This window comes from Sciurus vulgaris (genome assembly GCF_902686455.1).
Source record: "Sciurus vulgaris genome assembly, chromosome: 2".
Lineage (NCBI taxonomy): Eukaryota > Metazoa > Chordata > Mammalia > Rodentia > Sciuridae > Sciurus > Sciurus vulgaris.
In genome coordinates this window covers 77,642,359-77,913,492 of record NC_136462.1, presented here as the reverse complement: position 1 = coordinate 77,913,492, position 271,134 = coordinate 77,642,359, and the positions used below count along the sequence as shown (strand labels likewise).

The 271,134-nt window shown below is 47.3% G+C and overlaps 13 protein-coding genes and 6 long non-coding RNA genes across 37 annotated transcripts; 11 read left to right on the top strand and 8 right to left on the bottom strand.

Moving 5' to 3' along the window:
• Positions 1-7,291: 7,291 nt before the first annotated feature.
• On the bottom strand, positions 7,292-15,184 carry PPP1R3E (protein phosphatase 1 regulatory subunit 3E). Its single transcript, XM_079126109.1, has 4 exons — positions 14,990-15,184; positions 14,740-14,823; positions 9,984-13,376; positions 7,292-9,682 (listed from the first exon to the last, which is right to left on the bottom strand). Exons 3-4 carry the CDS (start codon positions 10,398-10,400, stop codon positions 9,260-9,262), a joined length of 840 nt encoding a protein of 279 aa, XP_078982235.1. The 5' UTR covers positions 10,401-13,376; positions 14,740-14,823; positions 14,990-15,184; the 3' UTR covers positions 7,292-9,259.
• Positions 9,786-32,612, top strand: LOC306653190 (bcl-2-like protein 2). Of its 6 annotated transcripts, XM_079126091.1 has the most exons (7): positions 28,511-28,876; positions 29,244-29,358; positions 30,063-30,130; positions 30,428-30,534; positions 31,198-31,285; positions 31,452-31,603; positions 32,484-32,612. In XM_079126091.1, the coding sequence occupies exons 1-7, from the start codon at positions 28,526-28,528 to the stop codon at positions 32,521-32,523; spliced, it is 921 nt and encodes a 306-aa protein (XP_078982217.1). In that variant the 5' UTR covers positions 28,511-28,525; the 3' UTR covers positions 32,524-32,612. The 6 variants fall into 6 exon arrangements, with proteins under 6 accessions (XP_078982221.1, XP_078982218.1, XP_078982220.1 ...); XM_079126095.1 differs by lacking the exons at positions 28,511-28,876; positions 29,244-29,358; positions 30,063-30,130; ... (2 more) ...; positions 31,452-31,603; positions 32,484-32,612 and adding exons at positions 9,786-10,063; positions 15,611-15,698; positions 16,173-16,612; positions 17,226-20,120; XM_079126092.1 differs by lacking the exons at positions 28,511-28,876; positions 29,244-29,358; positions 30,063-30,130; ... (2 more) ...; positions 31,452-31,603; positions 32,484-32,612 and adding exons at positions 15,209-15,311; positions 15,611-15,698; positions 16,173-16,612; positions 17,226-20,120.
• Positions 32,613-44,380: 11,768 nt separating this feature from the next.
• Positions 44,381-51,602, bottom strand: SLC22A17 (solute carrier family 22 member 17; the record flags this gene model as incomplete). The annotated part of the gene is made up of 11 exons (XM_079129675.1): positions 44,381-45,012; positions 45,165-45,276; positions 45,558-45,775; positions 45,931-46,036; positions 46,191-46,336; positions 46,527-46,692; positions 47,274-47,428; positions 49,573-49,676; positions 49,769-50,272; positions 50,483-50,623; positions 51,585-51,602. 11 exons carry the CDS (start codon positions 51,600-51,602, stop codon positions 44,724-44,726), a joined length of 1,959 nt encoding a protein of 652 aa, XP_078985801.1. The 3' UTR covers positions 44,381-44,723.
• A 2,651-nt stretch (positions 51,603-54,253) lies between these two features.
• Positions 54,254-64,517, bottom strand: EFS (embryonal Fyn-associated substrate). Of its 3 annotated transcripts, none has more exons than XM_079130208.1 (6): positions 62,518-64,517; positions 58,697-58,975; positions 58,306-58,356; positions 57,484-58,206; positions 57,130-57,219; positions 54,254-55,244 (listed from the first exon to the last, which is right to left on the bottom strand). In XM_079130208.1, exons 1-6 carry the CDS (start codon positions 62,533-62,535, stop codon positions 54,810-54,812), a joined length of 1,596 nt encoding a protein of 531 aa, XP_078986334.1. In that variant the 5' UTR covers positions 62,536-64,517; the 3' UTR covers positions 54,254-54,809. The 3 variants fall into 3 exon arrangements, with proteins under 3 accessions (XP_078986334.1, XP_078986333.1, XP_078986335.1); XM_079130207.1 differs by having other exon boundaries at positions 58,306-58,446; positions 62,518-64,510; XM_079130209.1 differs by lacking the exon at positions 58,306-58,356 and having other exon boundaries at positions 62,518-64,516.
• A 3,702-nt stretch (positions 64,518-68,219) lies between these two features.
• On the top strand, positions 68,220-75,577 carry IL25 (interleukin 25). 3 transcript variants are annotated; one of them, XM_079125090.1, is made up of 5 exons: positions 68,220-68,646; positions 70,856-71,056; positions 71,875-71,988; positions 72,166-72,410; positions 74,508-75,577. In XM_079125090.1, exons 3-5 carry the CDS (start codon positions 71,980-71,982, stop codon positions 74,761-74,763), a joined length of 510 nt encoding a protein of 169 aa, XP_078981216.1. In that variant the 5' UTR covers positions 68,220-68,646; positions 70,856-71,056; positions 71,875-71,979; the 3' UTR covers positions 74,764-75,577. The 3 variants fall into 3 exon arrangements, with proteins under 3 accessions (XP_078981216.1, XP_078981215.1, XP_078981217.1); XM_079125089.1 differs by having other exon boundaries at positions 68,220-71,056; XM_079125091.1 differs by lacking the exon at positions 71,875-71,988 and having other exon boundaries at positions 68,220-71,056.
• A 204-nt stretch (positions 75,578-75,781) lies between these two features.
• Positions 75,782-78,579, top strand: CMTM5 (CKLF like MARVEL transmembrane domain containing 5). Of its 3 annotated transcripts, none has more exons than XM_079125075.1 (5): positions 75,805-76,275; positions 77,135-77,398; positions 77,858-77,950; positions 78,135-78,219; positions 78,305-78,579. In XM_079125075.1, the coding sequence occupies exons 1-5, from the start codon at positions 76,150-76,152 to the stop codon at positions 78,316-78,318; spliced, it is 582 nt and encodes a 193-aa protein (XP_078981201.1). In that variant the 5' UTR covers positions 75,805-76,149; the 3' UTR covers positions 78,319-78,579. The 3 variants fall into 3 exon arrangements, with proteins under 3 accessions (XP_078981203.1, XP_078981201.1, XP_078981202.1); XM_079125076.1 differs by having other exon boundaries at positions 75,922-76,275; positions 77,246-77,398; XM_079125077.1 differs by lacking the exons at positions 77,135-77,398; positions 77,858-77,950 and having other exon boundaries at positions 75,782-76,275.
• A 2,200-nt stretch (positions 78,580-80,779) lies between these two features.
• Positions 80,780-104,973, bottom strand: LOC306651993 (myosin-6). The gene is made up of 37 exons (XM_079125043.1): positions 104,761-104,973; positions 103,283-103,426; positions 102,874-103,030; positions 102,756-102,783; positions 102,436-102,547; positions 102,083-102,175; positions 101,355-101,418; positions 101,006-101,104; positions 100,387-100,490; positions 100,156-100,294; positions 99,406-99,674; positions 98,974-99,144; positions 97,414-97,723; positions 96,718-96,788; positions 96,363-96,450; positions 96,158-96,275; positions 95,887-96,010; positions 95,472-95,608; positions 93,449-93,704; positions 93,066-93,308; positions 92,741-92,917; positions 92,237-92,382; positions 91,890-91,980; positions 89,409-89,798; positions 88,934-89,060; positions 88,727-88,845; positions 87,942-88,138; positions 87,251-87,434; positions 86,900-87,065; positions 86,695-86,819; positions 85,463-85,771; positions 84,939-85,142; positions 83,951-84,076; positions 83,472-83,747; positions 82,129-82,224; positions 81,178-81,312; positions 80,780-80,855 (listed from the first exon to the last, which is right to left on the bottom strand). The coding sequence occupies exons 1-37, from the start codon at positions 104,959-104,961 to the stop codon at positions 80,832-80,834; spliced, it is 5,820 nt and encodes a 1,939-aa protein (XP_078981169.1). The 5' UTR covers positions 104,962-104,973; the 3' UTR covers positions 80,780-80,831.
• LOC306651998 (myosin-7) lies at positions 80,780-132,321 on the bottom strand. 2 transcript variants are annotated; one of them, XM_079125055.1, is made up of 39 exons: positions 132,173-132,321; positions 130,249-130,457; positions 129,841-129,984; positions 129,402-129,558; positions 129,289-129,316; positions 128,605-128,713; positions 128,430-128,522; positions 128,266-128,329; positions 127,788-127,886; positions 127,446-127,549; positions 126,698-126,836; positions 126,477-126,595; positions 126,213-126,362; positions 125,780-125,950; positions 124,891-125,200; positions 124,583-124,650; positions 124,172-124,259; positions 123,225-123,342; positions 122,954-123,077; positions 122,544-122,680; positions 122,031-122,286; positions 120,965-121,207; positions 120,640-120,816; positions 119,721-119,866; positions 118,410-118,500; positions 117,314-117,703; positions 116,955-117,081; positions 116,658-116,776; positions 115,765-115,961; positions 115,042-115,225; positions 114,691-114,856; positions 114,430-114,554; positions 113,559-113,867; positions 113,116-113,319; positions 112,876-113,001; positions 112,493-112,768; positions 111,266-111,361; positions 111,009-111,143; positions 80,780-80,855 (listed from the first exon to the last, which is right to left on the bottom strand). In XM_079125055.1, the coding sequence occupies exons 2-39, from the start codon at positions 130,447-130,449 to the stop codon at positions 80,832-80,834; spliced, it is 5,814 nt and encodes a 1,937-aa protein (XP_078981181.1). In that variant the 5' UTR covers positions 130,450-130,457; positions 132,173-132,321; the 3' UTR covers positions 80,780-80,831. The 2 variants fall into 2 exon arrangements, with proteins under 2 accessions (XP_078981181.1, XP_078981182.1); XM_079125056.1 differs by lacking the exon at positions 80,780-80,855 and adding an exon at positions 110,349-110,484.
• Positions 115,968-116,874, top strand: LOC306652048. The gene is made up of 3 exons (XR_013761291.1): positions 115,968-116,216; positions 116,326-116,468; positions 116,856-116,874. It is a non-coding gene; the product is annotated as an uncharacterized lncRNA (long non-coding RNA).
• Positions 119,767-140,814, top strand: LOC306652050. Its single transcript, XR_013761292.1, has 3 exons — positions 119,767-119,900; positions 128,576-128,773; positions 134,150-140,814. It is a non-coding gene; the product is annotated as an uncharacterized lncRNA (long non-coding RNA).
• Positions 140,815-155,597: 14,783 nt separating this feature from the next.
• NGDN (neuroguidin) lies at positions 155,598-163,991 on the top strand. Its single transcript, XM_079125609.1, has 11 exons — positions 155,598-155,674; positions 156,005-156,064; positions 156,807-156,878; positions 160,588-160,725; positions 161,074-161,158; positions 161,243-161,295; positions 161,531-161,654; positions 161,750-161,918; positions 163,066-163,222; positions 163,364-163,421; positions 163,810-163,991. Exons 1-11 carry the CDS (start codon positions 155,663-155,665, stop codon positions 163,827-163,829), a joined length of 948 nt encoding a protein of 315 aa, XP_078981735.1. The 5' UTR covers positions 155,598-155,662; the 3' UTR covers positions 163,830-163,991.
• A 27,305-nt stretch (positions 163,992-191,296) lies between these two features.
• On the top strand, positions 191,297-193,383 carry LOC306653340. Its single transcript, XR_013761706.1, has 2 exons — positions 191,297-192,131; positions 192,307-193,383. It is a non-coding gene; the product is annotated as an uncharacterized lncRNA (long non-coding RNA).
• An 857-nt stretch (positions 193,384-194,240) lies between these two features.
• On the top strand, positions 194,241-229,484 carry LOC306653339. Its single transcript, XR_013761705.1, has 3 exons — positions 194,241-198,599; positions 212,222-212,317; positions 219,848-229,484. It is a non-coding gene; the product is annotated as an uncharacterized lncRNA (long non-coding RNA).
• ZFHX2 (zinc finger homeobox 2) lies at positions 199,721-229,393 on the bottom strand. 3 transcript variants are annotated; one of them, XM_079126313.1, is made up of 11 exons: positions 229,255-229,346; positions 215,898-216,050; positions 210,771-212,860; positions 210,062-210,579; positions 209,301-209,541; positions 207,932-208,006; positions 207,506-207,564; positions 205,611-205,811; positions 204,983-205,109; positions 201,339-204,809; positions 199,721-201,087 (listed from the first exon to the last, which is right to left on the bottom strand). In XM_079126313.1, the coding sequence occupies exons 3-11, from the start codon at positions 212,809-212,811 to the stop codon at positions 200,108-200,110; spliced, it is 7,713 nt and encodes a 2,570-aa protein (XP_078982439.1). In that variant the 5' UTR covers positions 212,812-212,860; positions 215,898-216,050; positions 229,255-229,346; the 3' UTR covers positions 199,721-200,107. The 3 variants fall into 3 exon arrangements, with proteins under 3 accessions (XP_078982439.1, XP_078982437.1, XP_078982438.1); XM_079126311.1 differs by lacking the exon at positions 215,898-216,050 and having other exon boundaries at positions 229,255-229,393; XM_079126312.1 differs by lacking the exons at positions 215,898-216,050; positions 229,255-229,346 and adding an exon at positions 228,881-228,940.
• On the top strand, positions 213,376-219,421 carry LOC306653341. Its single transcript, XR_013761707.1, has 2 exons — positions 213,376-213,500; positions 213,618-219,421. It is a non-coding gene; the product is annotated as an uncharacterized lncRNA (long non-coding RNA).
• A 2,518-nt stretch (positions 229,485-232,002) lies between the features above and the next one.
• Positions 232,003-235,058, top strand: THTPA (thiamine triphosphatase). 2 transcript variants are annotated; one of them, XM_079126321.1, is made up of 3 exons: positions 232,003-232,342; positions 232,722-233,273; positions 234,920-235,058. In XM_079126321.1, the coding sequence occupies exons 2-3, from the start codon at positions 232,727-232,729 to the stop codon at positions 235,027-235,029; spliced, it is 657 nt and encodes a 218-aa protein (XP_078982447.1). In that variant the 5' UTR covers positions 232,003-232,342; positions 232,722-232,726; the 3' UTR covers positions 235,030-235,058. The 2 variants fall into 2 exon arrangements, with proteins under 2 accessions (XP_078982447.1, XP_078982446.1); XM_079126320.1 differs by having other exon boundaries at positions 232,003-233,273.
• On the top strand, positions 233,268-233,881 carry LOC306653342. Its single transcript, XR_013761708.1, has 2 exons — positions 233,268-233,373; positions 233,408-233,881. It is a non-coding gene; the product is annotated as an uncharacterized lncRNA (long non-coding RNA).
• An 842-nt stretch (positions 235,059-235,900) lies between the features above and the next one.
• AP1G2 (adaptor related protein complex 1 subunit gamma 2) lies at positions 235,901-243,211 on the bottom strand. Of its 4 annotated transcripts, XM_079126317.1 has the most exons (21): positions 242,808-243,208; positions 242,249-242,373; positions 241,969-242,110; positions 241,672-241,768; positions 241,424-241,500; positions 241,204-241,299; positions 240,739-240,819; positions 240,348-240,446; positions 240,122-240,177; positions 239,876-239,989; positions 239,554-239,694; positions 239,417-239,471; positions 239,215-239,337; positions 238,425-238,511; positions 238,207-238,334; positions 237,863-237,967; positions 237,440-237,548; positions 237,221-237,356; positions 236,408-236,571; positions 236,119-236,217; positions 235,901-236,042 (listed from the first exon to the last, which is right to left on the bottom strand). In XM_079126317.1, the coding sequence occupies exons 1-21, from the start codon at positions 243,009-243,011 to the stop codon at positions 235,941-235,943; spliced, it is 2,340 nt and encodes a 779-aa protein (XP_078982443.1). In that variant the 5' UTR covers positions 243,012-243,208; the 3' UTR covers positions 235,901-235,940. The 4 variants fall into 4 exon arrangements, with proteins under 4 accessions (XP_078982443.1, XP_078982444.1, XP_078982442.1 ...); XM_079126318.1 differs by lacking the exon at positions 236,408-236,571 and having other exon boundaries at positions 242,808-243,211; XM_079126316.1 differs by having other exon boundaries at positions 235,939-236,217.
• A 282-nt stretch (positions 243,212-243,493) lies between these two features.
• JPH4 (junctophilin 4) lies at positions 243,494-253,746 on the bottom strand. Its single transcript, XM_079124918.1, has 6 exons — positions 253,056-253,746; positions 251,976-252,525; positions 250,468-251,239; positions 247,147-247,265; positions 246,280-246,812; positions 243,494-245,362 (listed from the first exon to the last, which is right to left on the bottom strand). The coding sequence occupies exons 2-6, from the start codon at positions 252,352-252,354 to the stop codon at positions 245,279-245,281; spliced, it is 1,887 nt and encodes a 628-aa protein (XP_078981044.1). The 5' UTR covers positions 252,355-252,525; positions 253,056-253,746; the 3' UTR covers positions 243,494-245,278.
• Positions 253,747-271,134: the final 17,388 nt, after the last annotated feature.

Genomic DNA, 271,134 nt, shown 5'->3' with positions numbered 1-271,134 from the left:
GCTGAGCTTTATTTTCTATTGCCAATCCCTTATTTGCCCCTGCCTCCTCATCCTCTCCTCATTACATTTAATAACAGCCATCCTACTTTTTTCAAACTAACATCTGGTAAAAATATGGGGTAACGAATGGAAAGACATATATACTCACTTTTAAGGCTAGAAACTTTTGATCCCCTGGGGTTTGAACCAGGACTAGTAGTATCTAAAAGCCTCTCCTAAATCATGATTATTTGCATTATCCATTAGTTTGTATGTAATGAAGGAAGGAAAAAGTGGTACCTTTTAGGTAGCAGCTCTCAGTTACTAGTGGAGAGGTCATTCCCTCATCATCCCAACAATTTATTAGAGTGGATTAACTGGGAAGAACTCATGCTTGTTTGGCCAGAAAGCCAGGCAGAAATTGCCTGTGGGAACTAAGCACCTGACCTGGTATATTTGGTAAGTCATTCTGGGCATTGCAAATCATGGGCCTGGACCTTTCTTTTCTCAGACACATTCCCAAGAGCCAGGAGTGGCAAGAGAGGGAAGACTTCACTATAGGAAGTCACACCCCTGACCCAGTTCTGAAGTGTAGGATGAAGCCTCTTGTTAATTTCACCCCCATGGTTTTTATGGACACTTTTTTAAAAAAATATTCTTTTTCTTTTTTTTTTTTTTAATAGTTTTTAAAATTGTTGATGGACCTTTTTCTTTTTTTAAAAAATTATTTATACATGGTGCTGGGAATCAAACCCAGTACGTCACACATACTAGGCAAGTGCTCTACCACTGGGCCATAGGCCAATCCTGGACACATTTTTTGTTTGTTTTTGTTGTTGTTTTGGCAGTGATTGGGGATTGAACCAAGGGCCATGCATAGGAGGTAAGTATATCACTGTGCCACCTCCCCAGTCCACCCTGTAGATTTAGAAAATGGAGTGGACAGGGGTGAGAAAATGGACAAGAGGAAGAGGTGCAGGCTCTAATGATTGAAGGGAGGATCTCACCTTTAGCAAGACATTAACCCATCCAGCTTTTCCAGGAACTTGTGCTGAATAATGAGGACTCATGTTATCCTCAATATAGAGATATTAATGCTCCACAAGGCACAAGGGAGGAGACCCAACAACCTGTCAATGAGGCTGTAAATTTTTGTAAAATTTGAAAAAAAAAATTTAAACTGTAATTGGTTAATATTGATGTCTCAAAGTCAGGTGTTGTAGCACACACCTGTAGTCCCAGAGACTTGGGAGGCTGTGGCAAGGACTACAAGTTCTAGGTCAGCCTCAGCAACTTAGTAAGGCCCTAAGCAACTGAGACCCTGTCTCAAAAATAAATTTAAAAAGCTGGGGATGTGGCTCACCAATAGTTAAACACCCCTGGGTTCAATTCCTGGTACCTGGTACCAAAACCAAAAAAAAAGATTGATGTCTCTTTCCTTTCTGACTTCCCCTCCATCAGATTTCCCCTTTTGTTAGTTGGCAGTAGAAAAGCCCATGGACATTTGGGATTGGCTAAGGAAGCTGGAAGTTTGTGTTTAATTGGTATACAACGTAATTTGCAGTTACTTTTGTGAATAAATTATCTGCGTGTAGGTATAGTGTTGTAGACTGAACTGTGTACCCACTAAACTCATGTTAAAGTAGTGCATCAGAATGTAACTATTTGGAGATATGATCTTTAAAAGTAAATTAGATTAAAATAAGGTCTTTAGAGTAGGTTCTAATGCAATATGAATGTTGTCTTTAAGAGGAGGAAATTTAGACCTAAGACATGCATGCACAAAGTAAAGATCACATGAAGATGTGCAGAGAAGAGGACTATCTACAAGCCAATGAAAGAGGCCTCAGAATGATATCAATACCTTGATCTTGGACTTCAAACCTCCCTCCAGAATTGAGGAAACAGATTTCTGTTTAAGCCACCCAGTTTGTGCTGTTTCATTTTAATAGTCTTAGAAAACAAATACATAGCTTCCAAGAATGTCATCATTTCAAAGAGTATATGTCAGTCATTACAAATTTAAAATACTCCAAAATCTTACATCTATGAAAGAAATTTCATAGAAAATTTTCCAAGTTTGAAAAAATTCTTAAAGTTTTTGTAACATGGTCACTTACAGCCAGGCATTGTGGTTGTAATCCCAACTATGTAGGAGACTGAGGCAGAAGGATTCAATTTGGAGGCCACCCTGGGCAATTTAGCAAGACCTCGTCTCCAAAACTAAACAAAGGTCTGGGGATGTAGCTTAATGGTAGAGTGCCCCTGGGTTCAAACCCCAGTGCTGGAAAAAAATTTAAACACAAAACAACAAAAATACCCCACAAGATGTGAAGGTAAAATTTTCCTAAATTTTCAAGAATTTAAAAACTGTAGCTGGGCATGTCGGGGCATACCTGTAATCCCAGCTGCTTGGGAAGCTAAGGCAGGAGGATTGTGGGTTCAAAGCCAGCCTCAGCAAAAGATCCTGTCTCTAAATAAAATACAAAATAGGGCTGGGGAGTGCCCCTGAGTTTAATCCACAGTACCAAAAACCAAAACAAACAAAATGATCATGCTAAGAAGACTTAATTTTGTCCTTTTTCCTTTTTTTTTTCCCCCCCAGTACTGGGGAGTGACCTGGGGGCTTCCACATGCTAGGCAAGCACTCTACCATTGAGCGACAGCCCCAATCCTTTTTATTTTACTTAATTTTGTGGTACTGGGGAATTAAACCTAGGGACACTCTACTACCACCGAGCTATACTCACAGACCTTCTCCTTTTTTTGACAGGGTCTTGCTAAATTGTCCAGGGTGAACTAGAATTTGCAATTCTCCTGCCTCAGCTTCCCAAGTAGCTGGGATTAGAGGAGTGTGCCACTGTACCTGGCTACTTTTCTAATTCTTTATAGAAAACTTTATATAATAATGACATGAACCGGAAGCAGTGGCACACACCTGCAATCCCAGTGGCTCAAGAGGCTGAGGCAGGGGAAAGGGGAGTTCAAAGCCAGCCTCAGCAACTCAGTGAGACCCTGTCTTTAAATAATATAACAAAAAAAGGGCTGGGGATGTGCTCAGTGGTTGAGTGCCCCTGGGTTTTTTCCCCCAGTACTAAAAAAAAAAAAAAAAAAAAAAAATGAAAAGGCTATTCAAGAGTGTATAACTCAAAGAAAGGATTATAGAAAAAATTGTATAGGTTTGCCAGACAGATAATTTGTCAGCTTTTTAAAAATTCCAATTTGTTGATATCTTTTCTCATTTTTAAAATACTCCCTTGTGTGCCAGATTTGTAATTTTGTATTTACTTATTCTTAAAGGGGGCTCCAAAAGGTGTATTCTCAGGCACCCAGAAACCTCAATCTACCCCTGGGTTTACCCAAATGGATATGGTGAGTTTCTGTCCCACCTACGGGAACCCTGCTCCAACATTCTGTACCTTGTCTCCTAGGAATACTAGAGTTAGAGTTATAGGAAGCAAGAGGACTGATTAGACAGAACTGCAAGCATTAAGAATTTAGGGTGGATTTGGAATAGCAAAAGCTGCATCAAAATTGTTTGTGAAAGAAGGGTTCAGACAAACCTACTGACAAACTAGGAAGTCAGTCATCTGGAAAGAGGTTAGGGCCACAGAGCCCCTAAACAATAAGTCATGGAAATAAGCCCCACACTTACCTCTCCTTGGGTGTCTCCTCCTCATGCTGACTCTGCCCTTCAACATATCTGGTTTCACTTACAACACCCAGAAAAGAGTAGGTGCTCTGCAGTGACATCACAACTTGACCATTATGATGTAATGAGGAGGCATCTGATTATGCTCCAGCTATGAGGAACACTGTCTCATTACCTTGTGGGTAACTGAATTCTTCCACAATTCAGGTGATGTGGGAGTCAATCCTGTCAAACCTTGATCTTTTGTTCAAGTACTTCAATATTTTTATCACTCCATTCTGGATTAGACAGAGGTTCTTGCTTTTCCACATATTTCTCATCGTGCATTAGGGTTGCCCTTGATAAGCAAAGGGCTTTAATCTTCCCTCCAATGCTTTAGGAGCAGAATGCAACTCAGATGGCTTCTTAGGGAAGACCCACCACTCAATAGGAAATAGGGCTTTTCCCAAGCTGTTCCCTTTAAATGCACCAGCAGTTGGTGCTGGGTGTCAGCTAGGCCCTGGTGACTTTCTTACTACCCAAAATGGTGGTGGGATTCTGTTGGGCTGTTTTACAACAGGGATGCCCAACCTCTCCATATCTCCTTCCCATCCAACTTAGGGAGAGCCAGAAGACTCCAGCAGAAAGGGAATAGGACTTTTAAGAAATGCAATGACCAAGTAATTTGGAGAGGTGTTTGGAGAGGGAATCTTGTTCTGGATCCCTTGCTACCTCAGTCCAAAACAAAGAATACTTCTGAACAGCTCATATTTTCTTTTCATATTTCAACTTTATTTCAAATATTAAGTTTTGTACCCAGAAGGAAAGGCAATTGCATGAGGAAGCTGAAATGAGACATGATACTAGCAGTCTTGAGGCCCAGTGCACAAGGTTGTACTAGAAAAGGGTTGGGAGAGGCTCTGGGAGGAACTGGTGAGAACAGTAGTTTTGTGGGGGATTCACATAGCAAACTTTCATTCCTCCCTGGGTTAGCGATTCAACAGGTGGATTATACAGTCTCAAGGTCAGTGTTCTTTAGCAATATCTCCATAAGAAGTACCAGAGCTGGGTAAACAAGAGCCTTTGTTTTTCTTTATGCCTAGAAGAGAAAGGGAATGGGAAGTAGTAGGAAAAAATAAAATATAGTTATCCCTTGTCATGAAAAAACTTGGGGTTGTTTCTCGGCCTGGATATATACACATATATGCATATATATATTATGTATAATGTATGTGTGTGTGTATGTACATATATATATATTTTTTTTTTATTTTGAGACAGGGTCTAGGTTGTTTAGGGCCTTCTCAGCTGTTCAGGATGGCTGTGAACTTGTGATCTTCCTGCCTCAGTCTTTTTTTTTTTTTTTTGCAGTGCTGGGAATCAAACCCAGGGTCTTATGCTTGCAAGTCAAGCACTCTACCGACTGACCTATCTCCCCAGCCCTCCTGCCTCAGTCTTTTGAGCTGTTAGGATTACAGGTCTGCGCCACCACACCCAGTTCAGCCTGGTAATAGAATAGCCAGGAAGCTGAGTTTAAGCCCATTTTCAGTCACACAAATTATTTGATCCTGATGAGGTCAAACCCCATCTCTGGATCTGTTTGCTCCTCTGTAAAGAAGCCTAAACCTAATGGTCTCTAAAATAAGCCTTTCAGGTCTCTGATGCTATAACCTGTACTAACAACAAGGATTCAGAGGAACTCCAGAGAAACAGGAGTTAGAAACAAGGGAATGTGAGTTAGGCTTTCACAAGTCTACGAAAAAAGTTGATGAGATAGGGCTTATTATGTAGAGAAACGATGAGCTACAATCATAAAGAGAAACAAAGGAACAGAAGGAAGGTTATAGGAGAAGCGAAGGACAATTTCTGAGGTCTGGATGAGGAAAAGGGGCAGTGTTCCCATTGAGTTGCCTAAGGATCAAGCCCCTGAGTATGGTAGTGTTTTATCTTGTGGCACTTCCCAGTTCGTGGCTGCCATGTTATACCCCATATTGCTCCTGTTCATATACCACCACCTTTTAGAGAAAATCTTCACCACAACACTTAATGCATAACATATAATAGGGCCCCTGCCCCCTGAAAGGTTCAGCCAAACTTTCCCATGTCACCAGCTGGGAAAAGTCAGTGGTTGCAGCAGTTTAGGTGTACCCTTCTTTGCTTATTGGGGCTGTAAGAAATATGGATGGGACTTGATAGAAAGGGCATATTGCCTAATCTTGGTAGCTTTGCCCAAGGTGAGGAAAAACCAGGATGTAGGGACATATCCTAGAATGGTGGTACATACCAAAAGCATCTGTGTAGAGAGTCTTTTCAGGGAATCTCAAAAGGATCAGGCATATAAAAGCCACTCAAGATATTAGTTGCTTCCCTTTTTTACAAGGCTTGGTGGCATGGACAGTTGTGTAAGTTCAGGTTCAAAATGTGAAGCACCCATTATGCATGTGTGCAAGGAGACTCAGCCAGGGCCCCAGTCTTGGGGTAACAAGGGGGATTATTTCCAAGTCCTGCACAGCTTAATATGGGAAGAACTGGAAGATTCACATGTTATTCTATAAAGCTGAGAATAGGACTATCAGTGAGCCACAGTACTCCTTATAGAGAAAGAACCCCAGTTTCTTGCCTCCAATTAGAGTTTGTATTTTATCCTCTTAGTAATACTAGAGACCCCAGTGAGCCCAAGCACATACCCTAACTGGGAACTGATAGAGAATTCTAATGTAAAGGAAAAGGCTGGAGTACAAATAGGTTTCCAAGTTTTCTAGCACAGGTTGGGTGGGACCTTGCTGATCCTGCAGAGCTGGGACACTGGCATAGGAGATAGCAGCAAGTTCCTGGGAGGAGCAGATGAAGCCTGGGGCCCTTGATACTTTGCCTTCTCCAAGCCAGTTCAGGGAACTGGGAAGATGGGAAAACACAGAACAATCAGGAATTATGGTCTTTTCCTTTTAAGAGATGACAAATAACAAAGTTTTAAATTTTGTTTATAAAGAATAAGAATGTAATATCATGGTTATGCACATGGGCTCTGGAGATTTCTTGGGTTCACAATTCATTTACTAGCTGGTGTTTTTTTTTTTTTGGTACTAGGGATTGACTCCAGGGGCACTTTACTACTGAGCTATATTCCCTGTCCTTTTTATTTTGAAACAGGTTCTCATTAAATTGCAGAGGCTTGCCTTAGACTCGCAATCCTCCTGTCTCAGCCTCCGAGTCACTGGGATTACAGGTGCACCTTGCTTAGCAGTGAAATGTTGAACACTGAGTTTCTCTAGGGCTTATCTTTAATAAAACAGGAATAATGATAATACTCAACTCATAGGATTATTTTGAGCATGCACACAAAACAGATTTTAGCAGATAAATGTTAAGAAAACATAAGCTATTACTACTGTTAATGTGACATAACAGTAACACATATACATCAGGCAAGACATTGTTACACACTGAACCTTGACCCAGACTTCCTGTGTTCCTCCTGATGACTAAATAGTACGTTGCTTGGTGACTTCCAGTAATTTCTCTCCTCACTTTGCTGGAACTCTGACCTTAGGGTGACCTACAAGATATACGAAATTCTTTTTTTCCCACAAGATAAGGATGATGTTTAAATGGGCATTTGCTTGAGCAAAGACCCAGGGTTCCTTTCTTTCCTCAAAGGATAAAGGCTGTGAACAACAGAAGCATTGTAACAAATTCCATATTTTATTCTAAATGCACATGTGGGCACATGTACATGCCCCCTTCATTTAGTGTCAGAGAATAAAGGGAGACAGAAATATTTGAGAAATTAGTAGCAGAAAGGATGTGGGAAATTGGTTACCTGAGGGCTCCTTGTTCATCTGTTAACAACAGGAACTGCTTCTTTTCCCTTTTCTCCCTTTAGAAGACTGTCAAGAAGGAGCCTGAGGGAGGAAGGTGGATCAACCATGGTCTTGGAGAAAAGGTTCTCTACCCCTTCTGGAGAAAGAAGGAATAGCAGAAATCAACTAAGAATGAAGAGGGAAAGGGAGAAAATTAAGGTAAAAAACCTACAATAAAAGTAAATAACTTACATGTTCAAAGAAAATAAAGTGATAAGAAGGGAGAGGAACAAGGAAAGAAAGCAGGAAGTGAAGAGGTTAGGTAAAGGGTAAGAGGAAAGGAAACCAAGTGACCAGGAAAGAAAGAACTCCCATGTTGAGGTTAACCAGGAGAGACATAGGCACGAATGAGAATGGGTAGAAGAGTCAGCTTTCCCATTTCACATGCTCAGAATATGGATAAGACTGCCATCTTCTGGTGTCACTTGTAAAGTTGCTCTCATTCTTGATGTTTTCCATTTTCAAGAGAGATCCTGGCATTGTTTCCTTTCATTGGGGGCTCTCACATCATTTCCCCCAACTCAGATATGCCTCCCCAAAGCTGTCTCAGAGCATCCAGTCTGGAAGTCTCTGGAGGCAAGAGCAAACAGCAAGGGGCAGAGGATGTGCCAAGGTTTGGAAGAAGCTGCAGGGTGACTGTGGAATACTTGCTGGCTTCTGGAACATTTTTGCCCAAAACTGGAGGGCCCATCCTTGGCCACAACCTTAAGTTCAGGACTCTGTGTCTCCTGAACTGTAGCAAAAGGTTGAAGAATGTGGCTTCTAATCCTTACTATACAATGCAGATGATAAAATGTCAAACAAAATGAAGCCTTAAAAAGACCACCTAAATCAAATCCAATTTCCCAAGAAGGAAAGTGGGGCCCAAAGAAGTGAAGTAACTTGCTTAAAGTGGTACAGCAAATCAGTGACTTCTTTTTCTTCTAAATCAGAAAAGTGATTTTTGTGATTCACTGTTCCTCAACAACAGTCCATAAAGTGCTTAGAGGTTTTTAGAAGGCACCCAGAAATATAAGGCTGGCATTCTTCTGGAAGCCCCTGAGTATACCAACACCTTAGGTGCCCCATTATTTGGCTACAAGGACAGGCTTGGAGTTGCTTTTGCCTCGATTATAATCCCTAATTTGCCTGGAGGTTGGAGAAAAGAGTTCTACTACTTGTCATCATTCCCCAGCCAATACATAAAAATTTCAGGGAGGAACTGTCGGGTAACAAGGAAATCCTGTCATAATGCCAGGGTTCAGGGGGAGCAATGGCTAAGTTCCTAGGATTAAGCAAGGCATTTATGGCTGAGATAAAGCTAGGATGGGCAGGACTGAGGGACCTGAGGTGGCAAAGGCCGATAAACGGAAGTAAGCCAGCACGATCCGTTGACTTCAAATGGGGTGGACTAATTCACACATCACACCTCCTCAATCCATAATGCCTCCTCAAATCCAAAGACGTTCCTAACATCTCAGTAAGCCTGCGGGGCCAACTCACTCTCTCCCAGTTACAACTCAGGGAAGAGGCTACCATCATCCCCATTCTTATGCTTTCTTCTAATCCCTTCAGCGTCCTTTCCGGCTTCCTTTCTCCTATGCCACGGGTTCTTTCCACTCACGCCCAGCCAGCATTTTCCACCCCAAGTACCCCCAAACTCCTTGATTTCTCCCGCCTTCCTCGCCCTCCCCCACCTGACTGGGACCGCTCCCTAAGTTTCTCCCACCACGTAGTTTTCTAGTTTCCCCCCACAACCCCGGATGCCTTTTTTTTTTTTTTTTCCGCCATGGGCTGAGGGCGTCTTGTCTTAGATAAAGTGGATCCAGCCCTGGGGCTCCGGGACTCCGCCACTGCCCGGGTGTTCGGGCCCACGTAGAGCATAGTCACGGCCGCCGTTGTTGTCCCAGAACTCGCGACCAGTCACACGGTAGCGTAAGGCGAAGAGCAGGGCGCCCCCAATCGGCGGTGCTGGAAGGCGGAAGGCGAAACGATCGGCGCGCGGCGGGGGCGGGGCCGGGCCGGCGTAGGCAGCGGGCGCTTCGCGCTGGCTTCTCCAGCCGTCGGCGCTCCAGCGCACGCTAACGCGCTTCTCGTAGGCCAGGTCCAGCACGCGCGCGCTCCCAGCCACGCCCAGCGGGCCCGCCTCGGCGCGTTCTAGGCAGATGCGCTGCGCCTGTAAGCGGGCGGCGAAGCCGGGCTCGCTGGCAGGCTCTAGGGCGGCGCGCGCCTCCTGGGGGGAAAAAAGGACAGGGAGGAGGGAAGCACAGGGCGGGGAGTGGGAAGAGAAGGGGGGGCGGGGTCAGAGCGAGACACTTGGCCAATCAGGGGCCGACGCGACGTCCGGGACAGCAAGAGTGGGGCCCAGCAGAAGAGTGGCCTAGAGTCAGGAGCGAATGGACCTCAAAAGGGATGAACAGGCGCAAGCCCAGGGTTGGGAATGGATGGGTGTTCCTTGACAATTCCACTCCCGTAGGCCCGCCGCGGCAGGTTGGGAGAGGTCCCGGGGAGGGGGGCGTGTCCCGGCCGCCTACCTGGAGGCTGCGGGCGCGCGGCTGGCACGGCGCGAAGTGGCGGAGGGCGTCTCTTTGCAGCTGGATCTGCACGTGGCGAGGTACCCGAGGCAGCTCTCCGGGGCGGAAGCGGCGCACCGCGGCCAGCTCCAGCCCCAGCGCGTCAGCGAAACGCACTCTCTTGCGGGTGTCCGGGCTTCTGCTGCGGGGCGCCCGGGCCCCGCCGCCTCCTGCGGGTGCGGAACGGGCCCGGCGACCCCGACTCGGAGCGGGAGCGCGGGATCGAGCCCCCAGGCGCGTCCCGCCCTCGGCTGGCTCCTCCTCCGGCTCCTCCTCGAGGCTGGGCCGCTGGCTGCGGTAGTAGGCGCGCTCGGTTAGCGCAGCTATAAAGCTCAGGTTGCGGGGTATGTCGGTGCGGGGGGGCCTCTCGCGGGACATGTTATTCCCCGCCCCAGCGGTGCCAGTCCGCGGCGCCCCAGGACTGTCTTCCCTTCCTCTTGCCCGCTTGCCCTGCGTCCTCACAGAAGTCACAGTGGCCCGCTTCAGCAACCCCTAGCCATAGCGTACTCTCCTTGCTGTCACCTCCAGGATCCTCCACCTCCCGTTGCTCTGCATGATCTCGGTAACCACCTTTCCCTCCCTCTGACCGTCAGCTCCCAGGGTTTTGGACTATCACATCCTGCCTCCTATGAGCTGTGTGCTCTGAGCGTGCGCTCCACAACGCTCACCCTTCGGTTCTGCGGGCCTCGCAGTCCCGGCCCTCGCCCCCGCCCCCAGCCCTCTGACAGGTGGCTGGGTATCTGTCTCAGCTGCTGCACCAGGGGCGGGGACTCCATCCTTTCGATCCCAAGAGAAGCCACCCCTTTAAAAAAAAAAAAAAATCCTCAACCATTATCTTGAAGGTTCAAAACACCCAGTGGGTGACTATCTTCAGGCCTCACTATTTTTTTTTTTTTTGTTTTTTTTTTTTTAAACCTAGGCCCAGGTGTGGGAGGTGGGTGACAGTGGTGCAAAGGAGGGAAGGTCATGAACACTAGGTAGAATTTCAAGTAGAAGGTAAGACATTGTACTCAAAAGGGTGGTTGTTGAACACTGCCCATTGGAAAGAAGCTGGAACTGAGTAGTGGGAAAAGCTAGCCCCTAGTCCCAGGTTTGGTGCTGTTTAGCTGTGTGACCTTGAGCAAGGCAGAATTTCTCTGGACCTCTATTTTCTAGCCTGTGAAAAATGGGTTAAAAAAATTTTTTTTAAATTTGTTTTGGTACTACTGTTTTAACCCAGGGCACTTTACTACTGAGCTACTTCCCCAGCAGTTATTTTTTATTTTGAGATAGGGTCTCACTAAGTTGCTGAGGGCCTTGCTAAATTATTCAGGCTGGCCTCAAACTTGTGATTCTCCTGTCTCAACCACCGGAGTCACTGGGATCACAAACTTGTGCCACCACACCTAGCTTAGAGTTCTGATCTCTAACCCAACTGTAAACTCTTTGATGGGACAGGGACAGTGTGTGATTCATGATCAATTTTAGTACATGGTAAGTCTTCAAAGTATTGAACGAGTAAGCATGGAATACCTTTCTTGGAGCTGGGACTGCGGGGTTCTAGTTCCATTGGGAGGCCACTGGACTGAAGGTTGCAGGACTGGCTTTTTCCTCTTTTATTCTCATGTATGTTAGTGAAAAAGAAATGGGAAGTGTTTCCAGTGTTTTTCTAACTTCCCTACTAATCTTATATAGCACAACATGCTAGGTACTGTTTTGAGAGTTTTATAAATATTAACTTACGAAATACAGTAGGAGTAGGGAGTACTATTATGCCTATTTTATAGATAAGTTTATTGAGGAAGAGAAGGGTTAGAACCCTTGCCCAGGGACACATAGTGAATAATTGGGGAGCTGGAATTGGAACCTCAGCAGTACATTTCTAGAGTTCACTCTCTTATCCATTTGGTTACACAAAATTAAAACATTTAATGATAATATTAACATCTTCAGAATATTAAAATGGGAAACATTGGAGTGAAAATAAAATATCTAAATTTAGGATAGCAGATAGTTTGAAAAATTACAAGTCACTAGGTCAGAAATAAATAACATTCTATCTTATTATTGTACAATTCATTGCTGTTTGTATTTTCACACCAGTATCAACCATAGTAATGCTAGCCAGGACTTTTTTTTCCCCCTGTGGTGCTGATATTGAACCCAGGGCCTTGTGCTTGTAAGGCAAGCATTCTACCAACTGAGCTATATTCCCAGCCCCAGGACTTGTTTTTAAAGTCAGATTGAGTTTTATGTTCTTATTTTACACATACATAATTAAATCTATGAACATATTTACTTCATATCTTAGGATGTAAAATAATCATACACTAATGAACGTCAAGCAGTTTAAAAGAATTTTCCTTGCTTTGGTAAAACAATGTGTCATTGAAGTAAAATAGATGAAGGCCAGCCTCTGTGACCTCAGGTTTTCTGGCAAAGGTTTTGTTGCTTTGTATACAGTTTGAACTGCTATCCCTTGGCTCTGCAGTATTGATCTGAGAAGATACTTAAGGTACATGGCCTTGGACCAGTATAAGTTAGTGGTCCAGCAGCTGTTTTTCTGGTTGCTCAGATTGATACTGAATCTTTATTCCAAATCAATCTCTCTTTCCTTCTTTCCTTTCTTTTTTCTTTGTGTGTATGGTACTGGGAACTGAGCCCAGGACCTTGTGCTAGTAGGCAAGTACTCTACCACTGAGCTTACATCTCAAGACCTTTTTATTTTATTTTAAGACAGGTCTGAGTTGCCAAGGCTGATCTCCAACTTGTGATCTTCCCACCTTCCACTCCCAAGTGGCTAGGATTACAGGCATGCATCACTGCATCCTGCTCAGGCTTTCTTTCTTAAGCAGCTACTGCAGCAATCTTCAAATGTCTGGCTGATACTATTCAATAATTGGCCAAAGGTATCAATTGATTCATTCAGTCAACATTTACTGAGGGCCTATTTGGCCACAAGGACACACAAGTGAATAAAACTCAGTAGTTCTAGCTCTTAAGGAGCTTATAAATAAAAGGGCAGACAGGGCTGGGATTGTGGATCAGTGGTAGAGTGCTTGCCTAGAATGCATGAGGCACTGGGTTTGATTATCAGCACCACATATAAATAAATAAATAAAATAAAGGTCCATCAACAACTAAAATCATTTTAAAAAATAAAAGAGCAGACAAATATATTTGGACTTTTAAGACATTTTCTTGAAATTAAAAACTTGTGATTTATTATAAGTAAATGTCTTAGAAGAAACATATAGATTGCATATAGAGGATTGCATATAGAGGGCTTAATTAGGTTAGCCTGTAAAGAAGTGGGCAATCTTCCTGGTGGCAGCTAGAATGATTAGCCCAAGAGCAAAGAAGAAATGAGCATGGCTGAAAGAGGAAGCCATAAAGAAATGGATTCAGTTGTACATTCAGGATGGAATAGAGAATTAAGTGTGGAACCAGTCTTAGCTGTTTGAGTAGTTGAAGCAGAAGGACTGCAAGTTTGAGCCCAGTCTCCACAACTGTCCCAAAATTAAATAAAAAGGACTGGAGATGTAGCTCATGGTAAAGAGCCCCTGGATTCAATCCCCAGTACCACAATAAATAATGAATAAATAAATAAATAAAAGGAAAATAAAAGAGAGGATTGAGTGTGGTCTTGTAAATGGTGTGGATTCTTACTGTAAAAATAATATTGACTACTTGGAGGTGATTTTGAGTGGTTTTGAGGTCATACAGTGTCAAAGTTAGATTAAAACTCAGGTCAGACAGATTTAGGTTGAGAGGTTGAGTCGTTCCTTACTAGTATATGACTTTGGGCAAATTACTCGACCTTTTTAAGCCTCAATTTCCTCATCTGTGGAAAGGATAAAACAGCATAAAAATTGGTGTGAGGATTATTTTTATTTTATTTTATTTTTCGTGGTGCTGGGCATTGAACGTAGACCCTTACACAAGCACTGTACCACAGAATGATGTCCTCAGCCCTTTTTATTTTTTATTTTGAGACAGGATCTCATTTAAATGGCCCAGGCTTGCCCTTGAACTTGCAGTCTTCCTACTTCAGCCTCCCAAGTAGCTGGAATCACAAGTATGTATCTCAGCACCCTATTAGATAAACTATTACACATATGAAGAAAGCACTTAGCACCCAGTAAGCCCTTACAATATGTTAGTTACTATTATTGTTACACAGAAGATTGTTACACAGAAAGACTTTGCTTCTCTGGTGACAGTAAGAACAGGTGAGAGCATCAAGGATTGGATTGGAGGTAGGTGCAAAGAGAACCAACAGGAAAGGACCAAAGGAAAGGAGAATTGGGTTGCCACTTTCTGGCCTTTGGCTGGGGCTCTCTCCAAATGGAGTTGTGGAATTGCCATCTCCAGGAGCCCTGGGTGGCCTGGTCATGAATGTCTGTTAGCACCCTCATGTAGATCAGTTGTGGTGAAACTGCTTCATGCCTTGTGAACTGCCCTGTATAAATATATTGCCATTTATAAATAATATACCTGTATGTAATTTGGAAAGATAAACATTAACCTTAGCACTGGCAACCTACAATGAGGGAGGTGGAATCGGGCAGGTTATGTGTGTATGTGTGTGTGTGTGTGTATGGTTGAGAACTTGTATTTGATTACTCTGTGTCTATTAGATTTTTTTTTTTTTTCATGAGAATGAGTTCATGTGTTGGATTAAAAAAATTTTTTAAAGGAAATAAATCCGATAACAAAACAAGATAAAGAAAAGTACCTTCAAAAACTTTGGGATCCAAGTCCTGGCTCACTAATGCCTGGTTAAAGCCTCAGCCTGGAAGAGACCACCAGATTAAAGTTCCTGGGGAAAAGAGAATTGGAAAGGTTTGGTATCCTTTCGGTGTCTGCTAGTCCTTAAGTGCAAGGCACCTGGCAGGAAGTTTCCACTATAATAGGAACTGCTCCTCTTTTTAAGGCACACAATCCAGGACTAGAACAATTCAACAAGTGCATGGAACATCACAGACCTTCTAGAAATGCTGAATTTGCCTCACGATGTACTGAGGCCCAGGGCGTTTCTCTGGGCAGTCTCCAGGCTTAGTAGTCCAGCCCAGAACAGCCCAGGGTGTCTGCCTTCAATGGCCTCTCCGAGTTGTGGCCTTCCCAGGCCTGCGTGCGGCCCCGCCCCTCTCTCTGGACGCATCTCTGGGCCCCATCATCACCCGGCGCCAGGCCCTCCCTCCTGCCCCCCCTTCTCCTCCCTCCTTCCTTCCCTCCCTTCCTCCCTCTCTCCCTCCCTCCCAGCTCCTGCACCAGGAAACGGCCCGGATCCCAGCAGCGGCCTGACCCGTGAGATCCCTAACCTGGCAGGCGGGCGGGGTTGGAGACCAGTTGAAGGTGGGGGTAAGGCAGGAGCTGGGCCTTTGGGCTGCACTGGGGGGAGCCGAGAGTAGAGATGGTGCCGGCAGGAAGCCCTTGGCCCCGGGTTTCCCGGGAGGACAGTCATTAAACATGGATTCGGCCACACAGCTGGTAGAACGTTGGGGGCAGGGACCGGGTTCCAGGAGCTGCCACCCCAGCCCTTCTCAGGCCAGATCCTGATCCCTGTTCTTCCCCGAATATTTCAGATCTTTCTCACCCCTTTCCAGGGCTCCACACTGGCCGGGAGGATGAAAGGCCCCAGCTGGGGGCTCCTTGCCACCAGCGCTGGGTCCTAAGAGCTGCCATCCAGGCTGGGTGAGTGTCCCCTTCCTTTCTCTGTCCCAGCACTCTTTGGCTTCTCCCATCTTTTTTCAGCCCCTACCTCCTCCCATCTTGTGCCTCTGCCAACATCTTCATATCTTGCTTCTGGATAAGGTCCTAAGCCCCTTCCTATAGCCAAAAAGGTGTGTACTATGGTGGGGTGGAGGTTGGGGGGAGCTTTAGGGGTCACAGAATCATATAATGCAAAGAATCTAAAAGTATTCTAAAAATAAAATTTCCTTGTTTTACATTTAATTTGGCATATAACAAATTCAGTGTCCAGACCCTTATGCCCTGGCCCTAGGCCATAATTTAAATCCTTGTTTCTTGCTCTTTGGTGCCCAGGGGTTTCTGATCATCCCCCTGCCTCACCTCATCTCACTAAGTTGTACAAACCAAAAATGCCCCTTCTGGGCTCTCTGTATATTTTATATATTCACTCTAGTCTTTCATCCTTGCCCCTTACAGCCGCCCGGATGGCGACCCCAGCCTCGGCCCCAGACACACGGGCTCTGGTGGCTGACTTTGTAGGCTATAAGCTGAGGCAGAAGGGTTATGTCTGTGGAGCTGGCCCTGGGGAGGGCCCAGCAGCTGACCCACTGCATCAAGCCATGCGGGCAGCTGGAGATGAGTTCGAGACCCGCTTCCGGCGCACCTTCTCTGATTTGGCAGCTCAGCTTCATGTGACCCCAGGTTCAGCACAGCAGCGCTTCACCCAGGTCTCTGATGAACTTTTCCAAGGGGGTCCCAACTGGGGCCGTCTTGTGGCCTTCTTTGTCTTTGGGGCTGCCCTGTGTGCTGAGAGTGTCAACAAAGAGATGGAGCCACTGGTGGGACAAGTGCAGGAGTGGATGGTGGCCTACCTGGAGACACGCCTGGCTGACTGGATCCACAGCAGTGGGGGCTGGGTAAGAAGTTTTTCAAATGCTGCTCTGCACATTCCTCTGCAAAGCTGTTCTCCAAGGGGAAGTTGGGGGCTCTTGATTGGAGGCTGGGACAGCTGTGCTGGGAAGGAGGCATGGGGCTGAATTCCCCTATTTAGGTGAAGTCAGACTGAGGTGCCCTCACTGTGAGCATCACATTGGACTCTGTACTCCAGGGCTGCCATTCCGTAAACACTGCATGGGCTTATGGTCCCAAGCAGAGGACAGAATACACGGTAACCAAGAAGTGCCTTCAGGAAAAAGGTGTTACACCTGAGAATATGGCATGAGAGGGGGGAGGATCAGGGATGGGTGGTGGTCAGGTAAGCCTTGGCAAAGGATGCCAGTTCTAAGCAGAACTTTTCATCAAGGAAAGGATGAGACAGTGAGTGCAAGTGAGCCAAGCACTCAGGCAGAGGGGCTGCACGTGGGGGGATCGGAGGGCTTGCAGTTAGTAGAGCTTTGGCCGGAGAGGAGCTGGGTATGGGGTAGTGCTCGCAGTGGATGGAACTGGAACTCTTCCTCTCCTCTTCTCTCCACTCTTTCCTCTCCTGATATCCCTTTCTCCTTCTTTCTCTACTTCCCTTCTCTCCCACAGGCGGAGTTCACAGCTCTATACGGGGACGGGGCCCTGGAGGAGGCACGGCGTCTGCGGGAGGGGAACTGGGCATCAGTGAGGACAGTGCTGACAGGGGCCGTGGCACTGGGGGCCCTGGTAACTGTAGGGGCCTTTTTTGCCAGCAAGTGAGAAAGTCCAGGGCCAGATGGGGCTAGGTGTGGCTGGGGGCCAGGAGAGCAGGAACAGAACAAGAAGTGAGGTGAATGGTTGAGCATGGAACAGGGAAGGGGAGAGGTAGCATGTGAGGGAGCCAAGTGTGCCAGGCAGATGGTTGAAAAAGTGAGCTAGAGTCAGTCATTGGGGAACGTTTTAGGAAGGTCAGGGTGCCAGGAGATAAGAGTCATTCCAGGGTTTGGGGGGAGGTGGGAGGGATCATGCCTATAGGTGTGGGCACATGAAACTACCCAGAGATAGATTTGCAGCCCTAAGGAAGGTGAACTTGCATAAGGAGTTATGTCTTCCCTGGATGAGTGGGATTTGGGGAATTAGAAGGCCTTTGGAATGGAAGCTTGGGGTTCTCAGGTGATTGGGAGAGGTGGCTGTGGCTGTGGGCTGCTTGGACACGTGTGCATGTGCACGCGTGCTCGTGTGCATGCTGGGCTGTTTGTCTAATCTGGAGGTGGTTCAGATTCTTCAAGGAGAAAACATTCCCTCTTGCAGTGACAAGAACAAGGGACAGTTCTCTGCCCCTCCTCCCAATCCCTCCTTTCCCTTACCCTTGCCCAGATGCCTCAAGGCTAAGGAAGAAACACTGTATCCAGACAGAGGGCTCTGGCACTTCTCTGCAGAAAGTTGTTGGTAGGTCTTTGGAGAGAAAGCAATTCTGCAGCTAGCCTTGTTCCTTCATTACCCCTTTCCCTGTGCATCATGCACTTGCTGCTGCCTCCTGGGCTCTGACAGAAGTGCAGGGCTGTGGAGCCTGGGCAGGTGAAGGCTTCTTTAGTAGCTGGATCTGCCTGCCACCCTCCCCTCCCACTGGGGCACAATGGCACCTAATAGCCCTGGGACCTCAGTACCCAAACTGAAAGTCTAAATTGGGGTTCTAATTTTACTTTTGAGGCTGTAACATAAATGCTGATCTAGAATACAGTCTGGGTCCCACCCATTCTCATTGAGACTGTTGATGCCTTGAGAAGACCATTCTAGCTTGAGTCCTATGGGTGTGAGGGTGACAGGTACTCCCTGACTGGCCTATTCTGTGTGGTGGGCTTTGGTGCTGCTTTATCAGGGGCCAGGTATATGGGTTCCAGAGTACCTACCACCATCTAGAAGCATTTATATTTCATTGAAGCCACACTGTTTGCATGGGTGTTATTTGTCTGTGCCTCAGAGTCTGAGGATGCTAACTTTAGAACTCAGTCTTCTAGAACAGATTCAGGCTACAGCTTTTTCTTTTGAAGAAGAAATGATTCACTCCAGATGCATGCCCTGAGCCAGACCTCACTGCTGCACTTTCCAAGGTGCTAAAATTTGCTGCTCTCCAATGCTGACTTCATTCACAGTGCTCTAGAACCCTGCCCATGATCCTGAGCACTGATCAGTTTAGCTAGACATGGTTGACTCTTGGAGATTTTTACTTGGTCCCAGAATGTGGCAACATAGTTGTTGTGCTCGTTAGAATGTGGGACCAAATTGGCCTCAGGTGTTTAGTCCAGACTTTTGCTTTGAGGGAGGGCTGCACTTTTTAATGGTCTCTACAGGGGAGGTGGTAGACTGCATGTGCCATTTGGTCTGTTGTGAGTACGCTGCTACCAGAAACTCAGAGCCAGTCTGTGGCAGGCAGTTGGGGTCGGGGGGGTCTCTGACTTGCTCAGGACAAACTAGGCCAGTGGTTTTCAAATTGCTTGGCAGAGCCCCAAAGCATCCTAGGGGATCCTTAGGAGTCCTTGGGGAGATGAAGGGGGTTGGGGACTGAGCAGGCTGGGCAACTTGCCATCAAATAGAACAGCTTCTCTTGTAGCTGTCTTATATATCGGGGTTCAGGGTAAGATTTTATTTGCATTAAGGGTTTTGCTGCTGAAAAAAAAAAAAGTTGGAAAACCACTGACTAGACCATCAGCTCCAAATTGGAGCCTGTGCTCCCCCAGGTTTGGGGCAGACTCCTCATTCTACCCTCTACCACAGGACCTATTTGTTAGCATTCCTGGGGGCCTTTAACAAACTGGGGCAGCAGGGACCAGGGTCAGGTTACCAAAGTGCCCCGCTCTGAGGCCTTCACAAGTGGGTGGAAGGAGAGGCTCTTTTCTGAAAGGGTAAAGGGCTTGGTCTGGATTCCCAGAAGCATAGCTTTGATGGGATCACAGTGGGCAGTTTTGACTTGTCTTGCCCTTCTTAGTTTGAGGAGCAGTGGAAACCCCAGAGACTCTTCTGTCAGGGAAAACTAGGGACTCTCTTCTAGAGCCATATAGTTCCTTGGGATTAGCTCTTGGCCAAGAAGGCTGAGTATGGCTCCCAATTTTTAAATTCACTTAATTTTTTTAAAAAATGAGGGAAATAAACATAATTGCCATTTTTCGAAGATTAAATAGGTGGAGAGGGTGTTTCTTGCTCTCCAGAGCCCAAAGGGACAAATAGGGACTTTGGTTAGGCCAAGGAAGGAGCGGAAGTAGGGCAACTGGGTCCTGCGATTATTAATCCTACTCCCCACTTATTGTAGGGCATACATACACTATTTTACTTTTTTAAATCATAAAACGGCAGGAGAACAGATTTGGTTAGTTTAGAAGGAAAAAAAGAAGCTCTATAAATATAAATATATATTCCTGTATTTTTATTTAATAATTTATAAATATCAAGTTCATTTGATTTTTATTTTTGTGTAATATGTAATGGTCGTATTAAAAAAATAAATAAAGCCCAGAAGTTTAATGAGAAGGACTGAACAGGGTTTTGTGACTTTATACGGTATAGCCTGGGGTCAGAACATTCCTTGATCCAATCATCTCTTCATGATATTGCTAAGGGCAAGAATTAGAGTTATAGGGATTTGGGAAACTCTTGAGATCAAAAAAAAAAAAAAAAAAAAAAAAAAAAAAACAGAGTTGTTTCACCATCTTCCTCACCCCACCCCGACTCTGGTCAAGTACCCAAAACCAAGAACTCCATCTATCCCAGCCTAAGCCTCATAGGTATGTGGTACTTTGGGACTGCCAAAAACAAAAGACAAAACAAAGACTACCAAAAATCTTCGCAAAATCAACTCCCTAGTTGTGGTTTGGCCTCAAATCAGAAGTGTGTGATAATGAAACTTTCTCCCTGATGCCTACTTCAGACTTAGAATACATCTATCAGAAATGGAGCTCCTGGGGCTGGGGAGATAGCTCAGTCGGTAGAGTGCTTGCTTTGTAAGCACAAGGCCCTGGGTTCGATCCCCAGCACCCAAAAAAAAAAAAAAAAAAGAAATGGAGCTCCTAGGCTTTCTTGCCTAGGTCCCAGACATACTCGGTTTCAGCCATTTTAATGCAGACTGCTAAACTGGATGACATTTCCAGAATTATTCAGTCCATCCTCCTGTATCTCTAGTTTAGGACCACATCTAAATCATTTCTGACAGGAACAGTGGTTCTTATTTTAAATTTCAAATGGAAATTTCTAATCTTTCTGTAACTCAGTGCAGTAAGTTTTGATGTTTGGGTTTATGTGAGAAATAACTGCTTAGAGGAATCTAGTATTTTGTATTGCCTTTTTACTCTCTCCTTAAAGAAAAATCTACAAAAGAAGCTGTAGGAAAATCAGAGTAGCTTGGTGAACACAAAGAAAAAAGAAATGAGATATTCTTAATATCATTAGGTATGATAGCTAGTGCTTTTATCTGTACTCAGTATGATTTATATTTACCTAGTTCCAAAAAATATTTGAAACATTTTACTATAATATACCAAAGGAAAAAACAAGAGAAAATAAAGATTATTTTTAAGTATGGGTAAAGGAAAAATTGAAATGTTATAGTGAATTAAAGCAAAAGGAAAATTAATACACAGAAAAGCATGCTATAAGTAGTATTCCCAAATATGAAAGCCAGGCTATGAATTGTTCTCAGCTTGGCAGCCAAAGCAACCTGGAAAACACAATGAGATTCACATTCCTTTTAGGACTTAAAAGCTTATCAGGTATTCAAGAAGGGCAAAAAGTTTTGTGGCTTTTCGGAGAACACACTTGGTAATATGGTTGACACCATTCTCTGTTATACCTAACAGCAAATTGATGTTGGGTTCTATACCACAGTTTCCTCTAGAAGCATAAATGGGGATTTAGAAGGTCTTACCTTCGTTCTATCAGGCTCCTTACAGTTTAGCTTAGCCAAATACACTGTTTCATGATGTTCTGATTTAGTTAGGGTTACACTTTAGACTGTCCAAAGGACAGAGGATTGTGTTTCCTTCAGACAGTTCTCCATAAGTATTATTTCTTCAAATGGCATTTTTTATAAAGTCAAGCAACATTTAGTTACAATTTCTAGCAAATGGATGAACTGTAGATATTCTGTTATCACTTAATAGTATGTCCTTTGAAAACTTAAAAAACTGCAGTCAATGTGAATATAGGTGAGATATATAAATAAACTATTTAAAAACTCAACCAGCTGGGCGTGGTGGCACATGCCTGTAATCCCATAGCCTTGGGAGACTAAGGCAGGAAGATCGAGAGTTCAAAGTCAGCCTCAGCAAAATTGAGGCACTAAGCAACTCAGTGAGACCTTGTTTCTAAATAAAATTCAAAACAGGACGGGATGTGGCTCAGTGGTGGAATGTCCAAATTTAATCCCCGGTACCAAAAACCAAAAATACCCCATAATATATTAGAGTGCTATGGAGTTGTTTTTTCATTCATCATTCACTCACAGAGCAAATGTTTAAGCATCTTCTGTGTGGGAAGCACAGTTCTAAGCACTGATGTAGTGAACAGACTCATATCTCCACCTGCATGTTGCAAACATGGTATGGAAGGAATCAAACACGAACAAAATTTCATAATATTTTAGGTGAATTCTAAAAAGAAAATTAATTGAAGGAGGATGGAAATATGTTGGTAGATATTTTTAATTTTAATTTTAATTAATACGATTTTAATTAATCTTAATTAATTTTAATTTAGCAGTTAAAATACCGGGGATTAAACCCAGGGGTACTTTACCATTGAGCTACCTCCATAGCCCTTTTTATTTTTTATTTTGAAACAAGGCCTCACTAGGTTACCCAAGCTGTCCTCAAACTTATGATCCTTTTACCTCAGCCTCTCAGTAGCTGGGATTACAGGTGTGTGCCACTGAGCCCAGCTAGATTTTAATTTTAAATTGAGTGGTTGGACAAGCTCTAATTTATAAAGGAATGACTTTTGAGTAAAAACATGAAAAATAAAATAGAAAAATACATTATTGACATGGAAAAATGTTTCTGTATTTTATTGCATAAAAAAAGAATATCTGTTAGAAAATAACATCATACAATATGATCCCATTTTGCTAAACTCTGTGTGTGTGTGTGTGTGTGTGCCTCTTTGTATTTATACTTTGAACATTTTAGGAAGGGTATATGTTAAGCTATCAGTAGTGATCAGTAGTGATAATTTCTGGATGGCAGATTTTATGGGTGATTTTTGTTCTTTTTGCTATCAGTATTTTATGATTTTTTTATAATGAACATACATATTTGGTATGTTACCTTAAAGCTAGTATTTCAGTTACACAGTTTTTAAAAAGTTAACCAAACAGAATGGAAATTAAGCAGCCCTGCATAGGCTCCTTCACATTTAAATGGACAGCCCCCTAATATGGCAAAGATAGAGCTAGGGAGTTGATATACCAGGGTCACACCACAGTAGAAGATAATTGGAATCTGCTGTAAAAGAGAGGTAAGTAAGCAATAAAGGTTTCAAGGTTCTCTGTCAGTGATGTCCAATAGAAATAAGATAAAAGCCACAGATGTAGTTTTCTGTGTTCTACTAACCTCATTAAAACTACAGACAGAAACAGATAAAACTAATTTTAATAGCATTTTATTTAACCCAGTGTATTACAAATATTATAATTTCAACATGTAATTAACATTAAACAACTATTAATAAATTATTTCATATTCTTTTTTTCATACAAAGTCTTAAATATTTGATATTTTACATTTTCAGCACATCTCACATGAGACTACATATTTCAGTTGCTCCATAGCCATGAGACTAGTGACTACCATATTAAACAATGTTATTCTAGATCATAGATTATTATAGCCTGTGAAAATTTCAAAGGAGATATTAAAAGTAGGTATTAAATTACCCAGAAGCCAAATACTTATGTTAGCTAGTGACAAAATTTTCCCCTTTTGAACAGAACTAGAGATATCTTCACCCATTTTTACCACTTATTCTTTTCTCAACTCCACTGACCTTTTCCTTCTATTGATACATTTTTTTCCCCTCTTCTGGGGCACACTATCATTGGAATTTCAGTTTTTCCAAAACTCTATCACCCTCTCTTTATAGGTTATAACTTAAGGAGAAGAATGCTCATAATGATGAAACTTCTTATTTTATTTTTTTGCGGTTCTGGAGATTGAACCCAGGGCCTTGTGCTTGACAGGCAAGCACTCTACAAACTGAGCTATCTTCCCAGCTCCATGATGAAACTCGTAATGTTACATATGAATTTTTAAGAAATTCATTTTCAGAGAAAAACTCTTAATAGTCTCTTCATCAACATGAGGCAAAATATTAAATAAGTTCATTCATTCATTAAGCATTTATAGAGTACAGAGTGATAGGCAAAGGGAATACAAATATAATTAAGATATCCCTTTTACCACTTACGTCTCATAGGGAAGGATCTTATAAGTGACCAAATATCCTTTTAAATGTGCTGTTTCTTTGATAAAGTAATTATGCTTATTAGAAAAAGTTTGGAAGTTGGAGTGATTTTTAAAACTATGTGTTAATTGTAGAAAAATTGCAGAACAGAAAATTATGAAGAAGAAACTTAGTTGGGTGTGGTGTTGCACATATGTAATCCCAGAGGCAGGAGGATCACAAATTCAAAACCAGCCTCAGCAACTGAGTAAGGCCCTAATCAACTTAGCGAGACCCTGCCTCAAAAAATAAATGAAGAAAAAAGGGCTGGGGATGTGGCTCAGTAGTTGAGCACCACTGGGTTCACTCCCTGGTATCAAAAAAAAGAGAGGAAAGAGAGGAAAGAGAGGAAAGAGGAAGGAAGGAAGGAAGGAAGGAAGGAAGGAAGGGAGGGAGGGAGGGAGGGAGGGAAGGAAGGAAGGAAGGAAGGAAGGAGAGAAAGAAGAAAGAAAGAAAGAAAAATAAATTTAATCATAATCTTACTACCTGGAGAGAACTACTACTAACATTTTGATTTCTTTCTTTCCAGTCTCTTATCTGCTTTTGTGATCATACTGCCCAAATAATTCTGTATACTGTAATTCTGCTTATCATTATATTGCAAGCATTTTTCCTTGTCATTAAAATATTCTGAAGGCCTCATGACTATATAAAATTACATATATGTGTGTGCAAAAATTTAATGCCCACTGGGACATTTAAGAGGTTTATATATTTTTTACTCTGATAAACAACTTTATTCATGTTAATCAGTTTTTTTCTTTTGCTTTGACCAAAATACATGACAAAAACAATGGAGAGGAGAAAAAGTTTATTTTGGGCTCACAGTTTCAAAGCCCCAGTGACCTACTTCCTCTAGCCACACCCCACTTGCTTGTAGTTACCACTCAGTAGTCCATTCAAATTATTTGCTTCATCAAATGGATTACTCCACTGATCAAATTACATTTTTTTAAGTGATCTGATCATTTTATTTCTGAACATTCCTGCATTGCCTAACAGAGCTTTTGGCAGGACACCTCATATCCAAACCACAACAATTCCCAATTGTTCATTCACCTTTTGATTACTTCTTTAGAACCAATTACAAGAAATAGAATTATATACTGGCTTGGTGGCCCACCCCTGTAATCCCAGTGGCTACGGAAGCTGCTGCAGGAGGATGGAAAATTCAAAGCCAGCCTCAGTAATTTAGTGACACCCTAAGCAACTCAGTGAGACCCTGTCTCTAAATAAAAAATAAAATGGGCTGAGGATGTGGTTCAGTGGTTAAGCAGTTAAGTGCCCCTGGTTTCAATCCCTGGTACCAAAAAAAAAAAAAAAAAAAAAAAAAAGATAAGAAAGAAAGAAAAAAAAGGAAAAATAAATAGAATTATGGGTTAAGAATCTCAACTTTTTTTTTCTTTTTCTTTTTGGTGTTGGGGATCTAACTCAGGGGCACTTTACCACTGAGCTACATCCCCAGCCTTTTTTATTTTTTTTTATTTTTGAGATAGTGTCTCACTAAATTGCTGAGGGTCTTGATAAATGGCTGAGGCTGGCCTCAAACTTAAGATCTTCCTGTCCCAGCCTCCCAAGTCGCTGGGATTATAGGCTTGTGGTATCACACCCGGCAAATTTCAATATTTATTAAAGTTTTTGGTGCATATTGACAAAGAATAGAAAGATGGTATTGGTTTTTGTTCCTTCTCCCATGCTGAAGTTTTTTTTAATTGTATTTTTTTAAAACTTTCAGACATATAAGTAGTTGTAATCATAATTTACATATAATTTTACCATCTACTACTTTGGTCTGACCTTATTTTGCATGTTTATCACACATAATTTATAAATCTTTTATACAAACAAAATAATCTTTTAAACAAAATAATCTTTGGATATAATTGTGGTTTGCTTAAATTTTGTCCATTATTGGAATTCATATTTTTTCAGTTTTCAATATCACAGTGTAATTTTTTTTAATTAAATCAGACAGTTTTTGTTGTTGTTGCTTTTTTTTTTTTTTTTTTTTAGACAGGGTCTCTCTAAGTTCCTCACTAAGTTGTTCAGGCTGGTCTTGAACTTGAGATCCTCCTGCATCACTGAGTTTACAGTAGTACACCACTGTGTACAGCATTAGTTTTTTGGGATTTTTTAAGTTGTAGGTGGACACAACCCCTTTATTTTATTTATTTATTTTTATAAGGTGCTGAGGATCAAACTCAGGACCTCACACTTGCTAGGCTAGGGCTCTACCACTGAGCCACAACCCAAGCCCCAGGCATTAGTTTTGATCTTATCTTTGAAAGCTGGTTTTGCGTCCCCTGCACACTTATAAATTAGCTTTATGGCGCTGACAAATTACTTTACTTCTTTAATCCTTTTTCTTCTTTACTAAAAAAGATTATTATGACTGTGGAAATATTTACATTTCATAGAATTGTGAGAATTCAATGAGATAATACAAAGAATAGTGGCTGCTACAAAATCAAGTGCTTTAACAAAAATAGGATTAAAAGGCATTTTGAAAAAAATCACATTTCCCTTAGTAGCCTTGATTAAATTAGGTACCAGTGAAGCACTCAAAATTTGATCAGGTGAGGATCAGTATAAAAGATGTTCCTTCCAGGGAACTCAGTCATTTAGAGCTTGTCTTCTGTGCTCAACTTTAGTTTTCCTAGATCACTGAAGCTGAGATGACTGATGAAATTTGCAGCAGAAATTTAAGTGTCTGTGATTCTGCTCCAAGTTCCCCAGTTCCTGAGGTAAGGAATTGGGAGAAAAAGTGGGGCATGGGAAAAGTGGGGTATAATGAGTGCTTCTGACTTTCTGGTTGGATAATAGTGATCTCCTCTTGTTCAGATCCTGATGTGCCAATCATATTTGATTGGGTTCATGTGAACTAGACTCTCAAACCTGCCTATAGTTTGAGTCTCTTTACAAAAAATTCTTATTGCAAACTTGGCACCACCACTCTTTACATTTTAATAAATGCGTAGGATCTCTACTAAAATGTGGAAACCTTGCCTTCTCCAGGGCCAGGTCCCGTTAATATCTCAGGGTGCAACAGTGTGGTGGCGACTTGCCCAGAGAAATTCCTCTGGTGTCTGAAAAGGGGTTTGGAGGCTGGGAAATTACCAAAAAAGAAGAGGTGGTACCCAGATCCCCAATCAATGCCTCTTTCAGTCAACAAATACCCAGTATTAACATGTCCTAGGCATATTGCAGTGCAGCTACAAATCAATAGAATTCAGCCTCTCATCTGCAGGCACTCATCACCTAGTTAGGAAATACAGCACGGAACAGTTAAGCACTGAGGAGGTAGGCCCATTGGTCTCCGGCCCAAAGAGGCGGCTGTTGGAAGGCTTTGCAGGTGATGGGGAGGGTTGCACAGTCTGGTTGAGGACAGACTATATGTACAGAGGCAGTCTGGATGCCAGGTACACCCATGGAAAGGAGGAGTGTGGCAACAACATTCGCAAAGAAGGCAGGTCTTGGGATGTCTAAGGCCACCGTAAGGAATTTTGAGATTTTACCTGACAGATGCCAGTCTGGTAGCGACGAGGATTAGAGGGATGACATTGAAAGCTGAGAGACCCCTTAAGGGCTGCAACAGTCTAGGATAAATAAGAAACAGGCTGAAACTAGTTAGCGCAGAGGGCCTGTAAAAGAGGTCTATGCAGGTCGACGGAACAGAACTCTTAACTGGTAGCTCTGAGTAAGGATTCTTCCATTCTTTTGTGGTTGGGAGACCTAGTGGTTGGTGGTGTCGATAACTTTAAGTTGGAAACATTCCCTTTTGGAATGCTCCATTCAGAACCTCTGCTTCCGGCAGCATCCCACCTACTGGTGCTTTCTTTTCGGACCGTTTCCATAAATCTCTGCCCTGTATAGGGTCTCTTTCTTCTAACGCTCACTGCTGTCAGCAGTAATGTCAAGATGGCGGCTCCCTAAGGACTGACTAGTCATGTGACCTCGGGTTTCCTTAGCTTGAAGTCCAGCAGCCCTTTCGGGGGCAAGGTTCACCCGTCATGTAACGGGTGTCAGCCCTTCGAATCTCGCAAGCCAATCGGCATCTGAGACTGGGCCACTGCGGTAAGGCGATCGGAAGATTGGTCCTTTCCAGTGGCCTTAATCAGGGACCAATCACAGAGCGTCCTATACTTCCCTGTCCCTCCCGTAGGCGGGGGAGAAGCAGGAATGTCGTCACAGCGTGGCAGTATTGTTACCTAAGGACTCGCGAGGAGGTGGGACGAGTGTTGATTGACAGAGAGGTTTCCCCTACCGGGATTTGAGAATTTGGTACAGTGCCCCGCCTTAGAGGTGGGGTCTTACTTGATTGCCAACTAATACTCCCCAATGGAGTGCTAGCTTGGGGTGACGGGCAGGCTGCTTGACTAATGAATCCTCGGCGTGGCCCGCGCAGCTCTCCAATCGCTGGGCGGCGGGCCCCAGTCTGAGCGGCGATGGCGGCGGCGGCGGCGGCGGCAGCAGCAGCGGGGGCTGCGGGCGGTCGGGGCTCCGGGCCGGGGCGGCGGCGCCATCTTGTGCCCGGGGCCGGTGGGGAGGCCGGGGAGGGGGCCCCGGGGGGCGCAGGGGACTACGGGAACGGCCTGGAGTCTGAGGAACTGGAGCCTGGGGAGCTGCTGCTGGAGCCCGAGCCGGAGCCCGAGCCCGAAGAGGAGCCGCCCCGGCCCCGCGCCCCCCCGGGAGCTCCGGGCCCTGGGCCTGGTTCGGGAGCCCCCGGCAGCCAGGAGGAGGAGGAAGAACCGGGACTGGTCGAGGGTGACCCGGGGGACGGCGCCATTGAGGACCCGGTGAGGGAAGGAGGGCGAGCGAGCAGGCGGGCAGGAGCCGGCGGGCCGGGTCACGGGAGGCCCAGAGCTCGGGCGAGCGAGCGGGAGGCAGGCTGGGGGTGGGGTTGGGCGGGGAATAACGTGGCTGGGGCCGGGCGGGGGACGGGTCCTGGATCGCCGCACGGTGCTGGGCGGTGTTGATATGGGCGTCATGGGTGTCTAAGGTTGAACCAGAGAAGGTAACTTGCTTTTCTTTTCGTCACGACCCTCGCGTGGGGCGAGGGAAATGGCCGAGCATGGCTGGGGCCGCGCGCCAATCGAGAGCGCGGCACAGCCCCTGCGTTGGTTCCTCTTAAGCTCTTCTGCATGCCCTCCCCACTAATTGTAGGAGCTTGAAGCTATCAAAGCTCGAGTCAGGGAGATGGAGGAAGAAGCTGAGAAGCTAAAGGAACTACAAAACGAGGTAGAGAAGCAAATGAATATGAGTCCACCTCCAGGCAATGGTGAGTAAACCGGTGGTTGCACGCGCAGCCTGGGTCTTCGGGTCGGAAGCGTTGTGGAGAGCACGGAGAATGGCATTAGATGCTCCAGACCCTGGAGCTTCTCGTTTGAGCAATTGCTGGGCAGTTGCTGCGGTCATAGTCCATTGTGTGTTCCACTGACCTTTGTGAGACATAACCTATGTTTTGGTAGTGGTAGTCTTGTGTCTCCCTTTGTCTCTGTTATAAATGGGTTTCTCTTTGTTCTTAGCCTGCCTCTATCCGGCCGGAGATTGCCAGCTGGCATTTGACCTTCAAGTCTGATTTTTTTTTTTCCCCCCCAATTGGAGATCTTTAGTTAAGACTACCAAGAGAAACTGCTAGACTGCTGGAGGTTTCTTTAATTTAGAAATGTCGAGTCCCAGCCCACTAATTTTGTTCAGTCTTCAAGGCATTTTAACCAAAGCTTTTCATGGGGGCTTGATTTGGGGGTGGGGTATTCTTAACACTGTTCTCTGATTGTTAAGGATGTATTTCATTTATTCTTTAGTGAGAACATACTGTGTGCTAGGCACTGTTCTAGGTAATGGATACAAAAAGGAACACAATAGAACAGAGCAAGGTCTTTGTCTTTGCTGAAATTATAGTGTGGTGGTGGTGGTGGAAGTACATATATTGGTCCAGTAGAAAATCTTCTTTTATGAATTGTTTTTTTTTTTTCCTCAAAGCTGGCCCAGTGATCATGTCTATTGAAGAGAAGATGGAGGCTGATGCACGTTCCATCTATGTTGGCAATGTATGTATTGGAGTTCTGGCTGCGATTGGGGGGCACGTTCTTGTTTTGGGCAGTTATTTAATAATCTTGAAAGGAAGATCATCAGTATAAGTTGACAGTTTTAAAAAGGGTGGAGGGAGGGTTGGGAGGAGGTAAAAGGTGATGGAATGATCAACAAATACTGAGATTGGAAGAAAAAAGATAATTCCTTAGAGAACCATATTTGATGTGCTGTGTGAGATAGTCCAGACCAAAGGCCGGGCAGGGTGCCTGTTGAGACAGGAGTTTGCTCAGTACTGAAATGTCCCTTCTCTTTAGGTGGACTATGGTGCAACAGCAGAAGAGTTGGAAGCTCACTTTCATGGCTGTGGTTCAGTCAATCGTGTTACCATACTCTGTGACAAATTTAGTGGCCATCCCAAAGGGTAAGTAGATGAATAAATTGAGATAATTTTAATCAGAGTTTAATAATAGGTAAGTTTCTCCCCGTGTGTGGGTGTTTTTTTGTTGCCCCCCCTTCCCCCACAATGCTGGGTTTGAACACCAGTGCCCAGGGCCTTGTGCATGCAAAGCATGTGTTCTACCACTGAGCTGCACTCCCACTGATAATTCATGTTTTATATAGGGTAGTAGTTACTTGATGTTAAAAAAAGTGGTCTTTGCCTTCTAGTGTGTCATTAAAGTTTATGTATCAGGGGTTACACATAAAATACCTTCAGAGGCCAGACAGATAATAAATTTGAAGCCTAGTTGTGGGTGGAATGGAGAATTAGAAGAGGGGCAGCTTGTAGTTAGTCCCAGCTGGTTATGGCCATATAGAAATCATGGTCTTTTTGTGTTTTTGTGGTGTTGGGGATCAAACCCAGGGCCTCACGCATGGCTAAGCTGGTGCTCTATTACTGAACCACATCCTCAGTCCTGGAAAACCAGATCTTATGTGGGCTGTTTTATAATTTTTCAGGAAGAGCTGGAAATTTTGATTAAAACCTTTAATTTAAAAATCATAATTAAAAATGTAAACACATGACACTCTTAAATAATCTATGAGCTATTTAACTCAGAGATAAAGGGACAATTACTCTTTTCAGGTTTGCATATATAGAGTTCTCAGACAAAGAGTCAGTGAGGACTTCCCTGGCCTTAGATGAGTCCTTATTTAGAGGAAGACAAATCAAGGTAAGGCCTGTGCTCTTTGTTCTGGTTCTGTATAAACTCTCCAGGTTGACTCTTAAGTCTTTCTGTTGTGTGTTTGTTTTTTTGCTGGTAGTGCTGGGGATTGAACCCAGGGCACTCTACCAACTGAGCTATATTCCCAGCCTTGTTGTGTATTTTTTATGCTCAGGTGATCCCAAAACGAACCAACAGACCAGGCATCAGCACAACAGACCGGGGTTTCCCACGTGCCCGCTACCGTGCCCGGACTACCAACTACAACAGTTCCCGCTCTCGATTCTACAGTGGTTTTAACAGCAGGCCCCGGGGTCGCGTCTACAGGTCAGGATAGATGGGCTGCTCCTCTTCCCCGCCTCCCATGAGCCCTGTTATGCTTCATTCTCTCCTGATCTGAGGACCGACCCTCCCTTTCCCTCCCCCTTGGTCTCCAGGGACTTGGTCTCCTGCCTGTGCAGGGTGAGGAAGGTAGTTGTAGGCCAGGTCAGGAGGCCAGTCTCATCATCTTTGGAACAGAAATTGGTGATAAGGGCTGATCCGTTCCGAGAGATACTTCCTCCTTTGACCTTTTTTTTTCTCCCCTTGGGAGTTGGTGGCATTGAAGGTGACATTAAAAGGAAGAACAGGGTCTCAGGGCAGTGAAAAGCACTGCTTGGACATTGCTACTTTTCCCAGAGTTAAGGAGGGGTAAAAGTTGAACCTCCTTTGGAAAGATATCAGAGGCTAGTTGGTCCTCCCATAGCTATGTGGGAGGGTTTTGAGGTGCTCATTTAATGGAGCTAGTCTTTTTCGAGGTTAACTTTCTTACTGGGCCCAGTGTGGTACCCAAGTTGTGGCTTTGCTTTTACTTTTGTCTCTTTAAATAGGTCACGCCTATAATCCTTGACTTTTCATAAGATAGGGTTTGAGAACTGTGGAGAACTGAAAACTGGATAAACAATGGGTCCTTTTTTCTTACTCCTTTATCTCAGATGCACTTCTTTATTGCTGCTGTTTGGCAAAGTATTCCATTAATGCCATTTTTAGCCCCCTATTTGCCAGGTGCTTCTCTAATTCTGGGATTGTGGAGTCAGTTTTAGGATACTTAAAAAATTTCTTTTTCCCCCTTCCCCTCACAGTAACTGGGGCAAGGGCCCACGGGGAGGGGCTTATACTGAACTATCTAGTGATCATGTTAACACCTAACTCTCCTTCTTTCTTCCAGGGGCCGGGCTAGAGCGACATCATGGTATTCCCCTTACTAAAAAAAGTGTGTATTAGGAGGAGAGAGAGGAAAAAAAGAGGAAAGAAGGAAAAAAAAAAAAGAATTAAAAAAAAAAAAAAAAAAACAGAAGATGACCTTGATGGAAAAAAAAATATTTTTAAAAAAAAAAGATATACTGTGGAAGGGGGGAGAATCCCATAACTAACTGCTGAGGAGGGACCTGCTTTGGGGAGTAGGGGAAGGCCCAGGGAGTGGGGCAGGGGGCTGCTCATTCACTCTGGGGATTCGCCATGGACACTTCTCAACTGCGCAAGCTTCTCCCCATGTTTCCCTGCCCCACTTCACCCCCTTGGGGGCTACTCAAGGGTAGGTGGGCATGGGTGGTAGGAGGGTTTTTTTTTTACCCAGGGCTCTGGAAGGACACCAAACTGTTCTGCTTGTTACCTTCCCTCCATCTTCTCCCTGCCTTTCACAGTCCCTTCCTGCCTGCTCCTGTCCTGCCAGGTCTACCACCCATCCCACCCTCTTTCCGGCTCCCTGCCCCTCCAGATTGCCTGGTGATCTATTTTGTTTCCTTTTGTGTTTCTTTTTCTGTTTTGAGTGTCTTTCTTTGCAGGTTTCTGTAGCCGGAAGATCTCCGTTCCGCTCCCAGCGGCTCCAGTGTAAATTCCCCTTCCCCCTGGGGAAATGCACTACCTTGTTTTGGGGGGTTTTGGGTGTTTTTTGTTTTTCAGTTTTTTTGTTTTGTTTTGTTTTGTTTTTCCTTTGCCTTTTTTTCCCTTTTATTTGGAGGGAATGGGAGGAAGTGGGAACAGGGAGGTGGGAGGTGGATTTTGTTTATTTTTTTAGCTCATTTCCAGGGGGTGGGAATTTTTTTTAAATATGTGTCATGAATAAAGTTGTTTTTGAAAATAAAAATTGTTTGGCCTTTTGGCTGTAAAGATCATTTATCTACCTGTTCTCTCTTAGATTGCAGATGGCTGTTAGTTTTTACTTTGTGGAAGTACTTTGTGAAGGGGAAGTTCCCACTTGTATATTAAAGAGTAGGAGTTAAATTATAACACCAGGCACCTTCTGTTATTTGATGATGGGTTTTCTGGGTAGTAAAAGAATAGCCAGAATAGAATGATCTAATGGCACTTTTGCACGGGTGTGTGTACACACGCACACATTCTGATGAAACTTATGCAAATGAATATCCATTCCCATATCTATATTCTTGGGTTGGAGTCTGGGTCCCCTTCCCTATTTCAGGGTGGGATCAAGAAATGAGAAAGCATTATTAACAAAGATGATATCAAAGCTTTTGTTTTCTCCAGCTATGCAAGTGACCACTTAATATGTTCAACTAACTAACTTTGGATTATTCCATTAATTAGGACTTCACAGTTGGGCCCTCCCTGAAGTATGGGGGATTGAGACCCCCATAGCTTTTACTAGAGCTACATCCTCCACCCTATTTATTTTGAGACAGCCTCACTAATTTAACTAGGCTAGTCTTGAACTTAGGATCCTTCTGCCTCAGTGCCCCCAGTTGCAGGAATTATGAGCATGTGCCAGTATGTCCAGCTTTTGTTGGGTAGTTACTTGGCCATCTTAATAAATTTCTCAATTTTATATTGTAATATCAGATTGTTCTTAAACTTCTCAGGTACTACATCACTCCCTAGTTGCAAGCCTTTGTAGGCTTTCCATTACCTACTGGATAGCTTGATATTTAACCTTTGCATACTCTTATTTTGCTGTTCACTTCTGTCCAAATGTTTTATGATTACCTCTGACCTGGGTGCTCTTTTCTCCAAAAATCCTAGGTTAAAGAAATGGATGTGTTCTATATCCATGAAGCCTTAATCCACCTCTCAAGTTGCATTGTATTTGAATTCTCAGGTCAGTGTTCACCAACATATTTTAGCATTTGATCACTGTACTGCTTCCTATTGTTTAATTAGTTAGGCATTTGAGGTCTGTCTTTAGGTACAACTAGAATAGTGTGTGGAAACTTCTGTGGGAGACTGGATAGGAGTATTGGAAGAATTGAACTAAATAATTCTGTTAATGCTGGAGAGGTCTCATCTATCCACCAGGGGGCACTACATGGCTAGCTCTAAAATTGGTTCTTGGAGGGTAATTTTTTCTTAAATAATTTTTTAGTTGTAAATGGACCCAATACCTTTTATTTATTATGTGGTGCTGAGGATCAAACCCAGTGCCTCAAACATGCTAGGCAATGCTCTACCCCTGAGCCACAACAGCAACCCCAAGGGTAAATATTTAGAACCCTTTTCTGGTTTTTACTATGTTCAGTCAGTTCCGCACCATGTCCATTCTCTCCATTTCTATTTTTCATTGCTTAAGCAACCCTTCATTTGTCCTGTTGGCAACAATGCCCAATGGCTTACCAGTAAGTTCCAAATACAAACGTTTGGGACTAGGATTTTTCTGAATTTGATACTAATTAGGTTTTCCCTGCTACATCCTGGCCTACTTAGATGTATTGTGCATTCTAGTTAAATTGCTAAATTTTCACGTATGGTTTTGCTGGTCCATTGAGCCTACTCTGACCATCCCAGCTGCTCTGTCAAAGTCATACACATCCTTCAAGGCGTGAGCCACATAACAGCAAAAGCTTTCTTGATTCTTTAGTCAGAATTAGACATTGATGTACTCAGGGCAAATTGTTACTCTCTCTAGCACTTAATGATTTTATCATTAAGATAATTGCATTCCTTTTTCTTCAGTAGAAGGCAGCCTTCTTGAATGCATAGATTGTACCTTTGTATGTTTCATGGTACCTACCATTTAGTAGATGCTCAAAAGATGATAATTCTCTGTGGGGTTGCATTTCCTGACCTGGAGAAGGCAGTAACAACAATAGTGTTCCCTTTGTCCTGGACTTGTTGGTTGGTCCTTTCTTTCTCTTTTTTCTTTTCTCTCCTATCCTTATAGGAGTCTCTACTCTACTGGCCTCTTCATTTTTTTCTTTATCCTCACCTGGGGTTTTAAAGGCGCATGGAAAGAAAGTTGCTATCCTAGAGCAAGCTCTGTCATTTTTGTTATATGCTTTCTGTTTATCACTCATAAGCTCCTTGTTAACTGAAGAAGAGGAATGAATTTGGTCTCAATAGATTTCAGATTGCAGGGAAGGGGCTTTAGAATAAGAGATTAGGAAAACCTACTTAGAAAGCTTATCTAAGGTGGGGGTTTGTGAGTCAAAATTTTTAAAAATTTTTTTGTCTTGTTTTTATATTTTTGTACTGGGGAATGAACCCAGGGTTGCTTAACTACTTACTGATTACATTCCCAGCCCTTTTTGTTTTTTATTTTGTGACAGGGTCTTACCAAGTTGCTGAGGCTAATCTCCAACTTGTTATCCTCCTGCCTTAACCTCCTGAGTCACTGGGGTTATGGTTGTGTGTTGCTGTGTGGTACTGGTGATTGAACCCAGCAGCACTTTACCCTTGAGCTGCGTCCTGCATCCCCTTTTACTTTTCTATTTTGAGACCAGGGCTCACTAAGTTGCCTAGGCTGGCCTCAAATTTGCACTCTTCCTATCTCAGCCTCCAGAGTTGCTGATATTAAAGGTGTGTGCCACCATGCCCAACTTGAGAGTCAGATGTTTAGAGGCCTTTGGGTAATACAGAACACTTTTTGTTGGGATACTCATGATTGAACCCAGGACCTTGCACCTGCTTTGCAAGTGCTCCACTACTGAGCTATACTCTCACCCCTTTTTTATTTTCATTTTGGGATGGAGGCTGGTCTCAAACTTGTAATCTGCTTGCCTCAGCCTCCTGAGTAGCTGGGATTACAGGCATGCACCACCACATGTATCTAGCTAATCCAGTACATGTTAAGGCAGGATTTGCTTAACCTGACATTGGCTGTGGAGAAAAGCATTTGCTATTTTTTTGTTTTGCATTTTCAGTTTGTTGGTTTTATTTAAATTTAATGTTAATTCCATCCAGATTCCGCATCTGTAGCTCCATTCAGATATCCAGTAGTGTAAATTTGCTTCAAGTTATACATACTGATAAGTTTGAGCTAGCAAAAGGGAGGAGGTATGCTGAGGGAGGAAGGGTAAGAAGAAAGAAGGAAAAAAACAAAAGAATTGAACACACATGCAGACTCTCCCTACCACCTTCAATGTTTACCTGCTTCAGAGGGAGAGTAAAATTGCTGGACTTGTACAATAATATAACCTTTTTTATTGCTTTTATATGGTTATGAGAAACCTTTTGGAAGTCATGGTCAAATTTTAAAATAACCCTGTTAATTTCCCATGCCTCTTTCCCCTTTATTCTTATTAAAAGTCATTCAAACAAATAGACCTTTATTGAGTATTTACCAAGTGCTGATCACTATTATAGGTACTAAGACTTGTAGCAGAAAAAGTAGCCACTCAGCAAAGCAGCTTTATTGAAGAAAGGTGTCAGTTTGTTATGCCTCTGATTTGTATCCCACTAAAAAACTTCCACTGATTTTCTAAAAAACAGATATAATTAACATACCATGAAATTTACCTTTTAAGTGTACAGTTCAGTGGTTTTTTAGCATTTCTATTTAGGTATTTAATGTATATATTATTAGTAAATATAAACTTATTAGCACTTAATCTTGGAGCATTTTCATCATCCCAGAAATTTTTGGGGGCAGGGGCAGTACCAGAAATTGAACTCTGGGGCACTAAACCGTATCCCCAGCCCTATTTTGTATTTATTTAGAGACAGGGTCTCACTGAGTTGCTTAGTGCCTCACTTTTGCTGAGGCTGGCTTTTAACTCGAGATCCTCCTGACTCAAGTCTCCCAAGTCGCTGGGATTACAGGTGTGGGCCACTGTGCCTGGCAGGAAGCTTCATATCTGCCAACAAGTACTCCCTGTTTTCCCCTCCTACCAGCCACTGGCTACTATCAGTTTACTTTCTATTTCTGGATTTGCTATTGGATATTTCATATAAAAGGAATCATATGTGGCCTTTTGTGTCTGCCTTCTTTCACTTAGCTTAATGTCTTCATGGTTCACTCACGTTATAGTATCATCACTATTCCTTTTTATGGCTGAATACTTCATTTTATAGATAAACTATGTTTTGTTTATCAGTTGATGGATATTTAGGTTGTTTCCATATTTTGGCTGTTAAAAATAATATTTCTACCAACATCTGTGTATTGACTGTACTAGAAGTGAGGTTTCTGAGTTATATGATACTATGGTCTAAGTGTTTGTGTCCCCCCAAAATTCATGTGTTGAAATCCTAACCCCTAAAGTGTTGGTATTACAAGGTAGGGCCCTTGGGGAAAATGATTTGGTCTTTAGGGAAGAGCCTTCATGACTGGGATTAGTTCCCTTTTTAAGAGGCCCCAGAGAGGGGCTGGGGAGATAGCTCAGTCGGTAGAGTGCTTGCCTTGCAAGCACAAGGCCCTGGGTTCGATCCCCAGCACCCCCCCCCCCCCCCAAAAAAAAAAAGAGGCCCCAGAGAGCTGCTTGGCCCCTTTACACCATTTGAGGACTCAGGGAGAAGGTTCCTTTATGAACCATAAAGTTGAACTCCACCAAGCACAGAATCTGCCAGTGCCTTGATCTTGGACTTCTCAGTCTCCAGAACTATGAGAAATTGATTTCTGCTGCTAGTAATATACCCAGTTTATGGTATTTTGCTATAGCAGCCCAAACAAAGGGATTAAAACATGGTAACTATGTTTAACCTTTTGAGAAACTGCCACTTTCCAAAAGCGGCTGCATCAATTTACTTTTCCACCAGCAACATAAGAGACTTCCTCTCTTTATATCCTCATCAAACTTGTTCTTGTCAGTCTTTTTTGATTATAGCCATCCTAGAGGGCGGCTATCATTGTGGCTTTGCATTTGTCTTAACTAATGATGTTTAGCATCTTCCATGTGCTTACTGGCCATTTCAATATTTTCAGTGAAGAAATATCTATTTGGATCCTTTGCTCATTTTTTTTTCTTTTTTCTTCTCCTTTTTTTTTTTCCTACTGTGGATTGAAAGGCAATCTACTACTGAGCTAAATCCCCAGAGCTCTTTTTATTTTTTATTTTGGTATTGGATCTTGCTAAATTGCCTAGTTTGTCCTCCAATCTGCAAACCCTACCTAAGCCTCCCAAGTTGCTGGAATTACAGGAATGTGCCACCACATTAGGCTACCTTTGCTTATTTTTAAATTAGGTTGTCTTTTTGCTGGTCTTCTTTATACATTCTGAATACCAGACACTTACTAGGTAGGTGATTTACAAGTCTTTTCTTCTACTTTGTGAGTTTTTTCACTTTATTGATAGTGTCCTTTGAAACACAGAGTCACAAAAATTTATGTTTGTCTCCTAATAGTTTTTGTGGGGTTTTGTTTGTTTGTTTATATTGCTTGTTTGTTGGATTTGATATTATTTGAGATGGGATCTCAAATCCTGAGATTTGCTGAGCCTGGTCTTCAACTGGTAGGTTCAAGCAATCGCTTTTACCTCAGCCTCCCAAGAAGCTAGGACAACAGGCATGTGTTTCTATGCTTGGCCTTCTCTCAAGAATTTTATAGTTTGGGCTCTTACTTTTAGGTCTTTGGTGCATTTTAAATTATTTTTGTGCTTGGTGTGAGCCAGGGGCCTAACTTTCTTCTTTGCATGTCTCTCTCCAATTGTCCTATCAACATTAAATGGTCTTGGTCTCCATTTTAGACATCAGTTGACAAATCTCTGGATTCTCAGTTGTATTCCTTGAATCTATGACTATGGCAGTATCACCTTGTCTTCATTATTATATGTTTATGATAGGTTTGAAATTTTGGAAATGTGGTCTTCCTGTTACGTTCATCTTCAAGATTGTTTGGCTGCTCTGGGTCTTTTACATTTCCATATGGCTTTTAGAATCAGCTGATCAATTTCTGCAAAAAAGAGACAGCTGGGATTTTAATAGAGATTATGCTCAATCTATAGATTGGTTTAGGGAATATTGCCATCTTATGTCCCCCCACCCCCACCCCCGTTACTTTTCTTGATTTTATTTTTTTGGGTATTGCCATGTTGAACAATGTTAAGTCTTCCAGCATATGAACACAGGATGTTATTCTTTGAACAGTGTTTGATAATCTTGCTCTTTTGTTTAATCAGTTCCTAAATTTGCTTTTTTTTTGCTAATATAAATGGAATTCTTAATTTCATTTTCAGATTTTTTTGCTGTTGCATACAAGTATAATTAAGCTGGGTGTGGTGGCATACACCTGTAGCAGGAGATTGCAAATTGAGGCCTGCCTGGACAATTTATTGAGACTTTATCTCAAAATAAAAGGGCTGCCAGCATAGCTCAGTGGTAGAATGATTGTTTAGCATGCATGAAGTCCTTGGTTCAATCCCCAGTAGCCCAGTACTACCAAAAAAAAAGTACAAGTAATTTTTTTATGCTGATCTTCTATCCTGCAAGTTCAGTAAACTTGCTAAACTTATTTAACAGGTTTGTGTATGTATTTCTTAAGAGTCTCTCTTTATAAGATTGTGTTATCTGCAATATAATTTTACTTCTTTCTTTCCATCTGAGTACCCTTTATTTCATTTTCTTTCTGCCTAGAACCTCCTGCACAATGTTGAACAGAAGTGGCTAGAACAAATCTCCCTCCCTTATTTCTGATCTTAGGGGAAAAGCTTTCAGTCTTACATTGGTTATGCTGTTATATGGGATTTTTATAGATGCCCTTTATTTTCTTTGCTGGGCTGCGGTGTAGTTCAATGATAGAGTGCTTGTCTAGCATATGTGAGGTGCATGTTTGATTCCCAGCATCACAAAATAAATACACACACACACACACACACAAACACACAGACACACAGGCACATACATCTGCTGTTCTCCAAAGACATCATATTCTGTCATGCCTATACACTGCATTATTTCCTTCTCCTCCTTTCTTTCCTTGGCAAACTCAAGACTTCCTTGCAAGGTTCAATCTAAATATCTAAGGAGCTTTCCATGACTGCCTCCTATAGAGTGTGACCTTCTGGTATAGTCTGAATGTTTGTGTTCCTCCAAATTTATATGTTTAAACCTTCTCCCTAGTATGATAGTATTGGGAGTTGGGGCTTTTGAGGGTGGTTACAGCATGAGGACCCTGCTATTATAAAAGAAATAGTGCCCTTATAAAAGAGGCCTCTGAGCTGGTTGCAGTTGCATGTGTCTGTAATCCTAGTGACTTGAAAAACTGAGACAGGAAGATTGCAAGTTTGAGACCAGCTTCAACAACTTAGCAAAACCCTGTCTTAGACTAAAAAATAAAAAGCACTGGGGATGTATCTCAATGGTTAAGCGCTACTGGGTTTAATCCCCAGCACCACCACCCCACCCCAAGAAAAATGAGGCTCCTGATAATTGTCTTGTCCCCTAAAATGTGAGGATGCAGCTCGGTGCTATATAGGAACCAGAAATTTGGTCCAGACACCAAATCAGTCAATACCTTGATTTTTGAGCTTCCCAGCCTCCTGAACTGTGAGAAATATATTTCTTTTAGTTATTTTCTTTTTTTTATATTTTATGGTGCCCTGCACATACTAGGCAAGTGCTATATCACTGAGCTGCACCTCAGCCCTTTTTATTTTGAGACAGGATTTCATTAGGTTGCCTAGATTGGCTTTGAACTTGAGATCCTCCTGCCTCAGCCTCCTTAGTGGTTAGAATTGTAGGCATAAGTCACCATGCCCTGAGAGAAATTTCTGTTGTTTGTAAGCCATTCAGTTTTGGTATTTTGTTTATAGCAACCTGAACAGACTAACATCTTTTCTGCTCAGAGCTGCTCTAGTACTCTTAACATTTCTCTGCATTTTCTATAGAGCATTGTAATTATTTGTCTCACAGTCTTTACCCAGACTGAGTGAGGTCGGGTGGGGACTATATGTGCTACTTTAGACGTGAGACCACACCAGACAGTAGTAGCTAATTTGTGAAAGTTGGTTGCATGGCGGCCAGGCTAGGCTGACTGAGAAGGCATGTAAATATCCTTATATTGCTTTATATAACTTTTTTCTTTTTTTTTTTTTTTTTTTTCATATAACTTTTTAAGTTTAGAAATGTACCCTGTATATCCTTTTAATTTTATTCCCAATAGTACATTATGGTTCCTAGTTATGAATTTAAAACATTTTTCAAGTCCATGTTACAGTCATTACAGTCTTTTCAAGAAAGGTAGTCATTTCTCTTATTTGCCTGGAAACAATTTCCTTGTAGTTCCTGGGGTACCTAATGAACTTAATTTTAGACAGTGATACTTTCTCTCGTGACCTTTATAAATATTTCCTGTCTGGCATGCAGGAGAAAGATCGCAGGCTCTCACTTCTCTGAATCTAGCTACTGTATTTACCCATCACATAACCTTAAATAAGTTACCTACTTCTCCATTTGTAAAAGCCTAAAAAATGACAGTTTTTTTTCATGGAATTATTAGTGAGTATCCCATGAGATATGTGGTTGGTGAAGTTCAGAGCAACTGACAAGATGCCAGTTGTTTTAGCTATATATTGACCTTTTCTGCCTAGTGTAGGAGTTGTTCAGGGATGAAGCATTGTAGCTTCCTGTGCTTTACTGATGCCTCTATTTTCTTTGCCCTTATCTCTGGTTGGAATCAGAAAATCTTGCTCACTTTTACCTACCTTCCACACAGAGGCTACTAGCTTTCTGATTATTCTTTTTTTCCTTTCCTGAAACTTTTTTTCATGTTTTTACTGGTTATGTAGAGGGGGTCCATTGCAATATCCCTTTGCTCTATTCCTTGAAGAATATATTGAACAGTATGTTTAAGATACAAAGAACTCTGGCTTTACAGGGACTTTTTTCTTTCTTTTTTTGTGGTCCTGGAGATTGAACCAATAGGTGCTCTACCACTGGGCTACATCCCTAGCCCTTTTTTTTTTTATTTTGAGAGTCTCATCAAGTTGCAGAGACAGGCCTTGAACTTATGATTCTCCAACCTCAACCTCCCGAGAAACAGAATTACCGGCATGTGCCATTGTGCCCAGTATACATGGACTCTGCACAAAGTTCAAGAGCTTTCCTATCTACCATTTTGTTGCACAGTGTCTGGAGTTAGAAAGGAATATGATCTCTTGCTTCATCCTTGTCGAGCTAAAATGTCAACATTGGAGTCAATTGAAACCCAATGGATATTACTTTACACATTGTATACTGCAGGATGTTTAACTGTGAAAGACCCAGAGTAGGGTAGGAATAGCAGCCAGAAGATCTGGGTTAGAATCCTGGCTCTGCCATTTAATGTTAAAAACTCCCTTTATTTCTCCTCATACTCCATTTTTTCAGTAGTAAAGCAGGGATAAAAATATATTGGGGGTTGTTCTAATTAATTAAAAGAGGAAGGTCCTGATGAATTCTCTAGTAGCATTCTTGAGAGTCTAGTAGCATGGCTGATTCATAGCGCTTGGGCCTCAGATGTGATCTGGCAGAAGAGAAAGGAACTCTGGGGTTGCTGGACTGTAGGTTAATGGACCTTTCTTTTCTGGAAGAAACTGGCCTCAGGACTTCCATTTTCCTAAGAATCCTCTTTCCAAAGACCAGTCTAGGAAAATCTCACCCTTTCCAGCCTCCAGGAATTTGTTCCTCTTGGCCTAGAGTTAAGAGCATTGTAGGAAGGGGCTGGGGATATAGCTTAGTTGGTAGGGTGCTATAGAGGCATTGAAGCCCCAAGGGCTTCTTGCTTCTCTGTCACCTTCAAGAAGCAGCCTCTTGGTGCTCCAAACCACTAGCCTCTTTTCCTCATTAATAGTCCTAGTGTTTGATGGATTTTAAGCTCCTTGAATGGTGGCCTATAACTTAGTATCCAAGATGACTCTGCTCCGTAAATCTGTCACAGGAAACACTTATTGAAAAAATGAACAAATATTCAACTTTTCAAACATCGACCACTTCAGACATTGGTGTTTCAAGTTGAATAAGATCCATCCCAAAGGGAACTCACCATACTTCAAAAACATCTTGTTCAATCCTCATAGCAATTTCCTTGAAGGAAATTGGAGGTTAAGAGATTTGCTCAAAGTGGTAAAGCCAGGCCAGGGCTGGTTGGATAGGTAGGCCCTGACACTAAGGTGGAAGTTCCAGTTACCTGCTGCCACCTCCCAAGGAGAGTCCACGCCTCACTGACAAGGGAAATGCCCAAATGTTAGGGGTAGGGAAGGTGGTCATAGTATGTGGTGCTGAGGTCTAGCTCTGGGACATCTCGACTCTGACGCATTAGCTTTGTAACCTTGGGCAAGTTACTGAGTCTGTGAGCTCAGTCTTCTCATATGTAAAAAAAAGAATACTATAGTGGATGTCCATTCTTTTTACCTGTACAATATCCAGTCCCATTTATGGTAACAGGTTTTGCTTTCCTCTTCTTAGTCTTAACAGAGGTGGGAGTAGCATGTTATTTAAACAAGCCAGCCATGTGCTTGCTGGAAATGAGTTTTCCCAAGGATTGAATCCCACTGGAGTTCACTCATCTAGAAGTCTTGATAAGAATGTTAATGGTCCTGCTTCCTGTATTAGGAACCTTTCAACTCCTGACTTTTTATGGCTAGGTCTGCTTCTTCCATTCTCACTATCAACCTGCCCTAGTACACCTAATAAATTCCCATTTTGTCTGAATTCATCAGAGTCCATTTTTATTGCTTACAGCAAAACCTCATTGATCCAAATACCTACCTTACAACTGTTGTTAGGATTAAAATATGAAGTGTGTAAAGCACCTAGTGCAGTCCTGGCAGCAGAGCAAGCAGTAAGTGAAGATAGTTGTATAAGTTAATTTTGGGGGACAGGGCATAGGGAGGAGGAGAGGAGATTGTTAATGATTTGTGTTCCACTGAGAAGCCTTTCCCCAAGAGACAGAAGGACAACAGTAGGGAGGGAAGTCCAGGCTGTGATATGCTCGTTTATTCAAAATGTCTTTATTGAAACAGAATGATAGAGCAAGAAAGAATGAGGTCTGGGAGGATGTCTTTGGGCACAAGATGGAGCCCAGACCCATGGTTACAGTGTGGAGCTCTCTCCCTGTTCCCTGACTCGCTGAGGACATGAACACAAAGCAGCAGGGAGGAGATGGGGGTGGGGGTGGCCCTCGGAGCTCTCCTCCATGGCTGGTGTGAGGGGCCTTGGAGCCTTATGGGCAGCCCTGCTTCCTCTCTCTTCCTGGTCTCCTTGCCAGGGCCCTGTGCCATCTTTCTATATGGGCCAGCCTCACACCAGGGTGCTCAGAGGCCGCTCAGAGGGCAGGATTGGGGGTAGCAAGCAGTGGGACATGGTCACAGCGGTTAGGGGGTGGCTGCCGCAGTAGGGAAGGCCGACGGCACAGCTCCCCATCCCGGAGCACCTCAGGCAAGAGCTTGCGCTTGGTCTCTGGCAGAAGCATAATGCTGAGGATGCAGAGGAGGGCACAGGCCGCCAGCACCACGTGCTGCAGGAAGGCTCCATGGCCCATGTGGAGGCGCTGGGCTGGACCACTCAGCCCCCCAAGTGCCCCCAGTGCCATTATTAAACCCAGGCCACGGCCCCTGGGGGAAGATGTAGGAGACACTCAGCCAATAGCTGTGAGCCTCACCCCAACTATTCTCTAGCAGCTTCCTTCCATCCCTCAGGCTTTGTCCTCAATAAGAGGCCTTGAGGCCTGGCCCTGCCCCTGCCCCTGGAAGTACCCCTCTCTCACCGGACAGTGGTGGGGATGACTTCAGCAGCAAGGAGAGTGCTGAGGATAACAGCAGCTTGGGAGGAGAAGAGCCCAAGGACAGAGAAGGTGGTGATGGCAGCCTCGTTCAGATCTGGAGGATCAAAAGGGATGACATGAATGGAGGTGGGGCGATCATGCCTGGCCTAGTCCCTGGTGATTCCCTTTGTTCTTAGATCCGATGCTCTATGTGGGCTCTGGGCATTCACTAATTAGGGGAATAGACAGGGTTGCCTGGCTAGGCAGAGGCTTGTGGAAGCTATGGGCAGGGTCTGGGTCTTGGGAGGCCTATGCAAGAAGTAGTGAGCCTATCTGAGGCACCTCTGTTAGGGTTCCCTTGTTGAACCCACACCATGGGGAAGGGAAGATGCTTACAATCCCACAGGCCCAGCAGGACCAGGGACGCAATGCCAGTGAGGGTCATTGATAGAAGCAGGATGCCCCGACGGCCAAATCGATCCACAGTGACCCCCAGGAAGACACAGGCCAAGGCTGCTGTGCCGCTGGCCAGCAAGGAGCACAAGTAGAAGTCTGATGGGCTCCCTCCTCCTCCCACAGGCTGGTAGCAGTGGCGAATGGCGTGGGCAATGAAGCTGTGACGAGGGGTAGGGAAGTACAGAAAAGTGATTTACCATCTGCAGTGATTTACCATCCCTGGTTATCCTCTGTAGGTCTTCCAGCCTTCCCCACCCAGGCAATCCCCATCCCAGGTACTGGGCTGGCCCTCAGCTCTGACACCCAGGCTCACTTGGTGAAGCCCAGGATAAGCAGATTTTTCCAGATGTTGCGGTAGTTGAGGAGGGATGCGAAGGAGAAGGTGGATGTTGTAGGAAGAGGGCAGGTGTTCTCCAGGTCTTTGGAAAAGGAGAGAGAAAGGAGCTTAGAGACAGCTAAGAATCAGGATCCTCCCACATGGGGGCGGGGTTCCTGGGAGATGGCACAGCTACAGGCAGAAGGCACCTGTCCTGTGTGCACAAGGTGTCACCCATAGAGAGCCCTGCCTCTTACCTTGCAGGGCCTCTTGGGCTTCTTCTCCCAGCATCTGCCCATGGGGCCGGTTCCGCTCAGCCAGGATCCTCAGCACAGACTGAGCTTCCTCAATCTGCCGCTTCACTATCAGCCACCGTGCGGACTCCAGAAACAGACCAGGCCAGCTGAAGGCAGGGTGGTGGGGTACAGTGAGGCCTCCCCTTTCCCACCCAGGGCTAGGAAAACTTCCACCTCTGAGGGACTGAGACAGGTCTGGACCAGGGGCAGTTGAAGAAGAGGAGGGGTCTCTGGGCTAAGAGCTGGACTGGAGGTAGAGATGGAAGGGCCAGGCTACACATGAAGGGCAATACTAACCCATAAAACAGGAAGAGGATGCAGGGAGCGGTGATCATTCGCTGCAGAAATCGCCAGTCCTTAGAGACAAGGGCCAGGCCCAGGAACAGGAAGTGCCCTCCCACCCCCACCAATTCCCCTGCCAGGGCCACCCGAAGCCTCTGGGTTGGGTCGCACAGCTCCAGGCCTAGAGATACAGCAGGGACAAGGGAGAAGAGAGAGGCCAGGGATGAAGGAGACATGAGAGAGGAGAGAGGGAGGGAAAGAGAGAGGAGGACAGAGAGCTAGGTCAGACCCTGAGCAGAGGTTGCAGCCATCACCTCCCACAGACTAACCTCTAGGTGGCAAGGAGCTGAGAGATTGTGCAGTCCTCTCTCCTCTCCTGCTCAAACCTAGGAGGGGTCTAGGGTCAGTCTCCCTGAGAGTGATCAGCATTTCCAGTTTACAGGCCTTTCACATCAGGTCTCCTGTTTGACCTCCATCTCAACCCTTGTCCAAGATCACATACCTTATCAGGAATTCAGTTTTTAAATAAGGTGATATTCCCTGACAGCATTGCTGTAAGTCCAGGGCAATACTTTAAAGATTGTGGGGGGAGACAGATGTGAGAGAAGCAGGGCCCCTGGATACTTCAAAAGCCTGGCTAGAAATACAGCTGATTCTGGGTAGCTGAAATTCAGGGCTGAAGAAGGGGCAATGGGGACCCCAGGGATATAGAAAGGCAGGTGTGAGACCCAAGGGAGGGACATCTGGCAGGGTACCACTTACGCATCAGGTAGACACCAAGGTCAACTCCAGCAAGCAAAAAGCCCAGGAGGAATCGGAGGGCCATGACGCCAGTGGAAGAGCCTGCAGCAGCTCCTCCTACCCCACAGGGGCCTACCAGCCCCAAGGTCAGCAGCACAATCCCACGCCGGCCAAACCTGGAAAGTGAGGAGGGCTTCTGGTTACCTAGACTTACTGGAGGGAAGATGTCTTGGGTGGGACCCAGCTGGCCATTTCAAAGCTAGTACTATGAGGATGAGGCTCCCAGAGCAAGAGTTGAACTGAGACTAGAGAAGATGAGAAGGGAAGAGTACCATGTGTAGGTGATGTCTGGCTACTGGGCACTGGGATATGGCTATGGTTTGTGGGAGGTGGAACAATTGACTCTTGGGGCTATTTGTCATAGGGCATTTAGGCTTAGAAGTAAGGTTGCCCATAGGGGGATGGGATATTGCTTTGAGGATTTGGGACCATTGATCTTTAGGGATAGAGCTCTTGGTCAGTAGGAATGGAGCTTATCTTGTTCAAACTAGTTAGAGATGATATAAGGGGTTGGAGCTCCTCATCTGTGGAGGTAAGGCTACTGGTCACTTGTGTGTGGGTATAATTTTGGTCAGTGAAGATGGAGCTATTGCCTTTAGGGGCTGAGTAATTGATTTGGGGGATGAGAGGGATGGGTACTAAGTAGGAGATGGAGCTATTGATCCATGAATGGGTCTATTAATCCATGTGGTAGAACTTTTGACCAGTGAGGATGAGACTTAATTTTTGGAGAATGAAGAATTGGTCTTTGGGGATGGAACCATTGATTCATGGTGCAAGGGTCTTAGTATCCATATGGATGGGTATTCAAGAGCTGAATCTATTAATTCATGGGGATAATCATTAAGTATGGGGTCATAGGCCCGGGGAGATAAGACTATTGGCAAATGATGATGGTCACTGACAACACATCAGCAAGCACAGGGCTACTAATCCTTAGGGGATAGACTGCTGATCTTTGGGGATAAGACTACTGATCTATGAAGATTGGGGGTCACTGGTCATTGGAAAGGTAGCACTGATCCCTGGGAACAAGGTCACTAAACCAATGGGGCAGGGTCATTTTTCATGAGGATGGCTTATTGGTTAATGTGGCTTGCAGCCCTAGGCCCGCCCCCAGATTTCTGATTTTAGGAGACTAAATTATTGATCTTTGGTAATGAGGGCCATAGGAATGAGGCTACTGGCCTGTGAAAAAGAGGCCATTAATGCATGGGGATGGGATACTGACCTGTAGGTTTAGGATCATTGGTCCATAGGTGTCTATTGGGCAGTGAGAATGGATATTAATTTTTAAGGAACTGGAGTATTGAATGTCAGGATGCCTTTGATCCATGGAAGTTGAGCTATTAATCTACTTAGGTGGGGCTGTATCAGTGAGGATGAGTAATCCACAGGGATGGTCAGTGGAGTTGGAGTTTCTGATCAGTGGTGATGGATGGTGTCAAGAAGAGGAGATGGGATTTTTGATCTATGGGGAGAATTACTGGTTGGTGGGGACAGGCAGTTGATGAAGCCATGATTTGTGAAAAAGGGGATTTGGTTCTGAGAGGATCTGAAATCCCCGAGGATCTATGAAGAGGGCACTATCAATCTCTGAGGGGTGCTCTTGAGATCAATGATGCCTGACAGTGGATTTATTTAGTGGTAGGCATGAAACTATGGGTTATTGCAGATGAAGTTACTCTTCTTTTGAGATATCTGTTGATCCATGCAGGAGGGACCACTGGTCAGGGATGGGGTTGTTTGTAAAGTTAAACTAGTGGTCAGTGGGAATGGTGCTGTTGATATTTAGGAATTAACATTGATATTTAGGAATGAGCCCATTGAGATGGAGCTAATAGTACAGATGGGCTATTAGCCAGTGGGGATTTAATCTGTTAATCCATGAAGATGGTAAGGGAGGCAATTAGGGCGAGAAGGACTACAGAGGAAGAAAGAGGACTTAGTCGTAAAAACAGGGTTTCTGTTTAGGGGATGGGACTATTATCTTTGAAGATGAGGTCATTGGTCCATGGATATGGAGCTACAGATCAGTGGAAATGGTCCATGGAGGTCATTCTGTGCAGAAGAGGTATGTAAAGTGTATTTCTTGATGGGGAGTGAAGTTGAGTCAGGGGTAGATCATTGAACGGAAATCCAGAGAAGGCCAGCTGAGTCCAGCGAATTGTCCTCCATCTTTTGCAAACATCAGCTGCTTGGGCTAACTTCCCTAGTACCCCCTCCTCTCTACCATCCCGGCCCCCACGACAGCCCTCACCTGTCTGCGGGGTAACCCAGGAACAGGTAGCCGGAGGCAAAGCCCAAGATGAAGAGGATCTGCTCCAAGATCACCTGCCAGCCCAGGTCACACACCAGATCCCACTGGGGATGTGAGAAGGGTGCAGCGGGTGTGAGGCCCCGCCCTTGCCGCCCTAGGCCCGCCCCCAGACCCGAGGCCCACCTGACTATCTCACCTGGCCGATGGCGTTGGTGGTGAGCACCGGCAAGCCATTATAGTCCCAGTCCTTGAGGCAATGGTTGAAGTCTGGTGGGGCGAAGCCGCTGCACGAGGGGTCTGTACTGGTGGCGACGCGGCTGACTGCGCTGGCTGCTAGGGTCGCGCTGGCGACGCTAACGCCGCTGGCATTGGGGGGCTGCTCCCAGCCAGAGGCGTTGGGAGGGAAGGCCCCGTAGTGGCAATGCAGTGGGGGTGCCAGCGTGAAGATGGGGTCGGAGGCCAGACCCAGCGCCACGAAGAGAACCGGCAGGCAACAGAGGCCGAGCTGCAGCTGCTGGCCGCCGCCCAGCGCCCCCACCTGGGCGAGCAGCGCCTCAAAGCTGAGGGGGCCTGGGGGCACGGCCAGCGACAGGCTGCTGCCCAGCCCGTCGCCGCCCGCATCGCCCTCCCCCTCCCGCTCGCGTTCGCGCTCACCCTGCAGCTGCTCGGTGGGCACCGCATCTCCGAGTGTCCCGACCTGCTGTGGGGCGAGGTGGGGAGTTGGGGGCAGAAGGGTGAAGCGGAGAAAGCCACAGAGCAAGGGGAGTTAGCCGGTGGGAGGCTACTCAAGCTAGGGCAAGGAACGCAGGTAGGGACAGGGGGATGCGCGGAAGGAAATGCCGGGCGTTCAGCGGGGACCAGGCGGGGTGCGGGATAGGATGGCGTAGCCCCCAGAGGCGCAGGCACTTACTCCGTTGGAGCTGGGGGTGATCTCTACGGTGCTGTCGATTTTGCTGCCGCCCCCGCCATTAGGCTCTGGGGTCCCGGTGGCCACCCGGGGAGCCAGCTTGCCGACCACAGCGGCCCTGCTGGCCCACGCCAAAAGGATGCACTATCCTCTGGCCCAGCTGCGCGCCGGGTGCCCGGACACTGAGAGCCCAAGGGACCCCGATCTGCAGCTCTGCAGCCTCGGGCGCCTCCTCAGTCTCTGCGATCTCTGCGCTGCTTTCCCCTCCTCTTCCTCTAGACTTCCCTCCCCTTCCCACGTCAGCAGAACCTTCGGTCCAGACTCTTCGTCAGAGAGAGGAAGGGGGGCCAGGGCCCAGGGGAGGGAGGGGCTGGGGGCTCTGTCTTCCTTCCCTGGGTCTGCGGGTCACTGCGGTGAAAAGGGAAAAAAACTGAAGGATAGTAAGTAACTCAGAAGCCAGAGGGTCCTCCTTCACTTCCAGTTCTTCCATCATCCATTCATCCACTCCTTCATTCATCAGTGAAATTTATTAAGTACCTACTATGTTCCCTCCAGGCCTTGTCTAGGCTTTGGGGATAATAGAATGGACAAAACCGCCATCTGTGGCGGGGCAGACATGTAAACCAGCAATTGTAGTCCGGCTTATGCATATGGAGGGCTGGTTTGGCACTGTACTCCGCTCTCTAGCTTCAGTCCTCTACAAGGAGACCACTTCTCTAGGTTTCACCACAGCATACTGATTGAATCTCCATCATTTTTCAACAGTATTTGATACTCTTGATCATCCCTTCCTCTTTCTTTCCTTTATTCCTTTATTTCCTTTCTTCCTTATCTGCTAAGTCCCACATCCCCTGGTTTTCTTTCTTCTACTCCTTTTCTCCATGCAGGCACATCCTCCTATTCCTCACCGTTATTCTGGTCTGCAATCCTCAGAGACTTGGTTCTGGACCCTCTTCTCACCTCATACTATTGTCTCCACTTTGGGATCTCACCCATTCCCAACATTTCAATCACCACCATTACAAATGATACAAACTTGAGTCTCAGATTTACCCTCCAGTTCTCACCCCTTTTCTGAGCCCAGGATCCATTTTGGATAACTCACAGGGACCTCAAATTCCATATGACCAAACTCATGTTCTTCCCCACTATAACCTGGTCATCTTCTAGTGCTTCCTCCTTCAAGGAATGGCATCATCCAGTTTTGGCCAGTTGCTCAGGGGACAGTCCTTGACATTTCCTCTTAACTCATGTCAGATCATTTACAGAATCCTACCCATTCTACTTCCTATATAGTTTTCAGATATTCTGCTTCCCTTCCATCTCTACTATTACCAATACTGCAGCCTCCTAATTCCCAACTGGATTTCTGCTTCCTCTCATTTCTACCCCTCCCCCATCTATTACTTATGCATGCACATGGAATGATCTTTTTAAAAATGTAGGTCTGCTGGGCCCAGTGGAGCACACCTGTAATCCCAGTGACTTGGGAGGCTGAGGCAGGAGGATGCAAATTCAAGGCCACTCTCAGCAAATTAACAAGGCTCTAAGCAACTTATTTCAAAATAGAAAATAAAAATGGCTGGGGATGTAGCTAAGTGGTAAAGCGCACCTGGGGTTCAATCTTCATTCAAAAAAAAAAAAAAAAAAAATCTTGTGTGTCTGTTCCAGCCTATCACCATGAAGATAAGTGTCCTAGACAGCTCACAAGCTCACACATGCTGCTGCATGCCTGGTCATATGCTCTATGCAGTTCTGTTTCACTTCTTGCCCCAAACTTGCTGCACTCCAGCCACCTGGCCTTCTTTCAGTTTTTGCAGTGTCACAGGATCTTTGCACAAGCTGGTTCTTTTATTTCGATGGCTTCTTAGTCAAGTTTTCCTCATCCTTCAGCTGTCAGCTCAAGCATCTTTGCCTCAAAACCTTCCCTAACCCCTAGACTTGCTACTCAGTGGAACTGAGAGACCAGCAGCACCCATATCATTTTTTTTTTTTACAGACTTTCTTTCCTTTATTCCTCAAACAATATAGTATCAACAGGATAAGCACCCATCTCATTTGAGAGCTTATTAAAAATGCACAATCTCAGCCTCACCCAGACCCTTGAATCATTTTCTGTATTTTAACTAGATCCCCAGGTGTATGTACATTCAAGTTAGAGATGCATTTCTCTGATTTTACACTTGATAGGCATTTCATTCCCCAATCCCAGGTAAGGGCTAGGAAGGGCCATGTGTCAAGTAAACTAGGTCATTCCCCTTTCTCTGCACCCAAGTACCTTTCACTAGTCTCCTCTATTCAAATTTCCCCAATACAGGAAACCCTTCTTTTCTAATACATAAAGACTCCCACAACTTCCCATCCCTCTACTCCTTTTAACTTTTCTTCCAGAGTTACTGCAATGCAATCACAGCCAACATACCTTAGGGATTTATTGTCTGTATCTTTGTCTTGGATAATACTCTCTTAATTTTATATGGTGCTGGGCTGTTCACATGCATTTTCTTGGTAGGTCCTTATAACTAGTCTGTCAGACCATTATTATCCTCCTCACATTAAAGCTAAAACCAAACTCAGAGATGACTGGCATGATTTGCCCAGATATATAAGAACATGGCAGATCTGAGACTTGAACTGCAACCTCTGACTCCAATTCTGGGCTCACCTATTGAAATTCTGTCTGGGAGATGGGAGAGGCTTTCAACACATAGGGGTGAACTGTTGATCCCAGAATCTGGAAATTTTTTTTTGAGAATGAAATGAGAAGGGAGCCCAGAATGGAGGAGGCAAATTCATAGGGTGCCAAGGTACTAAGATTGTGATTGAAATCTAAGGTGCCCCTTATGTGGTTACTGTGCTAGGTTATTGGGAATGCAGAACTGAAGCTATGGGTCTGTGGCAAATGGCTGGAGTGATACCCCATAGAAACCACAAGCTCTTGACTTCACCAAAGTCTTGAGGACTATGGACTTCCAAGCCATTGTACTTATCTGTCATCTTAGCTCCCCTAGAAGACAGTTTGTCCAGAGGAGTTATCAGTAGGAAGCCTGGGAGATGGAGTGTAAGGGGCTAGACATTTTTGGAGTCACCTAAGTAAGAGGTATTAGTTGGCCAGCAGCAGTTTCTGGTTGGCCAGAGCTGGCCTATGGTGCAACACTGAGCTTAGGTGTGTAGTTGGAGTGACTTCTAAAGAGGCACTGAGGCCCTCAAGTGGCCAACTTCTCTCCACATTTGCACCTCTCTAGTGACATCATCTGATGAAGGTTTGATCTCCAAGTCAGCAAACTGGGCTTACCTTCCTGGAACACTAGTCAGAGTCCCTTAGTTCTCTTTTCTCCAGGTGTCATCTCAGGCCTCACTCCCTAGCCTTCCTACCTAATGTCCCTCCAGTGGTCCTCTCTTCCCCTTGCTCACCTCTTCTCGTTGCCCTGTTGATTTGCACCACCAAGTGTCCATCCTGGTTGTTTGTGTGTGTGTGTGCTGGGTTTTGAACCCAGGGCCTTGTGCTTGTAAGGCAAGCACTCTATCAACTGAGCTACATCCCCAGCCCCCTGGTTTATTTTTAATGCACTTATTTTAATGACTTGTTGATGTCCACTCAACCCTCACTAGTAAGGCACATCATTCACCACATACCAGAGAACTCTCTCTGGTCCTGAGAACCAGTTCAGTGCACAGATGTTGAAGGAAGAACCCCCACCCCCCATGGATATGGCGAGTGATGCCACCCCCACCCCCACCCCCATAGCACTCCCAAGAAGCAAGAGTCAGGGAACCAGACCACAGGGTTTATTGAGATGCACGCCCATGCTCAGGCCAACATTCCTGCCTTTAGAGGGGAGGAGCCCTCTGGAGTGTCCCAGACCTTTACATTCTAGGCAATGTCCTCTCACTGTCAGTTAAGTGAGGAACTGATGTTCAGGAGCCAAGAAACAGGAAGGGAGAGAGGCTCTGTATAGTCCCAAGTTCCTGCTACTTGATTCTTGGTGCCCTAAATTTCCAGAGGTGGGAAGCTGTGCAGTGACCTCCAACCCTGGCCAGTAAGGATGAGAGTCCAGTTCCTCCCTGCCTCAGAGGACCTGGTGCCTACCCCTGACAAAGCAGGGAATAACATTAAATATAAATAATTTATACAAAATGGCTCTCATACAAAAAGCTGTGGGTTAGGGGGAAGAGTTGCCTCTGTAAGAGGCTGAGATGACCAAAAGGGGCAGGAGAGGGGGAAGGTACTCCCCTTCCCTAAAACAGCCCTCCATCCACCCAAGACCTGCGGGGGCGGGGAGTGGGGTACGACCAGGCAGGGGAGGGGCAAGGATATGCCAACAGACCCTCAGGGAGCCAGACTAGTGAGCAGGGTGGTGAATCGTAGGGCTTGCCCTGACAGTTCTGTCACACACCGTGCCATCTCCTGGGCTGCAGGGCCTGACGGATAGCCCAGGGCAGCCCCCTTAACCGCCAGCACAGTGGCCTGCAAGGCTTGGCCCAGGGCTGTACCTGCAGTCCCGACCTGTGTTCGCAGAGGGGCAGAGGCTGCCAGCCGACCCAGAGTGTCCCCAACAAACACCAGGCGGTGAGCAGCCACCACCACTCGCTTGCTGTGGGGCACGAAGAGACTCGGGGGCTGCTTGGCTTGGGTGCTGGACATCAGGGCTGCCACAGCCGCCTGCAGCGCTGAGTAGTGGCTCTGGCACTGCCCTGCATAGAAGTGCAGGAGCTGTAGGTCTCCGGTGGACAGAACCAGCTGCTCCCCTGGGGATGGAACCTCCTGAGGGACGAGAGGGGGTCAATGGGGACATGTTCCTCGTTGCCACTTCCTCCCTTCATCCTTCCATTCTTCCTGAGAGCAATCCCTTCAGCTCTTACCTCCCACTGCTCATCAGAAAATTTAAATTCTTAGTGGCAGTGAATTGCCCAGACTCAATGTCAGACAGTTCTGGATTCAAATAACCTCAAACCTGACTTCAAACAAGTCTCTGAACTTTTTTGGTTTCTTATTTCAAAACCAAGATGTGTAGGCCTGGACACTTCTCAGTTTATACCCAAAGGACTTAAAATCAGTATACTACAGTGACACAGCCACATCAATGTTTATAGCTGCTCAATTCACAATAGCTAAACTATGGAACCAAACTAGATGTCCTTCAACAGATGAATGGAAAAGAAATTGCCATATATATGCACAAAGGAATACTACTCAGCCTTAAAGAAGAATGACATTATGGCATTTGCCAGTAAATGGATGGAATTGGAGAATATCATGCTAAGTGAAATATGCCAATCTCAAAGAACAAAAGGCCGAATGTTTTCTCTGATATGTGGATGCTAAATCACAGTAAGGGGAGGTGCTAGGAAAAAATAGAGGTACCTAGAATTAGACAGAGGGGAATGAAGGGAGGGGAGGGGGTTTAGGGGTAGGAATGAGTAGAATGAATGGGACATCATTACCCTATGTGCATATATGATCATAAGACTAGTGTTACTCTACATCATATACAACCAGAAGAATGAGAAGTTATACTCCATCTATATATGCAGTGTCAAAATGCATTCTACTGTCATGTGTAACAAGAACAAAGAGAGAGAGGGAGAGAGAGAGAGAGAGAGAGAGAGAGAGAGAGAGAGAGAGAGAGAGAGAAAGAGTAGGGCTGGGGATGTAGCTCAGTCATAGAGCACTTGCCTAAGTTGTGCAAGGCCCTTATTCTATCCCCAGCAACACACACACACACACACACACACCAAAACAAAGGACAACAACAAACAGGGAGTCTAGTACTGCACTGTCCAATATAAACATAATGCAAGCCACATGTGAAGTTTTAAGTTTTTTGGTAGCCACACTAAGAAAAATAAAAAGAAATTGGTATATTTTCTCTAACTCCAAATATTAAAACTGTTACAGTCCCACATTATCAATATGAAAATTGAGTTATTTCCATAGTAAATCTTTAAAATCCAGTGTGCATTTTATATTTACAGCCTACTTCAATTCAGACTAGCCACATCTTGAAGATGTGGTAGCCACATGTGGTAACTATATTGAAGAGTGTAGTTCTAGCATGTATCTAACAAGGCTGCAGTGAACATTACACCCTAAGCAGTATATGAGCATCAATTATTACTGTGATTGATGTTGAAGCATGCAGTGTGCCCAGCACAGGGTCTGGCACTTGGTAAATACCCAATAAATGGTTGTTCTTGTGTTACACCCATTCTAGATAGAGTGGAGGAAACTACCTCACTTTCCTGAGGTCCAGAGAGATTAACTGATTGCTTTGGGTCCCCCACTTCTTAGTGGTGGAGCTGGGATTAGGAGCCAGGTCTCTTAGTAACTCAGGAATTCACAGTTGGAAGGAGCCTTAGAAGTCACTGGGCCCAGTTCTGACCCATAGTCCAGAAACTTTCTGTTCCCCTGGTTGCCCAGCTTTGATTCCTCTCCAACACATTCTTTCCCCTCTTTCTGAATGTCTAATATCCTCTTCCAAGTTCCAGCACCTTCCTGTTGAATTCTAACTGCTCTCTACTCTGTCCCTGCTTCATGTGAACTCTAACCCCATCCTAATCTACTTCCCTCCATGGTTTGGTTAATACTCCTTCCCCCAAGTGCCAGCCCTCTTTCCCCAGACCGCTTCTCTAGCACGCCTAAGAGTTACCTGCTGCTCTGGCAGTCCCCTCTCCAGCAGTCTGGGATCTTCAGGGAAGGCTTTATCCAGGAGTCTAGATCCCTGAGCTTTATCCATGCCCTGCAGAGGGGATCAGGTCTCAGTGTAGGGGTGGTGGCTTTCCCAGGCCCCCTTCTTTTCTGAGTTCCTTGACTCAGGAGGGAGCTCTAGTGTTCCCAGGCTGGATTAAGGGGGAGTGTGGCACTAGTTCATGTGGTAAGGCCAAGAACTGGGGTTCCAGGTCACAGCATGGAGGGCCAGGGAGAGGTGAAGGAGGGTGGCAGGGAAGCTCTGCCCCATTCTGTCTCTTGGGGCATTTCTGGGTGTGGCCCAGGAGGAACTCACCTTCAGGTGGACGTAATCATACTCCTCAGTCATTGGGATGCCTTCATACTCATTGTGGGATCCTGTTGGATTGTCCTCCACCTCCCTGCCCTCTGGATCTCCCTCGACCTTGGGGCCCCCAAAGCCAGGCAGGCGGGGTGGGGGTGGAGGCAGAGGCCGGTCCTGGATACTGCCCTTTCGGCCTGGGGCAGGAGAGGGAGCGGGAGAAGGGCTGGGAGCCTCAGGGACAGGCAGGGCAGGCAGAGGGCGCCGGGACAGGCTCTCAGCAGAGGGCAGCCGAGGCCTGTGTGGGGGTGGAGGGCTTCGGGCCAGGAGCTGGGCCAGGGTGTCCAGTTCACTGGAGGCTGAGGCTCCTGGGGGCTCTGGAGAAGGGGGTGCCTCCGGACCCAGCAGGGGCACATCGTAGATGCCCTCATCAGTGTCCCCACTTTCCCCGTTTGCCAGCAGTTCTTCAGGTGCTTCATACAGGTTGAGGAGGGCTGATGCCCGTTTCAGGTTGGAGGGGGCAGCATAGAGCGGGGGCCCTGGTTCCCGCCCCCCTTCCCACTCCAGATCCGGTTCCAGCTCTGTGGGTGGCTTTGGGGCTAGAGGTACATCGTAGGGAGCTTCATCCTCCCCAGGGTGCTGCTGGACAACCCGAGTCACAGGATGGGAAAAGGAAGCTGGGGAGTCATAGGGGTCATTGGAGGGAGCTCGGAAGGCAGTGGGGGGCACATCGTAGACCTGGAGAGAGGGAACAGTGACTCACCCTTCAGTTCAGCAATGGACCAGCCCTGAGGGTGTTTGTCCCTTACCCAAAATACACAGACCTTTAGCCCTCACCTCCAAGGCATCTCTGGGAGCAGACAGCTGGATCCCATTGCCTCTGGGGACCTTGTAGATAGAGTCAGGGGAGGGTTGGCAGGATCTAGCCAGAGGTCCTGAGGCAGGACAGGGCCGAGCTGGGGGTGGTACCACATACACCTGGGGGATTAAAATAGGCGGGTGGGTCTGCAGGAGGGGGCTGGTGAACCATGTTAGACTTGGAGGAGCTTAGAAACCTGCCCTGCTGTGCTGCTGACAGGGACACAGAACTAATGGGCAGTAGAGAGACTTCAGAGAGTGCGGGGGAGAAGAGCAGTGATCTGGGGGACCTGCCTGGCTGGCTGGCTGCAGGTCCAGGGGAGGACAAGGGGTCTCCAGGTTTGGAGTTTGGGGGGGCTTCAGCTCTCACCTCCTGTTCCTCATTGCTGTGTTCTGGGGTTGGGTGTGGTGAGCCAGGCTGGGTGGGGGGTGTTGTGGAGAGGCTGGACTTGGGCGCTGGGCCAGCAGGAAGAAGCTTCACTCTGTTGGCAGGCACAATGCCCTGCTGGCCATGCAGGGAGCAGAGACACCAGCCGTCCAGTCCGCCAGCACCCTCCCTCTGCAGTACCCGTAGAACGTCCCCTCGGCGGAAGGACAGCTCCTGGGGGGACTCCGCGGTGTTGTCGTACAGTGCCCGGGCCAGTTGGGCCTAATAGGTAAGGGGGGAGTGAGGAGAGGGTCTGTACACACCTATCTGGTCATGGGAAGACTCTTTAGAGCTTCCCATTCCCTATAACAATTTGACTTCTAACTCAGCACTGATGGGTCCTGCCTTGCCTCTGGCTTCATTACCTTTGCACTCCTCTTCCTTAATATTCTGGCCTCAGGACCTTTGTACTTACTGTTTTCCTTACCCAGAATGCTCTTCCCCTGCTTTCATCCTTTCGATCAGCTTAAAAGTCTCCTCCTCCTTCATCAATGTTTGCCCCACCCCATTCTCTTCATTTCTACCATTGTTTCTTTCACAATACCTTATATTATTTGTCTTTTTAGTTATTTTAAAATTATTATTAGCAATTTCTTCCCTTGCACAGTGAGCCCTTACTTCTTCCTACTCTCTATAATAGGGCCTCACCTGGAACTGGTCCTCAGTAGACATTTGTTAATTAATTTCTCCCAAAGCACATTAAGAGCTCTTGCTAAGGTCTCTCATGGAATCTCCTTCACCTTTCCTCTGTCCCCTAGTCATTGCCCCTCACATGCAAAAGCTTAGATTAAGCAGCTGCAAAACCCCCCCTCATTCTAAGGGAGATTGGGAAAATCCCTGTTCAGGCACTGCCTAGGCATAATATGAAAGAAAACAGAAACCAAAGCAATTGTTTTGTTCTCAGTCTGAGCAAATAAGGTTCTACCAGAAGAGGCTGAGGTTACCATGGTGAAAAGTGCATATGCTCTAGTGTGTGCACAAGGAGGGGGGCTGGCAGGCCAACCAGGAACAAACATCTATCTCCCATTTCCAGTCCTGTCTGGAGCTTTTTCCATTGGAGACACAGCTCAGGTCAGACACAAAAGCTAAGTGCAGATGACAATTCCACCGTGCAAGTCTTTGCATTCATCATTCCATTTAATTCTCACAACAACTTTATGGGGGAGGAACTATTATCTCCATTTTGGAAAGGAAACTGGGGCAGAGAGGTTAGTGCTTTGCCCAATGACACATGGCTGGTACAGTAGTGGAGCACGATTTGAAGCCCAGGCTGTTTGATTTCAGAGCCTGAACTCTCAGCCACTTTACTCCATTGCCTTTCCATAACTGCAGATACATGGATTTGCTTATTTTTGTTTTGTTTTGTTTTAATGGTACCAGTGGTGGAGTCAAAAGGGTCCATGACTCAAAGGTGAGTCAAGCACATATCAAGTCTTCCTTATACTCAATTTCCCTTTGCTATAACCCTTCATGGTGCTCTTGTTCCAAGACATATTTTGGCAGAATCAAAACTAAACCATTCAAAATGTCAAAAATTATTAAAGGACTGTGTCTGCTGATAGGACCTTGTGCAATGGTGGCATACATAGCAGTGTTGGAGAACAGCTTCTGGCCAGGTAACAGTTTGATCTGACTAATTCAGCAAAACCCCTCAAGCTAAAGATCTCAGGCAGGCTGCCACGATACCCTGGGGAGAAGGAAGCCCTGCTCAGACAACACCAGTGCATGCTCCTCTTGGCTGGTGTTTTCTGCTGGTGGGCAGGAGTTGTCCAGCCCTTCATGGCTAGGTAGTTTTAACAAATGGACTCCTACTCTTGCTTGGTTCCAGATGGATCCAAATATTTTCTTTCTTTTTGTTTTTTGATTTTTTTTTAGTTGTCAACAGACCTTTATTATATTTATTTTTATGTGGTGCTGAGGATCGAACTGAGTGCTTCACATGCTAGGAAATTACTACACAACTGAGCCATAACCCCAGCCCCTATTTTCTGATTGTTTTGTAACTCCTAAAGGATATTGTCCCACAGGGGGAAAAGAAATTTAAAAATATGCTAACCAGACAACACAAATTCCTGGTTGGCTCTGCACTTTTCTTTCTAACTGTAAATTATAAATCAGTGTTTTGGATCTAGTCAGGGGATTAAAAGCAAAGTTCAAGAGGCAGATGGACCTGGGGTTGAGTCCTGGCTCGGACCCTTTTTAACTGGGTAGCTTTGGGTAAGTTGTTTGACCTTTCTCAGCCTCAATTTCCTCCTTTGCAGAATTCCATCTCTTTATCCAAATACTGTTTTTTTGTATAATGATGGTAGTGACCTCCCAAGGCTGTTGTGAGGGCTGCATGAGATAATGCATTAAATAATCATGACAGCCAGGTATGGTGGCATGAGCCGGTAGTCCTAGCTACTTCAGAAGCTGAGGCAGGAGGATCCCTTGAGTCCAGGAGCTTGAGACCAGCCTGGGCAACATCAACCCCATCTCAAAAAACAAAAACGTGACAAAGTTTAGCATAGGGCCAGTTGTAGCAAGTGCTCAATAAACACTAGCATTATTAAGGATCCTGTGAGCTTACTCAGCATAAATATCCCCCCCCCCCCACAAAAAAATATCTACTTCCTGGGACTGCAAACTTCCTGAGCCATCACCTTATACCCAAGTACTTCCAGAGGATCTCCCCTTTTCCCAGCATTAGGCTAGTGTCTAGTTATCATGATTGAGGAACTAAAAGGAGTTTGATCTGGGAAGGAGCCCAAATTCAACAGGTCCTTAAGAGGAATGGGAGGGTGTGGGTGGCCGGCTCTGTTCTTCTCTTTCCACTCTCACAGTTCTCCCCTTCAGAAGGGATCAGAAAACAGGTGTTACCCTTGCTTTCCCTGTAAATTCGAAGCAGGGCCCAAGGAAGGCAGAAATTGGGAGTTGCCTGAATTCACAGTACTTGAAGTGCAGGACAGAAAGCAGAGGGGTGGGTCAGTGGAGAGCTCCTCCCTGTGTTAGGTTTGAATTCTATCCAATGGGGCCAAACCTCTGGGCCTCGCAGTTGTAGAAACCCAGGGCAGAGCTGCTAATAGAATGAGTGATGATGGGTGTGGCCCCCTGCTCTATCCCCTCAAAGCTGACTTGCTAGGGAATGGCTCACTTAATGGAAGTGGCAGGGGGCCACTGTGGCTTTCTGAGAGGCCGCCTCCAACTGTCCCATCATGCCAGCTGTCTCCTCCCTTTGTCCTCAGTCTTCGGAAAGTGGCCTGAGGCAGACTGACATCACCTCCCCTCCTCCCTCTATATTCTGTCTCCCTTGCCTGATCACCCTCCTTTGCTCTGTTTGCCTCCTTTCCTTCATCCCTCCTCCAGAGATAGGTCTCCTATGTCCTTTGGCTTCCCATTTTTCGTGAGCAGCTTGGTCTTTTCAACCGTTTTTACTTTGCTTCCCAATCACAGATCCCTGCCAAACACCAGTGGCCATCTGTTCCCGCCCAGAAAGGAGCAGATAGGACTGGGGTTACCCTTGCCCCCTCCCCTCCATCCAGCAGCAACCTCTAGAAAGAAAGAGCCTGGGGAGGGGGAGGAGAGGAGGGGCAACCCAGGAGCAGAAGGAGCAGGGGATGAGTGAGAGGGAGAAAGGAAACAAAAGTGATAGGACACAGCCTCCTGGAGAAGAAAGGGATCGATCAAGGAGAGAGACAAAGAGAGGGCAGAAATAAAAGCCACTGGAGTGCAGGGCAGGCTGGGGAGTTTTCTGCTCCGCAGCCTCCTCTCCCTGGTGGACTCACCGACGTGGCAATGGCCATGGCTTTGGCCTCCAGCGCCGCCTGCTTCAGGCCAGGCTTGATTTTGCTGACTTCAGCGGTGGCTGCCCCGCACCATGCTTCGCAGCCTCCAAGCGAGGAGGCCACCTCCGGCTGTGGAGCTTGAGCAGTGGCCTCCGCCAAGGTTGGAGGAGGAGAAAGAAAACCCACAAAACTTCCCAAATGGGAGGCAGCTTTGCCAGGCAGGAGGAGGAGAGAGGCGGGCCGAGGCGTCGCTGCGGGACCTCATCCAAGGGGCGCGCTCTGTACTGTCCCCACGGCCTCCCGGGGGCCTCTGGGTTGGCCAGGCCCCTGGAGCTGCCTGCCCTAGGCCACCGAGGCCTCGTTGGCCCGCATGGGCCGAAATATTCGTTACTGGGCTGGGCGGGCGTGGAGGCGGGATCTGGGGCTGCTCTCGACGCCTGTTCAGGCCGCTCAGGACAGCCCTGAGGGCTGAGAGAAGCCGCCGGGACGGTTGGGCTGGACGAGCAAGTTTAAGGGTCAACCCTTTCCACCCGCTGGCCGCGCTGCGGAGCAGGGATCCCAGGGCTGTGGTCGTGGCGGCCCCGGGCACTGTGACAGGACGCGCTGGCAAAGAAGACGAGCGAAGACCTAGCCTTTTGTCCCACTTTAAACTCGCCCAAATTGGCGAAAGGAAGCCAGGCTGGCGCCCAAGTCCTCCGACAGCGTGGCTGTAGGGCTGGGTTGCCGGAGTGGCTGTTTTCTGCCCAGAACCTTGCACCCGCGGCGATGAGGCGGGTTCTCGCCCTACCCGCTAGCTTTCAGCACACCCGGGGGGTCTGGGGACGCCAGGCGCCCGGGTCACAGCAAGCAGCGCACAGGTACAACTCGAAGTGGCGGGACAGCCTTCCCGCGCCCAGGGAGCAGAAGGGCCCAGCTCCCTTCCACTTTCGGCCCCGAGGTGCAAGGCCGTGAGCTCCCGCCCCCACCCTCGGCCCGGGCACCCGGCGTCTGCCCCGATCGCACGCACCCTTGGCAAGGCCCCTCGGCGCGCCCCAGGGGTTGAGGCAGCTCCCAGGTGTCTTTGGGAACGAAGAGAAAGGCCACGAAGCAACAGAAGGAGAGGCAGGGGCAAGGGTCCTGTGGGCTCGCCTAGGGTTAGGTCGGGGTGGGGACACCAAGAGGGTTGGGTAGGCTTCGGAGTGCCGCGCGTGGCCCCCGGGCTCACCCCTCGCTCGCGGCTCCCCTTCCCTCCCCTTCCCCGGTTCCGGGCTCCCTCTCAGTGCAGTTCTTTCTCCTCCCCTCGGGCCCTCTCCTCTCCTGCGCGGGGCTCAGTCCTGGGGATTAAGAGAAAGGAGGGAGGGGGGTAAGGGAGGGGAAGGGAAGGGGCGGAGGAGAAAAGGGGACGATCCTTCCAAAGGCGGGTGTTGAGTTTCAGCTTAGGACCTTGGGGCCAAACTGCCGGTCCCTGTTCAGCCCCTCTCTCCGGTTCCTGCTTCCTCTGGACCTCTCGGCAGACCTCCGGGTGGTCTGGTATTCTCCCTGCTGGGAGCTTCGCTCTCCCCGCCACGCCCCCACTCTCCTCCGCCAGCCCCGCGCCTCTCAGTCTCCTTTTCATTAGCCCCACATCTGTCTTTCTCTTGGGGAGGGAGCGCGCTCCTTCCGCCTTGCTGGGGTCCTTAGGCGAGCCTCTTAGCTCCTTAGTGCTGCCTCTGCAGGGGTGGCAGGTTTTACCCGGCTGTTCTTTCGGGGCATGGGCCAGGAGTCTGGAGCTGGATGGACGTGGATTCTGGTCCTGGCGAGAAAAAACGAAGCCTTACCATCTGGATCTGCAAGACGGGCCGGTTGGGCGGCCTCTTGGCCTCCCAGCTAGTCTGGGCCTGTCTCCCTTTCTCAGCCTGCCTGGTTCTTGTTGCTTCTAGAAGCAGGATTGGGGACCACAGGCACAAAAGGGCAGAAGTCTTTCCAGAGTGTCTGCAGATCTAGCTCCCAGGAGTTTCAGCTGAGAGCTGGGCTCTTAGCCTCCTACATCTCTCCTGTCTGCCTCCCTCCAACCACCCTGCTTCCTGGATCTTTCTTTTGAAGCACACATCAGAGCCTCCAGTGGCTTGGGAGAAGCTATATTCCACTTTTGAGGTTCCTGGTATTTAAAAAGCAAGATACTAATCAGAGTTGAAAAACTGTAGTGTATTTTCGATGTTTATGTTTACCAAACACTTCAAACATATAAAATAGACAAGGGCTATATGCTTAATCTCATTTGGAGATAATATCAGAAGTCTAATTTAAGGCCCTCTGTGGAGGAGAGGCCTTGGTACTGCCCTCCACCCCCATATTCTGCAGGATCACACATCCATGTTGCTCAGCATGTGGGGAAATTCCCTGTCCCAACCCCTTCCTCACCCTGTTACTTGGGTAGCTATGAAGGAGCCCCTGCAGAAGGAAGAAGTGTGGAGTCTGTGGGGTGGATTAGTGGGAGATTCTGATGTGGACATGGGGTCAAGCAGTGTTGGCCCTGGGCTTGGTTGTCAGTGATGGAGTGCAAACCTGGTCAGGGCATGGGTCTAGGAACTTGGAACAGACTGAAACTCCATTAGGACATAGAGGAATTTTTTAAATTTACAGATACAGCTGAAGGGAGAGCTCCCCCATCCCAGCTCCAGTTTGGTTAGAGGTGGTCACTAGGAAAGCCTTTCATCCTACTCCAGATCCCAGTCCTGGTGGGTCTGGCTGTCAGGCCCACTGACATGCTGCTGCTAGGGAGAGACTGGGTATAATCTTTGCTCAGGGTCTGCCAAGGCAAATCTGGGGTCAAGGGGAGGTGGGTAGGATACTCTGTCCGCAAAGATGGGTGCTTTACCTGGCACAGGAAGGTAGATGGAGGCTAGAGGAGGCTAAGAGGAAAGGAAGCTGCCAGGACCAGGCAAGACAGTGACTTGGGAGCTGGGCAATGGAGCTCAGTGCCTGGGCAGTGTCGGTGATGGACAGCAGAATGCATGCCAGCATGAAAAAAAGACTGTGCTTCTGGAATGCCCAGGCATGGAATGGAGCCAGTCGGTCTTGGAAGTGAATACTGGTTTATTAGCTGTGTGACCTTGGTCAAATTATAGACAATCTCAGAATCTTTTTTTTTTTTTTTTTTTGGTACTAGAGATTTAACCCAGGGTGCTTTAACCACTGAGCTACATCCCCAGCCCTTTTTATTTCTTATTTGAGACATGTTCTCACTAAGTTGCTGAGGACTTCAATAAATTGCTGAGGCTGGCCTTGCAATCTTCCTGCCTCAGCCTCCTGAGTTGCTGGGATTACAGGCATGTGCACTACTGTCCCCAACTTCAGTTTCTCATCTTTGGCATTAATTTTGGTGAGAAGTAAATACATGGAAAGTGGCGGGCACACTATTCTTTCATATTTTCTTCTTTACCTTGGCTCCCCACAGTGTGAAAACTGAAAAGGTATCTTCGATGAAGGCAGGAGGAGCCTTTCCCATGTCCTATACCCTTTGCCCTCTCTTTGCCAACAGAGGTTTACGGTGATTTGAACTTGGTTAGGAGGAGCTACAGGCTCCAGATGCCATTGGAGAAAACCCAGGCTGGGGAGGTCGTGGAGGCCCTGTGGGGGTAGCAGCTTCAGTAAGTGAAGCTCCCAAGATTTGTCCTGGGCATAAGGAGTAGAAAGGCATGAACCCTCCATCTGGCTTCTAGGTCCCCAATCTTCTCTATTTTTCCCCTTCCTAGCAGGGTCCAACCAGCTGATCTCTTCCTCTCCTCACCATGAGACTTCCTTGGCCTCTTTGATCCCTCTTGTTATTCAAGACCTCTCAGGTGCTTGCTAATTCTTCTAGTTCTCATCTCTTTGGACCCACAGTACCCTGACTGTCTTGGTTGTAATCCTGGTTCCAATACTAGCTTGTGACCTTAATGACTTTGTGACCTGTTGGAGCTTCTGGTTTCTTGTCCCAAAAGGACAATAATCATGGGCATAATAAAGGAATCTAGAACACCAGCTTGTTGTGAGCATTAAGAAAATCTTGAGAATGGCGCCTGATATATAAATGTTGGCCAAATGCAACTATTATTATTTTTATTTGGTGGCAACCCTGAGGCGGGGGCACCAGGATATCGAGGACATGGTGTCTGCCCTCAAGAAACTCATATTACTTATATAGGCTTGAATCCAGTCAACACCTCCCCACTGACCTTAGAATAAATTCAGATGTTCCACCATGCTCTGTTTAGCCTCTAAGTGATCCGGTTCCTACCCACCTCTTCCACCTCATCTCTTACTCCCTCCTTCACCTTTTGTTTTTCATCCACATTGTTCTTTCTATTTCTTAAATATGCCAAGTTCTTTCCCACCTCTAGGACATCGTACATCCTGCTCCCTCTGTCTAGACCACCCTTCTCCCAGATCCCTTCCATCATCACATCAAATACTACAGTCCCGGATTTTCTGAGTTAGAGTTGCCCTCCTGCTCCCCTCCCCAGTCCCACTGTAGCTTTATCTTATAACACTGTTCCATTTGCCTTTATAACACTTATTATTATCGGAAATAATTGTGTTTCCTTGTTTATCATCTGTCTCTTCCTAAAAAAGTTTCATGAGGCAGAGACCTTGTCTGTCTTATCTTTTTCTGCATTCTTAGCATTTAGAGTAGTAGTGTTTAATAAGTATTTGATGAATTGATAAATACACAGACATTCATGGCTATAGAACACAGCTAAGTAAGCTGAGGTTCCTTGTGTTAGTCAGATTTTTGTTACTATGACAAAAATACTTGAGGAAAACAACTTGAGGGAGGAAAGACTTATTTTGGTTTGTGGTTTCAGAGGTTTCAGTCTAAGGTTGGCTGGCTCCATTGCTTTGGGCCTCTGGTGGTACAGAACATCGTGGTGGAAGGGTGTAGCAGAACAAAGCTATAACCTCATGGAAGCCAAGAAGTAGAAAGCAAGGAAGGGGCCAGAGATATGATCTAATTTCCAGAACACATCCCCAGTGACCCACTTCCTCCAACTGGGACCTACTTCCTAAAGTTTCCACTACCTCCCAATAATGCTATCAAATTATGAATTATCAATGGATTAATCCACTGATGAGGTTACAGCCCTTATGATCCAATCACTTCCCCAGAGCCCTACCTCTGAACATTGCTACACTGGGGACCAAGCCTTCAACATGAGCTCTTGGCAGATATTCCAGACCACAACTGTCCTCCTTGGGGAGGCACTACCAGTGTGCTGGGAGTATTGAGTTGTTGGGTTCGTTTCCTGTTAATTCTGATTCTCCATGTGTTTCCCTGAGTTCTTCTTGAAGGCAGCTCTTGAGTCAAAGCACTTTTGTAGTTAAAGGTGATATCTAAGAATAATTAGCACCTGGTGATAGTGCAGGCCTCTAATCTCAGTGATTCTGAGGCTGAGGCAGGAGGATTGCAAGTTCAAGGCCAGCCTCAACTTAGCAAGACCCTCAGTAACTTAGTGAGACCCTGTCTCAAAATAAAAAAATAAAAAGGGCTGGGGATATAGCTCAGTGATAAAGCACCCCTGGGTTAAATCTCTATTACTCGAAAAATAAATAAATAAATTAGCAACTGGTATCATTATCACCTACCAGTTAGAACTGAGAAACAATATTCTGGAAGCCTCAATCCATGCCAAGCATTTACCCTTTAGTGACTAGACTATAGGGACGTGTTTTGGGGTGGGGTGTGTCCCAAGACTGAGGGCAGCATCTACTTATTAGCAGGTAAAGAAATATCTCAACATTATTTATTTTGTTTGTATCTTGAGATGAACTCTTGCTATGTCACCCAGACTAGCCTTGAAATCACAATCCTTCTGCCTGAGTCTCCTGAGTAACTGGGACTATAAGCATGCACCCCTGTGTCTGGTATATCTTAACATTTTAATAACTGGTGTTCCAGCCTCACATGAAGTGAGTGCAGATGAACTTCAGTGGACTCTGTTGAGTCCTCTGGATTCAACACTGTTTTAGGAAATGAGGTGCAGAGCAGCTAGGCTGGTTAGCATCTTTCTGACTATCCAGACCAATTCCTGGCACTACCTTGCTAATACATGCATTTCTGCAAATGAGGAAGGAACAGAGGGAGGACCTAAAGTCAGAAGTTGGAGCTGAGCTGAGTCTTTGAGAAAGCAGGTAAGGACTTGAAAATTTTTCTGAGAAGGGACAGGACTATCATATTCTAACTCCCTATGAGCTCCAAGATCCTTCTCAAGCCAAGGGTGGGAGACAAATTCCATCACATCTTCCCTTCCCTTTCCTGATAGGTGCTGACCACTTTTTCCAGGGACACAGGGGTAGGGATCCCAGAAAACCCTCTTTGGCTATCAGGTCAGGCCCAGGCAAGTGGGGACGTGTTGGGAGGTTACCCTTGATGTCAGGTGCTGGGCGAACTTTCCTTTGCTTCTGCCTCCAGCATCCTCCTTATTGCCACCTCCACATCCCCACACCTCCCCCAGGGATTCCCTGGAAGCTGAAGTGACTCAGGGATTCCAAAACTAGTCACCCCAGGAGGAAACCCTCTGGAAAATGTTTCTCATGGCAGGTAGTCACCCTAAAGAGTTCCACAAAGCTGCTACCGAGATAAGGACAGAGACTGAGCAAACGGGGTGGGGTGTGCACATGTAGCTCAGAGAACAGGTTCTTGGATCAGGCCCAGTCTTCATAGTGTGGGAAAAGCCAAGCCTGGGGGAGACTGTGTTCTTGGAGGAGCCCTCCCTCTGCCTTCTAGGGGTTTCCTCTGCCCTCAGGTACAGAGGAAGGGAGATTCCCCAAAGGCCTCTCCTGAAGGGCAATGTCCCCAGTAACCTAGGCTGAGTCCTTTCTGCAGTGTCAGCAAATGGAGCAAGCAGCTGGGATCACTTCCTGCTCCTTTGAGCACCCCTTCCTGCAGGGGCCCACGATCAAGAAATTTGGGCCAAGATTAGACTATAGTTCTGTCCCCTCTGCCCTGGGATTCTAATTATTTCGAGGAGATCCATAGGAATCGTGTTCTTCTGAAACAACACTGTACCCTAAGAGCCTGTGCTAGGGTTAGGGATTGCCAACACCAGAAGCCATCCTGAGACCATGTGGCAGACAAAAGATTGGGCAATAGGAACCTGGAGCAGAGGATCCCCTCCAGCAGGTACAGGTGAGACCTGTCCAATCCAAGCCTAAATGAGTATGTTCCTGGCAGTCTAGCCCAGGGACCCTTCTTGGATCCCGACTGACTGAATTTGGCTACTTAAAAAATAGGCAAAAGCTGGAAAAAAGAAATATGAGCTTTATACACTTTGATCAAACTAAGGAAAAGCAGTTAAAATGCTTCTCTCCACAGGCCCCACAGAAGCAGTTACAATTTTAAGAAACAAAAGCCAGGTGACATACATTTATAGCTTTAGTCATCCTGTGTTAGACAGGATGGGGGCAGGGGGTAGATCTTGATTCTGCCTCTGCTCTCCCTCTTGTTTGGTGTCTGTCAGGGTTGGGGATGGCAGTCCTTTAGCTTCCTTCTTAGCAAGAGGAAGTTTGTTCTTAATTCAGAGAGGTGACCCCAAATTTACTGTTTCAAACAGAAAAGTATTCACTGTGGTGACTCCCCTTCCGTTTGCAGCTAACTGAGGGTTGACCTAGCTCATATGTCAGGGACTCAGATTTTGGAACTCAACAGGCTTAGGATGGAAAACCAGCTTGGCCTCTTTCTAACTATGTGACGTTGGGTAAATAACTAAATTTCTTTGGGTCTGTTTCCTCTCCTGTAACATACAGATAATAGTTTCCGTGTCCTGGTCTTATTGTCAGGATAAAATAAGATGATGCATATCCAGGGCTTATCATCCTACTTGGCATGTGTAAGCAAGTGCACAGGAGCCAGGTCAACAGTTGATAAAAGGGAGAGGGTGTCTGGGGGCACAGGTGTCTGTGGGCAGTGGGAGTAAGGGATGGTATTCTGCCCTCGTTGTGCTCCCTAAGAGCTCCGGTTCTCCCAAACACCCCCAATTTTTCCAAAATGGCCTTTCCTCACTGTTGCAGACCCCACCAAGACTCACCAGAAGCACTTTCCCCAATTTTCCAGAATGCCCTCTGAAATTGTGACTCTCTTTTAGGGCTGCTTTGCCCTACAGCATTTGAAGGAATCCTCCTCACTCTACAGAAAGTTATTCCTGGTTCCTTCTGTTTATTTCCCGAGTCCTTGGTTACTAGAGGAGTATTTTCTGAGGGAAAGCACATGCAAATCAGGAAGCATTATCCTAGAGACAATGTCTGTGTATGAGTGTGTTGGGGTGGGGTGGTCAATGGGCAGGATGAAGAGAAAGGCCTGGACGGAAGTGAACTCTGGCCTGTTTTCTGCAATCCTCCTCAGCATGCTAGACCCCTGCTGGCTTGTGTCTTTGGGGTCCTCCTTTCTGGAGCATATATACTCCCTCTGGTTGATGGTGCACCATGTTACCGGAGTGCTGAGGCTGAGTGGGGTCCCCCCATAGCCTGAGAATGGCAGCTATTCATGCCATGAGCCTCGTCCTTAAGGCCTTGTGGGTGAAGATGACTTCCTCTCAGGCCTTAGGTAAGGTCGTTACCATGCTCCTCCTCTTCCTTGCTCCACCTTCTCATTTGTGCAATGGGAAAAGTCACCCACACCTTCTTCCATCAGGCCCTGCCCATCTAGACAACAACTCACGGGGTCAGGGTCAGGATTAAGTCCTTCCTGGCAATCCTGCGGGGAGGTGGGGTTGGGGGGAGGCCTGTATCCCTATTCCAAGGAAGAGGTCAGGGAAAGTGTGGGGATGGGGATGGGGCAACAACTAGAGAGGGTGAGGCAAAGTCAGGGAGCAGGTACTGAACATTGGGGGGTGGGAGTCTGAATAATGGGGGAGAAACCATAGATAATCGGGTCATAGGAGTTGGGATCATCAAAGATGGAAAGAGGTCAGAGAACCAGAGGGATGAGGAGTCAAAGGAGATGGAGAGAAAGGGAATTGTTTACTAATGTGGGTGGTCAGGGACATCTGAAGAAGGGGAAGAGTGGAGATCAGATGCTAGGTGGGAGTTGCAGAGATCATGGAAATGAAGCCTCTGGAAGAAAGGCCAGATGATATTCCCTAGTTTAGGGTGGAAAACCAACCAGGAAAATTCCTATAATGCCAGTTACAAAGATGCATAATAGCAGAACGTTATTGCTTTGACCCACACCGGAAAGCGTAAAGAGCAAAGCTTACCCAATTAGCTACCAGGCAGACAATGATGTCATCACAACTTCCATGAAGGTAGCATTCTAAACAGCTTTTGGAAATGCTTTCAGGTTTTTTCGGTTTTGTTTTGTTTTTTAATCTCAAGTCACTCCCTCCAAATGATAGTGGAAATAAATTTGAATAAACAAAACAGGTTTGCTGAAAATAAAACCAGGACTCCCAAACCACTCCAGTCAGCCTGCTTCCAGAAGGCCAGTCAGTCAGGGCACCACCAGTGGCTGAGTGAGCAGCATCCAGCATGTACCAGGTGAGTGCAGATGCTGCCAGAGGAGTTGCTGAGAGGAAATTGAGCAGAGGCGTTACTGAGGGTAGAGAGAGGCCAGGCTCCCAGGTTTGGGACCTCAGAGAGCAGCTGGGGAGAGGTTTGGATGGCAAGGCGACTGGATTAGGTGAGAGCAGTTCCCTCACTGGCATTTTCCTACAGGTGGTCGCATTCTTGGCTGTGATGATGGGAACCCACACCCTGAGTTTTCGACTCCAGAAGGACTGCAGCCACTGGCCCAGCTGTGGTACCAGCAAAGGGCAGGATCTCTCCGAGGACTTGTTGCAGGGGCCAACTGTGTTCATGTCTCCCCTGGAGCCTAACACCCTTGCCCAGCACCCAGAATCCTGCAGGGCCAGCGAAGATGGGCCCCTAAATAGCAGGGCCATTTCTCCCTGGAGATATGAGTGAGTTTGCCCTCCCCTCCCAAATATAAAGCCTGCCTGTGCTTCCCTCTGTGTGCTGTCAGGGTGTGTGAAGGAGCAGGCAAGTTCTACTCAATTCTAGCCTATCTTCTTTTGATCTCAGAAGCCATGAAGTTTCAGGAATTAACAAGCCTAGATTTGAGCCCTACCTGTGACTTCCATTGGGTCAGTTGGGCCAAAAACTCACCCCAAGTTATTTAATTTACTATTTAATCTGTAAAGTGAGATTATACCCCATAGGCCAATATATAGATCAAATGAAATCATGTCTGTAAAACCTGTACTTAATATTGATTCTCTACTTTTCTCCTCCTCCTCCTCCTTTCTCTATAATAGCCCACTTTTTAAAAACTAAAATAGTAGGGAATACAGTATGATACAGGCATGAAGCATCCTAGTACCAAATGTAACTGCCCTGGGTCATGAATATGTTATAAGTATATGAAGATTGTGAAGCTCTCAATTCTTGGGGAAAGCCTGGCAGCTAGAACCCTCAGCTGCTTATCTTTTTTTTTTTTAGTTGTCATTGGACCTTTATTTTATTTATATGCAGTGCTGAGAATCAAACCCAGTACTTCACATGTGCCGGGCAAGTGCTCTACCACTGAGGTACAACTCCAGTCCCATGAGTTGTTTATCTTTGATCATGATCATGTTATCTTATTCTTTTACTCAGTGTGCCACAGAAATATTATAATTCTCTATTTGTGCCATGATGTGAAAAATATTAGGAAGCACTGCAATAGGGACAGAGATGAAAAAATGTTTAAGATTAGTGCCTTAGGGATCCCAACCATAATTCTTTTGTCTTTGTGTCCTTTTAGGGCTTCTGCATTTCTACTCCCCATGCCTCTAATTCTACTTAGTGGTTTTCGGCATGGATGAAGTTCAGTGGGGGAGGGAGCCCACTTTAACTGAGATTAGATCTCAGGTGGAGTCACCAATTCATAATGCTTTGGAGTGGTCTCAGAAGGTTGGTTGGTTCTGGACCAAATCTGAGGCGTGAAGCCTCTTGGGGGAGATTGGGTGCCAGATGACTGACTTTACTAGGGCTCAGACGCCTGGTTGGGAGACTGTGAATCCCTGAAAATCACTTATTCAGCCTTCCCCAGTCTGTTGTATACAACACTCATTCTATAAGCTGCTCCTCAGAAAAAGTGATGATGTCAAGTAAGCCTGGGAGCAGCGGCTCCAGTCCCCACCTCCTAAAATTCATCATGCCTCTCATAACACTAAAATCTGCAAGAAGTCTGAGGAAAAGGAACCATTAAACTCATTGTTTCCTAAACTCCTTTGACCTCAGAACCTTTTCTTGAAGGGTGTTTCTAAGGGAACGCCATTGGGAAATGCTATAGAGGCTGGACCCCAGTTTTCCAGGACTTCTCTGTATGGAAAACAGTCTCACAACCTTGGGTGAAGGGTTCCTGCTCTGCTGTTGGAGTCCAAACCTTTGGAATATTTACTTTTTCTGTTTTTCAAGTCTTTTTTTGGCCACAAAATCTTTTCAGAATAGGCAAAGAAGTCTTTCCATGCAGTGTTAAGTGTGCTTATCATATATGCTTGGGCAGTGTCTGGTGGGTATAGGAATGACTCCCTCTGTAAAGTGGGACTGGTGGAGAGAGATTGACTTCTTTTTTTTTTTTAACTTTATCATCTTATACTTGGCTGTCAGAGTAGTTTTTACTTTTGAAACAATTATAATTGTAAAAGCCCTGAGATGTGAGATGTAATAATTACACTAAGAAACCTCATGCTAAAGCCCAGATAGATATATGGAAGCAGAACTGGTTGAGTGGAAGCTGAGACAAAAGTCTGCTCATCTTTCCCTGCCTCCTGAAGGACCCCAGGACCAGGTGGAAAACAACTCTTTTGTCCCTACGTTCACTTTCAGTCAGGGAAGATAAATCCCAGAGAGGAGGGTGGTGACTTATTCAAAGTTACACAGCATGAGGGTACCAGAACTGAGACAAGAAGTCAGGTCCCCAAGTGCACCGTGTCCTTTCTCTAGCATCCCCAGCCCACCTGGCCCTCCCTGTTCTTGCCTGTCCTGCCAGGGACTGACCAGTTACATCCCCACAGGTTGGACAGGGACTTGAACCGGCTCCCCCAGGATCTGTACCATGCCCGTTGCCTGTGTCCACACTGCGTCAGCCTACAGACTGGCTCCCACATGGACCCCCTGGGCAACTCAGAGCTGCTCTACCACAACCAGACCGTCTTCTACAGGCGTCCGTGCCATGGTGAGCGGGGCACCCACCATGGCTACTGCCTGGAGCGTAGGCTCTACCGCGTCTCCTTGGCTTGTGTGTGTGTGCGGCCCCGTGTGATGGCCTAGCTGTGCCTGCCACCTGCCTGAGGCCAGACCCATTTGCAAGACTGGAGCCAGGTGTACAACCATCTTGCTGTGGTGGTCCAGAATACCCAGGCTTGGTCCCTCCGAAGCACCACCTGTACCAGCCGGCTCCTCAGACAGGATGGGGGCCTTGGGGAGGACACACACTTCAGCACTTTTTGGAAGCACTTTTGGAAGGGAGCAGCTGCAGCTTCTGGCTGCTGGAATCTGTTGTCCTGGCATTTCCTTTCAGAAAAGACCTTCAAAGCTCTGCCCATTTCTGGAGGCTACACTTCTTATCCTCCCATCTGCAGCTGCCCTAGCCCAGCACAGGCACTTTCTTCATATTTGCTCTGTTGCCCCTCGTTTCATTTGTTCGTTCATTCATTCATCCACTCATCAAATACTCCGTGATCATCTACTTTGCACACATCCTGATGTAGTTACAAGTCCTTTGACATGGATCATTCTGAGAAGGAAGCTGTTATTGAATGTGGAGAGATTTATCCAAATAAATATCTGTATTTTAAAATGACCTAATTTGTCTTGGATCCATGGTTCTTGAACGTCCCATGGCCCTTAACCCAGCACCTGCTCCTTCCTACCACCAGCCCTCACCTACTGCCTGCTCTGCTAGCTCTCCATGCCCTGCAGAGTTTCTGTTGCACCCTCCCGTCCCTTTCACACTCTGGCTCCCTGACCCAGCCCTGAACACCAGGGAAGGGTCGGGCCTCCTCCTGGCATGCTGGAGAGACAGAGGCCCATTGAGGCACTGCAGCAGGCATACAGCACCCCCTTGTCTCCCCAACAATCCGCCTTTGTCCTCTGCTGCAGCTTGGTCCTGGGGGTGCTGCCTGGGCTGGGCTCCAGCTCTCACCCTCCCTAAAAGGAAAAGGGAGAAAGGACCAGCCAAGGAAGAGGGTTAAGTTTACAGGAGGGGGAAATAAACTTATTCAGGCTTAGGTCACAGAGGTGCTGGGGGAGTGTCCTACTCCTGCCCGGTCTAATGCTTTCTCCCTGTTCTTGCAGTTTCTTTCCGACATCCTTCTCTCCCTCTTCCTTCTCCCATTTTCCAGGCTGGGTTGGGCTCCAAGTAAGGGGAGGGGTTAGCCACGCCTCCTCAGCCCTCCCCATGTCCTCCTAGGGGGCTGGAGCAGGCAACAGCAGAACTCTCTCTGGGCAGTCGGGTGAAGGCCCACTGGGAGGCCTCCCCAGCGGCTGCCTTCTCCTGGGCCCCCAGGCAGGCCTCTCTGCTTCATTTTTAGGTTTCTCCAAGTGCCTTCTGTATCCTGTCTGCTTCTGCATTCTTCCAGGTTTCTGGGTCTCTTCCTGGGCTGGTGGTAGTGTGTGGGTGGGTGGGTGGGGCTGTGCCCAGTGGGCCCCACGAAGATGTTCAGTGCTTGGAATCGCCGGGACTGGCCCCCCGAGGAGCGGGCAGCTGCAGAGCTCCAGGGCTTCGCTGTGGACAAGACCTTCTTCTCTTCCCTCAAAGGCATCCTGCTGGAAACTGAGCTGGTAACAGCTGCCTCCCCAATCTGGTGCTTCCCTCTCCCCCATCCCCAGCTCCCTGGCCCACCAGCCCTGAGCTGGTTCTCCAGGCTCACAACCCAGAAGTTCTCTTTCTGGGCTTTCTAGATGCTTCTCCTGTCTCTAGCTGTGCCTTCTTCATCTCTTAATTTTCTTGCTGCCTCTCCATTTGAGGGCAGTTATAGTAGGTTTCAGTTGCAGCAGGACGGATTGAAGTTAGACAGAAGGACATCTTTCTGGGATGTGGAGGGAGTGTGAGGGATAGGACAGGTATAAAAGCTGGCCTGACTTTTCCTGGCATCTAGGGTGACCACTTCTTGGCATGTCTAAGAAACCCAACTACCAAATAGGGCAGATTTCCTACAGCTCTGCTTTATTTGTTGACTGCTCCCCCACCCCGCCATGAATATCTATTCTCAGGAAAGGATCTTCTTACTCAGCAAGATCATGGTATAAACCTAAGGCCTCTGCCTATGTGCCATCCTGTATTGCTGGGGAGCACCTGCCTTCTAAGCCTTCTCTCTTGGGGTGGAATCAAAGGCTCTGGTTCTCTTCAGAGAAATTTAAGACATTTGAGAGTGGAAACAGCATTGTGGGCCAGGGCTGTCTCCTGAGGTGAAGGGACTTTGTGGGCACAACTCCAGAAGCACACTCTGTTCCTGGGGGACACTGCTGTGGCGGATCACCATAGGCTAGCACTCCCTGGAGCTGCACATCTTGGCCTTACTGCTGGGGTTGCTGGGGTTTCTGGGGCTGGAGATGGCCCTCAGTGGTCAAATGCCCTGGAATGGTGTCCCCAACACCAGGGATGGGAGACATGCCAGAGCTCCTCATTATTCTCTTTAAGGAAGGGAGGCGGGTGCCAGCTTGTGGGGTTCCTGAGGAGGGGAGGGAAAGCCAAGGCCTGGCCAGTGCATGTGTCCCCTTCCGGGCAAGCTCTCCACACTCGGTCCTGCAGGCCCTGACTTTCATCATCTTCATCTGCTTCACGGCCTCCATCTCCGCCTACATGGCCGCGGCACTGCTGGAGTTCTTCATCACGCTCACCTTCCTCTTCCTCTACGCCACCCAGTACTACCAGCGCTTCGATCAGCTTAACTGGCCCTGTCTGGTGAGGAGCCCTGCCTTTCTCACCCCGTCTTGGTCCCTTCCTTCCATCTGATTGCTGAGTTTTCCTTTCTTCTCCTAGCTCCCCTCCACTTCCACACCCCAGCTGGCCTTTGTCCCAGGCGGTGCCCTGTATTCCACATTGTGCTTTTACACAGACAGATTTCACAGTTAAAGGGCCCCTAAAAACGAGGAAGATATATGTCTTTTAGGTCTGCCTTCCCACTCACAAAGGCCCAGCCTCAGCACTGCCCTGCCTGGGCCTGCAGGTCGGGGTGCTCCAGCCCGTGGCTGCTGTGGATTCTGCTCCTATTCCCCGGGTAGCATTGTGAGCCCCCTCTCTTGAAAGTGTTCAGGGCCATCCCTATGTAGGAGTTGAGGGTTTCCGAGGGCCGGGCTGCTGACTAGCCTGGGAAACCTCTGGGTGATAACTCCCTGCCTTCGAATGTTCCCGGCTCCCCAGGACTTTCTCCGCTGCCTCAGTGCCATCATCATCTTCCTTGTGGTCTCCTTTGCTGCTGTGACCTCCCGGGAAGGGGCTGCCATTGCTGCTTTTGTGAGTCCAGCCCTGTGGGATGCTCTGGCCTCTTAGGACCTCTGACTAATGCTTGGACACTTCTTGTGTTCAAAGTAGAAACCAGTGCCTGGAGTCTAGCTCTCCCCGTACCCCCCACTTCCCTCTTCCTCGATCCAATGGCTCAATAGCCTCTGCTGCGCTGTCCCTGATCCTTCTCCCACAGGTTTTTGGCATCATCCTGGTGTCTGTCTTTGCCTATGATGCCTTCAAGATCTACCGGACTGAGATGGCACCCAGAGCCACCCAGGGTGAGTCTGCTCCCTGAGATGCCCCTATCCCCACCCTAGCTGCCTCAGCCTCATATGGCTTCCCTGCCTGGTTCCATCCTCACAGGGAATCAGCAGTGACTTCTGGGCTACCTGTCTCCCAGGCCCACCCAGACACAGGGAACCATGGAGCCCAGACATGTCTCTTTTGGATTCATTGACCCCCTGGTCACCATCTCCCATACCAGGTCTACAGAGGCATGTGCCTGAGAAGCCAGTGGGGATGTATTGGTGGAGCCTGGTGCCCTGGGCCTAGTTCTTGATAAGGTTCTGTCCAGAAGAGGGAGGGGGAGGAGGAGAGGGAAGGAAACTGTGCCCCCAAATTAAAAGATTCAAATTCTACTATTGAGTCTTCTTGCTCTCCAGAAATTAAGGCAAATTAGGAATGTCAAGTAGTATTCATGGAAATGTTGCCTGGAGCAGATCATGATCCCTATCTGGGACCAGGTCTGAGCAGTGAGGAGGTGGGAACCAGCCTGAAGAAGCTGAAGGCATTCACCAAAGCAAAAATGCCCCACAGCCTGAGGCAGCAGAGGGAGAGATTTCTGAAACGCCGTACTCAAGGCAACTCTATAATGTGCCTGGTGGTTGGGCACCTGGAGTTCTGTGACCTGACGTGAGGAGGTGCCCACTCTCTACCTGCACACTCCTGTCAGTGGGCTTGAGCTGAGGTGCTTGCCTGGGGGCTTGTGTAGAGCTCCCCCTCGTGGTGTGGGGAGGACTTGGTCAGCAGGTATCTGGGGAGAGGGCAGTCAGGACCTTCAGAAGAAGAAATTCACAAAATATCAGCTGGTCAATGCCCTCATTCTACATAAGTGAAAATTGGGGCTCAGTTAGGGGAAGTGCCCTTCTGATTTGTGACAGAGCTAGGGCTAGAAGCCAGCTCTCCTAACACCTAGGCAGGTGTTCTAGATATTGTACGATATGAAGCTTCCTTGTAGCTTTGAAAACAATGACCCAGCCTCATCTGCAGCTCTTTCCACCAATGGGCCTGCTTTCCCAGCTTGCTGGTTCCTCAGAGCACATTTCCTGAGTGCCTTTTGTTCCTGTGCTGGGCATCAGGCATTTAGAGGTGAAGCCCTGTCCTTGAGCCCTCACAAATTGGGAGACAGGCTGGAGGACCTCCCACAATGAAAGCTATGGGAGAGCTCAGCTCCGAGAGGGTTTGGAGCAGCACCCATAGCCTGGGAATCAGCTTGGCCCGATCCATGGAGTGCAGTGCACCTAGGACTTCCCTGCCCAAGGCAGGGCCCAGCTCAGTGGCTCCATCCAAGCTTACTTGCTGTTCCCTATCCCCAGTGCTTGATTGTTCCTGTCATGAAATGTCTTCCTTTATCTTTTGGGGTGCTCCTTACAGTTGCAGGCCCCAGTCCCCAAGCCCTGCTAGACCCTGGATCTTGAGTTGTGGGGCAGTGCTCTGCTCCCTGGGTGGTGCCCACTCCTCTCTTGGATTGACTTTGCCTGTCTCTGGGTTCCTGTTCTCCTATCCTTGTGTCCTGTTCCTCATCAGATCTGACAGCTTCTCCTGGCAAGTTCTCCAAGGCTAGAACAAACTGGATTTTGTTTCTCTGAATTTTCCTCACAGCTCGCAGGCTTTATGTATAATTAATCCTCAAGACCAGTTGACTGACCTGGCCGGGGTGTAATTGGAAGGGCACCACCTGAAGGAGGTATAGAGGAAGCTCAACTGGGGGAGCTGGGGAGAGGGGTGCCAGGTGAAGGAATGAGAAGATGGTCTGGAGAACCTTGTCAAAAAGTTCAGTGGAGGCCAGGGCTTTGCTTTGAGTAGCAGGAAGTCAGAACCAGCTGGACCCTGAACAACTATGTGACCAGTCCTCAGTAGAAGCTCAGAGAGAGGAGAACCTTGCTCAGTGGCGAGTGCCTGTGTATGCCTCTGTGCTTGTCCATGTCTGAGAGCGAGAATGGACGAGCGTTGCCATGTTTCATCCACCTTGCATATCGAATGGGCTCAGCATTGACTGGCCCCAGAATCCTGAGATGCTCTCATAGGAAGGTGCTGACCCACAGAGGCTGGGGTCAGACCCCTGGGGCTGATAAGGGTCATTCCTGTGAGCTATTTCTAAGGAACTGACTAGAATAGGACCTGTCCCACATCCTTTCCCTGCACCTCCCTTCCCAGGAAGCTCTGAGCCACTTTGGGTATCAGCAGGAAGTTCGTTTGCAAAGAGCAGGTATCCCAGGACAATTTCAATGCCTCTAACTGCCTCAGAGATGGGTAGGTGGAGGGTGGCTTCAGCTATGGCATCAAATTTCTGTATCCCAGTGTCTATAATTGGCTCAGCCTGTTGGTGCCTTTATTTCTTCCACTGCTAAAATTTCTGCCCTGTTTCCCTTAGGGTTGACTGAGCAGAGCTGGCACTCATGCCAGCAGGCAGAACACCTCATTTCTCTGGGCTTGTTTTCCTCCTCCAAAGATGTGAGGTGCTTTGCTTCCCACAACTCTGATACAGAGGCTGTGGCCACCAGCCCTCTTGCTCCAGGATGGGCTGCAGGTGGGAAGGACAAAAAGGCACAGACAGTGTCCGGTCTCATGTTTATTGTGGGTGAGCATCAGCCAGGTTTTGGAGGCAGCATCACTCTTCATCATGCATTTTTTGCTGAGAAAGGAAAAGAGATTGTGAGGGGCAAGAGGGAGGAAGATGTGGGAAAGATTTGCTAGGGTTTTCAGAGGCAAAGGGAGACACCCACAGAAAGGGAAGGTTAGGGCTGGGGATGCAACTCAGTGGAAGAGTGCTTGCCTAGCTTGTTCAAGACCCTGGGTTCAATCCCCAGCACCACCAAAAAAAGCAGGTGGCAGTTAGGTTTCAGTGATCTTGGGATCCTTGTTGTGGGTGCTTATAGTTTAGGGGATGAGGGGATGGGCATGGGCTCTCTGCAGAGATTCCAGTCTGACTATAGCAGCCCAAGTGAGGGACCCACCTTGGCACCGATGTCACGGCTCTTGGCCCGAAGCTTGTTGACCTGGGACTCAGCGATGTCGGCCCGCTCCTCGGCCTCATCCAGCTCGTGCTGCACCTTGCGGAACTTGGACAGGTTGGTGTTGGCCTGCTCCTCCTGCGGGGAGAGGGAGGTTGTGAGGATGAGGTGAGATGGGGCCTGGGACAAGCTCCTTGTCCCTGAACCACTCACTCCTTACCCAAGTTCCTGCAACAACCTTTCCAAGGGTCTCCTGCTCCTGGTATTACACCCTCCTCAAACTTTTCCAGCTTTCAGAATCCTTCACAGCCACCCAGTGCCCAGAATGAATGTCTTGCTGGCATGCTCCCCTCTCCACCCCAGAATCCAACTTTACTACACCTATTCCAATCATGACATGATGCTTGCTGACCCCAGAACTTCCTGCACAGATGTGCTCATCCATACCTCATGTCCACATTTTCCTGCTCACCTGATGTCTTCCCCACTGTGTGATGCCTAATCAGGTTTCCTTTCAGGCCTGATTCTAACTGCATGGCCACCTTCCTGCCCTCAACACCAATGGCTCCTCTCCTGTATTAGCATCTCCACTGCTTTCCTCTGGGCTTATGGTGTGTGGACTATGAGCAGCTGGTGGGCCGGTGCTGGAACATTACATCATGAACTCAGAGTGTCTGACACAGTTCTGAGCTCACAGACATAGAGAATAAATGTCTGATAAAGATTAGAGTTGAGGAGCTGGGGTTGTGGCTCAGTGGTAGAGCACTTGCCTGGCATGTGTGAGGCACTGGGTTTGATCCTCAACACCTCATTAAAAAATATTTAAAATAAAGTTAGTTCCATCTATAACTAAAAATATCTTTAAAAAAATAAAAGATTAGAGTTGATTCTTCATTCAGGCAGATACACATAGTAGGTGTGTTGATGAAAAAAGGGAGAAAACCACAAACTTACTGCCTCCTCGGCCTGGCGCTTGTAGGCCTTGACCTTCAGCTGCAGCTTGTCCACCAGGTCCTGCAGCCGCAGCAGGTTCTTTTTGTCCTCCTCAGTCTGTGGTGTGTGGGTGGGAGAAACCAGTTTTCAGAGAGGAACAATTATATTTACCTTTTTTCCTCCATAGTCCACTCTTCTCCTCAGGCCTCAACCACCCCTCCCTCCCTCCAATAGCCCAGGTCAAAGAGGTGGCGGGTAAGAGTCCATCTCTGACTCTATTTATAGGTTGAAGGGCAAGGCAAGCTTCTGAATCTGGGACTCACAAAGCAATGATGCTTGTGGTTCAAATGCTGGAAGTCAAGGAAGGCACTCAGAACCTAATGGAATTCCCTAATATGGTCTTATGGATATGGATATGCCTGTTCCAGACTTAATCTGGTGGATAAGTTTCTCACCTATAGCAGCTTGGGTGCTCTTGTCTAGTGGTTCTGAGGTGACCAGAGAGAAATAATGAGGAAGGCAGAAAAAAGTGGGTATTATCATTATCCAGATTATTCTAATCTATCATAGTCCAATATTCTAATACACTGCCCTGGGCCAGAATTTGGGCATCAGGATCACTGGTTCCAGCGTCACTTGATTATTCCTATCTCCATATCATGTATGTGCCAGGATGCCCTTTCCAACTTTGTCCACAACAAATCTTCAGTTCTACATCTGTAATCTCTTTCCTGTGCCTCTGATAGCCACCCGTCAAATAGATTAACATCTCCATCTTCTTGGTCTTTCCTTTCCAGAAGACTGAAAATAACAGGGCAAGGGCCAAAGCTCTGAGCTATGCAGATGGAGGTTTTTGTCTAAGGCCTTCTCTGTGTGGGTCCCAGAATTCCCATGAAGCACTCTGAGTTTTTTCCCATCACCTGATTCATGTCTCCCTGTCAGGCTGGTAGAAGGTGGAAAGACTTCTTGGACTATTCTGAAGCCTTCATGGTAGCACTTTGAGTTATTTAAAAAAACCTAGGACGGGGGTGCTGGGGATATAGCTTGGTGGTAAAACTTAGTATGCACAAAGTCCTGGATTTGATCTCCAGCACTGCAAATAGGAATCAAACAAACAAATCTGGGGGGATTCTGGTTAAAAGAACTTTCAGGAAATAGAAATGGATTCTCCATTTGCTACAAAAATTCATGGACTCAAGTGGAACTGACTCAAGGGAATGTGAAAGAAAATAAATCTACAGACAGCATCTCAAAGAGCAGGTGATAGGAGTGCTGCCCAGCATTCCTTGACAGCAGCTCAGCAGGTGCCCTGTGTGTGCTGGTGAAGCAGCTGCCACATCTACTCCTGATCCACCTGCCCGCACCTGGTAGGTGAGCTCCTTGATGCGCCGCTCACTCTTCCTCATGCCCTTCACCGACTCTGCATTGCGCTTCTGCTCTGCCTCCAGCTCATTCTCCAGCTCCCGCACCCGGGCCTCCAGCTTCTGCAGCTGCTTCTTGCCACCCTTGAGGGCAATCTGCTCGGCCTCATCCAGCCGGTGCTGCAGGTCCTTGATGGTCTGCTCCATGTTCTTCTTCATGCGCTCCAGGTGGGCACTTGTATCCTGCTCCTTCTTCAGCTCCTCTGCCATCATGGCGGCCTGAGCACAGGAGAAAGGATAAAAGAACTTGGGCCTGGGGCCTGGGCCTCTTCCTCTTCAAAGATCTTCTCTCTCCCATCCTGCTATCTGCTTCAGCAGGCCTTGTGGCCCTAAGCACTGCAGACTCAGGCTGCTGGTGCAGCTGGGACCCAGAGTCCCTGTGTGTGTCTGTAGGAGAGGCAGGGAAGTGAGAAGTCACTCACATCTGTGATGGCCTTCTTGGCCTTCTCCTCGGCATTCCTGCACTCCTGCACTGCCTCCTCCACTTCAGTTTGGAGCTGGGTCAGGTCTGACTCCATCTTCTTCTTCTGATTAATGAGGCTGGTGTTCTAGATATGAGTAGAGAAAACTATCATATACTTTGTTATCTTTTTCACACCACAATCCAGAGAGAATTGAAAGTGGTCACACTAAAACAACAAACCCTGCTTTGAGGATAGACATTGTTTTGCACCTGTTTTCCACCTTCCTGTGGCTAAGTTCTAGATATTATATGTAAAACTGCTTATCTCTGAAGAAAGACTTCAAATAGCAAAAGGCCCACAGTTCTACTCCTGAACTCTTCAGTTGCGTGTTTATGTAGGAGCATGAAATTATTCCAAGGAAAATAAAAACAAGTTCTATACCAGGACAATATTCTGGAAATGATTACAGTTAAAGAAAGAATGTAGTGGACTAAGGAAGAGAACACAAGTTCAGTGAATGGTGTCATTCGTGCACACACTATATTACAAGACAAAACTCCACAGGGCACTGCAATAGATGGGCACAAATACCCACTGCAGAATATAACTGAAAACAGTGTGAGTGGAATTGCAGAAAATGGTAGTCTATCTGTAGTTCAGGTGGCAAAGAGATTCAGTTATGTTTCTTTAGACTCCCATCTTTACGGAGCAATCTGGAGGCTGTCTTCTAGGTCAAGGGTATGGAATAACAGCATGCATTCTACTACTCCTAGATTTGTGACTTTGGCAGCCATCACCAATCAATCGTGACACCTTTAGTTTTTGAGGCTAGACCTCTTCTCAAGATAGTGTTTCTGACAGCTGCTACTAACATGAGAATTGGACCAAGAGGTGAAATAATTTGCAATCCTGGTAGGACAGACTCACTTGGAACATCTGGTTTCTGTAGATGTCTTGGGCTCTGACACTCAGCAGGGTTCCACATGATGGCCCCTGAATCCCTCACCTGGGAGTGCAGCAGCTGCACCCGCTCACTGGTCTCAATCAACTCCTGCTCAGCCAGCTTCCGTGACCGCTCAGTCTGCTCCACCACAGCCCGCAGCTCCTCCAGCTCAGCCTGCAGCAGGGTGTTGCGCCTCTCCACAATGGCGATGTTCTCCTTCAGGTCATCATTGGCACGGACTGCGTCATCCAGCTGGATCTGGGTGTCCTGAGGGGAAAGCACGAGGGTATGGGCCGGGCACTGTACCATGAAGCTCCCATTCTGGCTCTGGCACACCCCATCCTACATTCATCAATCTCTCGTCAACTGAAGAAAAAGGGGCATGTCCTCTCAACAATTCTCTAGCGCTGGAGGCAGAACTGGTTTAGGACATTCATATCCTCCAGCCTCCAAATCGGGAAGGCAGGTGGCTCCCACTTTCTCATCTTTGTTAGCCCAAAACCCTTTTTTTCTGGCCTTCACTATTCCTCTGGGCTCTCCCACTCACTCTGACTCACCCACCTTCTGAGAGCCTCAGCTCCTGTTACCTTCAGATGGGCTTGGGCGATCTTCAGGTGCTTCTGGGCCTCTGAGGCTGTCCTGTTGGCTTGGCTGAGCTGGATCTCCATCTCATTGAGGTCACCCTCCATCTTCTTCTTCACCCGCAGGGCCTCATTGCGGCTGCGTGTCTCTGTGTCCAGAGAGGTCTGCAGCGAGTCCACCACCCTCAGGTGGTTGCGCTTGGCCTGCTCCATCTCCTCGTCCTTCTCTGCCAGCTTCCGCTCAATGTCTGCCTTGATCTGGTTGAACTCCAGTTGGGCACGAAGGATCTTGCCCTCCTCATGTTCCAGGGAGGCCTGAGAGGAGGGTGGGGACAGGTGTCTGAGGTGGACAGTCAGGGCCCAGGGTGGAGTCGGGGAGGGAGGCCCATAGGATGTCAGGTGTCACTGGAACTGTGGCCTGAAGATGAGATGGGGAGGTGGGCCCTGCTCCTAAGATCCTGTGGAAGAGGAAGTGCTGGACTTCCTGGGCTTCCTGACTCATGGGGCTTCCTCTGTGAAGGAAGGAGTGCGAACCTCTCTTTTGCCAGACCCTTGGCACTAACCTGGCAGGGATTCGTCACCCACCTAATGATCACAGAAAAAAGAGGGATTTCTGTAATGCAAAACTCTCTTTGTTTTCTAGGTTCCTCTCCTTTAGTGAGAAAAGTTAGAAGTCCCCAAACTCAGGGCTGTTCTCAGTGTCTTAAGAATACACAGAAACAATAGCTAACGTAAATGTTTTAGTGGGTTACATCATTAATCTTTATAATAAGCATGGAGGTATGTACATAATAAGATCTCGGAGGTATGTACATTTATGTCATCTAACAAACAAGGACACTGAGGCACAGAGAGGTTAAGGACCTTGCCTAATAATACAGAGGAAACTTGGTCCTCAAACCACTTCAAACTCAAGTCTCCACTGTCTGAGTTGTTTTTAAGATGGCCCGGGTTGGGGATATAGCAGTACCGCAAAAAAAAAAAAAAAAAAAAAAAAAGAAAAGAAAAGATGGCCAGATTCCAACTTCAAAAAATCCTCTGCCTAAAATCAAGACTGTGACATGTCCCTTTGTGCAGAACTTGGCATTGGAGTTATTCATGGGTAGTGGAGCAGTAGATAGCCTTTCACTAGAAATGGGAGCTAATAGGTTTTGTCCTGTTGTCAAAATCACTCCAGGGCGAGGGTGAGGTGAGACAGTGGGGCAGGCTTGGGGGCAGTTCAGGGAGGGCCACCTCACCTCAGCCTCTTCCAGGGCTGACTGCAGCTCCAGCTTCTCTACCTCCAGCTGCTTGCGGACCTTCTCCAGCTCATGCACATTCTTTCCTCCTTCTCCCAGCTGCTCAGTCAGGTCGGAGATTTCCTCTGGGGATCAAAGAGTCAGAAAGCTCAAAACATGGTTCACTCTGACCCTGTGGTTCCTCCCTGCCTTGGGGCCAGCTCACCCTGCAGGTTCTTGTTCTCCCTCTTAAAGGTCTCCAGGTGCTCCAGAGACTCCTCATAGGCATTCTTGAGCTTGAAGAGCTCCGTGCTGAGGGAGCGTGCCTCCTTCTGCGAAGACTCCAGCTCCGACTGTGACTCCTCATACTTCTGCTTCCACTCGGCCAGGATCTGCAGGGGACGAGGCTCACTGTGCAGCCTCCACATCCAGTCCCACGTCCAGGGCTGCTCCAGGCCCCTGGCCCAGGCTCAGCCTTCCTCCCCTGCCTCCAGGGAGGTGGCTCTGGCCTTGCACTGGCACCATCCCTCTGGGCCCCCATCCCTGCACACTGGCTGTGGCCCCGCCCATGGCTCACCTTGTCAAAGTTCCTCTGCTTTTTGTCCAGAGCAGCGGCGGCAGCGTTAGAGCGCTCCACGTCCACCATCAGGTCCTCGATCTCGTTCTGTAGCCGGTGCTTGGTCTTCTCCAGTGAAGAGCACTTGGCATTGACGGCCTCCACAGCCTCCTCAGCATCCTGTAGCCTCTGGGCCAACTTCTTCCTGCCGGGTGGGGCGGGGGATGTGTGTGTCTGATTCTACTTGGGAACATTGGGGACTGGTGTTGACTTTCCCGCTGGTACTGCAGATGAAGAAGACCCATGCCCTCCCACAGCTCCTTGGGACACTGGAACCCCTGCCCAGGGGAGACAAAACTGCTGGTGCCTAGAACAGTCCATCAGCACAGGCTGCTCAGCTTCCTCCTGCTCCCTCATTAGGCTGATTGATGATAGCTCCTCTGACCAACAAGCTTTTTGCTCGTCTTATACGTGAGCATTAGGTATAACCCGGGCCAAAAGCTCGCCTGTCACAGGAAGAGGGTCAGGGCCAGCCAGGGCTCACAGATCACAGAATCAAGGCTTTCTTTCTAGCACCTCTATTTCCCGCCAGGTTTCACCCATCCTTCTGTCACTCCCGCCCCAAACCACTTAGTCATATCCACTCTGCCTATCTCCACCCCAGGTCCTCTGTTCCTGTCTGAAAATCAGGGTGGGGGCATTCGGCACTCACTTGGCCTCCTCCAGCTCCTCCGTCCGCTGGATGGCATCTGTCTCATACTTGGTCCTCCACTGGGCCACTTCTGAGTTGGCCTTGGACAGGACACGCTGCAGCTCAGCCTTGGCCTCCATCTCCTCTTCATACTGCTCCCGCAGCAGGTCACAGTCATGCCGGGCTGACTGCAGTGCATGGGCCAGGGCGTTCTTGGCCTGGGGAGAGGCGGACACCGGGAGGTGGAGGGAATCCTTGCCCCCATTCTCTAGATCCTTATATGTATTTATTTCAATCAAGCCCAGCCTCATCCAGCATGAGCACTGAGGTGGAATCTTAGTCTTCAAGTGGCTTCCCAGTTTGCCCACCCGGCACCTTTACAAATAAGGAAAGAAGCACTAACTGACTGGGTGTTGCTTAACTGGAGGGTTGGAGAAACTGGACTAGTGTCCCCCATTACAGAGGCCTCTCTCTAGCCTCCAGACCCAAATCTCTCTCTCTCCCTCCCTTCCTCCCTTCCTTCCTTCTTTTTGTTTTTTAAACTAGGGATTGAACCCATTGGTTCATGAATTCTAGGTAAGCACTATACCACTGAAGCTACATCCCCAGTACTTTTTAATTTAAGAGGGCCTCATTACTTGCCCAGGCTGACATCAAACTTGTGTTCCACCTGCCTCAGGCTCCCAAGCAGCTGGGATTATAGGTGTGTACTATAGAGCCAGGCTCTCCAGACCCAGTTCTGGAGTTGAGGTTCAATGCCCAGGGACACCAGCAAGCCTGTCCCACTTCCCCTAGTTGGGCCTCACCTTGCCTTCCTCCTCCAGCTGCCTCTTGAGGTCTTCCATCTGCTGGGTGTAGGAGAGCTTCCCCCTCGTCAGTTGGGAGATCAGAGCCTCCTTTTCCTCCAGTTGTCGGGCTAACTCTCCTAGAGGCAGAATGAGGAGTTTGTGGGCCATGGAAGAGAGGAAAATGCCCTGCGCAGGACAGGAGCAGGGATGGTCAGGGGCACCCACCATTCTCGGTCTGCAGCTTGGCTCTCTGCGTGGTGAAGTCATTGAGAGAGCGCTGGGCCTCTTCCAGCTTCATGCGGTACTCATTAGCCTGGTCCTCCAGGGTCCGAGACACTTTCTCCAGGTTTGCCTTCAGGCAGTAATGGACACAGAGAAGGCGAATGTGGGAAGGACCAGGGTTGGCAGGGAGAAGGGACTGGGTTAACCAGACTACAGGAAAGAAAAGAGGGCGAAGGTGGGAAGAGCACGAAGGGCAGGAGGGTGACAGAAGCAGTGTGGGAAGGGATCAGTCTGAAGAAGGGACATGAATCCAAGAAGGGAGGAGGTGAGGGCCAGGGAAGAGCAGGATGGAAAGGAGGAGAAGATCAAGGGAGATGAAGGGAGTGAGAAGGACGAGAGAGATGGCACATAGAGAGAATATGGGAGGAAGGTACAGCTTTGGAGAGAGGAGGGAGGGGAGCGGTGGAGCTGGGCTCACCTTGGCCTTGATGATCTGCTCCATGTTGGAGGTGACATCGTCCAGCTCCAGCTTGAACTCACTCTTCTCCTTCTCCAGCTTCTGCTTCACCCGCTGCAGGTTGTCGATCTGCTCACCCAGCTCGGCCACGCTGTCAGCGTGCTTCTTGCGCAGGGCCGCAGCTGTGGCCTCGTGCTGCAGAGTGGCCTCCTCCAGGTCCCTCCTCATCTTCTGGAACTCAGCCTCTCGCTTCTTGTTCATCTCGATCTGCACAGATGTGGCCCCGCCGGCCTCCTCCAGCCGCTCACTGATCTCCTCCAGCTCTCGGGACAGGTCTGAGCGCAGCTTCTCCACTTTGGCCCTGGCAGTGCGCTCGGCCTCCAGCTCCTCCTCCAGCTCCTCTATGCGTGCCTATGCCCAGATGTGAAGGGCTCAGACCTGCTGCCTGGACACCTCCATTGGGTCCCCACCCCAAGACTGAAAATTCCCAAATGGTTTGGTTCCTCTTGAGCAGTGGTTCTTAACAGGGGCAATTTTGCACCCCTAGGGGACAGATGGCAATGTCTGGAGGCATTTTTAATTGTTATGACATAAGTGGGGATGCTACTGGCATCAAGTGGGTAGAGGCCAGGGGTATCACTAAGCACCATTTAATGCACTGACCATCAATAAGAATTTAGTTGAAGTGAAACCTTCAAGGCAATTCTTGAGGGTTTCCCAGACTCCATCTGGGCATCTGCCGCTCTAAATTCCAAGAGTCTGTGTTCTGAGGAGAACCACGAGATCCTAATGAGATCAGGAATCTCAGAGTCCACAGTTTCACTGTCTTACCATAATACAGGAGAGAGGATGCTTATATTTTTACAAATGTTTGCAACAACATTTCAATTGCCTCAGAACAATCAAATACTATTGTAATTTTCCAAATTAACTACAAAGTCTGATGGACCATCTTCCTCACTCTTCAGGGCTTCCTCTTTTTATGACCAGGCCTGGAGTCTAGCTTGATTGCTCCCTTTAGGTCAGGTGAGTGCTAGCAGAGCACCCTTCTCTTTATTGTGCCCCTATCTCATTGCTCTGGCCTTAGCCTTGATTGTGACTAAATTGGGAGAACGTCCCATTTGATCTGCTGTTTGGTTAGCCAGAAGCAAAGGGGAAGATTGGCATTCCCTTCATCTGGGAAAATAGGTGGCTTTAATACACAGTTGGGTAGGTTCTGGGAGGAGCAAAGAGGGGACCTATGCTTCTATTCCTGGGATGGAGAAGGTGGAACTTATGCACAAGGACAAGAAGAGGAAGGGAAGAAGCCACAGCTCATTGCCAAGACTAGGTGAGGATAACAACATTGTTGTTCTGAATCCAAAAGGCCAAAGAAGTTGCCCATGCCGAGGGTAGAAGATCCTGGGAATGGCCCAATATTCTGGTTAAAACCCAGAGGAGGCACCCAAAATTGGATGAGAATCTCCCTTGGACAGTTTAAATGAGTGGAATTGTGTTTATATGCTAGTTATACCCTGGGCCAACGACCCCGTGTGCTGAGGGGAGACTAGTTCTTTCTATAAGCTGCAAACTACTCAGAAAATGAGAGAACAAGGTCCTGCCCCAGTAGCTGAGTGCCTGTTTTCACTACACCCAGATATGGCCATGCTTCTTCTGCGGCTATAAAATTGAGACAGTATCTGCCTTTAGACTTCCAGGGCTTGTTTGACAAACCCACCACTAAAAACACATTAAAGTTCAAGGTACATTAAAGGTAAGAGAGACTGGATTGGGTTGTTTTTGTTTTTTGAGATGAGTCCTGCTGTGTTGACTAAGGCCTGCTTCAAACTCCTGGGCTCCAGTGATCCTGCTGCCTCAGCCTCCGGAGGAGCTGGGAGTACAGGTGTGTACTACCATGCCTGGCTTATGATTGTTCCTTTGTTCTCCTCTTGCAGAGGGATGAGAGAGATGAAGATGAAAGAATATTTTCTTGCTAGGGGTTGGCTGACTTCTGTAACTTTGCATTAAAATGACATTAATGTGAGCTTTCTAGCTGACATAGTGTTCCATACACATTATCTCCTCCGGTCCTGAAAGGCAGGTTTGTCAGTCCCATTTTACAGATGAGAAGAGAGTCTGAGGATCAGAAAGGGTGACTTGATCTGAGAATCAGAAAGGTGGTAGGAGCTTCCCCCACCCATACTGAGGGCAGAAATCCCTGATGGAAGGATTAGGGGAGAACTGAGTTCCATCACTAACCTCAGAGCAGAAAATCCATCATGCAAAGCACATCTCAGAAAGAGAAACACTTTTAGTAGGTACAATTCTCCCCCAAAATAGCTTTGCTGAAATAATATGTCCTTGCTCTACTAGGGGTAGGCTGGTGTTCTGAGGTTCCTGTAAGTCAGGGATAGTTGGGTCTCTGGTGCTGCCTGGAGTTCTGGATATTGTCTAAAACCCTAAGCAGCTCCCTCAACCTCAGGACATTGAACTGCCCCTTGGCTGCACTGGGAAAAACATCACCTGGTTTTCCTTCAGTTTCTTCTGCAGCTGAAGGGCCAGAGCCTGCTCATCCTCAATCTTACTGTTCTGCTGATTAATGTCAAACTCCTTCCTGGAGGAGAACAGGGGTGGTGACTGGTGGTCCTCCTTCCCCTGGGCCATTTTTTTTTGCTTGCCTCAGCATGGCAAGCTGGCCCAGACATAAAGCCCCCCTCCCTTCTGGCCCAGACAGTGAAGGTGGAGGGTTGTGATTACCCTCATTTCCAGTGTATCATGGGTACCCACAACCAGTGGAGGTGCAGCACCCAGGGCCCCAACTACCAGGCCCAACACCTCCATTAACCCTTCCAGACTGCCATGGTGCATACTTCTTGAGCTTTTCTTCCAGCTGCAGTTTGTCATTCTCCAGGTCCATGATGCTCTCCTGGGTCAGCTTCAGATCACCCTCCAGCTTCCGCTTCGCTCGCTCTAGGTCCATGCGCACCTTTTTTTCTTGCTCCAGGGATCCCTCCAGCTGGTGGAGAGAAAAAAATGAATAATGTCCCGAAAACCTGAAATTCATACATGTTCATCTACTTTCTCTTAAACTTGAAGTCCAATGGGTTTGAAACTCAAACCAGCAGAGAAATCCTGAGAGCATGTAGGATTCAGAGACCTAGCCTAATGCAGAGAGCAAAAAATCTCCAGGAACCATAGAACTTAGTTCGAGCGATCAGAAACTCCTTTGACCATTGGTGTTGACCACAAAATCTTGGTCTGAGGGAGATAGGGACCATAGAACTTAGTTTGAGGGATCAGAAACTCCTTTGACCTTTGGTGTTGACAGCAAAATCTTGATCTGAGGGAGATAGGACATGGTTCTTTCTACTCACATCATCCACCTGCTGCTCCAGCTTCATCTTAGACTTGGTCAGGGTATTGACTTTGTCCTCCTCAGCCTGAAGGTCATCCAGGGCTTGCTGGTGGGCCTCTTGAAGAGCTTTCTTCTCCTTGGTCAGTTTGGCAATGATCTCATCCAGCCCAGCCATCTCCTCTGTCAGGTTCTTCACCTGTCAACCCCAAATCCCAGCCCCTTTAGGGTCAAAGATTACTAATCTGCAGACATCTATGGGGACCTCCATGCCAAGGACCAGGACCATATTCTGGCCTGGGAATCCTGAGGAGACCTGGGTTGGAGTCAGAGGGAGCTGCCCTCACCTTGTTCTCTGTTGCATGCTTCTCCTTCTCCACCTTGGCCAGTGTCAGCTCCAAGTCATCGATGTCCTTCTTGAGCTCAGAGCACTCATCTTCCAGCTTGCGCTTCTTGGCTGTGAGCTCAGCATTCATCTCCTCCTCATCCTCCAGCCTCTCAGTCATCTCTTTCACCTTGGCCTCCAGCTGGATCTTGTTCTTGATCAGCTGGTCACAGCGTTCCTCTGCATCATTGAGGTTGTCTTGTTCCTGAGAGAAGAGGACAGGGAAGAAACTGGTGATTAAAAAGAGGAGAGATGCAGGGTCTAAGGAGAGCTGAGCTCTTAGACTTGGAGTTATGATCTGGGTGAAAGAAAGGGAAAGATGACCAGATAATCACATGGACTTACTGCCTGCACTTGAAGCTGCAGGTCATTCTTCTCCTGTAGCAGGGACACCATCTTTTCCTCCAGTTCCTTGCGACGAGCCTCAGACTTTTCCAGCGTCTCTTTGATACGCCCAAACTCCTCCTTCATGTTGGCCATTTCCTTCTCTGTCTCTGCGCTTTTCAGCAGTGGCTTGATCTTGAAGTAGAGCTTCATCCATGGCCAATTCTTGACTCCCATGAAGGCCCGAATGTTCCACTGGATTACCAGCAGGGCATCCCTGACAAGGAAATGTGGAGGCAGGGAGGAACCCCATGAAGGAGCACTTCCCAATCATGGAACCAACTGCATTTAGCCTTCCTCCCATCTCAGCAAGTTCGTAGGCACCAGAAGCAGGAGCCCTGTCTTGTAGCCTCACTCCCTGCATGTACTCCCAACCCGACATCACTACACCGAATACGGAATTGCTCAACAAAAACCTATTATTCAATTCAACTAAAGGGTAGTTTTTATCTTGCATGGTGGAGCATTAATAGCAATAGAAGCTACCACTTTTGGTGTCTACAGTGTTTCTACTCTCATGAGACCTCACGTATGTTAAAAATCATGCACATCTGAGAACAACTATAATGTGTATGTTATAAAGCATGAATACAAAATGACTTTCATGAACCCATCACCCAAACAAGAGGTAGAGCTTTACCAGCCATTGAATCTACCTATGTGCTACTCCCTGTACCATTCCCTAGGTCCCCCACCAAAAGCAGTCATTGCTCTGAATCTTTGTTTGCTTACTTAAAAAAAAATACTTTAACAATATATGTATTATACTAAGGATTGAACTCAGGGCACTTCACCACTGAGCTATATCTCCAGACCTTTTTATTTTTTATTTTGAGACCAGGTCTTACTAAGTTACTGAGGCTGGCTTTCTGGTCCTCTTGCCTCAGCCTCTCTCATTGCTGGGACCACAGACATGTGTCACCACACCTGGAAATGTATGTAACGTTAAACAATGCATTGATGATTTTTATTATTTGTGAACTTGATAAAGATCACATTATATAATATGTATCCTTCTGTGACTTACTTTTGTTCAAACAAAAATATGCTTTAAGCCAGGCACAGAGTGAACACCTGTAATCACAGCTACTTGGGAGGCTGAGGCAGGAGGATCACAAGTTCAAAGCCAGTCTCAGCAACTTAGTGAGGCCCTAGGTAACTTAGTGAAACTGTCTCAAAATAAAAAAAAAAAAAGGGCTGTGGATGTGGCTCAGTACTTAAGTGTCCCTGAGTACCAAAACGTCTCTAGTACCAAAATCAAAACAAAAAATTAACAATGTTTTTTTTTTTTTTAATTTTTGTAGTTGTAGATAGATGCCTTCATTTTATTTGTTTATTTTTATGTGGAGCTGAGGACTGAACCAGTGCCTTACATGTGCTAGGCAGACACTCTGCCACTGAGCTACAGCCCCAGTCTTCTAACAATATCCTTTAAGGTTCAACACACTGTACTATATAGTTGTAGTTCACTCTTTTCATTGCTTTGTAATATTCCACTGAATGGTTATAATACTATTTATCTCTTCAGCTTTGGATAAAACCCCTGAAAATTCAGGTTGTTTTCTAGATTTCTGCTATTATGACCAATGCTTCAACGATGATTCTTTTCTTCTTTTCATGGTGTACATGTGTAGTTGCTCTGTGGAAATTTACTCAGGAGGAGAATTAAAAAGTTTATGATTGTTCATTTTTAAAAGATAATGATAAATAATTTCCAAAGAGGTTGTACTAATTTACACTGTTAACAGTGGGTCAGCCCTCTAAGTGTTGGTCGAGCTGGTGCTTTAAAAAGTTATTTCATTGGAGTATTTTTATTAAAAAAGAATTCAAAATGAAACCCAAGGTGGTAAAAAGTGAATTTTTCAGGCAAGCAAGTAATTGGCGAAGCCAGGATATATAGCCCAGTCTTCTGAACCATGTTAGTTGGCACCTCTTGTCCATCTCTTGCATCTCTGTGGTGCCTTTCCTTTTCCTCCTGCCTTACCTGCGCTCCACGATCTTCTTGAACTCAATGCGCATGAGCTGGCCCCGGGACTGTGCCTGGATGCGTGTGATGATGCGGCTCAGCCTCTCATCTCGCATCTCCTCCAGGAGCCCCAGCAGCCCGGCCTTGAAAAACACCTGTGGACAAGGGTTAGAAACAAGGAGGCCTCAGTCTCAGAAAGGAGATAGATATCTGGGTGGAGAAAGAGTGGGAGGACCCTGGATGAGTTCCCAGAGGACTCATCACCCAAGCATCCTGCACCCAGTAGTGCAAATGCAAAAAATTAGAGAGAGAAGTGAAGCCTGCCTTTCAGCTCTTCAGCTGATAAGGAAGCCAGGAATGGGGTTCTACCTCCTGCAGCTTCACCCAACATGGCTACCTGCTTTGCAACCACCCAACAAGGCTCTAGACTCACCTTGGTGTGTCCAAACTTGTACTGGTTGTGGTCAATGTCCAGAGAGCCCAGCAGCTTCTCTGCCCCTTTCCTACTGTCAATGAACTGACCCTCAGGGATGGCCGCTGGGTTCAGGATGCGATACCTGGGGAGGAGAGTGCCTGGGGTCACCTGCTTTGTGCATGGATTCTGCTCTGCTTACAGAATTCAAGGGCTGCCTGCAGACTCCTGCTCCTTCGAGGCAGCCCAAGCTCCCCCTGCTCCCTGCACTCTGGGGCACGTCTGAACCCACCTCTGCCGGAAGTCCCCATAGAGGATGCGGTTGGGGAAGCCCTTCCTGCAGATGCGGATGCCCTCCAGCACACCATTGCAGCGCAGCTGGTGCATGACCAGGGGGTTGTCCATCACCCCTGTGGCAAGAGGTAGGGGAGGGAGTCAGTCTCAGGGTAAGTGGATGACAGGCATTCTCCCCAGACCAAAATCTTCCCTGGAGTCACCTGGAGCCTTTCGTTCATTGGGGATGATGCAGCGCACAAAGTGAGGATGGGTGGTCCTTAGGTTGGTCATCAGCTTGTTCAGATTTTCCTGGGGTGGATAAGGATGGAGAGTTAGGAACCACAAGGGTCTTCCTTTAGGTTCCTGAGCCCTGGGTCCCAGGCACCCTGTCACCAGAACTATTCATGGGACAGGAGGTTGACAACTAATTCATGATGTGATTTCAGGTGTGTCTAGAATTTACATGCTAAAAATTACCCCATAACTTTGGCCTCAGGATAGGGCATCAGGATAGGGCAATGCAGCCTGAGGTTTCCCCCCCCCAGAAGTCTTCAGGAATCCCTGGGCCCTTCTTACCCGGTGGAGAGCAGACACCGTCTGGAAGGATGAGCCCTTTTTCTTGCCTCCTTTGCCTTTACCACTATCCCCTAGTAACAAGAAAAGGAAGGAGGAACAAGAACTTAACAACAGAGGAACCCTGGGGCAGGGGCGGGGCTCTGGCATTCAGCAGCTGTGTGACTTTGGTCGGGCTCTTCTCCAAGTCTCAGGTTTCCCTGAGGATGGAAGTAACTACCTCTAAAAGCTGGAAAGAGGATTGGATAAGACTGAGCACATAAGGTGGCTCATTGATAGGCACTGAAATCCCATCAGTAGCCTTACCCCATTCTTCTAACCCTATCCTCCATTCTTATGTCTTCCCACTTTCTAGTTTTCTTATATTTTAAATTTCAATCCACACCCTTTTCCTTCCTTTCTGAATGACAGTTCCATTTGTTCTACCATGTGTTCAGTGATCCTCTCACTGTATATTAGGAACTCCCGCTCGCATGGCTCTATGCTGGGTCTGGGACGATGTTGTGCACATCACCCTTACTGACCTTGAGTAAGGTCATGTGCACCAGTGTCCAAAACACAAGCGGATGATGGCAGGTACTACCGGGGAGGTACAGATGGACTCCAGATGGATTTCCCAACTAATAACCTCCCCTTGCCTATTTCTGAACCTTGCAGCTCCAGAAGTCCCTTGGTTCAGTGCAGGGGCTGCTTCCTTACCACTATCAGCAGAAGCATAGGAGGAGAAGAGTGTGGCCATGAGCTTGAGGGAGGACTTCTGGTACAAGCCCACCACTGTTTCATTGAGTGGGTCCTTGTTCTTCTCCAGCCAGCCCAAGATGTTGTAGTCCACGGTACCAGCATAGTGGATCAGGGAGAAGTGGGCTTCCTGCTTCCCCTTGACGTTGCGTGGCTTCTGGAAGTTGTTGGACTTGCCCAGGTGGTTGTCATACAGCTTGGCCTTGAAGGTCATGTCAGTGGCCTTGGGGAACATGCACTCCTCTTCCAGGATGGACATGATGCCCATAGGCTAAGGTCAAGGTCGGGAGGTGGAGAGAGAATCGCTTAGTATATTCCCAGGCTTCCAGAATCCCGCATCTTATCAGAGAAGACTCTATAGCCCAGTGTTGCTAGTGGGCCAAAGGGAGCCTGTGCTTATATCTCTTGTCCCAGAATAGGAAGCCAATATTTCTGGAATTAACCTAAATCCAATTATACTCGGGTCTAGCTTGTGTAACCTTTCTCTGCCTCAGTGGACCCAGCAAAGAGCTATGTACTCCTAATCACCCCTCGAGACCTCAACATCTCACAATGTTGCTCATTTTTTCCTGATGTCTCTGCCCCAGGGACACCAGGCCAGGGACAGAAGTGTCAGAGGAATCAGACTGCAGGTACAGGTCAGACGTCTCTCCACTGGTCATTGGTAGCAATGCTTCAAGAGTCGGTTAGAGGGATCCAGGTTCTGCACAGCACTCTGCCCTTCAGAGAATGTGGTTCCTGGCTTTTCTTGGGGTAGGAATCCTTTTGACAATTTGGTTAACCAAAGAATGTCTCTCTAGGAAAACACACATATGCACCTACACATACATATATCTATGTTTGTACATATGCTTTTTTCCTACAGTTTTAGAATAATAACCCAAAGATTGTGAGAAGTTTCCATTTTCTGAAGGCAGTGACTGGCTAGGTGCAGGTTGGATACTCAGACTGTCTCTGTGACCATACCACCCTTAATGCTCCAGATCTTCTCTGGTCTCAGAAGCTAAGCAGGGTTGGACATAGTTATTACTTGGATGGGAGATACTTTGGGCTCTGGTCCATGTTAGCAAAGAGCAAAGGCACACCAAGGGCAGTCAGCACTGGCATGTGTGACCGCTGCTCAGCTATCTCTCCTGAGAAGTATCCGTAGAGAAGAAGGGCTGCAGACTGGCTTATCTCAGTGAAGAGCAAGGGGATGGGAAGCGAAATGTATCTAGTTTCAGCCTAGCATCTTTCCATGAATGAGGCTTCTTATGGGGTGGAGAGGGGCCACTCCTTCACTATGCTTCACTCGTAACATAGAAAGGTAACCACCATTTTGGGGGACAGGATTAGAGGTCCCAAGGAAAGACCAAAGGGGCTCATCCTGTGTATGCCCATGATTTCACAGTGGGTGAAAGCTGGGTCTGGAAAAGGACCTGGGATTCTGGGGACTCTAGTTTCTTGAGCACAGAAGGGAGAGGGGCTGCCACTTTGTCTGATATGGCAGAGGAGGGGGACGCAGTGGGCGGGGCCAGGCACCTTCTCAATGAGGTCGATGCAGGCCTGGAGGTCCATGCCAAAGTCGATGAACTCCCACTCGATGCCCTCCTTCTTGTACTCCTCCTGCTCCAGCACGAACATGTGGTGGTTGAAGAACTGCTGCAGCTTCTCGTTGGTGAAGTTGATGCAGAGCTGCTCAAAACTGTTGAACTGCAGGCGGGGAGGGGCAGGAGCAGGTCAGGCAGGCGGGTGTCTGAGTGGCCAGGGGCGTCAGCCCAGGGCTGTGCCATGCAGTGTGCTCAAGCCCAGCAGGGGTGGGGCTGGTCCCCTCCCAGGTCAGGGCAGGGGAGTGGGGGCTTCCCCTGAGGTAGGGATGATGACTGCCCTGTCAGTGCCACTGCCTTCCCATGCTGGACCCATAGCTGGCCCTTCACAAGCGACTGTGAGTGTGCAAGAGGCTCCCTGGCTCACATCGAAGATCTCGAAGCCAGCGATGTCCAGGACTCCTATGAAGTACTGGCGTGGCTGCTTGGTCTCCAGGGTGGCGTTGATGCGTGTCACCATCCAGTTGAACATTTTCTCATACACTGACTTGGCTAGTGCTCCAATGGAGTAGTACACCTGCTGCACGCTCTGCCCCTTGGTGACATACTCATTGCCCACTTTCACCCGAGGGTGGCACAGCCCCTTGAGCAGGTCCGCTGAGTTCAGCCCCATCAGGTAGGCAGACTTGTCAGCATCTAGTTGAGGAGGAGAGAGTGAGCACTTCCACTGATCCTCCCTCTCTGCCCCAACCCACTTCTGGTTAGTGTAGCTGTGGATGTGGGAGGATTCCCTGTCTGCCCACCTCCCCTGTGTCCCTGACCTTCCCAAACTGTCAACCCATCCCTTGGCCCCACAAGCCTCAGGTTCTCCAGGAACCAGCCTTTCTGGAGACAGTGAGTGGACAGAGGCCTGGCTGGGCTCTAACTGAGAAGAAAGGCTAGATGCCTGCCCCTCAGAAAAGGCCAACCTCTCCCACCACCTACTTCTTTTGATTTCCTTCCACTTTCTCTCTTGGGGTCCAAACAAGCCTGTTTTCAACCCAATTCCTTAAGAATTGTGGAAAGGACCTTTGGAAACAGCATGGGAGATGCAGCTCCTATGGCTATATCTGGCATGATAAGTCTTTGGCCCAGTCAACACCTTGGGCCTCTTGGTACTGCTGCCTGCCCTGCCTACCTTCTGTGCCATCTGGCTCTGCCTGCTCCTCCCGCTGCTTCTGCTTGAACTTCATGTTTCCATAGTGCATGATGGCGCCCGTCAGCTTGTAGACACCAGCTTTCTCCTCTGGAGTGAAGCCCAGCACGTCAAAGGCGCTCTGGGACAGAACCAGAAGGGCAGAGGGTGGTTGGAGCAGTGGCCAGGAGCTTTCATGGACCCTCACAACACCACCCAGGCCTCCTCACTCACATCAGTGGCCATGAGCTCCTCAGAATCGTCGATGGAGGCCACAGACACCTCTCCCTGAGACACGAAGGCATAGTCGTAGGGGTTGTTGGTGACCAGCAGCATGTCTGAGAAGGCAAGGGAGGACAAGGCAGGGACAAGGAGATAGGGAGAGGGCAGGGAAGGGAATGGGGAGGAGAATGGAGGAAGAATGGAGGAGAAGAGGGCAGGCAACAGGTACAGAAAAGGAGGAATCAGCAAGGACCTAGGAGAGAATCCAAAGGACCTGAAGACCTACATGGGGGACCCAGGAAGGGAAGATACCTGAGGTCCCAACAAAAAGAAAGGGAGGATGGTAGGGAATGGTGTGTGGGGAAAGGGGAGGCAAGTGAAGAGAAGGAGAAAAGTCAACAAGAAAGAAGAATTGTGCCAGGGAGAGTGTGGAAAGAAGTCAATGAGAAGGAGTAACGAGTGTGGTGGAGCAGCGGGAGGCAGGAGATGCAGGGCTCCCAGGTGGGGAAGGAAGAGAGTGAGCAGAGGGAAGGGGAGCAGGCAGGTGGCAGAGTGAGGGGAAGGAGGATCCGCACTGCACACAGATGGGCTTTGGGGTAGGTAGTGGGGCAAGGGTGCAGGCAGGGCTCACCCAGCAGCTCTGGCTTCTTGTTGGACAGGATCTGGTAGAAGATGTGGTAGTTCCTCTCAGCCTTTAGCTGGAAGATCACCCGGGACTTCTCCAGCAGATCTGAGGTGGGGAAGGCAGAGGAAAGTGAGGTGGGAGAGGAAGGAAAGTGAGGAGAGCCAGCAGAAGGGTGGAGATGGGGAGAGAGTTTCCTGCAGAACAGTAGCAAGACCCATGGGAAAAGAAAACTAAATCCACAAAGCAGATGCACACCTAGGGAGAAGATGGAGGGAATGAGGAGATCGGGCTGTGACTGGAGGGGAGGCAAAGGAGACGGACTCAGATGATGGGCAGGCTCCCTGTTGCTACTCACAGGTCTCTATGTCTGCAGAAGCCAGCTTTCCAGTGGCTCCAAAGTGGATCCTGATGAATTTCCCCTGTGGGCAGGATAAGGGAACTGACCAGAAGGGACAGAGTGAAATCATGCACCTCAACTCTACCCAGAAACCCTGGTGGTTCTGGAATATAAATGACCTATTTGGTGTCTCAGTTTCCATTTTCAGTAAAATAGAAAAGAGTGTCCATGCTCACATATCACTGGGGATCTGAGGGGAAGCAGCAGCCCAGGGACTAACACATGGAGAAGTCTCCTGTTTACGCCGCTTATATTATCTCACATAATCCTGCCAGTACTATGCAAGGTAGACATCATGACCCCTGCTTCATGGTGATGGAACTGGGCTCAGGGAGGTGTGGGGACTTGCTGAGTACACAGAGAGTCAGGCCAGGCTCCAAAAGCCTGTGCTCTCTTCTCATGTCCAATGTGGGAGAGCTTTACAAATACTCATAAGAGATATCTAAAATATGACCCAAATCATCCCTTTTACTTGACTAGGGAATAGCTGTGGTGACTCTGGACCACTTCCCTTGGGTTCCCAGAACTGGGTTGTGAGGGTTTTTTTTGTGTGTGCACATGCTTGTTGATATTCCAAAGCTAGATTCAGTACAATCAACTGAGTGTGCCAACTGTTGGCAAAAATAGCACCCCCTTCTCCTGTCAATGCTGATGAGGCCACTTGGCAGTGATCAGGGACCACTCACGAAGCGGGAGGAGTTGTCATTCCGAACGGTCTTGGCGTTGCCAAAGGCCTCCAGAGCAGGGTTGGCTTGGATGATCTGGTCCTCCAGAGTGCCCTGTGAAAGGAGCAGAACATGGGCATTCATCATCTGTCCACCTCCAGGTGGTGTTGGGAGGGCAGCAAGGCTGCCGTGGCCCCGGGGGTGAGGTGGGGCTGGATGAACTGCTGGCGTGTCTGCAGCTCCCAAGGGAGTCAGACCTCAGATCTCAAAGTGTGACTCCTGCTAAGAAGGTCTTCTGCACAGTGTGGACCCTGAGGAGCCCTGCTCTGCCCCCAACACCTTCTCCACTTCTGAGCCTGTGACCCACACGACACCTTGTTTGCATTGGGATTGTCCTTCTTGCCGCGGTCACCTATAGCTGCAATACTGGCAAAGTACTGGATGACACGCTTTGTGTTCACAGTCTTCCCTGCTCCGGATTCTCCACTGGGGACAACAGGGACAAATCAGAACCCAGGATTCCTGCTGTTGTTCATAGAGAGCTCAGCACTTGCTTTCCCCTTCACAGTCTAAGCAACCAGAGTCCAGCAGGGTATGAATTTTCCCTCTAGAAAGAGTCCAACACCTTACACTCCTTGCAAGCTGCTCTGGCTACCACCACCCCCACCCCCATGGGTGGATGGCACTTGCTCACGTGATGAGGATGGACTGGTTCTCTCGATCTGGAAGAGAAAAGAGGAGAGGAAATTCAGTGAGGGCTGAGGGCCCAGCTGGGTGTTGGGTTGAGGGCACAGGTCAGGTGCAGGGCTCACCCGTCAGCATGTACTGATAAGCGTTGTCAGAGATGGAGAAGATGTGGGGTGGGGCCTCGCTCCTCTTCTTGCCCCGGTAGGCAGCCACCACCTCGGCATTGTACACAGGCAGCCACTTGTAGGGGTTGACGGTGACGCAGAAGAGGCCTGAGTAGGTCTGCAGTAGGAGACAGAGTTGGCATGAGGTTAGGGAAGGGGGAGAGCTTGGGATGGGCACTGCTGACAGTCAGGGGCATCCCTGGTCCTTTCAGCCAGCTTCTCTCTTTCTGCAGCTGACCAGGGTTGGAGGGGAGACGAGACTGGGTCCCTTGGGAATATCCCTATCCCCTTTCTTTTGGGAGGATCCCCCTGGCTGACTGAGGCCTCCATCCAGGAAAAGGAACCCCTGCACTGTGCCGCAGTCACTCACGTAGATCATCCAGGCCGCGTAGCGCTCCTTGAGGTTGTACAACACTGCAGGCTCGTGCAGGAAGGTCAGCATGGCCATGTCCTCAATCTTGTCAAACTTGGGAGGGTTCTGCTGCATCACCTGGTCCTCCTTCACGGTCACCGTCTAGAGAGGAAACGGGTAGTAGGAGAGGATGACCACATTCCCAGTCTGTGCTCGCCAGCCTTGTCCTCTTCTCTTTTCCTAGGACACAACGTTGACTTGGCCTTGCTCCCCTAGATCTTCCAGGACCAGTGTTCCAGCCCTGCTTCTTCTAGCTGCTATAGGACACATTTCCCAGATAATTTTCCTGATCACAGACTTTCCACCCTAGAGACTGTCCTAGGACCCTTTTATTTTGCCAGTTCTCCTGATCCTGTCCAATGATCATCACCCCCTGTCCCTATGTTTTAAGTATCTATGGGCAAACCTGGGTGCTGGCAGCTCTCAGATATGTGCCCACCTTATGTGTTACCCGGAGTTGTCTCCTGGGGCCAGTACTCTAGGGCGTCAGTTGCTCAAGGCAAGGGTTTCCCTTACCAGAAAAGCAGCTCACCAACCCTACACATCATCTCAGCCACTGTTGGTGTGGTTTGATTGGCACTGGTCAATTTGCCATGGCCTGACAGTAGGTATTCCAGCATTTTTTAAAGTGGTGGCTGTGGCTCTCAACAAGTAAATGATTTGCCCTCACAGTGACCAGATAGTGGCAGAGTTAAGATAAGAATCAAAGCAAGTGCCTCTTGGGTTTTGGCACAGTATTACACATCTCAGTGGATGCAACATTCAGTCAGCAAGTACAGAAGGTTCACGGCTCTGAACCCTGCTGGTGACCTGTGGTGATTCTCATGGCTAGGGTGAGCAAGCTGGGAGCAGGGGCTTCTGAGTGCCAGTCACTGGTCCCAGTACTGAGCTTTCAGCACAAAAGTTCCAATATGTCCAATTGGATCTAAGAGTTGGCTTTTGGTTTGGGTGAAGAGAATTTGAGAAAAGCAATCAGTGGAGGAAACTGAGGCACAGAGAGGAGGGATACAAGTGCTGGAAGAGGGATCTTCTTTCTTTCTCTTTCTTTCTTGCTCAGGGTCTCACTAAGTTGCTGAGGCTGGCTTTGAACTCTCAATCCTCTTACCTTAACCTCCCAAGTGCTGGGATTATAGGCATGTACCACCATGCCCTGTGGGGCAGCAAGGAGGAGGCTTCATTTAATGGTCTGTCTGTGCCTTCTTTATCTACAAGCCTTCTCTGAGGGGGGGAAATAGTGAGCTTCCCAACCCCTTCCAGCATCCTCTCTGGCAGGGGGGCGAGTGCATCTTCTTAGGGTCATCTGAGAAGGCTCAGATCCTGTGCTGTCGAGGGAACATGGCCTGGCATCCCTGCTCTCTCCTCAGGCCCTCAATTCCCATTACAGGTGGCTTCCCCCCTCTCCCTACCCCCCTGCCCTGCTATTATGTCCCACACACCTTGCCATTCTCAGTCTCAGCAGTGACCTTGCCCCCTTCCCGGGATACAATCTTGGCCTTGACGAACTCTTCCTTGTCATCTGGCACAAAGCACTCAGTGCGGATGTCGAAGGGCCTGGTCTGGGCCTCCAGACGCTCCTTCTCTGACTTGCGGAGGTACTGGGCTGCTGCCCCAAAGTCAGCCATCTGGGCGTCTGTCATCTTGTTGCTCTTCTGAGTCCGAGGCAGGAAGGACCTGTTATTCCTGAGGTGTACCCAGACTTTGGTGGGTGGCCTTGTCCTTTTTGCCCCTACCCTTTGCCCCACCTCTTCCCTATTGCTTCCCACTACCCCAATAGGTGCTTGCCTAGGCACATACTGCACCACCCGCTCCTGTCCTGGGAATTCTGCTTCCCTTGCCCTCTGAGGTCACCTGAAGGAGGACTTCCAAAAGGGGGGTTTGTGGGTTGGAATTGACTGGAGTTTGCCAAGGAAAGGTGCTAAGCTGCTTGGGAGAGAGACAGAGGACCCTAGTCCAGCAACCTGGCTCTCAGGAGAAATCTGAGCTGCTGTCTATGGAGAAAGTTAGGGTGGTTCTCACCTGGTTATCTCTTCTCAGAGAATCCTGAAGAGTTGGGACCACAGGTGGGGCAAGGTAGCCCAGAGGTGCAACCGGACAGAGAGAAGAACAGATAGAATGAACAAGAGATACAGGCCAGTTGGGAAGAGGAGACTTGACCCAGAGAGCCAGACTGAGCAGAACAGACCAAAGCAGGGGGTGAGGCAGAGAGGCAGAATGAAAGAACAGAAAATATGCAGAGGGGCTGGGGATGCAGCTCAGTGGCAGAGCACTTGCCTAGCATGCACCAAGCCCTGGCTTCCATCTCCCGCATTAGGGGTGGAGTGGGGAGAGGGAGGGAGAGAGAAAGAAAAAAAGAAAGAAAGGGCGCAGGGTTAGTGAAAGTGTGAGCCATGACACGCAGACACAGAGTGAGAAACAGAAAGGCAGATTAGAGCACAGCCAAGAAGGAAGGGCCAAGAAGAGAGACAGGTGGAGACGCATGATCTGGACAAGGATTGGTGAATCCTTGGTGAATCCTCTGGTCTACCAAGACCAGATAAGACCAGGACAAAGGGAAGGAAAACACCCAAAGGAGGGAAAGGAGGCAGTGTGTGGAAGACACAGAAAGGTGTGGAAGAGAAATGGACTCTGAGGAGAAAGAGGGGTGGTGTTGCCAGTGGAAACCACTCTCGGAGGGAACTTCCTGGACTGGAGGAAGGCAGCCCTAGCAGAATCTATGGGCCTCCAGTGGACCCGCACCCTACTCCCAGGGAAGACAGGTGCCCTCAAGGGGAGCTGTCTGCCCTGACTGCAGAGCCCTCATCCCAAACTCCCTCTTACCTGTGTTGGAGGAGTCTCTGTCTGTCCACAGAGCTCCAGTCTCTTTATATCTCACTTCCCCCACCCTGCTGCCTAAATTTGGAGTCCTTCCGGAGGGACCCTCTCCTCCCACCTATCTTGCCTCCTGGCTCCTCCTCCCTTGATCCCTTGGCTCTGGAGGTGACAGGAGGACAGCAGGGCCCCCAGGTTTGCCCATGAAAGGTCTGTTGCCCCAGCCCCTCTGGCTCCAGGGCCTTTTTTTAGTCCTTGGGCACATTCCTCCCCTCCAAAGGGCTGATGGGCAGATAGTGAGAAGACAGGACCTTCTCGCACCTCCTCCCCCGCCCGCCATGGCCCTTACCTCGGTTATTTTTAATCTGAAGGGTGAGTTGAGCACACTGGGTGAGGGTCACCTTCTCCTGCAGGACAAATGCTTGTCCCCTGCCCCCAAGTCACAGGCCCCCTCCTTGGTTCTCTACCCTCGCCTTTCTACACTGGTTGTCCTCACACAGCCTCAGGCTGGGAGAAGCTCCCTGTTCTCTCAGATCTGGAGAGTCCCACAGTTCTGGGGGCAGAGAGGGCACTGTCCAACTCCCTGACTCAGTTTCCCTTCATCAGGCAAATTATTTCTGTTCTGCCCTTTCTCTGCCCAAATGCTCTGCTTGGTTTCTATTCCCCAAGTCTCCAGCCAGGTGTTCTCTCAAGGACTTGAGGCTACCTTGATTTGGGGGCACACCTGGAGCTCCCACCCCTTTCCTGGTGCTGCTGACACAGTGGCTGTCATCCGGCCCCCTCATACAGTGAAAAGGTCTCTCCCACACAGCTTCAGGTAGACTTGCACAGAGACTCACAGTCTAGTACCGTCACCGGCAGACTTGACCAGCCATAAGTCCATGCCGTTTTCAGCAACACACAGGCAGATTTTTTACTTACCCACTTAAGCTTGCAGCTTTCCCTTCCTGCTTTTATGCACATCAGTGCACACATTTGCACACCAACGTTTGCACACATAGGTTTTACTGTTCCACTGCCACCCTTCATTCCTGGTGGAGAGGCAGAGGTGTTAATCCTGGGGCCTGAGGGAGGACGGGTGAGGGTGGGGGGCTGCTCCCCTCTGCCTCTCTGGGCTGCCAGAGGGTGCAGGTGCTGCTGAGGATGGCTGGGGCGCCTAGCAGTCCTGGGGATTTACACCAGCTGGGCCCCGGGCTCTGCATTCCAGGGGTGTGGGCCTCTGCAGACTGCCCTCTGCCCAGGTAGAACTCTGGTGTCCCCTCCCAACACTTCTGGGGCTCATACTCACATGCCCTGCTTCATGATGTCCTCAAGTGCCCGGGTCTTCAAGGCACCACTTCCCATCCTCCAGGGCTGCCACCTCTCAGAGGCTGTAGGTATTGGGTCTTCAACAGGCCATGACTGGTATGACTTGGTGGACATTGTGTTCAGGAAACAAAGCCAGACTCCCCTGCGCTGGCTTTCCCCTACACCCTCACACCCAGGAACAGTCTCCCAGCTTCTCCCTCCCACGCCATCTACTGTCACCTCTCAATATAGCTCTAGGGTGTGGAGGTGGGTAGGACAGACAGGGGTCAGCTTCTCTGAGTAGAAGCACTCTCCATTAAAGATGTGGCTTCCCCCAAAGGTCATCAACCCCCTAGGACACTTCACTGACCCATTATGGGGATCAAGAACACACATCTCTCACTAGGGAATTTGTACCCTTGAAGGAACCTGAGTTGATCCCAAATCCCCATCTCCTGCAGGTACATATGCCAAGTTGTTACTCCCAGGGGATGCAGGCCACCTGTCCCCAGCTCTAGGTCACTCAAGGTGCCAGTATGCAAACTGGGGGTTAGCCCATGACCCAGTGCGTCACTGCCTGCTTCCCATGTCCCTGGGGACATGATAAGGGGCTGAGAACACCAGGTCAGGTTGGGTCAGGTCCAGGTGACAAAGACCAGGCTCTGTCCTCAGGGAACCCAGGGCACCAAGCATGCCAAACTTGGTATAGGTGGTGATGGGAGGGGTAAGGGTGGGCAAGTGGTTTCTGCTTCTCCTATGGAAGGAGGAAGAAGGCAGGAGTTAACTTAGCTCTGGGCTCTGCCCCCCTGTACAGTCCTGGTTTGCCCTCCTCTTCCTTTGCTAGGCCCCCTCCTCTTCCCTGGCTCTCACATACTCTTCTCCATCTTCGTTCAGCTGCTTCCCAAACCAGCTCCGCATTCTGCTGGGAGTCCTGGAGTGTGCAGGCGCAGGAGGGAGACTCCAGTCCAGGTGAGGAAGACCAGGAGACAGGGTTGATTTCCTTGGCCCAGGTGGCCCCTTTTCTGTCTGGCTCCCTGTGTCTGCTGTCTGTCTGTCCCTGCGTCTGACCTTTCTTTCCCTCTGCCTGGTTTCCCAACTCAAAGTCAGCTCTGGCCTCTGCTTCTCCTTGGGACCATGTCTCTGGCTATCCTGGGGTCTGACATGAGACTTTGCTTGTCTTTTAAGCTCTTGGAGCTCTCAGCCTGTCTCTGCTGCCACATCTTGTTCTGGATTCTTCATCTACCTCTCTCCTGCTTCCCCTCCTCCTTGGTTTTCCTGACTCTTGCATCTGAGGGTGATCCAGGGTTCTTCCTTTCACCCAGTTTTCCTTCCTGCTCTTTGAGCTTCTTTGTGTGAGGCTCTCTCTTTTCCTCCTCTCCCTTATCCCTTCTCAACATCCTCCTTTCCGCAGGGACTCAGACTGGAGTTTGCTGTCTGCACCAGCCTGGCTGCCCTAGTAGCATCTAACTCTTGCTCTCTTAGGTTCTGGTTCTTAAATTCCCTGAACTTTTCCATGCATTTCCATCTTCACATGTGTCTTCCTTTTTCTCTGCTCATCTCTTCATTACTCTCCAAGTCTGTTCCTAGGAAGAGGAGAAGTGAGGAAGGAGCCAAGAGGAAGCTGGGAGGAACTGGGCTCCTTCTAAGACTTCTTGTCTGGTATCTTTCTTTTTTCTGTTTTCTCTGCTTGTGCTATCTCTGGGTTCTCCCTTCCTCTCTCCACAGTACCTCCTCAGGTCTTTCCTCTTTCCTTCCCTGTTCCCTTTAAATGCCCTCCCTTCACCTGCTATTCTCAATACTGCTACCCCCTCCTCCCTGGCATAGTGCCCTTGCTCTGACTGCTTCACTCAGTGCTGAGCCCAGGGAGGGCCGTGGAGCAGGACCTGGTTGTGCATGGGGTATGTGTGCACAGGGGTGGGGGCGAGGGGAAATTCAGTCCAGGGCTGACCAGGTTCCCAGAGGAGCTAGCTATGTGACCCATTATCTCTCAGGCCCCTAGTCCCAGGCCTACCCTAAGCAGCTTAGCTGTGGCAGCAACTCCAAGGGGGCAGGGCTTGCTTGCTTGGAGGAGGCCTTGCTCCTTCCTCCACCTCCCAACCCTCCAGGGACCGGTACCTCCCCTCATCCCTGAGGTCTTTCCTAATTGGTCTTCCCCAGTCTTTCCTCTACTCCTTCCTCTGCCTACCTCCCCTGAGATAGCTTGCCATACATGGACCAAAGAGCCCCATCTTCCAACAACTGCTTAAGGGGGAGGATTTAAGAATGGAAGTTATAGTAGGGATATAAGAGAGAAGAAAGGGGTACCTGGAAGAAAGGGGCTGAGCCCTGGGATGAGAGAAAAGAAAGACAGGTGGACTGAGGGTGCTTTTCTCCTGGCTGTGGTAGGGAGAGGCCTGGGCCCCTTGGGGGGCTGGTGTTGGAAGGGCATGTGGACTACAGCCATGATGCTGTGTTCTCTGAGACATGCCAGGGGCTGCAGTGTAGAGGGCCATTACTGCAACAGCCTGAGTGGCCCACACCTCTGTGGACCCATGGACACTGGTCAGTTCCTTCACACTAAATCTCCTCCCCATGGCCCAGATTCAGGTGTAACCAGTGCAGAATGGTGTTGACTGGGGCTGAAATCTAGGACTTCGTGTGTCCTAGGCAACATTTATGTATTTCCCTAAATTCCCTTTCACTCAGAGGGATGCTAGACCAAGGCGAGGGCTAGAAGGACAGGTGTCACCTCTCAGTTGATTTGGCTGGGTGGGGGATCCATGGGGGAATTCATGGGCCAGTTCTGCTCCTGGGAGGGTTCAGAGCCTCACAGACTCCCTGGGGAGGCCTCCTAGCCTGACTTTTGAAACTACCCTTCCTCCTCTAGAACTCCTCTACCCCTACCCCAGCCCATGGCTGTCAGGCAGTGAAGAACAGTATAGAGGCAGGCTTTCAACTTCAATGAAAATTGCTTTATTCTGCATTCTTCCAAGGGGTTGTTATGAAAGGTGCTGGGTCTCAGACTTCATTGGCACCCTCAGGGCTGGATAGATCAAGATGTGGCAAAGCTACTCCTCATTCAAGCCCTTTTGAAAGAAAACAAAGTTCAAATTAGCTCTGGAGAGGCAACCATGTGGGCAGATGGTACAGAAAACAGGTGAAAACAGGGCATGGATGGAAACCCTGGGGTGGAGCAGACGTGTTTTCACTATCAGTGGGAGGGGGTGTTCTGGAGGTAGAGCTCTGGGGTGGGCCAAAAGGAAGCTGCCGGGTGAGGACAAGATGGTACCCTGATGCTTGTCAGAAGCCACTCATCTGGGAGGGAAGTAGAAGCTAGCAGTTGAGGGGAAATTGAGATATACCTGGTGTATGTAAATTGGAGTCTTGTAGGGTTGATGACCACCCTAGGACTGGGATTTACAGATCATTGAAAGTTAGAATAGGAGAAATCACAGGGAACTCAATTATCTTGGCCTCTGGGGCTTTGTCGTTCAATAAGGAAATGAATGATAAGGAGGCAGCTTTGGTGTGTGGGTGCTCTATTTGAGGCTGACAGAGCAGGTGCACCTGCTGTTGGGGGCGACAAGTGCAGCTCAGGGGCGGGACCCACCTTGGCACCGATGTCACGGCTCTTGGCCCGAAGCTTGTTGACCTGGGACTCAGCGATGTCAGCCCGCTCCTCTGCCTCATCCAGCTCGTGCTGCACCTTGCGGAACTTGGACAGGTTGGTGTTGGCCTGCTCCTCCTGTGGGAAGAGGGAGGATGTGAGGATGAAGTGAGATGGGGCCTTGGCTCTCAGCCTCCAGCTTAGGGGGCCAGCTCCCCTTGATTCCTCCTCCAGGCCTTAACCCCAACAGAGTCACTCACCGCCTCCTCGGCCTGGCGCTTGTAGGCCTTGACCTTCAGCTGCAGCTTGTCCACCAGGTCCTGCAGCCTCAGCAGGTTCTTCCTGTCCTCCTCAGTCTGCGGGGGAGGGGTAGGCAGGAGTGAAGTTGGTACAGTCATTAGGTACAGCTTCTCTTGTCTTCTTTATCCTGAATGTAATATTCTGAACCAATTCTATTCTCTGACCCTCACTAAATGCTTGAATTCTCCCTATAATTTCTTATCCAAAAGTGTGACTATTTCTGGGCATGGTGGTACATGCCTGTAATCCCAGTAGCTCAGGAAGCTGAGGCAGGAGCATCTCGAGTTCAAAGCCAGCCTCAGCAATTTGTCTAGGGCCTAAGCAACTCAGTGAGACCTTGTCTCTGAATAAAATATAAAAAGGACTGGGGATGTGGCTCAGTGGTTAAATGTCCCTGGGTTCAACTCCCAGTACAAAAAAAAAAAAAAAAAAAAAAAAAGGAAAGAAAGAAAGAAAGAAAGAATGAAAAAATAAGAAAAAAAAAATGTGAATGTTTTCAATGATGTGTACCAGGAAGGAATACAAGGAACAGATGGGATTCCTGAAATTATGCCCCAAATTGTGTGTGTGTGTGTGTGTACTCTTCTATGGAGCAGGCTCATGAGGGTGTGGACCTCATGGAAGATAAATTCCCTGGCTCTGGAACTTGGTATGTGTTGGGATGACTTTGGGGCTATGACTGTGATAGAATTTCCTGGGCTGCAATGGAGTGACAAGGACTTGACCTAGGTTAAGGACAAAGTGTACTTATAGGGATGGTGACATGCTGGATTAGAACAGAAATTCTAATTGAGAGTTTGACTCTAGAAAACACTATGGATATCTAGAGGGTACTGTCCTGAGTAACTAAAGTTTTGAGATTTGTTTGAAAGGCTTTTTGGTGTGGCTTTGGTGTCTTTTGGGGTGAGCAAGCCTACACATTTGCTTTTGGGGGGCTGTGCTAGGTGAGCCCTGTCTAGAGGTCTGGGTGTATCCCTAAGGTGTGGGCTGCGGGAGCATGTTGAGGTGGTGACTGATCTGGGCCTGGTGACGCCCTGGTGAGGCAGGGCTAGGCAAAGTGAGATAGGGCTGCCAGGGGCTGCACTCCAATCCCAGAAAAGGTAAGAGCAAACACTTCATTCCCTTGGGTGCTTGTCACTGTGGCTTAGTGCAAGGGCTAGAGCCACCGCCCTGCCCTGGGAGCACACCTGGTAGGTGAGCTCCTTGATGCGCCGCTCACTCTTCCTCATGCCCTTCACCGACTCTGCATTGCGCTTCTGCTCTGCCTCCAGCTCATTCTCCAGCTCCCGCACCCGGGCCTCCAGCTTCTGCAGCTGCTTCTTGCCACCCTTGAGGGCAATCTGCTCGGCCTCATCCAGCCGGTGCTGCAGGTCCTTGATGGTCTGCTCCATGTTCTTCTTCATGCGCTCCAGGTGGGCACTTGTATCCTGCTCCTTCTTCAGTTCCTCTGCCATCATGGCGGCCTGAGCCCAGGAGAGTGGGAGCACATGGTCTAGTCAAGTCCTTCACACCTCATGGCCGAGCCCAGGGGGACATGGGCCTGAAGTGAGTGAACAGGGTGGGGACTCACATCTGTGATGGCCTTCTTGGCCTTCTCCTCGGCATTCCTGCACTCCTGGACTGCTTCCTCCACTTCAGTCTGAAGCTGGGACAGATCTGCGTCCATCTTCTTCTTCTGATTGATGAGGCTGGTGTTCTGTGGTAGGTGGTGGGCAGAGCAGGAAAGGCATTGAGCATCCCTGTGTGACTCCTTACCAGCTGAGACCTGCAGCCCCTGCTCCCTCCAGGAATGCACAGGGGCACTGCCCACCTGGGAGTGCAGCAGCTGCACCCGCTCACTGGTCTCAATCAACTCCTGCTCAGCCAGCTTCCGTGACCGCTCAGTCTGCTCCACCACAGCCCGCAGCTCCTCCAGCTCAGCCTGCAGCAGGTTGTTGCGCCTCTCCACGATGGCGATGTTCTCCTTCAGGTCATCATTGGCACGGACTGCGTCATCCAGCTGGATCTGGGTGTCCTGAGGGTCAGGAGAATGAGCATGAGATAGAGAGCTGGCCTCAGGGTCTTTGCAAGGCCCTTGCATGGAGCTGGATGTGGGTAGAGAGCCCATTGCAGTAGCTCAGGAGGGACCTGATGGAGGTGTCTGCAAGGACCTTGGGGCCGGAGGGATCTTGTGCCACCACTTAACCAGGACACATGGAATCCATTTCCCTTTCTGGGTTAGGGGACCTCCTGTTTCCAAGAGTCTTTGTGTACCTTCAGCAAGCTCTGGAGGCTCTTGACTTGCTTCTGGGCCTCAGCAGCCATGCGGTTGGCATGGCTGAGCTGGATCTCCATCTCATTGAGGTCACCCTCCATCTTCTTCTTCACCCGCAGGGCCTCATTGCGGCTGCGTGTCTCTGCATCCAGAGAGGTCTGCAGCGAGTCCACCACCCTCAGGTGGTTGCGCTTGGCCTGCTCCATCTCCTCGTCCTTCTCTGCCAGTTTCCGCTCAATCTCTGCCTTGATCTGGTTGAACTCCAGCTGGGCACGAAGGATCTTGCCCTCCTCATGTTCCAGGGAGGCCTGAGAGGAGGGTGGGGAGAGGTGTCTGAGGTGGACAGTCAGGACCCAGGGTGGGGTGAGGGCTTCTGTTCACAAATCATGGATACAGAAAGGGTTCAAGAGTGATGTAAGTGGCTCAGTCAGAGAAGCAGAAAGAGGAGGGGGAAAAAGAGAATGTACAAGGCAAATGAAAATAAGCCTAAGAAAAGGTGATTTGGGCCCTCACAGTGGAGAGCCAGCTAGGAAGACAAAGAGGAAAATGAAGAAAGAGGTGTTGCCAAGGAAACAGAGGCAATCAGGCACAGAGTATAAAAAACACAGAGGCAGGCAGAGGAGGAAGGGGAGGTGAGTGGAAACGGGAACTCATCTAAGATACAATAGGTGAAATGTTTGCATGGAGTTCAGTGGCCCCACATGCATTCTTTCCCCAAATATTTGTCGAGTGACTGCTATGTTCCAGGCACTGACCTGATGTCTGCAGATGGATCAGTGCACAAAACGGACCCAGGGGAGATGAGAGCAGGAACTGCAGCCATAAGCTTGGCCTCTGCCACCCCTCCCCTGCCCTACACTGAGCACCCACCTCAGCCTCCTCCAGGGCTGACTGCAGCTCCATCTTCTCAGCCTCTAGCTGCTTTCGGACCTTCTCCAGCTCATGGATGCTCTTTCCACTAGAACCCAGCTGCTCAGTCAGGTCAGAGATCTCCTCTGTGTGAAGGACATGTGACTCAGTTGGTGACTGCCGTGGTCCAAAAGGGGCAGGAGGTATGTCTCTTTGCTTGGGGTCCCTGGGCAGTCCCCCACAGGGACATTGCACCTGTGGGCTGCCTTGGGGCTAGCTCACCCTGCAGGTTCTTGTTCTCCCTCTTAAAGGTCTCCAGGTGCTCCAGAGACTCCTCATAGGCATTCTTGAGCTTGAAGAGCTCCGTGCTGAGGGAGCGTGCCTCCTTCTGCGAAGACTCCAGCTCCGACTGTGACTCCTCATACTTCTGCTTCCACTCGGCCAGGATCTGCGGGGGACGAGGCTCACTGTGCAGCCTCCACATCCAGTCCCATGTCCAGGGCTGCTCCAGGCCCCTGGCCCAGGCTCAGCCTTCCTCCCCTGCCTCCAGGGAGGTGGCTCTGGCCTTGCACTGGCACCATCCCTCTGGGCCCCCATCCCTGCACACTGGCTGTGGCCCCGCCCATGGCTCACCTTGTCAAAGTTCCTCTGCTTTTTGTCCAGAGCAGCGGCGGCAGCGTTAGAGCGCTCCACGTCCACCATCAGGTCCTCGATCTCGTTCTGTAGCCGGTGCTTGGTCTTCTCCAGTGAAGAGCACTTGGCATTGACGGCCTCCACAGCCTCCTCAGCATCCTGTAGCCTCTGGGCCAGCTTCTTCCTGCCCAGGAAAGGGTGGGAGAGGGTCGGGAAGATTGAAGGTGTAGATTTGGACAAGTGGACATGAGCCTTTCAGAAGACAACCTTGAAAACTCAGAAGTAGTGTTCAGAGAAGCCTAAAGACAGGCCCCAGGAACCAAGAACTGGACAGGCAGAGGACCTTGGTGGCATGTGTGAAGACCTGCAGCACCCAGGAGGTATATGGGGTGGCGTCCCTCTGACCCTGGACCAGCCTCTTGCCTGTGATGTGGAGAAGGTGTGGGCTTCTGCAGACCCTCACCTCCCCCACCACAGTGCCCTGCCCCGTGGGAGCACTCAGCCCTCAGACAAACCTTTTGTTCGTCTTATATTCGGATGAGAAACATAACGCGAGCAAAAAGCTTCCCCGAGAGGAGCAGGAGGTGGGGCCGGGGCAGGGTCCTCCTCTACTGTTAAACACTAGCTACGCATCCCCTGTGTGGAAGCTACTAAGGAGAGGACTGGGCAGAAAGTTCTGACCTCGAAGGGGCCTCAGTCAAAAGCCGGCTGACTGGGACTCACTTGGCTTCCTCCAGCTCCTCCGTCCGCTGGATGGCATCTGTCTCATACTTGGTCCTCCACTGGGCCACTTCTGAGTTGGCCTTGGACAGGACACGCTGCAGCTCAGCCTTGGCCTCCGTCTCCTCCTCATACTGCTCCCGCAGCAGGTCACAGTCATGCCGGGCTGACTGCAGTGCATGGGCCAGGGCGTTCTTGGCCTGGGGAGAGGTGGACACCAGAAGGGGGAGGTCAGCTTTACGCATGAGGCAACCCCAGCCCTTGCCCATTTCCTCACCCCAATCTCAACTTGCTCCCTTGGCTTCTCCAGTGGATTTGGCACATTTTGCTGAGTACTAATAACAATAAGTGCCAGCCCAGCACAGCAGCCATCATCATTACTGCCATTCACAGGGGGAAGAGTGGCTCAGAGAGGTCAGGAGGTTTCCCCAAGATCACCAGGCTATAAGAGGCAGGTTAGTATTGAGCCATGGACTTTCTTTAAACTCAAGTTCTTTCCCTTTTTTCATAAACTCAGCAAAGTGCCAAGAATAGTCCAGTTTAGTGTCTTTCTTCCGTTTTCAGATTGTCCTGCTAATCCCGGGATCCACTGATGAAGTCTCTGCATCCCATACCTGTGCCCAGCCAAGACCATAACCTGCCTCCCTAGTTCATTTTCTTGCCACCTTCTCATACCCTGTCTTCCCCCTGGGGGCGCCAGCAGAGAGGTAGAGGCCCTGACCTGGGGAATAGAGTTAGAAGTCATGTGGTAGGGTTTGGGTTATTATTTCTTTTTGAGATTCTCAGACACTAGTGGATAGACAGCAATCCTCATTCTTGGGAAAGGAAGGGATGCAGATGCAGGGCCAGTTGGTGTGCCCCTTGCTTGGGCCTGGTTGCTGGAGTCCAGGTCTCACCTTAACCTCCTCCTCCAGCTGCCTCTTGAGGTCCTCCAGTTGCTGGGTGTAGGTAAGCTTGCCTCTGGTCAGCTGGGAGATTAGTGCCTCCTTCTCATCCAACTGCCGGGACAGCTCACCTGGGTTGGCATCAAGGCACTTTCAACTCTTGAAGGTCAGCCATTCCTCTCTCCCCACCACCCCTCCCTTAAACCTTAGATCCCATTTTCTGGAGAGACACTGCATGTGCATGTGAGGGGTGTGTGCACCTGAGCCTGCCGTGGCTCAGGACGCCAAGAGACTGGGATCCAGGCTTACCATTCTCCGTCTGCAGCTTGGCCCGCTGGCTGGTAAGGTCATTGACAGAACGCTGGGTCTCCTCAGCCTTGCTTCGATGCTCATTCATCTGGTCTTCCAGGGTCCTGCACATCTTCTCCAGGTTAGCCTGAGTGAGGGATAAATTATGTGTGGATATTGGGGGTGGGGGCTGAAAGGAGTGAAGGGGTGCAATTAAAGGAGAAAGAAAGAAGGAACATGTGGAAGGGAGGATGGGATTAGAGAACCACGTAGAGGAAGGGGAGTGGGAAAAGGAGCCATCAAGGAAGAAAGAAGAAAAGGGAACAAAGTGGTGGTACCTTGAGGTAACTGGAGGAGGGGAGCGGTGGAGCTGGGCTCACCTTGGCCTTGATGATCTGCTCCATGTTGGAGGTGACATCGTCTAGCTCCAGCTTGAACTCGCTCTTTTCCTTCTCCAGCTTCTGCTTCACCCGCTGCAGGTTGTCTATCTGCTCACCCAGCTCGGCCACGCTGTCAGCGTGCTTCTTGCGTAGGGCCGCAGCTGTGGCCTCGTGCTGCAGAGTGGCCTCCTCCAGGTCCCTCCTCATCTTCTGGAACTCAGCCTCTCGCTTCTTGTTCATCTCGATCTGCACAGATGTGGCCCCGCCGGCCTCCTCCAGCCGCTCACTGATCTCCTCCAGCTCTCGGGACAGGTCTGAGCGCAGCTTCTCCACTTTGGCCCTGGCAGTGCGCTCGGCCTCCAGCTCCTCCTCCAGCTCCTCTATGCGTGCCTGTGCCCAGATGTGAAGGGCTCAGACCTGCTGCCTGGACACCTCCATTGGGCCCTCACCCCAAGGCTCTAAGGCTCCTAGCCTGCTGGAAACATCAAGTGAGTTCAGTTCTACCAGAGAGGTGGGCATGAAAGCATTTGGGGAAGGTGGTTTGAACAGCAGAGTTAGCCTTCCTTTAGGTGGATGCAATACATTCTGTTTATGGAAAGGAAAGCAGTTGAAGCTTGATCTTGAAGGACAAAGAGGCCTGGGATATTTACATCAGTTAAAAAAAAGATAAAAATTTAAAAGCAATATCTGTCTGATTAGACAACTGTAGACCTAATTCAATGTCTGCTGTTGAGAACCTCAGAGCTCACTGTCAGGGTTGAAAGGCTAACAGGGTAAGGCTAACAGGTAATGGGGAAAGGCATGGCGACCCAGAGGTCTGGAGTTGTCTTCCCATGGCCACCCAGCTAAAGCCGAGCTGAGACAGCAAACCAGGATTTCTACCCTCCAGACCTGAACCTTTTCAGAGTTTCTTCTCATGTTTTCCTTGGATCACACAGTCCCTGTAGGGGACACTGTGATAGCTTTGTGTCTCCTTTCATGAACACATAGTAAGCTCCTGTAATGCTAGGGGATGGGATATCCTGTAGGAGGGGAGCAGGGAGGCTGAGAACCAACTAGGGACTACAGTGTCCAACCTGGGCTTCCCAGACCTCACCTGAAGCTCTTTGAGCTTCTTCTGCAGCTGGCTGCCCAGGGCCTGCTCATCTTCAATCCTGGCATTGAGTGCATTCAGCTCAAAGTCCTTCCTGTAGGGAAAGACGGAATATAAGGTAAGGGAGGCTATCTGTGCTCTCTGGGGGCACACAATAGCAATTGGAGATTACCATAAAACATGATTTAATCAGAAAAACAGTGTTCAGGGGTATGGAAGATCCTTGAAGCTGTAACGCCTGCTATAGTATTGAAGTCCAACAATGATGTTGTGGGAAGAGCCTGGTAAACTGAGCTCTGTAGGTCTTTCCTCTCTTTTTTTCTTTTTTCTTTTTTTTCCCCCAACTATAAAATGAGGGGGGTTGGACTAGCTTATTTCAAATGTCTCTTTTAGTTTGATGGTCTTTAGTTTGTCACTGTTACTTTGGGCAACTCGTTAACCTTTCTGAGTCTCAGTTTTGTCTTTGGTAAAGTAGGACTAAAGGTATTTTTAAAAAGCTGGGGAAAGTGAGGCAGGAGGATCGCTAGTTCAAAGCCAACCTCAGCAACTTAGCAAAGCAACACAAGCAACTCAGTGAGACCCTGTCTCTAAATAAAATATAAAAAGGACTGTGAATGTGGCTCAGTGGTTAAGTGCCCCTGAGTTCAATTCCCAGTAACCAACCCCCAAAAAGTGACTGAGGAACCAGTGGGATCCTAGATTCATCATTCATTCATTCAGTAAATTCTGCACCTCGGAAAGTGGGAAGGGCAAACACAAGCCAAGGCACCATAAGATCATCAGATATCAAAATATGTTCTGCAAGTCACCATGCACCAAGTCTAGAAGATGGGTGCATGTTCTTTGGAAGAATTTGTAACAATTGGGACCACAAGTTATTAAAAAAATATGAACTGGTCCCTCCACTTCTTGGGCATGCGGGCAGACCCAATTTTTTTCTCTGAAAAACCCAAAGGGACTTTCCTAAGAGATTTTTGTGTGGCAGGTTCCTCCATTTCAAGCAACTGGTCTCCAATAGTGTCATGTACAAAGAGACCAAGCATTTATTTTCATCCCTACTGAGGGCCCCTCAGGAAGAAAGGGCTTGAAGGATTCAGTGAAACTATTTGCCAGGGAGGACAACAAGATCCCAATGTATGGGTCTGGGGGAGCACAGCCCTCTTCCTGAGGGTCCTTGCTGCAGTTTAAGCATCCAGTTATGGAAGCTGTCGGAGGGCATTGCCTCTCAGGTTGGGTGTCACCTTGTCCTGCAGTGGGCAGAGCAGGCTGTAGGGTTGGGGATAAGGCAAAGTGGTGGGGAGGGGAACATGGTACTTTTTTAGCCGCTCATCCAGCTGCTGCTTGTCATTCTCCAGGTCCATGATGCTCTCCTGGGTCAGCTTCAGGTCACCCTCCAGCTTCCTCTTGGCTCGCTCCAGGTCCATGCGTACCTTCTTCTCTTGCTCCAGGGATCCTTCCAGCTGGTGGAGAGAAGGCCCAGCCATGCCCCATGAGGTCAGGTACCTGACATGGTGATTTTGTAGCTCAGTTACTCCACATTTGGGGAATCCTTGTAGAGTGTTTGAGGCTTAGGAAGACTAAGAGTGGGCCAAATATTACCAGGGGTTGTGAGAGCACCAACCATGGAGAGGCTGGTTGATAATATGTAAGGAATGAAGGAATGATTGTGGGACAAACTCAAAGCTATAGTCATTCATTCAGCATCCTATAAGCACTTACTGGTACCAGGCTGTGTGGTAGGACCTGCAGACAAAATTGTCTGTACAGGTTCCTGTGTAAATCTGTGACAGATATTTAAATAAGTGTAGAGTGATAAGGCATTCGTTGACCATACACCCAACTGAGAGAACAGTGATCACTTGTGATCAGATCTGCCCAAAATTTCCAAGTGCAAAGATTCTCCTTGAGGAGCCTCACAAAATTCCCAAAGAAATAAATCATAGTATTACAAGAAGCCCCCTAAATCCTGTGGTCAAAGGAAGAGATATATAAGTTTAAAGTTAAATTGAATAAGAAAGTCCATCTGTATCATTGATCACATCAGTGAGATTAGATGCATAATTTAGAATTGAACTATCTCCTGATTTCCTTTTCCCCAGTTTCCTTCAGAAAGGTATCAGGAGAATAAACTTCCTCCAACACTTCCCTCCCAAAATACACAGCCACACAGCCACACCCTTCAAGCACAGATGGACATTTTCTATCTAGGCTCTGTCACTCTGGGTCTACTTACATCATCCACCTGCTGTTCCAGCTTGACCTTGGCTTTGGTCAGGGTATTGACCTTGTCCTCCTCAGCCTGAAGGTCATCCAGGGCTTGCTGGTGGGCCTCTTGAAGAGCTTTCTTCTCCTTGGTCAGCTTGACAATGATCTCATCCAGCCCAGCCATCTCCTCTGTCAGGTTCTTCACCTGTCAACCCCAAATCCCAGCCCCTTTAGGGTCAAAGATTACTAATCTGCAGACATCTATGGGGACCTCCATGCCAAGGACCAGGACCATATTCTGGCCTGGGAATCCTGAGGAGACCTGGGCTGGAGTCAGAGGGAGCTGCCCTCACCTTGTTCTCTGTTGCATGCTTCTCCTTCTCCACCTTGGCTAGTGTCAGCTCCAAGTCATCAATGTCCCTTTTGAGCTCAGAGCACTCATCTTCCAGCTTGCGCTTCTTGGCTGTGAGCTCAGCATTCATCTCCTCCTCATCCTCCAGCCTCTCAGTCATCTCTTTCACCTTGGCCTCCAGCTGGATCTTGTTCTTGATCAGCTGGTCACAGCGTTCCTCTGCATCAGCCAGGTTGTCTTGTTCCTGAGGGCAAGGCACAGAGGGAAGGATGTTTTGTAGGCAGGGTCCTTGTCCTTATGGGTAGGTGAAGGGAGAGGTACAGCCCTCAAAGAGGAGAGGAGCACTACAATATTCTAAGTTGAGCAGAACCTTGGAAGGATGGGAAAAGGAAGAGTTTTAGGGCAATGTAGCTTGGGAGCATTTGGGAGAGGAGGAGAGAAGGAGCAAATTCTCTTCCTCTAGACTCTTCCATTGAAGGAAGGGAACTGCATTTACTGATGCCAAATACTTTATGTATGTATAATGTATTCTCTGTTTAGAGATGAGGAAATTGAGGCTCAAAGATGTCTTGTGGGCTGGGCATGGTGTCACACACCTGTAATCGCAGTGACTCAGAAGGCTGAGGCAGGAGAATCTCAAGTTCAAAGTTAGCCTCAGCAATTTAGCGAGACCCTAGGTAACTCAGTGAGACCCTGCCTCTAAATAAAATATAAAAAAGAGCTGGAGATGTGATTAAGGGGGGTTAAGTGCCCCTGAGTTCAATCCCAGTACAAAACAAAACAAAACAAAACAAACGAACGAAAAGATTTGTCGTTTCCCTAAGGTCATAAAATTATGAAGCTGTGGATCTAGGCTGAACCTAGGTAGAAAGCATATATATTTAAAAGTTAGTTATTTTCCCCTTTCCTCCTCCTGAAGGACCACTTTGGAGGTCTTTGGAAATGAAATCCTAGAATCTTCTGCCTGTGAAGGACAAGATGGAGAGCCCCTGGGTGGGGAGTACAGAGTTGTTGGAGGTGTAGGAAGAGCAAAATGGAAGGGTCAATAATAGCGCCAGGAGCCTCACAGCCTGCACTTGGAGCTGAAGGTCATTCTTCTCCTGTAGCAGGGACACCATCTTCTCCTCTAGTTCTTTCCTGCGAGCCTCGGACTTCTCCAGTGCATCTTTGATGCGCCCGAATTCCTCCTTCATAGTAGCCATCTCCTTCTCTGTCTCTGCGCTCTTCAGCAGTGGCTTGATCTTGAAATAGAGCTTCATCCATGGCCAGTTCTTGACTCCCATGAAGGCCCGAATGTTCCACTGGATTATTAGCAGGGAGTCTCTGCAAGGGCCCAGCAAGAGAGCCGGTGAGAGAGCCATCCAGCATCCTTCCCACTTGTGGCCCTGACTCCCTGGTAACACCCCCTTTCCTCCATCCATTCCACCCTCCCTGAGGTCCTCCAACCCTGAGAACCATACTGTATCTATGGGAGCCCCTGCCTCTCTTTTTGAAGACTCAGTGAGGTCTTTCTTTTGACACTGCCTTTGAACCAGCCTGGGCTTTGGAGGGGCTGGGAACCTCTTTTTGAGATCTTTCACCTGCGTTCCAGCAGCTTCTTGAACTCCATTCTGGAGAGGACGCCCCGGGACTGTGCCTGGATGCGGGTGATGATGCGGCTCAGCCTCTCATCTCGCATCTCCTCCAGCAGCCCCAGCAGACCTGCTTTGAAGAACACCTGTAGAGAAAGTGTGTGTCGGGTGTGACCAGAAAGATGTATGAGGGAAAAGAGGTGGTGGGGATTATCTTGGGAACGGCAACACTTTAGAAAAGAATTGAAGGGAGGCGGTCAATGGCAGTTGGAGCTGGAATGGGGGAAGTGTTGCTGGGATGGGGAGGGGTAGCATATGGTTCAGAAATATCCCTAAGATGATTGGTAAAGGGAGCCAGGAGGTGAGGAATCAGAGGACAAGAGACATTTTTAAATAATTTGTTTCCTGCTTTTCCTCACCTTGGTGTGTCCAAACTTGTACTGGTTATGGTCAATGTCCAGAGAGCCCAGCAGCTTCTCTGCCCCTTTCCTGCTGTCAATGAACTGACCCTCAGGGATGGCCGCTGGGTTCAGGATGCGATACCTGGGGAGGAGAGTGCCTGGGGTCACCTGCTTTGTGCATGGATTCTGCTCTGCTTACAGAATTCAAGGGCTGCCTGCAGACTCCTGCTCCTTCGAGGCAGCCCAAGCTCCCCCTGCTCCCTGCACTCTGGGGCACGTCTGAACCCACCTCTGCCGGAAGTCCCCATAGAGGATGCGGTTGGGGAAGCCCTTCCTGCAGATGCGAATGCCCTCCAGCACACCATTGCAGCGCAGCTGGTGCATGACCAGGGGGTTGTCCATCACCCCTGTGGCAAGAAGGGAAAGCAGAGGAGTGTGTGAGGAGAGCAATGGGAAAAGAGCCAAAAGTTCTGGGTTCTGATCCTGGCACTGGCACTTATTAGCCTAAAATCTTAGAAGTCAGTTAATATCCTCCATTTGTTCAATTTTTTCCCTAGCTACACTTTTAGGAATAACCAAAGGCTTCCACATTTCTTTTTTTATATGTCTCTCTTCTGTTTTTATAGGTGTGGCCAGGACAGATATATTCCATTTTCTGGATGAGTAAGCTAAGGTCAAATGGGTTAGTGACTTGCCTAAGGTCATGGAGCTGATCAAGATCAGAGCCAGGCCTTGAACCCAGGTCTCTGAGCTTCTTTCTGTCTCCTTACAGATAAAAATGGATAGACAGTACTTGGTGCAGTGGCACACACTTGCAATTGGCTGCTTGGGAGCTGAGGCAGGAGGGTCACAAGTTTGAGGCCAGACTGGACAACTTAGTGAGACCCTCTCTTAAAATAAAATGAAAAGGGCTAGGGATAGAGCCCAGTGGAAGACTGTCCCTGTATTCAATCCCCAGCACAGCACACATACACACCATGGATAGACAATCCTTGAATTTCTCATTGAGGGGTTGTAAATCACTGCTGAGGTGATATCCGTCAGTGCCTTACACACTATCCTGAATTACACATTCCAAATGTAAGGTAACACTGGGAGCTGGTGGTCTGGGAGACCTCACAGGGGACAGGAAGAGAATAATGTCATTTGGAAAGAATAGTGGTAGTAGATGAGGAGATGATTTAGAGGGGCCTGTCCCTGGCCCATCCATGGGCTGGTCTGAGTTCGTAGGCTCACCTGGGGACTTTGTCTCATTGGGGATGATGCAACGCACAAAGTGGGGATGGGTGGAGCGCAGGTTGGTCATTAACTTGTTCAGATTTTCCTGTGGCAGAAAAAGCAAGAGGAAAAGTAAAGAAAGTAAAAGAAAAAGAAGTAGGAAAGGAAGAGATGGGAGAGAAAGTGAGATGGAAAGAATGCAAGGAGATGAAAGGGGTGGAAGGCATGTGGAAATGAGAAGAGAGGTAAGATTAGAGGCCAGTAGACGAAAGAAAGGGATGACAGAGAGAAAAGGATCAAGAATGGCTAGAGGAGACTGGGAGGGAGAGGAATAGGAAATGAAGGCAGGAAAGGGCCAGGGCTGTGGGGGTTTGGGGACCACAGTGGATAGGGAGCTTTGATGAATTGGAGCTGGGGTCACACACTCACCCTGTGCAGAGCTGACACAGTCTGAAAGGATGAGCCTTTCTTGGCTTTGCCTTTGCCCTTGTCAACAGCTGTGGGAAAGGGAGACAACAAAAGGAACATCATGGGAGACTGAGGGCATGGGGTGAAGAATCACAACTTCTCTTCACATCCCACTGGCTGAGAGTCTTCGATGCAGTTACCTCCACTCAGTTCCATATCACTAAGTCTGTAAACCCCAGGAGCCTGACAGGAAAGAAGCAATTGACCTGTTCCAGAAGCATGGCAGACACCCTGCTCCTCAGTCCCCTGGGACCCCAGTCTCTACTTACGTGCATCAGCCCCAGCATAGTTGGCAAATAGGTTGCTGAGAAGCTTGAGAGAGGACTTCTGGTACAAGCCCACCACTGTCTCATTGAGCGGGTCCTTGTTCTTCTGCAGCCAGCCCAAGATGTTGTAGTCCACAGTACCAGCATAGTGGATCAGGGAGAAGTGGGCTTCCTGCTTCCCCTTGACATTGCGTGGCTTCTGGAAGTTGTTGGACTTGCCCAGGTGGTTGTCATACAGCTTGGCCTTGAAGGTCATGTCAGTGGCCTTGGGGAACATGCACTCCTCTTCCAGGATGGACATGATGCCCATGGGCTGGGGGTGGAGGGGAGAGTGTCATTGAGCGTGCTTTACACAGTGGAGATGGATTCTGCTTCACTGTCAATGTTTACTCATGGAGATGCCCCTTGTATCAAGCTATTAGGCTCACCTCTGAGGACAGTTACTATGGACAGGCATCTGCTCAAGCTTTCCACAGGTGGAGAATTTTGTTGGTGAGAGGGACTCTAGTGAAAATCTTAGAATGTGGCTGCTATTTGTAGTTTACACATCACTCCATCACCCAGATCCCTGAGGTGCCAGGGTTGAAAATAGGTGTACTTTTATGACCCCACCCATACCACCCTTTCACATCCTGATCCTTGGATGTAAACTAGGGCCATTAAACACTCCAGTGGGGGAGGTTGTCTTTCAGGTGTCCATCCTCCATGTGTCCACTCTCAAGTCCCTGGAAACTCAGCTGTTTCAGATGTCTCCCTCTCCTAGATAATAGGACAACACAGGACTCTGGAAACTGGGGCTTGGAATTCTTCAGCCTCAGTCCTATTATTCAGAGGGGCTGCCACTTTGTCTGATATGGCAGAGGAGGGGGACACAGTGGGCGGGGCCAGGCACCTTCTCAATGAGGTCGATGCAGGCCTGCAGGTCCATGCCAAAGTCGATGAACTCCCACTCGATGCCCTCCTTCTTGTACTCCTCCTGCTCCAGCACGAACATGTGGTGGTTGAAGAACTGCTGCAGCTTCTCGTTGGTGAAGTTGATGCAGAGCTGCTCAAAACTGTTGAACTGCAGGCGGGGAGGGGCAGGAGCAGGTCAGGCAGGCGGGTGTCTGAGTGGCCAGGGGCGTCAGCCCAGGGCTGTGCCATGCAGTGTGCTCAAGCCCAGCAGGGGTGGGGCTGGTCCCCTCCCAGGTCAGGGCAGGGGAGTGGGGGCTTCCCCTGAGGTCAGGGATGATGACTGCCCTGTCAGTGCCACTGCCTTCCCATGCTGGACCCATAGCTGGCCCTTCACAAGCGACTGTGAGTGTGCAAGAGGCTCCCTGGCTCACATCGAAGATCTCGAAGCCAGCGATGTCCAGGACTCCTATGAAGTACTGGCGTGGCTGCTTGGTCTCCAGGGTGGCGTTGATGCGTGTCACCATCCAGTTGAACATTTTCTCATACACCGCCTTAGCCAGTGCTCCAATGGCATATATCACCTGTGAGGTAGGGGAGCGACCCAGATGAGCAGGGAAGCTGGGAGAAATGAATTTGAAAGCTCCCATTTCTCCATACTAAGATCCCCAACCATTTATCTTCTGAAGATGACCCACCTGCTGGACATTCTGTCCCTTGGTGACATACTCATTGCCCACTTTCACCCGAGGGTGGCACAGCCCCTTGAGCAGGTCAGCTGAGTTCAGCCCCATGAGGTAGGCAGACTTGTCAGCCTCTAGGAGGAAAAGTCAAGTAGCAGGGTTGGTAAGGGTTCCACAGCTCTGTAGATGTAGCCCTCAGCGACTCGACAGCTCCACCCAGCTTCCCTGCCTCTCACCTTCAGTGCCATCTGGCTCTGCCTGCTCCTCCCGCTGCTTCTGTTTGAACTTCATGTTTCCAAAGTGCATGATGGCGCCCGTCAGCTTGTAAATGGAGTTCTTCTCCTCTGGAGTGAAGCCCAATACATCAAAGGCGCTCTGTAGGCAGACCCCAAATTGGAGGATCCCAGAAAAAGAAGTATGACTGGTAAATGAGATCACTCATAAGTTAGGGAGAGCCTGAATCCTTAGTCCCTGTGGGTTCCCAGACTCCCACGCCCAGCAGAGAACTCCAAAACAAAGATGGAAGATGCAAGAGCAGGGTGTAGCCTCGGCCCCGCCCACTCTCAGTAGTCCTGGGTCTTCTCTGGAGCTGCTACCCACTTATGCTTCCAGTTGCTATGCTTGCTGCCCTCCTTGGCCTCCCATACCTGTCTGTATCTGTTCTTTACCTAATATCCTGTCTCAGCCCCCTGACTCCCTTTCCCTTCTCCTTGGTGATGACTTATTTCTTGCCTTGTCTGCCTCTGTGTCCCAGGCTTCCAGCCCTCTCTTGTTTAACTGAACACCAAGTACTGGCCTGGCCTGTCTCATCTCACACATATCCCAGCACACCCTTGTAACAGGGCACATTTTGGCTGTCAGGGAGGCCATACTGCTTTGAACAACAGATAGTCAGTGACTTAGCTTTATTCCTGACATGGTGAACTGTCCCCTTGTGTCCCTGCTGCCCATTTTCCACTCTTGGCTTGGTCCTCACACACTTACATCAGTGGCCATGAGCTCTTCAGAGTCATCAATTGAGGCCACGGTAGTTTCTCCTTGGGAGATGAATGCATAATCGTAGGGGTTGTTTGTGATCAGCAGCATGTCTAGGAGGGTAGAAAGTGGTTTGAATATGATATAAGCCCCTGACTTTCATGGGGGCTGCCCGCCATAGTACGTAGCCCAAGAGCAAGCACAGGATAGGGCTTGACTTGACTCTGCAACCCACAGAACTGAATCCAACAGTGCCAGGAAGCCCAGGGCATGCTAACAGAATCCAGCCACAGGCAGCAGGGACCAGGTTGCCATGGAGATAGCTGGTCTCCGCTGGTGGCTCTGACTCACCCAGCAACTCAGGCTTTTTGTTAGACAGGATTTGGTAGAAAATGTGATAATCTCTTTCTGCTTTCAGCTGGAAAATAACCCTGGATTTTTCCAGAAGGTCTGTGAACAGTCAGATAGAAGGAGAGAAAGAAAAAGGTTAAATTTTTTGATATAAGAAAGAAGAGGAAGATAAGTGGTAAATGTAGTAAGCAAAAGTCAGAGCGGGGAGACTGGCATGATACACGGAGATCACACTCACAGATGAAGACAGAGACCCAAAAGGAGAGGGATTGTCTCAGAGAAAAAAACTCCCAGAGAAACACACAAATGTGCAGAGACAGAGACGGAGAAAGAGCCAGAGAAAGTCTCAAAGACAGACAAATAGACAGACCTGAAGACACAGACACATAGAGATAGACAGGAAGAGAGAAGAAAAACAGAGTGGGGAGATAAGATGATCAAGCACAAAGGTGAGCCCTAGCAGATTCTTGGTACTCACAGGTCTCTATGTCTGCAGATGCCAATTTCCCTGTAGCCCCAAAATGGATTCGAATGAATTTCCCCTGAAGAGATGGAGGAGAGTAATGATGAGTTGGGGGAAGTCTCATACTTGAGGCCATCCCTTAAACCCCAATTCCAAACTCAAGGTCAGGGACCACTCACAAAACGGGAAGAGTTGTCATTCCGGACAGTCTTGGCGTTGCCAAAGGCCTCCAGAGCAGGGTTTGCCTGGATGATTTGATCCTCCAGGGTGCCCTGCAAATGTCAAGAAGAATGGCAGATGAGAGTCTTCCCTTCCCTTTCTTCAGTGCAGGCCCTTGGAGGACAACCAGCCTACCTTGCCTGGATTCTGGTCCTTTTTGCTGCGATCACCGATGGCGGCGATGACAGCGAAGTATTGGATGACCCGCTTGGTGTTGACTGTCTTCCCAGCCCCGGATTCTCCGCTGTCAGGAGAGTCAGGGGCTCATTAGGCAGAGAACTACACGCTCGAGTGAGGAGAGAATGTATGTCCTATCTGAGAGTAGGACCCCTGAGCAGGAAGCTGCTGGATAATATGCACCCAAAACACACAGCTGTCTTCAGACATTCCTAGGGTCAGGGGTAACAGCCAGGCAGAATACCACAAGGAGGCACTGGGTTTGGGCAGGTTGACCTCATGCTTGATGGGGCAAGATCAATGGGAGATGGGTCTCAGGTATTTTAGAAAAGAATGGGTGGGGCTTAAAGAATGGGGAAAGTTCCTGAAGGAAAATGAAGAGGTGAAGAAGACATGGTGGCAATGGGCTTACGGGTAAATGGCAAGTTAGAGTAAGCAAAGGAGATGAGAGAGGAAAAATAGGGGAGGGATGGGGAGGAGAAAAGAGGGAAAAGCAAAGAGAAGGGTCAGAGTAAAGATCAGGGACGAAAGGGGAGATGGGCATGATGGCAGAAGGGGAAAGGAAGGACTGTAGTGCTCTGGGTCCCTGTTGGGGCTGGGGTTAGAGATTCTGAAAGGGAACAGTGCAGGAACTATACTCACGTGATGAGGATGGACTGGTTCTCCCGATCTAGAAAAGAGGACAGGCAACAGGGTGAGGGCTGAGGGCCCAGCTGGGTGTTGGGTTGAGGGCACAGGTCAGGTGCAGGGCTCACCCGTCAGCATGTACTGATAAGCGTTGTCAGAGATGGAGAAGATGTGGGGTGGAGCCTCGCTTCTCTTCTTGCCCCGGTAGGCAGCCACCACCTCAGCATTGTACACTGGCAGCCACTTGTAGGGGTTGACAGTGACGCAGAAGAGGCCTGAGTAGGTCTGGTAATAGAAAAGTGGGTTTCCAGTGATGCAGTTGTTGGGCGAGGTGGAGATTTTCAGAGTTAGAGAAAGACCCCAGGGTAGGAGAAAGGGAAATGAAAACCTCTAAATGGGTTCTTGTGAGTCATGCCAGCTCCCAGGGTATTTGAATGGAGCAAGGATTTAGGGTCTAAATAGATAGAGTGCCACACTGCCTGGGCGCCAAAAGCAGACATTTTGACTCAGGAGTGGAAACCCTTGGGCCAGGATGGTTCCAATGGAAAGTCTGGTGCCTCCACTCACATAGATCATCCAGGAGGCGTAGCGCTCCTTGAGGTTGTACAGCACCGCAGGCTCGTGCAGGAAAGTCAGCATGGCCATGTCCTCAATCTTGTCGAATTTGGGAGGGTTCTGCTGCATCACCTGGTCCTCCTTCACGGTCACTGTCTGCACATCCCCCACAGACCATTCTGTCAGCCTGTGTTTCCCCTTCTCCCTCATCAGGGAAAGAAGGAGGGCAAGTTACAGGACCCTGGTGTCCAGCAGGGAAGGAACCAGGATCTCTCTGAGAGCATAGATTAGATTCTGGGAATGAGAACGGCTCTTTAAGGGGTTGGATCTGTACCCAAAGGGAAGGAGACCCAGTCTGGCATGGTGGCATACATCTATAATCCCAGAGGTGCGCCCACCTCAGGTATGGTAGACACCCACCTTGCCATTCTCAGTCTCAGCAGTGACTTTGCCACCTTCTCGAGACACAATCTTGGCCTTGACAAACTCCTCTTTGTCATCAGGCACGAAGACATCCTTCTTGAGGTCAAAGGGTCTGGTTTGGGCTTCTAGCCGCTCCTTCTCTGACTTGCGCAGGAAGGGGGCGGCAGCCCCAAACGCAGCCATCTCCGCATCCACCATGGCTGTGCCTAGAATGAGCAGGAGAAGCTGACTTTCCTCCCATTGCTCTCTCCCTTCAGTGGGGGCCCCCAAACCTAGCACATGCTCAAGGGGAGTTATCAGTGAGTCCCACATTTTTAACCAGAGAGCAGCATAGCAAACCTACCATAGTAGAAAGGACAACTAGCTTTCGTTCATACTGGGCTGTCTGAGAGCAGGAATCTGACTATATCCATCTTTGACCCTCACCAATCTCTGTCCTCCCCTCAAAGTAACAGGTAAGCTGATTTTGGTAGCCAAGATGTCCTCCCAAAGGCAGGGCAGAAATGGGAGTTCCATAGGTTCGCTTTGGGACTGTCATGCCCAATCTCCCCAGATCCCCTGCACTCTGTCTTCAGTTTTTCTTACATTGGTTCCTCAAATGTGTCTAGAGATGAGGAAAGGGGCCCAGGCCTACAGGGGACCTGGAGAGTGACTCAACCTGCCTAGCACCACCTCCCCACTTCTCCCTGACTCTGTCCCTTGACACCCACCCTCCCCTGGAACTGAAAACAATTTGGAAGTGGTGACCAGTTTCTTGGGTCCCATGTTCTTTCTTCCTTTCTAAACACTGTCCCCTCTTCCCCAAAGACTAGTTCTAACAGTTTCCTGGTGTTAATGCAACACTTGAGCCCCAATCCTCCCACTCTTGTATATATCCAGAGAGTGAAACTTTTTTTGAGTCACCTGAAAGACAACAGTGGTCACATTCATTCAGTGCTTTCCACTAAAAACACTTCTACGCATGTTCACTTACTCAGTCCTCACCCCACTGGAGAGATAAGGGAATCAGGTATAAGTAGCTTGCTTGTCCAAAAATACAAAACAATAAGTGATAGAGCCAAGTCTTGAACCCGAGCCTCATGACTCCAAAGCCAGTGCTTTTCGATCCTGTCCCCATTTTGCCAGACTTTGTGGGCATTTTTAGAAATAAGACACCGTGAGTGTCCTTACACAGACCATTCATCACACAGCCCAACACTGCCACTGCCACATGCCCTCTGATGAGCACACATGCTTATGCACACATGACACACAAAGGCAGGCTTCCTTACCTTAGGACCCGCCCACAGTGTCCCACATGTGCCTCAACAACAGATGTGCACATATACGTATGTGTACAGAATAAATAGGCTTGCATGGCTGTGTGACCACACCACGTGCCTGTGATCTCCTTCTGCAGGGTTACACACACTGCAATAGTCATGACTCCTGTCACAGAGCAATGCCTCCATGTGTATGGACACAGGAAGTTATATGTCCCAGAACTCACTGAACTAGCTTCCTATATAATCATTCTCTGCCATCTTTCACTCCTCCCCTAAATGGACCTGCTTGTCCTCTGACATGATGATGAACACATCTCCCACTTATCCATATATTAGGTAGTGAAGTACACACCCTCCCTTACATTCAAAACATGTGCGCTGGTACACACGTGTGCGCACACACACATAGACACACACGCTCTTCTTATGCATTCTGGTCCTATATGCTCAGATATAGATATCTTCCCCTGGGAACACATGAGCCCCCTCATGCCCATGGCACAAACATACATGTTTAGATCTGCACATGTGTGCTCAATGACCAGACCTGGTACTCTTCATACAGCCCTACAAGAAGCTTGCTGTTCCTAGGGGAACCGCTTCTTAAACCTGGAGCCCCCTTATCCCAGGGGAAGGCCTCCAGCTCCCATTCCTACCTGAGAGCAGCAAGGAAACACACAGAGAGCAGGAGAGAGCTGAGAGTCAGACCTGGTCTCAGGGGCTGTATATATGGGGCAGCAGGGTGCCCCCACCCCCACCTGCACCCAGTCCCTAGCCGGATTTAGAAAGGGCTGTTGTCACTAAAAGCATTTCCCCCGCCCTGCCCCCCCCCCCCCGCCCAAACAGTGCTCCCCCTCCCCCTCTAGCTAGGAAACAATTGGAAGTGGTCGTCATTGTTATGGCATGGAGTGTGCAGGGTCTGAGTTCCAGGGGGCGGGGTGGCTCAAAGTGCAGCAAAAATATCTCCCAGGCCAGACCTCACATTCCCCAGCTGGCTAGAGAGCAAATTGACCACGACCACCATGACCTCTGGCAGACTGGGCGCTGGCTGTCCTGTACAGGGCACTCCTGGCCCCTTTCACTCTGCCCCTGGGACCTCTTACCCCCCAACCCCCACTGGCCTGGCCCTATTTCCACAGTGTCTTCCCTGCTCCCCTGCCCTGGGCCTGTATCCAACTGTGAGATGGGAAGAGGCTGAGTTTCAGCAGCAGAAAGGGATAGGGCAGAGTTGGGGGCATGGCCTCAAGGAGGGAGCTGACCTGGGGCAACTGGAAGGAAGTGTCCTTGTCAGGTGGTAGGAACAATGAATGACCAGGAGCTTAGACATGGGGACCCTGGCTCAGGCACTGATTTCTTTGGACTAGCAGTCAATGTGTTGAGGTCACTGAGCCTCAGAGCCAGATAAGTCTTTAGTGATCCATCCAAGTTCTTCATTTTATAGAGAGGGGAAGTGTCTTTTCTAAGGTTGTACATAAAGAGAATAGCAAGATTTTGAGGTGGGAAACCTCAGCAGACAGGGGACGGAGCCTGGAAAGGGAGACTGGGATTCCAAGGAGGTAAGGACCCACTGTGTCAGAAGACAGGACCCACTGGCCTGATTGTCCCCGTTGGGAGCCCTTTCCTGACTCATTTTACTCATCTACCCTGCAGGTATTAGATGTGCTAGCCCAGGGCCCGACCCTCTTAAGACTATGGATAATATGGCTGCTCAGAGTGAGGAGACCCCTACCAATACTGCTGTTGCCTGGCCCACTGAGCCTCCATTGAGGTGACCTCTGTCCAGACTTGGTTGTGATCCGTCTTCTGGCAAGTGGGAAGAGAGACAGGATAGGAAAAACCTGCCCTGCTCCTGAAGACCCAGGGAGCAGCCACAAGGGAGGAGAGGAAAGGAACCTCTGGGTGTCTGCGTGCAAGCCTCACTGCTCCGTGTCCAGGCAACCGCTGCGTGGTTTGGTTTGAAATCCTCCCTTCTTCCCAAGCACAGCTCTCAGCGCATGCGGATTAATTCATCTGATTAGCTGTCAGCTTGAAGGAGAGAGGCAGGCCTGGGGGATGGGGTGCCCAGCAGGTACATTTTGAAGGTGGAATGAGCACAGCAGGGAAGGGGAACTCCAGGAGAGGGCCCCCATGGGGGCTGCTCAGTAACCGAGTCTGAGGGCATTGAACTGCTGGGTGTGGGGGGGCGTGCAGGCAAGTGGGGGACAGATCACAGACTGCAGGGGCTCTGTCTGATGCAGCAGCGGTGGCTCTGCAGTGCCAAGGTGTACAGTTGCTGAGGCAGCCCCAGTGGGCCTTGCTGCTAACATGCCCAGCAGAACAGAATCTTGGGGTCCTGGCTCAGCCCTGCCAGATGCTGAGGAATCGACCCCACTGGTAGGCACTTCAGGGATTAGTGATAAAGGGCAAAAGCTCTTTTACCACCCCTTCCAGCTTTCTAAGCACAGAAGTGCTATCCCTTCCTGATTTCCCAGGGCTCAGGCACAGATGCAGGCAATTGAGATACATAAAGGATGCTCAGGACACAAGTAACCACTTCCAAACCAGTGTCTTCACCCTGGCCCAGCCTCTTCGGCAGTGCAGTTGGGAGACCTTTTCTACAGTTAATCAATCACACTTTGTTTTTCTTCTTTCAGGTTTGGAGGGCTCTGGTCCATTGATGTTTCCATGTTACTCTTCTTCACTCTCCAATGCAAAGTAGAACTCAACTCCCTAACTCTATGTTCTCTGACTCATATTGGAGGGTTCGATGTCTTTAAGGACCCCCACTCAGTCTCTAACTCCTCTAGCACCTGCCCTTGGCTCCATCATGATCGTCCTCCTTCTGCTTTGCTCCTTTCTGAAGACAGATTCCTTTAACAGGTATTTATTGAGTATCTACTATGTGCTTGGTTTGTTCTAGTCCTTGAGAATAAAACAATGACCAAAAGAAAGATCCCTCCTCCGGGCAACTGTATTCAATGGTTAGAAGTAGAATCCAGACCTAAGCTTATTGCCAGTGCCTTTGAGCATGCACGTGCATGTTCCTAGTCGGGGGAGTGAGGGCTGGGGTCCATGCTGTGGGGTGGGTGGCAACTGTGCAGCATGTACTACAGAGTGATAGCAGACAAGACAAAGGAGAACAAACTAAAATGCTATAAATAAAAGGGCTGAGGGAGAGCAGCCTCACCAAGGTAGACCAAATAAGGCCTGAGTGGAAGGAAGGTGATCTGTCTCCCTGTTCTTAACTCCCCCCTGCCCCCCTCCCGGTATTGTGCCTGCTTTGTCTGGGCTCTGTCACCACCCTGATCAAGTGTCAGGCCCAAACAGGGGCCATTTGCTGTGAACGTGCCAGCAGGAGTCCAAAGAAAAAGTTGCTAAAATTACTACCAGGAATTGTGGGGTGGGGCAGGGGAGCACTATGGCAAACTAAAATAGACCTTAGCATGGAAAGAGGGAAATCAGAGGATCCCCAAAACCCAATGGGAAGGGAGAAGTAGGGAGCAGAAAGAGGCAGGGGACCTGGCCCTGGAGGAGGAATGAGGCACCAGTTGTTTTTGCACATGGGAGAGGAGACCTGCCGGCGGATGGGGGTGGGGTGGAGGCCAGCTCTCCCATCTGCCTGCCTCTAGATCCCTGACCTTGCGGGGACCTGATCCTGGCTCCACACGAGCCTGGGCTTAGGGAGCTGAGCTTTGTGCCTGTGTCAGGTTTCTCTTTACAGACAGCTGCTCCGTCTTGTCATTCTTTTGTCTTCCCGCTGCCTCCGACACCTTTTGTACCTCTGTACCCCTGGCTCCCTACTCCACAATCTCTGCTTTCTGATCGACAGTGGACAGCTGGAAAGACAACCCAGTTAGTTTGGGGTGCTTTGGAAAGGTAGATCTCTCCTTTGGGGAATGTTTGGAGGGGTACAACTCACCAAAAAGAAGGCATCATGGAGAGTGACCAGTCTGGATCTGGGGCTGGAGGCTTGGGAAGGCCTGTGAGGAGCAGCCTGGGGAACTTGGAGTAGGTCACAAAATCCACCTCGAAACCCATCTCCTCCATTTTCCAGCTGTGTAGTCTAGGTCAGTCATGTGATCTGTCTGAGCCAGTTTTATCATCTATAAGCATAGTCATATTTACTCGAACAGGTAAAGAGTCTAGAATACTCCAGACCTATAGTGGACCCTCAAAGCAGGCAGTTCTTATCCTTAAGAACATAGACCTGAGGAAGCCAGACTACAGATGGTAGGGCCCATTACTCTACTGTAAGTCCTTTGTTCTATATCTCCCTCAGCCCCACTAAATCCCCTTGAGTCAGAGGTTCATGTGGGCCTGGGTGGATCTGGCATCCCACAGTACTGTGCTTTCATCTGCCCAGAGGGTGGCCGTCCATCATGCCAGGGGGCCAGGATGTTCAGGTTGTTCTAGGCTCAGCCCAGGCCCGCAGTGCAGCCCTGAGTCAGGAGAGGCACCATTGCCTGACTGCTGTCCTCACGAAAGGCCAGTGTATATCCTGAGACCCACCAGGAGCTGGCCTGGGCCAAAAGGTGACATAGGCCAAGACACCAAATGAGAGCACAGACCAAGCATCAGCCAGAAGTTTTTTATGTCCTAGCCTGAATATCTAGGGGCCCTGGTGGAGCTGTCTGGTAGAGCTGGGCTGGCTCCAGGGCCTGAGAGTTGGGCTGTGGATGGGAGGCAGACAAAACTAGAGTCCTGAGGAGATGGGTAGAGCCAGCCTTAGGTTGACCGGGGGTCCTTCAGCAATTCCAACCACCCCTGGGCTGCAGCCAGACTAATCATAGGATGCAAAGGTCCTAGAAACCTCTAGAAGGAGAATTGCTAGGGTACTGTGATGTGAAATAATTGAGGAAACTAAAAAACAACATCCTGAAGTCATCTGCTGGACACTGGTGTCCAGACTGGACCCTGTGCACTGCTATCTTTCTCTCTTGTTTCTCTCTATGTTAGGTTCCAGTTGGGGATACACACAGGCCCTTGATCCTCCACTTTAGAAACTCTGCTTTGTTCACAGATATCCCTAGGGTAGTGTCCTGTAGCTGCCAGGCTTGGCCAGCACAGGATATGGAGAACCATGGGATATATTGGAGTGGAAGTTAATTTCTCAGTGAGAAGCAAAGAGACTGAGTAATCAGCAGTCCCCTCCCAAGGGAGAAGGGATTCTTTTCCTTATTCCTTTTGTCAGATGCCCCTCTTCCTTAAGCAGCCTTCTGTAAACAAGCCTGTTTCCCCACCCTCACCTCTACTCCCTAACCAGAAGGGCAGTTGAGTGAGCACAATCACACGTCTGCACACGCATGTGTGCATGTGTGCACATCTCTGCACAACACACAGCTGGCAGATCTGAGTTACCGTCTGCAGACAGTTTTAAGGTAGAACACTGGTGTTTGGTGAATTTTCCTGAAGGGCCTCCATTCCAGTCCCTAATCAGTTCATCCTGTCTCATTCTCTTTCGACCCCCGGCTGGGTTCTTGTCAGTCATCCAGGAAGATGCCTCACTGGCCCTGCTGTATGCCAGGCTCTTTACAGGGTACAGGAGGATTGCATAGCCTCTGCCTTACAAGCACTCCCATGGGCCAGGGAAGCCAAATGCACCATGCTGGAAACTCATGGACCAAACAGTATGGCCCAGATCTGGAACATACAAGGGCAGAGATGCTCTTGTCCAATGTGGACTAGACCAGTTTAAAGTTTCCAGGTAGTGACATGGAACTGGAGCTTCAAGGAAGGATAAGGCTTTGAGAAGCATTGGAAATCAGATTGTATTCTAAGTGGTGAAATCATAGGATAGATAGGCAAAGGTATGGAAGGCAAATAGTGTGGTAAGTTAGAAAGGACCCCAGAGAGTGGACTGGGGCTGTAGCTTAATGGTAGAGCACTTGCTTAGCACGTGCAAGGCCCTGGGTTCAAGCCCCTGAACTCACACTCCCCCACACACATGCACACAAAAGAAAGAAAGAGAGAACTGGGAGGACACAGGCCTTATCAGACTATGCTATGGGGTCTGGAGACATAAGATAGAAAGGAGGAAAAAAGGTGGGGTCACATTGTGAAGGAGGGGAAGGGAATGTATGAATGTCTATTTGTTCCAGGTAAATGCACATTATTATACACATTACCTCAATTAATACTCAAAATTGCCTGTCACTTAAATTGCAGTCTGTGGATAACCAATGGGGCTCATAGAAGCCAAGATGATTGCCCAAAGTTAAGCAGCATATGTGTCTTTGCAATTCCAACCCATGTCTGTTTAACTCTATAGTGCTTTCCACTGATCTGCCATATTTCTCAGACCAGAAAAATGAACAGTATCCCAGAAGCAATGAAGAATAACCACAGCTTTAGCTGTATTATGATGTCCTGAAAGCAGAGTTTGAGGGACCCATCAGGGTACTGTGGGGGCACTTTGAGGGAAGAGAGGCAGGAGGTAGGGACTCTGTAGAAGGCTATAGTGACAATCAAGGTTGAGAGTAGGGTACGGTGGCACATGTCAGTAATCCCAGAGACTGGAGAAGTTGAGGTAAGAGGTTGGCAAGTTCGAGTCCAACCTTGGCAACTTAGGAAGCCCCTCAGCAACTCAGTGAGACTCTCGGCAACTTCACAAGACCCTGTCTCAAAAATAGAATAAGAACAGAGTTGAGAATGTAGTTCAGTGCTAGAGTGCTTGCCTAGCATCTATGAGACCCTAGGTTGAATCCCCAGTGTCATCAAAAAAGAATGTTGAGGGGCTAGAATTGTGGCTCAGTGGTAGAGTGCTTGCCTGGCATGTGAGGCCCTGGGTTTGATACTCAGCACCACATATAAATAAATAAAATTAAAAAAAGATTCATCGACAACTAAAAAAATTAAGAAAAAAGAATGTTAAGAGACATGAAGAGGAAAGGATAAGGCTAGAAGTTCTTCCTAAAGAAGGAATAAAGTGCTTTGCTGACAGGCTGGATACTGGAAATGGGGAAGGAAGAGTCAAGAAGCCATTAGGCAGGCAGAAGGAAAGACAATGTGTTCACTGTGGGGGAGTTGGAGGTAACAGTGGGGAAACCAACCAAGGGTGTTTTACTGTCCTGTAAGAAGTCAGAAGTATGGGATTGGCAGACAGATCAGATGAAGGAGAGCTGGCTGCCTCAGGGTGGTAGAAGAAGACATGAGATTGGAAACAAGAGGAAAAACTCAGGAGATGCCTTCAGTGCAAAGATGACAGAAGGAAGAGAAGCCCAGAGAGCTTGGAGAAGGCCACTGGAGAGGCCAGGAGAACGAGGAAAGGAAGTTTCCTAGAAGCCACAAGAAGCATTTCAAGAGGAGCAGGTGGCCAGTAGTGTCAGATTCCAAAGAAAGGCTGTGTATCAGGAAGACAGAGAAGGGAACTTGGGTAATTTTGGATCAAGCAGCTTCTGTTGAGCTTCAGGGCAGAGCCAGGCTGCAATGAGTTAAGGAGAGGATAAGTGGACAGGAGGTGGAGGCAGTGGGTGCACACCAAGCATTTGAGGAGTTTGGCAGTGAAATGAATGAGATTAGGCAGCCACCAAAAGAGAAAAGGGCCAAATGGCATGGTTTATTTTGTTTTAAAGATAGGGTAGTCCTGAAAATGTTAAGAAGGGGTGATAAAAGATGCCCTTGTTTTGTTCTCCATTCCCTTTTACATTTTCTGTTTTCTTATACCTGTCTCCTGGGAAGTCTGGAGGATAGTTTGGGAATACCTGGAACTGGGGTTTCCACCACCTAAGGTGGGTTTGCAAATGTGAAGCTTAGCTGGCTCCCTGCTCATCTCCAGATGTGCACACAGGGAGCTTGGAGCAGAGCTTGCTGCTCGTAACTTACCAACTGACCTGAAAAGGGTTTCGAGCTCTTAAGTTCATGGGATGGGGACTAAAGGAGGTCTGGAGGGCAGGGAGCAGCCTCGTGAGGAATCTGGAACATAACAATGACTGGTAACTCAGTGTCTTCTGCTTGGTATTTGTATTTTACTTAGAAAGATGATTCTGGTTGGAAGGTACAAGTGCCTCTATTGGCCCAACCCATAACCCTGACCTATGATGACTTCCTGGTCTCTGTAGGTAGAGCTCTTGCTGATGTTCCAAGAGTTTGGTCGAATGCTGAAATGTCTCTGATGTTCCTATTCTTCAAGGACATATGACCTTCCTGCCACTAGTTGTGTAAGTCTTGGTGAAGGGCAGAATTATAATTCCAGTTCTTTGTTACATGTGCCCAAAATTCTCCAAAAAATTAGAAGTGGATTAAGTTGACAGATACACACATTATGCAGGTCCTTCTGGACATGGGAAAGGGTGGTGAACTGCCTCCTGGTCTGAGACTCCCAAAGTCAGATTTGGAATAGAGGAGCTTGGGGGGCTGGCTGTTGCTTTCCCTGAAGGGAGCCTTTCAGGGGCAGCAGGTGACCTGACGGACTGCCTCTTGGGCCTATGGACAGACAAGTGACTGACAACTGGTCAGGCTCCTTGAAGTCTGAAAGGACGAGTGCAGGTCTTTCCCACCTGCAGCAAGAAAGAAGAAACTTCATCAAAGGGCTTTGAATTTGCTAGATTTAAAAAGCTGAAACATTCCAAGGAGGAACAATGGGAAGGTATCAGGAGGGTGCAGTTGTTGGTTTGGTGTGAGTGGTGAAAGGTCTGGAAGGTATCCCTAGGGAGCCTGGGAGAGGGGTGAACAAGGAGGTCTGAAGAGTAGCAAGGCTGGAACTGGCTGAGCTAGGTCCAGCTGTGGGATCCAAGGCAGTCTTGGAAATAAGTCAACACAACAGAAAAGTGGCAGAGCTGCATGTTTGTGTGTTATGGGGGGAGATGACCTTGCTCAAGGGCAAAGCCAGGTGCAGGGAGGGATGCCAGGGCAGGGGCATGTACAGATTCCAGCCCTGCCTCCCTGTGCTGGGCCCCTTGTCTCTGAGATTACAGTCTTGGCTTCCAAGAGCAGTTCCAAAGGGGTGGGGTAAAACAAAGCAAAGGCCCTTTTGTGGTGCTGGGTCCTAAGAATAGCTGTGGCTGGGCTCCAGGAGGTGTCTCCTACAGCCTGCGTGTCCTGGGACTTGTTCTCAGAGGTGTCCCTATGTCTGGTGTCTGGGTACTGATTGCTAGTTGTTGGGGGAGTGGAGGCCATTAGCCCACCCCACCTCAACCTCTGTTACCGCTGCTCATCGGGTTCAGTCAGGGGAAAAAGCAAAGCCACAGGGTCAGAGGAAGAGTGAACACAAAACTGGCCTAGATGGGGCTGGGGCTGGGGCTGGGGCTCAGTGGTGCAGCACTTGCCTCGCAGATGTGAGGCACTGGGTTCAATCCTCAGTACCACATAAAAATAAATAAAAATAAAGCTAAATATTGAAAAAAAAAAAGTTCTAAATATGTTAGGGGAGGGAGGGAAACAAATCTGGATCCTACAGCAGAAGACAGCAATACTCTTAGCAAGAGAGGGGACGGGACAAAGGCACCAGGAGAGGCCAGAAGTGGACAAAGGAAACCATGCGTGGAAGGACATGTAGGAAGTGGTGGAAGGAAGTGGATCTAGGCAGAGAGGGAGGGAAAAAAAGGTGCAAGGGACCAGAACATGGAGAGAAAGGGATGAGGAATTGGGTGGGAGACAGGAGGAGGGTAAAGGAATGAATGCAGGTTGGCAGAAGAGAGCAGAGGATGGAGGAGAGAGAAGGGGCGAAAGACAGGACTACTCCTACAGCCACAGGGGCAGGGCGGTGGTGTAGCTCTTGGAAAAGCTTAGGAGAAGTCTCTCCAGTGAGCGCCATTCCTGTGAGATAACAATGCAATTCAAATCCCTCCCTAATCTCCTCTCCTATTATTAGCCCTGTGTCTGCTCTGTGGAGAGGCCACAGGTGCTAGGGGCCCTGTCCTTTCCCCAATGCCCTTGGCTAGAATTAAACAGACGTGCCTGCGTGGTCATTTGCTAAGCATGGTCCCTCTGGCTTCTGTGCAATGTCATTAGAGAAGGGTATCGAGAGGTGGTGGGAAGGAGGTGGAAGGTCATTGGACACCTCCTGTGGATGAGGCAGCATGCAGACCACCCAGTGGGGTAAAAGAGACATGGCAAAGACTGTGCTGATAGTTTTCAGATCAATAAAATATACGTAAGACTAACATCATAACAAGGTGCAGGGTGAGAGAGTTAACACATTGAAAACATGATCACATAGACAGGAACACAGAAGTTCTGTTACGGAAGGGAAGAGCAGAGAGGGAGGGTTTCAAGGCAGTTAAGTTTGGCCTTGGGTCTTCAAAAATTGGACCTTGAGGAATCATGTCCCCAGTTGCTGGCCAGTGTCGTGTGCATTCTGGAGGGAATGAGAGAGACCCTAAGGCATAATTTCTGTGCTTACTTCTCTGGCCCAACCTCTAGAGGACAAGGTTGCTGTAGCAGAAACCAGTGTGTAATGGAATCCTGGAATTTCTAAGTAGAACTAGGACTTACTGCCCTTTACTTGAGACTGCTGTTTTCTTTCTTGCCCAATGTCTTCTTTTTATGTTTTCCCCTTGGCCTCCCTCTCATCTTCAGTCTCCCCAAAATAATGTTCATTGTTTTTATTTTTATTTATTTTTTATGTTTGTGGTGTTGGGGATTGAACCCAAGAGTGCCCTGCCACTGAGCAACATCCCTAACCCTCTGTAGTTTTTATTTTAAGACAGGGTTTGTTAAGTGACCCAGGCCGACCTCGAACTTGAGATCCTCCTGCCTCAGCCTCCTGAGTAACTGGGATTACAGGCATGTGCCACCATGCCCAGTGATTGTTTTGATTTTTTAAGTGGTCAAAAGTTATTGTGTGTATTTTTATCTTGAGCTTTTTTGACTCTGATGAATCTAATAAAATAAATGGATGATGAATAATGTACCAAAGAGGGTGAACAGCTGCTGTTCCTACAAGGGCTCCAATTGCTCCTGCAGGACAGGACATAGATGAGATTCCCTGAGTCTTATTCAGGCAGAGGGTGGGGGAGGGTGGATACACCCTGCTCACTCTCTCTCTCTCAGTCTGTATTTCCATCTATCCTTCTCAAATCTCTTTTTCCTTCCTCCCTCTTTCCTCCCTCTTCCTCCATTCCTTCTTCTTTATTTCAAATCATGAAAGTAATCCTCATTACTTTAAGAATTCAAACCCATTTTGCCTTGTACAAGGTAAAAGATATGAAGCCCTTCCCACTATGCAATCTCATCCTAAAGATAACTATAGGTAATAGTTGAAGTATATCCATCTGGAATCTTTTATGTATATGTAAAAAAATACATGTTGTGAGGGATTTTGTTTGTTTTAGACTGAGGTCTTGCTATGTTGCACAGGCTGGCCATGAACTCCCAGGCTCAAGTGATCCTCCTGCCTTAGCTTCCCAAGTGGCTGGCACTACAGGCATATGCCACTGTGCCTGGCATGTAGTAGTAGTAGTAGTAATAATAATAATAAATAATAATAATAATAATAATAAACAACTGGGATATACAAAAATGAAATATTTGTAGAATTTGGAAGTTTCTCATGTCATGGATGACCCTAGCGGGGACTCTTCATTTGGACTTGCATTTTTCAATCAGCAACAGATATAGAGGCTCCATAATAATCAGGTCTCAAAAAGGAATCAAAATGAATTTTTAAATGAATCAAAGAGGCCAAGGAGGGATAAGTAAATAAGAGGATGTCAACATTTTCCCCTTTCTATATCTGCTCTTCTTTTGCCCTTGAACAAAAGGGGTCATTTGGACAGAGAAGACCTGCCTGGGAGCAGAAGTGATGGTAGGCACATGGTGGTCTTGGGTCATGGTGGAGGGGTTATTACCTGTCTCTGCCTGTGAAAAAGACTTTTTTTTTTTTTTCACAACAGTAACATTGATATAATTTATTTTGCAATGTCATTTCTGAAACATCATTTTTTATGCTAAGAAATTTATCTGATCACTTTTCTCTTTTGAACACTGTAACTTATCCCAAAGGTCACATTTGTACCTGTCCTTTGTTGTGGAAGTTCTGAAGTTCTGACTTTTTAGACAAAAGTCAATCAAAAGTTCTGAACAAGAGCCTAATTTAGTCACTGACTCTGAAGCAGCTCTTGAACTGACAGTTGGTATAGCATGGACAGCTGGACTCCTGATGTGAAAAAGCATGGGATCAAAACCATCAAAACACCCAGTGCTCCACTCTTCTGCTCTATGCTCCTCCTGGCTGCACATGCCACAGAGCTAATAATAGTTCCTCTGCACCTTCCCAGAGACCCACCCTATGCCCTGGTCTATCAAAGGGAATAATACAGACTAGAAAAAAAGAAAGAAAAACATAAGGCGATTATTATGGATCCTGAGAGTGCTTAGTCAATTGAATAAGGGTCTGAAACATAGGCCTTTCCTGTTCTGCAAATAGGGAACATGCAAGCAGAGGACTGAGGATGGGAGGGAATCAAGAGAATGGAGGATGGGAAAGAGGAGTGCAGGGAGTAGGGTCTACTGCTGAGCCTTAGAAAAAGGCCTCACCTCTCCGGGCAGAGTGAAGGATCCTGGGGAGGTGAATATGAAGTAGTCTCGCTTTCAGTCCCTCTGTCCTTTTCTCCCATGCTCATTGCAGTTGCAGCACCAGTCCTGCTCCAGTCACTGGCACCATTTCAGGATCTAGGAGGAGGGATCCAATGGGCTCTGGCCCACACCTGGAAATTCAGCTTCAGTCTTGTTCTTAAGACTTGGGCCCCACCCTGTGCCATAGTCTGGTAACTAAGCCCTAGTCTTACTTTCTGTCAGAGGATCTGTCTTAGTAACCCTTTTAGTACTTTTGCCTGCTATTCCCCAGAAATTTAATTTTATTTTAAAACCCAACCCGGAAACTGGGGGTCCTGTTCCCTTCTAGTAGGAGACAGCATATTTTAATGCCTAAGAACTAGGTTTTGGAGTCAAATAGCCACGGATTCAAAAATCCTGGTTTTACCATGGACCAGCTATGTGACCTAGGACAACAACTAAAGACTGAGAGAAAAAAATGAGGTATCATATACAATCTCCTGACTCAAAGCATATTCCGTGGACTGGCAGCATCAACATCCACCGGAGTTTGTTAGAACGGCAGAACCTTGGCCCCAGCCTAGGCCTATTGCAATATTAACATTTTAAGGAGACCTCCAGGTGATTTCATGCACATTAAAGTTTGAGAAGCTCTAATGTAGAGGGAAGAGCACAGCTTTTAACCACGAAGATCTTGCTTTATATCTCAGCTCTAAACTTCAGTCTGATCTATAAAATGTGGATGGTAATACCTACCTCATATACTTAGCTTGAGAATCAGTAACTGATCTTGAAGTTACAGGCACAGCCCACAACAAAAAGTGAATGCTGAATAAGTGGTATTTATTATCATCTACTACTACCACTTGCCTGCTTGGCCTTCCAAACCTATTCCAGGGCCCTATTGTAGAAAATCTTCCTGATTCTTTAATTCTTTTTTTTTTTTTTTTTTTTTTTTTTTTGGTACTGAGGACTAACAACTGAACCATATCCCCAGTCCTTTTTTTTTTTTTTAAATCTTATTTAGAGACAGGTTCTTGCTAAATTGCTTAGATCCTTGCAAAGTTGCTAAGGCTGGCTTTGAACTTACAACCTCCTGACTCAGCCTCCTGAGCAACTGGAATTACAGGCATGTGCCACCTTGCCCAGCACATCTCTGATTCTGACTACTTTAATAGACTAATTCCTTTTATCTACCATTAGGCTGGTCTGGTTGTCCTTCCAACCTCTGTCCCATGGCAGTGGATCCTGTCTAGTTCTAGATTATAGTTCCTTCCAGGTTGACTGTTCAGTTAGAGTGAATGGGCATAACAGTTAACAGGAACATCCCCCACCACACCCCCAGGAATTCATTCCACCAATATTGATCAAGTACCAAATTTGTGGCAAGCACAAGTTTTGACTTCAGAAACTCACAGCTTACTATTGTTAGAAAGATAAACAGAAGCACAATAAAATTTTGAGTTTATCTGAGTAAACAGTAATTCATGAATCAGGCAGCTCAAACCAGAAGTGATTTGGGAGTTCCATAGCTGAAGGAGTGCAAGGGGAGGCTTTTATGGGATGAAGATGGAAGTAAAGCAAAGAAAATATTTGATTGGTTACAGTTATAGAGTTGCCTTATTTGATTTATCCTGTTGTTAAGTCCCCAGTACAATAACTTGTTGCTGCTTCTGATTGGTTGAGTTTATGTTCTGTTTTTCAAGGGATAGCTCATATTAAGTTTTGCTTATGTTTGCAAATCAAGCAAGGTTAGAATTACTTAAGAAGCTTAAGTAGCTTCATCTGCTCAGGGATCCTTCAGGTCCAGTCTCCATTGTAATTTCCTTTGACAATGTAGAGGAGCAGGCAGGCACAGAGGCAGTGGCAATGTAGCACAACAGGTACTACGAAGACTGAAGTACCAAGTGCCATGACAAAAAAAAAAATCCTGCATGTCCTTGGAGCAGGATGCGAGTCTACTTTATCTGGAGTAGGGATCAAGGGAATCTCCCTGGAAACCACACTTAAGGTGAGATCTTCTGGAAAGGCTGGAGGTAAATGGTGAGATCAAAATAGCCAAAGGTTGGAGAGGAGCTGAAACCGATTCCCTATGGCTACAATGGGAGTAATCAGGGAGACCATGGTAAGAGAAGGGCCTGGAAGGCAGGCGGGGGCTAATCATAAAGAACTTTGTGGACCATGTAAGGGAGTCATGACTTGAATCTATAGAACCTATAGAAGAGATTAATGTGTGTGTGTGTGTGTGTGTGTGTGTGTGTGTGTGTGTGTGTGTGTGTGTGTGCTTTCTTTTATTTTCAGGGTGTATTGGGGGTGGAAGGCAGGGTCTTTTGCATGCTAGGCAAGTGCTGTACCACTGAGCTACATTCACAGCTCTATTAATATGTTTTAAGAGGGAAAAGTGACATCAACTGATTTTATAGGATAGGTGCTAAAAACAGTCATTTTTGGAAAAAGTAGCATTAAGTTTTATAATATGTTTGCATAAGCAATTCAAGATTTGTGGTCACAAGTAGGAAATGAAGAACACTGCCTGCCTATAGAAGTTGGGCATTAGGGAAGAGATGGGGAAAGGGCCCACGGAGAAAGGCATTTCTTATCATTTCTACTATACTGTACATTCCACCTTTAAAATATTTTGTGTGTTCCCTTCTTTTACACTCTTAAAAACACTATGCAAGGCACCTTTTCATGCTTGGATAATTGCAATAGCAACTTAACTTAGTCCTTAACTTAGTCCTCCAGCTGCTCATTTCACCAAATGTCCAGCAGACTTAATTTCTTTAAGTGCCTCTTCTTACATATGTCATTCATAGGACTCACTGGGCTCCCAGTTGTCTCAAAGACAAATCCTGGACTCTATCTGGTATTTAAAGGCACTCCATGAACGGCCTGATTGCCTCACCTTATTCTGTCACCATCTTCCTCCTCCAGATCTCATTGATCTACAACAGCACCCTCACCCCAGATTGGGCTTTTCCACTCCCTGACTTTGGTGGGAATTTTCTTGCCTGCCTTTCCAGGTACAACTCAGTGGCTCTTCCATGAACACACTTTCTGATCTGATACAGTTACTCCTAAAGTGCCTAAAAGCAAACAAAACTTTTGTTGAAACTCTACAAGTGCAAAGATGATACCCAAGGCAAATTCTCCTACCCAATCACAATCACTATTCTCATTTTGCCTGTTCTTTCCAAGGGGTGTGTTTTGTCGGGGGAGATCATATATCCTTCTTTTAATGGCTGCTGTGTGTATGTATATATATATATATTTTTTAAATATTATTTTCATTGTCAATGGACTTTATTTTTTAAAATTTATTTATATGTCATGCTGAGGATTAAACCCAGTGCCTCACACATGCTAGGCAAGCACTCTATCACTAAGCCACAACCCCAGCCCACTATATATTTTCAAAAATTTTGGGGCTGGGGAGATAGCTCAGTCGGTAGAGTGCTTGCATTGCAAGCACAAATCCCTAGGTTCGATCCCCAGCACCGCCAAAAAAAAATTTTTTTTTAATGTACATAATCTTATATTCTATCAATCCAAATTCTATATTCCTAGAACCTCATAATTTTTATAACTTTAATTTATTGCACTAATATTCGTAAAATGGGAATAATAAAAAGGGGGTCAACACAGAGTATGATTTTTGATTAGCACACAGAAAGAAAGTAGGGAGATTGGGAGACCCTAAACTCTGCTATATGTTATCTACAAGAAACCTATTTTAAAGGCCATCTATGCGAAGCTCATGGCCAATATCATTCTAAATGGTGAAAAACTGAAAGCATTCCCCCTAAAAACTGGAACAAGGCAGGGATGCCCCCTTTCACCACTTCTATTCAACACTGTCATTGAAACTCTAGCCAGAGCAATTAGACAGACCAAGGAAATTAAAGGGGAAAAAAAGAAACTTATTTTAAAAAATAGAAACACAGCTGTATTACAAGTAAAAAGATGGAGAAGGATAGACCATGCTAACACTGATCAAAAGAAAGCTGAAATAACTATATTAATTGTAGACAAAGAAGACCTCAGAAAAACAAAATTATTGGGGATCAAGAGGGAGCATTGTATAATGATAAAGGGGTCAATTCTCCAAGAAGACTCAACAAAAATTCTTAGTGTATATGCATCTAAAAAGAGAGGTCAAAAATACATAAGGCAAAGACCGATAGAACTACAAGGAGTAATAGATAAATCCACTATCATAGTTGAAGACTTCAACACCACTCTATCAGTAGATATGGCAGATAGGAAATGATAGATTTGGCAGGTAGAAAATCAGTAAAGGCATAGTTGACCTGAACAGCCATTAATCAGCTGGATCAAATGTATAAAATACTTCATCCAGTGACAGCAGAATACACATCTTACTCATGTTCACATGAAACATTCCTCAAGATAGTCCACATTCTGGGGCATAAACACACCTAAACAAATTCAAAAGAATATGCATTGTACAAAGTACATTCTTAGATCACAGTGAAATTAAACTAGAAATCAATAGCCAGAAAGAGATCTGTAAAATTTCAAAATATTTGGAGATTAAACAACATACTTTTAAATAACACATAGGCTAAAGAATAACTCTCAGGACAAATTAAAAATTATTTTAGAATAAATCAAAACAAAAATACAACTTACCAAAATTTGTGAATTCAGTGTCAATTCAGAAGTTAGTATCACCACAGAAATAGTAAAGAAAAAGAAGTAAAGAATGGTTTGTTGTAAATTTCACTTTGAATGACTATAGCCATTTGCAGCAGCAAAGAAAAATGGGGTAAAAGCTATTGGTTGCATGAGAAAATTTTAAGAAAGTAAAATGAACACTATCAAGAAACATTTTCAACACACAGTGATCTTGATAACAAGTTTCCACTCAACAGTGAAAAAGAATTGATGAAATTAGTTCTGAAATAACAATTAAATGTCCAGGGGCTGTGGTTGTGGTTCAATGGTAGAGCACTTGCCTGATATGTGTGAAGCCCTGGGTTCAATCCTCAGCACTGCATATAAATAAATAAACAAATACATAAAGAAAATAAAGGTTCATTGACTACTAAAAATATTTTTTAAATATTTTTAAAAATTAAATGTACAAATTTAAGAAAAATTATTTTTAAACAGAATCTGAGCTTGTAATTTTACCCAGCTATAAAATAACTTAGATTATGGGGCTGGAGATGTAGGTCATTGGTACAGCACTGCTGCCTTAACAAGCACAAGGCCCTGGGGTCAATCCCCAGCACCACAAGAAAATGAAACAAAACCCCACATAAATCCATTTTCTGGATGGGATATGTAAAATAAATTATTATTTCAGATATGAAAATTTCATCAGAAAATTATGAGGAAAGGCTAAAAAAAGATTTTTTTAAGTTGAAATATTTTAAATTTGAGCTATTAAACTATTGTCCATAGAACTCAGGACATTTCTAACAATATAAAGTTCACTTGGTTCAAAATTTCAAAAAAATTGCAAGTGCCCTTTCTTTCATTTTATTTCCTTTCTTTCTCTTTTGATACCGGGGATTGAAGCCAGGGTTGTTTAACTACTGAGTCACATCCCCAGTCCTTTTTAGTTTTGATTTTGAGACACTGTCTTGCTAAGTTGCTGAGGCTTGGCCTTGAATTTGCCATTCTCCTGCCATCTCTCCAGAGTCACTGGGATTATAGGCTAGCATCACCACACCTCTTTTTCTCTTTTTTGGTATTGGGAATTGAACCCAGGGGAGCTTTACCATTAAGCTACCTTCCCAGCTCCCTTTTGAATTTTTTTTTTTTTTAATTTTGAGACAAGGCCTTGCTTAAATTGCTGAGGCCAGCCTTGAACTTTCAATCCTGCATCAGCCTCCCTAGACTTTAGCTTTACATGAATCATGCAGTATAAGAGACCCTGTCTAATTAATACTTTCGGTTGCTGTTGTTTTCTTTTTTGTGTCAAAGGACTTCTAAATTTATAAAGAAACGCTGTCAGTTTGAGGCTTTCTCCCACCAAAATCAAACTCATGGCTTAAAAAACATTTTTAGATATGAAAAAGTTAGTTCTTATCAAAATGGATGGTGTTCCAGTCATGTTAGGTTAAAAGTATAAATTTACTGGAATTTTAAAACAAGAAACAGACAGCATGGTAGCATACGCTTGTAATTCCAGTGATTCCCGAGGCTGAGGCAGGAGGATCCCAAGTTCGAAGCCCACCTCAGCAATTTAGTGAGGCTTGAGTAACTTAATGAGAACCTGTCTCTAAATAAAATATTTAAAAAGGGGTGGGGATGTGGCTCAGTGGTTAAGTGGTTCAATCCCCAGTACCTAAACCAAACAACAACAACAACAACAAAGGCAGAACTGATGTGGCTACACATGCCTGTAACCCCAGAAACTTGGGTAGCTGAGGCAGGAGGAGGATCATATGTTTGAGGGCAGCCTCAGGCAATTTAGTGAGAACTCTCAAAAAAAAAAAAAAAAACATCAAAAGGGCTGGGGGTGTAGCTCAGTGGTATAATGCCTCTGGATTCAATTCCCAGTAACACAGAAAACAAAATAATAACCAAAAGCACCAGAGGCAGAGAAGATTATCAACACATAGGAGAAGGCAGTGTGACTAAGAAAGCAGAGACTGGAATGATGTGACCAGAGTCAGGGAATGCCAGTTTGGAAAAGTCCAGGAACAAATTCTCCCTAGCTCCTTCATAGGGAATGTGGCCTCACTGACACCTTGATTTCAGACTTCTGGCTGCTGAATGGTAACATTATAAACGTCCTTTGTTTTAAGCCAACAAGTTTATGGTAATTTGTAAAAACAGCCATAGGAAACTAATGAGACATGAAAGATAATTTTAAAAATCAATAATAAATTTAATAAAAGAAATGCAAAACTAGACTCTGAAAACTACAAAATATTGTTGAAAGAAATTAAAGAAGACCTAAATAATTGGAACGACATCTCGTGTTCATGGATCTGAATGTTTAATATTGTTAACATTAAAACACTCCCCAAATTGATCTAGATTCTACATAAACCCTATCAAAATTCCAGCAAGATTCTTTTGGCATAAATTCACAAACTGATCCTTAAATTCATACTGTGAACCACCCAGGATAGCCAAATAATCTTGAAAAAGAACGAAATCAGAGGATGAATACGTCTATTGTTGCTGAAATCTCGGTCCTTGTCCCCAGTGCCAATCCAATAACGAGGACACGATTTTGAGAAAAAGGGAAAAGAAGGTTTATTGTTTTGCTAGCAAAGGAGAAACACAGGGAGCTCCTGGCCCAAAGGCTGTGTGATTCTGCCCATCAACAGGAACAGGGGCTTTTAAAGAGGGATTCCATGTATCCTCTGTCTGGAGTTGTAATTCCCTTGTTAATTTGGGAGATAGTTATTTCTGAGATCTTCTGGTACCATCCCCAAAGTTTGGGTTACTTCGTTCCTATGGTGGGTGTGTACTCAAGAGACAGAAAACTCTGTCTAGGATGGAGAAGAAAGGTAATCATGTTTCTCCTGAGATTATGGAGGGCGAGAGATTAGGGAGGAGCAGGGAGAGAGGAAGAGAAAGAATCATGTCCATTTTTTAAAAGGTTGCAGTGGCAGAGCAGAAGGGTTATATTCAAAGCATAAACTAAACCATTGTTACACTATTTATTTATTTACTTACTGGTTGATCTATCTATTTATTTATTTTTGTGGTACTGGGGTTTGAATCCAGAGATGCTCTACCTATGAGCTACATCCCCAGCCCTTTTTACCTGGTTTCTTAGTTTATAGTTGTTTTTGTTTGTTTGTTTTTGGTACTAGGGATTGAACCCAGGGGTGCTTTACCACTGAGCTCCACCCCAACCCTTTTTATTTTAATTTTTTATTTTGAGACAGAGTTTTGCTGAGTTGCTCTGGGCCTTGCTAAATTGCTGAGGCTGACCTTGAACCTACGATTCCCCCTGCTTTAGCCTCCTGAGTTGCTGGGATTACTGGTGTGAACCACCATGCCCAGCTAGTTCTTCATTTTAAAACTATTACAAAGGTACAGAAACCAAGATAGTACGGTACTAGTATGAGGAAAGACATATAGATCAATGAAATAGAATTTAAAATCCAGAAATAAATTTGTACATTTATGGTCACTTGAGTTTCAGGATAAGTGCCAAGACAATTTCATGGGGAAAGAATAGTCTTTTCAACAACTGGGACAACTGAATATCCACATGCAAAGGAGTGAGTGAACTCCTACATTACACAATGCATAACATTTAAATCAAAATGGATCAAATGCTAAGTGTAAAACCTCAATTTTTGGAAGAAAACCTAAGCACAAATCTTCATGAACTTGTATTAGGCTACACTGTCTTAGATGTGACACCTAAAGCACAAGCAACTCAGGAAAAAATAGATAATTCGACTTCACCAAAATCAAAATGAAAGACTTTTGTGCTTCAGATAATACCATCGAGTGAAAAGACAACCCACAAAATATTTGCAGATCATTTGTTTATGAAGAGACTTGCATCCAGAGCATGTAAAGAACTCTTGAACCAATGATAAAATTATAAATAACTCAATGAAAAATGGGAAATGATCTGAATAGAACTTTTTTTCAAGGATATGCAAGTGGCCTATAAACACATGAAAAGATGTTCAGCATTGTTAGCCACTGGAGAAATACAAATCAAATCCACAAAAGACACTACTTCATGCTCACTATGGTGGCTATGATTTAAAGGGTAGATTATAACAAGTGTTGGCAAGGATATGGAAAAATTGGAACTCATTTATTGTTGGTGGCAATGTAAAATAGTGCAGTCCTGTTTTAGCCTGTCAGTTCTAAAATGGTTAAATATAGAGTTAACCATATGATCTAGCAACTCCACTCTTATTTATAATTTTTTACTTCTTTAAATTTTTAAAAATTTTTAATTATACATGACAGTAGAATGTATTTTGACATATCATACATACATGTAGTACAACTTCTCATTTTTGTGGTTTTACATGACGTGAAGTTTCCACTGAACATAGGAAAGTTACATCCGATTCATTCTACTATCTTTCCCATTCTCATCCTCCCTTCCCTTCATTTGCCTTTGTTTTTAATCCAGTGAACTTCTATTCTTCCCTTCCACCCCACACCTGCCTGCTTATTGTGAGTTAGCATCTGCATATCAGAGAGAACATTTGGCCTTTGGTTTTGGGGACTGGTTTATTTCACTTAGAACGAAAGTCTCCAGTTCCATCCATTTACCAGCAAAAGCCATAATTTCATTCTTGTTTATGGCTGCGTCATATTCCATTGTGTATATATACCACATTTTCTTTATCCATTGGTCTATGGAAGGGCACCTCGGTTGGTTCTATAGCTTAGTTATTGTGAATTGAGCTGCTATAAACGTGGATATGACTGCATCACTATAGTATGCCAATTTTAAGTTTTTTGAATATATGCTGAGGTCCACCCCTATTTATATACTCAAAAGAAACATGCTCCCACAAAATTTTGTATACAATTGTCATAGCAGAACTAGTCATAATAGTGAAAAAAAAATTCTTCCCAAGACCTTTTTGGAAGCAACCAAAATGTCCATGAAGTGATGAATGAATAATCAAATGTGGTATAGCCATACAATGAAAAATTATTCAGCAATAGAAAGGAATAACATTCTGATGTGTGCTTTAATATGAATGAACCTTGAAAACATGCTAAGTCAAAGCAGTCAATCACAAAAGACTTCATATTGCATAATTTCATGTTAAAGAAATGTCCAGAACAGGTAAGTCTATAGGGAAACCAAGTAGATTAGTGGTTGTCCAGAGCTGGGGTGGAAGAGGGGTGGGGAAAAAGGAGGAATGACTACTAGTGGGTACTGGTTTCTTCTGGAGTGGTAAAACACTCTATAATTGATTATGGTAATATTTGCACAAGTCTTGTGAATACAGCAAAAACCACTTAACTATATCCTTTAAATGGTGAATTTTGTGATGTGTATATTAAATCTCAAAAAGGATATTAAATTTGCTCAGACTGGGATGTGCCTATAGTCCTGGCAATGGGAAAGTTGAGTCAGGAAGCTCACTTGCATCTAGGAATTTGAGGGCAGCCTGGGTAGTAGTGAGATCCCATTTCAAAAAAATAAATAGTTTTTTATCCAGTATATTGGTATATGTACATGTAAATGTTATGAATGATGATCAGTTTGTGGAACTGTTCAAAGAAATAGAAGACAAATGTAATGATCTCGTGTTCTTTGCTTGTTGGTTTAATCTGTAAGAGCTTTACTGAGATTTATTATATTGTTAACTCCAAGATTTTCTTGTAACATAAGGAATGGTTGATAAGTAATTTAATAATTAAAAAACAAGGCAGTGAAATTCGTTTTCTTACGAATACTCGTAATGCATATAAACAAAGTTTGAAGTTCCAAGGAAAGGAAAAGCTTATTTTTTTATTTAGCTAGACAGAATTGAGGAACTGTTGAAATAGAAACTATTCATAAACAATACAAAAGCTCTGATAAACAATACAAAAGCTGTTGGTTAACCTACTACGCTTTTAGGGCACTCCTAGCTTCTGAGCTGGGCCTAACGCAGCAAATGACTGTCAAGAGACACTGCCGCCTTCCAGAGTCCAGCAAGGCTCAGAAACCAGGACTTCCCTCACCCAGTTTGCCGAGACAGGGGGCTCATCCTCAACTCCATAAGACAGCTCCAAGTCAGATCGGATTCTATTACTAGGTCGGCTACACCATCACTATGGAAAAAAAAAAAAAAAACCTCAGGGCCATCATCTGTCCTTTTAATGTTTTATTTCCCAATGCAGATGATGGAAACAGTTAATGTCCATTCCACCGACTTCATAAGCCTGCCAGAAGCGAGCGAGCTGGAAATACTGAGAAAAGATGAGGGAGCATAGGAAATATGCGCAGGCTCGGTCTGAACCAAGTACTGAGGTGGACCTGTAGGCCCAGGGGAAAGTTACGTAGGTATAAACTGTTTCCTTGTTTGAGGAACGTATTCCTTCTCCTGTGGGCATTGGCGCCTTCCCTCTCCGCTCCCGCGTCCGCACGACAAGGGCAGGCTAGTGTCCTTGCAATCGGCTTCTGGCTCTGGGTTTCTCTGGTCCAGCTCTCGTATTTACAGATGAAAAAGACTGAGAGACCGAGTGACCTTTCCATCATCACACAAGGACTGCGTCTTGGAAGTAAAGCCCGCAATGGCGGCTCCGCAACATGAATTTCTCGGAGCGAAGCCGAGTTTCGCCACCTAGCGGCCAGTTCTTGTACTACAAGAAAAACGCCATGAAAAAGACTGGTACTGCGGCATCGGGGAGCCAATACACTCTCAGTTCGCTCAGTTGATTCCTTTATCCATTGGGAACTTAAACTTTCAATCAATCACCAACGCAGTTTTTATTGGTTTGGTTTCAATCATTCTTCACAATTTACCAATCACATTCTTCTCTCCAAGACCATCTTTACGTCATTAGATTGCCTCCTGAGTCTGACGAACTTAGCCAGTTCCTTTATTCCATTGGCTATATTAGGTCCCGCCTCCCTCCCATCCTGTTCAAGACGGAAGTGAGAGAACCCCTATTCCTATTGGCTGCGGTTGTCTCTCAACTCTAGGAAGCAGGTGCTAGCGCTCAGGAAATGCGACAACGGAAGGGGCGGGTTTGCAAAGATGGCAGCGCCGGTGAGTGTGGTGTACTTTCTCGCGTCGCTATTATGGATTGCTCCTTTCTTTTTAGTGACCCAAAGGACACTGTTGGCAGCAGGGAAGGGTGCTGATGAAAGTGGCTTCAGGGAGATGGCCTCCCTAGAGCAGCCAGGCAATAGTAGGGAGACTTGGGGCAGGAGTTAACCTCTCCTTTCCAGTAACACGAGGAATTTGCTTTCAGGCTAGGGTGCCGGTGCACCAGGGTGAAAAGGCCCCAAGTGTGGAGTGTTCGAAGGAGACGGGGAAGTTTCTTACCCCAGGTATTCCTTTTTCTTATTAGTATGACTTTTTCTTTCTCTTCTGTAGGGGGTGCTGGAGTCAGACGTGCCTAGTGCCGTGACACTCTTGAAAAACCTCCAGGAACAGGTGAGGAGTGTCGTCCCTTTGGAATAGATTAGTCACGGATTGGCTTTGACTTTGTGTGCTTTGGGAGCACATATTTGGGTGCTATCAAATACCGGAAGAGTAGAATAATTTAACAAAAAATCCTTTCAGACCAGAACTGAAAGTAATAGATTACTTCATCCAAGGAAATACAGAAAGCTCTAAAACGAAGTCATTAGTCAGTTCCTTTTTTTCTTAAAGCTAAGGAAACCGATGCTGGAACAGGAGTGATTTACACTTTGGGTGCCCACCTAACATACATTTATATAGTTTTATGCTTTATAAATTCATTCAGGGCACATAAAGTTATAGTTCTTCTATCACCACTGTTCCAATTCTCATCCCCTCCAGCATAGTTTGATAAGGATGTCACCCACCCGCACAACTTTAAGAAATGTTTTTTTTTAAAAAAAATTTAGTTGTAGATGAACACAATATGTTTATTTTATTTGTTTATTTTTATGTGGTGCTGAGGATTAAACCCAGTGCCTCACATGTGCTAGGCGAGCGCTCAACCACTGAGCTGCAACCCCAGCCCTGTTTCTATCCTTTGAAGAACTATCAGAACCACCTTTCCTGTTCTTTCCCAGATTTGAGAAGATAGTACTGTTGTTCGGACAGTGTTGCAGATAATTTTTAGGTGGCATTGTTTAGCTTTTGCCTTTCACAGTTACAGACATGACTTGATGTAGCCTAGTCAGCTGTTTCAGTGGTCTAATTTCAGGTGGTGGCTGTAACCGCACAAGTGCAAGCACTGACCAAAAAAGTTCGAGCTGGAGCCTATCCTACAGAGAAGGTAAGATGTGTTTAAAGAGTAAGCATCCCCTAACTGGATGTTCCCAATAATTCATTCATCATAGATGTGTTGTGTATTTTATCTCCCAAGTGCTAGAGCTTCAAAGATGGATAAAATTCAACTTCTGTGCTAGAATCTCATGGGGAAGATGAATTGAAACAATAACTATGAGAATTAGCATTTACATTGCAGAGTCTTGAGGAGTGAGGTGCCAAACAAACAGTGAGAACTGCCAGAGGAGCAGAGGGAGTCAAATCAAGGAAGGCTTCTCAGAGGAGGTAGCAGGCTTTTGAAAAGTACATAGGAGTCAGAAACAGAAGGAAAGAGCATGTACAAAGACACAGAGGTCTGAAAGCATGGTGATGTTCTGAGGTAGGAGATAAGTAATTTCTGGATGAATGTACATTTCATATGTATGTGTGATGGGGGTATGAAGTAAGACTGGAAAAAGTCATTCTGAAGACCTTTGTAGGCCAGTGGAGGAGCTACTATTGTGTTTCATCTGATCTAAGATGCTAGTAATTAGAACCTACTACTTAATTTTATATATGGTAGTCCCTTATCTGAATTTCACTTTCTGCAGTTTTAATTGCCTGAGGTTAATTGTGGTCTGAAAATATTAAATGAAAAATTTCTGACATAACTTATACCTTTTAAATAACTTTTATAATAGTGTGAAGTTATAATTGTTCCATCTTACTCTTTGCTGTTAATTTTTTGATTGTGCCAAAGTTATAAGTTAAAATTTATCATTGGTATGTGTGCATAGGAAGAAACCATGTGTGTATGTGTGTGTGTGTGTGTGTGTGTGTGTGTGTGTGTATGATTTGGTATTATCCACCCCATTAGAGACATCCACTGGGGGTTTTGGAATGTATCACCTGTGGATAAGGGGAAATTACCTTCTTAAGAAAGAATCTATTAATCTGTAACATAGTGCTAAGATACTATTGACTGAAACATGCATCTAAATTTTAGAGAAGTTAAAATATGAAAATGGTGCATCTAAAAATTGAAGTATGATAGTTTCCAAATTAGGGTCTGGTAGAACCTATTTAGGGATTATTGGTATTAGTGTGGGAGGACAACTCTGGAATTCTTATACCTACCTAAACTAGAAAACTCTGGTAATATTTGTTTTACATATTGAGCTTTTGACCTAAAATCATATTTAAGCAAACTCTTTCATAGTTAAGTAAAAATACAGAAGTCATTGTAGTAGGTAAGAATTACTGAAATTTTTTTGAGCATGGGAGTTATAGCAAACTTGTATTTTTAGAAAGATAAGACTATTCTTTCTCATGATTTTTGTTTTTATTGCATATCTTTAGGTATTTTCTCTCATATATTCATAACCAGTTTGAACTTGACAGCACCAATGCCCAAGCATTGTCAAAAGATCCTGTTTCTCAAATTTTACCTATTTATGTCCTAGGTACCTTGCTTTGATAATATTAGTGCTGGGCTGTCAGCCTACTTCTTAGATCACTCTGTATTTGTTTATTCATTAAACAGATTTATTTTCTTTTGGGATCAAAGATTTTTACAAGGTGCTTAATAGGTTTCAAATTGCCTTCATGTTATTTGTGCCTTGTGATTATTCTTTGGGGCAGGAATAAAATATCGTACATATTTTACATATGGGAAGTCTGAGGTCACCAGGTTAAGTGACTTACCCAATATTTAATTACCAAATACCTAATTCAGAATTTAAACTCAACTTGTCATTCTTTAAATCCTTTTCTCATGCTCCAGTACCATACATACTGGGGCTACTAACAAGAATTAATTATATTAATTTAAAGATACCCAAGGCTCAGGTGAGTCAAACTGCATTTGAATCTTACCTCTACTCCTATTACTGTGTGATCTTAACTAAGGTAAGGCTGTGGACTCCGTCAATTTTCATTTTATGTAGTCACAAGACTCATTTGTCTTATTTTATAAGTATAACTTAAGTCATGCTCACATATATTGCTTTATTTTGTTTAAAAATAAATATAATATTCTCTTCATTTTCTGCCTATAAATATAGTACACTTTATTTATTGTTGGTGGTAGTATGAATCTAACCCTCATGTGTGTTAGGCAGGCACTCTTATCACTGAGCTACACTCCAACCGTATAATAAAATTTTAATTTTGGATAGTGTGGGAGATACATAAAACCACAAAGAAGAAAATGAAAAATCAGTTTAATCACCACTTTGAGATAACATTCTTTTGAATTTTTTTTTTGTTTTTTGTTTTTTGGGGTTTTTTTTTGGTATTGGGAATTGAATTCAGGGGCACTTGACCACTGAGACACATCCCCAGCCCTATTTTGTATTTTTTTAAATTTAGAGACAGGATCTCACTGAATTGCTTAGTGCCTCACCATTGCTGAGGTTAGCTTTGAACTCACAATCCTCCTGTCTTAATTTTTATTGTAAGAGTGATGTATGTGCTGGGTGTGGTGGCGTGCGCCTGTAAATCCAGTGGCTTGGGAGGCTGAGGCAGAAGAATCATGAGTTCAAAGCCAACCTCAGCAACTTAGTGCAGCCCTAAGCAATTTAGAGAGACTATCTCAAAATAAAAAGTGAAAATGAGCTGGGGATATGGCTCAGTGGTTGAACACCCCTGGATTCAATCCCTGGTCCATCGTCCCCACCCCCCCACCCCCCGCAAATAAGTACTTATTTTAATTAAGAATAAATTAATTTAAAAAATGGCAGCATTGAGACATTAGACATTGGTCTAATGTATTTACGAAGTACATGCTATTTGCCTATTAGTCAAATAGCTTTGGGAAAGGATATAGATGAGTTGAGGCCAAGGATATAGATGAGTTGAGGCCAAGGATGTTGCTGAAAACCTGCAAAACAGCACAGCCTCCATAACAAAGAATTAACTGACCCCAAATATCAGTAGCTCTGAGATAGGATACTTTGTTACAGTTTTAGAGGGATACTTTGTTGATTTTTTTGCTTTTGTTCTTCTACTAGTTCTCTGAGCTTTGTTTCTCTTGTGTTAGCATAATTTTCTCTGTTGGCAGTTTTAAGTATAGCTCCTTCTTTCAACTATGGTAGTCTCCCCATATCCTTTAGGATATGTTCTTAGAACCCCTAGCTGATACCCTATACTGTGAATAGTACCCAATCAAATCCTGTGTGTACTGTGCTTTTCCCTATAGGCCCTACAGTGTTGCCACATACTAACAGAGATAGTCGATTGTTCCACATTTTGTGCTGTTACCCTCTTTTCATCACTATTCTTGCACGTTGAGGTCCTTATTAAGTAAAAGAAGGGTTATTTGAACCCTTATGGCAGTTGGTCTGATAACCGAAGTGATTACTAAGTGACTAATAGGCAAATAGCATGTACTTTGTAAATACATTAGACCAAAGGATGACTCAACATCCTAGGTAGGATGGAGTGAGATGGCACAAGATTTCAGTACACTACAAAGAATAGTGGACAATTTAAAACATGAATTATTCCTTTATGGAATTTCCATTTGGTATTTTTGAATTATGATTGGTTGTAGGTAACTGAAACTGTGGAAAGCAAGACCATAGTTGAGGAGGGACTATTGTACTCTAGATACCTTATATGAACTGATGGGGGAAGAACTTGAACTTGAGAAGTCATTATCCTGCTTGCCCTAGGTGCTCCTCCCAATTCTTTGGCTAAAACTGAATCTACATCTCTCACGGTTTTGTTCAACTCAGGGTCTCAGCTTCTTGGAAGTGAAAGATCAGCTGCTGCTCATGTACCTTATGGATTTGAGCCACCTCATCCTGGACAAAGCCTCAGGAGGATCTCTTCAGGGACATGCTGCAGTTTTGAGACTGGTAGAGATTCGCACGGTATGAGACCTTTGCTTTTTGGAGATGTAGGTTTCTAAATCCTGAACTCTAAAGTTTCACATAGTAGCTCTCATTTAAGTGGGTGTTCTCAGTTTAAGTAAGGAAATCAAAAAATTTTTTTAAAGATTAAATAAACACTTTATTTAAGTATAGGCTGTTTATCAATTTGTGATATTTGTGATAGGGTGTCCCAATTCCCACATATTTCCAATAGAAAGTTTGAGGAGCCAAGTTTTTTTTTTTTTTTTTTTTTTTTTTTAAAAGTATTTTTTCCCTCAACACAGGGAACTCTTTTATGTGCTTGATTTGGAGAAAGGAATTTAATCCTTTTTAACTCCTACATTATAGGTGTTGGAAAAGCTTCGTCCCTTGGACCAAAAACTGAAGTATCAAATTGACAAACTGGTTAAGACTGCAGTGACAGGCAGCCTCAGTAAGTGAGAGAACCATCATAAAAGTTATGGGGATCATCATAAAATTCCAAGTCTTTTAAAATCTCTGGGGTTTTGTGTTTCAGGTGAGAATGACCCACTTCATTTTAAGCCTCATCCCAGCAATATGATAAGCAAGGTAAACAGTTGCATTATCCTCCTAATTTTCCTGAAGGAGCTATACAAACATGAACCTAATGGTGATCACCTGTGAATTGATTTTCCAGCATTTACCTTAGAATAATTCAATATGAGGTTCCCTTTCTCCCTTTTGTTTGTAGTCCCATCTCCCAAGGGTACTACTACAGCTTTGGAGTTTCTTCTCACTTGTTTGACAATGCTTCCCAAGTTAGGAGACATTGTTCCTTTTGTAGTTGAGTTCTGAGGATGAAGAGGAAGATAAAACAGAGGATAGCCAGTCTGAGTCTTCAAGAAAGAAATCTACAGAAGGAGTATCCAAGAAATACGTACCACCACGCTTAGTACCAGTACATTATGGTATGAGTTTTGACTACTACCTCCTTGGAATGAGTTGTGTTTCTCTTCTCCTTTTCTCTGTACTGGGATAACATTTTTGGATTTTTATCACATAGATGAAACAGAAGCTGAGCGGGAGAAAAAGCGTCTGGAACGAGCCAAAAGACGAGCATTGAGCAGTTCTGTCATTCGTGAACTTAAGGAGCAGTACTCAGATGCTCCGGAGGAAATCCGAGATGCTCGCCATCCTCATGTCACTCGCCAGAGTCAAGAAGACCAACATAGGTGTGAGCTCTTGGAATTAAAAATTATTTCTACTTTACAGAGACCTGTTCTCATACTTAGGATAAATGTTAATTCTGGTTCCAAAACAACCAACATCATATAGAAAGTAGAGTGGAAAATTTGGGATAATAGTTTTCAGAATTAGAAGTTTGAAATATGGAATGAGAACTAGAAAAAATAATTTTTTTTTTTTTTTTTTTTTTTTTTTGTGGTGCTGGGGATCGAACTCAGGGCCTTGTGCTTGCAAGGCAAGCACTCTACCAACTGAGCTATCTCCCCAGCCCCCCCCAAAATTTTTTTTCCTCCCCATTTCTGTTTAGGCCCAAGTAAATCCTATAAAGTCCCTATAGGACTTTTAACAGCCTGTATTTCACTGTCACGATTCTTATTGTTTCAGTGAAGGTAGAAAAAGCAGGTTTTTTTTTTTTTTTTTTTTTTTTGGGGGTGCTGAGGATCGAACTCAGGGCCTTGTGCTTACTCTACCGACTGACCTATCTCCCCAGCCCCGAAAAAGCAGGTTTTTATAGAGGCATTGAGAATGCTATATAAATTCGGGGAAGAAAAGTAGAAAAGCAATTATAACTTCAATACAGGCTCATCAACTTTGCTCATGTACAGACTGTACAGTTGATAGATTTGCATGAAAGGGCCCATTCATTCAGTGAATCCTACTTACAGAGAATTCTACTCATAGAGCTAAAATAAAAGAATTTTCTTAATTCAGGAGGCTGAGGCAGGAAGCTTGCAAGTTTGAGTCCAGTCTCAGTAATTTCGTGAAGGCCTCACCAACTTAATGAGACCCTGTCTCAAAATTAAGATTAAAAAAGGGCTGAGGATATAGCTCAAGGGTAAAGTGCCCCTGGGTTCAATCCCCAGTACTGAAAAAAAGAAATAAATGCTGATGTAATATCTTCAATAGTTGTATGGATGGGCTATGGATTCATATCTAGGGGTGAGGGAAGTTCTAGCACAGACAACATTTCATTGGTATTGATCATTCTATATGATTTTATTAAATAATGTATTGGTCTGCTATGAAATCTGACTAAGCCAAGAAGAGTAAATGCCCAGGCCCAGGTTCTGGTCTAGAACTTTCTGGCACCATGGTTTGAGTCTGCTGGAATCAATGTCTGATTTTCCATGACAGGATTAACTATGAGGAAAGCATGATGGTTCGTTTAAGTGTCAGTAAACGAGAGAAAGGACGGCGAAAACGAGCAAATGTCATGAGTTCACAGCTTCATTCCCTCACACACTTCAGTGACATCAGTGCATTGACAGGAGGAACCGCTCATCTTGATGAGGTGAGGATGAGGTACAGTGGTAGGAGGCAGCTATCGTGTTTAGCTAAATGTATTTGGAACTTGGTCCCATGAGGAACTTGGGAAGGGATGCTGGCCCTTGGAAATGCATTGCCATTTCTTCACTTCTCTTTTTGTCTCCAGGATCAGAATCCTGTTAAGAAGCGGAAGAAGATACCTAAGAAAGGTCGGAAGAAAAAAGGTCAGTGGACTAAGTGATCAAGTACAAGGTAGGGAATTGAAATTGGATTTGCCATCCTGATGTCACCAACCCCCATAGTGTCCCTTCCATACCAGCTTTTAATCTCTTTAGGAGGGTTCTTTTTCACCATCATGCATAAAAGGGATCTCTAGATTCCATCTCCAAGGTCCCACAGTTCTTATTAGATTTCCTTAAATAGAACTGTAAGAGTCACCTGAAGGAACTATTCCCATTTCAATTTCATTCTTCTAGTTTTTTGTCCTGAGAAGATAACAGAGTACTACCTAAGAACCCACCCCTTTTGAACCCTCTCTAAATGTCCTTTTTTTCCTGTCCTTCAACTTTTCCAACTGTCCTTTGCCTCATTCTTGGTTTCCCTTCCTTTCAGGTTTTCGGAGGCGGCGGTGATTATGGGTGTACATGTTTTATGTATTTTTTGTCATCCTGGATACTTCTGTTTTCATTGTATGTAGGTCTTTTCCTTGAAATTCATTGTTTGCTTTGGACATGTGGAAAGATCTTTAATAAAATTGATTTTACGTCTGAATTAAAACCCCTTTTGCACATGTATTGAGTGATGGAATTGCTGGGTATATGGGGTGTTTTTGTTGAATGGGTGGTGGAAAGGGAAAGATAAAATTTTTCTTGGAAGTTCAAGAAATTTGGCTTTATAAATTTTCTTTGATAATATATTTTCCCCAGAAACTTGAAATTGGTTATTTAAAAAAAATTGACAGTATTGAGTAGAATAATCTGTTCCCAGCCCATGTTGCCTCAACTTTCTATATGACTTACAATAATAGGATACAGTATCTGAAGTATGGGGATCTTAGATTTCCTTAATGTATCTAGCCTGGCCACCAGGTGGCATTAGTCGTTCAGGAAACCATTGGTACTTGACTATAATGGAATACAAGATAAAACCTTTCCACATCAGCAAGAGTTATTTTTGTCTCTGCTTCTCTATTTCTTTCTGAAATAACATGAACATAGAGATGATTTTTGTTCAGTTATTGAGAGAGTTTGTAGATAATAGTAGAATGAATGAGTTGATTAGAGCAAAGAGTTGTTTTTCAGCCTCCATGACCCTCCTTCATCTAAGGCCTGTTGCCAGTCAGTAAAGACCAGCCTTTTACAGAGAACTAAGGGTGCCAGAAAGCAGGCAAAAAGAAAATCCTAAACTTGATAGAGTAAAGAATGTCAGTTTCACAGAAATATCAGCCAACCTCCAGTCAGGAGACCAGTGAATTACATATTTGAGATGTTGTATTCTTTCTGGGGAATACTTCTGTTGGTGAGAGAAAGTGAAAAGAGGGCTAAAAAGGGGAGTTAAATCTACAGAATTAATTAATTCAAGTATTTTTAAAGGCTTTGGGTCTCATGAGCATCTGATTTTAGTGTCTGGGTTTCCCTGTGTAGTATCACAGACAGGAATATAATTTGGGGTCATTATATTACTAAAATTTTGATTCTAAATTCTTTGAATTTGGGTTTATACTCGTTTGCCTGATTGGGGCACAGGTTTGTTTTCAGTCAAATGTAGCCTGCTAGAAATCAGAAAACTGAATTTTAGCTATCTCTGCTAATTCTGTGATCTTGGGTAAATCACTTAACATCTCTGGCCTTTAATTTTCCTCAACTGAGAAATGAATATATTTGGATTTCTGGGACTCCTTCCAAATCAAAGAGCTTCTATGAATGATGCCAGGATGGGCTTGCTTCTGGGCCCTCTAACTTTTAGTCTCTGGCAGATCCGAGGGTGTCTGACATGCCCAGGCTCTCATACTTTTGTTTCTTAAGTGAATTGAAACAAAGAGCATAAGAATAGATTTAGAGATTCTTTTCCTTTCTGAATGAACCAACTGGACAAGTGGCTCGGCTAAAAAATGCTTTGGTTAGAACTACCACACTCATTTCTTAGTTAGGACCACTATTATTTGTTTCTAATTTATTAAGATTTTTTGATTAGGGGATTTCTTTTTCTTTTTTGAAAAGATTTTAAGTTATGTTACCTACTTACCTAAGTGCTTAATACTTAATCCTTATAAAACATATGACATCTTCATTTTGCTGTTGTGGAACCTGAGACCTTTAGGTTGAACAATTTGTTGAAGATCACATTACTAATAAGTTGGAGAACCTGATCCAAAGGAACATGGGGAATGGAAAACAAGTGCCCTGCAGTTCTTGAAAGTCTTCAGTGTTTGTGTAGACAATTTATTTTTCTCTTAGAGGCCTGGCCTTCAGAGAAACCACAAGCTCCAGACAGTATACTGGCCTCTCAGTGGCATAGCAGTGAACAGAACAGATAAAATCCCTGCCTTTGTGAACCTTATGTTAATTTAATTGAGTTTTTAATTCTAAGATATCTTGTTTGCCCTGACCTTTCAGCAGGATTCATGATTATAACAGGATTAATAATTATCACAATAAGTGTTAGAATTATTATTTCTGGGAGTATTTGTACCAAAATCATCAAAAATATTTAGAGTATATTGTTTGACAGAATTTTATGTGGTTTCTTGGTATGTGGACGAGGCATGACTGGGGTTAACTGTGGTTGTAGTGGGAATGAAAAATCCTAGAGTTCCACGTGCTTATGACCCATTTTCCCTAAGATTCCTGAGGACCTCCATGGAACCTTTAGAATTACACAGAACACAGTTTGAGAACCACTATTAGTGTAGTAGAGCAAAAGAACTAAGAATTTCAGAATTTATGACTCTTCTTTTGTTCTCTTACTTAGATTCTGTTCTCTGATACTTAAGACTGCATGAATGTCAAAAGATAGCAGATCATTTCCAGTGTTCACTGAGTAATGGCTGTCTTTAGTGCACAGGGGCACCTGTTCATTGTTACCACATGATGGTGGGAGAGTCAGGGCTTTATTCTGAACAAGTAATTTAGCATTTCTGTCTTGATTTTTCATCCTAGGGAGATTGACAAAGGCCTGTTTTTGCCTCAAAAGCTTTGTTTTGTAGGGTTTTATGAGGACTGGGGAAATGTCTGTCAGGAGTTCACAACAATCATGAATATCTTGATGACCTGATTGCAGTTAATCAGTTTTCAGCACCATGGAGAGTTCATGCCCACATCTCATTTCTTGCCTTGTGTTGGTGGTAGATACATACCTAAACAACCCCATAGAACTGCATGGTATAGATCTGTCCTTGGAGCTATACTTTCTCAGTTCTGATTGAGTGAGAATTGGCATAGTCTTCAATGTCCCTTCCTCCTTGAGATCAGTTAGCTCAGTAAACCCCAGTGCAAGCCAAGATTTTGGCCAACTTTTTGAAGGCATATGAATGAAATTCTGCCTTCTGCTGTTTTGGAAGCATCAATCATATTGTGTTACACAAGATTTTTACCAGTGCTTGAGAAAAATTCTCTTCCCTATTCTCTTTGCTTGCAGACCTTAAAGGAGACATAAAGTTGCTTTTTCATTCCTTCGACCTCTTTTTCTGCCTCTGCATAGAGAAACACATCATTGCTTTGGCTCTCTGCCCAGTCTTGCTTTTGTATTTCTTTGATCTCATTGTTCAGAGGGTCTCAGAGAAGCCCCAAGAGCCATGCCTTTGCATGTTTAAGCTATTGATGCTTTTGAAATAACAGAGTGTCCCTGTGTAAGAAGTGTATTAAAGGTCTATCTTGAACAAATTTGGGTCAATAGGTGGCAGTAGTCACTGAGTCCTGAGGTCTTGACACCTCCTAAACACAAGCACATTTGATGGCCGTTATATTTAAGGGTGTGAGAGAGGAGGTCACATTGAGATAAAAACGGGGGGAAAAAAGCAATCACTTTTGGTGAAATTCAGTAAATGCTGAGATGTGCTGGCTCTGTGGAGTGTTGTATGCGGGGAGGTTGCCATTTCTGCTAGTGAAGGTCACTGGTGGGAAAGAGTGAGGTCTCAGGATTGGGGGGACAGATCTAACACATGGGTACTAGGGCTTCGAGCTAGGGTAAGGCTGTGTTAAATGAGAACCAGTGCTGAAGCGATAGGATTGGGGGAGTAGAGAGAGAAGTGGGGGAGGGAGGGGAAGAGCTGTGTGAAGGGACCATAGAAAGGGTGGGCTGTGAAGGGGAAGACTGCGGTTAGAGGGGGAGGGGAAGGCTGCTGTGATACTGAGCCTATTAATGGGGGAGGGGAGGGGGAGATATTAGTCTGCACTGCAGCTGCATTGGCTCCCCTCCCCCACCCTTCCCAAGGAGCCTGAGCAGTGCTGGCAAATCTGTCTTCATGTATTTATTATTATTAAAAATGTGACGGATCCTTCCTCCCTGGAAGCACAACAAATACTACTGATCACATTTCTCTCTCCCCTCCCTCTGCAGAGCTTTTGCATTCTCTCTTTCATTCTCAGTACCCTGTCCTCCTCCCTTGGGCTGTTTGACTGGTGGTGGTTGAGGGGGGACCCTTTCCTTCCTTTATTTCTCAAGCTTGGTGGCTCCCTGGGGCTTTCTAATGGTGGTTGGGAGTTTCAAGGCAATGCTGGGAGGAAGCAGCTGAGTGAGGGGCATCCATTGCCCCAGGGAGGGAGCTGTACTTTCCAACATCTAGTGGGAAAAGGAAATCACTTGGAAATAAAGATAATATCCTTTCTCCAGCAAATGAAAGAAGAAGCAGACACTTAATTCTTTTCAGTCCCTGGCATTCCTCCCCTTTCATGCCCTTCTCTTTTCTACTGCCTGAATTCTGAGGGGGAAACCCCCTTGGAATGGAAAAAGCCAGGAGTTCTCTCTCCTCCCTCCCTTACCTTGTTAAGTCCCTCTCTTCCCAGGAGAGCCATCTACAATTTATTCTAGCCTGCATGTTGTGTTACTGAGAGGTTTGAAGGGCAGAACCATGGCTTCTCCTTACCTGTGCCCCAGACTCCCATGCCCAAGCAGGGGGGGGGGGGGGGGGGGCTCTTTGTTGCTGTCTGTAACCCTTCACCATACCCATAGGTGGTGCTGATGTTGCTCTGCAGGCTAGCCTTCCTCCCCAACATCATTCCTTCCCACCCTGTTGCCCTCCCCCTTTCCTCAGCCCTCTACTGCCTGATTGTTATTCTACCAACGTCTCCTCTACTGTTCCCTTCCTCAAATTAATTTTGTGGCGCTCTTTTTTCTGCAGTGCCATCTTCTTCCCCTCCCCGCTTCTCCCACTCTCTTGCTTTCTGTATTTCTCTTTCTGTCTGCATGATCTCATCCCACTCCCCTACCTAAAATTTATATTGTACCTTACTATCCACCTCCTGCTTTTTTTTTTTTTTTTTAAATCTCTTCCACTCTTGGCATCTTTCAGAAGCCAAGATAATATAAGGGAGCCATAGTAAAAGTGGTTTAGAAGAGAATGGGGTAAGGAAAACTTAGCCCAGCATTGAAGACTAGGTTGGGAGAATCACAAGACTATACAGAAAATGGGTGAAGATGGGAGAGGAAAGGTATTCTTTACTGTCCATACCTATTCAGTTCTTGGATTTGGACAATGAGAGTTTAACTGGCAGGGATTCTGTGTTATGTGAGTCTACACAATTTGGTTCCACACAGTGGGAAAATGAGAGTAGCAAGAATTCAGATATTAAGGGCATTATCAGAAACTTTTTGGTTTAGATCTCTAAGGATAACTCTACCTATGTAATCCTATATTTTGAAGACTAGAGGAACTCTGTACTCTTAAAACCTGTTCTGTGGTCCCTTGGGAGATGTCTTATTATTGATTGTTTGAGTCCTCAGAAGGTCCTTGCTGAAGCAACTGTGACACCTGCATGGACACCTTGGCTGACTGGTCATTATTGAGCACAATTCTGTCTGTAGGACCTTGGCTCACTCTTACAGTCTGCTTTCTCTCTTTTCTAAAATTTCTTTCCTTTATCTCAGCTGAATTTACATGGTTGTCCCACTCAGCCCATAGTTCCCTTTATTATTTGGCCTTTCCAGAATATATCCCAAACTCAACAGATCATTACCCCAGTTCTTACCTTACTTTACCTCATAACTTTATCTGGAGACTTCTCATTGCATGACCATTACCTTAGACCCCTCAGCTAATTCACCAGTGTTGTTGATTGTAAAGTTATCCAGTTTCTAAGATGGCTAATTCTCTTAGGGAATTATTCTTTATAAATTAATAGATGCCAGTAACTCCCTGAATAGTAGTGGTGAGTCTTTTCCTTGTGCATGTCTTGGGAATTATCCACAATGTGGATAGTGTGGCTTCTTGTCTGCTGGTGGGAGGAGATTCTCCTTAGCTTTAGTGGCAATCCCAGAATGTCTGACTTCCATTTTTCCAGCATGTGTGAGACAAGGCTGACTCGGGCTAAGGAGAGAGTCAAGAATTTGCTGGACCCTGGAAAGAGCCAGAGTGAAAAGTGGGCTCAATCACCACCTGCTTGGCTTTATTATCTGAGACCTGAAGTTGCCAGTGGAAACCTGTCTCTTTGCCTGCCTTTCCTGCCTTCATAAGGGGTATTTTTTGATGGAGTCAGATGGGCCAGTGACCTCTTCATTTCTTCAGCTGATTTCCTTGCTTCCCTTCTTATTTATCTCTCATGTCCTATTTAGGGGACTCTAGTTAGGGTCTTGGTTCTTATGTAATGTAGATTTCTGTTCAGAACCCTCTCTTAAAGTCTAGGCTCAGTAAATATTTGTTATAATGAATGATAGAGACATTTTAGAGTCCTTTGGAACAGTAAAAAGTTTTAACTATTTCTTCTCTAGATGCTGAAAGTGGTATAGCTAAAATGGGTTGATTTTTGTTTTCTTCGACTCACAGGTGCTACAGGGAGAAGTGGTTTGTCCAAAACCTTGCAAATAATCATTATCAGAGCTTGCATTAGAACCTATGTCCTCTGACATCTACACCTGACTTTTTCTTTATTACCTCTTGGAAACGAAAGTCCCCATTTCATCCCTAGGGTCACAGTCTTAAAGTCAGATGCATGGTCAGGTGAGCTGGGGTATGTAGGCCTAGTGGGCAAGAGGCCTGTCTCACCAGGGAGGGGCCAGCATTCCCTGGGCCTTATACAGCCCAGCCTATCAGAGGAACTTTGAGAGTACCAAGGCAGGGGATGAATTCCTTTCCAGATTCAATTTGACCTCCCAGCTGACTGGTATGCCCCTTCTCTTAAACCTTGTTTCCCTAAGTACCTAAGAACTGGGTGGAGCTTGTTGTGGATGCTAGAACTCTGGAATTTCCATTCTCTTTTGTTGTTCATTTGCAGCAAATTCTTCCATCTCAGGACCACTTAAATAATGTAAGATTATCTGGATTGCCTCCTCGTTCCCACAAGCTGGTCTAAACTCTTGTAGAATGTCTCTCTGGTGTCAAACCATCATTGTGACTATGTTAGTAAATGTTATCACTTTTATTGTTAATTAAAACCTAGACAAGAAAACATGCTTAGAAAGCATTTGTATTTTATACTTTAAGCCTGTGGCAACTTACTCTGAAAACTGCTTTGTTTCATCTTTCAGCCTTGGGTTTAGCCCCACGGGTGGGCTCTGGAGAATAGACAGCCCTTGAGTTTCTACTTCTTCTCTCCCAGTTTTGATGCACTTACTGCTGGCTCTTACAGGAAGCCTTAGGTGGTAAAGAGATCAAATCAGAATTCCTAGCCCGGAAAACCCTGTCTCTTAGCTACAGTGACCCTCCTATGCCACTGCATTCAGTTCTGTGGCAGTTAACACCAGAAAAACCTTCATCTGACTTCACACCCTCCTCAGTTTCTTTCAGTCAAGTCTTAGGTAATCTGTCTCTGATGGCAGACCTTCTTGCCTTCTTTAGTTAGCCCCTCCCAAGGCTTTAAGCCCCAAAGCTTCCTAGATCTAGCTTCCCGCTAGAGGGGTGCTTTCTGAAGCGAAGCCTTTTTACGCTTTCTTACCCCTTAAATCCTCAAATCAATCCCTTAAAGGATGTATTTTGGGCTGGGGATATAGCTCAGTTGATAGAGTGCTTGATTCGCATGGACAAGGCCCTGGGTTCAATCCCTAGCATCACAAAAAAAAAAAAAAAAAAAAAAAAAAGATATATTTCCCCTCTGAGCATCAGATGACACTCTTAAAGAGCCAGCTGGGTGCTGCTAAAAATCCCATTCCTCACCCATCTCCCTGCTGGAGCTCCTGGAATCGGATTCTGCAGCCTCCTGTCATTCTAGCCTCCTTTTGTGTTCATTTGGAAGATTTTCTCCATTGCCTTTGATAAATTCCTGGTTTGGCAGAAATATCCAGTATTTAGGAAGATCCTGCAGGATGAGTTCCCTGTCTCCGGTAGCTTTGTTGATCCACAGAAGGATCTGCTCCTGCTGTCTCCCTGTAGTGCTGCCCTTCCTGCTACCTGCTTTGACTGAGCTGGATCAATAGATGGAAGTCCTCTGCATGAAGATCCCATCCCTCTTTGTCCATCTTGGCAAACAGAAAGCGTGCCTCTACCCCTAACTCTCTTCCTTCTCCTCCATTACTTATTTCTTCTTTGCTTTCCCTCACTTTTCCCTTCTTTTATGTACCCTTCTTTTCTCTTCCTTTACATCTCCCTCTTGTCCATCTGCTCAGCATTGCCCATCTATGCCCACTCCCTCTCCCCCACTTGTCTCATTCTTAATAGCTGTCTTCTTCCTTGTCTGCTCATGCTGAGGAGACAGCATGGTATGGGGAGAATGGCAGCAGAAGAACTCCCTGGTTGCCAGAGTGAGCTATCCCTTTTTCTCCAGAGGTTCAGTGGCTATGTTCTTCCATTTTGTCCTCAGTGGTCCTTGGGAGCCAGGGAACCCCATGCTGTCTCTTGGGATGAACAAGCTCTGTTCTTGTCTTTTCTTCCAGTGTGAAGAAGGGAGGAGTTACTCTGTCAGTTCGATGCCCCCTTCTTCAGCTCTTCTTGAGTGTGGGTCTGTCCGAGTCTCTCTTTCCCATTCTCTTGTTTTCTCCCTCTCTGTCTCTCCCAACACAAAGCAGCGGCAGGACTGAAGGAGCCTGTCTAGAGACTCTGCCAGCCTATGCCCCTCACTTTTGCCCCTCCCCCTTGCTGTGCGTGCAGGGGGGGTTGGGGGCGGTGGCATGGTGCCAGCCAACCCAGAACCATCTGCAGTGCCTTCTGCACCAAAGCAGTTTCTGTGTCTCCCGCCCTCCTCCTTTCCCACTCCTCTTCTCTCATTTTTAATTAGCTACTGAATTAATTAAATCCCACATGCTAATTAACATTCCTACAGGGAAGAATGCCAGGTCAGGAAAACAGGGGTATTAAGCAAGGCTGTGTCCATTCAGGCAAGGAGATTTTAGGGATGGGAAGATAGGGGAAGGGAAATAAAGGGCAGATGAGGAAAGAACAGTCAAAGAGTAATAAAAATCTGAGAAAGATATGAAGAGACAGAGAAGGGAAATCATGAAACCTATTAGAAAATAATTAGAATTATTAACACTGGAGAAAATGAAAGTCTCTTGAAGCCTCAAAAGGTTAGGAGATAGAGCTGTGAGTCTCAAACATTAGCATGCACGAATAACCTGAGAATTAATGAAACAGAGAATGCTAATTTCCTACCTTCACTGTCTTTTAAAGAAATAAATTTCAGTTTTAATAGGAGTGCTTTAGGTTAGAAATGAAGGAGAACTTCCACCTTGCAAGGATGCTATACTGAAAGAACTCTTTAGGGGATAGAGTCTTGTCTGTTCAGAACTGGTTCAAATTTGCCCAAAGCCAGGGGAGGTGATGAGTTTTCAAGGTTTTTTACCCCTAGATAGACAAATATTAATCTTGTAGTGTGTACTGTGTCCCTAGAGAACCAGAAAAACCAGGATAGGAAAATTCAGGATCTGATTACAGTTCTTTCTCTTCATTGCATCCATTGTAAATTTAGAGTTTACTCTCTGTGATTATTAAATTTTTAGGGATGAACCTTTTCTTCAAATCAGATTATTGCTTCCCTGGTAGGTTTAGAGTACTGGGTCCTAGCATGGACTTCAGAAAGATGACTGTTTTATGGCTAGCATGGCTTCTGTCCTTGACTGAGGGGTGGAGAGACAGGAGAATGGCTGGAGTCCATATGGGGCAGAGAAAGGAGGAGTGGGTATGGATTGACAGGGCCATGGCAGGCACAGAGGACTCCACTGTTGTCACTATTGTTTCCCAACCTGAAAAAAGTAGGGACAGCTTACTTGTCCTTGTTTTTCTCCTCTGAGAAGTAAAGAAAACTACATTCAGTACAGAGTTAAGTTTCTCCTCTGCCTGGCCTACCCATCACCAAGAACTGAAATCTGGAGCCAAATGTGTGGTGGTGCACACCTGTAATCCCAGCAGCTAGGGAGGATGAGACAGGAGAATCAAAAGTTCAAAGCCAGCCTCAGCCATTTAGTGAGACTCTGTCTCAAAAAATAAAAAGGGCTGTGGATGTGATTTAGTGGTTAAGTGCCCCTGGATTCAATCCCTGGTACCAAAAACAAAAACAACCCCCTCCACCCCGAAATCTGGGAGGCCTCTAGCAGGTTAGCAAAGCCTCCCAATGACTGCCATTCCAAACTGTTTCAGTTCAAAGTACACCAGGGGCAAAAACTATCTTGACTAATTCCCTAACCACCATTAGATCCCCCATTTCCTGCTATAGTAATTCACTCAAATATTTGCATATTCACTGCAGAGCCTAGAGCGTCTTGATTTATTAAGCACCTACTGTTTACCATTAGGCATTAGGCTTAGTTCAGGGGAGAAAGATAATATGCAACGAAATACAGTAAATTACTCTGTGTATGTATGCACATGAATGTGAAATTTCATAGCATTTGTTGCCTGTATTTCTTTTGTGTCATCTTATGTTGTTAATTATTCTTTCTCGTGTTCACAAAGTTGGGTGGCTCCTTGAGATCAGAAACCCAGGGCGCAGTGGCACATGCCTGTAATCCCAGCAGCTCAAAGGCTGAGGCGGGAGGATTATGAGTTCAAAGCTAGCCTCAGCAAAAGCGAGATGCTAAGGAACTCATTGAGACCCTGTCTCTAAATAAAATACAGAATAGGACTAGGGATGTGGCTCAGAGGTCAAGTACCCCTGAGTTCAATTCCTGGTACTGGAAAAAAAAGAAAGAAAGAAACCCAGAACTGGGCTTGCCTGGCATGTGTGAGGCAGTGAATTTGATTTCAACACAACATTAAACAAACAAACAAACAAATAAATAAATAAATAAATAATGTCCATCTATAACTAAAATATATATTAGGGGAAAAAAGCAACCTGGGACTTTAGAATGAGGTCCAGATAGCACTAACCAAAGATTATACATTAGCAGCCATTCAGTAAATGTGTTGATTAACATATAACCATATATCAAGATGGAATCTTTGTTTTAGGGTCTATGATGTACCTATTGTGGCAATTATTTGCCCTCTGAAGAGAGTTCCCCACCCCAAGGTTCCATGACTGGAACTTGAACTCAGGACCTGTGCATGCTAAACTGGCTCTCTGCCTATGAGTTTTGTCCTCCCCTAAACCCACCAGTTTTTTATGGTACTTACTTTTTAAAAATTGGCAAAAGTGAGATACAGTTGTGTGTTGAGTAAGATAAGTAGCTAAACAAAATGCTATTGCTTTAGATTTCTAAATGGGGTTTGAAGCCAGTTCCTGAAGAGGGGCATGCCTGAGGAGAGGCAGTGTGAGAGGGTAGACACCCGCCTGTGTTTATAGGTACAGTGTTTCACTTTTTTTTTTTTTTTAAATGGGGTCTTGCAGTGTTGTAGAGGCTGGTCTCCTGGGCTCAAGAATTCCTCCTGCTTTAGCCTCCCACATAACTGGGTCTACAGGTATTCCACATCTTGACCACTTTCCTTTTACTTTTTTTTTTTTTTGGTGTGTACTACTGGGGATTGAACCCAGGGGTACTCTATCACTGAGCTACACTCCATCCTTTTTTAGTTTTTATTTTGAGACAGGGTCTTTAAGTTGTTTAGGGCCTTTCTTGTGATTCTCCTTCCTTAGCCTCCTGAGTCACTGGGATTACAGGCATGCACCACAATGCTGGGTGTTAGATGAACTCTTGAGATATGTTTTCCAGTGCTAAAATTTAATGACCAAAACTCAGAATTGGTAATTTAAAAAAGAATAATGACTAATATAAAGACTAAATCATAATCCAGTATATTGATGATTCTCTTTGAAATGATCTCAGGGATTTAATTTTAATATTGAAATTATTATTTTAACACAAATAGTGGCTACATTTATTGAATGTTTATCTGTGGTGGGCTCTGTGGAAAGTGTTTTGTACATTCTCACTTAAACCTCATAGTACCCTGTAAGTCTGTAGATAGTTCTTAAATTAGGGTCTTGGAGAGATCAAGCAGCTTGCCAGTGTTCACAGGACGAGTGAGGGCAGGGTGAAAATCTGAAGTCATGCTTCCTACTCCAGGCTGATGCTCATCCCTTCATTTCTCCTGCTTCCAACCATGAGGTTGATGGACTATGCTTGGTGTTGGTAACATTTTGAACATGTTTCATTTCATATAGAAAGGTGGCCCTTATATTTTAGTGTATTTTAAACTTTGTGATTATTTGCTGTATGTGAATTTCTTTGTTTTTAAAAAATTTTTTATTCTATTTGTTCAAATTAGTTGTACATGACAATGCATTTATACATTTTGATAGAGCATACATAGAGTGTAATCTCTCATTTTATGTGAGTACATTTCTAAATGAATTTTAGATAATACAGGTAAGAGAAGGCCTCCCCACCCCACCCCTTGATCTTTATTTTCTCCATTTTTTTAACCATTGCTCTCTAATTAGAATGCCCTATCTGGACTCTTCAGTGTATTTATGGTGTATAGGAAAATGTGGTTTTGTAAGGTGTTTTATATTTAATTTTTACATGAATGGGAGCACCCTATATAGAGAGTTCTGCTACTTTTTTTTTCTCTTAATAATATACATTGAAAACCTTTCCATTCTCTACCTAAAGTTCTTACTCCATGTTTTAAAAATATTTTTTAGTTGTCAATGGACCTTTATTTGTTTATTTATTTATATGTGGTGCTGAGGATTGAACCCAGGTTCTCACACATGCCAGGCAAGCATTCTACCACTGAGCCCCCTTACTCCATTTTGTAACTGGCATAAAATGTCTATAGTTCATGTTACTATTCCCTAATGGTGGGATACAATGTTATTATAATGAATGTTGAGCTGCGCACAGTGGCACCTCACCTGTAATCCCTGCTAGCTGGGAGCTCAGTGGTAGACCATCCCTAGGTTCAATCCCTAGTACTACAATAAATAAATACATTGGTAAATATGTTTTTAAAAAACAATAAAAATGTTTAAAAAGGTTTGGGGATGTAGCTCAGTGGTAAAGCACCCCTGAGTTCAATCCCTAGTACCAAAATAAATAAATAAACAAGCAAATTAATATTTCTTTCAAAATAAAATTTTTAAAAGGACTGAGGATGTATGTAGTTCAGTGGTAGAGTGCCTAGCATGTGCAAGATCCTGGGTTCAGTCCCCAATACCTGTACAAACAAAAAAGAGAGATAACATTGCATTGTTTCTCTAAACAATGCCTAGAAATAGAGTTCCTGGCTAGAAATTTTAAATGTTAATGGAGATGGAAGTTGTTCTCCAAAAAGTCTAAACCAGTTTATATTTCTACTAGCAGTGTATGAGAGTACCATTTCCCTTGCCAGCATGTGACAAACTGCAGCTCTTACCTGAATTTGCTTTATGTTAATTGCTTCTACTGGATGTCTCTTACAGAAAAAAACCAAATATTGACAGATCTCCTTTGATTAAACTCTAGGGTAACTTTCCCCTATTATTTCTGACCTCTATCTGGGCTGTTCTCTGAGTTACATAGTCTCTCTCTTTTTTTTTTTGAGTCTCCAAGTGTCCAAATCTGCTTTTTGTGGAACATCCTCATGCCTGCCTTTATCTCTCTTTGGTGGTACACCTAGAATGGTTTAGGTGTAACTCTGCGTAGAGTCAGAACAACTTATCTCAGTAACCTATTGATAGACGGAGAGGCAAGTTGAAAAGTTACATAATGCTTTAATAAATTGCTTATTTTCTGTTTTAATACTTTGTTTGCTAACTATTATTTTGCCCTGTTTAGAATGTGTGAATCATGCTACTTTGGAGAAGAAGCCATTGAGGGTAGGATCAGAATACGGTATGTGTGCTCATCAGTTTGGCAAAAGGCCTTTTGATTATAGGTCAGCACTACCTAGTGCACAGTGAAATGGTCCTGTCCTAATGATAAGGGGCACAAGTAACTTCAATGCCTGCTGACTTTTGGATTAAACATATAGGAATAAATAAATAATACTAAAAATAAGTGAGAAGAAATAAACATTATTTGCTACACTACTTCGGTCACATTAGTAAATTTTTGCAGAAAAAAATAAGATGTATATGAATTTGGGAAGTCTTCTGTTCCCTAAAGTTGTCCTTGATTCACCTCCTATGTGAGTAATAACAGAGTAAATATGGGGAGTTAGAAGCCTCTTCCAGCCCCAGGGATCTAATGGACCTTTGGATGATTTAAAGCGCTTACTTCTGTGACCTAAAAAAGCGCAAGTTGGGCCTGATGCTATGGCACATGCCTGTAATCCCAGCTTCTTGGGAACTGAGGCAAGAAGATGGGGACTAGGAGGTCAGCTTTGGCAAGTTAGTGAGACCTTGTCTTAAAAAATAAAAAGGGTTGGGGGTATATGTCAGTGGTAGCATGTCCTTGGGTTCAAACCCGAGTACTGAAAAAAAAAAAAAAAAAAAAAAAAAAAAAACCCAAAAAGTACAAATTAGGCAATCATGCTTCTAGATCTTGATAATGCTGTAAACAGATCAAGGAAGAAAAACTGATGTTGGATCATTGAGAAATTCCAGAGTATTCTATCTGAAAGGGAGTTAGTATTTATTTTTTGGGGGGATGGGTCTACTTGGAATTGAACCCAGTGGCACTCTACCACTAAGCTACATCTTAGTCCTCTGTTTGAGGACTTTGTTATTGTCTGTTTTGAGACAGGGACTCACTGAATTACTGAGGCTGGCCTTGAACTTGGAATCCTCCTGCCTTAGTGTAAGATTATAGTCATGCACTGCTCAGCCCTAAAAGAGAGTTTGGAGGTCATTTAAAATGGCATATGGCTTTAATGGGTTTGGGTTCTAAAATAAACTGACCTTGAAAGTCAGCCACTTAGGAGCTGTATAGCTTTTGGCAAGCCACTGTCATCTCTGAACCTGTTTCTTCATTTGCAAAATGAAGATAGTAACTACTTCATAGGCCAGGCTTGGTGATACGCACATTTAATCCCCGCTACTCAGGAGGCTGAGACAGGAGGATTGCAAATTCCAGGCCAGCCTCAGCAATATGGCAAGGCCCTGTCTCAAAACAAAAAAGTTGGGGTGTGGGCAGGGCTGGGATGTAGCTCAATGACTCGGTGGTAGCATTTACCTAGCATGCGTTAGGCACCCTGGCTTTAATACCCAATACCAAAACACAAACAACCAAAAAACACTTCATAGGATTTTTATGAATAAAGAAATAAATGTAAAGCTGTAAAGTATTTCTCAAAGTACGCAGCATATAAAATACAGTATGTGTGGTTATCATTACAAGCACCCTCATTTAGGTGAGGAAACTGGCTTGTGGAAATGAAGTGGCCAGCCTGAGATCACAGAGCTTTGTGAATAACTAAACCAGGCCTGGGATCTAGATTTCTTTAAGTCCAGTTTCCTTTCTGCTGCCCCACAAGGCAATCTTTTTTTCACTCATTTAAAAGGAAAAAAATTTAAAACATACCAACAGCGCCACTCCCCCTCCCATCCCAACCCCCTTGTCTTTCTTTGTGTGTAGGGAGATAATTGGGACAGGGACCCTTCAGAGGTATAGGATAGAAGAAAATATTCCTCAGGGAGACTTGACTGACCAACTTATCAAAATTTGTTGTCAGACTGACAATAAACCAAAGATCCTAGATCCAACTCTGGCTATGAGCAGTGAGGAATGTACTTTGAACTCCTTCTCCTGCTCTGCCTTATTTTCTGCTGTGTTTACAGGTTCTGGTTGGCTAAGACTTTCAAATGGATGAGGCTGTTTTAATGACAGTATCCTATTGAGAGCTACTGAGAGAATATAGCAGGTTGACTTTGGGAATTTTTTTTCCTGCAATCTGCAGAGGGAATAAGGAAGGAGGAGGGAAACTGGAAGGTTCAAGACTGACAGTCTGGCCTCAGTAAAAGAATACAAGTGTATCTGGGAATCTTTGGCTCCCTTATTGATGAATTCTGTGCAGAATTTGTCCTGGATGGATTAAGTTGGCAACGCTTAGCCATTCTCCTTTCAGAGCTAACTTTAGGGACTGTCAGTTCTGTGCTAACCAGCATAGCTGCCAGATTCCTCTTCAGTGTGGCACTGGGTGCATTGGACCTTTACCTCCCTTTCTTGATCACATTTTATCTTTTCCTATTCCTGTTCCCAGAGGGCCTTATTTTCTGTTCAGAGATGGTGAATAAATGACATCAGCTAATCATTCCTAATGAGTTTGATTGCTCATGGTATCCTTCCCAAGTGATTAAATGCCTTAACCTAGGTAAGAAAAGCACATCTGTCTGCAGAAGTTCCTAAGGGAATGACTTGGCATGGTAATTTGGGCAGCATGGTGTCTGCAACAGGTAGCATTTACCAGGCATGCGTTTTCTTTTTTAATGACTTTATTTTTATTACAATTTTTTTTCACACATGTATATAGGGTAATAATGTCTGTCTCATTCTTTGTCCTTCCTAGCCCCACTGCTCCACCCCTTCCTTCACTCCCCTCTACATAATCCAAAGTTCCTTCATTCTTCCCTACCCACCCCCCACTATGGATCAGCATCTGCTTATTAGAGAAAACATTCAGCATTTAGATTTTTGGGGTTGGCTTATTTCACTTAGCTTGCTATTCTCTAGTTCCATCCATTTACTTGCAAATGCCATAATTTCATTCTTCTTTAAAGCTGAGTAATATTCCATTGTGTATATGTACCACATTTTCTTTATCCATTCATCCGTTGAAGGGCATCTAAGTTGGTTCCATAGTTTAACTATTGTGAATTGAGCTGCTATAAACATTGATGTAGCTGCATCACTGTAGTATGCTCATTTTAAGACCTTTGGATAGAAACCAAGGAGTGGGGTAGCTGGGTCAAACTTCCATTCCAAGTTTTCTGAGGAATCTCCATACTGCTTTCCAAAGCAGCAATCTTTGCAGTCTATCCAATAATGTATGAGTGTACCTTTTTCCCCATATCCTCACCAACACTTATAATTGCTTGTATTCTTGATAATCAGGCATACATTTTCTGAGAGCTGCTTTTTGTATTAGTACTATACTAGGTGCTGGGATAAAGCATAGGCCCCCTCACAAAGGAGTTCACAATTTAGAAGGGAATTGGGCATGTTTAAATAGTCATTATGATATGGGGTGGCCTGTTTGTGGAAGATAATATCTAAGATCAACTGAACAGATTCATTAGACATGTCAGATTTGAGGGTTTCGGTCCAGGCCTGCATAGTAGTGGTGATAGTGAGGGGCGTACTCTAGCTGTCTGTAGACCCAGGGTCATATGGAAACCTGGTACAGTGCTGGAGGCAGAACTCTTGAGGGAGTTTATTGGAGCAGAAGCCTTGATAGCATTGTTCAGTTGCACCTGAGAGGAGGGACACCCTTTGCATGCTTTTATGTAGTCTGGTGTGATAAAGCAGCAAGAACCTTGTTGGGGAATAATAAAACCTAAGTTTAAGTCCCAGTTCTCTTACCTAGAACTGGACTAGTTCATAACTTTATTAAGTATCTCCCATGTGCAAGAGGGGTGTGAAAACCAAACAGAACTCCTTTTCTGACTCAAGAGCTCACAGTCAAAGTCCAGGGCAAAGTTTGTGGGATTTAAAAAGGATGAAAGATAAGCAATTTAGTAATTACTAGTAGAACAACTTAATGGCAGGAATTGAGACACCTATAATTATGTCTGTGCATGCCTCTCCCCTCCACCTCACAGTAAGAACTTTATAGCTCCTTGTTTGGAGCTAGGTACTTAACAAAGTTCTTGGTAATATTAGTTGATTGACTAAGATTTGTCCCTGAGAGGTGAGCCATTTCTGAGAGTCTTGGTGAAATGATGTTGTATCACTTGATGAAATAAAACTCCCTCAGCTCTTAAAAGTATGTATAGTGCTTTAAGATCCTTAGAAGGAGATATTGAACCAACTGTGTAATGCCATCGTTAATTTGGCCCATGCCACTGGGAAACCCACGTCTTGTTATGAGATGTGAGTTGCTTATGAGTTTAGTGTAGGCCACGTGGTATAAAGTGCCCCAGATAGTCAATCAGAAGACCTGGGTGTTCTCTCACTTCTGCTGCTTATTGACAGGGTAAATACTGGGGAGTCATCTTGTCTTGAAGTTGTCTTGTCTCTGTGGGAGTCATATTCATCCTTCACTGATGTACAGAAGAGGAAATTTAAAAAAAAAGAAAAACTTCTTCAGAGGCATTTGTTCCCCTGCCTTTGGGTGTGGTGTAAAGTATCTACTTTGTAGGTGAAGTAACTGAGGTCTACAAAGCCTAAAATGACTCCAAGACGATCTTTTGAGCTGAACTTGCCTGTATGACAGAGAAAGATATCTTTACTCAAGGCTACCTTCTCTATATGACCAATCTATTTAAAATGTCCCTTGTCCTTCCCTGTATATACACCCCTACTCCCTTCCCTGCTTTATTTTTCTCTACAGCATTATAGCCGTCTAACATACTATATATACTTATCTATTGAACACTGCCTTATGGTACATTTTCAGCTGGTAAGTGAGCCATGGACATTGTATGTCTTGTGCCTTGTCATTCTAGGAGAGAAGGAATTCTGCTAAGTGAAAGAATCTTGGAAGGCTACTTAGCTGACTTTAGCTTCTAGGTCAAGGATAAAACCAGTAGTAAATAATGTTTGGAGAAGAGATCTGGGAAAAGGATCTTGGATTTCTATGTTATCATGCTTGGTTATAGGTTCTGTCATGTTGGGGGAGGTTAAGAGGGTTCTGAGGACTCATATTTCCTACAGTGAATTCTCTACAGATTGGTCCAGTGACTAATAAGGCCATTGTATTAAAAATTGAGGTTTATGCAAAATATAATGATTAATGAAAGAGGGGTTCTTTATATATAAGAGGGATTTGTGGCATTTAGGTGCTATAAATGACAAAACCCTGAACTAAGATTTTGCAGCTTTGTGTACCAATCTTGGTTTTGCAGGTGATTTTCTATGTGACTATTGATAAGGCACTTAACTTCTCTGAAGCTGGATTTCCCCATTTCTCTCTGGTTGTAAGAATCACATGAAATCATTGACTTAAAAGAAATGAACATATGTTAGCATTTTATTGGGTGACTCCTAAATGCCAACCACAATACAAGATGTTTTCATCAGCAAAATTAGCTCATTTAGTCTTCACTTGGACCTTTATTTTCTTTTTCTTCTTCAAGGTGCCAGGGTTCTAACCCAGGGCCTTGTGGGAAAGCACTCTACCACTGAGTTACCCCCTCAGCCTCACTTGGATCATTTTGCAATGTGGGAACTGAAGTTCAGGGAATTTGTCCTCAGAAAGCGAATAATTTTTTCAGGGTTTTGGGTTTGGGTTTGTTGCATGAGCTCTTTCCTCAGTTGTGGGTCAGATGACATTGTTCTAGCTGTCCTCTTGGTGTGTGTGTGTGTGTGTGTGTGTGTGTGTGTGTGTGTGTGTGTGTGTGTTGGGGTAGGTACTGTGACACACACTCTATTTAATTTTGTAATTCTCTGTTCCTTCTTGGGCTCTTTGGCTCAAGTACCTTCTCTGCTCCTGGACGATGTCATTCACACTATAGTTTTAACTATCAGTTTCCTAATAATTTCTAAGTCTTTATCATCAGCCCAGAATTCTTCCTCCAGCTTGTAACTCCTATATTTACCCGCTTGATAGGTACTTCAATTTTAACTATAAAAACACATTTTAACTTAACATTTCTAAAGCCAACTCCATCATTTTCCTGTTAAATCTACTTTTAGTCACTTTCCCAGTAGGTGATTCCATTATCTTTCTGATCCCTTGAGCATTATTCTGAATTTTTTTTTTCTGCTTACCCCTATATACATACCATTACTTAAGGAAAGCTGATAATACTTAATGTTACCTATTACCACTGTTCTTGTTTACTTCAAAACCTCAACTAGCCACAACCTCCTATCATCTCTGCCTCTGATTTTATCTCTATTCAAATCTTTTCTTCAAGTAGACATTGGAGCCCTCTATCTGCATAAATCTTACAATACTATTACTCTCTTGCTCAAAATCTTTCACTTGCTTTCAACAACCTCAGAGTAACATTTAAATATCTTAATGTAGCATACACATAAGGCCCGTTCTGACCTGTCTTACCTATCTTGCCTTAGATTTTCTGCTGCCTAGCAATGTGTTTCTAGTTCCTTGTGCCCACCATTACTCTTTTGCAGATCTAGCACAATTACTAGGATCAAGTAGGTGCTCATTAGTTGTATTGAATGAGAGTGGAATGTACAAATGTGAGACTCACTGGACTAGAAGTATTCTAGTTCAGAGCTTTAAGCATAGTCTTTTAGAGTACCACCTTACCTAGAGAGCTTAACATTTCCCTGAGTGGGGATGTGAACCCTAGTGACTTTATAAGGATCTTTTTTGCCCTTGATTTGACAGTGGGGGACTGAAGTCTCAGCACTGTCCTGATTTTGGAAGATTAGAGCTAGTCTTATATCTGTCACTTGGAACAACTAAGATACTATATCTAGACTCAGAATCAGTAAGAACAAATGTACTTGAAATAGTGGGCTTGAGCCCACGTGTCCTGCTTAGAATCTCAGCTGTTTCTCTCACTAGTGAAATTCTTGCCTCAATTTTTGCATTTTTAAAATGGGTGTAATAATAGACCCTATTTCACAGAGCTGTGGAATTAGATGAGTTAATGTAGTACCTGATATAAAGGAAACTCTATGTTAAAGTTTGTTATCATCGAAGGAAGTAAAGCTGGTCTTTGGAGACTTCCAGGTGAAAGACATAGGAGCTTAACCTTGTAGAATGAGAGGGAACCTAGGGCTCCTTTTTAATCCATGGTCCTGGGATCTAATCTAACTGTTTTACATCTGAATGACATAATCCCTGTCTATGGAATATGCAGGAATAATGCTCGCCTCTAATAAGTTCCTGAAGAGTGGAGGGGCTAAAGAGGACAAAAGTGGTATTTCCATCCCTGTCTGCATCCTCCTGCTAGATACTTTCCCCTGTAGGTTCCTAGAGCCCTCACGCTGCACCTAGGACCCTGGGACAGCCATGATAACCCTCTTGCCTCTGGCTTGTTTCCATCCTTTTAAGCCTCTTAGAGAAACCAGGAGCCTCTGTTGCTCTCTGATTGATGCTCATTGTATCAACCCTTTGAAGACATCTGCTTCTTGGAAAGGAATAGTTGCTTTAAAGAATAGCAGCCTCAGTGTTTAGAATGTTGGGTCCTTTTCGCTTTGGTCCATTGCAACTATCTGGGCGAGGGTGTGTTGTGCCTTGCACTTAGAGGCACTCCAGCAGAGCACAGACCCAGGCCACTCCCCTAGCTAATGCTGGGTTTTTTTCATACAAAATAGACAGAGGGAGCTAACTCCCATCGAGCCAGACATGCACATTTTATCTGCTTACTTTCCAAGATGAGATATTAAACTTAGTATTTAACTGCTGAAAGAAGGCTGTGAAAAATAATTATAAGGTATAGAGTTAAGATACTCTAGAAATACATCCTTGACTGGCATATTCTTGAGGCTGTGATGGAGACAGAGGAGGCTATGGGGTATTCACCAGCCATCTTGTCAGAAGATAGAGAACCCCAAAATGATGACACACCTCTTCATGCCTCTAGCCCTAAACAGTGAAGTTAATCAGATGGGTCTGACCAAAGCATGTACACATGAACATGGTTTGTTCACTCAGTGAATAGTTTTTGAGTACCTCCTCCGTGTTGGGCATTGTGGTAGTGTTGGGATACATCACTGAACAAAGCAAAGATCCTTGCTCTTGTGAAGCTATATTAACAATAAACATAATAAGTAAATTATGTAGTATGTTAGAAGGTAATAAATGCAATGTAAAAAAGAAAGAGTAGAGCAGGATAAAAGGTATAGGTAAAGGGCAAATTGTAGTATTAAACAGTATGGTCAGGATAGGCCTCACGGAACAAACAGCAAGGTAGGTAGCAGCTATTCAGTTATCTGGGGCAATACACTCTGAGCCCCCAAAACAGCTAGTGCAAAAAGCCCAAAGGGAAAAAAAAAAAAAAAAAAAAGCCCAAAGGTGGGGAGTACCTCTGGGTCAAAGGTCAAAGTTGGGTAGTTCATCTGGTGAGGCTGTAGAAATGGTAGGTCCTGAGTCCTTTTTTTTTCCTCAGATTAGCTTCCCCCTCTCTCCAGGGCCATCACTAACCAGTTTTTCCCCTTCTTTGCTGCTAATGGCAGGAGGCTTAGAGAGTGGCTGTCAGGGAGAGTGATGATTCCAGAACACAACATACAGTTTATCAATATTGAATTTTGTAGCTCGCCTCTGCCACCAATGTTGTAGGGAGCTGGCCAGGCTTGCAATGTTATTTGATAATACAGTAATCATCATTTATATCACAGCTCTATAGTGCCTCTGCTACTGAAAATGGCTCAGTGCCTAGGTTTTGGAGAGAGGAAACAGACTCTAGAAGGGAACGTGATCCATGTTGAAATGCATGACTGGCAAGTTGGACTTTGGCCTCTCTCTCACACTGAAAGAGGACAGTTTAGCAAAGATGCCAGCCAAGAATAAAAGTAGACCTAAAATGCTTTCTTTAAAAACTGTCCTGTGAGAATATCTTGGTTTTGCCTCTCGCTGTTTCTGGTTGGGAAATTGACTCCACTTTGTTCCCCTTTGTCCTCTGGTCCTTCAGCTAAAACAGTGATCAGCAGTTGGACAGTGTGTCACACTCTGAAGTTTCTCTGTCAGTCTAGTGTCACAGAGCTATTAGAAACATGGGCTTCTAGGGGGAGGAGGGAGCTCGAAGGGACCTCATCACCTGGAAATATGATGTAGATCTCTGGCAAATAAAAATTGATTTTAAAACTATTCTCTCTCTTTAAACTGGTGTCGTGAGCCAGGTGCTATGTATATACCTATAATCCCAGCAACTTGGGAGGCTGTGGTAGGAGGATCTCAAGTTTGAGGCCAGCCTGGGCAACTTAGGGAGACCCTATTTCAAAATAAAAAAGGAAAAGGACTGGGTATGTAGCTTAGTGGTAAAATGCCCCTGGATTCAAATACTCAGTACCAAAATAGTAATAATCATGATGATGATGATGATATATGTGAAGATATATCTTGTGAAGAGAGAGACATTCCCACTTGTTAAAGGATGTATGTAATAGGGCAGGTTCATACCATAGGATCTAGAAAGCAAAAGCAATTTTTTTTTTTTTTTTTTTTTTTAACAGTGCTGGAGAGTGACCCGAGGACCTTGTTTGCTAGCTCTTTTTAAAATTTTATTCTGAGATAGGGTCTCACTAAGTTGCCCAGGCTGGTCTTAAACTTGCCATTTTTTTTAATATATATTTTTTAGTTGTAGTTGGACACAATACCTTTATTTAATTAATTAATTTATTTTTATCTGGTGCTGAGGGTTGAACCGAGTGCCTTGCACATGCTAGGCAAGTGCTGTACCACTGAGCCACAATCCCAGCCCCTGAACTTGCTGTCTTTCTGTTTCATCCTCCTTAGCAAATTGGATTATAGTACATGGGACCACATCCAGTGCAAAAACAATTTAATAATGTTCTGCACCTATCACAAGTTTTCTCTAGCTCCATAAAGGGCCATGCAAGAAAAAATTGGGCAGACATTGTGGCAGGAGGGAGGGTAATGTTCAGAAGTTTAGCAGGACCAACTCTTCTCTTCTAGTGAGTCATGTCCTGTGGGTTTAAGACAACCTATCTTCTTGAGGATTCTAAAGAGAGGTTAAATGACCTCAAGGACCTCAGATGCCAAAGTAAGAACAGAAAGAGGGAAAGTTGCTAGAAATACAGCAGATGTCCCAGGAGACACTTGGAGTTTCCAGACCAGAATGGTATTTAGGTTATGGTGGAAGTAGAAGCTTTGAGTTAATGTCCCTGGTATATAATTGGGGGAATCCTAGAATAGAGGACAGAGATGGCTTAGAACTGAAGTTCTGACTTGAGGCTATCAAGAACACTTGGGAAAGTTTTGTAAAACACAGTCTCCTGCCCCCACACTTCCCCCACCCCCACAGGGATACAGGATAGTCTCTAGGGGCAGGTAGATACTTAAGGGTTCCAAAAATGGGGTTGAAGGCGAAGGGCAGGGCTGAAAAAGACTAGGCCCAAGCCTGAGGAAAGGGAAGGAAGAGGGGCAGGGAGTCTGTGTAAAGTTCTTTAAGAACTGTGTACAACTGATAAATCCCATGCTGGCCTGTGTAGAGTTTTAACAACAGGAAATAGGGAAAAACTGCTAGGCTAGAGTTCAGAAGATCTTGCTCCTAATGTCAGTGCTGTCATTCAGTGGTTTGTGACCTTGGACAAATCACTTTAGCTTTCTGCGTTTCATTTGCTTCTACTTTAACACTAAGAATTAATGGTTGCTAAGGTCTCTTTCCAGTTCTGAAAATATAGGTCTGTGATTTAAAAGGGTGATAGATTTCTCCACCATGAACTGTTTTGGTTACCTTCCTGTATTACATTAGGAAGACAGCCTTTCTACTGCCCTTTTATTTAGGGACTAACTAGGGGCTAGCTAATCCATCTCTAGCTTCCAGGTCAGAACCTCCCCTGCTCACTTGAGTGGGTTTCCCCTTAGCAGAATACTTCCTTTCTGGTAGTAGAATTAAAAATTAAGGGCTGGGTGTGCAGCTCAGTGATGGAGCACTCAACCTGTTATACATGAGGCCCTGGGTTCAATCTCTAGAATGGGGTAGGGGGAATTAAATTAAAAAGTAGGGGTTCCATGGCCAGATGAGCTTGAGAATTGGGTTAAATGCTATCAAGTTTTTCCTTTCTTTCTTTCTCTATCTCTTTCTTTCTTTCTTTCTTTCTTTTTTTTTTTTTTTTCAGACTTTTCAGAGCTTTTAACATACCAGTGTGCAATGTGAATCTCCTAAGGGAATATGCAGTATTTCCCAAACAAAAATTTTTTTTTCCTTTTTGGTGCTAGGGATTGAACTCAGGGCTTCACACATGCACAGCAAGTGTTTTAACATTGAGCTATATCCCAGCCCACTCAAACTAATTTAATTTGATTCGGAGAAGGGGGGTCCTTTGTTTTTTTGAGGGCATCTCATCAGATTAGTGCTTCATAGAGCAGCCCCAGAAAGAAGTTTCATCATCTCTTTCTCTTTCTCTCTCTTTCTCTTTTTTCAGTGTGGGAATTGAACACAGGTCCTCACAAATGCTTTGTAAATATTCTACCATTGAACTACATCCTGGACCTCTTTCTTTAAACCAACAACAACCCAAAGTCAAATGGCCCTTTACTTGCTTTTCCCAAATTCTTTTTTGGTATATGTGGTACTGGGGTTTGAACCCAGCAGCATTTTACCACTGAGCTACAGCCCCAGCACTTTTTAAAACTTTTTTGTTTTAAGACAGAGTCTTACTAAGTTGCCCAGGCTGGCCTCCAACTTGCTATCTTCCTGCCACAACCTCCCAAGTTGCTGGGATTACAGGCATGTTCCATTGTGCCTGGCTCTTTTCCCCAAATTCTTGACCTTCCAGATGGGTAGGGGTGACCATTTTTTTCCCAAAGGCAGGCAGTGTTTTGTCAGTCTTTCCAAGGCATCCTTAGCAGCCATTCTCTTCTAATTGCTGTGGAGTTCCCATTGAATTGATACCCTTGCTTGACAGGTAGTAAGCCAGCTCCTCTGAGCCCAGAATCTCTTGGTAACCTAGTTTGAGGGTCAGTGTTGACAGATATCTGTTGACTCTGGTTTGTTTTGGTTTTCTGTAAGTGAAAGAAAGCAATTGTCAGAGTATCCCACCCTAGGAACTCTGAGCTGGGCTAGGCTGGGCTAGGCTGGGACAAAGGTAAGCTTGCAGACAAGGAGTTGGCTGTGTCTTATTTGGATGGGAAAGGCTGGGTTGTGTTCGCTTGGACCTCAGACAGTTTTTAAACCCCACTTTACATGCCTAGTCTCCTCTACACTGAGCCCTGGCCTGTCCATTGCCACTCTGCCTTCTTTCTCTTTCATCCTTCTTTTGGGTTCCTTCTGTCTGCCTGTGTTCTGTCTTCTTCCCTCCCTCCCAATCTTCACTTATCTTCTCATCCCCTCTGCCCCCCAGCCTGGCAGCCTGCCCTGTAGGAATGTTAATTAGCATTCACGATTTAATTAATTCAGTAGCTAATTAATGATTAGGGTCTGGGGGTGGGGAGCTGGGGTACAAGGGGGGTGGGGGGGCTGAAGGTGGCAAGGAGAAATAACGGAGGCTGCAGAAGGCATCGCAGATGGCTGTGCACTGGCTGGCACTGTGCCCACCGCCATGGATGCAAACATGCTCGCGTACATATACACGTACACACACAGAGACACAAAAAAACAAGAAAGGGTGATCGAGGAATAAAATCAAAAACATGGAGAGAAGGGCACAGGGGCCCTGGGAACTGGGGGTGGGGAAGGCTCTATATCTATTTGAATCTGCTCCGGAAGTAGAAGAGCAGGAAAAAAAAGAACCACAGGCGCAGAGAAAAGAGCTCTCTCGGTACCCCACCCTACCCCCACCCCACCCCAGCCACCCCTCCTCCCTGGCATGGTATTCATGGGCACCAGCTGAGGACAGGGTCCTTTCCTTCTGCCTGCCATAAATATTGGCACCGAGGACCCAGACTCCAAAAGACAGGATGTTCCAAAGAAAATAGTTTTTAAGTTTTTTTTAAAATATATATGTATACTCTCTCTCTCTCTCTCTCTCTCTCTCTCTCTCTCTCTCTCTCTCTCTCTCTCTCACACACACACACACACATACACGTATATTTTAAAATTACACCCATTTTGGTGTGAGGGCGAAGGCGAGTGAAAGAAGGTGACCGAGCCAGGAGAAGAGAGAGCACAGATGGCTTGGTGGTGGTTTGGTATGGTGAGTTGTGGGGAGGAAGAGAGGGGGGTCTGCAGAGGTTGGGGGTGGGCAGAATGAGGACCCTGTTTTCCTCTTTTCGTTTTGCTGTGGATGAAGGAGAGAGAGAGAGAGAAAGAGAGAAAGGGGGTGGGGAGAGAAGCGAGACAGATGGCAGAGTGGAGAGGCGGCAGCCAGTGCCGGCACTGCCCAGCCTGGGCGGACCCAGCCCCCCAACCCCCTCACCACCCCCGCCCCCCCGCCTGCCAGCTTTCCAAATGCCACCCTTCCCCCATCCTCCCCTCTCCCCATCCCCCCAGCTTGGCACTGATCTCAGGGAGGGAGAGGGAGGGAGGCTGGGCAAAGAGCATCTGTTCCCTCCATTCTCCCAGCTCCATCGGCTGCCAACCTAGGGCCATCGTCTGCCTCCATCACCCCTCCGCCCGCCCGCCTACCCACCCAATCCCAAACGGGTGCTGGATCAGGTGCCGAATCTGGCTGCCTCCTCGGGTACCAGTCACCGTGCATTGCTGTGTGTCTGCCACTGCTGCCTGGCACTCATGGGGCCGTGTGTGTATGCGTGTGTGTGTGTGTCTGTGTGTGTGTGTGAGTGGGCGCGCGCGCATGTACATGTACTCATAAGTGTGTGCTGTATGTGAGCCTCCTGGGCATGGGTGGGGGTTGGCATTGCGGTTACCAATCTAGTGTCCAACCAGAAGGACAGAGGGATGGAGTACAAGAAGGTGGGGAAGGGTGTGGGGCCTGGGAGGGGAGAAGAGGGTGCATGAGTTGTTTCATGCTGCCTGCTTATGGGCATTGGCACTGCAGCTGCCACCATGGTGCCCACAGAGATGGGAGGAGGTGGATGGAGGGGGACAGCGGCAGGAGTCCCCAAGCTCTGGGAGGAAGGCGCGGCACGCAGGAGCTGTTGGCATCACATCTGTCAGGCCGGTGCCCAGTGATGGGGCAATAGGGAATGGGGGACCCAGAAGGCAGGGAGGAGGGATGGGAATGTGTTGCTGATGTTGCTGTCCTTCTAGAAGCTCAGCTCTGAGAAATGGGTGGACTCTGAAGTGGTTGGTTCTCTTCCAGCCTGGGGAAGTGAAGTGGTGGAGAGAGTAGGCAGGCAAGTGCCAAGAATGAGTTCAAGAGTCAAGGAGAAGGGTTTGTGCCACCACTGTCCAGAGAGAACAACTTTGGTCTGGCAATACAACCTCTTGTCAGACCAACTTAGGGGGCTGGGGCATGAGATGGGGCAGGTGGGGACTGGCACTGTCCCTGGAGCCTGGCACAGGCTCTGGCATTGTGTGGTATAGGAGAGGGTGATAGTGCCTCCTGCCAGTCTAGTTGAGAGCATTGTACCAGGAGAGAAAAGGGAGGAGGTGAGATGTGGAGAGGGCTTTATTTGGGAAAATAGACTTTTTTCTGCCAGGAACTCCTTCTATTCCCTCTTAGGCATAGGGAGTGGAACTACAAACGGAGAGCGGTGTGAGAACACAAAGGAGGAAGCGCGCCATTCCTAAGACCCTAAGGAAGATGGGTGGAGAGAGGCTGGCAGTTCTGCCTGGCCTCCAGCCAGTTCCCGCTGAAGATGGCCTTATCCTCTAGCCTGGTCTGTATGTGTCACCATTGCAGGTGTTGGAGGGGAGGGAAGGGCTTGCTTGCTGAGCTGGGCTCTGGAACGGGAAGGGCACCTCTCTGCAGATCCCAACTGGACTTGCTACTCTAACAAGTGAGGTGTCTCATTTTTCTCCTTGGTGCTTTCCTCTTCTCCCCCTCCCTTTGCCTCAGCCCTCTTTCATCTTTCCATCACCACCTGGGTCCTACTGCTTGGCACCCAACCAACTAGATGTCGCCACGCTTGGCAGTGCTGCATTGGCATGTGAACAGTGTCTCAGATCCTGGCACTGCGGCAAGCCCAAAGCCGCCAAATGTGCTCATGACGCCACTTGGCGGCAGTGAGAGAGAGGGGCCCGTGCACAAGGGAGGGCCAGGCATTGGGCGGAGCTCTGTGCTAGGAAGTTGCACAAGAGGATGCCCTTAACAGCTGGGCAGAGCCAGCACTCCCTTGACAACTTCAACTCTGCTCTCTCCCAACTGGACACTCACCTATCTCCTACCCTTACTGCCCTCAAGAAGAGGATTTAGATGGTACTATACTCTGTTTGAATGACTATGCAAAATGAAACTAGAGCACAGAGGGGCAAAGACTCCAGGACAGTGGACTTTCTGGGCAGCAAAGACAGAAAAAATCCTAGGAGAGTGAAAAGAGAGCTTGGAGAAAAGCATGCCCGCTATATTGTCACCAAGATGGTACCAGAAGAGATTGGAAGGACTGAAATGCAGCTCAGTGTAGAACACTTGGCCAGCATGCATGAAGCCCTCCCTGGGTTCCAATACCACCAAAAAAAAAAAAAAAAAAAAAAAAAAGAAAAGAAAAAGAAAAAAAATACTCTCCAGAAGACACTGGAGGGGACAAAGTAGGTAGGTCTTGCTGTTGGGTAGTGGAGTGGATTGTAACATTATGTGTTGCCTAGTGCCGTGTGATAGTCTGAGCCGTGGTTGAACCAAACCAGTTCTTTTTCCTTGGTTAAAATGTTCATATTCAAACTGGGTGTGGTAGCACATGCCTATAATCCCAGTGACTGGGCGGCAGAGGTGAGCAAGACGAGAGGATTGCAAGTTTGAAGCTAGCCTCAGCAGCTTTGGAGGCCCTATACAATTTAGCAAGACCCTGTCTCAAAATAAAAAATGAAATTAAAAAAATATATATATTTATCACTGTCAAAAAAGAGATAATGAAAAAAAAAAAAAAAACCTCATAAAAAAATTAAAAGATCCGGGGATGTAGGTCCACGGTTAAGCACCCCTGAGTTCAATCCCCAGTACCCTGCCCCACAAAAGTTCATATTCAGTAACTCTCCTAGAAAAATGGAGAGGTTCTCTAGACCTAGAGAAGAAGGCAGGTATTAGGAAAACAAAGCCACCTGAGACTAGTTCTTCCAGAAGTTTTGCAAGATTTTGTATTTAGGAATTTCTCAATGGCACCCCAAATGGAATTGGATAAATTTTATATCTTTGAATTGTACTCCTGAAAGGAAGCCTAAAAATTAACAATGAGCCCTGGTAGAGGGGAAGGCCCCTGGAGGAGAACCCCTAGCATCTCTGGTAACACAGACCAGCCCCTACAAACCTTAATCTTGAGCCACCATCTATAAGAATATCCAGTAGAACTGGCTTTCTCTGCTTCTTGGGTAGCTGGAGGGAGGCTATACATCAGTGACTTGGAAGATCTGGTGGAAAATTCACCTCTGAGTGACTTCAAGGAGAAGGGTAGGTGGCTCTGGGAGATAAGACTTGCCCAGAGGGAAATAAAGTCATCTGTTACCTGCCCAGAGGGAAATAAAGTCATCTGTTACCTATGCATGCAGGCCTGGGCTGCTCAGGGCAGGGGAGTTCTGATTTCAGCATCTCCAGAAGTGGATGAAAGCTTCAGAAGAAGCAAGGTGGTTTCCACAGCAGAGCAGAAAACAGGAGGCACTCAGCAAGGGGTGAGTGGACAATGTTTATACCTTCTCCCCTGTTCAAGAGCAGCCATCATAAACAGAAAATACCATCAGACTTCCGGTCTATTGGAGGGTTGGAGGGTTGGAGGGTGGGTGTGGGTTGATGTCAGGGTAATGAAGACAGGTCCGAGGTGGGGAGCGGGGGGGACGGGGAAGAGGGGATGTGGCTCAGTGTTAAAGCACTTGCCTAGCATGTGTGAGGCCATGAGTACCATCCCTAGCGCAGGGGAAAAAAAAAAAAAAAAAATCTGAGGTGCTGCTAGCCTCCTGGGTGGGAGATAACTGGTATAATAGAACTGGTGCTAGGTGCTAGAGCAATGGGGCAACAGATATATACGGGGCTGTACTCTAGTCCAAAGAACATAGATCACTTCAGCAGGAGTTTCTGGTTCAGTCCTACAAGGTGTGGTACAGGAATGTGCATTTTGAACAAGCACTCAGGTGATGATGACACAGATGGTTGAACTCTGAAAAACTGTTAAGAGATGGCATCACCTTATAGGACAGTTGATCTAGTATGGGTTCCCTTGCCTTTGTGTTTCTCTTCTTCCTCAGCCATATTTGTGTCTTATTGCTGTCATGCTCCATATATATGTGTTGTGGGATGTGTGAATGTGTGTGTTGGGTGAGAGCAGTAGGCAGAAAAGGAGGGATTGTGAAGTTTAATCAGGGACATATAACTTATTCGAACGATGATTTTCATTGGCATTAGTATAGCAGAATCCCTTTGAAAACACTTTCAAATTCATTCTTCCCTTTACCCCCAGATGCTCTACAGATGTTTCTGAAACCTTATCACTGAGAACCACTAGTTTAGGAGCATTGCCAGAAGATAGTTCTTTGTGATTCAGTGATATTTGTATGTGATTTGTATGGTATAGGTCATAGTCACACATCTGGATCCTGGGTAGTGAAGTAGGGGTAGGCAGAGTACAGGACCAAGCCTACTGCAAATTGCAGATGCTATTGCTGCTTGAGCATTTCATGGGGATATCCAGAAGTGAGCATACTCTGACATTCTTCAAGTTCAATTGAGAAGACAAGGTGATGTGGGGGAGGGAGGGATTGTAGATGTGGAGTAAGCTGAGCCCCTGCTAATTATTCATTTGAGCATCTTAGTCATTGCTGAATCATTGTGTAAAAATGTGTGTATGACTGGGTTGGCCTGCATTGCCTTGCCCCCTTTCCTTGGCTAGGTTCAGTTTCTTTCTGGTCCACCTATAAACACCAGGCTTAAAGTACAAACAGGGTATGACATTTATCCCATGTTTATGCTTTGTTTGGAAGGCTAGGTGGGTCTTCTATGTCAGGGAGAGTCACTGGGTGGTCATGCAGTTGAGTCATCTAGTTTTGTTGCCCAATGTTAGGTTCTTCCTGTAGTCTTCCAGGAAGGGCTTTTCCTTAGGGCTACTTCCTATCTCTCCTCAAACTTGACAGGCTGTGATCTAGGTCTTTTACAAATGTTCTCTCTTAAATGTTATTTTGTCTGATCTTTTCATATTATATTCAAGCTATAATCCTGTGGGTCTGATGCTTTTCTTGTAGCAAGCACTTCTTATTGGGACATTTCTTCTTAATTTAGTCCTCTAGAAATGACACCCTCATGCCTATAAATTTCTGACTAGTGTCTGAGAGAAATACCTTCCTATTATGGGGCTTTTCTAGTTTGCCCTGTTTCAGGGATATATAAGTGTTTTTTTCAAAACATTCCTAGCTGGGTGTGGTGGTGTACACCTATAACCCCAGCAACTTGGAAGGCTAAGGCAGGATTGCACGTTGGAGGCCAATCAGGGCAACTTAGTGAGACCCTGTCTCAAAATTAAAAAATAAAAAGGGCCAGGGGTTTAGCAGAATGGTAGAGCATCCCTGGGTTCAATCCCCAGTACCAAAAGACAAAAAAACACAAATTTTACTCCTGATTTTTCTTCTAGCTCTCTCTTCTCTAGAGTTCTATTATTTAAGGTCCTTTCCCATGGGTTAAAGCTCAACATTTGATCTCTCTTCTTGATGATGGTTACATTTTCCTATGACTTTCTGTTTATAAGGTTTCCCTACCTACTTTTGTGTGAGGAAAATTAGCATATGTTGAGTGTCTACACTTAACAGGAGTGAGGTTACGGTCGGGGGGCATGTTTTTTGTGCCTATACATGTGCCCAGGGTACCATCTTTGCTGGCATTCATGTGTAGCCCCATAGACCTCTTGGCTGGGGTTTGCCACTTTTTCAGAAGGTGGACTTGCTTGTTTTGTTGGTGCCGTTTATATACAGAGAGATCTCTGTTTCAGGTGTGAATATCTTCCATGCATGTTTGTGGTACTCGGGGATTGAACCCGGTAGTGTTCTGCCTCTGAGCTATATCTCCAGCCTTTTAAAAAATTTTATTTTGAAACAGGGTCTTGCTAAGTTGCCCAGGTTAGCCTCAAACTTATGATCCTCCTGCCTCCAGAGTAGCTGGGACTATAGGCACGTGCCACAATGCCTGGCTCAGATGTGAAACTGTATAGTGATAAATGATTGGATGGGTGAATGTCTTAAAATAGATGAGGGTGGTGGAGATTTGGGGAATCAATTATCTGTTCTATAAGCCATGAAAGTGGATAAGGTACAAATAGAAGGAATAAAGCAGGTGGGTGCTGTTACTCCAGGAAAAACTGGCTTTCTTGGCTTGTATATGTTTCTGTAAGTACAAGAACAGTTTTCTTTTTTCAGTCCTGCTGTAGACACTGCCCCATTTGGACACTAGTGCTTCAGATTTTCTTATATTCTTTCAGAAAACTTTGATTTTTGTTCCTTAAGCCATCCTCACATAGATTCTGGTTTAGAACAAAGACAGGCAAGATCATTTACACCTCTTGCCTCCTAGTAATGACCCTGATAGTAAGAAGGGACCTGAATTTGGGTGCTTCTTTAGGACCTGGGTATCTTAGAAACTCCAAGCTGTGGAAGACCAATCTTGATCCATCTATTCAGGCTTACTTTATGGATTGCAGGGGTGGTGCTGTAGAATAGGTGTTGCTGGTCACCTCTAGCATTCTGCATTGTACTTGGCCTTCTGTCCACCAGAATGACCATAATGCATTGCTTTCTGGAGCAGAAGGGCTTCTACTAAAAACATCTGGTCTGAGATAGGGGCTGGGGGGGAATGCTTCCAGTCACTGGGAACACCAAATGATGTACCCTCAAGAAGCATGTTGATTGACATGTCAGCAGAGTTAGCCAGACTCTTTTGCCCCATAAATTCCAGGGTTCCAGGCAAGTCCATTGTGAATGATGTGAACGTATCCCTGTCTGGAGATGCTTTGGTTTAAAGGATGTTTGGTGTTCGAGGGCAAAAAAAGAGATTTATGGCTACCTCAGGTCTTAGTGAAAACATTCATAGTTCAAACTAAAGCCATCTTTTCCCAGCTGTAAGTCCCTAAAATGCATGACGCCATACCTCAAATTCCATGTCAGGTGTTTGCCAAGTTTTTCTTTTAAAATGTTTCTTCTCTTTCTCATTTTTTTTGGCCATTATTTTCAGTTTTTATATACAAGTCACATTCCCAGAAAGCACAGAGTGAAAAAGCTTCTTTTCTCATACACATGCTGCTAAGAAAATAGTTTTATACACAGAATTTCAACAGGAGAAAAATACAGGGAGGGAAGGGTGCAAGAGAGATGTCGAAAGGCAGGGAAGGAAGGGTGATAGCAAGCGCCAGACTTCAGTGGGTTAGTTGCTCTTCCCTTCCCGCGCCTATATTTATGACTGGCATTTTTGGTATTATCTGAATAACCTGCAATTGGCTAAAGTTGGAGTTCTGAATTTTAAACATAAATGGGACAGAAAGTGAAATTCACAGAATGTGTAGGGACTAAGGACTAAGGGTTTTCTTTCCCTCGTTCCCCTTCTATGTGTTCTGCACTGCTACGGCTACTGCTTCAGTATTAACATATTCACAGAGCAGAGTGATTGAGAGACTGGAAAACTTAAGTCCCAGAACTGACTGACATGTGAATATTAAATGGATAATGGTGGTGGAAGCGGTGTGAGGGGAGGGATCTTGACAATATGGGTGCAGGAGAGGTATCTGCAGGACATGGGAAATTTTGCAGGCTTTTCTTTGCTAAAATAAAATACCTCATTTTCTACCCTGTGCCACTTTAGCTGGGCTTTGGGGTTGCCAGAATTACTCGCTGGTGGTTACAGAGGCAATGAGGCTGGAATGGGGAAGCTTCTCCTCGTTATTACTCTTCTGTTGTTTCTCCTGGTGATAGCACCCAACAACTGACATCAATTCTAGATCTTGAGATCTAGATCACAGACAGATCTCGACTCCTTTGGAATTGCCTCCAGCAGCTGCTGCTTAGTGGAGGAGCTGGAGCAGGAGCAAGGACAGAGGACAAAGGGGAGGAAAGCACACGGAGAATAAGTAACCATGCATAGGCAAAGGAGGTTCAAGAAGTGTCCAGAAACGTGATGGGACCACAAAAGAAAAGAATCAGTACATTTGTGGAAAAAAGTAATGAGAGGAAATGGAGGTAGGTGAAAGGGATTCATATCTCAATTTCAGAAACCAAACTGCCGCAGCTACCCCTTTCTTCCTGGGACTGCCAGGATACTTCTGGCAATATTGACTTTCTGATAACTGAAAATGAGGGGATATTACCTGTCCTGATAAATATTCAATTCAGGGCACAGGGACATGTCTCCTCAGGGTCCAGGCCCTTTTCCTTGTTACCAGCCCTGCCTCTGTGCCTGGGCACTGTGAGGGGAAGTCTGCACTGCTTCCAGTCCTGCAAGGATTGCCAGCCCCCTGGCAAGGAGTTAAAGCCATTTGGTCTTCCAGAGATGAGGCAGTCTAAAGAAACCCTTATGGGGGAGGGGAACACAAACAGGAAAAAAAAAAAAAAACCACTTGTTGGGAGAGTTTTCTTTCTTTCTTTTTTTTTTTTTTTTTTTCTGTATTTTCCAAGTTTGTTTTTTCTTTAGTTCATTCCTCTGATCTCTCCATCTCTTTCGTGAGCACGTGCACGCACTCTCTCACTCGTTTTTTGGTTGTGTGTGTTTCAGTTTTTAAAAGAACTTTGGATTTGCCATTGGTGGGCAGCACCGGTCCGCGGAGGCTGGACTGCCCCATGGCAGGGCTAGGACAAGGGGCAGGTCCATGGCTGCTGAGAGGATCTCTGTGTTTAAAGCCTTTGAGAACAAGTTACTGCAGTTTCCAGGGTGTGGGGTGGGGGTTGGCAGAGGGGTTCCTGTTGGTGGCTTCCCCTAGAGTCCAGGCCGCAGTGGACCCCATCAGATGAAAGGGTTTTGAGGGAGGGGGTGTGGGGAGAGTGAACTGGAAGCACTTCTTCCCCTGCCAACCTCCAGTTTGGTTAGAGTTTTGTGGGCTCCCTGCCCATCCCAGGCTCCAACCTTGGGAGCCAATTGGGTTTTTGGAAAGAGTTTGAGAGCGCTATGACGCTCTATACAAGGGGGGGGTAGGAAGAAGGGAGAGTAGCAGTTTATTTTCTGTCCCCCTTCTTTGTCTTGGGTTTTCTTTTTCCTTCTTTTTTTCTTTCTTCTTCTTCTTTTTTTCTTTCTTTCCTTTTTTTCCTTTTTTTTTTTTTTTTTTTTTTTTTGGTGTTTTCTTAGTCAGTGGAATAGTATGGGATAGTGTATGTTTATAGAAATGGGAGAGGGGCTGGGAATTCAGTTGGGAAATGGAAGATGGAACCGAGGGTAGGTTTATGTATGATACATAGACAAGTATGAATAATCAAGATGCCAACGTGTATGTGTGTGTCTGTGAAAACCTGGGCAAGGGCCACATCTGCAAGGAGCTGAGGAAGAGGATCAGAGTGTGTGTCTGTGGGTGAGGGAGGAGGCAGGACTCTGCTGGAGGTGGGGTGTGTGAAGCCCACTGAGGGTGGGAATTGAAAGATTCCCATGAGGTGGGCAGAGCCAAAGGTTGGGGTGAGGGATTTGAGTTCCCACCAAACACCCCTTGGGGTAGAAGAGGGACACCTGAGACCCTCCTCTCTCCCTATCTTGGTTCATCTGTTTATAAAGCTAGAAGTGTAGAGGTAGTAGTAGTTTTTGGGTTGGAGTCCGTGTGAGGTAATCTTGCTTCCTCTTTGGCAAAAGCCACAGCAGCCGGGGCAGCAGTGGCAGCGTTGGTGATGGTGATGGGTGGGCCCCCTGGGGGTGGGGCCGCCTTGCGCCTGTGGGCCGAGGAGCGCAGGTGGGAGGCCAGGGCTTCACGCCCACTCAGCAGCACCTCACATGCCAGGCAGTGGTAGGTGCAGATGGGCACCCGGAGTGGGGGCGGCATGGGACCCCCAGAACCACGCCCAAAGAAGCAGAAGGATCTCTGGTGGGCAGTAGCTGGGGCCTCCCCTTCAAATGCCATCTTGCATTGGCGGCACAGGTAGCGGTGAGTCACGTCCACGGTGGAGATGCCAGTACTGCCTGTCAGCAGCTCATCAGCCTCCCCAGTTTCCCCCTCCCCAGGAGTGGGCAATTCAGGAGGTTTTGGAGGTGCTGTGGCTGTGGGCTCGGGGGGCTGGGGTGGTGGCTGGAGGAGGGCATTGGGGAGCAGCCCAATGAGGGTCTGAGGTATCACGGGGTTCATGGGAAATAGCCCCTTCTTCATGCCATAGAGCTGTTGAAAGTAGGTCCCCTGTAACTGGGAGCCAAAGACAGCTGGTGGTGCTGTCCCTGCTGTAGGGGGTAATGGGAATGGCAGGAATTGGCCCCCTAATAGGGCTGGGACAGTGGCCTTCAATGCTTTGAGGTTCTTGAGGGCATCAGTGGAGGGATTGGTAGGGGCCACAACTGGCTTTCGCTCACCAGAGACCTTGTCCCCAGAGGGCTCAGTAAGCGGGCCTGGGACAGAGTCCGTGGTGCTTGCTGTGGAGCTGTCGGTTTGATCGGGCACAGGTCTCTGAGGTAAGGGGCGTCCGGGGCCAGTAGTCTGGACCACTGTGGTAGCAGGCAGGACTGAAGTGGCAAGGCCAAGGAGGCCTGAGGAGGCTGCAGGGCCTAGGAAGATGAAAGGAGGGATGAAGGATTCACCACCCGCATTGACCTCTCTGCTCTCAACCACCTCCTGCCATACTCATATTCCCACCACCCAGCTAACATGCCCCCTTCCCTCCTTTCTCCTAAGAGCCAGAAGCAAAGGAGGGTCACAGGGAGAGATGACCTGGGAAAAGTCAAAAAGGAAACAGAAGTGGGTGGCATTAGAGGGTGGTGTTCTCAGAAGTCCAACTCCTCCCAGCTACCCCACTTACCTGAGCTGAAAGGAGCTAAGCTGCTGAGTGGTGGCTGGGCCAAAGCTGGACCAGACAAGAGGACTGGGGCCAGGCGAGGCAGGGCTGGGGCAGCTCCAATGGGCACTGAGGCAGGTGTAGTGACAGGTGGGGCCTTGGCAGTTGGGGGGCCTTCAGGCGCTGGGGCCAAGTCGTAGCACTTGCTTTCATTCTTAAGCTGGGCTCGGACTGCCTCCTTGAGCTTAGCTAGGTGCTGGCGGGAAAAAAGATGGCCTCGGCAGGAAACATAGAAATCATACTTGACATCACAGTAAGGGCAGTCGGTGCGCTGGGCTGCCAGGGGGCCCTCGCTATTGCCCCCACTGCTCCCAACAGCTACCCCCTGCAATTTGGCCTTCTTTTCCTTGGCTCGAGCATTCTGGAACCAGACCTGAATGACTCTCTTGGGCAGCCCAATCTCCTCCCCTAGCACCTCACACTCCTGCATGGTTGGAGTGCGGTAGGCTTCATAGCAAGCTTTCATGATCTTCAGCTGCAGGCTGCTCATCTGGGTCCTGTAGCGCCGCTGCCCCATTCCATCTGGAACCCCAGTTCCACCGCCCGGTCCCCCAATGGTCCCTCCACTGGGGGACTCTGGTTCAGCCATACTGGAAGCAGATGAATCACTTAGGTCTCCTGCAGATGGACTGCAAGCCTCACTCTCTGGAGAAGCTTTAGATGGTTCCTCTGGGACCTCATCTTCACTTGGTGGAGGAGGGAGTGGGAGAGGTAAAGGTGGTTCTGGTGTTGATGTGGTGGCCTCTTTCCCAGGTGGTAGGAAAGGCAGGGGCCCTGCAGTAGGAGTGACTGTGGGATAGGGAAAAGCAGGTGCTTCCCTCTTTGAGGCCTCCCTCCCAGTCCCATCGTCTATCTTGCCCAATAGAAGGTTGAATTTGGGGAAAGGTGCAGGGGTGGGTGTGACAGTGGGTTTGCCTGCTGGACTGGGCACCCCTCCAGGGGTGCTTCGAAACTGGCCTTTCCTCTCCCGGGCCCTGGTATTCTGGAACCAGACCTGTACCACTCTCTTTTTGAGCCCCACCTCTTCAGAGATGCAGTCAAGCATTTTGCGTGTTGGATTGGAGTCCTGCATGTACCACCGGTACAGGATCTCCAGCTGCTCAGGCAGGATGGTAGTACGCAGGCGCTTGTCCCTGGGGGGCTCACCCTCCCCTCCACCCCCTACTTCACTGCCTGTGGGGGACAGGCTTCCCTCTTCATGCTTCCGTTTGAGGGGTGGGCCTGGCACTGGTGGGGTGCCCGCCACCAGAGGGTTTCGCTCCCCAAACACTAGCAAGGGTAGATCTAAGAGCTGAGGGGGAGCATTGGGTTGCACAGATGGCAGGAAATGTAGTCTGCGGTGACTGGTCAGTAGGTCCTGGCTGGGGAAAGTGATGGCACACTGATCACAGGTGTGAGCTGGGGAAGGTGAGGGAGGAGTCTTCCCTTCTGGCTCTTTGCCTCCTGGCTTTGTTGCCTCTGCCTGGCTTAGCTCCTCCATTTCTGGAGGTTCTGGTGATGAACCCACAGGCCCTGTTGGGGGTTCCAGGCTCTGTTCCTCCTCCACTTCTTCCTCTTCTACCTCTTCCTCCTCTTCCCCTCTCTCTGCCTCTTCTTCTTCCTCTTCAGGTGTCTGGTCATCGTAGCATTTCTTGAGGTGCCGCACCAACTCAAAAACACAGGAAAAGGTGGTATGGCAGCGCCTGCAGCCAGAGGCTCCCCCGGCTCCTCCTCCTGTGGACACAGGCCCACCCTCACAGGCATTTTTGCGTGCTTTTTGGCGGGCATTCTGGAACCACACTACCACTACGCGGCTAGCCAGACCCAAGAGACTTGCGAGCCGTTCCACCTCTCCATCCTTGGGGTAGGCACTGGTCTCAAAGAAAGACTGCAGGGCCTGGGTCTGGAACTCTGTGAACTTGGTTCTGGAGAAGCGGCGGCCTGGAGGAACTAAGGAAGGAAGATTCCCTCTGGAGCTTTCTTCTTCCTCTGAGGGCCAGCGTCCTGGCCGGCTTCTCTCTTCAGGGGCTCGGGCCCCTCCTGCCTCAGGCTCTGGGACCAGGAAAGGTGGGCCCAGCTGGGGAGCAGGTGGCTCCAGAGACCCATCAGGAGGTTTCGGGGGCTCCACAGTGGGTGGGTATAGGCTATCATAGCTCTTTCGAAATTGAGCTGCATATCGGCTCAGAGCCTCAAAAGGCAGAAAGCGGCGGTGGACATGTTCCTCATGTGTCTTGAGGATGAGCATATTGGAGAACAGTTTCCCACAAGCTCCACAGGCCAGCTTATCCCCACCCCCCAGGGCCTCTGGGGGAGGAGGTGTTGGAGGAGGGGGCACAGCCTGCTTCCCTTCATTATACTGAATCACCAGCTCAAAGCCAAAGTTTTCTAGAAGGGCTTTGGCTGCGGTGCGGGCAGCCTCATTGGGTGATGGTTGGGGTGGTGAGGAGGGCCCTGCCTCACTCCCCTCCTCGGCCATGGGGGGCCGCTCCCATTCCTGCTCAGCCAGCTCAGCCTTGGGGGGTGGGGGTGGGGGAGGTGGGGTGGCAGCTGGTAGGGAAAGCATAGGCGCAGGCCCAGCCAGTGCCAGCTTGGGCCCCACCTTGAGGTCATGGAGGTAGAAGGGCAGAAGCAGGTGCTGCTGTTGGAGCTTAAGCAGTGATTCAGGCACCAGAGGGAAGTGGGGTAGGACTGGTGGAGTGAAGAGAGGGGCTGGGAATCGGTGCAGGTCCAAGGGAGGGGGAGGTGGGGACAGGAAGGGCAGTCCAGATATGAAACCACTGGGATCGGGCCCCTTTTTTTCGGTGCCCACCTCCCCCTCTGTCTCTCCTTCCTTGGGCTCTTCTTGGCTGCGCTCTGGTCCCTCAGACTTGGTGTCTGTCTTGGCCCCCCGTGAGCGAGTCTGATGCAGAACTGATCGCATGTGGATCTCCAGGGTGGAGCTCTGGTTGTAGGAAACTCGACAGACTGTGCACTTAAAGGGCTTGTCTGTGTTGGAAGCAGTGGTCGATGGGGCACCAGCTTCTCCCCTAGTAGGGCCAGAGGGGTCAATGGCTGCCTTCTTCATCTTATGAAGGTGGGAGACAGAATTATAGTGAACCAAGAGGATATTCTTCTGGGTGAAGGACTCTTTACACACAGTGCACTTATAGGGCCGGGCAGGATCAAGAAACTTGTCAAGGGCAAAGTTGGTGGTCTTCCGATAGGTCAGAGGATGGCGAGAGTCAGCTGGGGTTGGCTCTGCAGAGCGGGGCTCTCCCACAGTCCCCTCTTCCTCCTCAGCCATTGTAGATGGAGGAGCCATTTCTTCAGCTTGGGCATCAGGCCGAACAACAGGAGATGGGGCTGAAGAAGAGGGATGATCAGGGCTTCCCGACAGCTTGTCTGGGACCTCGACCTGGGCCTGGGGAAGCTCAGGAAGAGGATCTGGGCTGGCTTCTGGGGTCAAGTTAGGGCCTTCTACAAGAAAGAAAAGAGGGTACAATGAGAAGGGTACTTTGGTCACCCCTCCACCCCACCTCCCAGATCTAGGGTGACAGACCTGGCCTTAGTCATCTAGGACCTTCCTGGTACATGAAGACCAAGTATCCTTTCCTTTCACATTGGCAGTGTGCTGCTGTCCCCTTCCTTACCTGCTGCCTGGTCTCTGCTGGGTGTGGGCTCTGGCCCAGGAGTAGGGGGTGCTGGGCCATCCTCCAGAGGGCTTAGTGTGGGTCCAGGCAGCACTTTGGTCATAAAGGTCATCTCTACAGTTGTGGCCTGTAATGTGAGAAATCTGAGTAGCTTCACCACTACCTACCACCCGCTATGCTACTCTAGACCCATCTGCTCTGTATCTATGACCAGTGCCAAGCTTCTTTTCCCACAGATTCAACCTCATCCCTGTATAAAACTCCCACCTAATTGCTGTCTTTTCCACAGATGAGGGCATAAACTGCTGCCTCTCTTCTCTGGTTACCTTCTTCCCCAAGCTGAAAATCATCTTTCTTTGAATCCACCTGGCCCTCACAAGCCAATGCCTTCTGTCACACAACTCTTCTCAGGACTTAATAGAAGTGAGGGAAAAGCTGTTTTCTCATCCAGGAGCAGAGGCAGCTAGATAAGCTCAGTGCTGAGCATCCCTCCAACTCTAGAAGCTTAAAACCTGTGAAATACTATTTTCTTCAACACCAGTACATACACTGCTTGCCTGCCTCTTCCTCCCCTCCTGAGCAGCCCTGACAGGCTCCACTGTACCATCTTCACCTATCCCATACTCACCACAAGCAGCAGCTTTTCCACACACTCGGGCACCACATTGTGAAGGTGGCTGAGGTGGAAATGCAGGGCAGGCCGGCCTACCAGCTGCTCCTGGCACAGTGGGCACCTGTATTTAGGCTGCACTGCATGCTGAGAAAGGGTATGAGCCTTAACCTGGTCAGACTCCGGGCTCAGGAAGCTGCAGTATGGACAGCAGTATACCTGGGGAGTACATATGGGTGGTAGAGGAGGTATCAGGGAAGCAGATATCCACCATGACACAATCCTTCAGGTTTCTCAATGTAACACTCTCCCCCAACTCCCTAATAGGAGAAGCAAGCCAGGTTAGGCAGGCATAGCAGCCACCCAGCCTCTGCTGTAAGTCAAGAAAGCTGTCTCCTTCCTTGTCTCCCTTGGACTGTGACAAAGGCCTAGCTCAGTCTCCTATCTTGCCTTTTTTCTTTTGCCCTTTCCCACCATTCTGCCCTCTGTCATTATTTTTATTTTTTTCTAAATTTGTGTGTTTGTGTGTGTGTGTTTGTGTCTTTCCCTGACTACAGCACTATTCCAATTCTCCAGCTTAACAGATAGCCCTGTACCTGCCTCTACCTTGGACTTAAGTTTCCTTTCACACATCCATCTTGTCTCTTCTCTGTGGAATGCTTCCATTTTCTCTGGGCACTTTCAGGACCCAGGGTTCCCTTGTTCCTGCCTGCTTTGTCTCTCCAAATTCCCTGACTCTTTCCTGTAGCAGGGCCCTACCTGTCTGCTTGGAAGCTTCTTGCTTAGCAGGCCACCCACACATGAACCCTTCTTTTTTGGGGCAGGGGGGTGCCAGGGTTGAACTCAGGGGTACTCAACCACTGAGCCACATCCCCAGTCCTATTCTGTATTTTATTTAGCGACAGGGTCTCACTGAGTTGCTTAGCGCCTCACCGCTTTGAACTCTTGATGCTCCTGTCTCAGCCTCCCAAGCTGCAGGGATCACACTTCATCCAGCTATGCACCCTACTTGATTATAAACAAACACCACAGCTCCCCCAGTGGCCCAGGAAAATTCTGGCGTGGCCTTGTCAGCACAGTCTTACTCCCCACTTCTGGAGAGTGGAGCCATGAGAGGCAGTTGTCACCTGACTGCCTGAACTGTCCATCCTGCATTGTCCATCAGACTTGTCTCTGGCTCACTTCCTTTCCTGTCATCTGTCACTGGCCTAGGCCTATGTGTCAGGAAGTGGGTGGTTACAGAGGAAGGGAATTCAGGTGTTCATCTTAGTGCATCTGCTAGCTCCGTGAGTGGGAACAGGAGTTAGGAAGAGGAGTAGCTGAGGACCCAGGCATCTGCATGCTGTAGTCCAGTTTGGAAAGAGCAGGGTACAGGATGGCTTCCCAACACCAGAGGCTGGGAATCTTCTCAGAATCAGCATTTACAGGCCATAAGATCAACTACTCCTGGGTCCTGCCTAAGCCTAAATCCTGGGAATTTACAGGTCTGTGGGACTTACTATCAGGGTGAATCATTTGACTGGTGCCTTCACCCTCAAGGGAGTGCCAGGACAATTCTGTCCAGGCTCAGGGATTTCTTTTCTGTGGGGCATGAATATCCATGTCTAATTCCTTCTGTGGCAGGTCTTTTATATTAGCCTTTCTTGTTTTATTCCTTCTTCCATCTACCTCCAATATTTTCTACCCTCAATATCTCTTCACCTTCTCTCAAATTCCTGTTGTCCCTTCTTATCATCTCCCACCATGCTCTGCCTGGCATGTGCTAAACATATAAGTGGCCATGGTTGGAATTTCTCACATGTGGTATTCTAAGTGAAATTAGTAATAAGCATGATAAAAGCCTTTAGAATATGAGCAGATCTCAGTAAAGCCAGACCCCCACCTCTGCTCATCCCAGTTACCCCAGTTCTGACCGTGGTCTGGTTGGCACTGTCTCTGGAAGGCCCAGTCCTATTCTCTGCCTCTTCAGAAGCTGAGGATGAAAAGAAAGGAGATTAAGGGACTCTGACAGCCCTCCCTCTTCCTTTCACAGAACTCCCCAGCCCTTAAGATGATTTGTGGCAAGGAGTTTTCAGTGTAGGGAGAGAACTCCAGAGAAAGGGAGAAAGAGCAAGAGTAGCCAGTAGCCAGGTGAGGCCTTCTGGGACTAATTCCAGGTTGGCACAATGGCCAGGTTTGGGTCCTCAGAGAGGCTCTGATGAGCCTTTCCTTTGATCAATTTTGCTCCTTTGTGCAGGAGACCTTGCTGGATGCTTGAATTTCTGCAAGGTCCCATGAGCATCTCAGGATGTATGAGGATCGGGGGAAAGGAAGGAAAGTGGATCAGAGGAATGACTCACCCAACTGCTCTGTCTTGTTCTGGGCATCTTTGTCAGGGGTGGGTGGCTCAGCTAAGGGGATGACAGGAACCTTCCCTATGTAAGATAGGGAGAGTCAGCTGAAAGAAGAAGCATCAGGGAAGGAAGGACAGAGGGAGCATGACAAGCAGCCACTCAATGAAGAAGAAAAGGATGGGTGAATCTACCAAAAAGAAACACTCATACAGAGGGCCAAGGGAAAAATTAGAGTCAGAACAAAAGGGCCTAAGAAATCATCTTGTGTGAGTCCAGCCCCTTGTCCTCTTATAGAAACAAGTCCAACAGTAGGCAACAGAACCTAGACTAAACTTGGCTCCACATCTTGACTGACCTTGGAAGCAGGGAGCCCCAAGACTGTAATGGGAGGGGCACTCAAGAAGGAAGCTGAGTTTGAATGGCAGCAGCAGCTAAGGTGAGCTGGAGGCAGTAGGTCTAGCTGGGAGAGGAGATTACCACTCAAGTAAGAATTGACAGATGTGTAGGAATTTATTTTCGGTGGCAGCCTAATTAAAGTGTTAAAGTTCCTTAACTCCATTCAGCCCTGCGCCAGGATCGTTAGCTATTGATCTGGGCCCCTCCAGCACTTAACTCCAGCCAGCATATTGGCAATTCAATTAGCACCAGTCAATGCTGCCTGTTCCTGGTTCCTGCTGCCTGTGCCCTTGCCCTTACCCACCACTGGCCTCTCCAAACCCTGGATACCCATGCCCACCTCTGATAGCCCCTTCAGGCTCTTCTCCTGCACCCTCTGGATCAATGGCACCTGGCTGGCTGTTCCTGGCCTCTGCTGGTACAACCTCAGCTGCCTAAGGGGAACTCTAAGCCCAGCCTTAGAGCTGAAGACCTCCTAGGAAATAGGAAGAGGCTGGGAAGCTTGTCAGGGTCTCTTCCCATCCCTGCTGCCTTTGGACTATGCCCACAGCTCCCATCTCTTTCCAAGTCCTGGCCTAGCACAAATCAGGTTCTGTCCTTTTCTTTTTTCTTTTTTCTACTTTCTTTTCTTCTTGACCGATCCAGCCTGCCACCTCCTATACACAGTGGTGCTAGGATGCTATTCACTGCTCAGAATCACTGGGTGATTCCTCCTCAACTCCCTTCCTATTCTCTGTTCTCCACCCAGCAAAGTCCCTGTCCTTCTCTGCCTTCCTGCAACAGCCTCTTGTTCCTTCTTGCTGGGCAGCCCCAATATTCCTGAAACCCATATCATCTATTTTCGTCCTCTCACAGCTCCTTTCCACTTGCTACTGATGGTCCAAAGACCCATTTCTCTTTATGTGTCACTTGCCTGTCAGCTCCCTGCACCCTGCTGCCCTCCTGTCCAGCTCTTATTCTCCAGTCCCCACTTCCTCACCAGGAGTTTGGAGTGGCCCATGGCTGAAGCTCAGGATGCTCTGAAGACCTGAGAGTCCTTCCTCTGCTGTGGGGCCATTCTGTAGCAGCTGTAGACGCCTCTGGGCCTGGGCGTCGCGGTGGGCAGGGGCACGCAGGTGTTGCAGCACAGCCAAGCGGGAGGGTGTCTCCCAGGCACACAGCAGGCAACGGTAAAGCCCGGGCTCTGTGCTCACCTCTGCTCCCTCCATTTCCAGCAGAAACTAGAAACATGGGAAGAGGCTGGCTTAGGCCCAGAAGGGTCACCTCCAGACCTTAGGGGACTTCTTTGCCTCCCCCAATGGAGCCTGACTAGCAGCATCCCCCTGCCCCATCCAACCCTTGCATCTCCGGGGCCCCTATTCCTTTCTATGGCCACCTGAATATTACTGCTTTTTTTTCCTCCTAATTTTTTTCTCTTCCTCCTACCTGGACTCCCTCCTAGTATGTGAATGGAATCTTGTTCCATCCTCTTCAATTTCTGGTGATGTAAAGGACTGAACTAACATGGAACCCTCCCTCCAGCCCCAGATACCAGAAGAGCTGAATAAAGTCTGTTTTACTTCATCATGGTCTCTTACCCTTGATGTCTTTCTCCAGGTCTGCCCAAACAGTATATTACTCTGGTGCATACTTCTTCATTTTTGTCACCCCGAGTTTTTCCATCACTTCCCTACTCTGCCTCTCTTCCTTCCACCCCCATCCTATTCCCCTTATCTTTCCTGCCTCCTGCCTTGGCCTCACCTTGTAGATCTGGCTGTTCTCTTCATGGGCTGACCCCCGGGCATGCAGCTGCATCTTCTCCTTGCTGTTGGACTCAAAGTCACAGATGTTGCAGCGCAGGTGCAATGGGGAGACAGACCCATAAGGGGTCCCATCTCCCAAGGGGACTGGGGAGGGGGTGCCCATGGCCCCACCCCCCTCCCGAAGGTGGGCTGCCAGCTGGTACTTCTGAGCATGTTTGTCAGTCTTGAGGTGAAGCTGGAAGTTGGCCTTGAGCTGGGTGCCATAGCAGCAGAGCTTGCAGCGGTGGGTGTCACCAGCCACCTCCTTCCATTCAGCTTCTGGGAGGCTCCGGCCTACGCTGCAGTGGTAGAGCAGCAGCTCCAGGCTGTCTGTGCTAAAGGCTTGGCACACTAGGCAGCGGAACACCTTTGGGGACGGGCTATCATCTGGGGGTGGTGAGCTGGGCAGTCCGTCTGACGAGGAGCCTAGGAGCTGACTTGGAGGCAGATGGGCCTCAGGGGAAAGGCTGCCAGGGGCTAGAAGACAGAGATAGATTAGTGTCCAAGGAAGAGATGGGGCAGGGTCAGTTTGCTAAGCAGGGAGGCTGGTTAGTGAGTAGGAGAGTGCTCAGAGGGAGTTGTGGTTACCTAAGTGAACTGGCCTTGGAAGAAAGCAGAGAATCATTTGGCTTGAGTAAGGGGAAAACAGTAGAGTTCAGGGAGCTTACCAGGTGTCGGGAACTTGCGGGCAGGTGCTCCAAGATGATGGAAACCATTGAGAAGTAGCTGGGCTTCCAGGGGCTTGTCTGGCCTCAGCCCTGGGCCAGGTATGGGAGTCTGAGGCTGCCCTAGGACCTGAGGCCCAAAGTACTGGAAGAGTTCAGGAGGGTTGGTGGGAGCAGCCCCTGGTGGGGGCGGAGGTCCTGGCCCCACCAGCCCAGGTGGCAGGCCCAGTGGCAGTCCCTGGTGCAGCATTAAGACATTCTGCATGTGCTTCTCAGAGGTCATATGGATGCGCAGGTTGCGGGAGATGTTTGTCTCATAGCTGCACACTTTGCACTGCCAGGACGATTTGGTCTTGGGCTCTTTGTCACTGGCGGAGGGTGGGAGTGATGCCTCTGGGGGACTTCCCTGCCCTCCTGGCCCTGCCTGGAAGCCCTGCAGGTTGGCCAGGTGCTTGTCAGACTGCATGTGGATGCTGAGGTTGCCTTTGGTGGTGGTAGAGTAGTTGCAGACGTCGCAGCGGTAGGGCTTATAGCCACAGTTGTAGCTCTCTCCACGAGCAAGGCGGGGGTGGGCTCCTCCAGCGCTGCAGTAGCTGCAGTGACTGTTGCTCTCAGGGTGCTTTTCCCTCATGTGCACATCTAGGGTCTGCTGGTACTTGTAGTGCCAGTTGCACTTGGGACACTTGAGTGTCTTGCAGGAGTTGCGTGAGTGTAGCAGGGACATGTGGCTGGATAGGCTGAGGCCCTGGAAGGCTGCAGGGGCTGGAGTGTAGTCATCAGCCAGGCGGTAGGGCTGGGGTGGGTCATTGGGGTCTTCAGGGGAGCCCACTGGAGCAGAAAGAGTTGCCCCCTCCTTGGAGGTGGGTGAGCTTTGGTTGAGTGGGGGACAGAGCCCTCCATCCTCTTCTTGCCCCTCAGGGAACCAATCTGGCCCTGCCTCGCCTGCTGCTACTGGCGATTCTTTGGCTTGGGTTGCGCTGGGGTCCCAGGTGGTTGGGGTTGTGGGTGGGGAGGGTGGGCTGAGGGCCATGACTTCTTCAGCAGGGAGGACAAGGGCCTGGACTTCTGCCTCAGAAGGGCCATCCTTGGTCTGGGCTACATTTGCCTCCATGTTTGCCATGATGCTGTCATCAAGGGGTTTTTCAAGAGAGGGGCAAGTGAGGGGTTTTGGTTCCAGAAAGCTTATGAGGGCCATGCAGCCCTCTTCCCCCGCCTGGAGCACAGCTGGGCTACACAGCAGGCCCTGGTGTTGGGCAGGAGTTAGCTTCACCCCATGAGACTGTGTGTGCCCCATAAAGGCCTGAGGCCTGCTGAAACCCAGGCGGCACAGAAGGCAGAGCCAGAAAAATGCCCTGTGGTCTTCCCCTCTGCTCCCTATGGGGCCATCTTTGGGATCTTCGGGTGGGTTTGGAGCCAACTGGTAGCTCCAGAAGGCTCCATCCCTTCCCTCACAGGCAGCCGGAGATGGCGCTGAGGTATCCTGGGACAGAATTTGGTCAGAAGAGCTAAAGCCTTGGATTGGGTCAAAGCCATGTTGGATGTGAAGGGCGGTAAGATGTGCAGGTGGTGGGTGGGCAAGGAGGGGCAGGCTGGGCTCTTTCTTGATGCCTGCCTCACCCCAGGGGAAGCCCTTTGGTAACAGGAGTTCACTGCTGCCTGCCAGGGATAGCCTGGCCACTAGGTAGGCTTCACCACCAGGTGAGAAGAATAAGTGGTTTTTTAGGTCCATGGGAGGGAGCGCTTCCTCCTCCTGCTCCTTTTCTTTCCCCACCCCCACGTCCTTTGGTGGGAAGTGACCATAGCCAGGCTCTTCTTGGGGTTCCCGGATCTCCTTTGGTGGGATGAGGCCACAGCCTGACTCCAGAGGCTGTCCCCCTGGCTCTGAGGGCCTCATGCTCTCAGAGGTGGAGGTGGCAGCAGGGGGATCTTTGGTGACAGGATCAGAGGGGGTGTTAGAGGAGGAGGTGTCCGGAGGTGGGGACAGGGCATTGTGCCCGGGGGAGGGGGTGGTGCCAGTGGTAGAGGCTGAGTTAAGGGTGGCCATGGTAGACGGAGGCGTGCTGGGGGTTCATTTCAGCGTACCAGCCAGTACCCTGCAGGACAAATGGAGAGAGAGTACTGTGAGGCCACAGGGACCCCAGCTAGGTTAAATCTCCGGATACTTTAGCTCCATTCTCTTCCCTGGCCACCAGACTCAGACACCCCCTGCAAACTTGAAGCTTTACTCAGTGTCTAACAGACTTTGAAAGTAACATGTCCAAAGTCAGAATTCATTATTTCTCCTCAACCTGCTCCTCCCCATCTTGCTAATCTCAAAATAGTACCATTTATCTAGTTGCTTAGACTAAAAGCTTAAAGTTTTCTTTTCTTTTTTCCTCTTGCCCTTCCCTGTGTCCAGGTCTATAGCCACCTCTAGAATGTGTAAAACCCTGCACTTATCATCTTTGCCACTAGCACTATCCTGGCCCAGGTCATTATTATTTCCGAACGAATGCAACAGACTCATCCACATTAAACTCACATTTCTACTACTGTCCCTTCCAATCTAGTCTCCCTCCACCCAACAGCCAGAATGATCTTTTATTTAATTTTCAATAATGAAAAGCACCAAACATTTATAAGTACACCAAATTATATGAGGAAGCCCTTTTTACCCATCATTTAGCTTCATCAACCATCAATACATGACCCACCTATTTTCTTGTGTCTTCATACACTTCCATACCTTTTCATGTACCATTTTCTTTTTCTTTTCTTTCTTTTTTTTTTTTTTTTTTGCAGTACTGGGGATCGAACTCAGGGCCTTGTGCTTGTGAGGCAAACACTTTACCAGCTGAGCTACCTCCCTAGCCCCCATTTTCTTTTTATTTTACCAGGGATTAAACCCAAGGTGCTTCACCACTGAGCTACATCCTCAGCCCTTTTTATTTTTATTTTGTGACAGGGTCTTGCTAAATTGCTTAGGACCTTGCTAAGTTGCTGAGGCTGGCTTTAAACTTAACCATCCTCCTGTCTCAGCCTCCCAACTGGGATTACAGATATGTGCTCCCATGCCCAGCTCATAGCTTATGATTGTCTTTTCTAACATGTAAATTATACTATATTCTTAAACGTTTAAAATCCATCAATGCTTTCTCACTGCATTCTTATTAAAATCCAGACTCCTTTCTCTGACCTATAGAAGGGACTGCCTGCAAAGGTACATCTTTTTCTTTTTTGGTAATGGGGATTGAACCCAGGGTGCCTACCCACTGAGCTACATCACCAGCCCTTTTATTTAATTAATTAATTTAATTTTGAGTGAGAGTTTCATTAAGTTGCTTAGGGCTTTGCTATATTACCGAGGCTACTTGTGATCCTCCTGCCTTAGCCTCCCAAGTCACTCCAAGATGCATTTTAACATACTCCATGCTGCCCTGCTCTAGTGCACTGGCCTTTTCTTTTTGGTCTTTCTCAAACATGCCAAGTTCATTTCCACCTTAGGGCTCTTGCCCAAGTGTTTAGTCCCCCTAGAAAACTTGTCCCCTACAGTCTTGCATGGTGTGACACCTTGACATTTAATTGTCTGCTTAAATATCCTCCAGCAGGCTTGTCCTCTCTACAAAGGGTTACTTTCTTCAGAATTTTTTTGCCATCTGACATTTCCTGGCTTACTTATCTCATCCCACTGAAGGCAAGTTGCTTGAGAGCAGGTCTCCCCTATTCTATCTGTTGTTCTATCACTAGTACAGAGAATGGTACCCGTCACACTGTCACAATCTATATCTGTTTTTTTTTTTTTTTTTCCCCCTCCAGTACTGGGGATTGAATCTAGGTGGCACTTTACCACTAAGCCCCACACACCCTCCTTCAAATTTTTTATTTTGAGACAGGTTCTCACTGAATTACTTAGGGCCCCATCAAGTTGCCAAGGCTAGCTTTGAACTTGTGATCTTCCTGCCTCAGTCTCTGGGTAGCTGGGATTACAGATGTGTGCCACCACACCCAGTTAGCCAGTGTCTTTTGAATGAATGAACTTTGGAGAAGACCCTTAGATTTTCTAAGCCCTGAAGAAATTCCCTAAATCAAGGTCTCCTTGCCAGAGATAGGCTGTAACTGATCCCCCTAGCACACAGGCATTATGCTGCTCTCTGATGCTTTCCAGATCCATCTCTGGTCAGGAACATGCGGAATAGTTTCCCTGGCCAACTTAAAGACAACTTCTATGTTGCTTCCTCACCAAAGAGATGAAAAATAATACATCATAGAAATATTACTAATAGCTATTAAATACATGTACCATGGTTCCTAGCACTATGCTAAATGCTTTTCAGGTAGCCCATTTAATCTCCCAGCAGCTTTATTTTCCAGATGAGGCAGCTATGAAACAGAGGTTAAGTGAGTTACTGATGGTCACCAGCTCCAAGGTGGTGAAACTCGAAAAGAATACAAGACAGGCAAAATGTGCTTCCAAAGAACTAGAAATCAGTAATCCTGGGCTGCCTTCAGCTCACTAGGCCCATCAAGGCTCACAACATTTTAACTGTGATCCTCTCCTCAAATTGATCAATCCTCTGTACTTCTTCCATCCCTTACTTTTCCATGTCCCAAGCTCCATCTACATCCTTTCCCACTATCCCTATCAGCAGATCTCTAATTACTAAACTTCTGGCACTCAGGCCATATGCTTTAGGGAAGGGGTAAGAAGGATGACCTTTTTCCTTGGACCACCTCTAACCCTTGCCTCCAGATTCCTAGATTTGGAATGTCCTTCCTCTGGCCCCATCGAGCTAGCAGGCCCCCACTCTCACTTTCCTCCTCCTCCTCCAAAGGGGGTCTAGCCAGGCTTGAAGTCAGAGCCATTAAGAAGCTGGAGAGAGGCTGGATTAGCATGCTAATAAAAATGCAAATTAGTACCTGGGAAAAGGGTGAATGGGATTGGGGGGAGTAGGGAGTTAGAGAACCAAAATGTAAGTGAAGGAATTGGACTGAGAGTAGATTCCTATATAAGCCAAATGTAGAAGCCCTAAAGTTGTTGGAGAAAGATTCTTTCTACATATCCTTGATGGGAGGAAAGCGATAGTGTGCTGGCTTGTTAGGATCTGACATGCCTATCAATCCCAACGGCTGGGCTCCGCCACCATTGATTACCCGACCAGGTGTTAAGAGCCAAGGCCCTGCTGCTGATGGCTGAGTGTGGTAGGTGCTCTCTCCCAGCTGGTCCAACCAAAGAGCCTTCTTGCCCACGGTGATGGCTCCTTTCGGGTCCGGACTTACAACTCTGCATCACAGTTCAGAGGAGACCTAGGCAGACAAAAACCCCACATCCCAGAGGAACTCCAAGGCTTTCTCTCCTAAGTATCTAGTTCCCAGGCCTGGAAAAAGTGTTGATTCTTGGCTGGAAACCAAGGGAGCTAAACTAAGCTTTGGCTAGCTTGTGGGTGAGACCCAGATCTGCCCAGGGTAGGTCGGCAGCTGTTTAAAATTGCAAATCCCTTCCCCACCTCCCAACTTCCCCCTTCTCCTTGTCAGGAAAGAATTTCAATTGCAAATTTATCTCTGCCTCAGTGCCTGCCCCTTCCCCACTGCACCAACTCCCCCTCCCCCTTTCTTCTCTGCTTCTCTCATCACCCACTATTTATTATAAACCTTTAGCTGCAAGTAATTACTTTTTCACTTTTCTTCCTCCTTCCATTTACCTCTTCCTCCATCATTTCTTCTTTCTCTGAATCTCGTCCTTTCCTTTGCCTTCCCTACCTTGAACTGGAGATGACACAGAAAGAGGCCTAAAAATCATCTCTGCCAACCTACCACCTCCAGGCCAAGACCTGTTCACCCTCAGACCTTCCTTTAGGTCCTGCCTTGCTTAAGTGCATCTTTTCTCCCTTGGGACATGTCTCAGATGTAGGTAAAAGAAGGCCACTGTCACAGGTCCTAACATTCCGCCTTGGAAGGAGGAAGCAGGCAGGTCTGGTGAAGAGTGGAAGTAGGAAACAGCCCAAAGGAAGGACCTGAGCAGAGGTGAGGGCTGGGGGCCTCTGGAAGAAAGGGGATAGGGGAGCTGAGCAGGCAGTGGCAGCAGTGTGATTAGAGTGGAGATTGATGTGAAGGGGCGCAGAGAGAGTCAATAAAACGAGAGGATCACATTAGAGGCGACAGAGAGAGCTTTAAATTACAAGGCTGCTGCCACCGAGGGGGATGGGAGGAGTGAGGCCTGGAGCCTAGGGAGGGTGGAGAGTCTGAGGGTGTAGTTGTCCCCAGAGATGAATCTGCTAGCTCCAAAATGGCCCTCGGTCTCCAAAGCTCCCTTGCTGCCCCTGCATTCCATCCTCCCTCTCTAAAATAACACTTCATTCCCTCACAGGGTGAGGAGGGGAGGAAGGGGGAGATGAAAGAAACACAGAGAATATATATTTTTTTCTTTCTTGGTGTTGCCTTTTTTCTCCTTCCACACCTGAATTACTAGTTATTCCTCAGAGGAAAGAAGGATGGAGGCGCTACTTTTATAGCTCAGCAGGAGTTAATGCTCCACAAACAAACAAAATAGAGTCATAATTACTGAACTGCAAGAGGTGGGTGGAGATACAGTGCTTAGAAAAGGAAGACACGAGGGAGCCAGGAGGCAGCAAGACAACACTAGGACAGAGAGTGACAGACGTCTTGACACCGAAAAGCACAGGAAGGCTTGGATATGAAGTTGCAGAAACAGGTAGAAAGCTTAAAAGGCAGCAAGACAGGGAAAACAAGTGCCATTTAACTAGCACCACGGGGGCAAGGGCAAAGGAAGGACCAAAAAATAGTCTGAGGAAGGACAGAATCTGCCCCTCACTGGCAAGGAGCCCCAGAGTGTGAGCTGGGGCTGGCTGAAGTGGAGGAAGGGGACCAGGGGCTCATTCCAAGAACATCCAGCAAGACCACGACTTCCCTTGGTGCATCCCTGTCCTACCTAATGCCCACCAGGAGAGGAAAAGAAACACTACTGCTCCCTGGTGGTTACAGAGAGAACAGCACGGAAAAGAGGGGTACACCAGATGGAGGCCACACTGGCTTTCTCCTGTCCAAAAAACAAAGCAAAATTCACCTCTCCTTTCCTCCAAACCCAACTGGAGAGCAAAAGGTTTTGCAGCCAAGTCTATTAGAAGGCAGCACCACATTTGCTTAAAATTTGCATATGATGATTTCTACTTCATAGTCTTCCAAAGGTTTTGTGCCTTCCACTTTTTGACCAACTTTCCCCTACTCAGAGCCAGTTTGTAGGACTTTTTCTTTCTGCTTTCTTTTCCGAAATCTTGCCTAAAGCATTGCTGTCTCCACATTTACTTCGCCCTTGCCTTACTCCCCTTTTTGTCTCAACTTGTTGCATTCAAGAGGAGGCTACCATGGAGAGAAAGGAAAGGGAAAGAAGACAGATGGAGTAAGTGTGTCCCTACCTAATGTGGCTTAATGGTATAAGCAACAAATAAACTAGTTGAGCTTTCTTTTTTGGTGGTAGTGGGGAATCAAATCCAGGGTCACATGCAAGCCCTCTCCCACTGAGCAACATCTCCAGCCCCCAGTTTTATTTATTTATTTATTTGCAGTACTGGGGATTTAACTGAGGGTTGTTAACTCAACCTTTTTAAGTTTTTAAACATAGTCTAAGTTGCCCAGGCTGGTCTTGAACTTGGAATCCTCCTACTTTGTCTCCTCCTGCCTCAATCTCCAGAGTGGCTGGGATTACAGGCATGTGCCACCACACCTGCTCCTGAGCTTTCTTTTTCTTTTCTTTTTTTAAATTGTTGATGGGCCTTTGTTTTATTTATGTATGATGGCTGAGAATCAAACCCAGTGCCTCACACATGCTAAGCAAATGCTCTACCAATGAGCCCTAGCTCCAGCCCGGTAAGTTTTATTTCTTAAGATAGAGGAACATGGACGTTGGATCCATGCAGACCCAGGTTTCATCCTAGCTCTGCCACTCACTAGCTGTCAACTTTGGAAGTTATTTATTGAGCCTCAGTTACCTTATCTAGGAAAATGGGAATAATAATACCTTTCTTCCTCAGTTGTCAAGACAAGAATAGTTATTAGTTTTCACATTAATAGTTAATGTGAAAAGTGCGTATATTGGGCATCAGCGAAGAGAATTCTTTTCCTCTTCCCCTGGCTGGCTGGCTCCTCCCCTGGAGTGGGCAAGGTATTTGCACAAAGGCTGACAACCTTCCTGTTGCCCCTTCCCCAGCCCTTTTTATTTTTTATTTTCAGAAGAGGTCTTGCTAAGTTGCTTGGGGCCTCACTAAGTTGCCAAGGCTGATCTCCAACTTGAGAGCTTCCTGTTCAGCCTCCCAAGTCACTGGGATTACAGTGATGAACCAAACCATCCTCTGATCTCTTCCCTTTTCAACTGAGGGAAGAATAACAGGTGCACAGGATTTAAATCTAGTCTTCCCAGCAGCAGAATTTATGTTGTACCTGGAATTCTTGGATCCTGGGCTGAAAGATACCCATTATCCCAGAGCAAAGAATGGAAGCCTTGACCAGGTTCATACTTGAACTGGGTGTAGCAGCAGCTAATGCCTAGATCAAAACTAACACGAGTTGGGTGCAGTGGTTCATGCCTGTAATCCCAGCACCTTGGGAGGCTGAGGCAGGAGGATTGTAAGTTTAAAGCCAGCCTCAGTAACTTAAAATAAAAAGGGCTGGGGATGTAGCTTAGTAGTAGAGAGTCCCTGCGTTCAATCCCCAGTACAAAAACAAAGAAAAAACTAATATGGCCTCTTCCTGATTTAAAACTATCATTTTTTTGTCTTGACATCTCACTTCTCTATTTAAAACACAACAGTAATCCTACTTCTCCATTTTAATTCTCCTACTCCTCTTTTTTCCCCCACCCCTTGTAAAGAATGCTTACTTTGTGTAAGATAGATTTTGTCCAAGAGAAAGAATTTCAGTATGGTAGGAAATGAAATAGACAAGCAGGAGAAGTAGTATCAGAGAGGGTAAAGAAAGAGACAGTTATAGCAGATACCAGAAGGGAGGAAGAGATGGAGAGGTAGGGAAGTAAGGGGGGAGGGATGGAGCTGGATCTTGGTCTGCATATGTAAACACTGGATCTCTTCCAGGCCTTCCAGCTCAGGCGCCAGATTGGATGGTGGATTGTCCCCAGTGAGGGGGAGGCAGCAAGGAGGCTGTGTTACACTTTGCAAATGCATAAGGTGGGTATGAGGGAATCCTGTAAGATGTGAGAAAAGGGGAGGCTCAGAAGAAGAAGAAGAAGACAGGGGTGGGTAGGGAGTAGACGGGTAGAAGGGAAGCAGTGGGTTGAAACCACACATGACCACATACATGTGCATGGATTTGTTGAGGTATGCTGTAGCATCTGCTGCTGGTAGTTCCAGAAAAGGAATCTGCTGCCCAGGCATCTACCTCTATGACTTGGTGTGTTAGATGTTTTAGGACAGCATCTGTGGAGCTGCTGTGCTGCACAGACCTGTGTGATCTTACAGTAAATGCACTGGAGGGACTGCTGTTCTACATGCCTCACGCTTAGACAACCACAAGAAGTCAGCTTGGAACCCTTCTTCTGCATGAGCACCACAGGAGGGAAGGGGTAGGGGCTTGTGCCCTCGAATTCAGACTCAATTCAGATCTGATCTTGGCATAGGGGACCTCCATAGAAGACTTTGATCTCCCTGAGCTTGGAAGGAATTGTAGGCAACTCTTCTATAATTATTTGGAATACTATTATACATGACTGTTTCTCTGGTTCTTTGATTCCATGTGTTTGAATCTGTGTGATGTAATGAATCCATTTAAATACTATTACAACGACTACTACAGGTTGAGTATCCCTGATCCAAAAACCCAAAACCCAAAATGTGGGACTAGGGGTGTAGCTCAGTGGTAGAGCCCTAGCCTAGCAAGTTCCAGGCCCTGTTTTTGATACCCAGCACTTCAAGGAAAGAAAAAAGTTTCAGATTTTGGATTTTTGTTTTTCATGCAGTACTAGCAATCAGCCCCAGGGCTTCATGCATGCTACCACTGAACTATATCTCTAGCACTTCTAAAAATTTATTTTGAGACAGGGTCTCACTAAATTGCCCAACCTGGTTTTAATTTTGTGATCCTTCTGCCTCAGTCTCCCAAGTAGCTGGGACTATAGATATATATCACAGTGCCTGGCCAAAATATGCAACTTTTTTAGTACCAACATGATGCCAGTGTTACAAATAGAAAATTCCACATCTGTCTTCATGTGATGAGTTGTAGACAACACAGATGCAACTGAAAATATGGTATAAAATTACTTTCAAGCCATGTGCTTAAGGTGTATATTAAATACAAATGAATTCATGTTGAGATTTGGGTCCTCTTCCAAAGATATCTCATTATATAATGTACAAATATTACAAAATCCAAAACCCCCCAAATCCAAAACACTTTTGGTCTCAAGCATTTAGGATAAGGAATACTGAACCTCCAGTTATCATAACGAAATAATAGACAATACCACGTACCATTGTGCTAAGGCCTTCACAAGCATCGCATTACTAATCCTCTATTATAATCTGATATAAAACATAGTTATTCATTTTCAGGTTACAAACATGGAAAAGGACTAAGTGGGTTACATGATTTTTAAGGTCTCCTAATTAGAAAGTAGAAGTGACTCAGAAGGCTAACGCAGGAGGATCACAAGTTGGTGGTCAACCTTAGCAACTTAGTGAGGCCCTAAGCAACTTAGTGAGTCCCTGCCCCAAAATAAAAATTAAAAAGAAAAGGGCTGGCACTATAGCTCAGTGGTTAAATGTTCCTGGGTTCAATCCCCAATACAAAAGAAAAGGAAAGTGAAATGAGACTAGAGCTCACATAGGTTGAATATAAGGCCTCTGCTCTTGGGTTTATTTGTAAACTTCTGAACTCTGGCTGGTGTGCATTCTGAGTGAGATCTTTGAGTGTGTTACCCTGTCCTGTGTGTGTCACTTTGAGCATATATACTGTCATCCTTTCTCAGCTTGAATGTGCTGGATGGGCCATCTCCCAGTTCCTTTGTTTCTTGGTATTAGATGGGTCAGAACAGGACTAGTGCTCTGTGCAACTCCAGGGGGCACCATTCATGTTGCAGTCTATATTGGGTTACTGGCCTTTGGTTGGGCATGTGTTTGTGGGGAGAGAAAAAAGAGAGAAAGAGGCAGGAAGACCAGGTGGGGTTATTTGAATGACCAGTGCACTCCATATTAGCATATGAACTTCATCAAACAAGCAATGTGGTGTTATTTAAAGACAGACTTGGGCTAGAAGTGGTGGTGCAGGCCAAAAATCCCAGCTACTCAGGAGGCTGGGCAGGAGGATCACAAGTTAGAGGTCAGCCTCAGCAATATAGCAAGACCCTACAAAATAAAAAGGGGTGGGGATGTTGCTGAGTGGTAAAGGACCACTGTGTTCAAGTCCCAGTACTACAAAACACAACAAAACACAGCCTTGGGGCTGGAAAGGTAGCCCTGTTGTAAAACCCATGCATGGCACTGCATTTGGAGGTCCCTTGATTCAATTCCCAGCACCAAAACAAACCCCAAAATTCCAGTAGTTAGAGACAGACGTGGAATCAGATTTTAGTTTTATTCCTTAATATGTAAATGACCTTAGTTCATTAACCACATCCCCAGCCCCCGCCCTTACATTTTAATTTTTATTTTGGGACAGGATCTCACTAAGTTGCTTAGGGCCTCACTAAATTGCTGAGGCTGGCCTCCAACTTGTGATCCTCCTGCCTCAGCCTCCCAAGCCACTAAAGCCTCAATTCAGTTTCCCATAAAGTATGGGAAATATAGTTGTGTTCTTTGAAACAACATTAGTAGGACTGGCACTTTGGATGTGATCAATAAATAAAAAAATAATTATCCATCCATATGCCTTATTTCCTGAGTTGTATATTTATTGCTCTTTGTGTGTTGGGGATGCTGATGGCCTGGGTGTAGCTCTGTCCAAACATCTCTTTGGACTTAGTGAAGGTGCTTGCTCTAGCTAGCCCCTGCCCCCAGGGCTGGTTTCCCTCAGGCTTTCCAGTCACACCTGTGTGGGCTCTGCGCTTTCCATTCAGCATCTGGGTGTCCTGTGCTGTGTGTTGCTGTATGCCTACATGTGCTTGGTGGCCGGCTGGCACGGGCGTGTTTGGGGTGGTGGTAATTACTGGGATGGCCCGGCCCTAATGAGTATGATCTCGTTACACTCTCGCCGCCTCTAATGGAGCTAACCTCATTTCACAGCCATTAGAGATGGAGATGAGGCCCCGCCCACGGGCCCCACCAGCTGCAGTTTTCACAGCCGGGCCCTGTTCTTCCCTCTGGCTCGCCCTTGCTCCATTCCAGCTCTCCTTCTCCCTCCAGGTTTCCCAGTTCCCCATTGTTCTTTCCCCTATCTGGTTTTTCTGCTTCTCTTTTTACCGTCTCTTTTCACGTCTCCCTTCTGTCTCCTCTCCACTCCATTCTTGGGTTCCTTTTCCCTCACTCTGTGCCCTCCCTTTTCTCTCCCCACGGATTTGCCCTCCACATTTCCATTTCTCCATCCTCATTTCCACCTCCCACCCCCGCCCTTCACTGCTGCTGTCCCTCCCCTCCCCCACATTGCCCTGTCTGGCCAAAGGACAAATCTCAAGGGGAAACCAGCAAAGACAAACAAGGAGCAGTGACTTCATTATCATCATTAATTTGCCACTTCAGTTCCTCCCACAGGGGTCAAAGCCAGCACCGCTTGAACCCAGGACTATCAGGGAGGCTGAGGCATAAGCCTGGCTGTTCAAGTCCATCTCACACAACCACTCCCTGTCACCCCCCCTCGGCCATCTTCATATCCCTGTGGGGGGTCAGGCCCCCTGCTTTCTCACTAAGTTCTATCCTAGTCCTTACTGCCTCCTGCCCTTCTTCCTTTTCATTTAATTGTAGCCATCTCTTGGGCTCCCTCCCATCTCCAAGTTACACTCCCCTCTTCTCCCTACTCCTCCCTGCCCAGTCCATTCTGAACCTTCCTCGTCCTTCCCTGCTCTTCTCTCTTCCTAACCTCCATGCACTTCTTTCCCTAAAGCACCAGGATGTATCTCTAGGTTTCTGGAAACTATGTAGCCTGAAGAAGGTGAAGCTATGAGGTGGAAGAAAGGCATCTGTGGTCCAAATAGGCCAGTGATACTAAACACAGGATGGAGACAACTGTGAAGGAAGCAGGAGACCCATGACTCCAGAGAGGGGTGGGGGGGGGGGGGGGGCAGAAAAACCTAGACTGATATGCAAGGCCCAAGAAAACGGAATGGAAGACAGAGGCAAAGGGCTTGGGTTTTCCCCTGCCATAAATCAAGGACTGAAAAAAATCAAGGATGGAAATGGCATCTACTCCATCAGTTCTTTCAGGGAAATTGTCCAACAATACAGCCCACCCTCTGCCCTCCTTCAATGAGAAGCCAAATAACTGGCAACTGACTCTTGACCTTTAGCCCAATCCCAGCCCCAAAGGGAGAGGTGGAGGTACTTGGCTATGACTGGAAGAAATAGTGGGGAAATGCCTACGCTTGAAGTAAAAATTTCCTGCCCCACCAACTTTGCACTTTAACATGTTACACAGGACCAGACCCTACATGCCATGCCCTCTTCTCTCTACAAAGGCTCCTACACACTCTGGGCCAATCGTACTCCTAAATGCACAGGTCACTATGTACACACCATTTCAGTGGATGGCCCTGCTGTGAATTCCAAGGCCTGAACTTTGGCTTTGATATAATCCCATATTGCTGCCCAAACACAGGAAGGTTCTCACTCTCTCATTTAACTTTTGAGGGGGAAATGTTGAGGGGTGCTAAACTGTCTTTGTAGGCATTAGAAAAAATTGTCTCCCTCCAGGTATATGCAGCCCCCACACCACTGGTATTGTCTGGCAAATGGAGCATGGGCAGATCTCAGCACCCTGAAAAATCACCTCCAAATCTTTCACCTCTGCCTCACTGGCCTGGGGCAGAGGAGGCATGGATAGGCAGTTAGTTCCCTGGGGCTTTCCCCAGAGAAGCAAGGGGCTCTGGGAAAATGGGTGGTGGGATGACTGAGCTGTATGAGGAGCCTGAAAAGAAAGATGGAAAAATCAATGAAATGAGTTTCTAACGGTGAGGTAAAGGACCGCCGTGTCGACAGCCTGTCGCCTGCTGCAAAATATGAGCTGCCCAAGTCTGTGGCACTGCTGACAGTGCATATAGCCACCACTGTCCTCTCTTCAGGCACCTGCCTCTAGCCCCTTCTGCTGTCCTGGCCTTTCTTATTATAGCCAGACTCTCCCTTTCCTACATTTCTTAATCTCTTCAGGGTCTTTCTTGGCTCTTAACTGAAGGAACAGGACAGGTGGGCTATAATCCCTGATGGGGTACACCTTTCTCTAAGGCTTTTATGTATTTAGACCTCTTTGATTTCGCTCTGAGAGCTGTGGTGAGCTCTATATCTTGCCTCCCCCTCTTCTAGATGCTTCTAGATTCTTTGAACAATGGCAGTCAGATGTCAAGGCGATTTTTCACAGGGTTCTTCATACAATTCTGAGCTGCGGTAACCCCTCCCTCCTTCTGCCTTCTGGTTCAGGAGGTCAATGCTGACTTCTTGTAAACACCTAGGTTTACAGGTAGAACAGGTGTTTAGAAAGGGTCTGGTATTGATTTGTGAATTCTTTGTAACCATTGTGCATTTGTGTGTGTATGACTCGTAATTATTTCATGATTGAGAATGGGGTGGGGATACTACGTTCAATTCAAATTTGTCTAAGGAAAAAACTGAACCTTTTCAGGATACTGTCTTTTCTCTATCTTCTTCTACATCTTTGTCTTAGACTCCTAGGACTGTTTATTTTTTCCTCCCATTATCTCTATACAGAATGCCCAAGTCAGCTCTGGCTGCTTCCAAGTGTGTTTCTAACCCAGACTCTCTTCTCTGCCTCATATTTCACTGTTGCTGGTTAATATTCTTCCAGTTCTTCCTCCAGTTTCTGATTTCACAACTTGCCCATTTATGCAGATTCAGGTCTAGGAGTTAGGGTGAGAGTTTGGAGGGCAACTCTAAGTCCCTATGAACATTTACTGGATAGATATTAAGACTGTTCTAAGTAACAGACGCAGCCCCTGCTCTGATGGCCATTGTATGTCCCACCTGATGCTTAGTCTCTCAGATTAAAGGAATCTTTCTTTCCTTCCTCTACAGCCAAATTCCACTGTGCTCTCTAGCATTTCAGAACCCTCCCTTTTCTCTATCCAGGCAGCAGTTTACACTCTACCACAGCTCTGATCCCCTCTCTTGTGCATTTCCAGCTTTAGCTTTCATTCCTAAGCCCAAAGCCAAATTCATCGACATTTTCAACGACTATCCACCCTTCCTCCATTTCCTTTCCTATTCTGGAACTGCCATTTCCAGTTCTCCTCCTTCTTAGCCTGTATTTCAGTCTCACCATCCTGACCTCAATGCACTCTGTCCCCGGAGGTCCCTTGTCTTGTTTCCATAGGCACTAGGAAACCTTGGGCACTCACAGACAACAGTGGTTTGTGACAACTGTTGTTCTGCACTACAAACCGCTCCAGGGATGCAAGGTCAAAGTACCAGTGCCAGGAATCCTACAGATTTGCCTTGATCCAGGGCCCCAGCCCACACGTCATACAGCTCCCCAGCAAAGCACCAAGTTGTTCCTGTATGGGTCTCAAGGTAACACCAGCTGCCTCTGACATCATGGAGGGAGGAACCCTGTAAGGTTGCCAAGGCAACACCAGCAATTTATGACATCAGAGGCTTGAGGTCTTTGGTTCTCAGGGGGGTAGGAGGATTCAAGTTCCTGTCAGTTGAAGTAAATAGGAATTCTACTTTTTCATCTTTTTGCTTGTATTCTCCTGGTTTGGGAATGAAATGCAACGGCCTTTGGTAGGGTAGTGAGTGATGAGGGCAGTGGTAGGAATGCTCCTGAGGTTTTCTCTTCCTCTCTCTCCACTAGATCTCTCTGTTCTTTCAATCCCGCTCATAAGCATCTCTCTCTTTTGGGGCCCAGTGGTATTTCTGCTAGCCTTTTTTTCCAAATCACCCCCTCCCCCGCAGCACACTGTTTGCATCCTTCATGCTGTGTCCTCCTTACACCAGAGGTATCAGTTTCCTTTGATACCTCATCCTCTCTTCCTTTCCCCCTACCAAGCTCTGTGCAGCTCTGATCTGCTTCTGCACTCCTGCCTTTGCCATCCGTTTACTTTCTTTGTACCATATATTCTTTTCCCACCTTTTCTTATTCATCAATTCCTCCCTCTCACCACTTTGCCATTGTATCCATTTCATATTGCTTTTCTGTTTATCTCCTTTTTAGGAATATTCTATCGTTCTTTTTCTTTCCTCTGTATAACTATTAACTATTTATTTCATTCTCTCAATTTTTCATTAATCACCCTTCAGTTCTTCTTCCCCCCATTCCACATAGATTTTCCTCACTTTGCACACCCCTCATGTCATACATTTTTCTACCCCATGTGTTTATCGCACCTAGCCTCCCCTTCCCTTCTACAATTCTGTTCACCTCTGAAATCTTCCATCATCTGCCCATATCGGCCTCCTCCTTTTACCCTCCCAAGCTCCTGAGTTCTGGAAAAACAATAATGGGCTTAAAACCAAGATAAACTACAGATCTTTTATCCACCTTTACCATTCTTTGGATTGAATGAACCTGGTCCCTTGCATAAGATAGCTTCTCCCATAATAATAAAAACTGCCTCATAAAAAATGGTGATGAATCCAAATAAAATAATACTAGAGGCCCAGGAGGAAGATGAATTAGAAAGTGAAGAAAAAACCACTGGTATCTAGAATGAACTGAGAATGGAAGCTAACCAGGCAGGGTGGAGCTTAGAGTCCTAGAGAACGTCCCCTTATGAAATCAAAGTTGACAGTTAACTGACATAATGGCACTGATTGATGAAGGGGTTATATGCCCCTGGAAGCCCATTAAATTGATTTCTTGGCCTATTTATGTGCCTTCACAAACCATATCCCCCACCTCTCCCAGCCCCTTGCTGTGGTTTCTTCTGCTGCTGAGGTTAAAGCTGGGTAAGGGGATAAGGGATAAAAGAAACTGAATGACCAAGGAGAAAAGGTAGAAAGAAGGTAGATTATTGGAACAAAGATGGGGAATAAATAAGGGAGATCATGGTATACTAGGATAGAAAAAAAAAAGGAATGAAATAAAATGGGGAAATGAAAAAAATATACAATGGTAATGTGGGGGAAGGGAGGAAAATGAAGTCAGCAGGGAAGAGGTTTGTGGTGGAAAGCTCCTGAAAAGACAGATGATACACTGAAGACCAGAAGGTGAGGTCCTGATGGGGGAGGCAGGCACATGGCAAAGGAGACAGTCAACAATGCTAGGAAGTTCCAAAGCTTCCCTGGTGAAGGTGGAAGAAAAGGCTGTCCTGGCTATTCTGAAAGGGCACAAGAGTCTGGGGGAAGACTTATCTGCTCCATCCCCCTACTCTTCAGGCCCCTGACCAATGACTACCACAATTCTAGCTGATAAGCTAACTCCAAAGTAGTGTGAAAAGGCCACAGACATTGAGATGGACCCTGAAGGAGAGGGCATGGAGTCCTAGACGGCAGAACAGTCAGGCAGCCAAGGCGTGACACATAGTGACAGGGACACATATGGAGAAGATCACTCAGATGGGAAGGGTCACAGCAGAGACAGTGCCACACAGAACTGGAGACGGATGGAGTGGGGAGACAAGGTGAAGAATGGCAAAACCAAGAGGGAGGGACACATGGACAGAGATCAGCGGGACTACAGGCACAGCAGAAGCGTGGTCCAGTGCTCCAAAATGATAGGGCTACTCAGAGAGGGGTAGAAAAGAGCGGGTGGGGGTGGGGGGCAGACACGCTTCACCTTCAATGGGGCAATGAGGCTTCCCCTCACCTCACACATTTTCAAAAAGAAAGGGGGGTTCAACTTCAGTCAAAAACGAAGACTGAGGGTGTCCACGTCCCCTCCCATCTCGCACCCTAGCGCGCTAACCCATCCATCAGCCCTCCCGCGGCGGTTCCTCCCCCATCCCGCAGCCGGTGGGGGGCCGCCGAGACCCAGGCCCCTCCAGGCTGACAGCTCCAAGCCCTCGCACTCACCCGGCCTCCCCTTCCCTCCGGGAACCCCGCTCCCCGTACAGCTCGGCGCGGTCCGTCTAGGCTGTTACCCTCCGTCTGTCCCGCCGGCCCCTGCCTCTCCCTTCCCGGTCTCCCTCCACCCCCTACCTCTCTCTTCCCACAGACGCCCTCTCGCCCACACCCCTGCTCCCCTTCTCCCCGGGTTCTCTAGCTGTCTGTCCGTCCGTGTCCCCTCCCCCAGCCCCTTCCCATCCCTCTCCGTCCCTCCAGCGGCAGTCTCCGAGCGCCTCCTCTCCCCTCGTCTCCAGCTTCCAAAGAGCAAGGAAGGGAAGAAGAGTGAGAGGGAGAGGAGAAAAAAAAACCAACCCAGCAGCATCGGAAATCGATGCACTTACACCTCAGCTGGAAGCAGGGACGGGAGTCGAACCACGGCCGCCGAGCAGCGCGAGGCGGGGAGGGGAGGGGGCGGCTCTTGGAAGGGACTTCTCCGATGTGTTGATTCCTTTTTTTTCCCCTCCTCCTCCCTCCCTCCAGCGCTCGCTCCGGGGCGTCGGGGACGGAGATGGAAAAAATAAATAAATAAATTCACGGCGGTGAGGGAAGTGAAGGAAAATAATCAATGCTATTTGGCTGCGGCTGAAGTGTTTTCCCGGCTTCGTGAGGGGGTTTCCATTGATTCACCCTGGGCACTCGCTCGCTCCCTGCCTCCTCCTCCTCCTCGCCCTCCTCCTCCTCCTCGCCCTCCTCCTCCTCCTCGCCCTCACTCCTCCGCCTCATTCACTGGCTGGAGCCTAGGCGTCCCACACAATGGAATAATCAATACCCAGGCGCCCGGGGCGGCCCCACTGAGCAGGTGCAGCGGCCCGCCCGCCGTGGCGCATGCCGGGAGTTGTAGTCTGTCGCTTCCGCCCTCCGGCCCGCAAGCGCAGTGTCTGCGCTCCTCCCTGGGTGCTGGAACCCTGCCCCGGCCAGGGGCGTGCGCGATGAGGCCCGTCTGGCCACCCCGTCGCCTCGTTGACTCTGGCGCCAGGTCCACCCGGTGTCTGCAAGAGGGCATGTCCCTTTAAACTGTTCCCTGTGCCCTCCTCTTCCACAGAATACATGCATGTGTTTTGTTGGTTTGTTTCAGATCATCTCTAGAACAAGGTCTGGCTTCTACCAGCTTGCCAGAGCTGCTTGAGGTTCCTTTTTTCACTCCCTTCTTCTTGCTTCCTTATCCCCCCTTCCTTTCCGATTGAGAACCTTCTCTCAAAGCAATTACTCTGAAATCTCTGAGTTTCTGTCTCCTTCACGCGGTCACATAGTCCTTTGAATTGGGGAGGATAGGAGAGGTTCTGGTTCCTCTTCAGGTTATCTGCTCATAAGCACACTATGTTGTTGTAACATGTATACTAGTGACAATAACATAAGATTTACTGAGTATACAATGACCATTCCAATCACTTTTACATACATTAATTTATTTAATTCTCACAACTCTATAAGACAGATACTTTAGTTCCATTTTACAGGTGAGGAAATCAAGGTACAATTAATCAGCCCATGGTTGCATGGCCAAAGAGCGACAGCAGCAGGGTTAAAACTCAGTAGTCTGTCTCCACAGCCCACATTAGCTGATAAAACCTACTTTTATTTTATTTAAAAAAAATTTCTTTAGTTGTAAATGGACCTTTATTTATTTATATGCAGTGCTGAGAATTGAACCCAGTGCCTCATGCATGCTAGGCAAGCGCTCTACCCCTCAGCCACAACCCCAGCCCAAGACTACTTTTAAATAATAACAACAAAGCAAAACAAAATCCCCTGAAATTCTGGGGGTGGGAGGGGAAGAAACTAATATTTTGGGTTTCTACCAAATGAGTTAGTTACTAAATCCTCATATAATTGTGAGGCAGTTCACATTTTACCAATAAAAGAGCAGAGTCTTAGGGAGGGTATAGTAGCCTGTCCAAGGCCAACCATCTAGCAAGTGAAACTGAGTCAACCCCAGGTCTTTCCATTCCATTAAGCTGCTGCTTCTGCCCCATTGGGTTGGACCTTAAACAGAAAACACCAGGACTTCTTCCTGGGTCAACAAAACTTCAGAAGAAGAAAGAAAAAAAAAAAAAAAAAAAAAAGCAAAGGATGAAGAAATGCAGGCCCTCCTTGTCCAGCGGTGCTTGACATAGGGTAGGAGGAAGGATACATTCAAGACATTCCAAGTTCAAGATGTCCTGTCTGTAAACCAGTGACCTCCACTTCTGTTTCCAGACACATACTAGGAAGAGACAGTTGTGGAGAACCTGGCATTTGTCACCCATCACAGAAACAAGCCGAGGAGTTGACAATATCCCCACCCAGAGAGTGAGATACAAGGTTTATTGATAATGATAGTCCTCAGAGGGCGTAAGGAGGAGACTTCTCTATAGGGTCTCCTGAAGCAGCCAGAGGATCAGCTCCCCTCCCTACGTCTTCCTGTATTTTAAATGAACATTAAATATTTTTCCTATTCTTAACAAAACCTGCTCAGAGTCTGTTGGATTTGACAGATTCCTCAGTTTGGCACTCACTCAAGACCCTTTCCAACTTGCCCCTCAATTGCATTTCCAGCCCAACCTTCTATTCTCATATTGGCCAGGTGCTTTTCAGTATCTGGGCCTTTGATCATGTTATTAGGTCTCCACCTGGGTTTCCACTTGCTGAAATGCCCCACTTGTAGTTCCACTCAAAATTTCATTTCCTCCTTTAACAGAAAGTCTCTTGCCAACCCTTACTGTGAACATTCTTACCAGGATGTATTAGATCCCTTCTAAAACTCCAGAGGAGCTATACTGGATTTAATTGCCTTTCTTTCCTCCCCAGCCCATTGCCACTGGCATGTGCTTAATAGGTCTCCATAATAGTTAAATATGGACTAGGCAGGGTCTGAGTAAGTGACTTGTGTTTCAGGCCCACTGCCTAGGTCGGCAGGGGTTGGAGACTGGAGAATCAAGCTCGTAGCCCACGACTCTCCCCACCGCGCTGCAACCCAGGTTCAGCTTTAGGTAAGTCCTATGGGCACTAATTGCAGCTTTCTTGTCACCATAGCAATGGGTGGGGCGAGATGGCGAAGACCACCCCCCCCTTTAGAACTACATCTCCCATCAACCACCGGGCTCAGGAAGCCGTGCTTAATCTGAGACCTGAGACCCCTGTCAACCCCTGAGACGCCTGGAGGTTTAGGGTTTATCTGCAGAGCGCCAAGGGACGGTCTCGCTGTTCTGCCCAGGCGGGAGTTGCGGCCACCCATAACCTTACAGGCCTCTCTGCCTGACCTGTCCTCGGTACTGCTAGTGTGGATGTAATATGGCCGCTGGTGCTCCGACTGGCTGGCCGTGCGGTTGAGCTGGGCTGAGGTCCGAGGCCCGTAGGCCTGGGACTGCTCCCGGCATTCCTCGCGGGCGTGGCGTGGACTCCCTTCCCCCATCTCCCAGTTCTGCGAGAGGGACACCCTTGGGCTTTGAGGTGAGACCCTAGGCTCTGCCGGCGGGTGTTGTGGCTGGGAAGAGCGGGTCATCCCAGGTAGCAGCTCTTAGTCTCCTGGGGTAGCAAGATGTAGTGAGGGGCGTTGAAACGAAATTTGCTGCACGACCTGCTTTTCTAGGGAGACCTTTGGATTGAGGACATCGTCAGCAGTGGAATGGATTTTACTGGAGACCAGTCACTATTGCAGAACGTTTAAAACGTCGCAGACATAGCCCTATATCGCTGAGGCAGAGATCTGAGATGCGGTGTTAGTGTCACAGTAAACTCACCCAGTGCTAGGATCTCTGCTTAGCTGCTGCCCGGCAGGCTGAACACCTGTGGGTCCTAAGAAAATGTTTGTTGCAAATGATCCTTGCAGAGAGCATGGCCCAGGGCTTGATAGAGGTGGAGCGAAAGTTCATTCCAGGGCCTGGCATAGAGGAACGACTGCAGGAGTTGGGGGGCACCCTGGAGCACCGGATCACCTTCCGAGACACCTACTATGACACCCCTGAGCTGAGCCTGATGCGGTCTAACCACTGGCTGCGACAACGAGAGGGTAGTGGATGGGAGCTCAAATGTCCTGGAGCATCAGGTATCTCAGGACCCCACACTGAGTACAAGGAACTTACATCTGAACCTGCAGTTGTGGCCCAGCTCTGTGAGGTGCTGGGAGCTGAGGGTCAGGCGGGTGGAGGTGTGGCTGCTGTGCTGGTTCCACTAGGGCTGCAGGAAGTAGCTAGTTTCGTGACTAAACGGAGTTCCTGGAAGCTGGTATTCTCTGGAGTCAATGAAGAGGAGTCTGTGCTCAAGGTGGACCTGGATACAGCGGACTTTGGCTATGCTGTGGGTGAAGTAGAGGCCCTGGTGCAGGAGGAGACTGAAGTACCAGTTGCTCTGAAGAAGATCAATACCCTCAGCAGCATGCTCGGTGAGGGGAACAGGCCCTTCTGTGTTTCCCTAATCCCCGCTTTACTTTTCTGGGCTTTTAAATCTTTTTGCAGTGCTGGGATTGAACCCAGAGCCTCCTTGTACATCACCGTAGGTGAGCACTTGACTACTAAGCTATACTGGAGCACTGGCTATGACAAGGAGAAGGTAGTGAATGGGAGTTGGACCAGATTGGGGGGGGGGGGGGTCCTCTGGATTATTTCTTTAACAGCAATTATTTCACAATTTTCTAGAAGACCCATTTTGTCTATAGTTCTATCATTTTTTCCCTTTTACAGTTGTTTTCTGACTTGGATTTAAGCCTTTCATACGTCTCTAATCTGCATCCCAGCCATTCTGTCTCATTTAATTCTCATTCCTTTGGCCAAATTTCTTTCACTTCTATTTGTCAGTTCTCTGCTTTAACCCTTCCTTCCCCTAAACTTCTGTCTTTTCTTTTTCCCCCATGCTGGAAATCAAATATCCTTTTGTTTTTATGGTTTCCTAGATCTTCATTTAATTCATCATCTTGAATTGAGTAAGAGGCAAGAACTTTGCTTTTATATGAGATGGTGGGGTGAGCATTGGCAGATTTATTTTCCTGTTTTATTTATTTATTTATTTAATTTTTTTTTTTTTTTTGCAGTGCTGGGGATTGAACCCAGGGCCTTGTTGCTTGCAAGGCAAGCACTCGACCGACTGAGCTATATCCCCAGCCCTATTTTTCCTGTTTTAAAAAAAAATAAATTAATTTTATTTAGAGACAGGATCTTACTGAGTCACTTAGGGCCTCACTGAGTTGCTGAGGCTGGCTTTGAACTTTTAATCCTCCTGCCTCAGCCTTTTGGGACTATAGGCACATACCACTGTGCAGTGGCTCAGATTTGTTTTTCTTTCCCATGCTGTTTCCTAGTTGACAGCCCATCCACATGTTTGGGATCGTACACCCCATGGGGTGCTGTTGGAGCCTCCTTAGCAACCATACACCCAGTTTCCTACTATATGGTCAATATGCTGCTGGGCACTAACAATGGACACTAGCAATGGCAGTTCCAGAGGGAAGAATTCTTGTTTCTTTTGGGCAGGGTTGGGGTGGGGGTAGGGTTTGCTGGGGATTGAACCCAGGGCCTCGAGCATGCTAGGCAAGCAATCCACTACTGAGCTTTATCCTCAGTGCTAGAGGGGAGAATTCTATTTGAATCCCACCCCACAGCTATAACTTTTTTCTTTCCACAGCCTTTGGTCTCTCTCCTATGTGTACATCTCTGTATGTGCTTCATTACCAAGCTAATGAGCTTTTGCCTGCCTAGATGGGTTTTCATCTTGATTGGGGGACAGGGGTAGTAACTGAAGTGAGTCCATACTGAAGCATCCTCTGTCTTCATGGCACCAGGGTGCTTCTTCGCCATTTCTCCTTGCTAGGGAAGAGGCTCACATGCGTCTCCCATTCCTGAATCTGAATGGTTCTTGGGTCCCACTTCCAGAGTCCAGTGAAGGAGAGGGTAGGTCACAGAAGCTAGTTGGAGCGCATTCAGATTTCAGTGCTTCAAAACAACTCTGGGGTCCTGGCTGGGTGGTCAGGGAGGAAAGTTAAAGCATGTATGGCAGTTCTGTCTGCTTCTCTCTTCATTGTCCTTTTGCCTATAGGTGTGCCAGCACAGGAGAGGGCACCTGGCAAGCTCATCGTGTACCTACAGCATTTCTGTCCTCAGGACTATCAGCGCCTGCTAGAAGGAAACAGCTCCACAGAGGACTAAACATCCTGACGGCAGCCTGGGCTAGGGGTATCACTTCCTAGAAGAGGAAGGGAACTCTGAGTCCAGCGGGGGCCACACCTGGCCTCACTGTGCCTCTTCCCTCCCAGCAGCGCTTCCTCTCCCTCCACCTCTGCCTGTTCTTTCGCCCTGTTCTCAGCAACCCTTTCTTTGAGCCCTCCCTGGCTGCCTCTTCTCCCTCATCCGTCAGATGCAATCTGTGGGCCGCCCCTCTCCCCTGGCCGCTAAGCAGCCTCCATTGATTTCCGCTCGTGTTTATAGGATTTCCACTTAGCCGTGATCAGTAGTTAAGCACAGGAAAATCCCTTGCCACCCCCCTCCCTTGGTCGATGCCATTGATTCTGCCAGCGGCTCCGAAACCGCCTTACAGCTGAGTTAGAGATGAGGGGAGACAGCAGGGATTTCCCTGCTTTGGGGTGTGGGGAATAACAGCAGGGTGGGGAAGTGGCTGGGAATTCTTGTTAGAAATCCAGAAATTCTGCTTTGATTTTGCCCCTGTGCCTGGCTCTGGCCCAGAGGGTAGAGTGCTTCCTGTGGCAGATTAGGGGCAAATTTGCTTCCCAACCTGGGCAGGGGCAGAAGAAAACCCTGGTGGTTGAGACTAATTCTCAAGGTTCCCAGGAAGATTCCTGGGACCCTTCCTGTGTGAAAAACCTTTTCCCTTGCTGTTATTTATACACATTTTCTACCTCAGACACACCCAGATTATTGCTTTATGACCCCCTCAGGCTTTATTGGGTCTCCATTTTATGTGGGGGAAGGGAGCAGGCCCCACAGTTTTGCAGTGATTAATGCAGAGCCAGAGTGCCACCTGCTGGTGACTCTCAGGGGCAGGTTTCCCACTGTTAGGACCTCAGGCTTTGGGATATAGGAGGATTTCGGGCAGAGTGGAGTTACTGCCATGTCTCCACAGGCAAGTTGTTCACCTCAAAAATCTCCTGCACCGACTGGCCCAAGTGGTTGTAGGTCAGGCGCAGCTTGAGCCGCAAGGGGGCCTAGAAATGGGAGAGTGGAGACCAGAGTTAGTGCCTGTGACTTCTCCCATCCCTGGGTCTTATCCATGGAACTGACCTTGTTAGGATTGAAGATTCTGAAGAGCTGGGTGATGGGGATGCCACCCCAAGCTGGAACTGTGTCCCCACTGGGGGCCTGCAGCTGTAGCTGGAAACTCTGAAAATGGAATTTGGGCAGAGCACAGTAAGGCAGCTGGCTGGGCTCAGGCAACCCCTCCACACTTAGTGGTCCCCAGATAACCTATGTCTGCTGTCACTCCCTTCCCATCTCATCCTGTATCCCACCCACCTCCATGGCCTCCTTCCTGGAGTGCCCAGGCCACCTCTGAATTCTGGTATTTACAGACCTTGGGCACAGCTGCCTGGCAGATGAAGTGGGTGACATCACCCCCTGAGGAGTTGGTGGTGGTGACAGTGACTAAAAGCAAAGCAGGGGATCCAGGTGGTCGAGTAAAAGACAGATTCAGCTGTACTCCCTCACGCTCAAACACTCTGAGATTTGGAATGGGAGCTAGAGCAGGGAAAGAGAGGCAGCTTGGTGTGTTGGCTCAAGATAACACGTTCATTCAGTCAACAAAAAACAGTGAGCACCTCTTGCCCCTATTCTGTGCACGATGCTAGACAAGTAGACAATTGACAGCCTAGTGCAGGGAGAGAAGCAATAACAGAGTAAACGAGCAAGACAATCAGGCTGGAATGGGTGCTATGAGGGAAATAAATGAACCAGAATAACTGGGAAGAACTAACTTAAATGGGAGTGGTATGGGAAGGCATCTGACATTTTAGGCTGGAGTGCCTTCCCCTACTAAGCCAGTCACTTGATGTGCCAGGGAAGGAACATTTTGTGTAAAAAGAACACAAAATGCCAAGGGCTTGAGGTGGGAGGGTTTGAGGGCCAATGGGGAAGTGGGATGAGATGGGATGAGATGTGGGGAGGAAGCAGGGCCCTGTTGGCCAGGGCTAGAAGTCTGGAACAAAGGGGAGACACTGAATGGAGCCAAGAGAGGAATGACATGACTGAATGAACCCTTTACCTACCAAAATGGGCACGGAATAGGGGCACACAGGAGGGAAAGGGCATATAAGCCTCACTCGCCACAGAAGCAGAGATAGCATGTTCTCACCTTCCTTCTCTAAGACTCCTTTTTCCTGAGGCTTACCTAGAGGTGGTGGTGCACAGGGAAGGTCAAGTAGATGTACTAAGGTGCCTTCTGGGGATGGATTCAGAGCAGGAGGATGCTGAGCATCCTCAGACGTGTCATCCAGGAGATCTAACAGGTCCAAGAGCTTTGAGGCCTAGGGGAAAGGGCAGAAGGTTCAGGGCTTAGCATGGTAGCCCAAGCAAATCCTTCTCAACTCAAGGCCTCCATTCTCCTCACCTGGGGCTCTGTGGGGACAGAGGCTGCTGCTTCTTTGCTTTCCTTTGCCTCCTCATCAACCTGAGGGCCACCTTGCTCCACAAGAGGCATCTTTTCAAGGATGGCAGCCCTGAGAGGATGGAATGCAGGCGTCCCTCTATGTAGACTGTGCCTCTCACAAGAGACATCTGGAAAGAGGGCTAAGAACATGGAGATGTGGGGCACATGGTGGATCAGAAGTGTGCTGTCCTGATTTCCTAAGAGGGCATGCTGTTGCTGGTTTTCAGCAGGGAGGGTTGGGAGGTAGCTTGCTTGAATGAACGGTGCGTGGAAGGCTCTTGCAGTGGACAATAACACGGGAGAGGATGAGATCCTTGTAGCAAGAAGGGGCATTTGGGAAGGGCAGGGCTCTGGGTCCTACACTGCAGCTGGTGTTGGACGCACCTCATGTGGTCATACTTCTGGAAGAGTGTGTTATACTCTACAGCCCGCTGCTGCAGCTCCACATCCATGCAGCTCCCATAGATGGACACCACCTGGCGGATACGGCTGTGCCAGAGTGTTGTGTTAGTTGTAATGGCATTTGCCCTGCCCTTCTGCTCCAAGATGTGGCAGAGAAGGGAGAGATCCCATAGAGTGAGGAGACACCCAAGACATGTGGCTCTAAAGCAAGCCCCCAAAAGACTGGGAGGATAGGAGTGGTGAGGAATAGTGCATGTATCTGGAAAGCTTAGAAAATGGTGGGCAAGTGAGGAGACATCTTCCCAGAGGCTGGAACCTCTTCTTACTTGTTGTCCCCCCGAAGCCGGGTGCTGAGCTTCATGAGGGCTGTGAGTGCATATCCTCGGGTGGCTGGCAGGGACATTTGAGACTGCAGCACCTTTTCCAGGAGTGCTAACACCTCCTCTCCTTCCACCTTCAGGTGTGGGCACAAGCAGTGACCTGGGGTCCAGCCCTACCTCCCTTGACAAGTCCATCCACAGCATGCCCACCAAGTACGCCTCACCTGAAGGGGTTCCACTTCACAGTTCCCCTCCAGTAGGAGGTCCCCATACTCTCCGATGCACCAGGCTGCCACTTGCACCAGTGGTTGCTGTGTGGGAGAATCATACCTAGGCCAGTGTTTGGGGTTCCCTCCTCTCTGACACTCTGAAACATCCCCTTATGCAGTGCAAAGATGGTGGGGGTTTGCAGGGTGGGGAAGCAGAAATTTATTAGCAGGTTCTGTTCTGATGCCTGGGCTCCCACTGCCCTCTAGTGGCCAAGATTCAGAAGTACATGGCCTGACCACATGACGCAGCTCTGAGAGAGTCCCAACCTTGAGGAAGGAGGGTGGTGGTTTCTAGTCATCCTACTAAAGATGAAAAGGGAGAGTGTACCATGTATGCATAATATGTCAAAATTCTGTCACGTATGACTAAAAACAAATCTTTACAAATGGGGCAGTATCATATTGGCTGGCACCTGTTAATTCACTCAGCATTTGAAATAATAAAGTATAATATATGCACAAGACTTTTATCTATCTCATTTGATTATAAAGACAGCCCTGGGAGGTAGGCAGGGTAGAGCCTAAAGGAAGTTAAATTAGTCATCTGGGGTTACACAACCAGTAGGTATGAGTGTCAGATCAGCAGCCCAGGTGTTCTAAAAGGCAGGTTTTCTGGCCTTAAGGGTCTCCTGCACTAAGTAGATAGCTATGAGCCTAAGGGGAAAAGCGTTCAGAGTCCAGTGCAGAAGGGAAGCCCAGGAAGAGGTAGGAGGCAGCCCTGGGCCTGGGGAGGTAGGAAAGGCACCTGGGAGATGTCCCCTGCCAGGGCACTATAGAGTCGGCGCACAGAGTAGGCATGTAGCTCCTGGGCTCCCCCAATCAGCTGTGTCAGGTTGGCCACTGCATCATCCCGCAAGTGGGTTCCTGCCTGGAGAGGGTGGACATGGCCAAGTCAGTGTGGTGAACTCTGTTCTCTACTGCCCAGCTCTCTAACTAGCCCATCTCACCATTGTCAGCACGTGAAGGATGGTGTCTATGTGCCATCGCTTGGTTGGTGCAAACCTAGAGGACAAGGCTCATCAGTCCTGGCACTGTCCCTCCCCAGACTGTACCCTCTCTGCCTCCTGTGCACCTGTCCCCTCACCTCTCTGCAGCCAGCAGGATGCCTGAGGCACAATCAGCCCGTAAGTCAAAGGGGCAGGACTCCAGAAAAGCCTGCAACTCCTGTATCATGGCTCGCACATTGGAGCTATTCACCAGAGCAAGGCTCAGTTCCAGGGCTCTCCTGGCAGGAGAAAGGTGTCCATGCAGGTGGCCCAGATCACAACACTCCTTGCCTCTGGCCTGCCCCATCCTCAGGATCTGTTCCTGTAGTCTTACTCCAGCTGCTCTGAGCTGGTTTGGGTCTTGGCCACCAGTCACTGTATCCTCTGCCCTGTCCTCTTGTTCCCTTTATCTGTGCTCACCGACTGAGGGAGGCATCAGTTTCTCGCAGGCATTCCACCACAGTGGGCCGATGCCGCTGAACAGCACTGTGATCAGACTGTACCAGGCGAAGTAAGGACATCAGGGCTACATACCTGGTCAAGGTAGAAAAGGCCCTATCATGCTGTGGCCATTAGCCACAGGTAAGTGGATCAGGAGGTTCTAGAGGGAGGAGTACAGAGGGTCAGGGGCTCAGTGGCACAGCATAGCCACACACAGTTCATTACCTAATGTTCTTATCACTGTTGAGCAGGAAGCGGCCAAGAATGTTGACAGCTAGAACCTGTGGGAGGCAGAGGGTGGGGACGCTCAGGGAAGTAGCGCCTACTTACTCAAGAGTGGGGATCACATGGCACAGGATGACAGGTGCGGGGGAGAGGCCAGTGAACAGGGCCCTGCTGGCTGGCTGGGGGTGGAAGGTAGGCCACAGTGGGACAGCATAGGGGATGATACCCGCAGGCCAGCTGCAGAGCGGATGTCCATGATGGTAAGCACTGTCTCAAACAGGACTGCGTTGCCCGCATTTCGACTGGTGTCTGTGTTCGTGGCTACCTGAGTGGATGGGAAAGGAGATGCATCACACAGGCTCTCTCCTCACTAGGGTTTCTGGAAGCTCTCTACTATCCATCCATCCTCAACCATCCAACAAAGTTTCCCAAACCCCACTATGTGCTGGGGCCAGCCTGGGCACTGGGGCATTAATGCTGCAATGACTGTGTCCCTCCTTCATGTAGTTCATTGGCTAGAGGGGACAGAGAGGTAATTACCCAGCTGCTGCATGGTGAGTGATCCTGTGACAGATGCCCAGAGCAATATATATAAGTAATGTCCCCCCATCCCACACCTGTGCCAGTAAGTCATTCATGGTCTCACTGCTTTCCTCATGGTTCCGGCCCAGGATCCGAAGCAGACGAAGAATCTGGACCTGAGGTTGAAGATGGAGAGATTTACAGGATAAGTTTTGGGGCTGAGGAGAAAAATCCAACACTGAGAACAGCATTGTGAGGGGTCTGGCTAGGCCACAGGACCTCCCACCCTTCCTTACCTACATAGGTCCCAGCAGCCCTTGGAGGGGATCAGAGGTGTGTAAGGCCAAGGGAGGTTAGGACAGGCTTTTTAAATTTATTGTTACCAAACTGGAGTTTTTGACCTTTAGACATCCCCTCTCCCCCTCTTTGTCCTGGAATGACCAGGGCAATCAGCCTGCCACTCTCTTGCCCAGGACACTGACTAAGCCAGAGTATACTATGAGAGTCTCACTGCTAAGCCTTCTCTACTCTGGGGATACACAAAGGAAAGGTCAGCCCACCTGTAGGAAGGGGTCACTGACTCCAGATATGCTGTGCTCTGTGGAGTATCCTGTTGTCACCAGCATTCGGAGGATCTGCACCAGCTGGGGTACCACCTGGAGGGAGGGCACAACCTTGTCTGCACATCCCATCCTCATCTTCATCCTCTCAGCTTTAGCCCCATTCCATCCCCACTGTCCCTCTTGGCCAGGGCCAGGGCCTGCCCCTTCACCAGCCCACCTTACGAAAATGCCTGAGAGCTGCAGGACTTCGTTCGCAGAGCTCCATGATCAGCGTGATGGTGCACAGCAGGACGCCTGGGGTCAGGGTGGGGAAGTGAATGGTGGGCCAGGGCATGAGAGAATCTACTGTGAGTATGTCTGTGTGTATGTGCCACTCTTGACCTATAAACTGGTGTTTCTATCCTGTTTTTCACTTCCATTCACAGCCAGATCTGAAGCAGAGGATGGAGAGCCTTGTGGCCTTACCATGGTGGCGCTCATGAAGCAGTTTGGCACAAGGTGGGAGGAAGATGTCGGAGAGCTCAGGGACCTTCCGGATCATGTGCACTGCCGTCAGAATAGCCTGTACAGGTCAGGGGCCTCAGATAGGCAGGTATCTACAAGGATGGACCTCCTCCACACATGCACGCGCACACACACACACACACACACACACACACACACACACACACACACACACACACACACACACACACACACCTCTACTGCATGGCAGATGAGGGACAGTTTCTGAGGAGGCAAGTGCCAAGTTCTGCATCTCACCTTCTTGCGCACATAGGTGCTGGGCTGCAGGAGCAGCTTCTCCACCTCGGTGGCCAGGTCCCGACACATCTCAGCAGAGCCCATGGTGCTCAGAGTGCACAGGGCTAGGCCTTGTACTGGCTGAATCCCCTGGCTCAGGTCACTGCAGGGTAGGGAGGATAATTAGTCAAGCCTCTGAGGAAACCAGTCCTTCCCAGGAACTACATCAGGCAGCCCCCTGGGATTTCCCAGTTCCCCACTCTCCCATCCACTGATTTCCAGTGCCCCCAGAACCTCTCACTTCTTGATGCTGTTGGTAATGAGCAGGTGGGCATCGTGCCTCTCATCCAATAGAAGCATGGCCCCCAGGTAGCCCACCCTCTTGTCTGTGAATCTGGGGGAGGCAATCAATTTCAGGCACTCCATCTACAGGGAAGAGGGCAGATCCGGAGGGCAGCGGTGAAACGAGGGTTCCACCGTACTCCTTCACTTCTCTGCCAGTGACATATACATCTGTATGTCCTGCTTGGGTTTTTCTTATCATCCAATAAACTTTGCGGGGCATCGTATCCCATCATTCTCTCTTCAACCAGAGAGGCTTAGGAGGGTCAGGCGTTAGTGGGCAGAAAACCTAGGAGTGGAGGAGGCTGGAAGAGGAGATGCCCTAAATGGGTTGGCCAGAGAATGAAGGGTTCACCCAGCTGATGACAAGTGGGGTTTGTAGTGGGTAAAGTTTTTTCGAATGCGTGGTGTTAAGGGTGAGAAACTGGAGAATGAAAACAATCGGGTTTCAAATAAATGAATAGATCCACGACCCTGTCTCAGTGGCTTTCTTCTTCAAACTTCGGAGGCAGATATACCTGTCCAAAGTGGGCAGGGTAGCCCAACATGTGAACATAGAGCAGTTTGGCCAGTTGGCGGTGCCTCTGCAGAGGGTCCCCATCTCGGAAGGAGGCCCGGATGTGGGCGCATTCCTTTTGGATCACCTCCCGCTCCTGGGCCTGAGTCTTGGCCCCGCGAATTTCCTGGATTAGGTCCTGAAGCTTCAGCAAAGGCACCACCATTCTGGGGGACAGAGCCCGGGAGTGGGGAAGTCTTTAATACTCTCAAGCTGGGTAGCCAGGCTTGCCCTGCGCCAAGATCCCAAGGGCCTGGGTCTCACAGCTACCCTAAAACTGACTCCAGTCACTTCCCCTCCAGGGTCTTCCAAGTCCACCCAGATCTCGCCGCGTAAGGAGATCCCCACCACGCATGCGTCCCTACCCCACCCCGCACCTGTTCCTACGGAGCATGCGCCAGAGCCCCGCCCATCTCCCCTTTTTCTCATCCACCTGGTTGCCCTCCCTAGCTCGGCCATTCCTTTCCATTCAGGGTCCTGCACTGCTCTTACCAAACTCCTCCCCCCCAACCCCCCGCCCCGCCGCCGCCGCCGTGTTCACATCTTTGGCGGCCTCAGTTTCCTCGCCCCAAATCGCCAGCCTCACCTGCCTTAGGTCAATTGTGCTTCTTTCCCCCCCAGTGCTTCCTGGTACAGGGCCGAGCAGGGGTTGGTGCCTGGTCAGGTCCTTCCCTCTCCCCGCCTCCGCCACCGGACCCCGCCCTCCTGCACCGCCAGAGAGCCTTCTTGAGTTCTCTGACCTCAGCGCTCAGGGGAAGGCTCTCTTACCAGCTAGGATGGCTAGACAGCCTCCTTCTGCATGCTCACCACCCGGAGAGCCTCGAAGATCTTGGGTTTGAAGCCATCGCACCCCAAAGGAGATGACAATCCCCCCCCTTTTTTGAACTTTTTTATTAATATATTTTTTTTTTTGTTAAATTTCTTTGTATTTTTTTTTCCTGCAAGACTTGGTGTTGGCGGCACTGTTGTATAACTTCAATCCCAAATTCCATGAAATAGAAATCAGAAGTAAAGTTTGAGAAGAGAGGAAGGAGGGAGGCAGGCCAAGGAGTAAACAGAGTTTGACTAGAAAAAAGAAGAGGGTATATGTGGTGGGCATTCCCGGGCAAGGCCATTCCTCAAGGGAGGGAGTTGGCAGGCAGCTTGTCTCTGCCTCATGCAGGGGAGGGAGGAAAGATCCCCTGGGGACCCCACATTCCCCTCTTCCTAGGGCTTCCTACCCCCAGGGGGAAAGCTAGTACCAGGGATCAGCCACAACCTCAAACAGGTCTCTCCACCCACCTCCTACCCTGGATTTGACTCCCACCTCTGCCCTGCCTGGGAAGTGTGGGAGAGATCAGCTTCCTTGGATCCCCTCCTTCTGTTGTTTTCTCATTTCAGGAGATTCTGATGTGATGGGGGTAGGGACAAAACCCACGAGGCCTACTAGACCGTCACAGCTTCTGCTGCCCTGTGAGCTTTTGTTTCCATCCCCCAGAAGTGCCTCCCTCCACCACAACTGCCAGAGTTGGGGAGTGGTATCCTTGCTCAAATGCCTCTAGCACTCTGCAGTAGAAGTGTCTTCTTTAGGCCCCTTAGGAATTTAATCAAAGGCCACAAGTGAGTCCAGACCAACCAAATAAACTTTAAGGGGAACACAGAAGGGTAGAGAGGGCGGTGGCAAGGTCTGAGAGGGGTGGGCTTGGCTGCATTGGATAGTTTTTGTTCCTTTACACATTGCTCTTGGCATGGCATGGCATGCCGTTACAGGGGACTGGAAGAGAGGCTGGCTGTTGAGGAAAGAAAGAGGGAGATCTAGGGAGTTATTCTATTGTTCACTTCCCTTTTTCTCCATCTGGGAAGGATCAGTGAGGCAAGAACCTAACTGGGTGCTGGGAGGGGAGATACTATCCTCCAAGGTGACAGGTAAAGGTGGCACCTCTTTCAGCCTTTTCAGCTTGGACCAGGAAGCCACGGTGACTCAGCCAGCACCCTGTCCAGCATTCAATCACCCTGTTCTCCATTGTTTTCCTCCTCTCCACTCAGCTTTTAGGAGACTCTTCAGGACACCAAACCCCCACCCTTGGTGAAATTTAGGTTTAAAGAAAAGGTGGAAAGGGCGTGGGGGCAATGGTCTGACTTAGATTTGTGTGTCTCAGAGAAGACAGCAACTCTGAGAGAGAAAAGCCCTTCATATGTAAACAATCTAGAGAAAGAGGGGGTTGAGGTGGGAAGGGAGTGAGGAAGACAGACAGATCCAGAATAAATGAGATAAGCTGAAAGAAGAGAGGGAAGGAAAAAAGCAAGAGACAAAAAGTAAATAGGAAAGAAGAGAAAGGAAAAGGAGAAGGAAAGATAGGAGCAAAAACAACTAGGAAGAGGAAAAGAGAAAAAGGCAGGTCAAAGGGGTGAGGAGGCAGGCAACCAAAGCCAGAGCTAGGCAAGGAAGTAGCCTCAGGTGAGGAGCTGGGAGAACAGGAACGCCAGGCTGAGGTCCAGGAGGGCTACGGCTCCCACCACCAGGGGGTTGGCAGCTCCCTAGAGAGACAGAGTGGGAAACAGGTTCAGTCCTGAACACCAAGTGCAGTGTTGGTCGCACCTCCCTGTCCTGGCTTCAGGTGGCAAAGCCAAGGGTCCCAGCCACCTCCCTACTCAGGGCGGAGCAGGGGGATGTCCAGTCTTTGTTTTGTGTTGCAAAACATCCCTCTTCTCCCAGGCAGGGCCCCACTTTTGCTCTGGCACACTTGAGACAGGGACAGTCCCGCCTCCTTCCTCCCTCCCCTCCCCTCCCACCAATATATCATATGGCCCAGGCAGAAGGTGTCTGGCCTTAGTAGCAGACATTGGCAGTAGCAGCCAGTACTGCAGTAGGGCAGAGGGATGAAGGGGTGAGGATGTGGTTGCTAGGAAACAGGGGAAAGCCTGGAATCCAATCAGGGCAGAGGGTTCTGGGGAAACTCCACCTCTCCCAGTTTTCTGCTTTTTTCCTATTTCCCTTCTTCCCAGGAGAGGGAGGGAGAGTGAGGGTAGGGAGGGAACAATTTTTTCTTTTTTTATTTCTGGGCACCAAAGAGAGAAAGTGCGGAGGTGGGGCTGGGGGTGGAGTAGGAAACTGGGAGCTGGAAATGATATGGAAGGAGAACAGGAAAAAATGTTCTGGTTCTACCATTAATTATTAGTTTGTAACCCTTGTCAAGTTACTTTAAGTGCTCTGGGCCTCAGTTCCCCCAGCTGTCAAATGAGGGAGTTGGACTTAAAGGTCTCTAAGGTTCTTTTCTGTTTGAAAGTTGTCTATTTTTTGGGGGGGGGTGAGATATGATCCAAGACTGGCTAGGCAGAAAGAAAGCTGCATTGAAATCAAAACCCCTCAGGGAATCAGACAGAGATCTGGAAAGTAGTGGGGTGGGACAAAGCTTTGAAAAGAGGGCATGAAGTGGGGACAAAGGATGTCTCACCCGCTGGGCAGGCCTGTCAGTTGCAGCAGGCTCCTCAAACTCTTCTGTCAGGCACCCGGCATCAGGACCCCTTGAAGATGGGCCCCTCAGGACCGGCAAGGTAATGGGGTCAGGCTCCGAGCCTCCTGGGGCCCTCAGCTGGGGCATGGGCTCTTCATCTTCCCCCTCTTCCTCTCGAAGACTTCCTGAACTGTCGCTGCAGCCTCCAAGGAGTGGGGAACCGTCTCTGGGCCCTGGGCCCTGCATCCCAGCCTCATCCTCAGCCTCATAGCCAGCCAGTTCCTCTGCCTGCTCACCGGGGCCCCCCCACTCCTCAGGCCAAGCTTTGGGGCTGGAGAAGGGACCCCAGTCCCCTCTAGGAGGCAGTGGGCTCTGGCAGGCAGGGTGTCGCCAGGGTTGGCGGGAGGAGGCAGGACTGCTGGGCAGCTCAGGGGATCCTTCTGAGGGGGTCAGTCCATTCTCACACACCCCAGGGCTGTCCTCATCCAAGGGCTCTGTGTCAGAACCTTCCGAATCCTGCCTGGGTCTGCGACCTGGGCAGGAATAGCTGAGAATCAGTGGGGCCTCACTGGCCATTAGCTGGAGAGGCTGCAGTCCCTAACTGGCACTTCCTAGGATGTTGGCATTCCCAGGCTCATAGCTTCTCACCACTGGATCCCAAACCTCCTATTACTGTACCTCATAAATTCCCAGTCCCATTCCCCAGATCACTGAACCCGGTCCCTGTCCTCCATGTCCTCGGACTCTTGTGCTTTGGCTTTCCCATTCCCAGATCCCTGTGGGGCCTCCCATCCCCTTTCCCCATACCCCAGCCTCTCTAGCTCCCCAAGGGGCTCATTCCCCTCCCCCAGGATGCCCACATCTCACCTGGGGCCTCTAACATGGGTTGCAGGTCCTGGGCTATCAATTTCGCCATTCGTGCTGCCTCCACAGCCTTCTCTGCGACGCTGCTGGCTGCCACTGCCTTTAGGAGGGCATCTGCTGCCCTGTCGGGTCCCAGGGATAGGGACTTAGCAGACCTTCCTTCACTTCAAATTAGCCCCTGCTCAGATTCTTTAGCCTCCTCATTCATGACACCATATCACATCCTCATATGAGCTGGAGTTCTCACCCTACCTCATATTGGGCAGGCCAGGGCAGCTCCCTGCTTTGGTTTCCTCCTTTGGCCCTGGGGTGTTTGCTGTCATCACACCCTCCTGCTTCTCTCACACCCTTCTCTCCTTGTGTCCTGTAGTAACACTTCCTCCTTCCAGCTACAGGGGCCAGGCCCTCCCCAAACTGTTATTCCATTGCTCTCTTGCTCCCTGCCCCGGTGACAACTGAGCCTTCCCTTTCTTGTGCATCCTGTGCAGTCCTGTTTGGTGCTTACCAGTTAGCCTAAAGCCCTCTTGGCAGTTGGCACCTCCTGTTGTTATCAACCCTTCTCATGCCTCATGGTATGTGACACTTTGTTCCCAGCCACCCCTTCCCTTTGCCTTGATTCCCCTTCCCACTATCAGACCTCCCTATTATTTCATCCTACCTCTTTCAGTGCAGATTTCCTGCATGAGAATTATCCATCTTGCTTTTCTTTAGCCTCTTCTGTTATCACAATGTCTTCCCCTTCTGTCACTGCCACTATCCCCCTGCCTGCTCAGATTTGGAACCAGAATAAGAGTTCTTTCTGCTATAATCACATCCTCTCTCCCTGCCAATTTGCATGTTTTTTTTCACCCCTGCAATTATTGTTTCTTGGTAAGTTGAGTCACCCTTCCATACTCCATCCCACCTGTCTGCACCTTAGGTACTGGCCACCTGGAAGCATTATCAATTCTTGCCCCACTGTTGTTTCTCAGTTCTCCCTCTGACAGAACTCCCTCTGAAGTTCTCTCTCCTTCTTCAACTTCCCTTTCCCTTTTGCCCTCTGCTATTAATTGTAGATGCCTTGTAATCACAGAATTAGTTTGGTAATATTAACTCAAGGAGAGGCACAACAGGGAAGAGATGGAGGTAATCACATATACTTGCCATGGGCTCGAATGGATCAAGACCAACAGGCCTGTTTTATCTGGCTTAGAAAGTCTGGGTGTGGGGGATGATAACATCCACTGTAGTCTTAGATGCACCTCTTATTTATCTACTTTGGGAGATACGGCCAGTCTCCTTCCTTCAAACCTGGTGAGTCAAGGATCTTTGTAGCCTACTTGGAGGGACTTCAGATAACACTGTTATTTTGTGTTAGGGCTTTCAGACTGTATATGACTAAATTTGTTCTGAAACTAAGCTGGTCTCAGGGTTTGGAACAGGTATGAGGATCACAGTCTTGGATTGCATTGAGTTCTATTGATGGCCATGACAAGAACCTGTGTTTTTGTATATGGAGGGCATGGATGATCAAGTCTAAGCGTCAACTCAGGCATCAGGTTGGGCTCAGGCTACCTGGCAGAAGCACCTGCTGCTGAAGCTCTGCTGTTTCCATGGCAGCCAGCAGCCAATCAGGGTTGCCAGGCCTGTTGCTGGGGAGACCAACCAGCCTCCTCCCACTGCCTGATCCTCTAGTTACTGAGATCAGTTTTTTTCCTGCACATGCCTCCACCCTATCTAGCCCAAAATGTTCCCTGGTGCTCTGCCCTCCCCCTTTCTTGGCTTGAGGCCCTGAATTCTAACATCTAGACACTCAGATACATCTACAGATGCACATTCTCTGGTTTGGGCATCTGCTCTGTATTTGACATGTTTCTACTTATGCTTGTGTGCGCGCGTGCGCGCGCGCACACACACACGCACACACACACACACACAACCTGTCACCCATTATACAAATTCATTGAAGCATATCTGGAGATATCCTGATCATTGACCTTCTGAAATAGTTTCAAATTTCAGCAAAATTCCTCAACTATATCCCCATCCATTTTAAAGAAAATTCAATACATAAAAATTCAAATATATAAGTTATATAAATCAGAAACCTGTGTGTCTTGTTACAAAATGATTTTGGCTTTTTAAAAAAAAATATTTATTTATTTATTTTTTTGGGTGCTGGGGATCGAACCCAGGGCCTTGTGCTTGCCAGCCCCCAAAATATTTATTTTTTTGTGATACTGGTAGGGATGCTCTACCACTGAGCTACACCTTCAGTTCTTTTTTTTTTTTTTTTTGAGACAGGGTCTCACTAAGCTGTCCATGTGGTCTTGAACTTGTGGTCCTCCTGCCTCAGCCTCCCCAGTAGCTGAGATTATTGTTGTGGGCCACCCAGCTCAGCTACTTTTTGGCTTTCTTTATATCTGTGCTAAGTCAGTAGTCATAAATGGCTATTGAACACTTGAAATGTGGCTAATCTGAATCAAAATGATGTGCTATAAGTGTAAAATACACTCTAGATTTCAAAGACTAATATCTCAGTAAGTTTGTATTGATTTATGATTTGAAATATCTTGGCTATATTTAGATACAAACATATTATTAAAATTCTTTTCATTTGTTTCTTTTTGTTTTTAATGTATCTGCTAAAATATTTTAAATGACATATTTGATTTGCATTATATTCTTATTGGACAGTGCTGCTTTACACAGCAAAGTTCCTGATACATGGAAATGTAATCTGATTTACAGAAAGAAAAATTCCTCTCAAACCTTTACTAGTTGGATAAGAGGAGGTGGAGGAGGCAAAGCTGGAAAAGACTAGCTTTTCAGTTGGTAGATCAGCTGTACAAACTAGACCTACTCAAGGCCCCAAGGTAAAATGGTGTCCAGCTAGGACCAGTCAAGAAGGGACAACTCCCTGTTCTGCCCAGGGTTCATGCTCTCAGCCTGAGGCCTGAAGGCTGGAATGGCTGCTAGAAGATGACTAGGGAGTATCTGAGTTCCAAGAGGCTGTGGGCCTGCACAAAGCTGCGCTTATCCTACTCCCACACACAGGAATGGATTCCATAGATACACATCTTCACACAAAAGACAGAGACACACAGTCTTACACCACCTCCCTCAAATACCCAGCCACCTACAGTTACACACCCACGTCCACCTGTAGCCTCAAATATAAACACCCTAAACCCCAGAGCTACAGCTGCCTAACCTTAAGCCTGCTCTTCCCACCAGGTTCTAGGCCTTGGATCTTGGTCCTCCTGTAGGCACTTCGCCCCTCTCCCTGACCCCACAGCACTCTACTCTCTAGGCCCAGCTTTGGTCCGTGCACTTGACACCCACCTGGCAGCGGCGATCTCCTGGCGCTGGCGGGCAGCACTCACAGCTCGACGGGCTCCCTCAACTGCCCTGTCCACCTTCTCCTTGACTTTGCCTCGCCGCAGGGCCAGAGGCAGGAGGCTGCGAACGCGGCCCCCGTGCACCAGCCGGTTGCGCTTGTACTTGCCCTCCTCACGAGAGCCGTCGGGGCGGGTGGTACGCCCGTAGCCGTGCCGCCGGTTGCCCAGCCACTCGCCCTCGTAGCGCAGCCCGTTTGAGCGTTGGCTCACGCCATAGCCGCTGCGCCGGTCAGCGCGCCACTCGCCTGCATACACTTCAGTGGCCGAGCCCTCGATGAGGGCGGGAGGTGCTGGGACTGGGGGCCCACTGGCCTCGGAGCCCGGGGGTCCTGTGCTGCCCACCTCGCTGCTCACCTCGCTGCGAAGGGAACCCCGCTTGCTGCCCAAGGAGCTGCGCCGCCCGCCCGCCCGGAGCCCACTGAGCAGCAGTGATCGGCGAAAGAATCCACCAGTCGCCGGAGTGCGCTTTCGGGAGGACGCGCCGTCGGTGTCCCCGGGCCCGGCCAGCACGAAGCCACCCCGGGAGCCCGAGGCTGGGCTGCCTCCCTCGTCGCCTGGCAGGGGCAGGGGCGGGGGAGGCGTCGGGGGGTCGCTATGGCCGGAGTCCAGAGAGGTGCGGCGGGGCGAGCGCAGCAGCGCCGCCTGATGGTAGGGCACACTCTGTCGTACCCCGTAGCCGTGGCGCTTCCCAGCTTGCCACTGGCCCTGGTAGGTGCCTGCGGGCAGAGTAGGGGTGCGAAAAAGTCAGAACCGCTATGCTCCTTTCACCCCATGCCCCTAAAGCTCCTGGATGCCCAAGTGTCAGGTGGGAGAGGTGGAGGCAGAGAGCATGGAGGCCTGGGAAGGGTATTAAGGGCTAGGGCCAGGTCAGGCTGGTTCGGAAGGCGTGGAAGGGCAAAAGGAAAACTGGAAGGTGGCAGGAGATAACGTGAATTTTGGTATCGTGGGTGGATAGGGGGAAAAGGGAAGGACAGGCAAACTGGTAGTATGTGAAAGACTGGCGACCTAAGCTCAGAGAGCGCGAGGGACAGGCTGACAGGGACGGTGGGGGTAGGAAGTAGGCATTTGACAGACAAACAGGACTAGCCCATGACAAAGTGTGAGCATACAGATAGTGCAGCGATATTAGGGACCGTCAGGTAGAGGGGAGGTGTAAGGAACAGACCAATTGGTGAAGATGAAGCAGGCAGGAGAAAAACGAGAAAGGTATGATTGTGGTTGGTGGTGAAAGAGGCAATTAAATGGGGTTGGGGGTCATAGGACCGGGCATGTTATGAGGGACAGACGGGAACATGAGGAACAGAAGGATGGGCACAGGGGGCGCATATGGCTAGGGAAGGCGTATGGGGAATAGCAGGGCGTGGAGGGCATATGGCTGGGGAAGGCACACGCAGAGCAGAGCAGCGGGAGGCGCAAGCGGATGAGCAGACAGTAGTGGGCTGGGCCCCGCACCTCCGTCGGAGTAGGTCTCTGTGCCGTAGCCGTCCTGGAAGCCGTCCTTCCAGAGCCCGGCGTAGCGCAGGCCGGACACGCTCTCCCACACGCCGCTGCGTCCCTTCAGCCCGCCCAGCCACTCGCCGCGGTACGTCCAGCGGCTCTTGCGCTCCACGCCCAGCCCTTCGCGCTTGCCCTGTTGCCAGTGGCCCTGGTAGCTGTGTCCGCCGGGCCCGGTGAAGACTCCCAATGACTCGAAGCCGTGCGCCCAGCAGCCGCTGTACTCGCCCTGGGCGCCAGGCCCGGTGCACACGCCGTAGCCATGTGCCCGCCCCGCCTCCCAGCCCCCCACGTAGCAGCCCCCGTCGTCAAAGTCGAACTTGCCCCCGGGGGACATGCATGTAGTTGGCGTGGCCTCAGCCCCCCAGCGGCTCAGCGCATCCTGGGGCTGGAGAACCGGCTGGGGGCTTGGGGGCCGGGCGAGGCCTGGGGGCGGGGGCAGTTAGACCGGGGCTGGGCGGAGGGGCCCCAGCGCGGGCAGGCAGGGCCGGACCCTCATCCTGAGTGGCTGCGGAGAAAGAGGGGGCAAATGGAGAGCGAGGCCCCTCCTCCTCTGCCCGCCGCTCCCTGGCCCGGTGGCTCCCGGGCATCAGCACGGCCCCCCGCCCCCCTCCCTTCAGCAGCATCTTCCAGCAACTCCCAAGCTTTGGGGGCACGGGGGCTTCTCCATCCCTTCCAACTTGTAGAGGAAGCCTCCCAGGACCTGGGGTCCCCACCTAAGCGGGAGTCCCACTTCTCCAACCTAGAACCCTAGAGTGCTGTGTGTGGAAGGCAGTTTGGGGGTCCTGGGAGGGGGCTGGGCAGAGTGGTAGGCCACTAGCTTTCCAGGCTGCTATCAAGACCCTTCTACCCCGGTTCTTCGGCTTCCCCAGCAAACCCGGGGGAGGGAGGTAAAAATATAACGGGGGGACAGGATCCAGGTGGGCAAACGGTCTGTCGGGTGGGGGGGGGGGAGGATGAGGATGGGGGAAGCTCTGTAGGGGAAAGACGAGGGTGGGGATGGGCAGACGGACGGAAGGGAGGGGGCAGGTTACTCACCATGTGGGTTGGGGCTCAGGCTGCCTCCCAGGCACAGCATCCATGGCAGGATACCTCCACTCCCACCTCACCCGGACAAGCCAAGCCCCCTCCTCTTCCGGAGAGACTGCTCCAACCCAGAGAAGGAAGGTGGAGGAGCTGTGGGAGAGTCCCCTCTCTCCCCAGCTGGAAGAGCAGGCTAGTGGGATGGGAACTGAGGTAGTGGCAGGGGTGGGGGGAGATTAGAATAGTGTAAGGGGGAAAAATCTGCCTTGGATGGAGATAGGGAAGAGGAGCTGGGAGCTGGATGAGAAGGGGGAGGGGGCTATCAAGAGGGGGTGTTTTTTATTATTTTTTTCTTCTTATGGTTGGGAGAGGAAAAAAAAATCAAAATTCCAATTCCATCCCAGCACAAATCAATGTTTGCTCCATCCCAGCATCACGGGGGAGGCTGGGCCAGGCAGATTTAAAGGGGCAGAGAGAAGAGAGAGGAGAGGGTGGGGAGAGGAGGGGACAGATAAGAAGAATCAGTGGTAAGGATGGGGGTGGTGGGGGATGCCTGAGCAGAAAAGAATGGGTACCCGCTAACCCTGCGGTGAGGGAGGAGGCAGGTGGAGAGAAATGAGAGGTACAGAGACCCCCAGGGTGGAAAGAAACCCCAGCCTGCAGGCGGGCAGTGGGGTGAGGCGGAGGGGAGGGGAGAGGAGCTAGGGGGAGGAGACTCAGCTGAAGATGGGGAGGCAGGGGGAGGCCGGAGCCAGGCGGGGGAGGAGAGATGCTCGCGAGGCCGAGAGAGGGCGTGAGGAATACAAAGAAAGAGGTGCAGGGGTGAAAGCTAAGGAGGGGGGTAGATGTAGCCGGTGAGGGAGGAAGGGAGGGACACCCATTCTGGGGCTGGTGAGGGATGGCAAGGAGGGGAGAAACAGGGGAGGAGAAAAGAAGGAGAAATTCAGAAACAGATATGGAGACTGAGAGTGAAATAAGGGTTATGATGGGAGGGAGAAAGCTCTGCAGAGGGAAGGGCTGGCGTGGTTATAGAAATTCAGGCAGGAAGAGCCCAAAGTGAGGCAGGAGGGCCGGAAGTGGTATTTGTGGAGGCCATGGGGAGAGAGATGAACCTGCCAGCTCCTTGGACTGTAGCCAGGAAGCATTTGGGCATGGATGCCTGCGTGCCATTGAACCCACTGTCTCCCTAGGAAAGTGCAGGGGGGTCCAGGAGGCTCAGCCACTTGCACTTTCTGAGGAAGCTTGAAATGGGACCCTGCCAGGAAGCCTGGCTCCACTAATGCTTTTCCAGGACTCACTCTCCGCTCCACGGTTTCTACCTGGGTTGACCCTCTGAAGGGACAGGGGTATACTGGTTTTGAAGGGGCAGGGAGGATGTCAAGATTGGTGAGACCATGAAGATGCGGGACTTTGGAGTCTTGTTTTGCAAACCTCTAAGCAAAGACACATAGATAGGGCTGGGAATGTAGCTCAGTGGTAGAACACTTGTCTAGCATGCATGAGGCCCTGGGTTTGGTCCCCAGTATTGCAAAGCAACAAAAACACAAACAAAAAACACATAGGCCCCTATTTTGGCAATGCTCTCCACCTTGCCACCCCTATGTTCCTGTCTACTAACCAGAGGGACAGTACCTGTGGGCCTTAAATTTTTGGTGTTGGGGATTGAACCCATGACCTTTGGCATGTGAGGCATGTGCTCTATCAGCTGAACTATATACTAGCCCCTAGGCCTTAACTTCTTATGGACATAAGTAGGCACACTACTTTTTTCCTTCCTCCTCTGCTTACTCAGATCGTGCATTCATTTCTGTCCTGTCCCTAAGCATTTGGGAAGGGGGACACTGTCCAGTTATGTATAAAAAGGGTAAAAGGTCAAATGCATTTAATTGATTTTATTTTCATACAAGTCCCCTGTCCCCAGTCCCTGCCCCAATTTTACAGAGAAGAAAATTAAGATCAGAGGGGGAAATCACTTGCCAGAGAGCACACAGTAGAGGTGCAAGAGCTAGGATTAGAACATTAGATTTTAGATTTTTTTTTCCTTCTTTTTGGTGCTGGGGAGCAAACCCAAAGCCTTGAGTATGCTAAACACATGCCATACCACTAACCTATACCCACAAAGGAATGCAAACCTTTTGACCCTTATAGTTCCTCTTATGATTTCATGTGCTTGGAAACTTCATTTGGACTCAGTCAAGGATTCTGTTTTGAATACTTTCATGAAACAAAGAACATGAAGTTTGAAATAAACAGAAATTTCCCTTTCATTGTGAGGAGAAATCTGTAAAATCTAAGCCTCCAGGGAAGGTACTATATATTTTAAATGCTCGGTGCAGAACAAGACAGATATGGGTCCACTTGGAACATGTCTGTTGCTGGAGAGTTCATTCATGCACTCATTTCTCTGTTCACCAAAGGTCTACATAGTTTACTGTGTACCAGGTATGTGGCCAGGAGCTAGAGACCTAGTGGTGAACACCCAGTGCCTCCCTCATGGAGTTTCCTATCTAGTACAGAAGACAGACAACTATCAAGCAATTCTAGTGTGCTCAGTGCCATGACAACTTCATAGAGTACGAATAGGAAATAGGAATGGAACTTAAACTGGCATTTAAGATAAATCCACAAGAGAATTCTGGGCATGTCCAGCTGGCTACATTGTCTACCCCCCTCCCTAGCCCTTCTTTCTTGCACGTGTCTTGTCCCTAAGATTTCACTTTTCTGCAAGAAAGGGAGAAAACAATAAAAGGAACAACAACAACAACAACAATCTATGGATCTGGGAGAACTGTGCCTTGTTCTTAGGGGAGAAAGGGGTGGGGGATAAGAGGATGTGAGGATGGGTGACTCTTAACTGTATATTAAGTTTCAAATTAAGGTGCAGGGTCTGATGAGTTCCTGAAGAAATCTGGATAGGAGTACCCTGGAATATATGGGATATGAGTATCTCCCTGAGGGACCAGGTTTCCAGCCCCTTTCTGGTCTGTCCCCAACAGATCCTGTGGACCTCTCTTTCAGGTTTTATGTTATTTTATTTTTTTCAGAGTGCACTGTTTCCTTTTGCCACAATTTCCTAGTGTTCAGGTATCATAGAGAAGGGAGCTAGCTTTAAGTGGAGCAGCTCTGCTTGGAGCCAGGTACTGTGCTTGGCACTCCATTTGTATTGCCTCATTCAAGCCTTGCACCAAAACTGTAATTGTAAGCAGTCCAGGCTGGAGGCCAAGAGCTGGTCTTCCAAAGATGGACAAACCTGAGCACATTATCTAATTTTTCTGAGCTGCAGTTGGTGGACCTCTAAAATGGGAATACCATAACTTACTCTATAGCTTATTGTGAGATTGAAATGATCATGTATGAATTATATGTTTTATCACATGGAAGGAAAACCACTTTGGGTATAGTGCCAACTGCATAGTAGATATCTAGTAAATGGTGGCTTGAAAAATAGGTTGGCATTATTCCAATTTTATAGGTGCTGAATCTGGGACTCAGAAGTTAATTAATTTGCTCAGTGTTGCACAGCTAATATATAGCAGCCCTTGAAGCTCAATATATATCAGACTTCCATTTGTATGCTCTAACAAATGCATTTTGGGGAAGATATTTATAAAAGTAAGGTATACTCATTGTAGAATTAGGAAAATATGACACAATATCAAGAATAAAAAAATCACCCATAGTCTCACTGTATAACAGACACTTTAGTGAATTTTCATTTCTCTTTTCTGCATTTTTAATTTAACACAGTTAGTTAAATGTTGCACATACAATTTTGGACCCTACTTATCCACTTAGCTTTACATTGTAAGCATTTTTCCTTGTCATCAAAACATCGTTGAATCTTTGATGGCTGCACAACATTCAGTTGTTTGGATGCACCATAATTTGTTGAACTATTCTAGCATAGCATTTTTATACTGTTTGCATGTTTTTGCCATTAAAATTAACATTTGCAATAAATCTTTGCTTCTCTGATGTTTTCTTTAAAAATATTTTATCATGGAAAATTTCATTCATATATCAAAGTACATAAAATGGATTAAAGAAGCTCCATATACCCTTACCCAACTTCAGCAATTTTCACTTTTGTCTAATCTTGTTTTCTGCTCCCCATTTATTTCAAATTCCAGATATTCTCCTTCCTTCCTTCCTTCCTTCCTTCCTTCCTTCCTTCCTTCCTTCCTTCCTTCCTTCCTTCCTTCCTTCCTTTCTTCCTTTCCATACTGGGGATTAAACCAAGGGGTACTATACCACTGAGCTATACCCCTAGCCCTTTTTATTTTTATTTTTTTAAATTTTGGGACAGGGCCTTCCTAAGTTGCCCAGGCTAGCCTCAAACTTTCAATCCTCTACCTTCAACCTCTGGAGTCTCTGAGATTTACAGGTTTGCAACACTATGGCCAGTTAGCCTGTTGATATCTCAAAGTTGAATTCAAAACTGTAGAATTACTGAGTTCCAGGATAAAAATACTTTTTAAAGATTTTCACTTTATTTTGCCATTGTCACTACTGGAAAGATTGTACAAATTTATACTCTCAACAATTGTACATAAATGCAGTTCTTATTGCATCCTGACATGACCTGCATTGACATTTAGTTGTAATACACACACACTGTCAACATTACAGGTTAAAAGTGCTTTCTTTATATTTTGTTGGAGTGATTGTCAATCTTATAGAGAGGGTATCTGGTAACTCCTAGGAAACATGCTGTCACTAACTGGGGGCCTGTACTGAAGCCCTTGGTGGGGAGTACGGGTTTCTCTTTCCTGCAGAACTGGGCCCAGCTAGCTATGCCTTGTCCCTAGTGCATGGAGGTGCTTGGGAAGCTCTACTACTTCATCTAATGGGCAGCCACCAGGGGTCAGGATGGGGCCGGTGATCCTGCCTGTGGGAGAGGGTAGGAATGGCCAGCAGCCAGACACTGCATTTCCTCTGTCTGGCCACTGCTGGCTGGAAGTACAGCTTCCCTCTACTCAGCAGATAACAGTTCCAGAATATTCTACAAGGCTGTCCTTCCCTGTCTGACTTTCCCCACCTCTCACTGGTTGCTGCTAAGGGAAATGGGCTGGCAGAAACCACACTGGGTATACCAGTACTGGGTTTTCTTCTTTTCTCCACATATCTCTGTGGGACTGGGTTCACCATGGAACAGATTTTTTTTTTTTTTTTTTTTTTTTTTTTTTTTTTTTTTTTTTTTTTTTTTTATACTTGAGATTGAACTTGACCACTGAGCTACCATCTCCAGTCTCCCCAAACCCCCTTTTTGATTTTGAGACAGGGTCTTAGTTGCCCAGTTTGGCTTCAAACTTGCCATCCTCCTGCCTTGCCTCCTGAGTAACTGGGATTACAGGTGTGCACCACCATACCCAGCCTTGGAGCAGAAACCGCTAACCTGAGTTCTATGGGCTGAGGGACACAAAGACGGTCCTTAAGGACTATGAACCCTCTGTAATTTGGCAAAGGGAGTCTGAATATTCTTTTTCTACCTCTGGGGGAGAGAATAATAGTTTTTGTGATATTTGTTTTGTTCAGAAGTCCACCATCTTCTGGTACCCATCCTCCTTCTTAAGCCCATTTGCTTCCTTGGATAGTTGTGAAGACAACAGGTATCAGAAATAGGGGTTTCCTCGGGGGTCAGGCTAAGGGGTTGAATCTTCATCATCCTAATGGAACTGAGAGAAAAGACTGGATTTTCCTTGGGATGGGATGGAGAAGGGGAAGTAGGCAATACTCTAATAACCACTAGGACACTCTATGGGAGCTATGCCGAATTTGAGTACACATCAAGGTACCCTATCTTACACTGAGGTGCACATCTTTGTGTACTTTAAATGACTGTGTGGGGAGCTGAGGATCACAGGAGGAAGTTGATCCCAGGGTAGTGGTCTTAGAGTCCATGTCTCTGAGCCCTGGGCAGTGGCACGGACAAGATGCCCAAGTGGTAGCAACCAGCCAGGTTGCTTATTCCTGGGTCACTGCTTTAAGTCTTATTTCACTACTACTTGCTCTAAGCACTACTATTTGTGTAAGCATTGGTGGAAGGTGGAACTAGGACCCATGAGATTCTTGGAGTAATTCAGGCTTGCTATGCAGCAGAAAGAGGATCGGGGGCCTGGAGACGCTGAGGGTCAAGGCCAGAGTTCAGCATAACAGATAGGAAGAAAAAAGCCCTGAGCATTTCTAAATTCCTTACCAATGCTTCATTGTATCTAATAATAGTGGTTTGTACAGAAAGATAAACTGAAGATACATCAAATTGTGATCATTACTCAAATCCCTGTTTGGCAGCTGCATGAAGAAAGAGGAGGAGGCAACCAGAAGAGGCCTGGGGATTAAAGAACAATTGTACATGCATGGAACGGAAAAACCACCCTCACACTTTCGGATTCTGAGTTTTCGATGCTTCTTCTGGGCTTGTAGTTCACCTGTGTTACTTCCCAGGGTGGAATTTCACCTTCTACAGGTGTAACTGCTGCTTCTCACAGGACTTCCTTATTAAATAGGAAATAAGCAGGTGTTAAGACTGATTAACATCTTGTTGACTCTCTGATGAAAATAGAAAAATTGAAAAAAATATTTTAAAGGTGACATCTTCGAAGAAAAATGGGAACAACTATTTGAAATGATATGCCAAGAGTAATTAAGGAAAATTTCAGTATTTGTGAAATTTATTTCCAGGTGTAGAATTGTCCCCTTCTGCCCCTGGGGGCCAGTAGGTGCCCCACTCCTTTCCTCCCTTTGTCCTTGTGTGGTGCTTTCTTCCAGACATGGCAACCGCAGACTCAGTTCCTGCTGTTTATATTCTAGGTCTTCTTGGGCTAGGCTGCCCTTGACCAGAATTGCACTTGCACAAGTGTAAGGGCATTCGCACTGTGAGGTTAGCCACTTGTTCCCTCATTTCCTTAATGAAGTCTCTACATAAGCACCCACAAGCTTCCTGTTCTTTGATCACATAGCTTTCTAACAACTCTGGAATGGGTGGTGGTGCATGCTGACCATTATGAGGTATGTGCAGAAGTTAAGGTCAATTTCATCCTTTGATGAGGACTGAGTGGCCAGCATCCCCTCTGTCTGAGGTGTAGGAGGTACAAGAGGTTTTATACCTAACAGTTACTGCTTCACACAGCTGGCAGCTCCAGGGCCTCCACTAGGGGCACCTTACAGCAGCTCAGCAATTCCTCCCTCCCCAGTGAACACCTGCTTCATGTGGGGGAGGTATACTTGGCATCTTCCTTTCAGTGCTATGGGTTCTTGACAGATGACACTGACCAGGTGTTCCAGAAATAGGGCATCACGAGGCCTTGGATTCTTTCTGTTTTTCAGATTAGGTAGGAGCTAATAGTAAAAATAACTGACATTCACTGAAGGTTTCTCAAGTACCTATTTCTGTGCTAAGTTCCAAACTTGTATCTCATTTAACTATATGAGAAAGGCCTTATTATTTATTCCCACATTACAGGGGAGAACACCGGCTTAGAGAGGTGGTAACCACTTTCAGGTCAGCAATTCTCAAATTTTAGCAAACAGATTCACCCGCAGAGCTGGTTATAACAGTACCAGGATGTGATTCAGTGTTAGGGGGTGTGGCCTGAGAATCTGCATCCCTAACAAGTTCCCAGGTGAGGCGGTTACTCCTGGACCAAGGACCACATTTCCCCACCTGCCACTATAGTGCTGGAGATTGAACCCATGGCCTGGTGCATGCTAGGCAAACTACCACTGAGCTACTTCCCTAGGCTCCAAGGACCACACTTTGAGAACCTCCGAGACACTTCAGGTTTTTTTTTTTTGTGATGCTAGGGATTGGATCCAAGGCTTCACACATGTTAGGAAAGTGCTCCACTACTGAGCAACATCCCTGGCCCTAGTTTCTTCTGTATCTAAAGTCTGTGCTTGTAAAACTGCTGCACACACTGTCTTGTTGAGGACTTTTCCATGAGATACTCCCAAACCCCGCCTTTGGGTGATGAACTGGGTGAAGCAGGGAGCAAGCCTCAACCACTTAACTCTGATCACACTCATAGCTGTCTCCCCACCTAGAAAGACCTGTTCCAGCCTCTCAGCGCTTTTTCCCCATGACCCTGTGCTACCGTCTACATGTTTGCGTCCCCCCAAATTCACATTGAAACCTAATCCCCAATGTTCACAAGCCACCCAGTCCACAATAGTTTGTTATAACAGTCTGAATAGACAAGATGCACTGTTACCCTGTCAGGGATGTCTTCCTAATGACACCATTTCACCCTGTCCTCCATCCTTGATTCTGGGAACCATCCTGGTTCTGACTAGTATATGGGAGGAGCCCATGACCGTAGTTTAGTTTTAGACCATGTGGCTGCCGGTCTTCATATCTCTAGATCTAACCTTGTGGTTTCATGCTCTAGACCACGTAGTGACTGAGGCTCTTGTTCCTGGTCACTGACATTGATAGCTTAACCTCAATGGCACTGACCTCCTGCTCACTGGCATTTGACAGATCTCTTCTTGCTTGGTTGACACCCAGATTACGCTGGGGCAGGAGCTATCCTGAATACGCTTAGAATGACATGGGCTTTCACCTGCTGGGGTACATGTTTAATGTCACCATTCTATCTTGGAGATGGGTTTCCCTTTGCCTCCAGCCACCACCAGGTCCTCTTGCTGATAAGCTGTAGGAAAAAGAGAATGACATCACTTAATTGTACTAATATTTAATGGGGATCCCACTGTCCTCCCTTGCCAGAGCAAAGTCTCAGGGCTTCATGGAGGGGTACCATGACCCTGGTTTCTATCAGAAAGCATTGTTCAGGCATAACATAAAGGTTGGGACCCTGACAGAACATCCAGCAGCTCCAGTGTCTGATGAGGCTCCCACTGCAAAGGCCACTGTTTCATCTTTAATAAATTAAACATTAGATTAAGAATATTAGGAGGCCAAGTGACTCATTTCTATTTCTGGACTTCAGACATCAGTGACAGTGGTGACCTCAGACTGTGGACAGGAAGGATCATTTGAAAGTTGGCAGCAGTGGGATGGGCCCCAGTCCCCCTCAGGAGACCCCTGAACAACTTCAGAAGGATTTCTGGCAGTTTCCCTCTGGACTGATGACATGTCAGGCCCTCTTGTCCTTGGTTCACTTTGGCTTCTAGTCTTTGTCTCCACGAACTTACCCTTGAACACTACCTTTTCCCATCACATTCTCACACATTTCTTACTTTCTTTTTTAAACTGGGTGTTGAGCCCAGGCACTTGCACATGCCAGGCAAGCACTTTACTACTGAGCCACATCCCTAGCCACCTCTCACAGATTTCTGGATAACACTCCAAGCAGAACTAGTGGCTCTGCCCTCTGGAATCCTCTAAAATGGGGTTCCTACTGCAGTTCAGGAGTTTTGAACATTGTATAATATGGGGTCAGGCTCCTTCCCACCCATAGTCCCTAGAAGGCAGGGTATCAATTACTAGTACTAAGCCAATGCTGACAACAAGGAATCAAAGGCTGAAGGCTCTCACATGACCCTGAGGGCCTTGAACTCCTCCTCCCCAGCCCCACTGGGTTGCCAGAACCTAGGTGTTGGAGCCTTGGTTTTCTGGATTTGTTCTGAAATTCAAAGCCCAAGCAACTCTAGCCAAATCATCACACTGGGAGGCAGGCAATCAGAGGGGAAATGGGTGTGTGGCGGCTCCGTGGAACTGTGATGGGAGCTGAGAAACCATTCTTTACACTTGGCTGTGGCACAGGGAATCTGGTTAGGAAGAAAGGGAAATGTTGATGGGAGGTGGAGGGAGGTGGGTAAAGAGGCCTGGATGCACCCAGGGCTTGGACTAGCCTTCAGAAGTTTGAGGAGACAGGCTCTGGAAGTTAGAAGCCTTTATGGGCTGGAGCCACCCTCCTTTGGGAATGCATTCGTGCTAAGTAGATACCAAAGTCAGGTTAGCTGGGCAAGAGTTAGGGTAGGAAGATCAGGAGGCCTGAGCATCTGAAGGAGGGGGAAGCAAGAATGAAGTTGGTGGTTTGGTAGGAGAGCAATTCATCTTCTTCTGACTACAGCTGCCTTTCTCTGCAGACACAACTTGGGTGTTAGGGTGTTGGGTGTTAGGCCTGAGGTTATCCACAGGTTTCTCACAGGCCACTGGGCCCCTAATGAGGGGTAGGGGTCTCTTTCAGCACAGTTGAGCAGCCTCAAGGGCTGCTAGGTTGTAACTGGGGTGTCTTTGGGAACGCTGCATAAATTTTCTGAGGCTCAGTTTTCTTACCTTTTAAAATGGGCATAATCATACCTTCTGGGTTGTTAAGAGAATTACATCACACAACATAGGAAACTACCTGAGTGTTTGTGTCACTAGGACTGGTCCAGTAAGTAGATTTTGGGCCAGGCCTCTTCTTCCTTTAGCTTCATGTATTTAGAGTCTGTGGAGCTGCCATACAGTTCTCTGTCAAAGTTTCCAAGCCAGAGTGTCAGTTCCCAGCCTTTGACTGGTTTCTTCTAGCCCCCAGGACTCTGCCTGAGGTCCCAGATTAAAAAGTTGGATGCAAGGCCATAAACCAAGCTGGGGAGGAGGGAAAGGGCATCTGTTTCCCCTCTCTGCAGGGTAGCAACTGGCTGAAGTCCTCTGCCCTGACTCAGCCATCTGTTGTCTCTGCTTCATGGTTTCATTCTTTTTGGATGCAAGATCCTGCAGAGATTCCATTTTCCATTATTTGCCAGGAAAGGGGACAGGGATTAGTTGTGGGTGCTTCAGCTCTGGCCTTGCACTTATTGCACCTGTAGGGCCTTAACTTGCCAGGAAAAAGGTACCCTGCTTAGAGGTGAGGATGACTTTCTGTGCCCTTCTGCCAACCCTTGTCCTGACTGTCTTCACTTGAGTATGGATGGAGCTAGGCTGTCAATCCTTCCCCTAAATGAGTCCAGTGATTCTTGATGATAGAGAAGTCTTGTCTGGCAGGGCCTCCATTCCACATCCTCTCCATAAGTAGGGAAATTCACCAAGGGTGCAGTTGTGAGAAGGATAAAGCACATAGTTAGAGATAAACCAGAAGGGGCTAACAAGAGAGATTTGTGCCAACAGCAGACAACTCTCTAGACACAATTAACAAAGGATTTGAGCTTCAAGTACTTTCCAGAGACTCTCCCATGGCACTCTTCATTAAGTTTTATACATGGTAGTTGCTGAATGAATGGCAACATAAGAAGCACAGCCAGAAGAGAGGGGAAAGCTCTGCAAGAAAGCTCTTGTGGAGGGAAATAGCCTGTGTGCAGCCAGGGCTGCAGAATGAGTGGCAAGCTTTGCAAACACAGGCATGGCATAGAAGCCAAACAAGGCACAAAGCCAGTGTCCCAGTCTATTGAAATGTCTACATCAACATATTCGACGATTGTCTGGCTTTTGGGGTTTCCCCTGAGCAAGGCACTAATTCATACTTAGTTGGGTCCACTCTTCTCTACTGCACAGGTAAGGGGCCCAGGCAGCATATCAGACCCCTGCTGTCAAGCTGTCTGCCTCCCACAGACTCTCAAGAGGAGGCTATCTGCCTCCAGCTCCTCCTCAGCTCTCTACCATTCCCCCAAGGCTGGAAGAGTCCATATAGTCTCTGGTTCCTGAAATCTCATCCTCTTCTCAGGCATCCTTCTGCCTCTTAGCAGCCATGGCTACTGCTCCCATGCCCATCATCCTGAGTGTCTTTTCCCTTCAGTGCCAGAACACGTCTGGTTCATCCCCTACTTCTCTGATGCCTCCTTTTTGGCTTTCTTTTCCTCTTTCCACCTCAAAAATGAAAAGACTTCTGTGTCAGTCTGGGTCTAGGCAGGAACACAAATTCCATGTCAGGCATTTCAGACAGAGAGGACGTATATCGGGAGTTGGCAGTGTTGGAGGGTTGAAAGAGTAAATGGAGACGTTGTGGTAACCAGCTGTGGTAACTCCAGGAAGTGGCTGCTGCCCACTACAGGGCTGGAGGAACAGTAGAGAAGAGGTGGCCTTCCAGGCTCAGAGGAGTAGCCTGCACAGGGCTCATGTTAGACCTTGAGTGGGGACGCACTGTGACGCTGCATGGGCCTCTGGGGCACTGGTGTCTCCAGGAGGTGCACTTCAGTTGGGGCCAGGTGTGCTAGAATTAGGATGCCAACACACGGCAAACTGTAGCCCACAGGTCACATTCAAAAGCCCTCTGTTTCTCTAAGGCCCGTTTTTCATATATTTTAAGTGGTTGAAAAACAAAACAAAACAAAACCAAAAGAAGGAGGAAGAGGAGAAGAAGAAGACCCTCCTGATGCATGGAGATTACAAAAAATTCAAACTCCAGGATCCATAAATAAAGTTTTATTACAACACAGTCCTCTTGTTCATTTGTATTCTGTCTGTGGCTGCTTTCGCTCTACCATGACAAAGTTGAACAATTGTGACAGACCATGTGGCTTGCAAACCTAAAGTATTTAATATCCAGCTCTTTACAGAAAAAGTTTGCTGACCTTGAAAGGCATACTTCCAGAAGCTGGACAGAGGGAGGAAGTCTGTTCTCTTACCTGACATACTTCCATCATGTTCCAGTGCCTCTTATTAGAACCTAATAGGCAGCCAGCTGGCAAGAGAAGGTCTGGGGAAGGCTGTTCCCAGACCTTCCACCCAGCACCACAGAGTAGGGTGGCTGAGGTGCCAAGAAAGCCAGTAAATAACAGTACGATTTCCAAGCATCTTGCCTTGGCCTTTTCCTCTTCTGTCTGTGCATTCTCTTCCTTAGCAAACCTGCTCACATCCACGGCATCAATAATCACATTTCTAAAGATAGAGTCCAAACCCACAGCTCCATGCCTGACCTCTTACAATTTTAATTGCCTGCTTGGCAACTCAATTAAGGCTTTCCTTCCCCTCAAAATCACTATGTCCAATAAGTGGCATTCATATTTCCTTTCAAGTGCATTCCTTCTCCTATGTAGTGGTACTGCTTCTTATGACTACAGCCACCTTGATGGTAACTGCCATTTTGCCTGCCAGGTGACTCTGGCATGAATCCCAAACTATACAGGGAAAATTGTCAAGCTAGTCAGCTAAGTGTGGTGTGCGGCCACAGAGGTCCTGAACAGATGTATATTTTAGTCATTTTTAGAAAGACCAGATAGACTTGGGTTGATTGAGGCCCATCTTTGTCTAACTTGACATATAACCCCTGCCTCCTGCTTCTAGGTGTGGGGTCCCACCTTTCTTGCTGCCCCCATGGACATGTTTCTGTGTGGAAGTCCTTAATAAATCACACATTGTGCAATCCTGGAACTGTCCACCTCTTTTCTGGTCTCACAGCACCTTCCACTGTTGGTGGCTGCTTCTCCAACACTAGGTTTTCTGAGATGTTCTCTGTTGCCCATTTCTGTTGGCGATGCCACATTCTCCCAGTCAGCACAGAACAGAAACCAACCCTGGCTTTATGTTTGGATCTTCTTTGTCTCTTGCCTCCCACATAAAAGCAATTAGAAAGAACTCATCGTTCTCTGCAAGACTCTGCAACTTCGCTCTACCTTCCCCTCCAGCGCCACCACCTGCAGTCACACCACCATGACCTCTGGTCTAGATTAGAGATGTCCTTTCAGTGGACGTTACCCCACACAAGCCTCACTGTAGTTCATCCCACACATAGTTGCCAGAGCCATCTTCTGAATCACTGTGTTCCAAAGTCCTGGCTCCCCTTTGTCTATGGATTAGCCAGGTATTTAATAGAGTTCCAACGACTGCAATTTGTCTTCCAACTTAGTTTCCCAGTTCTTTCTTTCCTGTACTCTTCTGTTCCAAAACTTTCAGCTACCTTCTTGTTTGCTAAGGTTCTGTGCACTTTATTTACACTCTCCCCTCTGTCAGGAATGTCTTTGGTACTTGTTAGAATCAGGTTCAGTTAATGCTTCTCATGTTCTCCTGGTTTCTCCTAGGAGCATTTGTTTAATTTATCACTTGAGCATGAAGTTTCAGGATTGGCTTCTGGTAACCCAATCTAAGACACTTATACGTAACTGTAGCTTAAATGAGATTGTGGGAGGCCTCATATGGCATTCCTCACAATCATCAGGGACCCAGAGAGTTTCAGCAACGTAGTCTACCCTCTCCGATATGTGACTTCCTCTTGAGGTCAAAGATAGCTGCTGTAGTGCCAGTCATTAGATTCACATTCCAGTCAGCAAAAAGGAGAGAAAGAAAAGAAGGGGCATCCTCTTCCCATTTAAGAAGTTGCATACTCTAGTTCTCCATCTCCTTTTACTTGATCAAGTGGCCATGCCTGGCTGCAAGGGAGGCTGGAAATGTAGCTTTTATTCTGGGTGGTCAATTGCACAGCTGAAATTTTGAGTGTGATTACTAAGGAAGAAGAGGAGAAGAGGTACTAGGAAAGAACTGATAACATGGGTTAAACCCTCCTTATCTCTGCCTGTCTAAATTTTTCAAAACACAGTGCAAATGCCATTTTTTCCTCAGATCCTTGACCTCCTGGTTAAAAGTTATCAGTCCCTGACCAGAAATCCCAAGGTACTTTGTGTGTTGGGACACTGAACTTACATGTGTAAGGTACGTAGAACAGAGCTCTGCCCAAAATTAGAGCAAAATAAGCATTATTTATTAGTTTATGAAGCTTACATTCTATTAGGGGAATATGTGAGTTGGCTTTTTGTTACCGTGATCAAAATACCCGACTAGAACAACTTAGAGGAGGAAAAGCTTATTTTGGCTCATGTTTTCATAGGTCTCAGTCTGTGGTCTGAGTGACTCCATTTCTCTAGGCCCAAGTGAGATGGAACTTCATGGCAGAACAGTATGGCAGAGGAAAACTGCTCAGCTTCTGGAAGGAAGAAGTGGGTGGGTGGGGGGAGGAGCCAGAGGGACATGGTGTAATTCCCAAGGGCACACCCCAGTCCTCCAGCCATACCCCACCTGCCTGCAGTTACCACCCAGTACAGTAGTCCTTTTAAATTATTAACCCATCAAATGGACTAATCCACTGATTAGGTTACATTTCTCACAATCTAATCATTTTACCTCTGAACATTCCTGCATTAACACAGGAGCTTTGGGAGACACCTCAGATTCAAACCATAATAAGGAGGTAATAATCAAATAAAGGAGACAAATAATGGGCAGTGATAAGTGCTATGAATAAAATAAGAGAAGTATAAGAGGGTTCAGCTGAGAGTCTGCTTTGTACCAGGCAGCTAGGGAAAGTCTCTGTGAGGAGATGACATTTAGCAGCCATGATGTGTTTGTGGGAGGTGCTGTCAGGGACAGCACATCCAGAGGCTATGAAGGCAGGCTAGAACTAGCAGGCTGGATGTGGAAAGAAGCTGGGGGCAGGTGACAGGAGCATGTACGAGGTGGTCTGAGAGACACGGGCACCAGATTCTGCAGGGCTTTGTAACACAGGGAAATAATTTAGATTGATTCTAAGTATGATAGCAAACCTTGGAGGGCAGAGTTTAAAATGATACTTTCGGAGGCACAGAAGAGGGAGAATGGCTTATAAGGGGTTTAAAGTGAAATGCAGGGGACTAGTGAGGACGCTACTGCCATAGCGGACGAGAGAGGAAGTAGTAATAGAGAGACAGAGAACTTGATGTGGGTTTTGGAGGTAAAATCAACAGGTTATGCTAATGGATTGGATGCAGAAGGCAAGGTTAAGAGAAAACTCAAGACAACTCCCAGATTTTTGGCTGGAACATCTTCCTGCAATGTGGGGATATGAAAATGCAGTTTTGGGGTGAGTGGGAATCATGAATTCTATTCTGTGTTCAACTTAGCAAATCACCTAGGCTCTCTGGGTTTCAGCTTTGTTATCCAGAATATGAAACCAATAATGTCCCCATACACAGAAGGGCACTGTGGTTAAGACATCAGATGCTTGGGCTCAAATCTCAGCTCTGTGTCTCCATTTTCTCATTTTTAAAATAGGAATAATTGCAGTATCGATCTCAAATGATGATATGAACACTGAAAGATTGATATTCATAAAGTGCTTCGAAGAGTTTCTGCCACATAGTAAAAACTCTACTAGTATTATAGATGTAAAAAAACCAAATAGGGTAGAATTGAACCTTATATTAGGTAAGTGGCTTGCCTCCCTAAGATAATCACTGACCACTTTAAAGAAAGGAAGGGAGGGAGAGAGGGACAGGGGGAGGAAGACTTGTCCCCTCTGTTTTAGTTTGTTTTGTTTTGTTGTTTTGGGTGTTGGGAATTGAACCCAGGGATGCTTTATGATTGAGCTACATCCCCAGTCCTTTTTGTTTTTATATTGAGGCAGGGTCTTGCTAAGCTGTTGAGACTGCCTGGAACTTGCTGTTTTAATCAGCTTTTTCACTGCCGTGACTAAATCCTTGGGGCTGGAGTGGGGCTGAACATCATGGTGGAAGAGTGGGACAGAGGGAAGCAGTTCATGTGGTGATCAGGAAGCAGAGAGAGTCCACTCTCCAGATACAAAATATATACCCCAAAGCCACGCCCCCAATTCCAGCCTCCTTCAGCCACACCTACCACTTCAGTTACCATTCAGTTAATCCCTATCAGGAGATTAATTCAATGATTGGGTTAGGACTCTCACAACCCATTCATTCCTCCTCTGAAGTTTCTTGCATTGTCTTACATATGAACTTTTGGGGGACACCTCACATCCAAACCATAACACTTGCAATCCTCCTGCCTCAGTCTCCTGAGTTGCTAGGATGACAGGTGTCACTACCATGCCTGATAAGTCGTGTTTCCCCTGCAATAACTAGATAAATCTGCCCAATTTTACATAATCTTTTCCAGAAAATGGAAGAAGTCCCAGTTCATTCCCAAATCATTCTATGAAACTATTACCTTGATAGTAAAGCCAAACAAAGTGACAGTACAAAAAATAAATTAATAAAAGAAAAAGAAAAATGAAAAAGTTCAATATTCTCATAAATAGACACAAAACCCTTAACAAAATATTAGTAAGTGGAAGTCAGCAATATCATTTAAAAATAATTACACAGTCTGACCAACCAAGGATGAAATACTCATTAAATATTCAAAAATCAATTACTGGGGCTGGGGATGTGGCTTAGTAGTAGAATGCTTACTTAGCATATGTGAGGTCACAGTTGGATCCCCAGTACCAGGGAGAAAAAATTGGTCCCTGTAATCTAGCACATAAACAAGTTGGGAAGAGTCTCCTGTTTTCCTCCAAATGTAATACAGTTTTAAGTTTGTACTTCATTTTGAATTAGTTTTTGTGTGATGTGTGGGGTTCAGGGAGAGGTGACTTGATAACACACCTGGTGCTGGGAACCCAGGAGGGAACAGTAGGGAGTGGGAGGGGCACAGAGGATGGAGCAGGGTCCTGGGGACATTCTGTATATTGGGAAATGAACTCCTTACTGATTGTTAGTAAAATAGCACTACTGGGCAACAGTTTGTTGAATCAATAGCTTGGACTGGCAGGGGAATATATTCTCAGGAAAGGATACTGGGCAAAGGCTCTTGAAAGTCCTTGGTATGCAGCCCTAGAGGACATGCTATTAATCTTTCCATTAACTGGCTTGTCATTTCCAGGAGCCTGAGCTGTACTCACCTAGTGAGGCTTGTGTGTGTAGGGGGGTGGGGGTAGTAGATAGGAATTGGAACTCTTTAGTTAGGGTTGAGTTATCTAGAGGAGGAAGCTGGAGCTTTTTACTGGTGGGAGATGGCAGGAAGTAGATGGTTGTATGGGAAACTGCTCTCTGATTTTTTCCTGGGGCAGGAAGTGGGCCTTGGGAATCTGAGGGAATCTGAGGGGAGAACTGTCCAGGGACCTGCTGAGTCCTGCTGTGCATGTGGTGATCCAGTTAGCCTGGCCACTCCAGGGCAATCATGAGTCTGCTGCTCTGTCCTCAGGTTGCAGAGGAACTCTCAGATATGGGGGCTAAGGAGGGGAGAGTGGGTTCAGAAAATCTCAAGCAAGTACAGGCTAGGAAGTAGGATAAAAGGTCAGATTCCCTTCTCTGAACATTTGTGGGGCAACAGACAGCATCATCCCATCATTCCTTGATACCTTGGGGTATGAAAGCTGGTGTGGGGAACAGGAGTGAGCCTGGGACTGGACCTTCTCTGGGCTTTGGCATCAGGTGACCACAAGTGTTG

What these genes read in the sequence shown, in the direction of transcription:
- PPP1R3E (XM_079126109.1), bottom strand. Translation starts at nt 10,400, where the DNA reads ATGTCCCGCGAGAGGCCCCCCCGCACCGACATACCCCGCAACCTGAGC. An exon ending in CGCGCGCCCGCAGCCTCCAG is followed by an intron (nt 9,683 to 9,983) that starts GTAGGCGGCCGG and finishes TTTTCCCCCCAG; the next exon opens with GAGGCGCGCGCCGCCCTAGA.
- LOC306653190 (XM_079126091.1), top strand. Translation starts at nt 28,526, where the DNA reads ATGGCGGCGGCGGCGGCGGCGGCAGCAGCAGCGGGGGCTGCGGGCGGT. An exon ending in GAGTCCACCTCCAGGCAATG is followed by an intron (nt 29,359 to 30,062) that starts GTGAGTAAACCG and finishes TTTTCCTCAAAG; the next exon opens with CTGGCCCAGTGATCATGTCT. An exon ending in GTTCCATCTATGTTGGCAAT is followed by an intron (nt 30,131 to 30,427) that starts GTATGTATTGGA and finishes CCTTCTCTTTAG; the next exon opens with GTGGACTATGGTGCAACAGC.
- EFS (XM_079130207.1), bottom strand. An exon ending in ACAGCAATGAGGAACAGGAG is followed by an intron (nt 58,447 to 58,696) that starts GTGAGAGCTGAA and finishes TTAATCCCCCAG; the next exon opens with GTGTATGTGGTACCACCCCC. An exon ending in ATGATTACGTCCACCTGAAG is followed by an intron (nt 57,220 to 57,483) that starts GTGAGTTCCTCC and finishes TCCCCTCTGCAG; the next exon opens with GGCATGGATAAAGCTCAGGG.
- IL25 (XM_079125090.1), top strand. An exon ending in ATTTCTCCCTGGAGATATGA is followed by an intron (nt 72,411 to 74,507) that starts GTGAGTTTGCCC and finishes ACATCCCCACAG; the next exon opens with GTTGGACAGGGACTTGAACC.
- CMTM5 (XM_079125075.1), top strand. Translation starts at nt 76,150, where the DNA reads ATGTTCAGTGCTTGGAATCGCCGGGACTGGCCCCCCGAGGAGCGGGCA. An exon ending in AGCTTAACTGGCCCTGTCTG is followed by an intron (nt 77,399 to 77,857) that starts GTGAGGAGCCCT and finishes CCGGCTCCCCAG; the next exon opens with GACTTTCTCCGCTGCCTCAG. An exon ending in GGGCTGCCATTGCTGCTTTT is followed by an intron (nt 77,951 to 78,134) that starts GTGAGTCCAGCC and finishes CTTCTCCCACAG; the next exon opens with GTTTTTGGCATCATCCTGGT.
- LOC306651993 (XM_079125043.1), bottom strand. Translation starts at nt 104,961, where the DNA reads ATGACAGACGCCCAGATGGCTGACTTTGGGGCAGCAGCCCAGTACCTC. An exon ending in CTGAGACTGAGAATGGCAAG is followed by an intron (nt 103,427 to 104,760) that starts GTGTGTGGGACA and finishes TTTCCTCTCTAG; the next exon opens with ACGGTGACCGTGAAGGAGGA. An exon ending in GCCGTGACATCGGTGCCAAG is followed by an intron (nt 80,856 to 81,177) that starts GTGGGTCCCTCA and finishes TTCCTTTCTCAG; the next exon opens with CAAAAAATGCATGATGAAGA.
- LOC306651998 (XM_079125055.1), bottom strand. Translation starts at nt 130,449, where the DNA reads ATGGTGGATGCGGAGATGGCTGCGTTTGGGGCTGCCGCCCCCTTCCTG. An exon ending in AGCAGATCATCAAGGCCAAG is followed by an intron (nt 117,082 to 117,313) that starts GTGAGCCCAGCT and finishes TCCCTCACTCAG; the next exon opens with GCTAACCTGGAGAAGATGTG. An exon ending in GCCGTGACATCGGTGCCAAG is followed by an intron (nt 80,856 to 111,008) that starts GTGGGTCCCGCC and finishes TTCCTTTCTCAG; the next exon opens with CAAAAAATGCATGATGAAGA.
- NGDN (XM_079125609.1), top strand. An exon ending in TGCAGTGACAGGCAGCCTCA is followed by an intron (nt 161,159 to 161,242) that starts GTAAGTGAGAGA and finishes TTTGTGTTTCAG; the next exon opens with GTGAGAATGACCCACTTCAT. An exon ending in GAACCGCTCATCTTGATGAG is followed by an intron (nt 163,223 to 163,363) that starts GTGAGGATGAGG and finishes TTTTGTCTCCAG; the next exon opens with GATCAGAATCCTGTTAAGAA.
- ZFHX2 (XM_079126311.1), bottom strand. Translation starts at nt 212,811, where the DNA reads ATGGCCACCCTTAACTCAGCCTCTACCACTGGCACCACCCCCTCCCCC. An exon ending in CAGCAGAGACCAGGCAGCAG is followed by an intron (nt 204,810 to 204,982) that starts GTAAGGAAGGGG and finishes TCTTTCTTGTAG; the next exon opens with AAGGCCCTAACTTGACCCCA. An exon ending in CTTAGCTCCTTTCAGCTCAG is followed by an intron (nt 201,088 to 201,338) that starts GTAAGTGGGGTA and finishes TCATCTTCCTAG; the next exon opens with GCCCTGCAGCCTCCTCAGGC.
- THTPA (XM_079126320.1), top strand. Translation starts at nt 232,709, where the DNA reads ATGATCCTTGCAGAGAGCATGGCCCAGGGCTTGATAGAGGTGGAGCGA. An exon ending in TACCCTCAGCAGCATGCTCG is followed by an intron (nt 233,274 to 234,919) that starts GTGAGGGGAACA and finishes TTTTGCCTATAG; the next exon opens with GTGTGCCAGCACAGGAGAGG.
- AP1G2 (XM_079126316.1), bottom strand. Translation starts at nt 243,011, where the DNA reads ATGGTGGTGCCTTTGCTGAAGCTTCAGGACCTAATCCAGGAAATTCGC. An exon ending in GCTCTGCAGCTGGCCTGCGG is followed by an intron (nt 240,178 to 240,347) that starts GTATCATCCCCT and finishes TGCCTCCCACAG; the next exon opens with GTTCTAGCTGTCAACATTCT. An exon ending in CTGTCCCCACAGAGCCCCAG is followed by an intron (nt 237,357 to 237,439) that starts GTGAGGAGAATG and finishes CCTTTCCCCTAG; the next exon opens with GCCTCAAAGCTCTTGGACCT.
- JPH4 (XM_079124918.1), bottom strand. Translation starts at nt 252,354, where the DNA reads ATGTCCCCCGGGGGCAAGTTCGACTTTGACGACGGGGGCTGCTACGTG. An exon ending in CAGGAGATCGCCGCTGCCAG is followed by an intron (nt 247,266 to 250,467) that starts GTGGGTGTCAAG and finishes GGGACCCGACAG; the next exon opens with GGCAGCAGATGCCCTCCTAA. An exon ending in ACCCATGTTAGAGGCCCCAG is followed by an intron (nt 246,813 to 247,146) that starts GTGAGATGTGGG and finishes ATTCCTGCCCAG; the next exon opens with GTCGCAGACCCAGGCAGGAT.